Below are 275,092 nucleotides of genomic sequence, written 5' to 3' on the forward strand. Positions count from 1 at the left end.
CCCACAACAATGGTGTTGGATGACCACGGAGTGAACCTCGGCAACAATATACCCAAAGTAAACTTTTCCTCTTCTAAGTTGTTCTTGTCAGGTATTTTGGCCACAGCAATGAAATGCTGGCTAACACACCTGATGTGGGTGATATAATATGTAACCTGGACTTTCTAAGCTGAACTAGGGACCTTTAGCATCCCCTGGCTGACTCAGCCTCATTCTGGCTTCCACTGTCTGCAGATTCATATGCAGCATTACTGTATCTGACAGTCCAACTCAGCCTCAGCTGCAGGCTTATCTTGTGGAAGTCCCCTACTACTCAACACACAGTCAAGGATAAGGGAGACAAAGTGCATCCTGAGCAGCCTCAGCATCTCCTCTGACGATTCATGTTGTACTACATCATTTGCTCTGATGATGATGTAACCCAAGGACTCCATCCTGAATGTCACCCTCAGTTTATATTATGAAGCACTACATTCCCCAAGCCTTAGCCTCACCAGAATAAATAAAGACATACATAGGGCTTGGGAGGCAGGTGAATTGGTGGAATGCTTGCCTAGCATATGTAAGGCCCTGGGTTCAATACCCTGCACTGCAAAAATAGTAAAATAAAATAAATAGAGGGCTGAAGGATTTGCCCTTTATTGTCTGTCCTCACTCCCACCATCCCTCTGGCCTTGACTGGAAATGGAGCAGGCCTTTCTTTTGTTTGTCCTTGTCAATTTCTCTACTTGTAAATAGCTAAGCCTCAAGGCCTGGCTGTCCTGGGCTTCTCTATGAACTAAATTGTGAGTTACATTGGGCTTCCTCTGACAGATAATGACATTTATATAGCTGATTCTTTGATCAAGGAAGACTAATTTGACCAATTAGGATATATAGTGGGCATTTTCCATCATTAAACATAACTCTAAATGCAAAAATGTTTTGATAAAATGTTTTCAAAGTGTATAAGATTCAAAGATTGCATCAACATATTATACTAACAAAGGTGTAGGAAAATTAAAAATATTGTAATGATTCCCAAGTCTTTCTAAGTATATCATATTAAGAAAATATTTCTAAAAATCCTAAAAAGCAAAGATAGCCCAATAGCAATTGGCATACTTAGCTCCTAGTTCTTGATTTATAAAGATTATTCTTGGGGCTGAGGCTGTGGCTCCGTGGTAGAGCACTTGCTTAGCATGTGTGAGGCACTGGGTTTGATTCTCAGCACCAAATATAAGTAAATGAATAAAATAAAGATCTATACATCTAAAAAAAAGATTATTCTCTACTAAAAGAAATCAGAGATCCATAGAGAAGTGATTAATATAAGGACCACTGAGGAAAATGTAAGACAAGCCTGTAGCATCTTGTGATGCCAGAAGATAGAAAAATATTTTTTAAAGGATAAAGTCTAATTGAATGAATATAGGAGCCAATCTGAAGGATAACCTACTGGAACAATTTGAGCAACCAAAATAAATAAAAATAGTATTGAATGTAATCTATATAATAAAATAAATCAGTATGAAGTCTATCCTGATATGAATTTTAACTCAGAATAAACTTAATAGTCATAAAACCACACTAACATTTAGGTAGGTAAAATAAAGCAGAAAAGGTAATTTTTCATACAAAAGAATTTCAACTAATAAATTTACAAAGAAAGAAAAAGGGATCACCATTAGATAAACATCGTAGTAATATTTGTCAAAGACAGCATCCATCAATGAATGCTAAATTTAGTGGGCCAAATTTGTTGAGTAGGAGATCTGCATAATCTCAAATTATCTCCCCATAAAATATGTATTCATTATAAAGGAAAAAAATAGCTGTTTACATTGGAGAAAACTGACAGACACCAACTTTATCAAAGTTATGACCAGAAATGAGAATTACAACATCCAAAATACTTGATACAATAAGTAACACACAGTATAGTTTTTGTGGTTTTCTTTTCAAAGATACGTAACTTCATTCTAATCATGAAAAACATCATACAATCCAAAACCAAGAGATATTTAACAAAATAAAAGCCCAGTACTCCTTGAAAGTGTCAAGATAATGAAATATCACAGATTGGATGAATAAGAAGATAAAACTACTAAGGGCACAAGATGCTGAAAAAGAAAAAGAATGTAAGTGGAATGACTGCAGAAAGATTCTTTTGTTATCATTTGACTGGTCAGTCAGTTGATTTTCTTAGTTGTTTGTCTACCATAGCTACATTGCCTATCTAAAACTGTCAGAAAGATGTCTTTTGCAAGCTCCAGAAGCCACTCCAAGTATGTAAGCATCCTTGATGGTAACAGGGGCTGGGGGGTGGGGGTGGGAAATAGAGCTCTGTGGGTGATCACCTGAAAGATAAGCCTATAGGTTTATTTGTCTTCCCTCCCTCCCTCCCTCCCTCCCTTCCTTCCTTCCTTCCTTCCTTCCTTCCTTCCTTCCTTCCTTCCTTCCTTCCTTCTTTTCTTCCTTGCTTTCTTTCTTTTTATTTTTTGCCATGGACCAAAATTTACACAGCCTAAGCAAACAAATCATCCACTCAGCTTCAAGATTACTATGGATACAGAGATATGTTGGACACCTATTGGACGGAACCAAACAAGCTTGACACACTGAGGAATATTTACCACTACACAGTTCAGCAGGGCTAATCAGGTCTGAGGAACTCCAGAAGACACTCCAAGTATGTAAGGGATAGCAAGGTGGGGTAAAAGTGACTTGGGGCATGGTTGGAAGTCTCAGACAGGTTCCTATGTCTATCTTCTCCACTCCTGACACCCCTCCGTATCCCAGGGGGATATCTATTTTCGGGTTTTTTTTTAAGAGAGAGAGAGAGAGAGAGAGAGAGAATTTTTTAATATTTATTTTTCAGTTTTCAGAGGACACAACATCTTTATTTTATTTTTATGTGGTGATGAGGATCGAACCCAGTTCCCCGCTCATACCAGGAGAGCACATTACTGCTTGAGCCACATCCTCAGCCCCTATTTTCAGTTTTAAAGTCTCTTTCTTTGTATATTTCTAGCTAAACCTCCCTGTATATAACTAATTTTTCTCCTTTTACTACTCTAAAAAGTCTCCAACCTTCTTTTTAGCTTAGTGCGTAAAAGTAAGAGATTGTTTTTGCTGTCTGCCTTCTCTGAGGCAATGACCACAGAACATGTTTTTTACCTTGGATGAGAGGAAAGGAAAATATAAAACTGGTTAATAATCTCAAAATGTAATTTTAGCCCATCTCTTGCACAAAGTAGGTATTTAAACCAAATTACTTTCCTAACAAATGTTGCTATATTCAAACCCCAAACCACTCCTTTCCTCTTCAGACCTATAAAGATCTTTCAAATTATAGCTGGTTTCATAATGGTATGGATTACAGAAATTTAAACCATAATCCTCAGGTCAGAAATTACAGTCTTGATGCAACACTGATTTTCTGGGCATTAGAATCTCTGTGCTTCAGTGGTCTCATTCATTAAAAGAGAAGGCATGAAAAAACCATCTTGTATTCCTGAATTGGAAGACTTAACATTGTTAAGATATAAATACTATGCAAAGTAATCTATAGATTCAATGCAATCCCTATCAAAATCTCAATGACATTTTTCAGTAATAGAAAAATCCATCCCAAATTTTTGCCTTTTCAAGTGACCCCAAATAGCCAAAATGATCTTCAAAAAAGAAAGACAAAATTAGAGGTCTCATTTTTCCTGATTTCAAAACTCACTACAGAACTACAGTAATCAAAACCATATGATACTGGCCCACAGACATATAAAACCAGGGAATAAATAGACAACAAAGCTCAGAAGTAAAATATTACAAATTTGGTCAAATGATCTTCTATAAAAGTGACAAGGTCATCTGTTATGGTTTAAATCTGAAATGTCCCCCAAAAGGTCACATGCTAAAGGCTCGGTTCCCTAGGTAACAGTATTCAGAGATGGGGCCTTTGGGAGCTGATTATATCGTAAAGGCTCTAAACTCATCAATGGATTAGTTCATTGATGAATTCATAGCTTAATGGGTTATTGGGAGAAACCTTAGCATTTAGTGGAGACTAGCTAGAGGAAGTTGGTCACTAGGAGCATGCCTCTAAAGGGTATATTTTGTCCGTGGCCCTTTCCTCTCTCACGGTGGTCTTCCTGGCTGCTGCAATATAGGCATATTTGCTCTACTTCATGCTTCCCACCATGATGTTCTGCCTCACCCCCAGTCCCAGAAACAACAAAGCCAAGTGACCATGGACCCAAAACCCTAAAACCATGACCCAAAATAAATCACACCATTCAATGGAGAAAGTCAGTCTTTTCAACAAACAATGCTGGAAAACTGGATAGTCAGATGCAAAAGAATGAAATTGTATTCATACTTAATATGTAAAACAAATAACTCATAGTGGACAAAAGACCTAAATGTAAGATCTAAAACCATAAAATTCTTAGAAAAGAAACAGGGAAAATGCCTCATGACATAGGAATTGGCAATTATTTCCTGGATATCACACCAAAGCAAATACAGGGCTATGGTTTGAATATGGTCTGTCCCCATTAAAACTCATGTTGGGGCTTGGTCCCCAATGTAATAACATAGAGAGGTAGTGGGGCCTTTAACACATCATTAGGTCTCTAACAGACATTAAGGCTGGTCTTGTAGGAGTGCATTTTTGCTCTAATCTAGTGTATTTGTTTCCACAAACCAGGTTGTTATAAAATGAGTTTGCCTCTCGTGTTTTCTCTCTTCCAGGAGTGCCCACTTGCTCTGCTGTTTTTTCCACCAGGAGGTGCGACAACATGTGGTCCTCACCAGAAGCCAAGCTGATGCTGGTGCCACGCTCTCAGACTTTCAACCTCCATCATCATAAGCCAAAATAAACTCTTTTTCCTTATCAATTTCACAGTCTTGGGTATTCTATTGTAGTAACACAAAACAGATTAAGGCATCAAACCAAGAAGACGACAAATCAGACTTCATCAACATTCAAAACTTTTGTGTACCAGAGGACAATATCAACAAAGCATAAAGATAACTCACAAAAGGAGAGAACATATTTGAAAATCACATATTCATAAGGGACTAATATCCAAAATATGTAATGAACTTCTAAGTTCAAAAACAAAAACAAAAACAAAACAAAAATTCCCAAAACCCTAATATAAAAACGGGCAAAGAACTTGAGCAGGCATTTCTCCAAAGATATACAAATGGCCAGTAAGAATTAGGGAAATATTAATCAAAACCACATCACACGGGGCTGGGGATGTGGCTCAAGCGGTAGCACGCTCGCCTGGCATGCGTGCGGCCCAGGTTCGATCCTCAGCACCACATACCAACAAAGATGTTGTGTCCGCTGAGAACTAAAAAATAAATATTTTAAAAAAATTCTCTCTCTCTCTCTCTCTCTCTCCTCTCTCACTCTCTCTTTAAAAAAAAAAAAAAAAAAAACCACATCACACATTTTGAGATGACTGTTTAAAACAAACAAAGAAAAACCATCACAGAAAATAACAAATGTTGGGACACTGGAACTCTCAGGGATTTCTTTATTTTTACTGGGGATTGAACTCAGGGGCACTCAGGGACACCACGGAGCCACACCCCCAACCATATTTTGTGTTTTTATTTACAGACAGGATCTTACTGAGTTACTTAGCACATCGCCATTGCTGAGGCTGGCTTTGAACTTTGATCCTCCTGCCTCAGCCTCCCAAGCTGCTGGGATTACAGGCATGCACCACTGCATCCGGCACTCTCCTGCATTTCTGATGTGAATGTAAAATCTCGTAACCGTTGTGGAAAACAATATAGTAGTTCTTCAAAAAATTAAACACAGAGGAAGAAAGAGCTGCATGAACCAAAAAATCAACAACTCTTCTCAGATTGTGAGAGAAGTAAGAGTACAAGGAAAAGTGCTGCCCCACAACTGGAGAGAAGGATGGGGGATGCAGCAAATCACAATATACCAAAGCAGGAAATTCCTCAGGACCCAGAGCTGGAGTTGAAAAACTTGAACTGAAATTAACAAATTGCTAGAGAAGTGCAGACAAGTCTGAGAGTTCAAAACTCTAGTTAAAACCCCAGTTATAGGGTGGGCCTCACAAATTTGTGAATTTTACCTCCAGAGCTCAAACAGATTCTCACAAAAATTATCAGCAAAAAATCCCTTGTGTTTCCAGCAGGGGAGGGGAAAGGAAACCATTTGAAATCTGCCACTTTGTTCTTCTTAACAAGGTCTGAATCAACTCCTCTCTACACAGACTGCCCCACCTGAGCAGGGAGAAAAAAATAAGGAACATTTCTGAGTTTACAAGTCAGAGGCATAAACTCACTAAAGCACTGAGACCTAAAATAGGACTATATAACACTCACCTTCCCCCAACTTTACTACCACACTACTCAAGGCCTATTTACAGTAGGTCCTTTTACCTAGTAAAACATGCCCAGCTATCAAGAAAGAATTTCAGGGCATACTAAAAGGGAAAAAAAAATGACGAGTTTAAAAGAGACTGAGTAAGCATCAGAACCAGATATGGCAGGCATGTTAGAATTATCAGATGGGGAAATTAAAATAACTCTGATTAACAAGCAAAGGGCTCTAATGTATAATGTACACATGGAGCAAGAACAGGTGGGAACTGTAAGCAGAGAGAGGAAAATCTAAAAAAACAAAAGGACAAAAGGAATTCTAAAATTAAAAGTATTGTATCAGAAATGAAGAGTGCCTATGACGAGCTCATTATCGATTAGAGACTACCGAGGAAACAATCTCTGAGCTTAAGGATATCTCAATAGAACCCTCGGAATTGAAAAACAAAAGTAACAAAAACTGGAACAAAACACCAGAACAGAATATCCAAGAAATTTGGAACAACTACAAAACACATAACTGCATGAAACAGAAATGCCAGAAAGACAAGAGTAGAAGGAAAAAAAGAAGGAACTGAAACAATGAAGACTTCCCCAAGTAAATGTCAGACACCAAACCACAGATCTGGAACCCCAAGAAGGATAAATGTCCGTGAAAACTATACATAGGTGTATCATTTTGAAATTATGAAAATTAAAGATTTTTTAAAAATCCTGAAAGAAGTCAGAAGAAAAATCACTACACCCATATAGGAGCAAAGATAAGAATTAGAACTGAAGTCACCTCAGAAACCATGCAAACAAAAAGAGAGTGGAGTAAAACACTTAAAGTATTGAGGGGAAGTGGGAGGATAACAACAATGGAGAATTCTTTACTCTGCAAAATTATTCTTCAAAAGTGAAGCAGAGGGCTGGTGTATAGCTCAGTGGTAGAGCACTTGGCTAGCATGTGTGAGGCCCTAGGTTCAATCCCTAGCAATAGCAAGGAAAATGAAGAAAAAAGAAAAAGAAATGTGAAGGAGAGCTAGCATGGTGGCACACATCTGTAATCCCAGCTACTCAGGAGGCTGAGACAGGAGGATCACAAGTTCAAGGGTGGGCTAATGCAACTCAGTGAGACCTTGTCTCAAAATTAAAAATAAAAGGGCTGGGGAGGGCGGTGTTGCTCAGTGGGTAGAGACACTGTTCAGAGAGAACAAGGTTCTGGGTTTATTCCTCAGTTTCAAGGGGAAAAAAAGGAAGAGAGAAAAGGAAAAAGAAAATCCAACTGGGCACAGTAGCACATACCTGTAGTTTCAAGTTAGGATTTTGGGCTAGGAGTCCAAGACACACCTGGACAACATAGCAAGATACTGTTTAAAAAACTTTTTTTTTTTTTTTTTTAAGTGAAGGAGATATAAAGACCTTCCTAGACAAACAAAAATGGAGGAACACTTTTGCCATTGACTTGACTTCTGTGAAATATTAAAATAAGTTATGTAGAGAGAAGGAAAAATAGCACAGGTCAGAAACTGAGGTCTACATAAAGAAAAACATCAAAAAATAGGAATAAGTAAAAGTAAAATAAAATTTTTACATATTCTTAATTGATCTAATGGCTAACAGCTTGTTCAAAATAGTAGTATAAACTGTGCATTCACACACACACATTTTTGTATGCTACATATAAGGGAAATGAATGACAGCAATGATGCATGGAATATGAGAGGAGTAGGATTACTTTGTTATAAGATAGTCACATTATCTGTAGGGCAGAATAATGTTAATTGAAAGTGTCTGGATGAGTGTAAAGCCATATTGCAAACTCTGACAATCACCATAAAAATAAGAAAAATTGATATGGTAAAGAAAACAGAACCACACACAAAAAAAGCTCAATTAAAAAAAGAATGAAAAGCAAGTATAGGAAAGTAAGAACAAGGACGGCAAACAGAAAAGAGTAACAAATATGAAAAATATTAATTCAACTAAATCAATAATCATTTTTGGATGTCAAAGGTCTAAATGCACCAATTAATGTACCTGCATATGGAGGAGTTTCCTGAATGGGTAAATGTTTCATGCTCACTCATAGGGAAATGCAATATTGTAAAGATACATATTTTTCCCTATTTAATCTACTGATTCAATGCCATCACAATCAAAATTCCAGAAAGTTATTTTGCAGATATTGAAAAACTAATTTCAAAGTTTATATAGGGAAGAAAATGCCCTCCCTTCCTCAGCCTCCAAGGTTAGTTGGAATTACAGTCATGTACCACTGCAGCTGGTTCATTTTGCTTTATTAATGTGAGAACCAGCAGAGAAGATAAATGCTCTTGAGGAGAGGAAAAATAAATACAGTTCATAAAAGGGATACCTTTAAAAATAACTAGACTTAGTACAATATGATTGTCTCTAAAGGATTTTAAAACTTCTCAATGATGATATAAAGTCATAAAACCTTATTTGATTCCACATTTAATATCTAACCTTAGAAGGTTGTAATCTATCCATGCCTCCATCCATTGTGATTATCAGTCAAGTATACAGTGCTAGATGGAAATTCAGAATGACTAATGAGAGTCAATTAATTACTGAAAGGTAGATCTTTTTATTTTACTAGCATTATTAGAAAATACACTAGAATGATGTTTTTTAAATTAATGAATTGTAATTTTGTTTCTTCCCAAATTGGAGATGAATTGTAATTTTGTTTCTTCCCAAATTGGAGATGATTTTTTTCATCTTCCTTCAGATGTAGTATGCTGCTCCGTATTTTATTTTAACTTAGAATTTTGAGAATGGCAGCGGTGTTCTGACTGAGACTATGAGGGGTGGCTAACCATTCCAAGGCATAATAAGCTTCCGCTTTGACCCTACTTGAACACATGTTCATCCATTTATTCACCATGAATTTATTTAGTGTTTATACATGCCAGTTACTTTGCCAGCCAATGGGCTCACAAAGTGAAATATGGGTGCTTGGCTTATAACTAAATGCTAAAATCATAGTTCAGATTCAGGTATACAGAGTTAACTGGTGTGGCAGTATTTGGAAGGGTACCAGTTACATGAGAATAATTGCTCAAGAGAAAAGATTTGAAATGTAAATATGAAGAAGATATTGTATGAGAGATATTGAAAGACAGAAAAAGAAGCAATACTGTTTGGTTCTCAAGGGATAAGGGGTAACAGAACAATCAAGGTGTTATCTTTCCCTTTTCCAAAAGAAAGTCACATACCTCAAAGGATTCCACTTAATTCATTTGGTGTTGAGAGCCACAGCTGAAGGGGCCCCAGGAAACTTCCAGCTGCCAGCAAACTTCCAGCTGGCGGCTGATTGGCTCACAGCGGCCCCAGCAACATCTAGCTGATTGGCTCCTCTGCAGTGATGCTCATTGGGCTATTTCCCTGCCCTTTCAGACCACGGAGCTGCTCATTGGGGGACTTCTTTGGCTCCGCCCACATGACCCAGCCAATCGGCCTCAAGAGCAGAAGGATTGTGGGAGTGGGAGAGGCTTGTGGGAAGCTGGTGGTGGCAGTTGGGCTCTGAGGTTTTTTCCTGAGGAGATGTTTTGTTTGGCCTGTGTGGTTCTAAAAATAAAGTTCGTTTCTTTTGACAAGTGGCTCCTGAATTGTGCCCAGCCAGACTGCGGCATTTGGTGGCTCACACAGGGAGCGACTGAGGGTAAGTAAACTGCTTGCCCCTGAGGGCAGGGTGAGAGGATGGGTAGCCATTTTAAGATTCCTCTTTTGTTTTGCTTCATTTTTGTTTTAAGTTGCCTGTCCCTGAAGATGAGTGAGACGGAAGAAAAACCGCTCACATCTGAGGAAAAACTACGTCTGAGGAACAGATGGGGAGAAAGGACGGATGCACATGTCAGGAGGATAGAAAGAATATAATGATTTTGTGTTGTTCCATTTTTATTTCATTCTGTCTCGGTTTTGTTTGGCGTCATCTTGTTGGGTTGTACTATAGTAGAAATACGGGATCAGAAATTAGTAAAAAACAAACCGAAAGAGTGTTAAGTAAATTGTTAGAGGAAGGAGGCATCCCAGTAAAATCAAGAGCAGTCAGGGTATACGTTGATACCATACAAAAATGTAGCCCATGGCTTTTTAAGGAGGAGTTGTTAAATATATCACAATGGAACCATCATGGTGAAGATTTAAAAAGAATAGAAAAGAACAACCCAGGGACTCTGCCAGTTGGCACATTGCCATTGTGGACGTTCGTATCTGGTTTGCTTAGTCCAAAGCCTTCAATTCAGACAAAGGTAGAGGAAGGAAAAGACATGTTGATTCAAGTAAAAGAGAAGGTCTCTCAAGTTAGTCAGAAAGAGTAAAAGATTCAAGTAAACGAGAAGGTCTTTCGAGCTAGTCAGACAGAGGAAGGAAGTTTAGAGCAGAAAAAGCCATCAGGGGAAAAGTTACAACACGAGACTGCTACTAACACCTTTCTATCAGAGGGTGTAAGTGTCCAACCAACAGCACCACCTCTACAGGAGACTGCTACTAACACCATTCTATCACCAGAGGGCATAAGTGTCCAATCAACAGCACCACCTCCATATGCTGGGAGGCTCCCAACCCCCGAAGTTGATAGTTGGGATCCTGAGACAGGATCTCAAGTATTAACATGCCCTGTATTTGAGGTAGGAGGGCAGCGAATTCACCATGCTTTAAATTTAAAAACAGTGAAGCAGCTAAAAGAGGCTGTAACAACCTATGGTCTTCAAGCACCCTTCACTGTAAGCTTGGTCGAATCCATTAACAACTTGAACATGATGCCAGCAGATTGGGCTAATATGTGTAAAGCTGTGCTAAATGGAGGTCAATACCTGTTATGGAAGGTGGCCAATGAGGAATTTTGCAAGGAGATGGCTAGGCGAAATGCAGCAGCTGGTTATCCTCAGAGAAATCTAGATATGTTGTTAAGAAAGGGACCTTATGAGGATCAGCAGCAACAAATTGCATATGATCCTGGCATATACTCACAAATTGCTATAGAGGCAATTAGGGCATGGAAGACTTTACAAGGACATGGACGTTTACAAGGTCAATTATCTAAGGTAATACAAGGAGCTAATGAACCTTACGCTGAATTTGTAGATAAGCTTATTCAAACAGCTACCAGAGTTTTTAGGAATGCAGAGCAAGCAATGCCATTAATAAAACAACTGGCTTATGACCAAGCCAATTGTTGGTGCAGAGATATCATTAGACCATGGAAATATGAAGATTTAAACACATATATTAAATTATGTAGAGACATTAATGAACAAGAGCAAGTCGTGGCAGCTGCAGTAAAACAGGCTTTAGATGCCAGAGACATTAATGAACAAGGGCAAATTGTGGCAGCTGAAGTAAAACAGGCTTTAGATGCCAGGACAAGAACATGCTACAATTGTGAACAAACAGGACATTTTAAAAGGAATTTCCCCATAGGAGGGTTTAACACAACTAGGTATCAAAGGAGTAGAATACCGGATATTTGCCCACGATGCCATAGAGGGAGACATTGGGCTAATGAACGCCATTCTCAAACCACCATAGAGGGTACTCCATTATCAAAAAATGAACAAGGACCAGGAGTTTATCCACTATATCGTGGAGAAAGGCATCAGGCTCCATTGCCAAAAAATGGACAGGGGGCCCAATGCTCCGGGGCCCAAGACCACAAATATACGGAGCACTGGAGGAACCCAGCAACCCCATCAGGGTAGTGCCCAGGACACATTGTCCATCAGATCCCTCATCAGACAAACCAGAGGGAGTGCAGGGTTGGACATCTGCGCCTTTGCCAGAGCAGTACTAACTCCAGAGATGGGAGTTCAAATCATTCCCACAGGGGTAAAAGGACCTCTTCCCAAAGGAACAGTAGGCTTATTATTGGGATGCAGCTCTTCTACTCTAAAAGGACTTATGATAAGTCCTGGGGTAATTGATCCCGATTATGAAGGTGAAATAAAAATTATAGCCAGTTCGCCAAAGGGTATATCAGTAATTTCACCAGGAGATAGAATAGCACAGTTACTAATAATACCAAGCCCACATGATAAATTTTCCAGTCGTGCTGTAGAAAGAGGTTCCAAGGGATTAGGCTCCACAGGTGTAGATTGGGCTATGCTTTCTTTAAATTTAGATTCTCGCCCCATGTTAAAACTAAATATTCAAGGACATGAATTTAATGGGCTACTGGATACAGGTGCAGACCTTAGCATCATCTCTCATCAAGGATGGCCAAAACATTGGCCATTACAACAAGCCACTCAAATGCTTCGAGGCCTAGGAGTGGCAACTAATCCCCATAGAAGTGCAATAGTATTAGATTGGAAGGATCCTGAAGGATGTGAAGGAACTATACAGCCATATGTATTGGATCATCTTCCCGTAAATTTATGGGGACGAGATGTCCTAGATCAATTAGGTTTGACATTAACAAATAACATCAATCAAAATGCACCCACTATTATGGCTAGACAAGGTTTTAGGAAAGGAAAAAGATTAGAAAAACAAGAACAATACAAATAGATCAAGGAACAGCAGACATGGGTTGGATTTTCAGAAAGGGCCACTGAGACAATAAAAATTACTTGGAAATCAGAAAGACCAGTATGGGTTCCTCAGTGGCCCCTGACTAAAGAAAAGATACAAGCAGCCCATGATCTGGTCAAACAACAATTAGTGGAAGGACATATACAACCTTCTGTATCTCCCCATAATACTCCCATTTTTGTCATCAAAAAGAAATCTGGTAAATGGAGATTATTGCAAGATTTAAGAGCCATTAATAATGAGATGGTTATTATGGGACCTGCTCAATCGGGGATTCCTCAATTGTCTGCTTTGCCAAAAACTTGGTATGTTTTAGTTATAGATATTAAAGATTGTTTTTTTCAATTCCAATTCATCCTGAGGATAGTCCACGTTTTGCATTTACTATCCCTCCACTGAATCATGAAGGTCCTGATCAGAGATATGAATGGAAAGTACTCCCTCAAGGGATGGCTAACAGCCCAACTATGTGTCAAATTTATGTTAACAAAGTAATCCAGCCACTTAGAAATCAAAATCCTGAACTACAAATATTTCACTATATGGATGATGTATTATTAGCACACAAGGCTAAAAACACATTGCTAGAATGTTATGCCACACTTACAAATTTATTAAAAAAATATAATCTAGAGATAGCAATAGATAAAGTACAATTAAATTTTCCAATTAATTATTTAGGAGTTCTATTATCCTCAACCATGGTCACCATCCACCAAAAATTCAAATACGAGTAGATCAACTCAAATCACTTAACGACTTTCAAAAGTTATTAGGAGACATAAATTGGATAAGGCCTTATCTAGGCATACCAACAGGAGAGTTGGGTCCTTTATTTGATATTCTAAAAGGTCCATCAGATCCAAATTCACCTCGAATGTTAACTCCTAAAGCTAGAAAGGCATTAAAAATCATTGGAACATATATGGAAAATATGCATTTGGATAGAATTGATATAAGTTTGCCTTTACTATTTATTGTACTACCAACAAAAAATATTCCTACAGGAGTATTTTGGCAAGAAGGTCCTTTATTGTGGATACATTTATCTTATTCTCCTAACGCTATTCTTACTAGGTATCCTGAGGCTGTAGGACAATTAATACTCAAAGGAATAAAAGCAGCAAAGGGAGTGTTTGGAATTTCTCCCAATAAAATTATTACTCCATATACTATGAATCAAATTGATGAATTAGCTAATGAGTTAAATACTTGGGCAATGATCATGTGCAAATCTAATGTTTCATTTGATAACCACTTACCATCTAATCCTTTATTGTCTTTTTGGTCATCGCATTCTGTAATTTTTCCAAAAATGACAAGAAAAACACCTATCATGAATGCTCCAAATATATTCACTGATGGGTCAAATAATGGTACAGCAGCAATAGTTACCCCTGATCAAACTTTTACATTTTTAGTACCCAAACAATCAGCTCAAAAGATAGAGCTTAATGCAGTATTACAAGCTTTTGTGATGTTTAAAGATTCTGTATTTAATTTATTTTCCAATAGTCAGTATATAGTTAATGCTATAGTATCCCTTGAAGATGCTGGTAGGATTTCCCCTTCCTCTACTGTTTTCTCTTTGTTTTCCACTATACAAAGTCTAATCTGGGACAGAAAAGATCCATTCTTTATAGGACATATCAGGGCACATACAGGATTGCCTGGAGCCCTTAGTTTGGGCAATGATTTAGCAGATAAAACTACACATGACATACATATTTTCTCTACACTAGAAGAAGCTATAAATTTTCATAAAAGGATCCATGTCAAATCTAATACTTTACAAAAGCATTTTAAAATAACTAAGGAACAAGCTAGACAAATAATAAAACAATGTCAAAATTGTGTGACATTTTTACCCAAGTTAATCTTGGAATCAATCCTAGAGGATTGATACCTAACCATATTTGGCAGATGGACATCAAACACTTGCCAGAATTTGGAAAATTAAAATATTTGAATGTTACAGTTGATACTTCTTCTGGATTTTTGATGGGCTCCCTTCATGCTGGAGAAAAAACTAAAGATGTTATAGCTCATTGCTTATAAAATTTTGCCAATGTGGGCGTTCCAAAACAGTTAAAAACAGATAATGCCCCTGGTTATACTTCTACCACTTTTAAACAATTTTGCTCATCATTTGGCATTACTCATATAACAGGAATCCCATACAATCCACAGGGACAAGGCATAGTTGAAAGAGCTCATCAAACTATTAAAATGTACTTATTAAAGCAAAAAGACGGAATTGGGAAGGGGTGTACATTCCCCAAAGATAAACTTAAAATAACCATTTTTACTCTAAACTTTTTAAATTTGGATTCATCAGGACTTCGTGCTGCGGAAAGGCATATGTGTCCAAAAAATGTACATAAGCCCAAGGTACTTTGGAAAGATATTCTAACAGGACAATGGAAAGGTCCTGACCCAGTAATTGTCTGGAGTCGGGGGTCTTTTGTGTGTTTCCACAGGAAGAACAGCAGCCGATTTGGATTCCAGAGAGATTAACAAAGGTCCTGACCCAGTGATTGTCTGGAGTCGGGGGCCTGTTTGTGTGTTTCCACAGGGAGAACAGCAGCCGATTTGGATTCCAGAGAGATTAACTAAAGCAATTTCTACAGACCAAAATGAAGATGACTTGGCTCAAATCCATAACAGCTGATATCCAAAACTCCAGTTTGGCTATTCTTACATCTGCAACAGAATCAGGATGCTTTTTTCAATATCTATTTTATTATTGCCCTTTCCCATATCATGAAGTTCTATTTTGTTTTTTGAGCTCATACAGACCTAGGTTAATGTTTTGCTGATCAGTTCTATTTTTTGACTATAGAGTTTTTAAACATTGCAATGGAGATTTCACCTGTAAAAAGTTATAAGGCCTTTACTATTATGTTATGTTTTTATGTATTATATTATGTGTGCACACTTGTATTTTGTGTTATATGTTTGAATATACGTATGTCCATATATCATATATGATGAAGGCTCATGAAAAAATGGATCCAAATATTTTTTTTTATTCATGTGATTTAAATGCTTTAATTTAAATTGGGTAAACAACTGTTGAGGATTGTTTTAATATGTGAACAAAAAAGGAGGTTAACAGATCTGTTTGTTTACTTTCACATTTCCTTTTCATTATATTTAATAATTCTCTTCAATATAATGTAAATTGTTAAGAAAACTGTTTTCTTTTAGTGCCTTCTGGAATGTTACACAATTTTTTCTTTAGCCATTATTGCCAGAATTCCTATCTTCATCCCAGTGCCAGTGAAGACAAAGATAAAACCAATCTACAGCTTCTGCAATAGCCATCACTGAACTGCTTGCAGAACTTGCCTAGACTATGTGTCACTTGTATGCATTGTAAACTCACTTGTATGTATTGTGAACTATCTGTTGGTGCAGCGACTTGTGGTAGTGTTGTGGTATTTTTGCTGATGATGTCATCGGTGTCACAAATTTTCCAAAAGGAGCCATCAATTGGCTTGGTGTATCTTCCTCCCTTCTGCTTGTCATGATTGTTCAGCTAAAATTTGGGGGCCAACAGAGGTGAGGCAAAGAACCTCACCCCCCCCCCCGCTGGTACCTCTCCACAGGTGTGGCTGTATACTGGACCGGTAGTCAGTGATGGGCAAGATCCAATTACAATGGTACCAACCTAAGACAGGAGGCTGACGCCTTGAGGTCAGCTCATCCGATAACAGGTAAGGACCATATGTACTATTGGACAACCTAAGGCAGGCATGGTCCCTAAGCCACATGCTTGTTGTTTAAACAGAGAGGGGGAGATGTTGAGAGCCACAGCCAAAGGGGCCCCAGCAAACTTCCACCTGCCAGCAAACTTCCAGCTGCCAGCTGATGATTGGCTCACAGCGGCCCCAGCAACATCTAGCTGATTGGCTCCTCTGCGGTGATGCTCATTGGGCTGTTTCCCTGCCCTTTCAGACTGCCAGCTGATGATTGGCTCACAGCGGCACCAGCAACATCTAGCTGATTGGCTCCTCTGCAGTGATGCTCATTGGGCTGTTTCCCTGCCCTTTCAGACCACGGAGCTGCTCATTGGGGGACTTCTTTGGCTCCGCCCACACGACCCAGCCAATCGGCCTCAAGAGCAGGAGGATTGTGGGAGTGGGAGAGGCTTGTGGGAAGCCCGTGGTGGCATTTGGGCTCTGAGGGTTTTTCCTGAGGAGCTGTTTTGTTTGGCCTGTGTGGTTCTAAAAATAAAGTTTGTTTCTTTTGACAAGTGGCTCCTGAATTGTGCCCAGCCAGACTGCGGCAATTTGGCACTGTTGATAGGGATTACATTTTGGAATAAATGCCACTATTTTCATGGAAGCACTGACAGCCATGATATTGACTCCCAAAAATGTCTTCATGAGTAAAAATATCATCAAGAAGGGCTGGGGAGGGCTGGGGTTGTGGCTCAGTGATAGAGCACCTGCCTTGCATGCGAGAGGCTCTGGGTTTGATCCTCAGCACTACATAAAAATAAACAAATAAAAGATATTGTGTCCACATACAACTAAAAAAATATTTTTAAAAAAGAAGGTCTAGAGAAGAAAAAGAGTATCAAAGACACTATACCTGACTTACTTATCTGGGAGCATTTTGAGAGTTCCTTTGAAAAATTCTACACATGACAGAAATGAGAGGGGTGGGATTTTTTAAGAAATTTGGAGGCATAAGTTAGAGCAGACATTACCCATTTTCATCCTTATCTATAATCCCTTTCTCCCTATGGGTTGTACTAGGATTTTCCAGTTTTTCCTCAGCACATGAAAAAATATTTCCCAGTTTTCTTCACAAGTAAAATTGATCTGATGACTAAATTCTAGGCAATAGTATGTATACCGAAAATAAAATGAGTAAAACTTCTGGGAAGTATGCCTGAAGGGAAGGAAAATGCCCACACTTTTCTTTATGGTGAACATGATGGCTGAAACTAGGGCAGCCACCTAGGATGCTTATGTGAAGGCCAAGTGGTAGGTGTGGCCGGCAACTAGAAAGGGCCACACCAGATCTGAACTGACCATCCCTGGACTTCAGAAAAAGAAATTTAACAGACAAATTAGTACCTATCTTATTTACACTAGAGCTATGTAAAGTTTTGATCACTGCCAATATGTATAGGAATTAAGGTAAGGGGAATAAAATCATATGAGATGTAAGTGGTTACTATTAAAGTGATCCCATCAGTAACCCCAGATTGCTGAAGATTAGATTACCCAGGTATACTCAATGAATGTCTAGTATTGCATGTGGTGGTGTAATAATAAAAACAAAGCATACAACTGAGGCTACATTAAAGAAAATGTAAACTTTCTCCTAACTACTATCCGACCCATATTCTTTACCTCAAATGCTCTGGCATAAGAGAATAACAAAAATTTAAATATAAGGATTAGAAGAAATAACTCTTAGGTTGAAAATTACAGCTTGGGATGACATTTATGAGCCTGGAAGACTGCAGAATTTTTTTTTTACTTCATTCATTAGGCTCACATGATTCTTCTTAGTACTGAGACCATTAGGAGCAGAAGTGAGGCTCTTTGACCATCCATTTGCCTCCCTAAACTCCAAGCTAAGACACAAACTGAGATTCCTAGAGCTTTGTGTCCTCCATATCAATCTCGTCATTTATAGCCACAGGTCACAAGAGAGCTTTGTGACATACCAGAATTGCAATCAGGTATCTACACTCATCTTCAAAACCAGAATAAACTTCTGAATAGATTATATGGAAAAACTATTTTGAGTGCACTAAAAATCGTCAACTCTTCTGTTCCGCACACTCTATTCTTCAATAACCTGATAACATCAGCATGTCCTCAATTTTTGCTCAGCACTAAGTGTATAGAAAAATCTTGATTATGGTAAGCCCAGAGACTGTCCTGGGTCTTCTGCTTCTTGCTGAAGACCAAAAGGCTTAGATTAATGGCCCTGTACCTTATCAGCAATCCAGGGAAACCCTGGGGCACTGCTTGGGCATGATCAAAGGACAGTTGATGGAGTTAAAAAAATTATGTAAGAGATGTGGAACATTCTGATATGTACTGTCCACACACACGCCAACCTCTTTCTCCTCATTATCTAAGTGGGAGCAGGTACTGATTTCTTTCTTATTTCAAAAAAAAATTGGACAAAAAATAAATGAAAGCATCACGTCCAGGCTTCATTCACCTGTAAATATAAAATAAGGCCTCACTTCCATTTAAAAATAAATGTTAAATTCTTTTTTTTATTGTTGGTTGTTCAAAACATTACATAGTTCTTGACATATCATATTTCACACTTTGATTCAAGTGGGTTATGAACTCCCATTTTTACCCCGTATACAGATTGCAGAATCACATCAGTTACACTTCCATTGATTTACATATTGCCATACTAGTGTCTGTTGTATTCTGCTGCCTTTCCTATCCTCTACTATCCCCCCTCCTCTCCCCTCCCCTCCCCTCTTCTCTCTCTACCCCCTCTACTGTAATTCATTTCTCCCCCTTGTATTATTTTTCCCTTTCCCCTCACTTCCTCTTGTATGTAATTTTGTATAACCATGAGGGTCTCCTTCCATTTCCATGCAATTTCCCTTCCCTCTCGCTTTCCCTCCCACCTCTCATCCCTGTTTAATGTTAATCTTCTTCTCATGCTCTTTGTCCCTACTCTGTTCTTAGTTTCTTAAAATGTGCATGCCTAGAATACAGTCTCCCTTTAAAACTAAATGTCAAATTCTTCAAATGTGCATACATACTGGAATGTAGTCTCCCTTTCAGATCCTGGGGTAACTTCTGAATCTCTTGGGGGTACTGACTTCATGCATTCTCACAGATCCTTCCAGTTTGTCCTGCAGCTCTTTCTGTCCAGGAGTCATGTCCACAGACCATCCTGGCCATCCGAGGGTGTCACAAGCCTTACCCCATACTGAGTAGGCTGCTTTCAACACTGTCTCAGCTTCAGAGGAGATGGCACTACTACTTCCCATGTACTTTTAGTCCCAAGAATATACTGTGTCTGCCCCTTGATTACCCAGAGCAGAATTGTGACCAATTGAAATGTCTTCAAAATTAAATTTTTTAAAAATTAAAATGGCACTAAAATAAGATTAAGCTGACATCCCTGTATAGGATAGATTCCTAGAAGTAAACCTCACAGGTTACATGAGTATTTTATTTATCATAGTCACTAAGATGGACATTTAGCCAGACGCAGTGCACACACCTGTAATCCCAGCTACTCAGGAGCTTAAGGCAGGAGCATGTCAAGTTCAAGGTCAGCCTGAAGAGCTTAATGAGATCTTTTCTCAAAGTAAAATTAAAAATGGCTGGGGATACTCAGTGATAGCACACTTGCCTAGCATTTGCAAGGCCCTGAATTGAAGCCCTGGCTTTGGAGGAAAAAATAAAATAAAATATCTATATAATTTTAATATTTTAATTTTTTTCTAGAATAAAAGAAAATTTATATTTTAAAACCTGATGAATATGGACAAATTGTCTTCCCCAAACCTGTATCAATATATACTCTAACAGAGATTTTCTCTAAATCCTTCAGACATTTTCATCAGATACATCTTATTCCATTCAAGTAGATAAAATATTATTAACTGGTTATGAATAAAGGTAAACATCTCACATATTTACTAGCAATTTATTCTTTTCTTTAGTGAATTTCCCATTTGCATCTTCTGCATGTATTTATGCATTTATTGACTTTGGTGCACTTTATATACAATGGAGAGTAATCTTCTGGTATATGTTGCAAATATTTGTCTGATTTGAATATTTATTTTGAAAGATTTTGATATACTTTCTCATTTAGAGGTCTTAAAATTTATATGACAAATTACAACAAATGGTCTAGCTATCTTTTAACATTATAAATACTTCTTCCTAATTTTCTGTTTGTGCTTTTATAATATTTAAATTTCATATATTTAAAATATTTAACTCATATGAAATAATTTTTAGCTTTTGATGTGAAGTAGAAATTCAACTCTACTGACTTTCAAAATAGAGCCTAATATGTCTCCATTTGTTTGATACTCTACTATTTCAAGTTCTGGTCTGGTGGCATAGGCTGTGTAATGCCAATCGTTTGCTGAAATAGCTGAAATTGTTAAAGTATCAGAGAGTGCCATGGTAATAATGAATTGTGGGATTAACCTTCAGGAAAGAAGAGCCAGGCTTTGGGGGCCACCCCTGCCATACAACAAGAGAACACTAATTTCAAAAGTGGCATTATGAGAAACTGAGAAGAGCTTTACTCAGAATCAAAGAGCTAAGGAAAGAAAAATTAAAATTTAAAAATCTAAGAATGAGGGCTGCAGTTGTGGCTCAGTAGGAGAGCACTTGCCTAGCATGTGTGAGGCACTGGGTTCAAGTCTCAGCAATACATATAAATAAATAAAAAATAAAGGTCCATGGACGACTAAAAAATTTTTTTTAAATTTTTTTAAAAATCTAAGAATAAGAAGGCATTTGATAATATGCAGACATCAGTTGATAACACCTCAGCTATTGATTAATCTGAGGAGTAAGGATGAACCAGAAATGGGCCTACCTTCCCAGAGACCAATGCAACCTTGAAACATTTAAAATTCTGATGAATAAGTTTAATTATGGTCTAAGTACCTCTTTCTTCAACAAGAAAAGGAAAACCTCATAGAAGAAAATAACATCTTTTAGAGACTCAAAGCATTTTTTTCTAATTTGTCACATATCAGATTCAACTACATTTTAAAATCTTCAGGGATACAAGAAAAAAAAAGTCATGAAGGAAAACCAAGAACAAAACAGACAGTGAAAACAAGGTAATGTCCAAGTCATCCAGGAAACAAAGTTTTTAGACAAGAATTTTAAAATGATTAATATATTCAAATACACGAAAGGCCAGTGTCACAGTTTACTTCTGATTCTACAAGATGGTCTCTGAGATGCCCACTGTTGTACACACCCAGCATCATCTCCTTCCCTTCAGCATAGGAAGGTTTGTGCTCTGTGGTACAGTCAGTGTTAAGAAAAGGGGAATAGGGGCTGGGGATAAGCTCAGTTGGTACAGTGCTTGTCTTCAATGCACAAGGCCATGGGTTCAATTTTCAGCAAATTTTTTTTTAAAGAAAAGGAGATTACCTTGGTAGGCCTAGTGCAATGAAGAAGGCTGGGCTCTGCTAAAAAAAGAGATTGAAGTGGAGGAGGGAATTGATGTGGAGAGATTCTTCATTGGTGGCTTTAAAGATGGAGGGGCAACATGGCAGGTTGCTGAGTGAGCCCTGGCCAATAGTCAAATAAAAACAAGGAACTCAGCCCTACAAGCCAACAACCTGGGTGATCTTGGAAGTGAATTCTTCCCCAAAATCTCCAGGTAAAAATGAAGGCCAGCTGACACCTGGAGGTGTGTTAGTTGGCAGAGAACCCAGTTAAACTGCACCCAAAATTCATACACACAGAAACTTGAGATAATAAATATGTGCTGTCTTAAGCCACTGAGTTTGTGGTAATTTATTATACTACGATATAGATTTTGGAGGGCAACATGAAGACATGCCAAAGAAACATATGGCATATCAGAACTAAAAACTACAACTGAAAAAAAAAAAAAAAGGTAGCTTGGGAAATTGATCAGACTATAATATCCAGGCCAAAGTACAGAAATGTAAAATGATGAGAAATGCAAAGGAAAGAAACCATACATTGACATAATTTGGCCAACTTTATTCCACTGTCCCTCCCCTTTCCCATTCCTCCTCTCTCCCTCTCAATCCTTTTCCTCTATTCCATTGTTCTCCCTCCTATTTTCATGAGACCCTACCCCTTTTTTAAAGTTCCTTGTTCCTCTTTAGCTTCTGCATATTAGAAAGAACATTTGACTTTCTGAATCCGTCTTATTTCATTCAGTATGATGCTCTCCAGTTCCACCCATTTAATAGCAAATGACATAATTTTATTCTTCTTTATGACTGGGTTAAACTCCATTATCGGTAGTCTGTTGAGGGACACCTAGCCTGGTTCCATAATGGACTTGTGAATTGCACTGCTATAAACGTTGGTAGGCATGTATCACTATAGTATGCTGATTTTAGTTATTTTGGATAAATACCAAGGAGTGAGATAGCTGGATCATATTTTTAATATTTATTTATTTATTAGGTGTAGATGGACCCAACATAATGCCTTTACTTTTATGTGGTGCTGAGGATCAAAACCGGGTCCCTCTGGTGTGAGGTGATCGCTCTACCGCTGAGTCACAATCCCAGCCCATTCCCAGTCTTTTAAGGAATTTTCATACTACTTCCCAAAGTAGTTGTACTAGTTTGAAGTAATCATCAATGCATGAATAGATCTTTTCCCCAACATCCTCACCAGCATTTATTGTTATTTGTATTTTTGATGGTTGCCATTCTAATGGATTGAGATGAAATCTTAGTATAGTTTTGATTTGTATTTCCCTGATTGCTAGGATGTGTTGAATGCTTTTTTCATATATTTGTTAATCACTTAAATTTCTTCGTTTGAGAAGTATCTGTTTAGTTCCTTTGCCCATTTATTGACTGGGTTCTTGGTGTTTTGGTGTTGAGTCTTTAGAGATCCCTATATATTCTAGATATTTATGCCTTGTTGGAAAAGTAGCTGGCAAATATTTTCTCTCATTCTGTAAGCTCTCTCTTCATGCTGTTGTTTCCTTTGCTGTGTAGAAGCTTTTTAAATTTAATGCCATCCCAGTTAGTGATTTTGGAGTGTGTGTGTGTGTGTGTGTGTGTGTGTGTGTGTGTTTTATTTTTTAATTTTTGGGGTACTGGGGATTACACTTAGGGGCATTCGAGCACTGAGCCACATCCCCAGGCCTATTTTGTATTTTATTTAGAGACAGGGTCTCACTGAGTTGCTTAGTGCCTCACTTTTGCTGAGGCTGGCTTTTTACTTCAATCCTCCTACCTCACCCTCCTGAGCTGCTGGGATTATAGGCATGTGCCACTGCACTCAGTGATTCTTGGTTTTATTTTTTGAGTTTTTTGAGTCTTATTAAAAAGATGTTGGTGCCCATGCTAATATGTTGGAGTGTTGACCCCTATGTTTTATTCTGGCAGTGGCAGTGTTTCTGATCTAATTCCTAGGTGTTTGATCCACTTTGAGTTGATTTTTGTGCAGGGTGAGATATGGAGATCTAGTTTCATTCTTCTATATACAGATATCCAGTTTTCCTAGCTCCATTTGTTAAGAATGCTATTTTTCTCCAAAGTATGCTTTTGACACCTTTGTCAAGATCAGATGACCAGATGTGAGCACAAGTGCATGGAGTACTGCATACATGGCATACATTAAGGATGTCTGAGTGGCAAACCACTCCCCTATGCTAGGCATGTGAGTGGCAAACCACTTACCCTGTAGGCACAGCCCTGGGCATGAGGCCATGTGTTGCAGTCCCTGCACTTGCTCCACAGCCAGCTCCTCGATTGGTCGCTGCAAGAACAGTTGGCAGAAATTGCATTGGTGGCTGCCTGTAATCTGCTTAGCTACTGCCTATATATATATATATATATATATATATATATATATATATATATATAATAACTGTGCAATAAAATCAGACCCGCTTCCTGCTTGATCTCCAGAGGTCTTCATTAGCGACTTTGCAGCCACACTCTCCTCTACCTTGTTCCGTGAAACTCCTTGCTGAATGAGAGAGAGCCCATGCAGATCTATGTGGATTTGCCTCTGTATCTTTTATTCTAGTCCATTGGTCTTCATGTCTGTTTTTATGCCAGAACCATGCTGGTTTTGTTACTATAGAATTCTAGTATATATTGTGATGCCTCCAGCATCACTCTAATTGCTCAGGATTGTTTTGGCTATTCCAGTTCTTTAATTTTTCCATATGAATTTTAGGACTATTTTTTCTAGTTCTAGGAAGAATGTCATTGAAGATCACATTAAATCTGTATATTGCTTTTGATAGTATGGCCATTTTGACAATATTTATTCTGCCTATCCAATTCTGTCTTTCCATCTTCTAAGTTCTTCTTCAATTTCTTATTTCAGTGTTCTATAATTTTCACTGTAGAGTTCATTCACCTCCTTGGTCAGATTTATTCCCAAGTGTTTGTTGTTTGTTTGTTTATTTTTGTTTTCTTTTTGTTTGGGGACTATTATAAATGGAATTGTTTTCCTGACTTCTTTCTCAGCAGATTCATTTTTGAAGTATAGGAATGCTATTGTTTTTTATATGTTGATTTTCTATCTGCTACTTTCATGAATTTATCAGGCCTAAAATTCTTGTGGAGTAGTATTTTGGGTCTTCTACATATAGAAATTGACCGTACTTGCATGTTCTCCTTTCTCTTTTGTTTTTATCCTTACATACTAACTATAGCTTCTTCGTCTTAGCCCAAGATCAATCATCACCTCTCTGACCTTCACTATGTCTCCATACATTTCTCTTCCCTGGATTTCATTTATTTTCTTCTTATTTCTCTCAGATTTGTAGAAACCTGTATAATGAGGTATGAATATTACTATCCTGATAATTTATTGTCTTAGAAAGGAAAGTAATTCTTTTGGGAAAACAAAATCATAAGCTGCTCACACAGCAAATAAGATCTTAAGATCATACATGTCACAGGAGAGTAACAAATACATGACTTGATTGTTCAGGAATCAAGAAATTTGTTTTGCTCTGAAGGGGAAGGGAAAATACAGAGGGAGAAAGTTTGTAGTTCCGATGTGCATAAGCCAGCAAAAAAGTGTAAGATTGAGACCTATACAGGATAAAGGACCAGCAAGTTTATGATGATACATTCAATGACATTTAAAAGAAAATTGATGTAACCTGGGTAAAATAAAGACTTCACTTGTCACATAAACCTTCATTTACTCTTTAACTTTCATGTCTTCTCAAGGCTTTTCCTGAGTTGAGGTATATATGGTGGAAGTGGGGGTAAAAAATAAGAGAGACAGAGTTAGAAAAGAAGCTGGGTTTCATGAATGGGTCAACATCAGGTGTCATATGAAAAAAGTATATCAGCTCATGAGATAGAAGCCTCACTAGAAATTTGCAGCAATATAAGAGAAGGGCTTTGGACTTCTTTCATTAGAAGAGTAACAGACATCTGAGATAAACTTAACTATTATATAAATATTCTGTGAGGGTCTAAAGGACATCCAAATTGCACCTATTACCCAAGTTTGGGGCTTAAACATACAGAAGGATACAAGAATAAGGTTGTTGAGAACCCCCACTGGCCTTAATGTCCACCCTACAGACATATTTGCACATGCCCCAAGATTGGAGCTCTGAGAAACTGGTTTTTTGAAGGCACCATGGGAGATTTTTCCATTCATGCACCCTAGTAATCTCACCACTTTACACTGTGAACATATACTCTGAACAATGACCAGAGAGTACGACACTCCCACTCCCTGAAGTACATCAAGGGTTAACCTTAAAGAATTCACATGTACAGTTTCCACTGTATAAGTACCTTGTTTAAGGAATATAAGGAGGATCTCATTTAATTCTTCTGCCATGACTTGCACCATCTGTGTAACCCTAGGACAGTTACTGATTCTCCCAGTGTCTCAGTGGAACTGGAGAACACTATAATAAGTGAAATAAGATAGACTTGGGAAGCCAAGGGTCATATATTTTCTCTCATATGTGGATGCTAGAGAAAAAGGAGGGGAGGTTCTCATGAAAATAGAAGGGACCAGAGGGAGAAAGGAGGAAAGGAAAAGAGGAGGTAGAGAGGAATGAAATTGACCAAATTATGTTATGTGCATGTGTAGATATGTCACAATGAATCCCACTAGTATGCATAATTATAATGTACCAAATAATTTTTTTTAAAAAAAAGCTCTGTCTCAGAGGGAAGTTTTAAATTCTTGCACATTCCTATCCCTAAATGTAGTTTCTTTCCTCTCTTCTATTCTTCTCTCCATGTTTCCCTATCTGTGTTCTTGCTATGATTAACCCACACATAATCTGATCATATATGGTTCTATACAGCACTTGATATGAAAGCTTGTTTTGGCATCTCCAGCTCTGAATAGAGTGCTGAATGGCAAAAAAAAAAAAAAAAAAAAAAAAAAAAAAACACCAGGCCAAATTCAGACACAGTGGTGTGTGCCTATAGTCCTAGTTACTCAGGAAGCTGAGGCAGGATTATTGCTTGACCTCAGAAGTTCAAGACCAGCCTGCACAATATAGCAAGACTCTGTCTTTAAAAAAAAATGTAAAAAGGCTAACATAACCCTGATTATTTAGATGGCTGGAGCAGAAGATGGGATTTGCTCTCCAAGTTGTATCACTGTGGTAGTATCTGTGGTCTGTCAGCAAAGACTAATTCCACAGGATTATCTGTTACACAGATTTCCACTAGTCATATTATAAAAACTACCCATTGTATAAATTACAAGAAGCCTGTAGTTGTCTGTATAGTGACCCCCAAGGTATCCACATTCTAATTGCCTAAATCTTTGAGTATGTTACCTTACATGGTTAAGGGCACGAGCAATCTGATTAAGCTAAGTATCTTGATATGGGGAGATTATTCTGGAATATTTAAGGGTGTCCAATGAAATCACAAAATCTTTCCAAGAGAGGCAGGAGCATCCAAGTGAGTGTGATGACAGAAACAGAGAGAGAAGATCCGATGACCAAAGTGGGAGGTGAAAGACATGCCGTAAGTGAGAATGCAGGTGGCCTCTAGAAAAGCTGAGGAAATGGATTTTCCCTAGAGTTTCCAGAAGGATGACAGCTCTGCTCATATCAGGATTTTAGCCCAGAAAACTACCTTCAGATTTCTGACCAAATTTGTCTGACCAGACAAATTTGTGTTATTTAAAGCCACTGAACTGTGGTAGTGTGTTATAGCAGCAACACAAAACTAACACAGACACTTTACCAAATTGAAAGTTTTGTTTTTCTCATGGAGGAGAACAGGCATGTATTTGTGGTAATTCAGAGATAGTTGTGTCATACTTAAGACAGTTTAAAAATTATGTATATCTTAAGAAGAGTGAGTACATACACATGTGCATACTTGGTAGCTAAGGAGCAAAACTAAAGTGAACTTCTACGGCTTAGCCATTTCTCTTCCTTTCTCCTGGGACATCCTTTTCTTCTGGGAGAGCTGTTCCACTCTTCACTCAAGTTGTGCAGCTCCAGTGGTTATTGTAATGTGCAACACAGAGAACCCCTGCACTTCTGTGTCTTGATTAAGAGAGCTAATAAATCCCCTTTTTGTAACAGAAAGCTCAGTCCACATCCTTGACACCAATCCAATAATGAAGACAAGGTCTTGAGAAAAAGGGAAAAAAAGGTTTATTGTTTTGCTAGCAAAAAAGAAACACAGAGGACTCCTGTCCCCAAGGCTGTGATTCTGCCTATCAGCAGGAACAAGGGGTTTTTGTAGAGGTGACTCAGAGAAAATGAGATTAAGGAGGAGAGATCAGGAAGGAGAAGATCAGGGAAAATAAGATCAGGGAGGAGAAGTTGAGGGAAAAAAAAGATTGGGAAAAAGAAAAAAAAACATGTAAGATTCAAAGTATCTAGTGAGCCCCTGGTACATTTTCTTTTCTTTCATTTCTCTTTCTTTCTTTCTTCCTTTATTTCTTTGGTACCAGGGATTAAACCCAAGGGGGCTTATCACTGAGCTACATCCCCAGCTCTTTATGTTTTTTATTTTGAGACAGGTTCTTGCTAAATTGCTTAGGGGCTTGCTAAATTACAGAGGATGACCTTGAACTTTCGATCCTCCTGCCTTAGCCTTCTGAGCCACTGGGTTATAGGCACGCATCACGGCACTGGCATAAACTCCTCATATCTTCTTAGCTAGTTAGGGTTGCATTTCTGCCACTGGCAGCCCAAAGAGTTTGGATTAATTCTACTTTCTGCATTGGAAATAACTGCCCTAGGAGTTTGACTACTCCCTCTTGAAAAGTAACAGATGCCTGTGAAAAGAGTCCTTTCTTCTTATCTGTTTCTGTGAGGATGCTTTATGTTAGAGACCCTGACAAGGTCTTCAGCCTTGTAGATTAGGATTTAAAAAAAAAAAGGGGGGGGGGACAATGATAGTATGGGTCTAAGATGATACCAAATAGCCTATAAATGTTGTGAGAAATTGTGAATCAGGGCTTGGAATTTGGAGTTTTGTTTTCCCCTGGGCCCACCAATGTAAAATAAAGTTTGGAGTTCTCTCTAATTGCGGCTTGCTGCTTCTCCACCAGTCTATTTCCAGCAACAATGGAAGAGCCCAAAGGGCAGGACCAACTGGGAACAATACAAGATTGCTTCTCATTGGAGCACTTTCACATTGGCATGGAGACCACAAGAAATGAGATTTAGTTTTCCAATTATGCTCTTGAGCTTTGCTGATCAGTGTAAGAGATTTACCTATAAAATAAAACTACTATAGTATTCTGGTTTATTAAGGTGGGCCCTACAAACGATCTCAAGTGTCCTTATGAGATCCTTTTAAGAAGTAGGCAAATGGAGATTTGACTACAGACAAAAGAGAAGGCCATGTGACAGAAGAGGGAAACAGGGTCAGGGAGAGAAGATGCTACTAATGGATTTGAAGAGAGCTGGGAGCTGGAAGCCAAGAATTACTAAGAATTCAGTTCTAGAAGCTGAAAAGGGTAAGGAAACAAATTCTCATAATGGCAATGGGGCGGGGGTTGGGGGGAACATGGGAGGAATGGAGGAACTTTAGATAGGGCAAAGGGAAGTGAGGGGAAGGGAGGGGGCAAAGGGGTAGGAATGACAGTGGAATGAGTTAGACATCATTACCCTAAGTACATGTACGAAGACACGAATGGTGTGAAAATACTTTGTGTACAACCAGTGACTTGAAAAATTGTGCTCTATATGTGTAGAATTAAATGAATTGCATTCTGCCATCATGTATAACAAATTAGAATAAATAAATAATTTAATTTAAAAAAAAAGACTCCAGAGGGAATATCTCCCTACAAATGCCTTGGTTTTAGTGAAGTGAAACTGGTTTCAGATTTCTGGCCTCTGGAAATGATGCTGGTGATGAGAATCAGGGCTGAGTTCCATTTCCCCAGATGTTGAAGATTGAACACTCAAGAATCACTGAGGCAAGCGTAGAAAGCAAGTTTTATTTAAAGAGTAGAAGAGAGATAGACTTCTCTCCAGTTAAGGGACCCAGAGCTGGATGTCACAGGAAGTGGGGTTGTCCTGCCCCTTTTATACATTTTAGATTTCCTTTGTTCTCATGGCCTCTCCTCACCCATCCTGCCTATGTGACTAGGGCCCAAAAGGTGGGCCAAAGGTGGGAAAGAAGGTTTCTAGGGGTGCCTCTCCACATCTGCCCAAATGGGCTGAAAAGGAACCAGGCAGGAAAGGACCCCAAGAGGGGATCCATTTACAACTCTCTGCAGGGAGGGACAATTCCCTGGAGGCAGGTATCTTTGGCTACAGGTTGAAGAGGAGGAATTTTCCTGTAGGAATTAACATTTTACTTCTTCCTGAATCAGTCTACATCTTTTTGACCCAATTATTTATTACCTACACTGATTTTTCTTTTCGTCCCCCAGCCTCAGAACTACAGAAAAAGTAAAGCAGCAACTGGAAATGGATTAGTTACTTTTATTCCATTAAATTTTGGGGTTATGCAATCCACTTACATTTCAAAACATTAAATGAAATTTAGCATGCTGATTTTAAGTGTTTATATCATATTATCCTACTCTAAAAAAAAATTCAAGATCATTTTTTTTCCAGTATCATGAAAAATTGTGCTTCTCCTGATAAAGGACAAATGACTTTTATTTTTGTACCAAATAGGTAATGTACTCCACAATGATTATATAAGCATTTGCAATTACCTTGATGCACAAATCCATGTAAGTGAAGAAATAGCTCCTCCTGCAGACAGAGGAGGAAGGAATAGTTTGTCCTGACTGAATCTTATAGCAATGAAATCAAATCCTATACTTGGTTTTAGATGTATCTTTTTTGCTCTACATTATATTTACCCTATGCAATACATATGAAGCCTAAAGCTGCAGTTTTCCTTTTCACTGCTGTGTAGCATTCCCTTTTGTTTTCATACTGCTATTTATAATGAACAATACTACTAAGAATATTCTTTCATGTCTCCAGTTATATTTGAAAGGGGATTTAGCTATGCTATATAACCAGGAACTGAATTGCTTGGTATATTATTTATATATTTTATTTTTGGCATGTTATGATATTTTAATGTCTTAAAAAATCTTTCTGGCAGAGGAGAAACTGCTTATCCCAGGACTCAGCTATATGACTTGATATGTGAATTTATCAATCCAGAGCCACACCTCTGCCTTAGTTTGCCCAGGACCAGGTGCCAGGTTACTAGAGGACATCCCGAGGGTTTCAAGTCCCACAAATTATTCAAAACTAGACAATCCTAAACTGTTTATTCTGCCTATCTTGACATTCCCACAGACAATCCCAATAAATGCTATCCCCCTACTCCTGTCTTTTGCTACCTGTCCAGCCTTACCCTGTAGCTAGGGAAGGCTGTCATTTGTCAAATATTCAAAACTACATGGGTCCATTTCTAGGTTCTCTATTGGGCTTATTTGATTAACTCTGTGGGTAAATAGTATACTAGCTTAATAGCTATAATTTTATAAAAATTTTTGTATGGCAGACAAATCATCTTATTTTTGGCATCAAGGACAAGGAACGAGCTTTCGGCAACACAGGGGTTCACTCTATGCTTTCACTATATCCCTTGTTGCTTTAAAACTTACATGTGTCTTTCTTTTTCCCATCCTTCTTTTCCCTGACCTTGTCCTCCCTGGCCTTCTTTTTACTGAACTTCTCCTTCCTGATCTCTCCTCCCTAAATCTCATTTCTCTAAATCACCTCTTTAAAACCCTCCTGGTCCCCGTGACCTGGAGAATCACAGACTCTGGGACAGCAGTCCCCTGTGTTCCAATCCAATAATAAGGAAACAGTTTTGAAAAAAAAAGGAAAAAGGCTTATTGCTTTGCTAGCAAAGGAGAAATACAGGGGACTCTTGTCCCCAAGGCTGTGATTCTGCCCATCATCAGGAACAGGGGGCTTTTAAAGAGGTGAATCAAAGGTTGAATTCTACATGTTCTCTATTGAAGTTGTAATTCATTTGTTAATTTGAGATATCCTCATTTCTGGAATCTTCTGGTACCATCCCCAAAGTCTGGATTACTTCATTCCTATGGTGGGTTTGTACTCAAAGACAGATTCACTCTGTCTAGGATGGGGAAGAAAGGTAATCCTCTTTGCTCTGTGATTAGGGAAGGAGAAAGATTAGGGAGGAGCAAGGAGAGAGGAAGAGAAAAAAAAAACACATAGGGCTGGGGATATAGCTCAGTTGGTGGAGTGCTTTCCTCGTGTGCATAAGGCCCTACGTTCAATCCCAGCAGCACACACACACACACAAAAAAAAAAAAAAAAAAAAGATCATTTAAAAAATAAGTTACAGTGACAGAGCAGCAAGGGCTATATTCAAAGCATAAAGTGAGCCACTGTTAAATTTTCTCTTTTGCTAGCAAAGCAATAAAATTTCTTCCTTTTCCTCAAAACCTTGTTTTGGTTATTAGGTTTGTGTTGAGGATGAGGACCAAGCTTTCATTTACACTTCCAGATTTTATTAAGATAAGTGCCAGCATACTCATGTATTAAGAAAACACAAGATGCTGACTTCCATTTTACAATTCTAATCATGAGACTAGTGTGCTGGTGCCATCTGGTGGCACATATACATTATACGTGCTGAATGCAAAAGGTCAGAGTCAAGACTAGAGTTCAGCAACACGTCAGAATTGTGAATGTAAATGTGTATACATACACACATGTAACTTCAACTACATTGAATTACCTTTATTTTAAAGAAAAAACTTGTATTCCTAAGGCTACAAAATTAGCCTCATTTATTTGCAAGCTCCGTTCTTTTCACATACTGAATTGTCTCCATAAGTTTTTAAAGATTGTATTTACAAAACATGAAGTGAGAAACTGGAGTGTAGCTTATTGGTACAACACTTGCCTAGCATGCATGAGGCGCTAGGTTGGATGCCCAGCATTGGTAGAGGAAGGGCAATGAGGTAAAAGAAACATCACAAAGCAGAGATTAAAGAATAAAGCTTTAATAACCTCCATAAGAATATTCTGAGTTATTTGAGGAGCTATTACTTATATAAAACAAAAAAATGACTCTATTAAAAAAGAACTTTAAAAACAATAAACACTTGGAAAATAAATACGTAAATTGGGGAGGAAGAATTATTATCGGGGTCGAAGATACAATCAAAAAATTAGTTTTGAAAGATGAGAAAAATATAGAAGAATAAGATAAAATATGGAAAAGCAGTCCAACCAATCAAATAATTAACTAAGAGAATTCTATAAAAGAGAAAAGAGAGGAAAAGGAAAATTGAAAATTTGCTGAAGTAATTTTTTCAGACCCAAAGATTTGAGATTCCTAATTAAAACCTCCCTACCCCCAGTACAGGAGACAGTGACCTATACCTAAGCATAGTAATGTGAAAATTTAGAATACAGGTATAAAAATATCCTAAAATTTTTCAAGGGAAATGAAAACACCACTTACAACAATTCAAAATGGCATCAGATGATGGACAACTGACTGGAAGACAGAAAACTGTGAAGAAATGTGTTCTCACAATTCTGAGAAGAAACTGTTGGCAATCTATCATTCTATCCCCAGAAAAATTGCCAAGCAAATTTGACAATATGATAAATACATTTTCAGATATGCAAGAATTCACACCATGTACCTTTCAAGCAAACTTTCTTATCAGTTCACTTTGGGGATAGGCTAAATAAACAAATAAATAAATGGGGTATTATAGTTTATAGATTTGGAATGTCCCTCAAAGGCTTTTGTGTTGAGGGCTTGGTCCCCAGCTGGTGGCCTATTAGGAAGTGGTAGAAATTTGATGAGCTGGGACCTAGTTGGAGGAAGTAGGTCACTGGAAGTGTGTCCTTAAAAGGTATTACCTTGTCTCAAGTTCCTTCTTTATCTCTCTCTCTCTCTCTCTCTCTCTCTCTCTCTCTCTCACTCACACACACACACACACACACACACACACACACACACACTCCCCAACCTGGCTGCCATGAGGTGAGCAGCCTCCACAACTACACACTGCTGTCACTATGATGTTCTGCCTCACCTAGACCCAAAACAGTAGTCAGCCAACCTAACCTTGGACTGAAACTTTTGTAACCACCAGCCAAAATAAATCTTCTCTAAGTTGTTTATCTTGGGTATTTTGTCACCGTGATGGAAAGCTAACACAGGCAAGTAGGCCAAGAAAGAGGAACACGTGGGATCTAGGATTACAGTTTTGGGAAACACCTGCAAGGGCAGAAGCTCCAAGAGAGAAATCTTGGGGAAAAGTGAGTACTTGACAGGAAATTCAACTTAATTGAAAGAATTAATGAATTTGAGAACTTATAGCTTGCAAAATATATAAGAAAATAAAAGGCAACGATGAACTCTAGAAAATACATAACATTGCTTTAAAAGTTATGGTGTTATTGGATCTCTAGAAAACATTTTTCAATATTTGAAATACTTAGAAATATAGTGTATCCATTTTCAGCTTTTAAAGCCAGTAAACATAGTTTTAATTTTGGTTATAGAATTAATATTAATGTTAGTAATCATGAAAATGTAAAAAATCAAGAACAGTTGACTAAACTTGGAAAACAGAGGAAAATAGAGTGAAGGCCACTAATATCATCTTACAAAACAAGGACTTACCTAGGGCATAACTGAAGCAGACACTAAGAGGGTTAGTATATTACTAAATCAGAAAAATAAAAGCTAAAATACAGCAGTTTTAGGAGGAAGAAAGGAAAGTGAGTTGGAATTGAGCTAAATGTTAATCTGTCATATTGTGAAGTCAATATGTACTTAATGAATTAATAGATAGGAACAACATTTCTATAGCTGATGAGGCAAGAGCTAGAAGTGGCACTTCTTAGGACTTGTATTGGAGTTGGAAAGTGGTAGGGAAAGAGACAATAGATTTTAGCTGTGTGCATGAACTATTTTTATAAATGCAAAATGAAAACCAAGTAACTGAGTTTCTGTTTAGAGTGACGAAAAAGTTTTGAAAGTGAATGTAATTAATGCCACTGAAATGAATACTTAAAATGGCAAATTTTATGTTACATATATTTCACCATAATTATTTTAAAAGGTGTGAAATGAGGTAAGAGTCATGTTTTGCTGAGTTTGCCTTTTATACATAACTTCACCTAGACAAATATTAATCCTATATTCCACAGGATGGATTTAAGTGACCATGGTTGAAAAGACAAAATAATTATAGAACCAAGGAATTTTGAGGTTAATTATGAAGATATTTGATCATTTCTGTATGTAGTGAGTCACTATTTAATAGGGCCCACCCACGGAAAGACTTTCCATCTTACAAAAAGACTTTTAACTAGATCTTTTTCTACTCTAGGATTAACATTAAAAGAGTCACTTCAAAATGACTAGTTGAATGTCAGGCGTGATGACACATGCCTGTAATCCCAGCAGCTTAGGAGGCTGAGGCAAGAGGATCATGAGTTCAAATTTAGCCTAATAATGTAGAGAGGACCTAAGCAACTCAGTGAGACTCTGTCTCCAAATAAAATATTAAAAAGGCATGGAATTTGATAAAATTCATTATCAATTCATGCTCAAGATTGTGGCTCAGCAGTACAGCACTCGCCTCGCAGGTGCGAGACCCTGGGTTCAATCCTCAGCACCACATACAAAAATAAACAAGTGAAATAAAGGTGTTGTGTCCAACTACCATAAATAAATAAATAAGTAAATAAATAAATAAACACTAAAAAAAAACTAGGGAAAGTAGGAATATACCTCAACATTGTAAAAGCTATATATGCTAAACCTAAGGTCAACATCATTCTAAATGGAGAAAAATTGAAAGCATTCCCTCTAAAAACTTGGACAGGAATGCCTCTTTGAACACTTCCATAGTCCTTGAAACCCTAGAAGAACTCAAACTATCCTTATTTGCCAATGACATGATTCTAATTTAGAAGACCCAAAAAATTCCACTAGAAAACTTTTAGAACTCATAAATGAATTCATGGAAGTAGCAGGATATAAAATTAACACCCATAAATAAGTTGGGTTCCTATATACCAATGACAAGCCAGCTGAAAGAGAAATCAGGAAAACTATCCCATTCATAATAATTTCAAAAACATTTGGGAATCAATCTAACAAAAGAGGTGAAAGACCTCTACAATGAAAACTACAGAACTCTAAAGAAATAAATTGAAGAAGACCTTAGAAGATGGAAAGATCTCCCATGCTCTTGGATAGGCAGAATTAATATTGTCAAAATGGCCATACTAGGCTGGGGATATAGCCCAGTTGGTAGAGTGCTTGCCTTGTATGCACAAGGCCCTGGGTTCAACCCCAGCACCACACACAAAAAAAAAATAAGGCCATACTACCAAAAGTGTTATGCAGATTTAATGCAATTCCTATCAAGGTTCTGATGACATTCTTCATAGAAATAGAAAATAGAAAAAAGCATTTGGAAAAAAGAAGAGGCCCAAAGTTGCGAAAGCAATCCTCAGTGAGAAAAGTGAAGCTGGAGGCATCACAATATCTGAGCTTATATTATGCTATGGAGCTATAGTAACAAAAATGGCATGGTGTTAGCACCAAAATAGACATGTAGACAATTGGTACAAAATAGAAGACACAGAGATAAACCCACACAAATTTAGTTCTCTCATATTAGAAAAATGTGCCATAAACATACATTGGAAAAAAGATAGCCTCTTCAACAAATGGTGCTGGGAAAACTGGAAATCCATATGTAACAAAATGAAATTAGACCCCTATCTCTCACCCTGCACAAAACTTAACTCAAAGTGAATCAAGGACATGGGCATTAGACCAGAGACCCTGCACATACTAGAAGGAAAAATAGGCCCAACTCTCTACCATGTTGGTTTAGGAACCAACTTCCTCAACAAGACTCCTAAAGTACAAGAAGTAAAATCAAGAATAAATAAATGAGATGGTATAAAACTCAAAAGCTTCTTTACAGCAAAGGAACAATCAAGAATGAACAGAGAGCCTACAAAATGGAAGAAAATCTTTGTCACCTACACTCCAGATAGAGCATTAAACTCCAGAATATACAAAAAAACCTCAAAAAAGTTAACAACAATAACAAAACCAATAACTCAGTCAATAACTGGGCAAAAGAACTGAACAGACACTTCACAGAAGAAGAAATATGAGTGATCAACAAATATATGAAAAATGGCTCAACATTTCTAGCAAGTAGAGAAATGCAAATTAAAACTATACTGAGATTTCACCCCACTCCAGTCAGAAATGGCAATTATCAAGAATACAAGTAAAGGGGCTGGGGTTGTGGCTCAGCAGTAGAGTGCTCGCCTCGCTCATGCGAGACCGTGGGTTTGATCCTCAACACCACATAAAAATAAATAAGTGAATAAAGGTATTGTGTCTAACTACAACTAAAAAATTTAACTATATATATATATATATATATATATATATATATATATAGAGAGAGAGAGAGAGAGAGAGAGAGAGAGAGAGAGAATACAAGTAAAAATAAATATTGGGGAGGAGGTGGGGAAAAGGTTCACTTATACTTTGCTGGTGGAACTGTTCTCTAGAAAGCAATATGAAGATTGCTCCAAAGATTGGGAATGGAACCACAACTTGATCTGGTTATACCACTTCCTGGTTTATATCCAAAGTACTTAAAATCATCATATAACAGTGATACGGCCACATGAATGTTTATAGCAGCTCAACTCACAATAGCCAAGCTATGAAATCAACCTAGGTACCCTTCAACAGATGAAAAGATAAAGAAAATTGGTGTTTATGTACACAATGGAATATCACTCAGCCATAAAGAAGAATGAAATTATGGCACTTGCCAGTAAGTGGACAGAACTGGATAATATCATGTTAAGTAAAATAGGTCATTCCTAAAAAACCAAAGGCTGGATATTCTCTCTGATATGTAAATGCTAACCCACAACAAGGGAGAATGGGGAGGGGAAGATTAGAAATTCACTGGATTAGACAAAGGAATGAAAGGAAAGGTGGGGTGGGAATAGGAAGGCAGTAGAATGAATTGGATATAACTTTCCTATCTTTATATATGAATACACAACCAGTATAACTCCACATTATGTGCAACCGCAAGAATGGGATGCTAATTAGAATAAGTTATACTCCATGTATATATAATATGTCAAAATACACTCTACTGTCATATACCTAAAAAGAACAAATAAAAAAAGAAAAAAGCTAATATATAGGCCAAGCACCAAGCCGTGAGAATAATAATAAAGTATTTTAAAGTGAAAAAAAGGGGGGGGCTGGGGTTGTGCCTCAGTGGTAGAGCACTTGCCTAGCATGTGTGAGGCGCTTGGTTCAATCCTCAGCACCACATAAAAGTAAATAAATAAATGAAGGTATTGTGTCCATCTTCTCTCTCTCTCTCTCTCTCTCTCTCTCTCTCTATCTATACACACACACACACACACACACACACACACACACACACACGTTGTATATGTACCCAGTGGGACCCAGCCTGGGCAGTTTGTCCAGCAATTTGTCCAGGCTGGTTTAGACATTCTCAAGAATGCTAAGCAAGGGAGCCAGCTCAGTGGTGCATCCCTATAATCTCAGCAACTGAGGCTGAGGCAGGAGGATGGAGAGTTCAAAGCCAGCCTCAGCAACTTAGCAACTCAGTGAGACCCTGTCTCTACATAAAATATAAACAATGGCTGGGATATGTCTTAGTGATTAGGCACCCCTGGGTTCAATCCTTGGTCCAAAAATAACAGAATGCTAAACCGGGTGGTATTGCTCCCCCCTGAAAGGCCTGTGGTGAAGCTCGAGGTGGATGAGCAAAGAAATCCTGATCGTGCTTAACAACCTATGCATTTACTGCAATTTTCCTTTAGGAGAAATTTTTGAACCAGCCTTCTCTGGGTATTTTCTGAATGAGCCCCAGATTCAACACATGGAACAAGACTGATGAAACTACACGGCCACCATGAATAATCCGCTCAAATTTAAAGAGATTTCCATTTCTGTTTCAGGATAGCAAAAAGAGTAGATGTGCTATGAACGTTCATGAGAATTTTTGTCACAGAGTGGAGAGAATCTTGGGGAAGAGGAGACACTGAGACACTGGGAAGTGATTTAGGCCTATTTAACAAAAGGCATGCAATGTTAAAAAAATATTTTTTAAAGAGGAACCATATTTTACCTATGAAACTGTCAGAGAGTAAAATAAAACATAATACCAAATTATACAAAGGATATAGTGCCATGTACTGTCAGAGAGTAAAATAAAATATGATACCAAATTATACAAAGGATATAGTGCCATGGGCCCATTAGGTGGCCTGCGGGTGGGAGTGTACAGTAAAGTAAAGCTTCAAAGAGAGGGAATATTTGAATAGGTATCTAAAGCTTTGATATGATTTAAACTCTTTTGACCTGTGATTCTACTTGGTGGAATTTGTTTTTAAGGAAAACAAACTGATTGTTTGTGGCTGGAAATTTCCTTAATGTTCAAAAGTAGAAAATTAATTAACTAAATCATGTTTTATTAATAAAATAAAAATATAACTAGGAAAAAACTTCTAAAGAATACTAGGCAGTATGGAAAATGCTATCATGTGATTTAATTTTAGAAAGAAAAATAAAAACTCTTTTCTTCCCTTTTCCTCCTTTCCTCAACAAAAGCCACTGGGTGGGGCACAGCAAGGTAGCCATCCCTGAGGAGGGGCAACCTGGCTTGGGGAATAGGAAACCAAAGCCCAAGAGAGGAGGAGCTTGTTCCACTGGTGTGGGGTGAGTCAGATCCAGGGCAGGTGACGGGGTGTCCACTCAGAGGGGTGGCCTGGTGTGAGATATTAAAACCCAAATGAGGGGCATCCTGGACCAGTCAGAACCAGAGTAGGTAAAGGGCTTCCATTTTGGGAGAGGGGAGAGCAAAACAATGGAAGATGGGTTACATATGTAAAACTAAATCGAATGAGCAAATATATTAAGGAAAATGTGGGAGAGGGAGTTATAAATTAAAGTTATAATAACAATGGAAATGACAACTTAATCATGGAAAGGGAGAAAACAAGTATGCGCCTTGTAGAGCTAGATTAGAATTAAGTATTGATGTAAACCCATGTTTTTTTGATATAGATACATAATAAAAATGCAAAAGGAGTGGAGGAAGGGAGCAGGGAGAGAAACACAGAGACACATGAAGATTAGAATTCTTGTTACATTCCCAACTCTGAGACATATAGAGGTCTCTCACCCTCATAGTAACGAGCACACACTTTGGGTTCAAAATACTGGTTTCAAAATTGACCTGGTTTCCTTAGAAAAATGACTGGATCTAGGGCAAGGAAACTATGAGTTAGGCATGGTGGCACACACCTGTAATCCCAGTGACCCAAAAGCCTGAGGCAGGAGGATCACAAGTTCAAAGTCAGCTTCAGCAAATTAGCAAGCCCTAAGCAACTCAAAATAAAAAACAAAAGAGGCTGGGGGTGTAGTTCAGTGGTAAAGCAACCCTGGGTTCAATCTCCAATACCAAAAATTACACACACACACACACACACACACACACACACACACACACAAATATAATGAGCTTGCACCATCAAAGCAAGGAACTGCCTAAGAATGATGAAAACATGTCAAAGAACAGAGAAAACAGAGTAAAAGGGTTTTCACTGGCTAATGTTGGACAGATTATAACTCATAAAATATTGAGTCCAGAGTAATATAAAAAAGAATGCATTTAATATGTAAGAAGGAATTAAATACTTAGTTTCAAAATATATCCACCACAAAACACTAGTTACAAAGCATAAACAATAATGTCTTTATTAGAGAAGTGGGGCATATTCCCCTTAATCAAGTAAACAAAGTAAACATCAATAGTGGTTCAAATTTAACTGGAACTGGGAGAAGGCAGGGGAAAAAACAGGCCTTATTTCTCTAACATCCCTGGCCAATACACAGAATTTAAATCTAATCAGAACAAACACACATTGAGGGACATTCTACAAAATAATTGGCCTGGAATCTTCAAAAGAGTCAGTCAAGGGACCCAAGAAAGCCGAAGGAGCTAGCTATCTCAGGCCCAAGGAGAATAAAAGAGACAAGACTATTAAAAGAAATGCACCATTCTTTTTGTTATAAAGGACATCTTTGGGACAGATGGTGAAATTTGAGCGGTATCTGAATTAGATGGTAGCACACATCACTGTCATGATTTCAATGAGTGCATTGTGGTTATATAGAATAGCCTTATTATAACAAGAAAGACATACTAGCTACAGAAAAGAATTTTTTGTACTGTACTTGAACTTTTCTGTAAGTTTGATATTATCTGAATAATTTTAAATTACATTTCAAAAGTACAATACAAAACTACAAATAAAGTTTTATCCTAATTTTGTGATAAGTCTAAGAGTAACTAAGATCAGAGTAGGGACAAAGAGCATGAGAAGAAGATTAATATTAAACAGGGATGAGAGGTGGGAGGGACAGGGAGAGAGAAGGGAAATTGCATGGAAATGGAAGGAGACCCTCAGGGTTATACAAAATTACATACAAGAGGAAGTGAGGGGAAAGGGAAAAATAATACAAGGGGGAGAAATGAATTACAGTAGAGGGGGTAGAGAGAGAGAAGAGGGGAGGGGAGGGGAGGGGAGGGGAGGGGGGATAGTAGAGGATAGGAAAGTCAGCAGAATACAACAGACACTATTATGGCAATATGTAAATCAATGGAAGTGTAACTGATATGATTCTGCAATCTGTATACGGGGTAAAAATGGGAGTTCATAACCCACTTGAATCAAAGTGTGAAATATGATATGTCAAGAACTATGTAATGTTTTGAACAACCAACAATAAAAAAATAAAAAATAAATAAATAAATTTCTTGTATGTGCCAACATGTTTATATTTCTAGGTATTGTTTGTTTGCATAGTTCCAAACTGGTTTTTAGATAAGTAAACACATAATTTAAGACCTGTTAAATTAGCCCCCCAAAAAAGTTATTTTTGATTCACATGATTTAGTAAATCTGTGACAATTAAGTTAATCTGAAATTTTTGATAATAAGGATGTCTTTAAAATTTTGTAACAGAATTGACTTCTGGCCTATTACAATTTTTTCAATTAAATCACTTTTAAAATGTTAACTCTGCTTCATTTCCATGAGTAACCTAAAGATTGCCATTAAAGAAATAAACATAGAGGAAAGGCATTTGTAAATGTTCACTTTTTAGAAAGTTATCTGTTGTTTTGCTATAAAAGCCCATTTATGAAGATTTTTCCAAAGAATTGATGTTTATAAAATATTATTTATGTAGCCTAATGCCAACAGTCTAAGATAAAATCTAAAGGGATTAATCTTTTGAGATTCTGCTATTTTCCTATTTATTCTTTGCAAAAATTGGATTCTTGAGAATTAGCTTTTCAGTAATTTTGGTTTTTTGAGTAACAGCTTGATTCAGAATTAAAATATTAGAACTTTCATAATTCAAATATGCTGTGTTTTCTTTTGATAAATTGTATTTCTTTTATCTCTATATAATATTCATGTAGATTGTAATTTTTTTCTTTTTTTTATTGGTTGTTCACAACATTACAAAGCTCTTGACATATCATATTTCATACATTAGATTGAAGTGGGTTATGAACCCCCAATTTTACCCCAAATGCAGATTGCAGAGTCACGTCGGTTACACATCCACAATTTTACATAATGCCCTATTAGTAATTGTTGTATTCTGCTACCTTTCCTATCCCCTACTATCCCCCCTCCCCTCCCCTCCCATCTTCTCTCTCTGCCCCATCTACTGTAATTCATTTCTCTCCTTGTTTATTTTCCCAATCCCCTCACAACCTCTTATATGTAATTTTGTATAGCAATGAGGGTCTCCCTTCATTTCCATACAATTTCCCTTTTCTCTCTCTTTCCCTCCCATCTCATGTCTCTGTTTAATGTTAATCTTTTCTTCCTGCTCTTCCTCCCTGCTCTGTTCATAGTTGCTCTCATTATATCAAAGAAGACATTTGGTATTTGTTTTTTAGGGATTGGCTAGCTTCACTAAGCATAATCTGCTCTAGTGCCATCCATTTCCCTGCAAATTCTATGATTTTGTCATTTTTTATTGCTGCATAGTACTCCACTGTGTATAGATGCCACATTTTTTTTTATCCATTCATCTATTGAAGGGCATCTGGGTTGGTTCCACAGTCTAGCTATTGTGAATTGTGCTGCTATGAACATCAATGTGGCAGTATCGCTGTAGCATGCTCTTTTAAGGTCTTCAGGGAATAGTCCGAGAAGGGCAATAGCAGGGTCAAATGGTGGTTCCATTCCCAGCTTTCCCAGGAATCTCCAAACTGCTTTCCAAATTGGCCACACCAATTTGCAGTCCCACCAGCAATGTACAAGTGTACCCTTTTCTCCACATCCTCGCCAGCACTTGTTGTTGTTTGACTTCATAGTGGCTGCCAATCTTACTGGAGTGAGATGATATCTTAGGGTGGTTTTGATTTGCATTTCTCTGACTGCTAGAGATGGTGAGCATTTTTTCATGTACTTGTTGATTGATTGTATATCCTCCTCTGAGAAGTCTCTGTTCAGGTCCATGGCCCATTTGTTGATTGGGTTATTTGTTATCTTATTGTCTAATTTTTTGAGTTCTTTGTATACTCTGGATATTAGGGCTCTATCTGAAGTGTGAGGAGTAAAAATTCGTTCCCAGGATGTAGGCTCCCTATTTACCTCTCTTATTGTTTCTCTTGCTGAGAAAAAACTTTTTAGTTTAAGTAAGTCCCATTTGTGATTCTTGTTATTAACTCTTGGGCTATGGGTGTCCTATTTAGGAATTTGGAGCCCAACCCCACAATATGTAGATCAGAGCCAACTTTTTCTTCTATCAGATGCAGAGTCTCTGATTTGATATCAAGCTCCTTGATCCATTTTGAGTTAACTTTTGTGCATGGTGAGAGAAAGGGATTCAGTTTCATTTTGTTGCATATGGATTTCCAGTTTTCCCAACACCATTTGTTGAAGATGCTATCCTTCCTCCATTGCATGCTTTTAGCCCCTTTATCAAATATAAGATAGTTGTAACTTTGTGGATTAGTCTCTGTGTCCTCTATTCTATACCATTGGTCCACCCGCCTGTTTTGGTACCAGTACCATGCTGTTTTTGTCACTATTGCTCTGTAATATAGTTTGAAATCTGGTATCGCTATACCGCCTGATTCACACTTCCTGTTTAGAATTGCTTTTGCTATTCTGGGTCTTTTATTTTTCCATATGAATTTCATGACTGCTTTATCTATTTCTACAAGAAATGCCTTTGGGATTTTGATTGGCATTGCATTAAACCTATAGAGAACTTTTGGTAATATCGCCATTTTGATGATGTTAGTTCTGCCTATCCATGAACAGGGTATATTTTTCCATCTTCTAAGATCTTCTTCTACTTCTCTCTTTAGGATTCTGTAGTTTTCATTGTATAAATCTTTCACCTCTTTTGTTAAGTTGATTCCCAAGTATTTTATTTTTTTTGAGGATATTGTGAATGGAGTGTTTTTCCTCATTTCCGTTTCAGAAGTTTTGTCGCTGATATACAGAAATGCCTTTGATTTATGTGTGTTGATTTTATATCCTGCCACTTTGCTGAATTCATTTATTAGTTCTAGTAATTTTTTTGTAGACCCTTTTGGGTCTTCTAGGTATAGAATCATGTCATCTGCAAATAGTCATAATTTAAGTTCTTCTTTTCCAATTTTTATGCCTTTAATTTCTTTCGTCTGTCTAATTGCTCTGGCCAGTGTTTCGAGAACTATATTGAATAGAAGTGGTGAGAGAGGGCATCCCTGTCTTGTTCCAGATTTTAGAGGGAATGCCTTTAACTTTTGTCCATTCAGAATGATGCTAGCCTGAGGCTTAGCATAGATAGCTTTTACAATGTCAAGGTAAGTTCCTGTTATCCCTAGTTTTTCTAATGTTTTGAACATAAAGGGATGCTGTACTTTGTCGAATGCTTTCTCTGCGTCTATCGAGATGATCATATGGTTCTTATCTTTAAGTCTATTGATGTGATGAATAACATTTATTGATTTCCATATATTGAACCATCCTTGCATCCCAGGGATGAATCCTACTTGATCATGGTGCACAATTTTTTTGATGTGTTTTTGAATCCGATTCACCAGAATTTTATTGAGGATTTTTGCATCTAGGTTCATTAGAGATATAGGTCTGTAGTTTTCTTTCTTTGAAGTGTCTTTGTCTGGTTTCGGAATCAGGGTGATGTTGGCCTCATAGAATGAATTTGGAAGAGCTCCCTCTTTTTCTATTTCCTGAAATAACTTGAAAAGTATTGGTTTTAATTCTTCTTTAAAGGTTTTGTAAAACTCCGCTGTATACCCATCTGGTCCTGGGCTTTTCTTGGTTGGTAGTCTTTTGATGGCTTCTTCAATTTCATCCATTGATATTGGTCTGTTCAAATTGTGTGTATCCTCCTGACTCAGTCTGGGCAAATCATATGACTTAAGAAATTTATCGATGTCTTCACTATCTTCTATTTTATTGGAATATAGGTTTTCAAAATAATTTCTAATTGTCTTCTGTATTTCTGTAGCATCTGTTGTGATATTGCCTTTTTCATCCCGTATGTTAGTAATTTGAGTTCTCTCTCTTCTTCTCTTCGTTAGCATGGCTAAAGGTCTGTCGATCTTATTTATTTTTTCGAAGAACCAACTTTTAGTTTTGTTAATTTTTTCAATAGTTTCTTTTGTTTCAATTTCATTGATTTCCGCTCTGATTTTAATTAATTCTTGCCTTCTGCTACATTTGCTGTTGTTTTGCTCTTCCTTTTCTAGGGCTTTGAGATGAAGTGTGAGCTCATTTATTTGTTGGTTTTTTCTTTTTTTGAAGAATGACCACCAGGCGATGAATTTTCCTCTTAAAACTGCTTTCATTGTGTCCCATAGATTCCGATATGTTGTGTCTGTATTTTCATTTATCTCTAAGAATTTTTTGATTTCCTCCTTTATGTCTTCTGTAACCCATTGATCATTCAGTAACATATTGTTCATTTTCCATGTGATATAGGATTTTTTCTTCCTTCTTTTATCATTGATTTCCAGTTTCATTCCATTATGATCAGATAAAATTCATGGTATTATCTCCACCCCTTTATATTTACTGAGGGTTGCCCTATGGCATAATATATGGTCTATTTTTGAGAAGGATCCATGTGCTGCTGAGAAAAAAGTATATCCATTTGATGATGGTTGATAAATTCTATATATGTCAGTTAAGTCTAGGTTATTGATTGTGATATTGAGTTCTATAGTTTCTTTATTCAACTTTTGTTTGGAGGATCTGTCCAATGGTGAGAGAGGTGTGTTGAAGTCACCCATAATTATTGTGTTGTGGTCTATTTGATTCTTAAACTTGAGGAGAATTTGTTTTATGAATGTCGCAGCACCATTATTTGGTGCATAAATATTGATAATTGTTATGTCTTGTTGGTGAATGGTTCCTTTTAACAGTATATAATGTCCTTCTTTATCCCTTTTGATTAACTTAGTCTTGAAGTCGATTTTATTTGATATGAGGATGGCCACCCCTGCTTGCTTACGAGGACCGTGTGCATGGTATATTTTTTCCCATCCTTTCACCTTCAGCCTGTGTATGTCTTTTCCAATCAGATGTGTCTCCTGGAGGCAGCATATTGTTGGATTTGTTTTTTTAATCCATGATACCAGCCTATGTCGCTTTATTGGAGAGTTTAAGCCATTAACATTCAGAGTTACTATTGATATATGGTTTGTACTTCCATCCATGTTTGATTATTTATCCTTTTTTAAAAAAAATTTAGTTTGTTTCTCCATGATTATCTTTCCCCTTGCCCTCTGTCTTTACCGAGGCACTTCCCACTGATGGTTTTGGTTATTGTTTTTCATTTCTTCCTCGTATAGTGTTTTGCTCAAAATGCTTTGCAATGCTGGTTTTCTGGCTGTAAATTCTTTTAACTTTTGTTTATCATGAAAGATTTTTATTTCGTTGTCATACCTGAAGCTTAATTTTGCGGGATACAGAATTCTTGGTTGGCATCCATTGTCTTTCAGTGTTTGAAATACATTGTTCCATGACCTTCTTGCTTTCAGTGTCTGTGATGAAAAATCCGTTGTTAACCTTATTGGTTTTCCCCTGAATGTAATCTGTCTCCTTTCTCTTGTAGCTTTTAATATTTTCTCTTTGTTCTGTATATTGGATATCTTCATAACAATGTGTCTTGGCGTTGGTCTACTGTGATTTTGTGTGCTCGGTGTCCTGTATGCATCTTCAATTTGTATATCTGTTTCCTTTTTTATTTCTGGAAAGTTTTCTGTAATTATTTCATTCAGCAGGTTACTCATTCCCTTGGTTTGAATCTCTGTACCTTCTTCTATCCCAATGACTCGTAAGTTTGGTTTTTTTATGTTATCCCATAACTCTTGGATGTTTTTCTCATGATTTTTTACCAGCCTTTCTGAGTTGGCTAGACTCTTTTCAAGATGATATATTTTGTCTTCATTATCTGATGTTCTGGCTTCTACTTGCTCCACTCTGTTAGTGATACTCTCAATTGAATTTTTAATTTGGTTTATCGTTTCCTTCATTTCTAGAATTATTGTTTGATTATTTTTTATAATCTCTATCTCCTGATAAAGATGCTTAACTTCTTCTTTTATCTGTTTATGAAATTCATTCTCAATGTGTTCTTTTGCTGCTTGAATTTGCTGTCTTGTATCCTCTTTAAGGTTCCATTCCATCTGTCTAAGGTGTTCCTTGAGTTCTTTATATGACCATTTTTCTGATGACTCTAGGTCCTCCTGAATATTTAGGCTGTCCTGCATTGTTTGTACTCCTTTTCTTCCTTGTTTTTTGAAGCTGCTCATGTTACTTCTTGTTCTGTTTGACTGCTGAGTTACTATTTACTCCTATAAATTAATTTGATGCTTGGGAGGAAAGGTATTTGAAGGGAAGGGAAGAAGTCACTAAAGAGAATGAGAGTAGGCAGGTAGAATTCAAGGAAAGGGGGATAAGAAAAATGAAAAGACTAAAGAAGAAAAAAATAGGAACTAAAAAAAGAAAAAAATTTAAAAAAATAATAATAATTAAAGAAATTAAAATTAAAATTAGTAGAAAAAAATTAAAAAAAATATTTTGTAAAAATAAATTAATAAAACAACAAGAAAGAAAAATGAAAATGAAAGAAAAACCCAAATCAAAAAAAAGAGAAAAGAAAAAGAAAAAAAAAACCTAATAAATGCCGTCTTAGAGTTTGATTAACTTCTCTTCCAGTAGGTGGCGCTGTGCCCACCAGGTCAAGTTTCTCCTGTCAATACGTGGGAACCAATCACTGTGCAGCAGCTCCTCCCAGACTGGGTGAGTCTCCAATCCTGAGTGCCTAGGGCCTCCTCTTGTGTCTAGTCACTTCCCCACTTTTCCTCTAGCCAGGCCCCTCTCACGGGTGCCGCTCACCACAATACTGGCTACACGCCAGGTCTGCTGCTCCCGGGAGCCCTGTTTTCATGAACGACTGGGCACACTCTTCCAGTTTGCCATTCCCTCAGACCCTAAGTTTGTAGAGCTTGGGGCTGAGAATCCTCAGCGGATTTTACTTGCCCTCCGGTAACCACTTCCCCGTAGCTGGTGCAAGAGACCTCAGCAGTCAGCCCTGGTGGGAGCGGTAGTTCTGCGCCGCGGGTCTCGCACCACCTCTGATTCCCTTGGGCTGGCTGTAGCACTCATGGGAGAACTGGGTGGGGCCCTTAAGGTTTCCCCGATGTGTGGAGAGGGAAGGCTAGGGGATCACACACCTGTAGCTGCAGGTTTCAATGAAGTTATCTCCTCTGCAGCAGTCTGGTGACGTCAGTTCTCTGCCCTGGTGGTGTCTCTTGCAAATGGTGACAGTTCGTTTCCCTTTGCCGGGCGACCAATGCAACGGGTGGGTCCTTACTGTCTCTCCCAAGCCCCGTTTCAAACCTGTGGCCACTACCTATGAAGGCTCGGTAGGCATTTACCTCCGTAGGATGAGAAGGGCTGACCAGTTGTTTCAGCCAAATGGATTAGTGCTGAGTCACAGCTGTTTGTTTGCGGGAAGCAGCCTAACGGGAGCTTGAATTCAGCCGATCCGGGCTCAGAGTGTGTTCTGAGAGGCCCAGACTGTTCGCCCCAGATCCACGTCAGCTCAGCATTGCCTAGTGATCCTGAGCAAACAGATTTAGGTTGTTTACGACTCCCTATGCCTGCACAGCTGAAGAGGTCAGAGATTTGATCTCTCTGCGCCCGCCGCCATGTTGGAATCCCCCGATTGTAAATTATTAACTGTTCAACAGACTTGAAAATTCACAGTTTACGCACTAAAATATTTAGACCAAGTTTGTACTAAGTTTTAAAAGGGCTCATTATTAAGTATTATTTAACACATACTGGTCAAATTCCTAATTCAAGGAAATTATTTGGTATTTCTTTCATTGCTCCAGGCCTGAGATGAGCCCCAGAAAATAAGATGATTTAAAATGCTAATAACCCGTGTGTGGTTTCTGTTTCTGATTTCTAGAATGGCATCACTCTGTGATGAGTGAAAATTTATGGGTTTTTTGTTAGTGATGTTGAAAATTGATTATAAATCCTATCAGTACTTTCTGAAATTAACTGTTTTTCTGTATCTTCATTTAGTAATTTAAATGTTATATTCATTTCCTGAATTTTAATTGTTATATTTACATCAGATATGAGAATCTGATGTTTGACAGGTTTTTAGACATAAGCTAATTTGCCTCTTTTAAGTATATTTTTACAACTGCTAGAAAAGATTCATATTGATATATAAACCCTAAATTTGTGATTGTTAAAAATAAAATTGATAGCTAATCAGCCTTCATTACAAACCTGTTTATAATTTGTAAATTAACCTCAGCTCTTTTGTTAACCTAGAGTTACAAATGAATTTATATAGTGTTCTAATCATCAAGCTGCTTTACTGCCAAAAATATGTTCTTTTAGATATACATGACAGCAGAGTATATTTAGATATATTTATACAAACATGGAGTATATCTTAGTATAATTGGGATTGCAGTCTTGTGTTTGTATGTAATGTGGAAATTCCTTGTGGTGTATTCATATATGTAAATATGTGTCAGATTCATTCCACTGTCTTTCTTATTCCTATCCCCTGTTCCTTTTCTTCATTCCCTTTTGGCTAATCCAATAAACTTCTGTACTTTACTTCCCCACAACCTTTATTGTGTGTTTGCATCCACTTATTATAGAGAACATTTGACCTTTTGGTTTGAGGGGATTGGCTTATTCACTTAACATGATATTCTCAATCTCATCTACTTACTGGCAAATGCCATAATTTCATTCTTTCTATGGCTGAGTAGTATTCCATTCTGTATATATACCATATTTTCTTTATCCGTTCATCTGTTGAAGGGCATATAGGCTGGTTCCATAGTTTAGCTATTGTGAATTCAGCTGCTATAAACATTGATATGGCTGCGTCACTGTAGTATGCTGATTTTAAGTCCTTTGGGCATATGCCAAGGAGTGGAATAACTGGTTCAAATGGTGGTCCCATTCCAAGTTTTCTGAGGAATCTCCATACTGCTTTCTAGAGAGGTTGCACCTCCCACGAGCAATGTATGAGTGTACCATTTTCCCCATGTCCTTGCCAACATTTATTGTTACTTATATTTTATTGTTACTTGTATTCTTAACAGTTTCATTCTGACTGGAGTGAGGTGAAATCTTAGTGTAGTTTTAATTTGCATTTCTCTAATTGCTAAAAATATTGAACAATTTTTCATATATTTGTTAACCATTCATATTTCTTCTTCTATGAAGTATCTGTTCATTTCCTTAACTCATTTATTGACTGGATTATTTGAGAATTTGTTTGTTTGTTTGTTTGTTTTTGCTAAGTTTTTTGAGTTCTTTATATATTTTTTTCATTCTAATTTTTTTATTGATTAGAAAAAATGACAGCAGAATGCATTATAATTCTTATTACACATATATACCACAATTTTTCATATCTTTGTTTGTATATAAAGTAGGTTGACACCCAATTTGTGTCTTCATACATGTACTTTGGATAATGATGTTATCACATTCCACCATCCTTGCTAATCCCCTACCCCTCCCTTTCCTTCCTACCCCTCTTCCCTATCTAGAATTCATCTATTCCTCCCATGCTCCCCTTCCCTACACCACAATTCACAATAGCTAAACTGTGGAGCCAACCTAGATTCTCTTCAGTGGTTGAATGGATTAAAAAATGTGGCATATGTACACATTGAAATATTACTCAACAATAAAAGAGAATAAAATCATGGCATTTGCAGGTAAACGGATATCATTGGAGAAGATAATGCTAAGTGAAGTTAGCCAATCCCCAAAAAACAAATGCTGAATGTTTTCTCTGATATAAAGAGGCTGACTCATAGTGGGGTAGAAAGGGGGAGCATGGGAGGAATAGATGAATTCTACTTAGGGCAGAGGGATGGGAGGGAAAGGGAGGAGGCAGGGGATTAGCAAGGATGATGGAATGTGATGGACATCATTATCCAAAGTACATGTATGAAGACAAAAATTTGGTGTCAACCTACTTTATATACAAAATGAGATATGAAAAATTATGGTATATATGTGTAATGAGAATTGTAATGCAAAAAAAATAAAGTACATGTATAAAGACATGAATTGGCATGAACATACTTTAAATACAAAGATATGAAAAATTGTTCTCTGTATGTGTAATAAGAATTTTAATGCATTCCACTGTTGTGGATTTTTTTTGAAAAATAAATTAATTAAAAAAAGATCACCTTTTGAAAGAAAGAGTATCAGTGAATGTCTAGAAAAAATTTAAAGCTATCATGACAACTAAAAACCAACTCTTACCAATAGCTTCTGTAGCCTCAGATAGTGATGAGCAATGGCTGACTATCCATAGATAGAGAAAATTGGGAACCTGGTGTAGTGATAACATCCTTGATTCAAGGGCCATTGATTCCTGGGTTCATCTCCCTCTTCAGTGGTAGTGTCTATAGAACCAGAGTAGATTAAGCCATGTCAGCCAATGTTTGGGAATAGGACTTAGAAAAAAATGTGAGTTCAAGTGTATACATATATGTGTGTGTGAGCCTGGCACTGTGGCACATGCCTGTAATCCCAGTGGCTTGGGAGGCTGAGGCAGGAGGATTGAAAGTTCAAAGCCAGCCTCAGCAAAAGCAAGGTGCTAAGCAACTCAGCGAGACCCTGTCTCTAAATAAAATACGAAATAAGGCTGGGGATGTGGCTTAGTGGTTGAGTGCCCTGAGTTCAATCCCCAGTACCTGCCCCCCAAAAATATATATGTATGTGTGTGTGTGTGTGTGTGTGTGTATGTTCATACATTGAACATCTGCAGTGTATAAGGCATTGTGTTACTTCAATTAGGATATGCCTACTTACTGATAAACATGAACCAGAGAGGTTACTTACTCAAGATCAGCTAATAAATGTTAGAGCCAGGAGTTCAACACATTCTTGATGTGGCCCAACTTCCTAAAGCTTGCAGGGCCAGATCTCATAATGTTGCTGCACTATTCTCAAGGAATGGTAACTACCTTACCCCAGAGCAAATGAACAAGTGCTATGCTTCACTGACATTCCAGAGTTTACCCTGCCTGCCAGTCTGAAGTGAGCTTCAACCTGGGCTTCTGTCCTTCAGTTCCATGGAGGACTTCAAGTAAAATGAGTTACTTATCCCTTACAATATGCACATTCTGAAGAAGCAGCTTCTGTCAGGGCTTGCGTTCAGCAAAGATATTAGGCCAATTTTTAGTTGTCATGATAGCTTTAAAATTTTTCTATACATTCACTGACACTCTTCCTTTCAAAAGGTGATCTTAAGGGCTGGGGGTGCAGCTCAGCTCCTAAGATGGAGATTCTTGAGCTAGTAATTTTGGTTTTAGGGAGTACTCTGAGGAATTGCTCTTAGGGAGTACAGAAAGAAGAAAAAGCAAAACAGAGATATGATTTCAACAAAAGTCTATCCTCAAACCTGACCAATGGGGAGTTCTAAAACATGACTAATGCTATAAAATTAAGACAAGAGGTCCAGGTAGGTTCCTCTACATCTTATCAGTCAGTGATTGGCTGTGGGATATCCTTGAGGAAGGAAATGAACTCTTATGTGTTTCCAACAAGGAGGTCCCCACAGACTGGAAACGATTCTCTGCTGAGGAAGATACTTGTGAATTCTCAGCAAGGAACATCCACAGCAGCTGGGGAATGGTTGCACCTGCCTGGTTTAAAAAAAAAAAAAAAGACTTTATCAGCAGATTCCTTAGTGTAGCTATCCCAGCTTCCAGAGCAGTGCCCAGTGCTAGATCTAATCACATCACTTTCCTTTTCCTACCACAGTTATCCATTCTGGTTCTCATTTGTAGAGATGCTACAAGGATAGACCAAGTGCCTCATCTTCTTTATTGAATGAATATCCAATAAATATTACTGTGCTAAACTTATGCAGAAGCATTCATAGAATAAGGGCTATTTTGCTTTTTTGATTTTCTTGTTGTCACCTGATAAAGGTGCTGAAAATCCCATTCATTTTTTGTAATTAATAATTTTATATCCTTATGTACAGGCATACACAATAAATTTATGGGAATATAATTCCAACATGAGCTTCATGCCAGTGCAAGAGAGCTGACATTTTCAAACAATAGGAACCCGGAACCTTAATACCTTCTCAGTCCTATATACATAAGTAATAAACTATGATACCATAATATGAGCACACATATTTTCCTCATTTTTCCCTTTACTTAGTCTTAATACCACTATCTTCCTCTTTTCCTTCCTCTTCCCCTAAATCTAACCTCTAACCTGATTTCTTTTTTTTTAAGAGAGAGAGAGAATTTATTTTTTTTAATATTTAGTTTTTAGTTTTCGGCGGACACAACATCTTTGTATGTGGTGCTGAGGATCAAACCCGGGCCGCACGCATGCCAGGCAAGTGCAGTACCACTTGAGCCGCATCCCCAGCTCCCTCTAACCTGATTTCTGAATCATAATTCTAATAAAGAACCAGTCTAGCTTCTCTTAGAAGTGACATCACTGTGATTTGAATCATTTTCTGAAAATAACTGGAGTCTAATCTGCAAACATGAGAGCGGAAAAATGGGTAAGATGCAGGGTACAGAGTCAGGAACATCAACAAATTGTGTGCTATATCAAAATGTTGCTGAAAATAGCAACAACTCTGTCCCTTGGAGTCCTTTAGGCCCCATTAGGGATGAAACTCTGCTAGATGATAGCTCAGTCTGCTTTGCCTGGCAAGAGAGAGACTGAGATATTTGCTGGCTTTTTTTTTTTTTTTTTTAGACAGATTCTCACTAAGTTGTCCAGGCTGACCTGGATCCTTCTGCCTCAGCCTCTTAAGTAGCTAGGATTACAGGCTACCTGCAAGTTGGTCAGTACATTTCGTATACACCACCATGCCTGACTACCACAGTTTTTTAAAGTTTTCCAAAGTATACGGAACTGAATTTTATCTATTATCCAAGGTCAAGCATGTGTATTTCTTATCTAGACCTAGGAGACAATTAAATGAAGGAAAAAGTACAATTTTGTTTGTTCTCTCCTTATTATAAAATCATACATGGTATTCATTTGAAATGTAGATGAAATAGGATAGTGTGGAGAAAAATATGAAAATCTCCTATAATCCAACAAGAGTTGAACTCAGTAATTGGATTTCCTTTATCTGGATTGGATTTATATTTTTAGATCCTTCATTCAAGAAATATTCAAGAGGTCATCATGTGCTTTAGAGGAAGGAGGTAAGGATTGGGGGGAAAAAATGTCCTAAGAGAGTTGGTTGGAGCAGCCAAAAAGGAGGTACTGGATATTGGGGAAAACTTTGTCCTTTAAGAAGTTTAAGATAGTATGAAAATATCTTCTCTCTGTGTCAAGGATTGTTAAGCAGAGAAGTGTTTGTACCGAGGAGGCTCAGCAACAAAAGAAGAGCAAGGAATATATTAGAGCGGCAGAGAAGCATCTACACTGGGAGCCCTGGAAAGATGGGTTGGATCAAAGAAGGGCATTCTGGGAGCAGGGGAAAGAATTGTTTGAATTGTATTGTTTAGTTTAAGATCAGGTTGTCACTTAGAGAAGCATTCAGTGCAGTTTTACATAGTATTAAATTTAATTTCATATTGTATTATTTTCCCATGTCACTAAATAGCCTTAAAAACATTTAAGGAATTTGTAACATTCCATTGTAAAAATGAGCCGTGATTTATTTTACTAACCCTCTATGATTGGTCCTTGTCATTTCCATTTTTTTAATTATAATTGCTATTGATGAAAATCTTTGTCAATCTTTGTTCGTGTCCGTGACTATTTCCTTAGGAGACTGACACTTGACAGTGTAATTATTGGGTCAAAGGATATACGTAGACAGTATTGACACATACTGCCAGTTTGCTCTTTCAAGCAATGTATTAAAGTGGCAATACCCTTACCTGTACTGGATATTATATATTTTTTATTTTTTCCATTTTAATAGGTAAAAAAAATCATGTTTTTGTTTTAACATGCATTTTTCTGATATTAATGTAGTGTGTTTTTTCATGTTTTCTTGTCTTTTCATATTCTCAATTTTAAACTACTTTTCCTACTAATTTATAAGTTTTTAATATACTAAGAATATCAATAAAAAAAAGAGGGAAAACAGGACCCAAGCCCACAAAGATCCAAGTCCTAGATCAAAGCATCACTCGCAGAGAGCACTGCAGCTCCAGCAAATCCCATCACAAGGATCTTCATATGTAGAAGATTACATTCCAAATTGTAGGGGAACCCTGAGGGGCTAGGCCCAGGACAATGATCCTGCTTGTTCATGTCAAAGAACTGCACTCTCTCCAAGTATATAAATTTTGTTACCAAAGAAATGAAATTTAAGGAGTTCTATAAGATGCCACAGATCCACACACTAGTCAATGCACTTGAAACTCAAACCTGTGCAGATGGTATTGCACTTTGTGTTACAATACTGCCTCCAGAAGGAACCCGTCAAAATACTTATATGTTCTCTCTGAGCAGAGAGCCCAGCAACAGCACCACTAAGTGCAGCTGCCATTCAGTGAGCCCCACAAAGTAACTCTTAATCTGGTGTAATCCTTGCAACAGTAAAAAGTAGGTATTATCATACACATGTACATATAAATAACCTGAGGTGCTGAGAGCTTAGAACAACTACCTTGGGCATAATTGCTTTTAAATGGCAGTGCTGCGATTGCTTCTCACATCTGTCTGAAATAGAACTGAGGCTTACATGGGTTTGGGTCCTATTTCTCCTCTTTAGAGTACCACCCTCATGTGTGAGGTCAACCAGAATACTTGAAAGAGTGCTAGGACTTGCACCTATGGGATCATTCTGAGTCTCCAAGGCCAGGAGCTTGTTCCAAGAGGATGACCTGGCAAGTAGATTGCTCCCTCTGGCTAGTATGGTATTTCTTTTACGGGATCATGTGAGAATGAGCCACCTGAATGGTGCTAACATAGTGATTTGGGGTGATGCAAATACGCCCTAGACACATGATGAATTTAGGACTCTGGGCCACCAATGGTCACTATTGACCTTTGGTCATATATCCTTTGTCTGTCTGAACTGGTTCTTTTCTTTTATGGTATACAAAACCACATTTGTGGATTTGAGCATAGATTATTTATAATCTTAACTAGATGTCAGTCTCTAGGATAGGCCTCATCATAACTGTATTAGATAAAGGTGAAAGATTTAGAAAAGTCTAGGGAAAGAAAAGAAAGTCTAGAACAGTGTTTTCAAACTGGAAACATTAGTTCTAGAAAAATGTTACTAATGATGGGAATGGGTAGATTATTTCATGGGAATAATTACAGAAATGTTAAATATGATCTCTATTATTAGTGATTCACAACACATATTAATATTAAAGATTACAAGATCTTGAGAAAAGAGATCCATTTATCTATATTTAATTGAGGATCTCCCAAATCACTTCAACGTCTCTGTTAACAGTCTTTGAAACACTGATTCACAGAAAAACTACCTTAGAAGATATAGTAATGTAGCCCCACCAAGACTAGACCTTGCCTGATGCCCAGTCTCCAATTCAGGCTAATTATATGAATATTGCTGGAAGAGGGCTTTTGGAATTGCATTTTTCATATTTTTAAAGCTTCCCGAGGTAATTCAAATAATCTTCAACATTGAGAAAAAATATTTAGAGTGTTCTGAACACAGTATCTGAGTGTGCAAATAGTAGGGGATTTATCTTTTGGCCCTGATTCTTCCCTCCCAGCCACTTTTAATGCATTCAGTGCTACATCACCTAAGAAACAGACTATAGGTAGGTTGGGGATATAGCTCAGTTAGTAGAGTGCTTGCCTCCTATGCACAAGGCCATGGGTTCAATCCCTAGCACTGAAAGAAAAGAAACAGTCTATAGGGGCTGGGATTGTGGCTCTGTAATAGAGTGTTCACACCATAAGAGAGAAAGAATTTTAAGGAGAAGACTAACAGCAAGAGATTGATTCTGAAAAAGCTTTATATTTCATATTTTTTATCCTAGTAAAAGTTCAAATCTTAAACATATATTATGGTTTAGATTGGCTGTGATTTTTAAAACTTTGAATAACATTGAGAAGTGTCTCCATCATCATCCAGACTGCCAGGACCAGTATTCATGAGGAACCAGAGCTCGGAGGTCTTCTTCTGCTTCTCCCCCCCCCCCCCCCCTCTCTCTCTCTCTCTCTCTCTCTCTCTCTCTCTCTCTCTCGTCTCCCCCCCCCATTTACCTATAATATCTAGTGCGTATGTTCTTAGCACAATAAATGCTTTTAACTGATGTACAAACAAAATCTAGGCCCTAAACTACTTAGAGTTGAATCTCATCCTTTTGAATCACTGTGAGAAAACAGAATGATGTTTCAAATTGGGAAGCAGCACGTGAAGAGAAGCACAGGAAGCCTCCATCTGAAATACGGATCAGCCATATATGAGTTGGGAGATTCTCATCAAGGTAAGTGGGGGCTGTGATTTGGATGTGGTTTGTCAGTAAAGTGTTCATGTGTTAGAGGCTTGGTCCTCGGTGTGGCTGTGTTGAGTGGTGGAATCCTTAAGGAGTAGGGCCTGGTAAAAGGTGGTTAAGTCATTGGGAGCCCTGCTCTTGGTAGGGATCAATTCTGGTCTGGTGGAGGGGTTAGTTCTTGCAAGAGTGGGTTGATATAAAAAGAGCAAGACTTGCCCCTTCCAAGTATCTAGCTTCCTGTCTTACCTGAGATCTCTCCCTCTTGCATATACTTCCTCCATGATGCTCTCTGCCACATGTGACCCAACTAAGGGGACCCTAATCATAGACCAAACTGATAGAGCCACTGATCAACTTCCAAAACTGGAAGTTAAATAAGCCTCTTTTCTTTATATGTAACTAGCTTCAGGTATTTTGTTATAGCAACAGAAAATGTTACTTTCTGAGCTATCACTTATCTTTAAAATGGAGCAAACATAATCTACCTCCTTATAGGAATAAAATAAAACCAAATATATGAAAGCATATAAAAAGAGTGCCTGAAATACAATAATAGATTCCTTCCTGCTTATCTTGGAAAGAAAAGAATTCATATGAAGCCCTTTGAATCATGGCTTAGGCTGCTCAGCTCTCTTCATTTTTGTGGTACTTGATTGGAGTTATAGAACTTCTTAATCCGATTAAGTGATTCTGTGCTTCCTTGAAATTATTATAACTTCTGAGAAAGTACCGGAGAATCGATAAGTAGAAAAGTATTGATCAATAAATGTGCTGATGAAGAATATAAAAGAATTTTATAACATAACTCCTTCCACAAAGATGCTTGTGGCATAACTAGGATCATATATGATAAACTCAAATTAATTAAGAGCTCATTAAATAGTAAATATGGGTTCACAATCCCTTAGCTGAAACTTGGGATCAATGCATATGGGAACTTAGAATTTTTTGAATTTTTAAAAACAGTATTATGTTTGTGCACATACATTCATAACATACTACTGAAACACCCATAGAAGGAAGAGTATATCTTAGGCAGTACTCATGATCAAACACATTGATATTTCCACATTGAAATGTGTCATGGTTGCATAGCATAAATAAAGATAATAAGTAGCCTCACTTGTCAATTTAGTCAGGTGCTACATCAAAAGGAGTTTTAAAGTCTCTTTGGAAAAAAAAACTTGATTTTTAGAGTTTTAGGAATTCAGGAACTGTGGATAAAGGTCCAGGGACTTGTCACAAGCATGTACACTGGAAGTGTAAAGAGGAGGTGAGATGTCCATCCACAAAGCCTTGTCACTGTGTTACCTCGGCCACAGAAGCTGTATTTTCCTGCTCAAGCCACTAGGAGCCGGTAGGGTATTTTGTAAATTGGTTTCTTGAGTTTATCTCCACAGTCAGAAAAAGCCTGATGGTTGCGATTCCTGCAAAGTGGAGACCAAAATGGGGAGATGGGAGTCCTCACTGAGCGGTGTGAGAGCCCTGAGAAAGCTGGGGACTCATAAAAGAATGTAGCTGTATTTGCAAGTGAGAGAAGACAGGCTTTAATCCCCGAATTATCCCTGTCTCTTACTAGTTCACTCTGCCTCTTTGGCTTCTGGTTAGAGTGAAGTCACCCGTGGAACCCTTTCTCATTCATTCCCAGTACTATAGCCCTGGGTTTACTTACCAAATTTCTAACTCCGACTGTACTCTTTTTTTCTTCTCTTCTTATTCCATTTCTCATTTGTCCCTTGTCTTACATAACCTTCTTTCTCTCCCCCATCAGGAAGAAGAGGAGTTTACGTTGGCTGTGTCCTCACCGCCTACCTCTCCTCTATCCACTCCTCAAATGTCAGGGCAGTTCACAAACGCAGACACACTTCCTGCCCAGCACTGTTTACAAGAGGCCATTGCTAAGAAGGATGAGTCAGAGGAATGGGAGAATCTTACCACATCCAAGTGGCTGTCTGCCTGCAAGAACTGGAAGAATTAAGGAAATAGGAAAACAGAGACTGTGGGAGTTGGGGGGACAGGTCAGAGTAATCGAACTTTTTCTTCTTTCCCATCTCCCGGGTATGTGTATTCCTGACACTTAGGTCTATTACCAGATATGAAGATGAAGCTGAGGAAAACTCCAACAGGAGGAGATCTCAAAACCGAACCACACAGTGAGTCCTTCTAGCCATTTCCTCAAACTTTCCCTGCCCCTGTGCATTCTAACTACACTTTAAAAAAAAAATTGAATTTAGAGGAAATAGGCTGAGGGCAGCCACTTGCATCCTCTGTTTATTCAACCCCGTAGCATCCCTGCCCTTCCCTGTTTGCTTTTGGTGGTTGTTGTTCTTTGTTTTTATTTCTTTTTATTTTTTATTTATTTTGTTTTTCCCCTTCTTAAATAAATTCAAACATCTGCTGAAATTATTCTTTCACCAACTTTCCTTGTTCTTTAGCACAAGAAATGGGCAAGGGTGGGCTGGGGTTGTGGCTCCAGAGGTAGAGCGCTCACTTAGCATGAGTGAGGCACTGGGTTCAATCCTCAGCACCACATAGAGTAAAATAAATTATGTCCACCTATAACTAAAATATAAATATTTAAAAAGAAAAAGAAAAGAAATGGACAAGGATGCTGAATGAGAATAAGACTCTTCCCACCTCATTCATCCCACATATAATGAGCATCTACTATGAACACTCTTCTACTTTTTATTCTTAACTTGGAAAGATGGTGCTCTCTTTTTCTCTCTGCTTCTCTCGTTTTCACCCTCCTGACCTACCTTCCCTCCAGCCCTTCTGCCTGACTCTATAGGACCTTCCTCTGCTTACCTGGTAAAGCAGAAGTGTCCAGTCTGGGCTGATGGAATCTCCAAAAAGATCCAGAGAAAGTGGAAGAGTCGAGAGAAAGAGAACAGTCCATGCCCCTGCACATGTTCTGTCTTGATGTGCACCACGGTACCACCTGTCTACCTGTAAGCCTAGGCTCTGTGTTTCCAGGCTCAGGGAAAGAAACATGGTCCATGTGGTTTTTTAGACACAGTCACAAACACAATCACTTTAATTGCATTCACAGTGCAAAAAAGTATAGGTGTGCAAACCTCAGAAGTCTCAAGTGATTGCTGTAGAGGTTCGAGGTGGGTCGAGGGAGGAACATAGGAAGCAGAGGCATTAAATAAACTCTGCCAGTCCACACTCAAAGGCAAACTCAGACCAGGGAACAGACTAATGACCAGGGCTACTGGAGGGGCAGGAGCAGTCCTTTATTTATCCCCTTCCACAGCAAAGATTGGAGAGGAGAAATAGAAAACCTGGAGAAACTGAGCATCATTAATCTCTTCAGCACCTCTAAGTCCAGGGACAAAATGCATGTTGGACGGCCCCTAAGGCAAAGAAGAATAGCATTTTTAGAAGATGTTGATAAAGAATAGTTCATCCTCTCCTCCTAGAAAATTCTCTGCAAGATTACCTAAGAGGAGGAGTGCAACTTGAGAAGTAGAAGTGGAAAAGGAAAAGAAAAAGAGTAAGGTAAAAGAGAAAGAAGAGGACAAGTTGCTTCACTGTATAGATGTTAAATGGAGGTTCATGCCATTACAGGTTATGACAATGACCCTTTCCAGAATGAAAGTCAGATAATTACAGTTAGGAGTGAGCTGGCCGGACTTGGACAACTTGCAGAATGTCAAATCGAAAGGACGGGGGCTTCTGTGACATTTTATCCCTTTGAGGTCACAGGGAACAACAGGACTGCTACAGACAGCTCTGACTGTGTTGACTTCCTCGTGGATGAATGTGTACTCAAATATGCAGCTGCGATTGTGCTCCTTCACCTTGTTTGCCATCATGCTATTGCATTCCCTGGCCTCCAAACTAAGCCTAAAATCTTCTTGGTTGCTCCGCAAGAAAGTCTTGTCTCTGAGCACCTTGTTTCCTCCCACCTCATCTTCACTGGAGAAGGTCTCTTCTGGCGAGTCAGGTTGCTCTGTTCCTTTGTTGCTAAGCACCAGGCTTTCTGTGACTTGTGTGCCTTTTCCCTCCTCAGTGGTCTCGACTTTGTCCTGTGAGTCACTGGACCAAAACTGGTTCAGTGGCTGATCAGTATCCTCCAGGACTGCTGCGGCCATGTGAAGCCCCAGCCCCAGGCCCAGCCCCAGGCCCAGCAGCAGCAGCAGCAGCATGAAAAAGATTTGTACCAGAGTCAGCTTCATTTTGCCTGGACAGGTGGAGGGAAATGGAAGGACATGATGTTGAGATGAAAACTGGCACCAGTGGAGACTGTGGCCTCTCTAAATCCTACAGCATAGGCTTTGGGGTCTCCCCTTTCTTCTCCACATGACTCCATCTCCCAAAGCAGTGATCCTTTGTCTTTCTCTTTCCATTTCTCAGTCCATCCCTCACCATACTCCCTGTTAGTGTATAATTGGGAAGACAACCAGGAAAAGCTGTTCTGAAACTGGCTCACAGATGAGGAATCAGTGAGGAAAGCTGGCACCAATGATTTTTAAATAACTAAATTCTTAATCAAGTAATTAACTTGAATTTTGCCCATTACTAGTTATTTCCTCCCAAAAAAGATAGAAAGATTCTTGAGTGGTGGCACACGCCAGTAATCCCAAGTAAACCCTTGGGAAGCTGAGGCAAGAGAATCGAAAGTTTGAGGCCAGCCTCAGTAACTGAGTGAGGCCCTAAGCATCTTAGCAAGACCTTGTCTCAAAATAAAAAAGAAATAAAAAGAGTTGGGGGTATGGCTCAGGGGTGAAGTGCTCAAGTTCTACCCCAGGTATCAAAAAAAAAGATTAAAATGAATAGAAAAAGTACTGTAGTCTATTCAACTGAAACTAAGGATTAAGATGTCCAGTCTCAATCTTCCATTCTTACTAAAGTTACATCTTGTCATACCAGATTCCTTCTTCTGTGAAAGATCGCCTACTACCTAGGTATTCCTGCTGATTTGTACTTTCAGGGAAGAAATGGAATAAGAATGAAAACAAAGAAAACTGAACAATTGATCTGCTGGGGCTTTCTTAACTAATGAAGATCTTAATGAGAGCTGAGGCAAGGAAGTATATCTTTGTCTTGCTAGGTGAGTATCACATCCTATCAAAGAGAGACCTTCTCTACAAGAAAAAATGAAATAAAATGCTATGAAGAACATTATTGAGACAGTTGATAAAATTAGAATATAGTTTGTGGAGAAGCTGATGATGTTATTATGTCAGTGTTTTATACAATAAACTTTAAAAGTAAATTCAGATTATTTAAGAGAATATCCATGCTGTTAGTAAATACACACTGAAATATTAACATGTGCATGTGTTAAGTGCATGCTTATAGGGAAAAAAGAAAATGATAAAATAAACTTGAGAAAAATAATTTTAAATAATTTTTCTGAATAAAGAGCAATGAGAAGTCCCTTGTTTTATTATTGCAACTTTTTTATAGAGATAAAAATGTTTTCAAAGATTTTTTAATTAAAAAAAATAGAACTTCTCAGGTCGTTCCCTGAGAAGGGTACCCAATACCATGACTTACCTACACTCCTAAGTAGCTTCAGAGGTTCTTGTATCTTCCAGTTCCCCAAATTCTTCCCTTCCAGGGTTTTCTTCTTGGTAACCAGCAGATGCTAGTCTGCATAAAAATGACTGACCCTATGGTTCCTATGATCTTAAACACAGAATGACTTCCTAAGCCACTCCTCTTACCTCTCCCCCAATCAACACTGAACAATTACACTCAAGCAATTTGGCTTTCTACTCCCACAAATACTTTGAAGTAAGACTATTTGGACAATAATTCAGTTCCAGACTTCCAGGACAGGAAATGTCTCCAACCTGAAAAATTACAGACAGTTTTACTTTATCAATCCATCATTCCACTCCTGAGATATACCCATTCATCTGTGGTTTATAGCAGTCTGGTCTTGTGCATGAATTTTGAAACTAGTTGTCTTTTAAATTATGTTCTCCCCCCACTGTATTTCCTTAAACCCTTCCCTATCATTTCTGAAATGTCAAGATCTTTGTCCTTTATTTGGGTTAACTGTCCAACATAGTTATTTTATTTTTCACATTTTACATGGTGTCATGACTTGATTTGAAGATCTAGACTATTTGAGTCAATTGTAAACGTTCACATACTTTTCTTTGCCTATGCCTTTACCCAGCCCTCCACTCCACTCCTCTTTCCATCCTCCAACCAATAGCCACATGCCCATAACAACACCTAGATTTTACAAAGCTAATTATTTAGCCCTAGATAAGAGATACTCCAAAGCACCACTATCATTATCAATCCCTACAGGCTGGGTTTGAATAAAACCAGGAAGGTTATGCTGTGGTTGCTAAGATTCTCTTCTTTAGCAAATGTTGACATCATGATATAATATTGTTAAATGCATGCTGGAGATTAATAAAGCACTATAAAAAACCTCTCTAGGCATAAATAAGCCCTCTTGGGAGGATGTTTTCTGTAGTCACTCAGACAGGAGCTTTCAAATGGTAGTTTGAAAAACATTCGTGTAATCCACATGACCTATTCAGCTGACTTTCTGCAGTGCCAATGTTTATAATTTAGAACAAGTAAGCAATCTTTATTTTAAAAATATTTTTTAATTGTAGCTGGACATAATGCCTTTATTTATTGTTATGTGGTGCTGAGGATCTAATTTGGTGACTCATATGTGCTAGGCAAGCACTCTACCACTGAGCCACAACCATAGCAATCTTGACTACCTGCTTGAGTGAGGAATTCGTGGCATTTCACCATCACAGTTTGCTTGTGCTGTTCCTCTTTTGTGTTCATTCTGCTCATTCACTCTGGAGAGTTCTCTTTGCAACAGAAGGGGAAATGGAGAATCCTCTGCTGAGCCCAGCAGCAATCTGGGCTTCACTTCCTTCTTTATTACTGGAGTGTTCTGGTTACTTCTAGAGATCATTGGAAACCAACCTTTAATTGAATATGAAGAAAGGAATTATTCTTGGTGGTTTTTTTTTTCTAGGCAACGGCTTTCTCATCTTCTAAATTTGGATAGTAGTGGCACTTACGTCATAGGGCTATTGTAAATATTACATAAGATGCTGCAGGCTAAATGTGTTAGCTATTGTTGTTGTTCTTGCTATTTCACAGCAATTACCAACATATAATTGCCCACACAATCAATACCATTTTCCTGTTTAGAAATAGCTAAGGACTAAGGAACAATAGCTACAGACTAAGAACCAACACCACACTAAAGATTGCTACCAATACTGCTCACTGCGTCTCCTACAAGAGTCTGTTAATATCCTAGACTATCAGAGAAGGAAGTAAGACTCATATAGACTGTTTTACAAATAAACTAGCTTAAAGAGGTTGATGTCTCAGATGAGTAATGGCAGTTCTGATGACAAAATTCTTGGCTTCTAGTTAGGTAAAAATATATGGAAGGAAGGAGGGAAGGAAGGAAGGAAGGAAGGAAGGAAGGAAGGAAGGAAGGAAGGAAGGAAGGAAGGAAGGAAGGGAGGGAGGAAGGGAGGAAGGGCAGACATCCTGATTAGTTGTTGGGTTGCTCCTGCCCAATAATTGACCAGCTGTAAGAATCTACCTTGGCCTTAGACTAGAGGTCCTATAACTATGAGAAGTCTCTTAGCATAGGAGACATGGAAACAGGAAAAGGAGGAAATGCTGAATATCCTTTTTTTTTAAGATGTTGATGGACATTTATTTTCACTTATTTACATGTGGTGCTGAGAATTGAACCCAGTGCCTCACACATGCTAGGCAAGCATTCCACCACTGAACCAAAACCCCAGCCACCTGAACAATGTTTTTATAAGGATTCTAAGTCTGGTGCAGGTCTCAAATAAGCTGTTATCTTCCTTTCCAGGGTTTTTGTCATTCACATGCCCACTAGATACACAAAAGTCCAGGAAGAAGGGGCTTTTTTTTTTTTTAAGAGACTGGCACGTTACCTGGGATGATCCAACATCTAAACACTGTCCTTCATCAGATTCCTAGAGTGCTCAATTGTGTGCAGAGCATAATGTCACTTTCCCTAACCCACCACACAAAGGGACCTGGCCTATTGAAGATATTCAGCAGATGTCCTGGTAGTAAGTGCTTGTAAGATTATGTAGTAGAATTCTTCTTATAGAAACAGTTCTGCTGGTTATGCCCTACTCAGGGGTGACCAGCAAAGAGGAAGTAAGAGACTGAAACCTCACCAGTACTCTGCTAAGCAAACTAGGCAAACTGGCACAGAGTTGACTTCACCCAGCAGAAGAGAATTTTCTTCTCATTCATACAAAGGTGCTATTTCTGGGGACCTAATAGATGACTTTACATTTGAATACATTGTACATAAGTGATCTCACATGGCTCTCACAACTTCTCTACCAGGTAAGAAGACATCCCATTTTATAGTAAAATTGAGGCCTCAAGATGTTTAGTGACTTGCCCAAGGTCCCCTAGGTGGTAGGTGGCAGGGACAAGAATAGACCCCTGATTTGCTGACTCCTATCCATTGTTCCTTCTCTTATATCATCTGTGTAGTTAACTGTTTTCAGTTGCAGTCATTTCCTCATGGAACAACTGGTTTCCATTGATGCCAAAAGCAATCTTGAATATATAAGGTGGAATTTTCAGTTATTAAGAATCATAACAATCCAGGTGTGGTGGTGCATGCCTACCTATAATCCCAGCAGTTTGGGAGGTTGAGGCAGCAGGATCATGAGTTCAAAGAAAGCCTTAGCAGTTTAGCGAGGTCCTAAGCAACTCAGCAAGACCCCTGTCTCTAAATAAAACAAAAAAGGGCTGTGGTTGTGGCTCAGTGTTTAAGCACCGCTGGGTGGTTCAATCTCCCATACCAAAAAAAAAAAAAAGAATAATAACAGGTGCATAACAGTCCCAGTAGCTTGGGAGACTGAGGCAGGAGGATTGCAAGTTCAAAGCCAGCCTCAGTTAGCAAGGCCCTGTCTCAAAATAAAAAGGCTAGGGATGTTGCTCAGTGATCAAGAACCCCTGGGTTCAATCTTGAGTACCAAAAATCAATCAATCAATCATTACAATTCACATTTGTAAAATAAATTCACATAAACCTGCTCCCGTTCCATAGAACCCAAGTCTTCTACCCTCTGCCAATGCTTTCATCCTTCTAATCTTTTTTTTTATTCTCCCCTCTAATCATTGCAGCTCCTCTGTGCTGGGTTTTTACCTGTTCAGGCCTTGCATAGCCCTGGTCCATCTAATGGACTACTCTCTACAGATATTATTGCATCGTGTCTTATTTTTTCTACATGAGTAAATTTGGCAATTTCTATAGTGTTGGAGGAGTTGTGCTTAATAATATATGAATAATAAAATAGACCACAACCAGCCACTCTAGTGTGACAGGAACTTCCAGAACCAATAAAGCCTACAAAGAAATTCCCAGAGATTTCATCTGATAATGCAGGAGAGAAAGGAGAAAGCTATGAGCCTATTCATCAAAACTATGATCCCCTGTTGCCAAGAAGTTTTCTGCTTCTCAAGGTGTAGACTTGGAAAGATGCCACCTTACTGACATTCTGGGTGAATCCTCTGTAAAAGTCATGTTCATCTATTTTAATAATATTTTAATTACTTAATAGAGTGAAGTAATATTTGCTGTCTTTTTTACAATATGCTTAATTATCTTTAGAGATATTTTTGTCTAAAAATATCTTTTGAAATGGCTTATTTAATTTTGTATGCCAAAGAAAGAAATTTCTTTAAAAGTTGCATTATTTATTTATTTATTTATTTTGGTACTGGGGATTGAACCCAGAGGTTCTTAGTCACTGAGCAACATTCCCAGCACTTTTCATGCTTTTGTTTTGAGACAGGGTCTTACTAAGTTACCTAGGGTTTCTGTAAGTTTCTAAGGCTGGCTTTGAACTTGCAGTCCTTCTGCCTCAGCTTCCTGAGCTGCTGGGATTACAGATGTGAGCCTTGCCACCTGGCAAAAGTTGCATTGTTTTATTATGAACTTCTCATAACCTTTCACATTTGAAAATTATCAGAAATAAGTTAACCACAGTCATTTTAAGGCTCCATCACCTACAGGTAGTTTTTGGGTTTCTCTAAGTTTCTATGAAAGTGTTGCTATGAACTACAGGCCAGAATTTTTGTCTTTTATAAAGAAGGACAATCTCAGAGCCTCAGAGTAAAGAACACCCCTAGATACTTCAGACTATTGACTCTTTAAGGCACACACTTGGATATAGTCTCAAAGTTAACACCTCTTAGACAACTTTTGGAATAAGATTTCTAGAACTTTTTAGTCAAAAAGCAGATAGTTCCATGAGGCTGTTAACTCAAGTTCCACCATATAAAAATTAATTATATAAAACTGGACAAGTGTGAATTTGACACATTTGAAGCAGTTATTTGGGAAGCTTTGGCCTGTGTCATCTCAGATGGAGAATCCAGTTCTTGAGAGGCCCTATGTAACCAATTTGTTATTAGTACCTAAGTGCTAGGTACTAATATTTGTTTTTGTTTTTTTAAATGTATTTTTAAATAAAGATAGTTCTGTATTACCCTTCAAAAAAACTGAATGAAATGATAAACAAAATTTGTAGTTATTTGATTAGAATATTGTTTTAGCTGGGGGTTGGTGTATTGGCACACATGTGTTAATCCCAACTGCTCAAAGGCTGAGGCAGAGGATCTCAAGCTTAAGGCCAACATCAGCAATTTAGTAAGGCCCTAAGCAACTTAGCAAGACCCTGTCTCAAGATAAAAAATAAAAAGGGCTTGGAATTGTAACTCAGTGGTAAAGGTAAAGCACCCAAGGTTCAATTCCCAATAGTTCCATCTGACACTACTTACAAAAGCTTATAGGAAGAAATTCATTTTGTGACCTTGTCAATATTACATGGCTTTAGATTAACAAAGCACACAGAAGGAGTTCTACATGGAAAGTTAACACTCCTGATCACCTATGGAAATAATTGGGCCAAATTTTCAGTGTTACCCTTTTACCCCACCCCTCCATCTCTCCCAGTGAACTTAGTTTCTTATCCTGTTTTTCTTCTTGTCCTCAGTGTCAAACACAGTGTCTACAATAAAGAGGAAAGTCAACGGTATTCATTAGGACAAAAGAATATCAGGTTATGAATTAGCACTTGCCCATGATTCTAACCATGAGCTAGCAACCAAGGGAGGGAGCTGAAATCACCAAGCCAAATTTCCTCTGCTCAGCCTTCAGCTTTAACACTAGGGAGGCAGAGGATTCATTAAAAATAAATTCCCACCTAGCTTTAAAATATTCCAGTAATAAATTATAAAATTAATAAAGTAAGGAGAGAAGAAACAAGATGGGCAAAATACTGATTATTGTTGAAATTGCATGTGATGGGAACTTGAGGTTTAATTATACTATTTTCTCTAGTTCTGCATGATTGAAAGTTCCTGCAATTACACACATACACACACACACACACACACACACACACACACACATAAAGGTAGACTTTGAAGGGGAAGAAAATTATAAAAAGGAAGTCTGCAGCATCAAGGAGGAGATTCGAAAAATTCTTAGAGGTAAATGAGAACACTGATACAACATATCAAAATCTCTGGGATTCTATGAAGGAAATACTAAGAGGAAAGTTCATTACATGGAGTTCATCCCTTAAAAGAAGAAAAAGTCAATAAATAAATGACCTAATATTACATCTCAAAGCCATAGAAAAAGAAAAAAAAACAACCCCCAAAATTAGTAGAAGACAGGAAATAATTAAAATCAGAGCTGAAATCAATAAAATTGAAACAAAAGAAACAATTGAGAAAATGGACAAAACAAAAAATTGGTTCTTTGAAAAAATAAATAAAATTGACAAACCCTCAGCCATGGTAACAAAGAGAAGGAGAGAGAAAATTCAAATTACTAACATATGTGATGAAAAAGGAAGTATCACAACAGACACTTCAGATATATAGAAGATAATTAGAAACTATTTTGAAAACTTGTACTCCAATAAAATATATTGAAGGCATTGAAAAGTTTCTAGAGTCATAAGATTTGCCCAAATTGAATCAGGATGATATACACAATTTAAACAGATTAATTTCAAACGATGAAATAGAAGGTGTCACCAGAAGCCTACCAACAAAGAAAAGCCCAGAACCGTAAATACACAACTGAGTTCTACAAGATCTTTAAAGAAGAACTAATACCAATACTCCTTAAATTATTTCATGAAATAGAAAAAGAGGGAGCAGGCTGGGGATGTGGCTCAAGCGGTAGCGCTCTCGCCTGGCATGCGTGCTGCCTGGGTTCGATCCTCAGCACCACATACAAACAAAGATGTTGTGTCTGCCAATAACTAAAAAATAAATATTAAAAAATTCTCTCTCTCTCTCTCTCTCTCTCTCTCTCTCTCTCTCTCTCTCTCTTTCTCCTCTCTCCTCTCTCTCTCTTAAAAAAAAAAAAAAAAGAAAGAAAGAAAAAGAGAGAGCACTTCTAAACTTATTCTATGAGGCCAGTATCACCCTGATTCCAAAACTAGGCAAAGACACATCAAAGAAAGAAAACTTCAGACCAATATCTCTAATGAATATAGATGCAAAAATTCTCAATAAAATTATGGCAAACTGAATACAAAAACATATCAAAAAGATAGTGCACCACAATCAAGTGGGGTTCATCCCAGAGATGCAAGGTTGTTTCAACATATGGAAATCAAATAAATAGTTCATCAAATCGATAGTCTCAAAGATAATAATTATATGATCATTTCTTTTTTTTTTTTTAAATATTTTTAGTTGTAGATGAACACAAAACCTTTATTTTGTTTAGTTTTTCTAATGTGGTGCTGGGAATCAAACCCAGTGCCTCATGCATGACAGGCAAGTGCTCTACCACTGAGCCACAGTCCCAGCCCAATATATGATCATTTCAATAGATGCAGAAAAAGCATTTGTCAAAATACAGCACCGCTTCATGTTTAAAACACTAGAAAAACTAGAGACAATAGGAACACAACTCAACATCATAAAAGCTATCTGTGCTAAGCCCCCAAGCCAACATCATTTTAAATGGAGAAAAATTGAAAGCATTCCCTCTAAAAACTTGAACAAGACAGGGATGCCCTCTTTCACCACTTCTATTTAACATAGTTCTTGAAACACTGGCCAGAGCAATTAGACAGACGAAAGAAATTAAAGGGATATGGATAGGAAAAGAAGAATTCATATTAGCACTATTTGCCAATGATATGATTCTACACCTAGAAGAGCCAAAAAATTCCACCAGAAAACTTCTAGAAATATAAATGAATTCAGCAAAGTAGCAGGATATAAAATCAACACCCATAAGTCAAAGGCATTTCTGTACATCAGTGACAAATCCTCTGAAAGGGAAACGAGGAAAACTACACCATTTACAATAGCCTCAAAAAAAAAAAAAAACTTGGGAATCAGCTTAATGAAAGAGGTAAAAGACCTCTACAATGAAAACTACAGAATGCTAAAGAAATTAAAGAAGACCTTATAAGATGGAAAGATCTACCTTGTTCTTGGATAGGCAGAATTAATATTGCCAAAATTACCATACTACCAAAAGCACTACACAGATTCAATGCAATCCCAATCAAAATCTCAATGTCATTCCTCATAGAAATAGAAAAGTTAATCATGAAATTCATCTGGAAAAATAAGAGACTAAGAATAGCCAAAGTAGTCCTTAGCAAGAAGAGTGATACTGGTGGCATCACTATTCCAGACCTTAAACTATACTACAGAGCAATAGTAATAAAAACAGCATGGTATTTGCACTAAAATGACATATAGACCAATGGTACAGAATAGAGGACACAGAGACAAACTCACATAATTACAGTTATCTCATATTAGACAAAGATGCCAAAAACATACATTGAAGAAAACATAGCCTCTTCAACAAATGTTGCTGGGAAAACTGTAAATCCACATGTAACAAAATGAAATTAAACCCCTGTCTATCATCATGCATAAAACTCAACTCAAAGTAGATCAAGGACCTAGGAATTAAACCAGAGACCTTGTGCCTAATGGAAGAAAAAGTAGGCCCAAATCTCCATCATGTCAGATTAGGCTCCAATTTCCTTAATAAGACTCATATAGCACAAGAATTAAAACCAAGATTCAATAAATGGGATGGATTCAAATTAAAAAACTTCTTCTTGGCAAAAGAAATAATCAATGAGGTGAATAGAGAGCCTACAGAATGGGAGTAAATCTCTACCACAAGCACATCAGATAGAGCACTAAACTGTAGGATATACAAAGAACTAAAAAAGCTTAACACCAAAAAAAAAAAAAAAACAAATAACCCAATCAATAAATGGTCCAAGGAACTGAACAGACACTTCTCAGAAGAGGATGTACAATCAATCAACAAATATATGAAAAAATGTTCATCATCTCTAGCAATTAGAGAAATGTAAATGAAAACTACTCTAAGATTTCATCTCATTCCAGTTAGAATGTTAGCTATTATGAAGCCAAACAACAGTAAGTGTTGACAAGGATGTGAGGAAAAGTCACACTCATACATTGCTGGTGGGACTGAAAATTAGTGCAGCCAATATGGAAAGCAGTATGGAGATTCCTTGGAAATCTGGGAATGGAGCCACCATTTGACCCAGCTATCCCTCTCCTCAGACTATACCAAAGGGCTTAAAAACAGCATACTACAGGGACACAGCCATATCAATGTTTATAGCAGCATAATTCACAATAGCTAAACTGTGGAACCAACTTAGATGCCCTTAAGTTGATGAATGAATAATGAAAATGTGATATATATACACAATGGAATATAACTCAGCATTAAAAGAGAATAAAATCATGGCATTTGCCGATAAATGGATGGAGTTGGAGAAGATAATGCTAAGTGAAGTTAGCCAATCCCAATAAACCAAATGCCAAATGTTTTCTCTGATATAAGGATGCTGATTCATAATGGGATTGTGGGGGGTGAGCATGGGTGGATTAGACAAACTCTAGATAGAGCAATGGGGAGGGAGAGGAAGGAAGAGGGCCTGGGGTTAGGAAAGATGGTGGAATGAGATGGACATCATTACCCTAAGTACATATATGAAGATATGAATGGTGTGACTCTCCTTTTGCACAACCAGAGATGTGAAAAAATGTGCTCTATCAGTGTAATGTGAATTGTAATACATTCTGCTGCTGTACATAACAAATTAGATTTTAAAAAGTGTTCAAAAACAAAAACACATGTGGGAGAAAAACATAATTATAATAAAAAGGAAGTCTGGGAGTTTTGAGAGGAAGGAAGGAATGGTTTGGTGAGTTCAGCAGTTTGTTTTGTTTTGGTTTGGTTTTTGGCAGCCAGTAATTCAAACCACTCCCTGTCCTGCCTTTGATTTATTTTTCTGTTCTGGGAGTAAATCTGCAAAACACTGAGATTTCAAGGAAGAAAGAGCCAAGGGAGTGTCCAAGGGACATTGTTTCACTCAGACTGTTGAGAAGTCAGCCCCATACCATGATGGGCCTTTTAGCTGGGCTCCCCTAGATCTGAGACAACTGAGCCAAATATTGCAATGAGTAGATGGAATGGAATGGAATGGAATGCTCTCAGAGCTGAAGTAGAGACGGGGAGTGTGTGTGTGGGGGGGGGGGGGGGTCAGCACTGGAGTCCAGGGAGAGACACCAGGACAGCGGGAAGCACTGGGCCCTCAAGTTCTCTATTTGTCATCCTTTACTCACAACAGCGAGTTGCAATCAGGAATAAATGAAGTCAGCCTGGCTCTGGGAGGCAGGAAGGAGGAGGGAGAATGGATAATACTCATTTGCATTGGACTACAAATGTTTCCTCAAACCACCCTCCCATCTCCACAGTTGCACACAGGGCCAACCTCACTGTAAACACAAGATAAAAATCACCTGATGACAGAATATTCTTGAAGTTTCTTCCCATCACACTCCAAGTTTCTTTCCACACACACTGTTTAAGATTTGACCATCTGAGTTACATTCCTGTAAAATTCATCTTTTTACCCCATTTTGTTATTTAACGAAATTACTTCTGAAAGGGCTGACATACTTAATTGCAGTTGCAGTCAATATCACTTTAGTATGATTTCATATAAAAAGTCATTACTCCTGGGAGATGAAAAAAAGAAAAAAAACTAGCACTTATAAAATGCCTACTGTTAGGGTTAGTAAAAAATTGGGTTAAACACTTTATTCACATTATCTCATCCAGTCCTGATGCTATGAGGTATTGGATGTTACATCCTCATTTTATAAATGTGCAAAGAGAGCATTAGGAATCTTAAGAAAAATACTCAAGATCATCCTGCTGGTAAATGATGGAGTCAGCATTTAAACTCAGATGGGTCTGACTCAAATCTATGTTTTTGGAAGTCTGATGTAGACAGGAAAAAAAGTATGGAGATATAAATGTAGACTGTCAGGGGAATCCCACAGTAAGGAATGCTGGACACATTGGAAGAGCATGATAGTAGTAAAGAATAGGAGTAAGAAGGAAAAGAACACTGATAAAGAAATATATGAGTGCTGAGAATATAGTTCAGTGGTGAAGTACTTGCCTAGCATGCACAAGGTCTGAGGCTCAGTCCCTTGGGAGGGAGGGAGGTAGATATAGAGGGAAGGAGGGACAGAGGGAGGGAGGGATGGAGGGAGAAGAAAGAAAGGTGGTCAATAGGTCATAGAACCACGATGCTTTTAGAATAACCACAAAATGCTGAAACAGTGAACTAATTTCACAGAGAAAGGACCAAACTTCCATACAATTGTCACTATGTGATATTTCCACTTGAGATAGTAGCCAAACAAGTTTTAGTGGAAACATTTAATCCAATTGGCAAAAAGCCTCTGAAGTCAAAAGAAGATATACCAGCTAAACTGGTAGCTCCTAATCTTTTAACAACCAAGGACCCTTTTTAGTTCTCTCAGCCCCCAAGGGTCCCTACAACCTACATTCTTCAGGTTTCAACTATTTCTCCTACTTAGACTGAGAGGAGATAACAAAGGCATCCAAGAAAGGCCAGATGGCCACTCACAAAGGATCTCAAGAGGTGGAGGTTCCCCAGGCCACCCTGGCTCCTATCCTCAGCTCACACGTCCAGACTTGACTTTGCTTCTGCATCAGACAAAACAGTACAACGGCTTTCAGTTTCATGAGATCGTCTCACATTGACGAATTCTAAAATAAGACTACAAACAAGAAAAATATGTGCAGTGAAAAATAAACCTGCCCCACAAATTCTCTCTCTGACTCAAGTGGGAGACAAAACTATGAAGAGCTGTTTACTTGTGGAGCAGGAGAGATGAGTACTGTGGTTCATTCATGCCAGGATGAAGTTGGGGAAACATTTCTGACTTGGAATTAAGAACTGAGTCATTGTGGCGGGGCATGGCAGTCCAAACCTGTAATCCCAGTGACTCAGGAGGCTGAAGCTGGAGGATTGCAAGTTCCAAACCAGCCTTGGAAACTTAGTGAGACTCTCTCAAGAGACCTGGGAGCATAGCTCAGTGGTAAAGCATCCTGGGTTCAATATTCAGTACAAAAAAAAAAAAACAATGATAATGAGAGAGAGAGAGAGAGAGAGAGAGAGAGAGAGAGAGAGAGAGAGAGAGAGAGAGAGAACTGAGCCGTTGTCATAATCCTGAGCAGTACTGGCTTAATAGGAAATAATTCCCAAAATTTAGACTTTCCCTTTCTAAATGAGGCAGATACAGTTTAATCCATTATGCCTAGGTTGTGTGGAAGCTACAATTGCTACAGTTCCTGAAGCTTGAATTTTGCTCCCCATAGCTAGAGTCTGTGGGTTTGTACCCACCCCCATTGATATATTAAGAATTTACAATTCATTTTCCTATTTATTTATTTATTTAGGTATTAGGGATTGAACCCAGGGGCACTTTACCACTGCGCCACATCCCCAGTCCTTCTTATTTTGAAGCACTGTCTCACTAATTTGCTTAGGGCTTCGCTAAATTGTCAAAGCTAGCCTCAGACTTGTGATCCTCCTGCCTCAGCTTCTCCAGCTGCTGAGATTATAGACATGCATCGCAGTGCTAGGCATTTTTCCAATTTTTATTAATAATAAATGAATAAGTAAACTCATCCCCCCCAAAAAAAGTTTTTGATAAGGAGGAGAAAACCATAATGAGTTGAATGTTCGCATGTTGTGGCCTCATTCCGAGTAAATGTATGATTTCCATAAAGATTTCTGAAATTAAAAATCTGCTCACAGACTTTTTTTTACATTATAAGATCTAGGAATAGTCTTGAAAGGACTGCCAACAACCATATCTAAACAAACAAAAACAAAGACTGCTCAGGTCAAGAAGGTATACACAGGTGTACCCCAGTATGCAAATCAGATATTTTCCTTGCACAAAGAATCATCCCATGGGAAGAGCAACTGAGATAAAATTTCTTTATGATGGGGCTTGCTTTCTCTTCATAAAACCATCTGGTGCTCTGGTCAGGTAATGATGATAGTCAAGGCAACTAGTGGTCCAAGAAGCAGAAGCTTCTTCCCATATATCCTGATAAGGATACCAGATCAACTAGTCAGTCCTATTAGCATGATGCTCCTAGAGAGTAAGTTACAGAGCCTAGGGAAAGAACAACTCACCAACAAGAAACTGACTTTTCTGAACCTTCTTGAGATGAGAGACCAAGTTCACTTGGTTGGCAAACACTGGCACAGGAGTTAGTACTGAACAGGTGCCTAGTAAATTTTGGAGGAGGAGAGAGAAGGGAAAGGAAGGAAACAGAGGAGAGAGACAGGGAGCCTGTAACAATGCCTGGAGGAGAGCAGTTAAGATGAGCTATGCAAGAAGGAAGGATCCTAGCTCCTCAGAGATGGTCCTCTACCAGACTCCAAGGATCCCCCCAGTACTGTATATATGGTTGCTTTAGACTGGCTGGCCAGATACACAATGGAGATTCTACCTTCAAAAATGAGAGTTGGAGAAATAAGAAAAGGGAAAGTGTTTAGAACTCTAGTAATACATATTGATAAGATATGCCAATCTTATTGAATAGGTGACATGATGGTGAGGTAGTTATGTAAGAGATGTAGTTATTCTTAGAGATGCAGCCAATATACTCATAAGAAAACTGACAGGCCTATAATCCTAGAGATTCGGGGGGCTGAGGCAGGAAGATTGTAAGTTCAAGGCCACCCTCAGCGATTTAGCAAGGCCCAAACGACTTAGTGAGCTCCTGTCTCTAAAAAATAAAAAGGGACTGGGGATACGGCTCAGTTGTGAAGCACCTCTGGGTTCAATTCCTAGTACCAAAAAGAAAAAGAAAAAAAAAAAAAGAACTGGCAGGATGTGTGCAGCAACTTAGTTTCAAACAGCTCAGGGAAAAAAAGGAAGTATATGTGATAAATTGTTAATAATTGATGAATTAGGTGAAAGGTGTAGTACTGTTCATTACACAATCCTCTCAACTTTCCTCTAAATTTGAAAACATTCTAAATATAAGGTTAGGGACAAATTGACAAAATTTAAAAATTTCCCCCAAAATATATAAAACCTATTGTAAACACCAAACTGGTAATGGTACTTATTTTGGTTGAGGGATATGAGATTCCTTTTGTTCTTGGTTATACTTTCCAATTTTTCTACATTCATATATATTGATTTTCTACTCACATAATATTTTTATTTAAAATTTAAGCCACAGCAAAAACTCTTTTTCATCTCTCTGACCTCTCTCATTGCATCAAACAGCCTACTCCTGGGCCTCAGCAAAGAAAGCCTCCTGCAAACCACATTTCTTAACAAGTGCTCCCATGCATATTACTAGCCCCATAAACCTTCTCCCATTACGCTTTTCTCATAAACTATTGCCCACAAAAAACATGCCCCCTTTAAACTGCTCTCCTGGAACAAATGGCTTCCTTCACCACTGAGTGCACCTACGTGCAAGGCTTCCACCCACAAACCATTCTTCTCCCAAAGTTTCTGCATAACCTACCCCCACCTATCCTCTCTGAGTCACTGCCTCCATCCCCTGAGGTCAGCCTTGCTACACATTGAATTATTTAATGTGAGGCTGAAGATTTCTCAATGGCTAAGCTGAAAAATGTTTCTTCTCTGGATGATTGAAGCAGTAAATTTCATCCAGGTTTCCCTGAAATCTGTCAAAGACCCTACTCTTCCTGCCTTTAGTGCACCAACTCTTCCAATCCTACCCTTAAATTGGTCAAGCAGAAATGGACATTCATGGGTATATAATTACTATAGAATAAAAGTACAGTGTATAACCTAACCCTCTTTCTTGTAAGGTTGGGAAACTCTATTATTGTTATTCAGGTTTTTGCAAAGAAGTCCAAATGTTTCAGAAAACATGGTTTGAAAAGAATTTTAGAGTCAAATTTTTCTCTATATAGCCTTGTCCATTTTTCACCCAGCCTCTGCTTCAACACATCAGGAATGTAATTCAAGGATTTCGCTTTTGCAGATCTCTTCCTGCTATTGAGTGGAATCTTTCTCTTGTCCTAGTCCTACCTCTCCAAAGTTGCAAAAATAAATTTGATTCTCCTGCTCTTCTTCTAAACAAATGATGTTTTAAAATAATAGGAGATGGTAGCCATAAATAAGAATGAAATTATGGCATTTTCCAGAAAATGGATGGAACTGGAGACTATCATGCTAAGTAAAATAAGCCAATCCCCACCAAAACAAAGGCCAATTGCTCTCTCTGATACATGGATGTTAATCCACAACAAGGGAGGGAAAGGTAGGGAAGAATAAAAGTTCATTGGATTAGTCTAAGAGGAATGCAGGGAAGGGAGTGGGGATAGGAATAGGAATGACAGTAGAATGAATCGGACATAACTTTCCTTTGCTCATACATGAATACACAATCAGGGTAACTCCACATGATGTTCAACCACAAGAATGGGATCCTAATTGGAATGGGTTGTACTTCATAGATATATAACATGTCAAAATACACTCTACTGACATTTATATCTAAAAAACAATAAACAAAAAAATAATAGGAGATAGGGTTAGGGATGTATCTTGGTGGTAGAGCACTTGCCTAGCATGCACAAGTGTGAGGGCTCTCTCTCGCCCAGTGAGGAGGTCCACAGAACAGGGTAGAGGAGAGTGTGGCTGCTGAGTTGCTAATCAAGACCTCCAGAGACCAAGCAGGAAGCAGGTCTGATTTTATTGCATAGTTATCATGTATATGAACTCAGGCAATAGCTAAGCAGATTACAGGCAGCCACCAGTGCAATTTCTGCTAACTGTCCTTGCAGTGACCAATCGAGGAGTGAGCTGTGGAGCAAGCGCAGGGACTGCAACACATGGCCTCATGCCCAGGGCTGTGCCTATGGGGTAAGTGGCCTGCTGCTCACGCACCTAGCATGGGGGAGTGGCCTGCCATTCAGACGCTCTTAATGTATGCCATGTATGCAGTACTCCATGCACTTGTCCCCACACACAAGACCCTGAGTTTGATCCCCAGCACTCTCCTACAACACACACAGAGGCACACATACACATACTAAAAGACAGAGATTCACAACCTAGTTACATCTCCAGCTTGTCCCCAGACTTAATTCCCCCTCTCCCCCCGGCCTCTCATATTTCCATGCATTTCCTCCTCTTATCACTATAGTAGACAAGAAGACAAAGTCCTGCTTCAGCTATTCCTATGGCAGTTGGAAAACTCATGTAATCTTTCTCTACGACTCCCTTTATTTATCTTAAAAAAATGAAAATGAGAATAATTCAGTGATATTTGCTCAAGGTTCTCCATTACTATCAAAATTAAAAGGACAAAAATATAAAATATTTTGTAAACTGTAAAGTCCTATCTATGTACATATTACCTTCTGCAGCTATTCACATTAGTGGTCTACTCTCAGCACAACCGTCCTCCTGTTTTCCATCACAAATTAAGGCCCTTCTCTACTTGACATTTTTGGTAAAATTTGGTCACACACATTGGGATTCAGCATCAATTGTGCTTCTGGAATGATAGTGGATGGAAGTGATTACTCCAAGAATATCAGTCTATTTAGAATGCTAATGAGCCAGGGCTGGAGACAGTTCTGTTGGTAGAATGCTTGTCTTGCACATGTAAGATCTTGTATTTGATCCCCAGAGCCACAAAAAGAAAAAGTAAACTTATAATGACAATAACCCAGCCTACTTCTTTAAAAAAAAAAAAAAAGGTTTCAGCACAATAACTATAGCTTCCCTCTGTATTAGCCATTCTTCCACATCTCAACCAGTTTTATAATTGCTTCTTTCACTCTTTGGCTTTGGTTTGGCCACATTACCCAAATGTATCCCCAAACTAGAGCCTTTGGGGGTCTCTAAGCAGATTTTATCACTGAGATTCTTGAACAAAAGGGTTGAGTTCCCCTTATTATCTTTAAAGAGTCTGCTAAAAAGTCATTACCTTGCAAGGACCAACTTACAGTTTTTTTCTATTTCCCAGCTCTGCTGTCATCTTATAGTTGGCTGTCGAGTCAGAACCAAGTTCCCAATGTGGATTCATTTCTCTCTATCCACAAAAGTCAATACCACACAGCACAATTGTTACTGTACTATAAGCAAGCCATAGGGTACTGTCAACATCAATTAAAGACCTTACTTAACTCCCAAACTACAGAACAGCCTAACTCGTCTTCTCCTTCATATCATACTCAAGACCTACTTGATTTCACTCTGCTTCAAGATATTTCCCATTGAGAAAGAAAGAAAGAAAGAAAGAGGAGGAAAGAAGGAAGGAAGATAGGGAGGGGGGAAGGAAGGAAGGAAGAGAGTAGGGAGAATAAAAGAACCTTTCCTGAACCCACATTCTTCCTCTAACTACCACTTCCTAAGGACCATCCCCCAAATTCTCAAAATAGCTGTTTGTATATGTTATCTCTACCTTTTCATTTCGCCCTCTTTCTGGTGCCCACTCTAATCAAGGAACCATCATTGCTGCTTCTTTGAGACTGTTTCTCGAGGTCAACAATGATCTAGATCACCTTCTTCTGTTGAGACACTTTTTCTTTACTCACCCACTAAGACATTCTACACTATGGTTTTTCTCCTTCCTAATGGCACTTTTTCAGACTTCTTTGCTGGATCCTTCTCTTCATCCTGATGTATGTCCCTAGGTGATATCCCATTTTATGTGATGATGTCCCATTTTATGTGATGATGACTTCCAAATTAATATATCTAGCTTAAATATATCATTTATCCTACTACATATTCCACAGAATATGGAAAAGTCTAGACTTTTCCAATGTAATAGTTGCAGGCTGGGATGTAGTTCTCTGGTAGAGCACTTGGCTAGCATGCTTGAGGCCCTGGTTTCAATCCTCAGCACTACCAAGAACAATAAAGTGGTCCAACTTTACAGCAATAACCCTTACCAAACTGCTGCTCTCTTAAGATCTCATCTGAGTAAATGGCAACTCCCTTCATTTAGTAGATTAGACTGAAAACTTAGAAATCATTCTTGAGTCATCTCTTTTTATCAAAGCTTATTTTTTACATAACAAAAAGCCCTATCTAGTCTACCTATTAAAATATCTGCAGCATTTGGCCTTTTCATGATTCCTGTGTCATAGTCCAAGCCAAAGCCAACATTTAGCCTGGTCTAACACAGTGGACTCCAGATCAATCTACTTACTATCCTTTTTCCTCCATACCACTAGTATTTTACAAAGCATACTACAAAATTCCAGATTTCTGGAAGCAAATAAGTAAAAAATCACTTCAGCCTGGTTTAGTGATCAACAACTGTAAGTCTGGGTGGCTGAGCAACTTGAAACAAAAACTTCCTAGGCCCCCCTTGTGCAAGAAGGGTACCCTCTTCTCAAAAGAACTTTACTTTTAATTCTTTGAAAATGAGGTGGGTGTCATCTTGCCAACTCCTGAGATGCCCTAAAATCCATCTTTCTTATTGTCTCTGGACAAAGTCTTTGGGATTTATTTAGTAGCAGTAATGTCTTTAACAATTGCAACTTCCTTAGCCCCAGTTTTACTCCTGTCTTTCAAGTTAAAGTTTTTCAAATCTTTCTGTTCTGCTTTCTGCTCCTGAATATCACAAAAAACTTGGCTAAAAGCCACCAACTATAAACATGCCACTTCTTTAATGCCATGCTATCTAGACATTTCTTCTATCAGGATACAAAGTCCATCGCTTTTAAAATTAGCCTCCCAACAATATCTCAGGACACGGGCATAATATAGACTACTTCTCAGCCAGAACATGACAGGAATAGCTCTAGTCCAAATTCCAATAACTGTCCATTTCTGAACATTTTTGAGTCCTGTCTTCACTTGTCCACAGTCCTATTGGCATTCTGAGCTCCCACCAGAATTTGCCATTAAGCTCCACTTACAACAATCTAAATAAAGCATTTCCAGCTTGCATGCTACACATCTCAAAATTCCTCCAATAAATTCAAAAAAAGCCCTCCAAAAGCTTCTGAACCATATCAGGTTAATCATAGCAATAACCCAACTCTCTGTACCAATTTCAGTTTTAGTCAGCTTTTTTCTTGCTGCAACTAAAATACCTGACCAGAACAATTGGGGGGGGGGGGGAGTTTATTTGAGGCTCAGGGATTCAGAGCTCTCAGTTCATGGACAGCAGTTTCCATTCCTCAGGGCTTGAGGTGAGGCTGAACATCATGGTGGAATGTGTGGCAGAGGGAAGCAGCTCACATGATGATCAGAAAGCAGAGAGGGAGAGAGAGTTCCACTTGCCAAATATAAACACATACCCCAAAGCCATGCCCTCAATGTCCCGCCTCCTCCAGCCATATCCCACCTGCCTTCAATTAATACTCAATTAATATTCAGGTGATTAATTCACTGATTGGGTTAAGGGTCTCATAACCCAATCATTTCTCCTCTAAACCTCTTCTTGCATTGCCTCACACATGAGCTTTTGAGGGACACCTCACATCCAAACCACAACAATAGGCAAGTGCTCTGCCACTGAGCTAAATCCCCAGACACGAACAGCTTATTCTTTAAGACACTAAAAAGATCTCAACTTGACCAAGAAAATCAAATACCATACTAACAACTACACTATTATATATGATTAATTTTCAGTGAAAGTAATTTTACCATGAAAACAAACCTCTCAGCTGGATGTAGTGGCACATGCCTGTAATCTTAGTGACTCTGAAAACTGAGTCAGGAAGATCAAAAGTTTGAGGCTAGCCTCAGCAAATAAAGGTATTGTGTTAAACTACAACTAAAAAATAAATATTTTTAAAAATTTATAAATAAAATAAAACATTGGGCCATTAAAAATGTTGAGTACCAATGTGTGCTACAACTTGGATGAACACTGAAAATACTATGTTAAGTGAAAGAAGCCAGCCACAAAAAATCTACACACTTCTTTATATAATTCTTTTCATATGAAAGTACAAAATAGTTAAATCTATAAAGATAGAAAGTAGATGAGTGGTTGTTTGGGTCTGTTAAGTATAGAGGACACTGGAGTTATGGAGAAGGTTTTCTTTGGAAATGCTCTAATTGACTGACAATGACCACATTTGTCTGTGAATATACTAAATACTATAAACTTTAAATAGTGAATTTTATATATGAATATAAAATATTTTATATGTGAATCTATAGATTATGTGAATATTTAAGTATAGCTATTCTTGTTCTCTTTTTCTTTTTCATTTTATTTTATTTTATTGCCAGGCATGCTGATACATGTTTACAATTCTAGTGACTTGGGAGGGTGAGGCAGGAGCATTAAAAGTCCTAGACCTGCCTTGGCAAGACTTTTTTTTTTTTTTTTTTTTTTAAAGAGAGAGTGATAGAGGAGAGAGAGAGAGAGAGAGAGAGAGAGAGAGAGAGAGAGAGAGAGAATTTTTAATATTTTTTTATTTTTTAGTTTTCGGCGGACACAAGATCTTTGTTGGTATGTGGTGCTGAGGATCGAACCCGGGCCGCACGCATGCCAGGCGAGTGTGCTACCGCTAGAGCCACATCCCCAGCCCCTTGGCAAGACTTTTAATCCTCCTAAACTTTGCAAGACTTTGACTCAAAAAAATAAAAAGGGCTAGAGATGTAGCTCAGTAGTAAAGTGCCCCTGAGTTTAATCCCCAGTACCAAAACAAACCAACCAACAAAAACAGAAGAAAATTTACGTATGCATATGAGTACATATGAATTGAATAAACTCACTTAATGAATCTAAAATACTAAAAATGCCCAAAATATTCCACTCAAGTATCTCCAGGACATATTTTTTTTTTTAATCTGACCAAGTACAGATCAGCAATAGGAAAGTCAAGCATCAAATGCAGCCTTCCTCTGGCCTCCAGTTATCTTTCAGCCAATGTCCCACAAGAACACTTCATGCCCTTATCTAGCCACAGTGATTGTGACAATGACCAATGAATGTGCATAGTACTCTTTTGCAGGTGTGTGCTTTGGCTTACCCTGATGTGAAATCCTTCCTACCTTCCATCCTTTAAAACTAAGCTCAGGGGCTGAGGTATTATTCATGAGTTCAATCCCCAGCACCTCCCATACATACAGAAGAACTAAGCTCAAAATTTTTTATGAAACTTTCCTTACCCAACCCAATCTCCACTGTCTAGTGTACACAATCACTCCTTATTTTGGGTACCACAACATGACTTATATTTACTTCATACAAGCCTTGTACAACAGGTACTTTATATCTTTTAAATTGTAGGGCAGCCAGGTGCAGAGGTATATACTTGCACTCCCAGAGACTTGAGAGGCTGAGGCAAGATTGCAATTTTGAGGCCAGCCTCAGCAATTTAGTGAATTTCTCAAAACCCTAACAAGACCCTGTTTCAAAACAATAAATAAATAAATAAGGCTGGGTAAAGTGCCCCTGGGTTCAATTCCCAGGACTCCCTCAAAAATAAATAAATAAATGTGTAGGGCACTTGAGGAAAGTGCCATTTTTATATTCTCAACTTAATATTGTTAGTTAATGCTATATAAAGAAATATTCAAAAATAAAGAAAAATATCTAAACCATCTCATGAAATGAATGCTAGAGTTATGTACATCTCTAAAGGATGCACAATACTTCTCTCTAAATCAGTTCTCAGAAAGAAATAATAGATAGTAGCAGTTCCCTTAAAGGCCTGGGGAAGACTTTAGTGAGGAGTGGAGGAGAAGATGAGAGGAAAAGGGGCGACAGGACCACTTCAGAATGCTTTTTCTTTAAGCAAAGCTCAGCTAAATTGGTCAGTGACTAACAAAGGATTACTTGAAAGAGTTCTTCAAAGCTTCCTGTTCCAAATCCTCTTCCATATTATACCACTAACAATCATCAGTCTTTTTCTTCCAAGTACTGGGGATTGAACTCAAGGGCACTTTACCACTAAACCACATGATCTGATCCTTTTTTTTAATTGAGACACAAAATTATTGATGGTGGTCTCAAACTTGCCATCATCCTGCCCCAAACTTCTGAGTTACTGGGATTACAGACACATCCCACCATGCCCAGCAAGTACTGTCCTTTCCTAAAAGACACATAAACCTGGGAGGGCAGTGTGGTTTCAATCATGCCAGCCAGCTGAATGTAAGTTGATAAGCAAAAATAATTGTATAACAATGCCTACATGCAGCATGATAGGAACGTTCTGATCAAGCAAAAGTGAAAGCACTGCAGCCCAGAAAACGAACAGTAGGAAAAAAGAAGGGCCTCAAAGAAGCTGGGTATGAACTAACTTCAGAGGTTGGCATGGACTGGCAGGAATCTAGTCAGCAGGCGGGCCACTGGCAGCAGACAAAAGGTGCTTGCCACTACATTGTCAGAATGTAGTGATGGAGAGTATGGCTACAGAATTCGAGAGTAGAGGGGAAGTAATGCAAGAAGAGATATGTAAGGAGCCTAATAAATTCAGATATTTATGAGGGTAGATAGGGAATGAAACAATCAGAAGAAAGGACAGAGGCAAAGACTGGTCTGAAGAAGTGGTTATCGGGTTCAGAAGTTAGCCCTCCCTCAGCTTATAACATCTTCCAACATTTGGCTTTTTTCTTCATCCTTTGCTGCTCACACATCATCTTGTCCCTATTCTCAGCTACTTGTCTGAGAAGCAGACAGTCACACAAGATATTTGGTCTCACACCTTTTCATGCCATTGTTGGCCTGTGCCCCAGCCTCACACCAAATTGCACCAAAAAATGAAAAATTATTTCATCTCTCTTTATTGTAAAAACATTATGATATTAATTAAATTCCAGGAGGTTCTGGGCTGGTCTTGTTTGGTCTCTAGTGCTTTAGGTGAGGCAGTAGCAGGAGCTATTGTGTGACAGTCAAAGGCCTATGTCAAACCATGGGTATATCCCCAGGTGTGACAGAGCATGAGCTCTGTCTCTTACAAAGAATGGAGGTGAAAACAAACTGCTCTGAGAAGACAATTGAGCAAGAGGATCTGGTACCAGAAGTATCTGGTGGGAAAGTGGAGAAGGTGAAGGACGGGCATCTTCCACTCCTTTCTTTTCTGCTATTATGGAAGGGTAGAGGCACATGACCCAGAAAAGGGCCAAAGAAGGTAGCAGTTACTTGGATCCCATTAGCGGTTGGACCACTCCAGGGCTGGTCAAATGGTATTGTCAGGGGGTGGAATGCTGGCCATAAGAATGGAGACAAACTTTTCTAGTTTCTTTGCAGCTTGTTTTCCAGTCTCTAATACTTCCTCATGAGTCGTCTTTTCCAGGCTTTCATAATCCATGATGACCTTGTTAGTGATAAGGGAGAAGCCAAAGACTCAAAGTCCACAGTGCCGTGCAACTATAACTTCTGGTACTGTGCTCATGCCTGATTTGGAAAAAGAGAGAAATAAACTGTTTGGGATCCACAAATGACTCGTCCCCACCTTTGAGACTATCTTTTTTTCTTTTGAGGGGGAGGGTGGGGTGGGATGAGGCCATACCAGGAATTGAACCCAGGGGTGCTTAACCACTGAGCCACATCCCCAACCCTTTTTAAAACATTTTTATTTGGAGATATGGTGTCACTGAGTTGCTTAAGGCCTTGCTAGGTTGCTGAGGCTGGCTTAGACCATCTTTCTTTTGGGAGGGGGGAAGGGAGAGTGTACCTGGAATTGAATCCAGGGGTGTTTAACCATTGAGCCACATCCCCAGCCCCTTTTTAAAATTTTGTGTTTGGAGACACTGAGTTGCTTAGGGCCTTGCTAGGTTGCTGAGGCTGGCTTAGACCATGTTTCTTTGTGTGTGTGTATGTGTGTGTGTGGTGGAATAGCGTATCAGGAATTGAACCCAGAGGTGCTTAACACTGAGCCACATCCCTAGCCCTTTTTAAATTTTTTTTATTTGGAGACAAGGTGTCACTGTATTGCTTAAGGCCTTGCTAGGTTGCTGACGCTGGCTTTGAATTTGCAATCCTCTTGCCTCAGTCTCCCCAACCCTTGGTGCACAGGCATGCACCACCATGCCCAGCTAGACTATCATTCATAACTTTATTGAGAATTTAAAAATTCATCAGGCACAGTGGCATGCACCTGTAATCCCAGAAGTTTAGGAGGCTGAGGCAGAAGGATCTCAAGTTCGAGGCCAGCCTGAGGAACTTATTGAAACCATGTTTCAAAGTGAAATATAAAAAGGGTTGTGGATGGAGCAGGAGTTATAGCTCAATTGGTAGAGCGCTTGCCTTGCATGCATAAAGTCCTGGGTTCCATCCCCAGTACCACAAAAGAAAAATAAGGGGGTGGGGGTTGAGGGTATAGTTCAGTGATAGAGCACCCTTGATTCAATCCCCAGTACTTAGGAGATAGGAAGGAAGAAGAGAGAAAAAGAACAAAAAACTTCAGTGCTTCTCTTTCATGCTCAAAATAGAACCCAAATTTCTTACCATAACACCTGCCTGTGTTTCCAAGCCTGCATTTCCAACTTTGTCTATCATTTCCCTATTCTTTCCACTCTAATAACATTGGCCTTTCTATTGTTACTAAACTGCTAAGTTCCCTCAGAACTTTCATGTTAGCTATAATGCTGAACAATCTTACCTCATCATTGCATTGCTCACTATCTACTCATTCAGGCCTCTCTGGGGAGGACTTCCCTGAGTCAACCTATTTGAAATCACTTGTCCCTTTATTACCTTCTTTTCCTTTCTTTTTTTAAAACTGCCATATTGAATTCCTTGCATACTATAAAATTCACCCATTTCAAGTATATGGTTCAATAATATTTTTGGTAACTTTATTCGATTTTATTTGTTGCCACTATCACCATCAGTCACTTTTGAAATATTTTCATGCCTGGAAACAAGATCTCTATGCCATTTATATCAATTACTATTTCCACCCTTAGCCCCAGGAACCCACTAATCTACTTTTTTGTCTCCACACGTCTTTTCTGAACATTTTATATAAGTAGAATCATACAATACATGGTTTCTTATATCTGGATTTTTTACATAGTATTATGATTTAGATGAGGTGTCCTCCAAAAGTTCATCAGATAATACAAGAATTTTCAGAGGTGAAATGAGTAGATTGAAGTGTAACCTTTATCAGTGGATTAATCTGTATCAGTGGACTGAAGTGGATTAAGTGGGTGGTACCCGTGGGCAGATAGGATGTGATCGGAGGAAATAGGTCAACAGGGGCATAACTTTGGGGTTATATTTTGTCCCCTAACCTCCTTCCTTATTGCCATGTCCTTAACTGCTTTCCTCCACGGCATCCTTCCACCATGATGTTCCACTTCACCTCTGGCCCAGAGCAATGGAGTCAGCCATGTGTAGACTGAGATTTCTGAAACCATAAGCCCCAAATAAACTTTTTTTTCTTTACATTGTTCTTGTCAGGTCTTTTGGTCACTACAAGGAAAAAGCTGAATAAAACTCATAGTGTGTTTTAAGGTTCATCTGTGATATATCATGTGTTAATAATGTGTTCCTTTTATTGATGAATAGTATTCCATTGTGTGTGTGTGTGTGTATATATATATATATATATTAAAGAGAGAGTGAGGAGAGAGATAGAGAGAGAGAAAGAGAGAACTTCAATATCTACTTTCTAGTTCTCGGCGAACACAACATCTCAGTTTGTTTGTGGTGCTGAGGATCGAACCCGGGCCGCACGCATGCCAGGCGAGCGCGCTACCGCTTGAGCCACATCCCCAGCCCCTATATTTTTTGTCTATTCAGTTGCTAGTTGGACATTTCAGGTTTTATCTATTATGAGTAATGTTGCTGTGAATGTTTTTGTGTATTTAAACGGTTTGGGGGGGTAGAAACTTACAAGTAAAATTGCTGGGTCATATGGCAGTTTTGTGCTTAATGTTTGTGAACCTGCCAAAATATTTTCCAAAGTGGTTACATCATTTACATTCCAACCAGCAATGAATAAGTGTTTTTTGTTTCTTTGCATCCTTACCAACATTTTTTGATATTCATCTTATTTATTCTAAGGAGTGGGAAGTAATATTTCATTGTAATTTTTTAAAATTGTATATTATATAAACAAGCTTCTTTGTAAATTTAAGTCAATATACATAATTGGCCCAAAATTTCAATAAAACAATAAATTTTAAAACCTTTTGGAAAGTCATTTCCTTAAAAGTAATTTTCCTAGGACAGTAACCAAATGTAATATTTCCCAACACCACCATAATTGGAAGGGCTCCAATAAGTTGGAACAGTATGTTCCTTTCCCACTGAAAGTTTACAGGAAGGGTTGTTAAATATAAACTCTACAAGGAAAAGAACCTTGGTATTGCTTTCTCTTAGTAGTACAGGAGAAAAACTCAGCCTAGTTATAAAAAAACTGCAGTATGAGTTCAGAATATTAGTAACAAATGAAGCTAGTGTGAATGATTCATATTTTATTCTAGAGCCCTTATATATAAAATCCCCAGGTTAATGTTTGTATTATCAGCTAGAGGATTAGTTTACATGACATAGAATGAGGACTTATGCAAAGTATAATGTGCTTAGCATTCTGCTACTATTAAAACAAGAACAGCCTAGACAAGAGAAAAACAACTGGACTATAAGTTATACACACAGTAATGTCAAGAGTCTCCATCACTTATGTTGTAAAACATTTCACTTAAAAATGTCAATACTAGGGATTGGGGTCGTGGCTCAGCGGTGGAGTGCTTGCCTCAAACACGTGAGGCACTGGGTTCGAGCCTCAGCACCACATAAAAATAAACAAAATAAAGGTATTGTGTCCATCTACAACTAAAGTAAGTAAGTAAGTAAATAAATAAATAAATAAATAATGCCAATACTAGTCAGGTGCAGTGGCCCAGTGCCTGTAGTTCCAGCTACCCAATAAACTGAGGCAGGAGGATTGCAAGTTTGAGGACAGCCTGGACAACTTAGTGAGACTGTTTCAGAATAAAGAATTTAAACTGCTGGGGATATAGCTCAGGGGTAAAACACCCCAGAATTTCATCCCCAGTAGGACAAGAAAATAAATAGTTTCAACACTACAATATATAAAATAGCTACCATAAATACATAAAGTTTACTTCATAGCTGTCAGTTTACTCTTTTTCAGTTAACTGTAAGTTACATTTAGATGAGGTGTCCTCCAAAAGTTCATCAGACAATAAAAGAATTTTCAGAGGTGAAATGAGTAGATTGAAGTGTAACTTTATCAGTGGATTAATCTGTATCAATGGACTGAAATGGATTAAGTGGGTGGTAACTGTGGGCAGAAAGGATGTGGTGGGAGGAAGATGAAAGATATTCAGGAGATGAAAGACATTCAAGCCAGGTGACTTCCTTAGTTACATCTACTTGGAAGGCCGAGATGGGAGCAGTGCTTGAGCCTTGAAATTTGGGGCCAGTAGGGGCAAAATAGCAAGACCCCACCTCAAAAGCAAAATGAATAAGTCAACATTTTATCCCAATGATACATGGTCAGACTTAATAGCCCCAACTGTTAAACATTTGGATCAAGTCATAACCAGTTTCATTGCAAGAAGACCCATACACATGTATTTATCAACTCTAGTACCTTTTCAGCACCCAAGTAGGCAACATACAGGAACTTGATCATGAGAATAAACGTCACCCGCCCTTTCTGCAAATTGTCACTCTGGAGTAACAATGCGAACAATCACTTTTCACATTGACTAAGGAAAAAAGGAATGAAAAGTACAAATGCAACATAGTATAAACAATCTCTTGAAAAAAAAAAAGTCACAAATTAAGCCAAAGTATTTCATAGAAATTACTATAAACAGCCTTCACTTATATTCACTCTACCCACACAGAGCAAGCCAGCTGGATGTCCTTGAGCACAGTGGTGATCCTCTCCCTGGGGATGGCACCCAACCTGCTACAGCAGCCACACAAAACCTCCAGGTAGCTTCCCTAGCTCCCGCTGGGGTGCTCTAAAGTCTCCAGTCGGTTTTGAAATCCTGCACGATCTCCCTCAACCGCCTCTCCAAAGGTAGCCCTTAATGCTGGATGTATTTCAGGTAATAACGAAATCTCTCCGAAAGCCTCATTCCCGGGCCGGTAGTCAACAGGTTTCTTCACTCAGGAAATAGAAGGGAGCGCTTTTCCTGGCAGCTATAGCTGCCCATCCCCTTGTTTTGGCTATTTTTTTCCTGTATTCTTTCTTTCTCCCTCCTGTTGCTCCCCTCCCCTGTTTTCTTCTTTTTTGCTGTACTGGGGATCAAACCCAGGGCCTCCCTAGGTAAGGGCTCTGCCAACTAGCTACATCCCCAATCCATTTTCTTTCAGCCCACATCTTGGACCATTTATAGGACCTCCTGATTGTTCAGCTGTGCAATGAAAAGCCACATTCACAGAGCAAATAAAAGAGGCTCCTCCAAGGAGGGGACAAAGCATTCTGTTCTGTTTCATTGCAATTAACTTGCTTTTCCTTCTTCTAATTTTTATTTCACTTTCTTGTACTGGGAATTGAACTCAGGGGTGCTTTACCACTGAGCTACATCCCAAGTCCTTTTTATTTTTTATTTTGAGATAGGGTCTTGCTAAATTTCTGAAGGTTTTGTTAAGTTGCTGATGCTGACTTTGAATTTGAGATCCTCCTGTCTCAGCCTCCGAGTCACTGGGAATATAGGCAAATGCCACAACACTTGCTTCCTTCTATTACTTTCTATTCCCTTGCATTGATTCTTTTTTTTCTTGACATTTATCATTACTTACGATTTGTTTTTATATTTGCATTTATTTTAGTGTGACTCTCCTAATTTAGTGTGAACTCTGATGGCAGGAACATTGTCTTATTCCTATCTATGCTCTAACACCTAGACCATTTGAATAAATGAATGAACGCACCCTTTACATGTGCTCTTCTCTCCTGCTGACAAATGCCATTACTAGATTCAGATTAATGATAAGACCTGATGCAACATCATTTGAGTAAATTAAACAGTGTTATTTATCAACAACAACAAAAAACACAGAATAAGTCAGCTTAATCAGAGAAATGAACTTACTTTCCAATTTGAACAGAAGTGGAAACATTGATTTCACTACAAGCGTGTATCATTACTGAAATCTCCTAAGTGAGTGAGGAAAGTCTATGGAATATAACAGCCTGTCTTGATCCAGCCTAGCTGTACTCACAAGCAAGTATAAATCTGCCCAGACCCCTTCCGCGAGCAGAGGTACCTCATAAGTCTAATGGTTATGCAATGTATAATACTACTGCAGATTAGCTTGTTTCCCTAAAGCATCTCTTGAAGAATTTCCAAGATAGTAGAACTTGGTTTGAGAACATTAGAACACAGTATGGTGGAAATATAACAAGGATCAGTTTCCTATATTTCCAGGAGAACTGCCAACAAGCCCTTAGACCAGATATAGGTCTTATCCTAAAGTGAAGACTCAGAAAACAGGAGATAGTTTAGAAACTGGACAGCAATAAAGAATTGTAGTTTCAGAGATAGGGGTGTGGCTCAGTAGTAGAGTGCTTGCCTAGCATATACAAAGCTTGGGATTTGATTCCTAACTCTGAAAAAAAAAATTCATAAAATTGAATTAGATGTGTAGTGGTGCATTCTTGTAATCTCAGCTATTCAGGAGGCTGAGGCATGGGGATCACAAATTTCATGCTGGCCTCAGAAATTTAGCAAGACTCATCTCAAAATAAAAAATAAGCTGTATGTGGTGGTACACACTTATAATCCCAGTGACTTGGCAGGCTGAGGCAGGAGGATCACAAGTTGGAGACCAACCTTAGCAATTTAGTGAGGCTGTAAGCAACTTAATAAGATCCTGTCTAAAAACAAAAAATTAAAAGGGCTAGGGATGTTATCAGTGTTTAAGTACCCCCTGTGTTCAATTCCCAGTACCAAAAAAAAATTTTAAATTAATAAAAAGAACTGTGTTAGGTGCAGGACAGGCTGAGTAAGCTGTCTGCAGGGCTTGCCAAACAAAGTTAGCTGCAGGATGACCTGACCACTCAAACCCTGTGTCTGGTTCTTTAATATCTGTTTGCTTCAAGCCCAAATGCCCAAGCCCCCAGCTCAAGGCTGAACACTCAGCCCGCCACTCAAGGCTGAACACTTAACCCCCTTGTGTGCCAACAAGGCAGCTTGCAAACCCAGAGACCCTATTAGATTTCGGCTATAAAAACTCCCTCCTGCCGGGCCCCTCTCTCTTGCTATCTCTCTTGCTTTCTCTGTGTCTCTCTCTTGCGCGCAAGCTCTCTTTCTCTCTCTCTCTCTCTCTCTCTCTCTCTCTCTCTCTCTCTCTCTCTCTCTTTCTCTTCTCTTCTCTTCTCTTCTCTTTCTCTCTTTTCTCCTCTGTTGCACTGCTGTAATAAAGATCTCTTGGTTGCTCTGAGTGTTGTGGTCACTTTCCTTTCAAACTGGTCATATAGATCAGTGATAGATCACCACCTCTGGTTTCAATCCTCAATACAAAAAAAAAAGGGGGGGGCAAATTTACAGAAACAATCTAAATTACTTTTTTTTTTCAATTTTGTTTTGGGGGTAGTATATGGACTCAACTCCTTTATTTTATCTTATTTTGTTTGTTTGTTTATTTATTTATTTTAATGTGGAATTGAGATGTTTTTTATTATTGTTGTTGTTGGTTTTGCCCAGTGCCTTACATATGCTGGGCAAATGCTCTACCACTGAGTCACAACCACAGCCCCCTAAAATTACTTTTCAGTCAATTTTTTTTTTTTAATTATAGTCCTTCTGTTTATTTGTGAGCAGAGAGGAGGAGTTGGCATCCAAGGAAACCTAATGACCTTCACCTTCCTAAAAAATTTTGAACTCCCATAATTTTACATTTCAGGGGCTTCACAGTTCCCCAACATACTATCTATGATGTCCAGAGTGAGAACCTTCTCACCTCCAAAACAACCACTGGCTGATTGCAGTTAATCCCAGCGGCTCTGGAGGCTGAGAGAGGACAGAGAGTTCAAAGCGAGCCTCAGCAATGGTGAAGCGTTAAGCAACTCAGTGAGACCCTGTCTCTAAATAAAATACAAAATAGGGCTAGGGATGTGGCTCAGTGGTTGAGTGCCCCTGAGTTCAATCCCCAGTGCCAAAACAAATAAACAAACAAAAAAAGAAACCACTGTGTCAAATTTCATCTTTATCCCCTGTTACAATTAAATTATTTTCATACTTGTTTGCTGGAGTTGGTGGAATTACAACAATGGTGGAAGCCATTATTATTATTTTGATGGAGCAATGGGGATTAATATTTTGAAATTGACCTTAGACAATGTCTAATAAGTAAAAAGAACATTTGATAGAACTAGAACTGGTCAGGATGCATATACAGAAAGTAGTATTGTATTCCTACTAATCTTTTATTACAAATTATAACAGAAGTTCCAGTAGAAACAGTTCAGAATAAAATAGGAAAAGGAAAAATCAAAAAGGCTAAAGTCAAAAGCTAACAAAATGGTGTGTGTGCGCGCACACACACACACACACACACACACACACACACAATACAAACAGAGGAAAGAGCAGGAGAACAAGGAAAAAATATTGGCAAGTGAGATAAAGCAACCTTCTTAGAACAATGAAAGTGAAAGAGAAAGCCAAATGAGGAGGAAGGGTTCTTTGACCTAAAAACAAGAGAACAAAGGCAGATTAATCCTGAAAAACATTAAATCTAATTTAAGCCCAAACTAAAAACCAGGCAAAGAAAAAAAACCCCTAATGACAAGAAATTTTTCACTTTTTCTGAAACACAAATTTACAATAACAGAAACCCCAGGCAAATAGCCAGTGTGTGCTCAAAAGATGTCCCTTTGAAACAAAACTTAATTATAAAAAGCAGAGGCCTATTTACAAGGAAAAAAGGCAATACAAATCTGAGCCAAATCAAGTTTAGGCAGAAGTATAGCATGGAACGAACAGCTGTCTTCTCCCCACCTTCTCGTTGTATTCGGAAGCAGGTGGCATTATCTATTTGTCTCTATTTCTATTAGTAATCCACACACATACTAACTGGGAAGTAACCAAGAAAAAAAGAAAGAAAAAAAATTAAGACAAAAGCAATTTTCCTATGCTTCTAAAAACTTTGAGTTAACCCACATTTATCTTTGTCAACATTGACTTAAAAATCAAATCAGCTCATTAATTTACTGATGTGAAAACATGTCCAATGTATTTAGTCATTAGTTAAAACAGAAAGATGTGTAACAATACATATAATATGCTAACTTCTGTATATGATAAGAGATAAAATGAAATTTTATATTTATTTGTATTTGCATGAATCCTGGAAGGATACAAAAAAAAAAAAAAAAACTAATAACTGGTTACCAAGGGGTGGGGAAGGAAAAGCCAATACGGGATAGGATGCAGGTGAGATTTTTCACTATATACATTTTATGCTGTTTAGTTCTTTCACTATGTGACTGTATCACCCATTCAAAATTTTAAGCTAAGAAAAAACAAATTTGACTTAATGTGTTTTTTTTCTTTTTCTTAACATATGTTTTAATTACGAAAATATTATCAGTCTGGGTAAAAAATCAGGACGTAGAGGCAAAATCTGGACATTGCAAAGGCACTGGTTTAAGAAATACTGTGTATAAGTAAACTGTTAGTAGTTGGAGAAAAAGAACTCCCTCTTTCTCTCATTTACATTCTTTCTTTTTTCTTCTTCCATTATAATCACAGACCACCGAGTCTCTACAAATGCACATTTTTCCAGGGGAAAGTCAGATATTTGGAGCCATAGGGTTGCCTTGGGGACTGACCCACCATCTGATGGCAAAGTTCATGGTTCATAATTTCATGTTCCTTACAGACAAAATAGGAGCAAATCTCAAAGTTGATGTACACACATTGTAAACTGGTGGAGCATATAATGCATGATTGACTGGCTAGTGCACAAGACTATGCAATCAAATTTCTCACCTCAGTACTCTGTGGTGGTACTTTTATCATTGGGTGAGACTGTAAGGCAGGAATTTTGTACCAATTCTAGAAGTCACTGCATCTGTAACTGCCATGTTGCCTCCAGTGTGTTTTCATTTCCAAATTATTGCCTTTGCTTTTTCATATACATATATTTTTTTCCTTGTAATAGCTTATGCTTGTGTGTATGTGTGTGCAAGTATGTGCTTGACATCAAACACAGGGCCTTGCACATGCTAGGTGTTTTAGTCAGCTTTTTTGTTGTTGCAACTAAAATACCTGACCAGAACAATTTTAGGGGAGGAAAAGTTCATTTGAGGCTCAGGGTTTCAGAGATCTCAGTCCATGGACAGTAGGTTCCATACCTTGGGGTTTGAGGTGAGGTTGAATATCATAGTGGAGTGTGTAGCAGAGGGAGCAGCTCACATGATGATCAGCAAGCAGAGAGGGAGAGAGAGTTCCACTTGCCAAATACAAACACATACCCCAAAGCCATGCCACCTCCTCCAACCATATCCCACCTGCCTTCAATTAATACTCATTTAATACTCAGGTGATTAATTCACTGATTGGGTTAAGGCTGATATAACCCAATCATTTCTCCTCTAAACCTTCTTGCATTGTCTCACACATGAGCTTTTGGGGAACACCTCACATCCAAACCACAACACTAGGCAAGTGCTCTGCCACTGAGCTAAATCCCCAGATACTAAAAAGATCTCAACTTGACTAAGAAAATCAAATACCACACTAACAACTACACTATTATATATGGTTAATTTTCAGTGAAAATAATTTTACCATGAAAACAAACCTCTTTAGCTGTAATCTCAGTGACTCTGGAAGCTGAGTCAGGAAGATCAAAAGTTTGAGGCTAGCCTCAGCAACTTTGTGAGATCCTGTCTAGGGTTTTTTGTTGTTGTTGTTGTTGTTGTTGGGTTTTTTTGTTTTGTTTTGTTTTGTTTTGTTTTGTTTTGTTTTTTAAGGCAAGCCTCTTTCCTTCCAATTAGGCTTTTATCTCCAAATATGGTCCTTAGTGTAAAAGTCTTCAATGGCTGCCCATCTTACTTAGAAAATAAAGTTCTTACACATCTGCCTGGAACCAAGGCCCAAACAATCTAGTCCCTCTCTACCTTCCCCCTCATTTCTTCAGTTGAACTATTTTAGTCTGTTTAGTGATTAAACATTTCTGAATTTGCCTGCATGAAGCACCTTGTTCCTCATCTTTGCCACCTATCTTTTCTTGTAAGGCTTAACTGAAATCTCATCCATTCTTCTTCCACACACCCAACCCACCCTCAGCTCCTACAAGGTTGTTTCTCCTTTTAATTCCTGTAACACGTGTAATCACTAATACTTAGCATGTGCTATTTTTCACATGTTGCTGTATATCTTTTTTTTACTTTTTAAAAACTGGGCCCTCTTCCTTGAAGTCCAGCAGAGAAAGCCAAGTTTAAACCATGACAATATAATGTACAAAATGACTAAGAGTAGTCATTTTCTTATGTATATACCTGTTTCTCATCCAGATTGAAAGCATTTGTCTCATATCAGTTATGATTTTTAGGATAATGTTTTATTCATATCACATGATTAATAAATACTGATTGACATCCAAAAAGATGACTGATAGGCTCAAGAAATAAAGCTGACTTGAATGTGTGTCCTGACACCATAAGACTCAGGAAAACCCATCTATATTGCAGGCATCCTGCAGCCTCTCTAGAAATAAATGGACTCATCAGTTTTCTTTTTTTCCTCCCAAGAACTTCTTTTATATAGGAAGCCCTTCCAGACCTATTTCCCTTAACTTTGAGCCATTATTCCCTTACTCTCCTAAACATTTAGTTTGGGCTGGATTGGTCAAATTTATACATTAAAAAATTATAAATAAAATGGAACTCAAAAAAAAAAATGTTGAGTACTTGGCTGAACACTGAAAATACTATGCTAAGTGAAAAAAAGCCAGGCACAAAAATCTAAATAATTCCTTAAATAATTCTTTTAATATGAAAGTACAAAATAGTTAAATCTATAAAGACAAAGTAGATTAGTGGTTGTTAGGGTCTGTTGGAGTAGGGGACAGTGGAGGAATGAGGAAGGTTTCCCTTTGAAATGATGAAATGTTCTAAAATTGACTGACAATGACCACATTTATCTATGAATATACTAAATACTATACACTTTAAATAAGTGAATTTTATATGTGAATATAAAATATTTTATATGTGAATCTATAGATTATGTGAATATCTCAATACAGCTCTTCTTTTTCTTTCTTACGTTTTAATTTTATTATATTTTATTGCCAGGCATGAGGACACATGTCTACAATTCGTGACTAGGGAGGCTGAGGCAGGAGGATTAAAAGTCCTAGACCTGCCTTGGCAAGACTTTTAATCCTCCTAAACTTTCCAAGACTCTGACTCAAAAAAAAATAAAAAGGGCTGAGGATGTAGATCAGTGGTAAAGTGCCCCTGAGTTTAATCCCCAGTACCAAAACAAACAAACCAACAAAAACAGAAGAAAATTTATGCATGCATGACTACATATGAATTTAATAAACCCACTTAATGAATCTAAAATACTAAAAATGCCCAAAATATTCCACTCAAGTATCTCCAGGACATATTTTTTAATCTAAGTACAGATCAGCAATAGGAAAGTAAGCACCAAATGCAGCCCCTCTGGCCTCCAGTTATCTGTCTGCCAATGTCCCACAAGAACACTTCATGCCCTTATCTAGCCACAGTGATTGTGACAATGACCAATGAATGAGCATAGTACTTTTTTGCAGGTCTGTGCTTTGGCTTATCCTGATGTGAAATCCTTCCTACCTTCCATCCTTTAAATCTAAGCTCAGGGGTTGAGGTATTATTCATGAGTTCAATCCCCAGCACCTCCCATACATACAGAAGAACTAAGCTCAAAATTTTTTATGAAACTTTCCTTACCCAACCCAATCTCCACTGTCTAGTGTACACAATCACTCCTTACTTTGGGTCCCGCAACATGACTTATACCTACTTCATACAAGCTTTGTACAATAGGTACTTTATATCTTTTAAATTGTAGGGTAGCCAGGTGCAGAGGTATACACTTGCACTCCCAGAGACTTGGGAGGCTGAGGCAGGATTGCAATTTTGAGGCCAGCCTCAGCAATTTAGTGAAACTCTCAAAAACCTAACAAGACCCTGTCTCAAAACAAAAAAATAAAATAAAATAAAATAAAAATAAAATAAAAAGGGCTGGGAATGTAGCTTAGTGGTAAAGTGCCCCTGGGTTCAATTCCCAGGACTCCCTCAAAAATAAATAAATAAATGTGTAGGGCACTTGAGAGAAGTACCATTTTTATATTCTCAACTTAATATTGTTAACTAATGCTATATAAAGAAATATTCAAAATAAAGAAAAATGTCTAAACCATCTCATGAAATGAATGAAACAGTATATATCTAAAGGATGCACAGTCCTGCCCTCTAAACCAGTTCTCAGAAACAAATAGATAGTAGCAGTTCCCTTAAAGGTCTGGGGAAGATTTTAGTGGTCAGTGAAGTGGAAGATGAGAGGAAAAGTGGCGACAGGACCACTCCAGGATGCTTTTTCTTTAAGCAAGGCTCAGCTAAATTGGTCAGTGACTAACAAGGATTACTTGAAAGAGTTCTTCAAAAGCTTCCTGTTCCAAATACTTCTTCCATATCATACCATTAACAATTGAAATGTCATCATTAGGACATTAGAGGATCATCAGTCTTTTTCTTCCAAGTACTGGAGATTGAATTCAGGAGGACTTTACCACTAAACCACATAATCTGAGCCTTTTTTTAACTGAGACACTAAATTGTTGATGGTGGTCTCAAACTTGTGATCCTCCTGCCTCTGAGTTACTGGGAGTACAGGCACATACCACCATTCCCAGCTTTTCGGAGTCCAGCTCCAACAGGGGGTCTCAGGAGACAAATGGATGGTGAGGAGTCAGCGAAAGGGGGGTGGAGAAACAACAGACACAAAAGTGAAGGTGCTGAATCCCAATCTTGTGAAGTTAATCATATATACTTTTCATTTTGGCAGGTTCACAGTACTTTGTGGTTACAAAACAGGAATCATTATTCAAAGAAACAACATCGTAGCTACAATTAGATAAGAATATATCTTGGCTTATGCATAAGCAAGCATTTTTACTTTCAGTTCGCGTTTTGCTTTGAGCTGTTTCTGCTTAGTTAGCTTTTAATAATAGTTAGAAATGTCCCAGACTATTGACCTATACCTTGACTATTCTTTCTTGACTTACTGACTAGAATCGGTGTCACAGTTATGGCAAGTGGTTAACTTGAAAAGAGAGGCTACTAATTTTAATCAAACAAGAGCAAGAGCACCAAACCATTGTGCACAGGAACAAGAACAAGTTGCCCACTACTAAGCACTAATCTGTCTTCTTAACATTAATTCTTCTTCTCTAGACTTTTAATTTAATTTCTCAAAAAACTTCCTTGACTGTTTTTCCTACAGGGGGTTTTTCATTAAACATTAACAATTTACGTTCCACAGCTGAATCATTGCATTTAGAGCAAACAGATTTATTCTTTAGAAGTAGTTGCATTTATTGAGAAAGTCATGTTTTCTCCTTCATACTTAATGGTCATATGAGAAGTCGCATACTTCTTAAAGGAATACAAAAACAAACCAGCCCATTCCCAGAAACATAGAGCGCTCCTCCACAGGATGGATGCCTTGCCATTGCCTGAGTCAGAGGAGGGGCGCAGAACCAGCTGGTACTGTCCTTTCCTAAAAGGCACATAAACTTGAGAGGGAAGTGTGGTTTCAATCATGCCAGCCAGCTGAATGTAAGTTGATAAGCAAAAATAATTGTATAACAATGCCTACATGCAGCATGATAGGAACGTTCTGATCAAGCAAAAGTGAAAGCACTGCAGCCCAGAAAACGAACAGTAGGAAAAAAGAAGGGCCTCAAAGAAGCTGGGTATGAACTAACTTCAGAGGTTGGCATGGACTGGCAGGAATCTAGTCAGCAGGGGGGCCACTGGCAGCAGACAAAAGGATGCTTGCCACTACATTGTCAGAATGTAGTGATGGAGAGTATGGCTACAGAATTCGAGAGTAGAGGGGAAGTAATGCAAGAAGAGATATGTAAGGAGCCTAATAAATTCAGATATTTATGAGGGTAGATAGGGAATGAAACAATCAGAAGAAAGGACAGAGGCAAAGACTGGTCTGAAGAAGTGGTTATCGGGTTCAGAAGTTAGCCCTCCCTCAGCTTATAACATCTTCCAACATTTGGCTTTTTTCTTCATCCTTTGCTGCTCACACATCATCTTGTCCCTATTCTCAGCTACTTGTCTGAGAAGCAGACAGTCACACAAGATATTTGGTCTCACACCTTTTCATGCCATTGTTGGCCTGTGCCCCAGCCTCACACCAAATTGCACCAAAAAATGAAAAATTATTTCATCTCTCTTTATTGTAAAAACATTATGATATTAATTAAATTCCAGGAGGTTCTGGGCTGGTCTTGTTTGGTCTCTAGTGCTTTAGGTGAGGCAGTAGTAGGAGCTATTGTGTGACAGTCAAAGGCCTATGTCAAACCATGGGTATATCCCCAGGTGTGACAGAGCATGGGCTCTGTCTCTTACAAAGAATGGAGGTGAAAACAAACTGCTCTGAGAAGACAATTGAGCAAGAGGATCTGGTGGGAAAGTGGAGAAGGTGAAGTGATCTTCATGGGGATCTTCCACTCCTTTCTTTTCTGTTATTATGGAAGGGTAGAGGCACATGACCCAGAAAAGGGCCAAAGAAGGTAGTAGTTACTTGGATCCCATTAGCGGTTGGACCACTCCAGGGCTGGTCAAATGGTATTGTCAGGGGGTGGAATGCTGGCCATAAGAATGGAGACAAACTTTTCTAGTTTCTTTGCAGCTTGTTTTCCAGTCTCTAATACTTCCTCATGAGTCGTCTTTTCCAGGCTTTCATAATCCATGATGACCTTGTTAGTGATAAGGGAGAAGCCAAAGACTCGAAGTCCACAGTGCCGTGCAACTATAACTTCTGGTACTGTGCTCATGCCTGATTTGGAAAAAGAGAGAAATAAACTGTTTGGGATCCACAAATGACTCGTCCCCACCTTTGAGACTATCTTTTCTTCTTTTGAGGGGGAGGGTGGGGTGGGATGAGGCCATACCAGGAATTGAACCCAGGGGTGCTTAACTACTGAGCCACATCCCAATCCTTTTTAAAAACTTTTTATTTGGAGACATGGTGTCACTGAGTTGCTTAGGTCTTGCTAGGTTGCTAAGACTGGCTTGGACCATCTTTCTTTTTTTGGGGGGAAGTGGGGGTCATACCAGGAATTGAACTCAGGGGTGTTTAACCACTGAGCCACATCCCTAGCCCCCTTAAAAAAAATTGTATTTGGAGACACTGAGTGGCTTAGGCCTTGCTAGGTTGCTGAGGCTGGCTTAGACCATGTTTCTTTTTCTTTTTTTTTTTGGTGTGTGTTGTGGGGTAGCATATCAGGAATTGATCCCAGAGGTGCTTAACACTGAGCCACATCCTCAGCCCTTTTTAAATTTTTTTATTTGGAGTCAGGGTGTCACTGAATTGCTTAGGGCCTTGCTAGGTTGCTGAGGCTGGCTTTGAATTTGCAATCTTCTTGCCTCAGTCTCCCGAACCCTTGGTGCACAGGCATGCACCACCATGCCCAGCTAAACTATCATTCATAACTTCATTGAGAATTTAAAAATTCATCAGGCACAGTGGCACGTACCTGTAATCCCAGAAATTTAGGAGGCTGAAGCAATTTAGAAGGTTCAAAGGTGAGGAAGAGTGAGAAGGAGGATCAAGTTTAAGGCTAGGCCCTAGGCAACTTAGTGAGACCCTGACTCAAAATATAAAATAAAAAGGGCTAGGGATGTTGCTCACTGGTAAAGCACCCTGGGTTAAATCCTCAGCACATCCCCTCACCCCCTAAAAACCTCAAACATCCAAAGAAGCGCTATATTAGTGTTTAGCTAATCTCAGCAACTCAGAAGGTTAAGGCAGGAGGATTTGAGTTCAAAGCCAGCCTCACCACATAAGCAAAGCACTTGGCAACTCCACAAGACCCTGTCTCTAAATAAAATATTAAAAAGGGCTGGAGTTGATTAAGTACCCCTGGGTTCAATATATATATATATACACATAGCTATATATATTGCTAATGCAATGTGTTATTTCAATGTGTTTATGCTACTTTTGAAGTCAGGAATAACTGACTAAATAAAGAAGTCCACCTTCCAGCCTGAGACAGTAGCTTTACTGATATTTTTTTATAATAATTCTTAGAAATATTTCAAATTATGAGTTGGGTTATTAACACTGAAGTAGTTAAGTCCTTGCTACTCAGCAGGGAAGTTTCTTGTGCTGTAACATTAAACTTCCCCACTGGTTTCCTGAAAGTCAGTTGAATCCAACCTTCCTTTAAATAAGATCCTCTTGAACTAACTAGAGTCTCTAATCTACTCCTCCCCCATGTTCTTTTAGATCCCCAAATTCCCCTTCTCACCAACAGCATCTGCCCCCAGCTGCTGCAGCAGACGACTCTCTGCCACAGTCTCAAAGCTGGGGCCTGCCACCATCACATAGGTGCCTTCCTGTAGCTCTCGATTCTCTCCCATTAGTTTCCAGGTACTGAGAGCCTTCTCCCTCATGTTCCGGTCATAAGCATCAGACATGGCAGGGAAACGAACTCCAAACCTAGGGCATAAGTTGTATTATCTCAGAAACATGGACTCTCTCACAACTCCTAGAAAAGTCCTGAAACCCTATACTCAAGAGCCAGATACATACCTTTCATCATTAGGCCCTTTGAGAGGGTTCTGACCACCCAAACCAGGTAGGTTGATGTGATCACGAATCAGCATGATATCCCCAACCTCGAAATTAGGGTTGAGCCCTCCAGCTGCATTGGTGACCACCAAGGTGTCCACACCCAGAAGCCGGAAAACCCTCACAGGGAATGTCACCTTAGCAGAAAAAGTTAGAAAAAGTTTTTTCAAACGTTCACCATCTACTTAGGCAGATGTGCATAATACATGAAAGATGAAAAGGGGGACCAAAAGTCTATGTTGCCCAAAGAGCTAGGCAATAAAAGAGTAGTTCTCTTCCACTTCTTCCAGACCCAACCAGCCCTCTGCCCCTGATTACCTTCCAGAGGGGGTAGCCTTCATATGTGTGGAATCTGCCTTGCATCATCACACAGGCCTTGTCATTCAGGAACCCAAACACCAGTCGGCCAGCATGACCTGGCACTGTACACAAACAAAAGGGAAAAAGAACGGTATTATGCTCTCATATAACACAGAACCTTTGGGGACCTACTAGGAGCCAGACTCTCTCCCTGTGCTTAACACATTAAGGTTATAATTAAACAAAAAGCATTAAGTCTGGTGGAAAGACAGGCAATTATAATCATAAAAATGTATCCTGAGATTAGAGCTATGTGGGTAAGGATGCTCCATATGAATATATGGAGAAAGAACAAAAGGCTTTTTAAAGCAGTTTCAGTAAGTGCTGTGGTATATACCTGTGGTCCCAAGCAACTTAGGAGGCTAAGACAGGAGGATCACAAGTTTGAGGCCAATGCAAGCGATTTAGAGAGACCCTGTCTCAAAAAAAAAAAAAGCCAGAGTAGGAGGGGTGTAGCTTGGTGGTAGAGAACCTGTGGGTTCAATCCCCAGAACTGCATACAAAAAAATATATTTTTTTTTTCCCAAATGAATGAGAAAGACATACGAAAGAAAGTAAAAGTGACTAAGAAATAAAGTTGGTGATAATGAATGCAGTAATTACAGGCTTTTTCCAAAATTTTTAAAATTCTTAAAATAAACCCAGACATGCTGGTTCAGGCCTGTAATCCTAGCTGTTTGGGAGGCTGAACGTAGGATTGGCAGTTCAAGGGAGCCGGGACAACATAGTAAAACCCAGACTCAAAAAATAAAAAGGGCTGGGGAGATAGTTCATTGGAAGATCACTTGCATGAGGCCCTGGGTTTAATCACCAGTACTGAAAAAGAATATCTTTGTATTGTGTTAACGAAAGGATATGCCTCTTCATTCCAGCAAGAAAGCTCAGGTATACATTGTCTTCCTAAAGAGGAGGCTACTGAACAAGGGGAAAAGAGGCTGAATCTGGGACCATGCAAATCTTCCTTATGACGCACAGTACAGTTTTGTGGGAATGCATGCCAAGGTAGGTATACGTGGCAACTGGAATTCAGATAACTCCCCACAAACATAACCATATCACCATTTCCCTCTTCTGACAGCCCCTTCTAATGGATGGCCAATTTATCCCTGAGGGTATGAATGGTCTGGGAGAGGGGCCAGAATCAAGAGGAAGTGTTAAGGGCTACACAAACAGAATTTATCTTAAAAACAAAATTAGTAGTGCTGGGTGTGGTGAGGCATACCTATAATTCCTGAGACTCACAAGGCTAAGGCAGGAAGATAATAAGTTAAAAGCTAGCCTCAGCAACTTAGCGAGACCTTGTCTCAAAATAAAAAATAAAAAGGGCTGGGTATGTACCTCCATAGTAAAGCACCACTGAGTTCAATCTCTATTTCCAAAAATTTTTAAAAATTTAAAATAAATAAGTAGTAAAAGCAAAGAAAACCAACGTAGAATATGAAAAATAAAAAGACTGATAAAAACTCAATTATCACTTAGTGCAATATCCTGCTCACTGGAGGCAGCAGTCACATGGCAGGTGGAGCCAATGTCACTACCCTCTCCCTCTGAGAACTATGCCCTTTCTCTTTCTATTTTTTCCTTTTCCAACCCCCATTCCCACAGCCACCTGCTCTCGTCTGTCTTGTTCCAAAGGGTTTTTTAAGTATTTATTAAAAGTCCTAACTCTGTAGAACTCTGCAGAGAAAAGAGGAAGAAAGATAGAAACCTAAAATATTAATAAATAAACCAAGGGAAGTTAGTTTTTTGAGAATAAGTAAACCAAATAAACCACCCGTCCTTTACTTGTCCCTGTTTCACCTAGCCCTTTTCTAACTTAGCGTTAGAGCTTTCTGGCTGCTACAGGAATACTAGATTTGCTGTCTTCTCACCCCTCAATTCCCCATTATGTGTGGGGAATATCCATCTCCATCCCCTTCCAAAGGGTCAGTGTGAATCAGACCTTGTGCAATCATGTATTAATCTAGTGTCTGTAAGAACATGGTCCACATCTCTTATCCTAGGCCTGGAGCTAGAGTTGGGGAAAATGGCAGGAAGACACTGGACAGAAGCCTGACCTTGTCCTGGGAGGCTATAGGCATTGTTTCTGTTTTGCTGCAGGCTGGAGGGGCGTAAATAAGTGGTAATGATAGTAAATGGGAGGAAGCACATGTGGGGACGTATTGTAGAGCTATAGTAAGGAGCTGAGTCAGTAAAGCACAGAAAGACATCATCATACTCACAGTGACACACACATGCCCTATTATGGGATTTCTATGAGGAGAATTCTCTTCTCAAGTCATTCTGATTCATGGTAGTCTTTTTTCCCTCTCTAACAACATTTTTTTGAAGTCAAATGCTAGGTCTAGGAGTAGACACATTGGTCTCCCTGGCTGAGTTCCACAGACTCCCATCAGAATACCTCAGTCCTATCCCCCACTTCCCCTTGCTAGTACCTGTGCTTTGGGGAAAGTTGGGTATCTCACTATAGTCAAAGAACTGGGCCTCAGTTAATTTATTGGTCAGGCCCCCTAAGCCAGAACCACAGATCACTGCCACTTGAGGTCGGTGCTTGGTACGAGAGAGAAGCCATTCTGCGGTCTTCTGATAATCTTCATATGTGAATCTAGGGAACAAAAGGAAAATAAAGTCAATTCTCCCATTCCAAAGGCATCATAGACAAATGACCATCAGTACAAAAAAAGGTTGGCAGGTATACCAGGGCAACAGGGACAGAGAAGCTGGCCAAGAAGAAGCTATACTATGTTTACTGATCACTCACCACCCCTCTTTTGAATCAGGCCCACTGAAGTCTAGTGTGTTACTCTTTCTATTGTAGTGCCTGGCAAAAGTTAGTGAACCTGTGTCTACTAACAGCCTCAACTTCAATGCTGTTAACACCACCAAGTTTGTTTGCTGCTGCTGCTTCTTTATTTTTTTTTTTCTTTTCAATCCTGAGGGTCAAAACCCAGGGCTTCTCACATGCCAGGCAAGCATGCCAGCCCTGGGATATATCCCCAGTACAGGCAGGTTTAATAGCTCTCCCTTGTGACAAAGATTTAGAGAGGAGAACCACAGGGTGCAGAGAAGTACAATGGAATAATCAAATCAAGGTATGTAAGGCTAAGGAGAGCACTCAAAATGGAATTGAGCCCTTGAGACCTAATACAATCTTCCTTAGTACCCTATCTATTTCTTGGGGGCACTCAAAATGTAATTAAGACTAATGACCTTGAAGACAGAAATAAGCCAAATTTCCTTTTAGATCCTCACCCTCTAGCTTCTTCCTCAGCCAAAAAACTTAACACTATTTTTTTTCTTTCTCTCTCTTTTGCAGTGCTGGGGACCATACCAGGGCCTCGTGAATACTAGTTAAACACTCCACACTGAGCTGCCACACTCTCAGCTTTCGTTTTTGTTTTTGTTTGTTTGTTTTGGAGCACTTCTATGCACCATTCTTAGTTCCCTGGATCATCATTTCTGGGATTCCTAGGCCAGCACAGACCCTTATCATATGGTAATTGCAAAGGTACCCAAGATCAGACACTAAACTATTGCAAAAAAGCCGACTCAATCCACAACACCAGACTCAATCCACAACACCAACAAAGGCTATAGGACTGACCATAACTCTCAGAAGCTTGTTAAAAATGCAGATTCCAAGCTAGGTGTAGTGGCACACGCCTGTAATCCCAGCAACTAGGAGGCTGTGGCAGGAGGATAGCAAGTTCAGCCTAGACAATTTAGTGAGACACTGTTTCAAAATAAAAAATAAAAAGGGCTGGGGATGTAGCTCTGTTACACTCAGTGTTTGAAACTTACTTTTGCTTTCCTTCTGTGATTCTTTCTTTCCTCCTGTGTCTCCTTTCTTTCTTTCTCCTGCCCCTCCTCCTCTTCCCTGCCTGCTCCCATCTTCCCTTCACATTACCCTTCAGGGACCAAAGGGCATATACACTTACCCAGAATCCCTATGCCTCCAACAAAAATCAATCCAGAAATTTCTCAGTTTCATGTCCAATCTCTCACACCCATCTTGAAAGATCAAAGATTGTTCTCAGAGGTGGAACAATGTTGAACACAACTAAGCAAGCCTCCAGAGGAAATTTTTCTCTTTAAAAGCAGAGCCTAGGAACTGGGTGCCTCAGTGTCCACTTGTAGTCTCAGATACTCAGGTAGCTGAGCTGGGAGGACTGTTCAGAGTCCAGGAGTATGGGACCAACCTGGACAATATTGTAGGACCCCACCTCAAAAACAGGTCTATCAATCCATCAGAGCCTAGGAAACCAGATATGACAATAAACCAGGCTATTCTCAGGGAAATGACTGGGTAAGAGCTGGGTGGAAGCAATAGAGGTACAAGGTGATGCAAAGAAGCAAAAAAGTCGGCAAGAAATTAGTCAACTAGCATCCCCCCAAAGGTGCAAAAAAGGAACTGAAAGAACTGTTAAGCATGGCCACTTGGCACATCTCACTCACAGCTCATAGGACTTCCTCATTCATGATCTGTCCCCCAAGAATACCTTGAATTCCTAATTATCCAAAGCCACTGTGATCCCTAATGTTATGCTGATTACTTGGACTGGGAATTTCACGACCAAGAGAGAGAAGGGTTTTTCAAAAGTGTGGGAAGGAGTGGTTACTTGTCTGTTGCTGAGCTCAGTGAATAAATATTTCCTTCGACACTCCATTCACGACCTCCAATTTGGAGGGAAAGGAGGAGCGGCTAGGGAAGTGAGCATTCTTTCCTCTAAAGCAGAAACTAAGAATTCGCCCTCTGAAAGTACCTGGCGCTTTACCCAGACTCTAGAATGAGGATTTGTGAAGAGCATATGGGGTGGGAGACCTCCTCCCTGGTATGGAGTTGGGGGTATACTTTCCTCTCCACTTGCACTCCTAGTCCACGCGCGCGCGCGCAAGCACACACACACACACACACACACACACACGGACGCACAACAGTCCCTTAGAGTAGCCACACTACACAAACTTGTCCCCTTCTTGTTCTGGCGGCGCTACCCAGCTCGATTCCCGCGCGCGCCGGCTCTGGCTGCCCCACTGTTCTGTTGCCTTGACCCAGACACGAGGCTTCGTGCCAGGCCTCTCTGCATCATCAGGGCACTCGCTCCCTCCCCCGGCCACCTCTGGGCCCCGGGTGCCAAGTTCCCAGGTCTGAGTGACAGCCATTTCCCCTCCCCAGGGCCTCCCGGGTCCCCGGGCCTCACTCGTTCTCCATGGAGCTGCCGACTCCCTGCCAAAGATCCTGCCGGTCTTCGCCGGTTCTGCTCGGTTGAGCTGCGTGGCCGTTGCGGTAGCCGAGTCTGGTCCGCGCAGTTAGGGCACTGTTCTCCGGGCGCAGTCTTATATCCCCAATCCCGGGAGTCCACAGCCAATGGCAGCTGAGCACGCCGGCCAGCCCCGTCTCCATGGTGACACACCCTGATTCAATCGCCCCAGGCTGGGCTGTAAATCTAACCAGAGTTCTTTCCAGAGCTGGTCCCTCTCCTCTTTAGAGGCATCCAGCCTTTCCTCCCTGAACCCATTTCCGTTCTCAGGGTTAGGGTTTTCAGCAAAACAGGCCTACGTGGAGGAGGGGTAGAAGAAGGGTGGAGAGATCCTGAACTGCCTATCTTCATTCCGGACTGTGTGTACAGCAAGCCGTGAGAGATTTAAAAAGAGAAAAATTTTAAACCTTAGATTGTGAAACCGCAGAATAAAAATGAAGGGAGCCTTGTCCCCTGGACAAGGGAAGCCGGGTATAACAATAACAATGCTGACTTGGAGGTTGCAGAGGTTGCAGAAACACATTCAGGCCTAGATTCGAAGAAGAAAAACTTCTATGGCAAGAATTCTAGGATCCTAGACCCAGACAGGATGGATGGCCAAAGTGTGGTTGGGTTCATGTTATTGGATCCTGGCAATTAGGATAACAAGACAAGGAATTATCCCGCGATGAAAATTCCTGCAAAAGAACAACACAGTAGAACATCTTTGTAAGAATTAAGCTATTTCTTCTCCCACTCTTACAAGTTTAACAAACCTCACATCAAATTATATCTCAACAGCCCTTGCTTAGCTATTGGAATCCTCTACTTTTTCTCTCTCCTATCTCTAATCTTTCTTGTTTGCCATTTTACCCACCACCATTGCTCAAGTCACTGTTTTCTAATCCTGTTTTTCTCATTCATTATGCAAATATTTATTGAACATCAACCATGCAACAGAACAGTCCCAGTGCTGTGAACACAAGAGTGAAAATAATATCTGTAAAGAAAAACCAGTATATGTAAAGAACTGGGCCCAATGCCAAATAAGTGGTTTATTCTATCATCATCATAATTATTATATTAATTACTAGTGGTAATTAATTACAATAGTAATATTAATTATTATTATTTGGGTACTAGATATTGAACCCAGAGGTCTGTTACCATTGAGATACATCCTCACTTCTTTTATTTATTTATTTATGATACCAGGGATTGAACCCGGGGTGGGGTGTCTTGCTAAATTGCTTAGGGCCTCGATAACTTTCTTTGAATTTTCAAGGGCTTTGAACTTTCTGATTTTTTTTCTTTTCTTTTCTTTTTTTTTTTTAGTTGTAGTTGGACACAATACCTTTATTTTATTTACTTATTTTTATGTGGTGCTGAGGATCAAACCCAGGGCCTTGCATGTGCTAGGTGAGTGATGAGCCACAATCACAGCCCTGTCTTTGTACTTTCAGTCCTCCTGCCTTAGCCTCCCACTGCTGGGATTATAGGTGTGCATCACCATGCCCTGCTCAGTCCTTTTTTAAAAAAATATTTATTTATTTATGTATCTTTAGTTTTAGGTGGATACATTAGTTTGTTTTATGTGGTGCCTCATGCATGCTAGCACTTTACCACTGAGCTGCCAGCCCAAACCCTGCTCAGTCCTTTTATAAAATTCTAAATTTTGAGACACAATCTCACTTTGTTGTCTAAACTGGGCCCCAATTTATGACCCTCCTGAGTCACTGGGATAACAGGCACGCACCAATGTACCTGGCAATTATTGTTATTGCATTATTAGTGCTATTGTTACTATCCTAGTAATTTTTATTACTATCTAGTAATTTTAGCAATGATAACAGCAGCATGATTTGTCTCATTACAAAAGCAAAACTTTCTTTCAAATCATACTGTGTCTCAGTGGAATATTCAAAGCATTATTTAAAATAATGGAGACCAGTCATAAGTAAAAAATCAGTCCAAGGAAATATCTATCAATATTTGATTGCTGAATAGTTTTTTAAATTCCCCAAATCTAATCCAATTTACATAGAAGATATGATTAGAACATAATTATGCCTAAGGAAGTTCAAAGCTAATCAATTAATTTTAATGAACTCTTGCCTAAAGGAAGTGTATTTATTTTTATTTTTTTGTACTGGGGATTAAACCCAGTAGGGCTTAATCACTGAACTATATCCTTAGAGCCACCACCATCACCACCACCTTTTTTTTTTTTTTTTAAATTTTGAGACAGGGTTTCACTAAATTGCTTAGGGCCTCTCTGTATTACTGAGGCTGCTTCAAACTTGCAATCCTTCTTCCTCAGCCTCCCAAATCATTGGGATTATAGGTGTGCAACACCACAACCCAGAAATTAAGTGTATTAAAATCACAAAGCCTAATGCCCTGAATACACCTGTAATCTCAGTTACTCCAGAAACTGAAGTAGAAGGATCAAAAGTTTGAGGTCAGCCTGGACAATTTAGGGAAACTATGTCTCAAAGTAAAAATAAGTTAAAAAAAAAAAGCAGGGGGTGTTGGCAGGGATGTAGCTCAGTGATTGAACCCAGTTATCACAAAAAATCAAAATTAAAAAAGTCACAAAAATATGATCTGCCATATTTATCTACAAAAGGAAAACTGAGGAACAAGTTCAACTTTCTCCAACTTTCTGTGAGGAACAGTTTGATTTACGTCTTACTACAGAGATATAATGTTATTACCAAAAACATTGATGCACAACTATAATCCCAGCTACTCAGGAGAAAGAAGCAGGAAGGTCACAATTTTGAGGCTAGCCTGAGCAACTTAGTGAGACTCTGCCCCACAATAAAACAAAAAAGGGCTGAGTGTGTAGCACTATGGCAGAATACTTGTCTAGCATTTGTGAGGACCTGGGTTTGATCCCAGAACTGCAAAAGAAAAAAAAAATGTACCTTTATGTGGTAGGCAAAGATTGTTTACCAGACAATATCTTGGTCGGAGTGACATAATCTTCAGACCTTAACACACTTTACTCTGTTTGTTTGTTGTTGTTGTTATTGTTTTCCTTTCTTTCACCATGCTGGAGATGGAACCCAGAGTCTCACACACAGTAGATGCATACTCTCTGAGCTACATCTCTACTTCTACACTTTACTCTGATTCAGGTTCAGCAACCAAACACCTACATAATCATTTGGACTCTATTTTGTTTTTTTTAATCCTGGATTAACCCATGACCCTGAGAAGAGTTTGCCCTATGAGGCCTAGCAGGCCTTAGATCACATCTTCAGGCTTTGGATTGCTTAAATCCTGTCTGAAGTCCTGTCCTGTTCCTGTCCTTGTCAAACCATCTTTACTTCTCTTACTGTTTTCCTCAGAGGTTTTTAACCACTGAAGGGTACAGATTTGGGTATTTTGTACATTTATGGATTTGTTGTACCGTGAACATAAACACTGGATGGCCATATACATGAACTACCTATTAAACATCTATTATTACCCATTAAGCTATCTCAAACCAAATGTCCATACTCCTACTTTATGACTATTTTGATCTGTTTTCAACAATTAAGTCCAAAGTTTCCAATTTCTCAGTTCATAGTACACTTTAGTATCTCAACAACTTTTTTATAGCACCTCTAGATCAAAAGAAACACCTAATATCTTTCTTTGCCTTTTTTCTCCCTCTAGGTTTGGTTTTGAGTAGTTGATTCATAACAATTTGGTAGCCATTTGAAAAACAGTACAACTTGAAAGAAAATATATTTTTCTTTTTTTTCTAAAATAACCATAGTTACTAATAGGATATGTGCACCTGCTGGGTACTGTACAACTTCTCAAACTTTTTTTGTCAGAAAGATCTCCTAAAACTAATATATTTTTGTCACAAAAAGCAATGTAGCACAATCTAATGTTCAAACTATGAATGACCTCAAGATAATTATTCAGTGTGCAAGAACTACCAAATAACTTGGTGCAGTGGTACACTCCTGTAATCCCAGCAACTCAGGAGGTGGAGGCAGGAGGATTGTAAATTCAAGGACAGCCTGTATAATTTACAAGACCTTGCCTCCCCCGCCCCCAACCCGCTTTCTCTTTCTCTCTCTCACATACAGACCTATACACATATGCATGTATGTAGGTGTGGTGTGTAGGTCTATAGTTCCAACTACTCCAGACCAGAGGCTGAGGTGGGAAGATCACTTGAGCCCAGGAGTTTGATACCAGCTCAGACAACATAGCAAGACCTTGGTCTTGACAAAATAAACAAATAAAGATACCCTATAGTGCCGCTACAAGTTTGCACCTTGGTACAGACTTTGGAAACCATGGCCCCAGTGACTCCTTTGCCACCTCATTCTTGAATCCATGTGGTGTAGATGAGGCAAGTAAAAGTTCTACTATGCCTTAGTTTTCTCATCTGTAAAATAGCAATAATAATAGTACTTACAATAATAGTACTTACTATTTTTGCAAGGACCACATAAAATACCTTTTAAATGTTTAGATAAGTGCCTGGCATTATGACGAGAGAGAGAGAAAAAAATAGGATATGTGGAATACATGCAAAAAGAGAAATTAAATTGGGACACTTTGGGTCACAGAAGCCAGACACGTGTCTTTCAACCCACTCTCCATGCTCTCCATGCAAGCTAGTTACTACTTGGTTGAAAGGCTGAAGAAAAAAAAAAAAAAACAGTAAATGTTGGCTATGCTTATTATTCCTCATTGTCTGTTTCTATTTAATCTTTCTAGATTCTCCTAACCATAAATTGGATTTAAAAAATAAAACTAGAGGTACAGTAAGCCTATCAACACTAAATGGAATACCACACTATTTGAATAGCAATTTTGCTTAACAAAAGCTATTAAGCTTAAATAGCTACTAAATGATTTAAATTTAATAAAATTAAGATTATATAAAAATAAAATTTTAATTTTCTAATCATACTAACTCCATTTCAACTGCTCAGTGGCCATATCTAGCTAGTGCCTACCACATTCCCTAGCATAGAAACATATCTATCACCCCAGAAAGTTCTAATGTAGAGTACTCCCTTTATCTGTTTTAGTCACTGCTGCCCTGTAACAACATACAAAAGCTATAAGTGTTTTATTCTTTATTCTTATGGTAAAGTGTAAGTACTTTTAGAGCTTCTATTGTAAGGAACTAAACAATCATAGGGTGATTATAGTTTATGATGGGCTTATTATTCTTTCTTCAGTCTTATCCTTTTTATCTTCAGAGGGAATCCTGTGTCCAGCACATATTGAGTAACATACCCATTTTCCACCCTCAAGATCAAGAAGTCTTAACAATAGAAAATAGAAAAAGTCTGAAAAAGTGGCAGGGACAGGTTCTAAGGCATTGGGTATTGCCTTGGAGAATGGAGCAGTGTCTCTAGAAAGTGACGCCCCACGTCAACGATTATAGGAGCAGGCTGGGCTTCTGTAATGCTATAAGAATTTTTATGGAAGACTCTTAGGATTCTTTAGGTGGGGAGCCTGTTTAATTTCCTCAACTGAGATCTCTCATGCTCTCTAGACCATAAGACAAAACAAGCCCAGTATACTCAACATAAATGAATCCCTTAAACCAGAACACACCCTACCCCACCCTATCCAAACCTCCACATTTTGGCTCACTCTGCGTATTAACAGAAACCTCTTTGCCCTGAAACTGGAGTAAAGGTTTGTGTTGTTTTCACACAGGTGGTAAACTACCAACTCAGGGGAGAGAAAAAAGAAATAGGGTATGTGGAATACATGGAAAAAGAGAAATCAAATTGGGACACTTTGGGTCACAGAAGCCAACCACTCTCCATGCAAACTAGTTACTACTTGGTTGAAAGGCTGAAGAAAAAAAAATGCTTATAAACCTAGTTTCTTTCTTTCTCTCTCTCTCTCTTTTTTTTTTTTTTTTTTTTAGTACTGGGTACTGGGGATTGAACACAGGACTACTTAACCAAAGAGCCACATTCTCAGTCCTTTTTTTATTTTTTATTTTAATAAAAGGTTCTCACTCAGTTGTTTAGGACCTGGCTAACTTGCTGGGGCTGGCCTCAAACTTGGATTTCTCCTGTGTCAGCCACCCAAGTCGCTGGGATTTCTGGTGAGTGCCACAACACCTGGCAGTTTCTTTATGCCTTCTGGTTATGAACTACATTGTGTTTTCTCAAAAATGTATATACTGAATCCCACCCCAATGTGATTGTATGTGAAGATAAGGCCTCCTCTTACTCTCTTCTTAGAGACAGGGTTTTCATGAGTTCCCCAAGCTAGACCTCAGACTTTTGGGCTCAAGCAAACCTCTTGTCTCCACTTCTAAGTGGCTGGGACTGCGGTGTGCATCATCACAACCAGCTTCTATCCTTTCCAATCTTCTAACAGATTATGTGAGTGTGAAACATTAAACCATAAATCAGGTGGGTTATGGTGGAACTCGATTGCATTCCCAGTTACTCAGGAGGCTGAATCAAGAAGATGGTAAGTTTGAGGACAGCCTCAATTTAGCAAAATCCTGTCTATAAATAAAAAGTGCTGGGGATATAGCTCTGTGGTACAGCATGCCTGGGTTCAATCCCCAGTACTGCAAACAAACAAAGCCAGAAGGGAGTTCCATCAGAGACACTGTGAAGAAATAGAGTCGTTAGACCACCTCTTGAGCAACAAGCCCGGCCTGTTCCAGGAGTTGCAGATGCCCTGAGCCCCGCTGCCCACTGGCCCCTCGCTCAGGCTGTGAAGAAGCCCAGACACAGCAGGCTGGCGGGTCTCACATCCCAGTCCTGTCCCGCCCAGGGTAAGCCACAGCTGAGGACCTGGCTAGGTGAGAGGAGTGGCGGCCTCAAAGACACTCGGGGGTCCCAGAAGGCAGCAGATGACCCAGAGCTCCACCATGCATTAGACGTGGGGCTTGGCCTTAACGCCCTAGAGGTGAGGAAGCCCGGGCCACAGTGAGTGGATCGTTCAGCAACCACTGGGCAGTGGTCTTTGACCTACCAAAGAGAAATAGATTCACTGGCCATTTGTAGAAGGCCTGTGTGTATGATATGAAAAAACTGCTATCCCCTAAGCTTTTAAAAGAAAAGTTTTGCTACATCCAGACATTCTAGATGTAAAAAGATTGCCCACGGATGATAAACTAGAGTTAGAAAATAACGTGTCTTATAAATATACATCTGTTTTTAAAAATCAGAAAGAAATGACTTCTGGAAGTGACTTTGAAATAGAGTTGTTAGGGGCCGGGGTTGGGGTTCAGTGGTAGAATGCTCACCTAGAATGCATGAGGCACTGGGTTCGATCGGCAGCACCACAGAAAAATAAAATAAAGATATTGTGTTCATCTACAAGTTAAATATACACACACACACACACACACACACACATAATATATATAAAAGAAAAAGAAATAGAGTTGTTAGACAACCTCTTAAAGCAACACGAGGAGCGACACTAATCCACGTTTGTGCACAGGTTAGGCGTGGAGCAGAAGACTGAGAAGGAAGGAAAGGATGCCATGTATAACCATTGTTTTGTGTGTGCATTACTCATTACTTTACATGGAGTTGACAATGCTATGTAATTTTTTGAAGTAGCTAGTCTTGACAGATGTTCTAAAGTGTCTGCTATATGTTAAAATTACAAATAGTAAAATATAACACATTTTGTAAATTTCTTTTTGTTAAAATTGTTAAGAGGGCTGGGGATTTAGCTCACTTGGTAGAGTGCTTGCCTCCAATGCACAGGGCCCTGGATTCAATCCCCAGCACTACCAAAAAAAAAAAAAAAAAATTCTTATGAAATGTTTTGTGGGCAGAATAGACAAACCCCCTGTTGAGTAGCACATTATGCCCTGAGGTTTTCCTGAGCACCTGTGCCAGTGTGCTTATAATGAAACAAGAGTAACCATTGCTCCTTGTGTTCATGCTTTTGTCTTCTTTGCCCAGTATAGAGTGTATCTAAAGGACAGATGGGTCCTAATTTACATCTAGTCTTTCTAGATATTAAAAGAGGTTGCCAGTGTATGACAAAAATAGAGTAAGCAAATGTTTTATGTTTTGTATTAAAATTCCTAGGAAAGCTTGTCTTCTGAAAATCTGAGCATGGTGGCCCACTGGATTGGTGAACAGCCAGAATGCTCATATTTTGAAGACATTTTCACATTAGAACTATTGTGACATGTGCACAGTTTATTCAAGACTCTTGTATATACAGTGGACAAATTGAGTCTTTACTTGAAACATCAGTCTGTCTACATGTTTAGAAGTGCCTGACGTATATTAAATATAAAGGTAGTAAAATACATTTTGTAAATATCTTTTTTGCTAAAATTCATATGAAATATTGTCGATTAGGAATGGAATTATTAAACCACCTCTGTGAGCAGTACAGTATCATCTGTCCTTCTTCAATGATGTGGAAGAAGTGAGAGGGAAGCAATTGCAAAACTAATGTTATTGCACTGATATGTGGACATTTTCAGACATCATTTTTCTGTATGTTTTATGCATTTTGTTTCACTGTGTATATAATGTATGTTATGGACAAATGAATCCCAATTTTGTAACACCTAATCTCAACACATTAAAGAGATTGCCAATATATGACCAAGTAGTTAATAAAATTAGCACATTTTACACATTTCGTGCTTAAATTCATAGGAAATCTTGTCCTCTGTAAATCACTTTTGAATATGATATTTTTCAGCCATCATTAAACATCACCTATGCCTGTACTTGTCCCCTGGACTGAAAGTAGAAGGAAGTGAGAAGGGAAAGATTCAAGGACAAAATGATCATATTAGAAGTTACCCCAGATTATAACCATTGCTACAGGTACAATTTTCTTTAACAGTGCTGTATGCATAGAGGACAAGTTCTTGTATGAAATATCTAGTCAAGAAGTGCTTGATATATTTAAATGTAGTAGTAATTGAATAACACTTTTTGTAAATAGCTTTTCAAAACTGATGGGGAAAATTCATTTGGAAAAGAAAGAGGTCTACAATAGCCTAAGCAATCCTTAGTGAGAAAAGTGAAGCAGGAAACGTCACAATACCAGATATTAAATTATACTACAGAACTATAGTAACAAAAACAGCATGGTATTGGCACCAAAAGAGATGTGAAGACCAATGGTACAGAATAGAAGACACAGAGACAAACTCACATAAACACAATTATCACATACTAGACAAAAGATAGCCTCTTCAACAAATGGTGCTGGGAAAACTGGAAATCCATATGTAACAAAATGAAATTAGACCCCTATCTCTCACCCTGCACAAAAATCAACTCAAAGTGGATCAAGAACATAGGCATTAGAACATAATAGGGCCTACTAGAAGAAAAAGTAGGCCCAAATCTTCATCATGTTGGCCTAGGAACCAAATTCCTCAACAAGACTCCTAAAGTGCAAGAAATAAAATCAAGAATCAATAACTAAGATGGTATCAAACTAAAAAGCTTCTTCGCAGAAAAGGAAACAAGAATAGATGTGGGAAAGAGAATAGAATAAAATGGTACATAACATTGCTATATTTATATATGAATATATGACCAGTATAACACCAGATCGTGTATAACCACAAAAATGGGAAGTTATACTCGATGTACGATATGTCAAAATACATTCTACTGTCATGTATAACTAAAAAGAACAAATAAAAAATTTAAAAACTGATGGGAAAAAATGAAAGCCAGAAGACTTGTACTTTTAGTCATTTTAATCTGTCACTTAGTTTAACTGACTAGATTACAGAGTCTTGGTTTACACATCTGTAAAATGAAGAAAGTCTTAGCTTTCCTGTTAATTTCACAAAGGGTTCTGAAATCAAATTAATACAGATATAAAAGAGCTAACTATGAGCAAATTATAAATATCATTGCTTTTTGTATTTCTCTGCCTATTGGCCTACTCAAGACAGAACTAAAAAATTATTCCTGAATAATAATATAATAATTTTTATATTTTAAAGTATTCCCTGACTAATCTGACTAGATAGAAGTGATCTCTTAATTCCTTGAATTTGAATTACATTGTTTAATTGATTTGTTATGAAGCATGTACTGTATGATGAGTTTCTAGCATCAATTCTTTTTAATGTAATAAGAGATATCAGTGTTGACATTTTATACTGTCAACATTTATATTATTATCTCTCTGTATCCTGAGTGTGAGTTTCTCAAGGAGTGTCTTTCACAAATAGTAGATATTTAACAAATATTTGTATTTGACTTGATTGCTAAGAGTCTTATCAGTTGTGGTAGGTTGATAACATGGCCCCTGAGACTGGGGGAGTATAGCTTTGAGTTCTTGTGTAGCATGCACAATGACAGAGGAGCTATTCCCAATGCTGCAAGGAAAAAATGGAAGGAAGAAAGAGAGGGAAGAAAGGAGAAGGAAAAAAGAAAGAAAGCTATAATATTTTGTGACTCCTTATATTCAAGATCCCACACCTTGAATATATATTATATAAGTTATACATGACAGTTGAATGTATTTTGACATATCATACATCAAGTATATTATATATAATCAGGCCTTATGATTTGCGATAATCCCTAGCCTAGAATGTGGTTGTGACAGTGCTGAAGCCTATGCCTAAGATGACAGCAGCCTCTCCTTTATTCCTCTTGGTCTGTCACCTGAAGGACCACCTTGCTATAAAGAAGCCAGCATATTTGTATATGCACATACAAATACCATATATGTAAGTGAGGCCATCTTGGGCCATTGAGTTGTATCTGATCACCTTCTGGTTGCATGTGTGTAAATGAGTTCAAGTGAGATTAATAAAAGAACCACTCAGTCAACATCACAGAGTCATAAGAAAAAAATACATCACTATGTTCATCACATAGTAGTAGATAACCAAGAACCAGAAGAGGTATTCCTCTAAGCTGTAAACATTTTCTTTTTCCTCTTTTATGGCCCTTTTCACACAGATTACCTTGTTTTCTGGGCATGTATCTTCTAACCACTACCAGACTATAAAGTGTGAGGGTAACACTAAATTTAGATTCATCTAAAGGGCTCTGCCTAGAACTGTGGGTTATAGGTGATTCGTCCATTCATAGAATACATAACAGCAACTTAGGGAGTTTTGGAACTGAAGACCTAGAGGGATTTATTATAAGATAGTTTCATCATAAGAGCACTTAGAGAGCCACTGTACTTTCCCTTACCCAACACCTGTATGGGCAGAGGTTAGTCTAGGATTAAAAGTGATCTAAAACATGGTGTATTCAAGCATTGTTCCATCATACCTTCCCTTCAGCGCCTAAACAACAAAAAATAAGTAAATAAATATCCTTTATATGGTATCCAATGCTCTCTTCTTTCTTTTCTTCTTCTTCTTCTTTTTTTTTCTTTTTTCAGCGCTGGGGATGGAATACAGGGCCATGCATATGCTGTGCAAGCACTCTACCACTGAGCTACACCCCCTGCTCACTGTCCACATTTTTTTTTTTTTAATGCCAGGGATTGACCCCAGGGGTGCTTAACCACTGAGTCACATCCCCAGAACTTTTTATTTTTTATTTTGGGACAGGGTCTCACTAAGTTGCTTAGGGTCTCACTAAATTGTTGAGGCTATATTTGAATTTGTAATCCTCCTGCCTCAGCCTCAGAGCTGTTAGGATTACAAATAGGTGCCACTACATGTTGCAGAACCAGATTTAAATTAACATGAAATATAACTTTGGTGAGGATGGGGGAATCACAAAAGCCATGTTTTGGGATTGTATATCAACTAGGGTGCAAATAATGAAACCTACTCCAAACCCAGAGTGAATGCTTGAGAATCTGTGTGCCAAAAATAGAAGAAAGAGCAGCAGACTGTCCTGTCCCCCCTGCAAAGCTACAATCCCTCTCCATTTTGCATCTTATTTAAGTGTGTGTTGGATTGAGCAGTGGACTCCAGATCCTCCTGCCTCAGCCTTTCCGGCCACTGGGATTACAGTGTGGCTTTTACTCGGGACCTAACTGGTGGAAGAATACTAGCTTCTGTGTAAAGTGGCTTGAAAAAAAAAAAAAAAAAACTGTACTTAAATAGAAGAACCTAGATGAAGTGTCTAGCCCTTGTAGTATCTAGCCCCTAAGTGCTGGGAAAGCAGTCCCTTTATTATTAAATATTCTCTTAGAGACCTTCCATCTAATAGAATTAAAAAATATTGCCCTTTTTTGAGGGAGGTACTAGGGATTGAACTCAGGGGCACTTGGCTTCTGAGCCACATTGCCAGCCCTATTTTGAATTTTATTTGGAGACAGGGGTCTCACTGAGTTGCTTAGCATCTCACTTTTGCTAAGGCTGACTTTGGACTCCAGATCCTACAGCCTCAGCCTCCTCAACCACTGGGATTATAGGCGTGGAACCCCCCCTCCCCCACCTGACTAATATTGCTCTTTTTATCAATCAGCCATTTCCCAAGAACTAAAATATCTTCCTTTGACCTCTCAGTACTCTCTTTTCATAACTATGGCCCTTCCCATTACTGTTTTTGGTTAACTGAGAGAGATAACTTCTGTAACTAAAAAACAAAGATCTCTTGGTGATTCACTTTGGTAGTGATTCACTTAGGAGTTGGTAGATCCTGCAGGACAGCTTCCTGAAGAATCCAGTCTCATGTTTTGTCCTAGAAGTGACTCCAGCAAGAAAGGACTGCGTGATGATCTTTAATTTTAAAATTTACCCTATTATCCACCATTAATCCCCAAATAATAATCTACTCATCCAACATTTACATAATTAAGAAAGACTTCCCTAATCATTCTCAGAACAAATATTTGTTCACCTTGACACTAGTCCCCACTGTACCCTCAAACATCAAAGCAGTGACACAAAGTAATCAAGTTTCCTTCAGTTTAGGGGAAAACACTAAAATTAATCTCTGTTGGGGAACCCTGTACATTTAGTAAGCAGCTTAATAGGTCGAATAAGGAGTGGTCTTAACTTCTTTACTGAGAAATGAGCTGAATGAATTTGGATGAACAGGAGAGGGTAGATATGTAGGTATGTTCAAATGTCTGAAGTTCAAGGTCATCTTCAACACTTATTAAAATAACCTCCTTTAGCAATCCCGTAGCTAAGGGCAAAGTTAAGACAAGTTTAAAGACTGTCACGCCTGCCTAATATGGTGACTAAAATATCCTTGTATTTGATTGGTTAATACAATCAACAATTTTACCTCTTTTCTTTCTTTCCGTTGTTTTCCGGGTACTGCGGATTGAGCTCCCGCATGCTAGGTGAGCACTTTATTACTGAGCTACACCCCTAGTTCTTTTTATTTTGAGACAGGGTCTCGCTAAATTGCCCAGGCTGGCCTCTATCTAATTTTCGATCCTCCTGCATCAGCCTCTGCAGTAGCTGGGATTACAGTCCTCGGCCACTGCACCCGACTACTACCTTGGTATTTTAAAGGGTTTTTGTTGTTCTTTGTTTGAGCAGTGGTTAATTTTGTTTCTGGTATTTACCGCTCTTCCACCCACTGCTCAATTATGCACATGCCCAAGGACTGCTGGTCATAAAACTGAGAAAAACGGCCAGGAATGGTAGTGGATTTTCAATGGAATTTCAATCCCAGCAATTCAGGAGACTGAGGCAGGAGGATAATAAGTTCAAGACTCTGTCTCAAAATTAAAAATAAAAAGGGCTGGAGATGTAGCTCAGCAGTAAAGTGCTCCTGGGTTCAATTCCTGGCACCACAAAATAAAAAAAAAAAATGAGCAAAATGATGAGCTCTTATTTCAGTATAGAAGCACTCATAAAAAGATGATCTGTTTTTGTTTTTCCCAGTGCTAGGAATCGAACGCAGGGCCTTGGCACATTCTACACAATTGCTCTACCACTGAACTACATAACCAGTTCCCCACCTTATTATTCCATCAAGGGGAGGAGTTGGTGGATCCTGCAGGACAGCTTCCTGAAGAATCCAGTCTCCTGTTTTGTCCTAGAAGTGACTCCAGCAAGAAAGGACTGCGTGATGACCTTTAATTTTAAAATTATTTTCTTACTGTATTGTTACCTGCCGCGTCCGGCAGAAATGGACCGAGTCCGGCGGGAGACGTCGGGGTTAAAAGATTTCACAGGACACCAAGGTTCTTCATCCAGGGAGAGTCTGACTTTATTATCTCAGCTCATACTTATATATTTCTTTCAGACAGAATGGAAAGTTACTGGTAGGCAGAAGCAAGGACGGAGGGGGGCAGGTGGTCCTTGTCGACTCATACTAAGCCTTCAACCAGGAACCTTATCAGACCCAAGCAGGTCAGGACGTTCCCACATGACTGTTATAGGCTGAATATGAAAACAGAAACCACAAATCTTTCAAGGCCTTGGGAGCTGGCCTCTTTGACGTGCACACAAGAAACCAGGGCCGGTACCAAGCCCCGGGGGCCAGGGGGAATCCGAGCCAGCAGTTACCCTGACCCCTTTTCTTTTTCTTCTTCTTTTTTTTTGGGGGGGGCAGGTACTACAGATTGAGCTCTCGTGTGCTAGGTGAGCACTTCATTACTGAGCTACACCCCTAGTTCTTTTTATTTTGAGACAGGGTCTTGCTAAATTGTCCAGGCTGACCTTTAATTTGCGATCCTCCTGCATCAGTTTCTGCAGTAGCTGGGATTACAGTCCTCGGCCACTGCACCTGACTTTTTCCTTGTTTTTTAAAAAGGCTTTGTTGTTGTTGTTTGTTTGAGCAGTGGTTAATTTTGTCTCCAGTATAAAACCAAGCTTCCGGCACTTTTACTGCTCCTCCTCTTAAAATGCTTAAGCCACGCCTCAAATGTTCTGGCGCTAAGTTTGGGCCAATAAAGTTGTGCCTCAAGGATCACAAGACAAGGGAAAGGAAACCACCAGCCAATGAGAGGCTAATTATAATGTGAAGAAAAGTCTTTGGTGAAGTCTTTGCACCAATGAGAAGCAGACGGGGCGCGTAACCGAGGGTGGGTCGTTTCCTGAAACACGTGACCAGTGAACAGAAGCAACCCTGCCCCACCTCCTGGTCTGGAGGTAGCGCGATGGGCCACGCTTCCAATGGCTGGCAGAACCTCCAGTCACGTGCAATTTTTGCAAACTCAGCCGCTCCCGGCAGGTCATGTGACAGTGACGTTGGCACGACTCTCCCCAGTGGAAAAGGAGAGCTGCTTTCACTGACCGGGAATTGGTTTACCTCCACGAATGATATCATGGCGGGGGCGGGGACAGCCTATCACGTGCTGCGGGACAGACCGGGGCGGGACAGGCCACTGGCTGCAGGGTGAGCTGGGCGCGCGGTGCGCAGGCGCCCTGGGGACCCGGTAGCAGCGGCGGCGGCGGCGGCGGCGACGAAGGGAGCTGGATCACTGATCCAGGCAGGAGGCGGCGGTGGCGGCCATGGCGGCAGATGGAGAGCGTTCCCCACTGCTGTCCGAGCCCATTGATGGCGGCGCCGGGGGCAACGGTTTAGTGGGGCCGGGCGGAAGTGGTGCTGGGCCCGGGGGAGGCCTGACCCCCTCCGCACCTCCGTATGGAGCCGGTAAACATGCCCCGCCCCAGGGTAAGCCGGGGCGGGTCCGAGGTGTTCCCCAGGGTACTCGGAGGGGCGGGGCCGAGGGCAGAGGCGGGACCCAAGCGCCAGGTGCGGGACTGTTGCACCTGTAACGGGGCGAGGCTTCCTTTCCTCTGCAATCTCGACAGAGTCTGGGAACGGAATTGGGTTTTGAGGAAGACGATGGAAGCGGCGATTATGAGGAGCCCTCCGAGTTTGGTCACAAGAGTTGAAGATCAGAAAAAGTTCCCTACCCGCGTGGAGCATCAGTGGGGCATGTCTGCAAGCAAACCCAGCACCTCTTTTTATCTGGTTCCTCTTCAGCATTTCCCCCGTTTCCTGAGGGGCATCCAGCCGTGTTGCCTGGGGAGGATCCGCCCCCCTACTCACCCCTGACCAGCCCGGACAGTGGGAGTGCCCCCATGATCACCTGCCGAGTCTGCCAGTCTCTCATCAACGTGGAAGGCAAGATGCATCAGCATGTAGTCAAATGTGGTGTCTGCAATGAAGCCACCGTGAGTTATACAAATCTATAAAATGGGCCCTGCTTTCTGGATCCTTTTTCTGATCTCAGTCAGTTTTTTTGGCCAAGGGATCTTCATAAAACCTAGTTTCAGTTCTGCGAGTATCACTTAGCAATATCCCCAGAAGCCACTCACCAAACCTAATGTTCACTGTACTTCATCCTCACACCTATCCTGAATACTTAAGTGTAGTTCTTATTTGCAAATGTCATGATATGTGTGTCTCTTTCCTGGGTAGAACCTTATCAGTCTGATCTCTTATCAAAAAGTGTTTTTGGAGAGAAATGGAAGGGATTGGGTTGTTTGCTGATGTTCCCATTATTCTCTAGCCTATCAAGAATGCACCCCCAGGGAAAAAATATGTTCGATGCCCCTGTAACTGTCTCCTTATCTGCAAAGTGACTTCCCAGCGGATTGCCTGCCCACGTCCCTACTGGTAAGAGGCACAAGGAAGGAAAGGGCATAAATAGGGAACATTGGAAAGCCAAAAAAGGATGAATTTTTATAAGAACAGAGAAGTGAGAGAGCTTCATGTTTGTTTAGAAGGAGAAAAGGCTATAGAGCATTGTGCCAAAGGAATATGATAGCCAGCTTCCTCTTTTTTCAATAAAAAGATTTGAGATGAAGTGGTGTTCTTGGCAGCTGGAGTTGTAGCTCAGTGGTCGAGTGCTTGCCTAGCACATGTGTGGCATTGGGTTCGATCCTCAGCACCACATAAAATAGATAAATAGGGGGGAAAAAGGTATTGTGTCCATCTGCAACTAAAAAAAAAAAAAAAAGGAAATGGTGTTTTTTAGGAGAATGGAGTGTTGGGGGCTGGGTGAATTTTTTTGAGGTTAAAAGGGCATTAGAGACCTAAAGTTTAAGTAGTGCTATTCCTCAGGATTCTCTGGGGAAGGGTTGAAGGATTTGTACAGAGAAGTAGAGCTTGATAGAGACTGGGAAATGCAAAGGAGGAACAGTGTGGGGATTCTTAGGATTAAAATCTTTAATCACAGTCTTTTTTTTCTCCCATAAAGCAAAAGAATCATCAACTTGGGGCCTGTTCATCCAGGACCTTCAAGTCCAGATCCACAGCCAATGGGTGTCAGAGTCATCTGTGGACATTGCAAGAATACATTTCTGGTAAGGAATGATATTGGGAAGGCCTGGGGGGAAAAGCTTGAGTAATGACTATGAATCCTGAAAAGGTATGTCCTGTGGGGACACCATTTTCCAGCCTCCTTCTGCCTCAAGTTTCTTTCTATAATTAATTTTCTATAATTAATTTTTCTTTCTCCATAGTGGACAGAGTTCACTGATCGAACCTTGGCACGTTGTCCTCACTGCAGGAAAGTGTAAGTGATTAGTGATTGAGCTTGTAATTGGGTGATGTATAGAGTTAAAACAACAAGGCTATTGTATCTATTTGCCTCCCTGCAGATCTTCTATTGGGCGCAGATATCCGAGAAAAAGATGTATCTGCTGCTTTTTGCTTGGCTTGCTCTTGGCAGTCACTGCCACTGGCCTTGCTGTGAGTAACCTTGACCCAATCATTCTTCAGTTTCATCATGGGCTAAGCTTTGGGAAATTGGTATCCTAGAAAAAGATGAAAGAAGTTGGGGGCAAGGGAGGTTGTTTTAAGGTATAAGTGAGCCAAAGTTGAAGGTAACTGATAAGTCTTAAGTGAAAAGTAGCTGTCTTCTGTGTAGGAGTTAGGACAATGGAGAGGGAGTTTTGAGTTACTATTTGGAAGCCTATCTTCATTGTTATACACAAGAAGTACTAACAGATGGCTGGGATGATTATGAGTATTTTCCTGCCTAGGGGATGGGAGTTAAACAACCTAGCCTTTTGGAGGAAGGTCCCTAAAGGTAGTTACACATAAAGCTTGAATTCTTACTGTTCCCAGGGCTTTTAGAAGTGGCAGGGCCTCAACAGCAACCTCATCTTTCTTTTTCCTCCTCTTCATCAGTTTGGTACATGGAAGCACGCACGGAGATATGGAGGTATCTATGCAGCCTGGGCTTTTGTCATCTTGTTGGCTGTGCTGTGTTTGGGCCGGGCCCTGTATTGGGCCTGTATGAAGGTCAGCCACCCTGTCCAGAACTTCTCCTGAGCCCCTTGATGATCCACAGACTGTGTCTGGCCCCTCCCTGGTGGGGACAGTGACACTACAAAGGGAGCTGGGGTAAAAGGTTCCCTGGGCTTCAAGTAAGGAAGCCAAGCAGCTGCCTTCCTTTTCCCTGGGGAGAGGTAGGAAGGAACCAGGCCCTCACTTAGGTTTGGAGGGGTGGATAAGACCACTGCTGGCCATCTGCTTTCCTCCAAGGGTTGCTGTGTATAGGGTGAAGTAGGCAAAATATTGCCCCTAATCCTGGGTCCAGAAGATGGGTCTAGCCTTGTCCTTCCTATGCGCTCCCTGAGAGCCATTCCTGTCCCTTACACATTCCAGGGCAGGGTGGGGGTGGGTAGCCCTGGGGGGTTCCCCTCCCTCTTGTGCACCATTAGGACTTTGCTGCTGCTATTGCACTTCACCAGGGCTGGCTCTGGCCTCAGTACCCTCAAGTCTCCTCTCCCCACATTCCGTGTCCTGTGGGGGTGGGGTCAGCCGCTGCTCTGTACAGAACCACAGGAACTCATGTGTATATAACTATTTAATGTGGGGTATGTTCCCCCAGTCCTGTTATTTCCCGAAATTCCTCCTTCCAACCTTCCTTGCCTCCCCAGTTGCAGTGTTTAACTGGGCTGGGTAGGGTTGCTCTTGGGGGAGGTTAGGGACTCATCCTGTGCTTGTAAATAAATAAGGTCATGACTCTAACCTTTGTTAACTTGTATGTATAAAAAGATGAGGAAGGGATTATACAGCCCCACAAAGGGTAAAACACAAAACACAGCAAAGACAAAACTATGACCTTTTATTTTTACAGATAAGTCTTAAAAAAAAAAAAAAAACTGGGGCATGTGTGCACACAACAAAAAACTTGGGCTTAAAAGAAACCTTAGTAACAATAGCTTCATTTAAGGATTCATTCTTACAGAAGAGAAATAAAACGCAGATTTCTCTAGCAAGCTACTAAAGAAGGAACATTGAGGGTGGGGGAAGCTATTTCCAAGACTCAAAATGATTCTAAGAGGGTATCACAGTGCTAGGTATAGGGTGATGGGACAGTGATCACTGCCAAGGGCCTTGGAGCGAATCTTGCTGTCACACAATGCAGGTAAAAGAGAGTGGGACAACAAAAAGTAATCAAGGCGCCAACCAACGTTCTTGGACCGAGCATTCATCATGTAAGTCCAAAAGGTATAGGCATATTCAGTGTTGGGGTACAAATGCCGGAAACTGTCAGCCAGTGGCACAGCCTGCAGCAATTCTCCAAAGCCTTGGCGCTCCTGTGGAGTGAAGCCAGCATTTTTTTTGTTTCCTTTGGGGTTACGAAGGTCAATTTCTTCATGAGCCACATTGAGGTCCCCACATAGCACAAGGGGCTTGCGGGAAGCCAAGCCCTTCAGGAATTGGCGAAAGGCTTCATCCCAGCGCTGGCGGTACTCCAGCCTTACCAGACCCCGGCCAGCATTAGGTACATAGGCTGTTACCAGCACAAACTTGTCAAATTCAGCCACAATTACCCGACCTTCCTGATCATGTTCCTCCTCACCTATAAAAATGAAAACAATCAGCATGAAAAGCCTATAAGAGAAGGTAATAAGACACTGGGGAAAGAAAGAAGTACTAACAATTGGTTGAAGCACCACAGGCATTAGGAATCAATAGGGTCTCACCGATGCCATAAGAGACTTTGATGGGGCACTGGCGGGAAAGTAGACCCACACCACTGTATCCTTCCTTGTCCGAAGGAGCTGCCCAATACTGATGGGATAATCCAGGCAGCTCTTGAAGTTCAGGTGGTAGTTTATTCTCTGAACATTTGGTCTCTTGGAGGCACAGGATATCTGGGGCTTCTTCCTTTACCCACTGGAAGTTTAACAAAGAAAAAGGTGGAAAAGACATTGTCAATTCAGCAAACATTTATTTTGCAGTACTTGGGACTGAACCCAGGACCTCATAGACAAGCATTCTACACCTAAAACACATTCCAAACCCTCCAGAGACATTTATTGAACAATTTATGAGTGAAATTACTGATCTATACACAGCTCAGACACAGTCCCTATGTATAAGGAGTTCTAACAGTCAAGAAGCATAACGTTTAAACAATTACAAATTACATAACTTGACCACTAATCACTAATGGTGGGGGATAATAAAATTCTACACATTGTACTAAGGACTTTTTTTTTTTTTTTTTTGTATATGCAGTGCATAGCCAGCTAAGATTTTGAAGCAGCAGTTACTAGGATGGAGAATATACTGGATATAAAACAGAGGCAGTCCAGTATAGAGGTTTTTACAACATTCCAGGGAAGAGGAAAGGACATGAAACAAGAAATGGCAATGGAATTGATGGAATGGACATTTAGGCAAGACTTGATGAAGCCCCCAGTTGTACTTCCCACAAGAAAACTACAGACAAGTGCCACATATGGTGGCACACAACTTGTAATTTCAGCAATTCCAGAGGATGAGGCAGGAGAATATCAAGTTTGAGGCCACCCTGAACATTCAATGAGACCTTCAGCAAATTAGCAGAACCCTATCTCAAAAAAAAAAAAAAAAAAAAAAAAAGGAATGGAGATGTAGCTCCGTGGTAAAGCACCCATGGATTTCCCAGTACCCCCTGCCTCCCCAAAAAAATCAACTCTAGGCAAGAGAAAAATAACATCCTGGTGTTTAAACAATGAGACAAAGTGATTAAATTGCAAGACCATTCAAGATTATGGAATATATCTTCCCCTCCCTGAATTCCACTTACATCTAAACCTTTCTTCTTAATCCAGGCTCGAAGCCCATCAACGTTCCAAGAGCAGATCTTGAGTGTGGCAGATTTGCCACTGGGTGAGGTTTTCTTATCTGGAGGGTCTTCATACAGGACTGGGCCCTCTCCTGCTGTCTCTTTTTCTTTTTTTTTTGCTCCTACCTTACTCTTCTTGGACTCTGGCTCTACAGAATGAATAACAGATAATGATAAAATTGGCAATTTGCAACCTCAATAGTTTACTATAGACTACCGAGAATCGATAGTTGCCTTGTCTTCTCTGCCAATTCCTGTAAAAGTATGATTCAGCTTCCCATTTATGGTTCATCGAGGAAACCATAAACACTGTACCGCAGCTTGGAGGGAGAGGGGTTTATTTTATTTCTTTTTCTTACCAGTTTTGGGCTCTTCCCCATCTTCTGCCGCCGCTCCCTTTTTCCCACGCTTTGGCATCCCTGTAACGAACGCCCTTCGGAACCAGTACCACGTCGCCCACCGAAACAGTACTTTTACCGTGTTGCCTACATTCGCAAAAAAAATTGTGGAATCATGTAAGACTTGGATGAAGACTCCTCCCTACGGCGTCCACACACCAGGTCCCGCCTTTCAAACTATCTTATCTCTGAACTCTTTCCCCGCCTTAGTGCATCACAGGTCCTTCAGCCCCTCACCCACATTAGATCATTTAAAAATGAGTAGTAACCTCCTCGCAAAACCTGCCCTCTGGCCAAGTAAAGATCGTAATTATGAGTCACTAATGGGCTGGCCGGTCATTTAGTAGGACAGCAACCCTGAATCTGACCTGCTTGGGTCGGAGCGTGGCACCTCCTTACCCGAACACAAAGAATGGAGCACGCTTTGCGGCCACGTGGGTGACTGATGTGGTTACGTGATCCACGCATGCGGGCGATTGGTCTGTTTGGAACCACGTGACAGAGAAGTGCCCGCCCTTCTCTGGCTCTTCTCTGGGGACTGAAGGCCCCACGGCTCCATTTTAGCGCTGTTTATCTTTTTGCCAGATTTATGACTCATCCTGCCACCTAGACCGAAGATCCTAACGCTATGCAAAGAGGGAAGAAATCAATGGGGAGGGCTGGGCTGAACCACAGAAGAGAGGTTGGGGACCAGATACGGATGTTAGGCGCAGAGACCCGTCCCGCGCCCCTGGCATTTAAGAAGACTGATCCTGAAGGGGCTTTAACAGCTGCGGCGCGGTCGGCGCGGTCGTGCCACCCTTAGACGTAGTTCTGTGCTTGGCCGTGTGCCGTTTGCTTTCTAATTGTGGCTGCCACTTCATCCTCGGTGCTGCGGAATCTACTGCCCAGCACCGAAGCGTGAGGGCCTCCGTAGCTCCACCGTTTCTAGTAGCCTGCCGGCGTTTTTTCTCTGGCTCTACCATGCCGACGGTGCTGGGTTTTGAAGGCAGTGCCAACAAGATCGGTGTGGGAGTGGTGCGTGATGGCAACGTGCTGGCGAACCCGCGACGAACTTATGTCACACCTCCAGGCACAGGTGAGTCATTAGGGCACTTCTAGTTGCGGCTGGCTTCTCTGCACAGCATCGCCTTCCATCTTCCTAAACACTAGTGAAGTGGGTGCGCGTTGTCAACTTGTACAGCATTAGCCAAGAGTCTGGTTGGGATTATTATGTGGCCAAATGTTACAAGGCTGGTGACTAGAAGAGTCCTAGGCATTTGAGTCTGTATCTTCTTGGTTCGTTCAGATTTTATTCAGCGTCTTTTATGAGCTGAACATTCAAAAATAGGAGTTATGAGCCTGGGGTAGAGTCGGACTTGTAAACAGATCCTACTGCAGATGTGTCAGAATTTTCTAGAATAAGGGGGGAGAGGAGAGCAGAAAGTCTTATTAGTTTTGGTGTCAGAACTGGATAAGTATGTAAGATTCATATTCAGTATTCTGCTCTTAAAGTGGGAAAAGTAACACCTGTATCTCTGGGCCTTGAGGACTACATGAAACTACCAGACATTATAATTTGTAATTAATATTACTTATAAGATATTGCATCTTGCCTAGCCTCTCTTATAATAGCTGCACAAATAGATAGGACAGTTGACCTGCATGTACCTGAAAACTCTAGAAACAAGTGCTGTTGTGACAGGTTATTACTTAGAAATATGTATTTATGTTTGCCATTAATTCTTCTAAGTACTTGGATACTGGAAATATAAATAAAATGGCTAATGCTCTGAGATACTTATGGTTAAACTGGGGAAACTATAGATAATTATAGTGCTATATTTCTTCTGCGTCATCTACAGCAATGTAATTTTATGTAGGGTTCTTTAGAGTCACAGAAAAGGTCACCAGAAAGTATGGGTATCACTTTAATTGAATTCCAAAAGCTGAATAGAAATTGGATATAAAGAAGGGCAGTTCTGAAAGAGGAACAGATTGTATAGAAGTTGGAAAAAGACTATCTAAAATTTTGGTAGACTGAAACAATTCTTCCTTCATTACTAAAACCTCTGGTTTTGTTTTTTACTTCTACTTATCTTCTACGGGAAAACTATGATCTTTCATCTGTGTCCATTTCTTAGGGTTCCTTCCAGGTGATACTGCCAGGCATCACCGGGCTGTTATCCTAGACATTCTGCAGGAGGCACTAACAGAAGCTAGAGTAACCTACCAGGATATCGACTGCATTGCTTACACCAAAGGTATGACTGGGAGAAGGGTAACAAAGGAGAGGAATACCTGGAATATAGTTAAAACAGCCTACCCCTTGCCTATGCCACCATCATTCTTCCTCATGTACTCTCATGTCTACTGTTTTCACCTGCTCTTTCTAATCTCTAGGATTCTAACTCCCATTTCTATGCCTCTAGGTCCTGGCATGGGTGCCCCATTGGTTTCTGTAGCCATTGTGGCCCGTACTATGGCCCAACTATGGAATAAACCATTGCTAGGTGTGAACCACTGTATAGGCCACATTGAAATGGGTCGTCTCATCACTGGAGCCACCAGCCCAACTGTGTTGTATGTCAGTGGAGGAAATACACAGGTATTTATGGTACCTATTATATTTTAATAATTTCTGAGGCAGTCGACCTAAAAGTTTCCTACTGTACCTGAGTTGTAGGAACTGTAAAAACAAAGCTGGGCTTATCTGAACCTAGGTATTGTAGAAAACTCAAAAAACAGTTTTGATTTAGAATTGGGCAAGATAATTAGAACAGTATGTGATTTTTCTATACGTGATTATAAAAATAAGGAATTTCTAATTTAGAAAAGGAAAGAATGATAAGGAGACTTTGACTATTTTGAAGTTTTGGGGTTTTTTGGTAGTACTGAGAATTGAACCCAGAGGGGCTCTAACTCAGCTACATCCCAGCCCTTTTTATTTTCTATTATGAGACAGGGTCTCACTAGGTTGCTTATACCTTACTAAATTGCCAAGGCTTGCTTTAAACTTGCAATCCTCCTGTCTTAGCCTCCCAAGATGCTGAGTTTACAGTCATGCACAACCACGCTGAGCTGCCACTCCTTCCTACCGTTTGATTTTTTAAAATTTTATTTGGAGATGATCTCATTAAGTTGCCCACGCTGGCTTCAAACTTCCAGTCCTCCTGCCTAACCCTCCTGAGTTTCTAGGATTACAAATGTGCACCCTGTACCTGGTTTTTTTTTTTTTTTTTTTTTTTTTTTTAACCAGGTATTGAACTCAACCACTGAGCCACATCCCCAGCCCTTTTTTGTTTTTTATTCAGAGACAGAGTCTCACTGAGTTGCTTGGCATCTCACTGTAGCTGAGGCTAGCTTTGGTTAACAAAGGAGAAGATATCCTTCTGGCTCAGCCTCCCGAGCTGGGATTATAAACATGCGCCACCCTGCGCAGCTGGTGATAAATATTCTTTATGATAAAAGTTTGCCACATATGAAGAGTGGACATAAGTGGATTGCCATTGCTATGTTGGGTAGGCCATGTATCTAATCTCATATGAGATTTTTTAATTCTTCGATTTCTTGTTTCCAAATATTACCGCACTGGTAAGAATTACCTAGAATGACTCTTGTTCCCTGCCTCCAAGCAGGAAAACACATTTCCTACTCTATACCCTCAAGACTGCTTTTGAGGGATATACTAGGAACCTCTAAGCTGGAAAAATGTCTCTGTAATGACATTTTTTGTGTATGCCCAAAGTATAGTGATAGGTTACTAAGTCATCTTCTATAGATTTAAGAATCTGTTGTAGGAATCCTTAGGGTTTTTAGGCTTCTCATCAGAGAAGAACCATATAGAAATTACCCACTCAGGGTTTGGGAAAATACTTGTTTTTCCATTTCTCATTGGAAACTAACAGCCATGTTGATACTCTGCTGCTTTCTTCCCCAAAGCCAAATACTCCTTTTTACAGACTTGAGGTTTCATGGACATCCTCATCGCCCTTAGGTGATTGCCTACTCAGAACGTCGTTACCGCATATTTGGTGAAACCATCGATATTGCTGTTGGTAATTGTCTGGATCGTTTTGCTCGAGTGCTGAAGGTAAGCTGTTGAGTCTGCAGATAATATAAGATATGGGCAAATTTCTGGGGAGCAATGGAAATGGAGGAAGTAGTAAATAAATAGCTTCTTATACTTTTTGCACATCTGACTTCATCCTCTTTCATTAACTTTTTTTCTTTATAACATGGATGGATAATAAGCACTTATATGTTTAATAATAAGTAAGTATGTTATATCGGTATGTTATTTTTTGTTACAAACATTAGTTTGTACTTACATGTAGGCATGATTCCATAAAATAAATAAATATATACACATATGTAAATGTTTTATTATACACATAAACACAAAAAAATAGACAGGTTTTCTTTAGCTTGGTATGGAGAATGGCACACTAGAATGACAAGTACATCCATATATGTACAAGAATATATTTCTGTATTTTATAATAAGCATGTTTGTATAGTCATCTACTTTGTTTTTTCTTCTAGATTTCCAATGATCCTAGTCCAGGCTACAACATTGAACAGATGGCAAAGAGGTAAGAGAACATATGATGGAAGAGGCCTGGCCGTTGGGGCCATTATTATATATGCTTTTGTCCCTGCATGTATAGTAATGAAGTTTGGGAAGATTTTGGGAGGGAGAGCAGCCATCTGAATGTATGCTTAATGCCTTTACTCATTTCTACATAGAGGCAAAAAGCTTGTTGAGCTGCCATATACTGTAAAGGGAATGGATGTCTCATTCTCAGGGATTCTGTCTTTTATTGAGGTGAGTGTGAGAGGTAAGGAGGTGGAGGCACTTTCATACTTTTTCAGTGGAATATATCTATTCTGCTCACCATTGTATTTCCTGCAGATAGTTCTGCTCCATATCAGATGCTGAATATGTTCACCTGGCACATGTTTATTGAATGTCTTCTGTGTACCAGCACTGTTCTAGATAATAGGAACATGGCATGGAGCAAAACAACACTCTGTGCCTAGGGGCTGTAGTTCACTTGTCTAGCATGTGCAAGGTCCTGGGTTCAGTCCCCAGCACTGAAAATAATAATAATAATAATAATATCCCTGACAACATAAAGCTCAGATCCTAATGGAGAGAGGCAGTTAAGCAAAAAAAAAAAAAAAAAAGAGAGAGAATAATGAAATGTAACATGTCAGATAATTATGAGTACTGTGAGAAAAAATAGGCAGGGTAAGTAAGAGGTGAGAGATGCCAGGACAAACATTCAATAAATAATCATTGAATCTTTTTTTTGGTGGGGGGCAAACTCTCTTATTTTAATATTCATGTTAAAATACAAAACATAAACATTAAAACACAGAATTTGTATGATTACATGAATGGTGTGACTCTACAACATGTACAACCAGAGAAATGAAAAATTGTGCTCCAGGGCTGGGATTGTGGCTCAGTGGCAGAGTGCTTCCTTGCACATGTGAGGCACTGGGTTCAATCCTCAGCACCACATAAAAATAACAACATAAAGATATTTTAAAAAACAAAACAAAACAAAAAAACTTTATACAAATGTAAAAAAAAAATTGAATGTAAATAAATGGAAGTCCCACTGCCCTACTTTCTAAACAAGTACAAGGATATATACAAAAACAAGATTATTTTGAACTTAACTTTACACCCTCAAATGAGAATACCTGAGATGTGGGGTAAAGGAACATGTAGAGCAAAGACCCTGATGTGCTTCAAAGAGTATAGTCTGGATCTGTAGATGAAGTCTCCTATAATTGGGTGTGGGGATGGGATAGGAAATGGGTTGAGGTTTTCTTGTTTAGTGAAATCAGTCAGTCATGTGACTTTGCTTCTAAAACATAAAAATTAGGGCTTAGAATGTAACAAAGTGGTAAAGCAAGTGCTTAGCATTCATGAAGTTCAATCCTCCCCACAGCAGCCCCACCCCACCAAATCTGAATTTACTATAGAAATGCAAAGACTGCCAGGACTTTATATTTTTGCAACTTTCCTGATAGTATGTTCCTTGGCTCCTACTCTCAGGAAAATCAATAGCATTAATTCAGTGTACTTCAAGACAAGTCAAATCCTAATTATTGAATCTTAAATGAATGCTGCCCATTGTATAGCTGGGTGAGGAAGGGCAGTGTGTGCTACAGAATGCTGGTACTTTGAAGTGTGATGAAATATGGTGATCCTTTGAGTGTGCTAATTTTTGCTCTCATTACATTCCAAACCACTGTTCATTTTTTTGTTTTCCCTTTATTTGTAGGATGTAGCCCAACGGATGCTGGCCACAGGCGAGTGTACTCCCGAGGATCTATGTTTCTCCTTGCAGGTAATGAATGAAAAAGTGGGACAAAAGTTGAGGCTAAAGTCTGATTTTTTTTTTTTTTTTTTTTTTTTTTTTAATTTTTAAAGTGGCTGTGGTAGGGTGGTACTAGGGATTTAACCCAGGGTAAAACTACCACTGAGCTAAATCCCTAGTCTTTTTTATTTTATTTTATTTTATTTAGTTAGTTATTTTTAAAAAATATTTTCATAGTAGATGGACACAATATTTTATTTTATGTGGCACTGAAGATTAAACCCAGTGCCTCACATGTGCTAGGCAAGTGCTCTACCAACTGAGCTACAACCCCACCAAGTCCTTTTTTATTTTTATTTTGACATAGGGTTTTGCTAAGTTGTTGAGGCTGGCCTCAACTTGAAATCTCCTGCCACAGCCTCCCAAATACCTGAGATTATAGGCTTGCCCCACTGTACCCAATCTAAAGGAGAGATTTTATACAGTAGAGCAGAAATGAGCTGGGATGTCTCTCTGACATTTTCATATTCTCTGTTCTCCATAGGAAACTGTGTTTGCAATGCTGGTAGAGATCACAGAGCGAGCCATGGCGCATTGTGGTTCCCAGGAAGCCCTCATTGTGGGAGGTGTGGGGTGTATGTATCATTGAATGGTGTTCCTGGTTCATATTCTTGGCTTTATGTATCTTCCTCCTAATATTCTAAATCTATGGGTTTGGGAAAATGATCAGTTTCACTTTTGCCCTGTGTATTCCAATTCTTGCCCCCAGTCCCCTGCTTTATTCTAGTAAGTACACATGAAGTGTATGAGTGGACTATGAAGAGGCTGAAACTAAGCTAGCCTTGAACCTTACTATTTCATAGGTAATCTGCGACTGCAGGAGATGATGGAGACAATGTGCCAGGAACGGGGAGCTAAGCTTTTTGCCACAGATGAGAGGTAAAGACCCTTTCCCTTTCTTCTTTTTTTCTTCTCCCATTATTGTGGTTTTCTGCCCTTAATCACAAGTTTCATATTTTCTTTCCTTTATAGATTCTGCATTGACAATGGAGCCATGATAGCCCACGCTGGCTGGGAGATGTTTCAGGCTGGACATAGAACGGCCATCAGTGACTCTGGGATTACACAGAGGTGATTTACTGCTTGGAGGGGATAGATAGGATTAGATAAGGGAGGTAGGCAGAAAATCCAGAAACATGAGGGTAGAGAAGATAGAAAATATTAAAGGCTTGTCCCTCACCAATTTTCCTCATTTTTCTGCAGGTATCGTACAGATGAAGTAGAAGTGACCTGGAGGGACTAACAAGATTAACAAGATAAGAGTAGGTAGTTCCCTAGTTAGAACTCAGAGGACCCTGGCCCTTAATCTCTCTCCTGATGTGGGAATCTTGGCAATGCTATGGACTCTGCTCTTACCTGGCCTTGCTGTAGACTCTGATGTGAGGCTTGATGTCTCATATGGAACTTCTAGATGACTCAGCAATAAAATGCTTTTGGTTTTGTATGTTGGTCTTGGTTTGTGTTGTTAGGACCAATATAGAGTTAACACTGGGTGAATTCTTATTGATGGAGTCAGTGGATAAGGACTCAAGGGTATCACCCTTGCTGACTACAGCTGGCTTCAGAGGCTGCCACTCAACAGCAAAGCATGAGAGGAAATCATAGGTACTATCATAACATCCTCTTAACAATAATATCATCACAATTCAAGGTATTTTAGTATTAGGCCTTGTACTGACTGCCTTACAGTCATTTCATTTAATTTCTTTGAGTAATTAAATTTCCAAATTTGTAATTAAGGGCAGAAAACCACAATAATGGGAGAAGAAAAAAAGAAGAAAGAAAAAGGGCCTTTACCTCTCATCTGTGGCAAACTCAGGACTTCTCCTCAAAATAGCCTGGTCTAATTTGTAGGTCTAATTTATAAATCAAGAGTTTACCCCTCTGTACACTTTCTCGTCTACTCCTATTTGCACTCCTGCTAGCAGACCTGAGGGGGGCCCAAAACACACCTCTCTTCTACAACTACCAGAACTAATCCCATCTTAGTCACCTCATCAGTTATACCCTCCTAACCATGTATCTCTCTACCCTCTTTTTTTTTCCCCTCCCCATCTCTTTCCCTCTTCCAATTCCTGAAACTCTTCTGTGCTCTCTGGAACTAACAGTCATTTACAAACATCTGTATATCCCATCTCTCTTCTGTTCCTTTCACATTCTTGCTTTGAGGCCTGGACCACATTCCAACTCCCCACACTCCACCTATACCACTGATTGAACCCAGGGGTGATCTATCACTGAGCTACATCCCTAGCTCTTTTTATTTTTATTTTGAAACCTGATTTCTTGTGAGGACTCTGTTTCTCCTAGTGCCTTTGTAGTGGTCATGAATTCTCTTCTGCACTCATTGTACCATTGAGCATGGAGGTGGTTCAGGTGTCTTCCTTTCTCATACTATTTTCAGACCATTTTTCTTCATCCCCAAAATCCCTTTGAAGCATTTAGACTATACCACACCACACCATTTTTGTCATAATCCTGATGATTTCGGTATTCATGTAGGTCATCCTCCTTCTCTGGTCATATTCTAGACCTGTATCTCTTCCATATGTCTATCTCAAACATCCCACTCTCATACCAATACTTTCTGTCTTTCCAGATCTTTCCCTTTAGTATGCTCAATACAGCAATTCATCCCTTCACCAGGACCTACAGTCCTTTGATCTTACTCCTTTCCACTGACACTATTCTCCATGTCTTCATTTCCCTTCTTCTCAAGCTGAATTCCAGTAGTAAGTATTGAATAAACTTCCTGTCCTTTGCTATTATTTTATTTTTTCTCTTATTCAACTTATAGCCTACTCTTTACCTAGATCCATGCAGCTGAGAGGGTGAGCAAAAAACAGCCATGCTGCAGATCTGTCTTAAGTTTATCACCTAAAGTGGGTTCTATATGTTATCCAGTCATATTCCATCTCCCTAGGCATTTTACTTGCCCTCTGATAACTTAGATACCTACTGACCCTCATAACTAATATCCCTCTCCATAGTCTCATTCTTGACTTGTTCCTATTTTGGTGAGAAAATAGAAATAACATGAACATTTACAGCTTCCACCACCACATCTAACTACCTTCCAGCACCTGTATTCATATACTTCACTTTTCCTCCGTTGTTATAAACAAGTGGTTACCAGCCATAATTGATTTTGTTCCTCAGAGGACATTGGGTTGTCAAAACTGGGAGGTAGGTGCTATTGGAGAAAAGCCAGTTATACTATAAAATATCCTCCAATGCACAGGAAAACCCCACAATCTCTGTGCTAAAATATCAGTGGTGTTAAGGTTGAGAAATCCTGCTACAAATGGTCATGATCCTGTCCACACACTTGTGCAGTGGATCTTATTCTCTACTTTTTGAGCACATAGCTCAGCAATTCTCCCTCCTTCTTTGTAGTCAGTAATTCCCTTTTTCCCCTGAGAAAGAATGCCCTCTTGGCCCCATTTCCTCTTCCACTGCTTCCTATTTTTCTGTTCCACTTCACAGCAAGAGTTTTCTTCCCCAGAAATTCCATCTGTATCAAAACTGTTCTTACCATGGTCACTGATGACTTGGTCATAGCTAAGTCTAATTATGCATTCTGCTTTATCTTATAGAATATCCGTGGCATTTGACACTACTTTGAAATATTTTCTTTACCTGGCTTTAGAACATATTCTCTGCTTCCTAGCTGACCACCCTATGTCCTTTGATGGTTTCTTGCCATACTCTGCTGACTTTGCAGAGTGCAGACCTCAGGCTGCTCTGTTTTCACAGGTACCTGCATTGATTTCATCCAGTCTTGTGCATTAAAGCCATTTTTGATGTGGGTGATTCCCAGTTTTATAGTTTCAGTAAGAAATTCTCTTCTAAATATATCTGGTTGCCCATTAGCATCTTGGATACTCAATGTGCATTTCAAATTTAACATATCCCAAATTAAATATCACTTTGCCAGTTTATTCCTGCAGTCTTACCAATTTGACCTCTTCTATTCAAATCCATGCTTTCTCTGTCTCAGCAGCACTGTCTCTTTTGTTGTTCATTAAGCACTACAGGTATGCTGACCCTTAAGACCTTCACACTTTCCTGGAAATCTTTGCCCAGATGAAGGATCACTCCATCATAGTCTTCCAAGTCTGCTCAGCTCAGTTCCCCCCCACCACCACCACCAAGTGAAGCCTTCCCAACAACCCTCCTTAAAATTGCTTTCCTTCAGCACTTCCTAAGCCCTTCTCTGTTTTACTTTTTTTTTCATTCTATACAATCATCTTTTTCTTTTTTTGGACTAGGGATTGAACCCAGGAGTACTTTACCACTGAGCTACATCCCTAGCCCTTTTGTATTTTGAGGCAGGCCCTTACTAAGTTGCTGAGGTTAAGACTGGCCTTAAATTTGTGATTCTTCTGCCTGTGCCTCCTGAGTCTCTGGGATTACAGGTATGGATTACACTGTTTTTGGCTCTTTTTTTTTTTTTTTTTTTTTAACTAGGGATTGAACCCTGTGGTGCTCTACCACTAAGTTATATTCCCCAGTCTTTTTTGTATTTATATTGAGACACAGTATCATTAAATTGCCCAGGATGACCTTGAACTTGAAATTCATCTACCTCAGCCTCAAGTCACTGGGATTGCAGGCATGGGCTAACATACCCACCTTAATCATGTTTTGTGTGTGAGTGTCCCCTACTGGGAATGTGGTGGAATATTTTAATCTTGTTTTATTTATTGCTCTATCTTCCAACTCTTAGAATATGGTCTATCAGATATATGCCATTCATTTTGCTGAATGAATAAGTTGGAAAAGTAAACCAAAGGGTTGATCAGATGACTATAAAAGAAAGAGACAAAAGGATTGGGGGCTGGGGATTTAGCTCAGTGTCAAAGTGCTTGCCCAGCATGTGTGAGGCCCCAGTATTGCAAACAACGATAAAAAGAATTAGAATCATATGAGGTTGAAGAAGGTAAATTTCTATGTATAGAAAGTGGCTACACTTTTGTTTTATTTACAAGAAATTAGGCAGTTGGTTGAAAATGTACTGAGAGGGCTGGGGATGTGGCTCAAGCGGTAGCGCGCTCGCCTCGCATGCGTGCGGCCCAGGTTCGATCCTCAGCACCACATACCAACAAAGATGTTGTGTCCGCCGAGAACTAAAAAATAAATATTAAAAATTCTCTCTCTCTCTCTCTCTCTCTCTCTCTCTCTCTCTCTCTCTCTCCCTCCCCCCTCTCTCACTCTCTCTTTAAAAAAGAAAAAAAGAAAATGTACTGAGAGATAGAGATTTAAAATCAGAAACTTTGGAGTGGAAAATAGATACAAATAGAAGTTCTTGAATGTCTTTAAGAACAGGAGTGATCTCTGTCTCTTTAGGCTTGGGAAGTTAATTTTATAAATGAGCAGCAACTGTATTACTTCGAATTAGCCTCAGGTATTAATTTCCAAGTTTTATTAATTTTATGAGGTGGAATGGATCTTGAAAAGAAGAGCTTCTTCAGCACTGTTGCCCCAGTTTACATTGTTTGAGGAGTTCTTTCCAGTTTTTTATTGGTGCATTATAGCAGCACATAATAATAGAATTTGTTGTTATATATTTGTACATGTACAAACAATATAATTTGGCCAGTATCATTCAATTCTTTCCAATTTGTGAAGCCAAGAAACTATAAAATCAGGCTAAGGGTATAGTTCAGTAGTAGAGCACTTGCCTAGTGTGGATGCCTGGGTTCTATCCCTAGTATCATAGAAAAAAAAAGAGAGGGGTAAAGGAAGGAGGAAGGGAAGGAAAAGAAACTACAATCATGACTCCTTAGCCCTAAATTGGGGAGTCCTCTTCCCAGCTCAGTTCTTTTCTTGAGGCTTTTACCAGCAGTGTAGGATAGAGGGTCCTGCTACTTTCAATGAAAGAAGTCAATGGGGGACTCCAGACTCCTGAACAGCATCTCCAGCCAGGTCAGGTCATGTATAGGACCCCAAGACTGGCTATCCAAGAGATCACAGGTAGGCTCCTGGTACAAAAGGCAGCATGAGGCATGGAGCCTGTCCCTCGGTGTGTCCAGTCATTGGGATAGACCTGTTGCTAGAATCTCTACCCCTGTAGTTTGAAATTTTTCCAGACTCTCATGACTAGGACAGCATTTTGGGAATATTGCCATAGTACTTCACAAGGATACATGTTCCACTCTAACAACTTGGTTAGGAAGAATGAACAAAGGACAGGGAGAGCTGCCATTGTCAGGTTCCACTTTGGGACAATGGCCCTGTTCCTGTATACATTCATTTGATTCTTCTGCAGGTCATGCACTGAGATATAATCTGAAGAAAGAGTATTGAGAGAGGAAGGTTCAAGTCCCCCTTTGGTGGTAGCTCCTGCAGCTGATGTAAGGTCACCAAGTCTTCAAATGACTTCTGGATGCAGAGAAAGGAAGTCTCAGATATAGCAAGGAGCAAAGAGTATTTGTCATCTGAAATTTCTGTCCTTGGGAATTGAGAAACAACAGGGCTTTTTCACTTGGGTTTTTCTCTATTTTACTGCCTAGTCTTGCATTTCTTCCCAACTGGTAACCATAAACCCATTCAGATACAGATAGAAGCTAATGTTCCTGTTTCCCCATAGCCATATCCTCACAGTAGTCCTCTTTCATCAAATTTCAGCTCCTCCCTCTTCCTTTTTTGCTTATCACATATTCAATTAAGTTATAAATTGTCTGAACTGACACTTGCTTCTTTGGACTCTTAGCTATAAAGGAAGAAGATGGGAAGAGAAGTATATAGGGCATAGAGCTCAGTGCTGACCTTTTCTTTCTTCTTTTGTTTTTAAGAGTTGCCTATGAGTTCAGGCAGTATCAACACACATTGGAAGCCATGCATTGAAATATTCTGCGGAAAGAACATATCCTAGGCAAAGACAAGATAGGAACTGGACTTTTATTTATTTACTTTTTAGGCACTGGACATCAACCCCAGGTTCTGAGGAAGGAACATATCCTAGACAAAGATAAGACAGGAACTGGACTTTCACTTTTTCTTTAGGTGCTGGGGATCAAACCCCGGGTTCTTGCATATGCTAAGCAGGCAGTCTACCACTGAGCTATATTCCCAGCTCAGGAACTGGATATTTTACCTAGTCTCCCAGTAGTTTCCCTATACTTTCCTGTACTTCCATCAACAGCAGGTATCCCAGTACCCTTCCCTCCCCTGCTATCTTCTGCACTTTGAGCCCCTGAGCATAACTTTGAGTTTCTGTGTTCAGCTCACTGTTTGAATTTCTTCTCAGCTACGCAGAGGGCCTGCTCACAAAGTCTTAAAAGACACCGAGGGAGCTGGGGTTGTGGCTCAGCGGTAGAGTGCTCGCCTAGCACATGCAAGGCCCTGGGTTCGAGCCTCAACACCACATAAAAATAAATAAATAAAACAAAGGTATTGTGTCCAACTACAACTGAAAAATAAATATTAAAAAAAAGACACTGAGTCTATGTTTTCCTTGCATGTCACTAGATAGGGGATCTTCAGAGTCAGCCCTATAAAGATAAGAGGAGAGGAGATAAGCAGCCTTCCTGCTTGCTTATTTATTATTTTAATTTTATTTATTTATTTATTTGTACCTGGGATTGAACCCAGGAGTGCTTTACCACTGAGCCACATCCCCAACCTCTTTTTATTTTTTATTTTGAGACAAGGTTTCACCAAGTTGCCTAAGGCTAAATTGCTGAGGCTGACCTTGAATTTGTGATCCTCCTGCCTCAGTCTCCCAAGGCTCTAGGATTGTAGGCATGCACCTTTTCTTGAGACTGAAAAAGACAGTAGAGCATGAAGGCCTCAGAAGTGGGAGGAAGACATTGTGTGTTTTGTCAATGCAGAGTGTATTTTCTAGCCCTTTCTGCTTTATTTTGCTTTTCTTTACTTTCTCCTCTTTTTAAATAGCTAACTTCCCTTTCTTGTTTTCTGGAATTTGAAGAGTTGGTGTTTTTTCAGGAGCTAGAGACCCCCTACCTACTCTTATCATTGAGCTAGGACACATCCTCTGTCCACTGGCCCTGCTTGGACTGGAATGTGGTTTGAGGCTGCTGGTGTAAGGATGCTGCCCAAAAAGAGAAGAAAAGAATGAAAATACTTTCTTATCCAGCTGTACAAGTGCTCCTAACTCAGTATCATACCTCCCTTCCTAGAATTGTTGCTATCCCAGAGAAATGTTATATGGCTTCTTGTCCCATTGACTAGCCACATTCCCCTTTCTATTTACTTTTCTAGGTGCCTGCTTCTCTTCTCTACTCTTCAACTCTGTTTTCCCTAAAACAGAACCTGTTTTAGAAAGAGTTACTATTGAGTGTCTCTTCCTGTGTCATCCAAATACCCTGGATTTACTGGGAAATGTTGAGGTAAAACAAAAAAGAAAATTATCTTTTTGCATCTTTGCTTGAATCCATCTATTCAGTGAGGACATCCAAGAATAAGATATGCAGTATTATTAGAATTGGGGTATTGTTAGAAACCCAACTCTAGAATTGGGTGATATCATCACTCTAGTTTATCCTGCTACTTTATATATTTTAATCCAAATTTCTCCCCCCTGAATTTAGATAAATATTAAAACTTTCCCCATACCCTAAAGTTTCAGGGGAACTAAACATACTGGTAGGCTCTTCAAAGGAAAAGTCATTTCTTTCACATTTTTATATCCTGGCTCCCAATTCTCTTCAGTCTTATTAACTCTAGATATGTTCTCTTACCTCCCAGACTGCATATTTTGTTTTGTTTTTGTTTTGTATCAGGGATGAAACTCAAGGGTGCTTAACCACTGAGCCACATCCCCAGCCCTTTTTAAATTTTGAGATAGGGTCTCACTAAGTTGCTGAGCCTGGCTTTTTTTTTTTTTTTTTAAGAGAGAGAGAGAGAGAATTTATTTATTTTATTTTAGTTCTCGGCGGACACAACATCTTTGTTGGTATGTGGTGCTGAGAATCGAACCCGGGCCGCACGCATGCCAGGCGAGCGCGCTACCGCTTGAGCCACATCCCCAGCCCGCTTTTTTTTTTTTTTTATTAATTTTTTAATTTATATATGACGGCGGAATGCATTACAATTCTTAGTACATATAGAATACAGTTTTTCATATCTCTGGTATACAAAGTATATTCACGTGTCTTCATATATGTACTTTGGATAGTAAGGTCCATCACATTTCACCATCATTTCTAACCCCATGCCTGCTCCTTTCCCCTCACCCCTGAGGCTGGCTTTTAACTTATGATCCTCCTGCCTCAGCCTCCCAAGTTGCTGGGATTACTGGTGTGTGCCACTGCACCCAGCCCTCTCACACCACTTTTGAAAGCCAATTTTTATACTCCCACACCTAATCTTTCTCTTAGGCCCACCTGTTTTGACTCACCTTGAGATTAATATTGGACAGCCAAACTTAACCTTCCTGGCATCCTTAAGAGGCAGACACCACAGTTGTGGTCAAAGGCATCACTTTTGAGGAGGGAGGTATGTGAAATAAAAGCAAATACATGAGAAAGAGCTGGAGTAGGTGTACCTTTCCTGTACTATGTAGGCACTGCTGGTAAGCCAGGGAAAACAAAGCTCATCATGATTATATGCCTTTTCATTCTCATTCATTTCTGACCCTTTCTATGTCCATCTTCTGCTTCTCTATCCCACACTTACTATAGAATGCCTACATAGTACTCCACAGCAGATACAGGCATCTTCTGCCAATTATGCTTACACCCAAAGACCAGACAGTTGGGTTTCAGTCTACCTGAGACCTGAATGGAGGAGCAGTGAGGAAAGAATGGGGAGAGGTAGGGAAAGGAAGGACAAAAAATGATCCAGTTAATCCAGCTGACTTGCAGAGACTCTGGGTCCCAGAATGAAACTTGCAGGTGGATATGATGTATAGGCAGAATGAATCTTCCAGACATTCAGCCAGTTGACATGATGCTCAGACTCTTGAATGCCATGGGGTTCCTAATAAGGGGAAATAGAAATGTGGTGAGGACTGCACTGCCTCTAAAGTACCCTTCTGCTCTTCTCTCACAGTTCTTATATTCTCTCCACCTCTTTTTTGTTTCTCTAGTCTACAGAGGGCACATTCCCACAAATCATGGGACTCATGTTCTTGGTAAGGCTCTCACAGAATTCACCTGTGCTGGACATTCAATGGGCATGGGGGATGGGTTAGCACCAGGCCCTGAGGCCTATAGAAAGGAAGGAAGGTATAATGTTGAAAATAATGCTTGACTCTTCTCCACCCATTGAGGGATTTTAAAATTTTAGGGCAAAAGAAGGGTGTTAGAGATGCTTCTCCATCTCATGGCATGATAGTGGAAGCTGGGAACTCACTCTTGTGGCTTCTGTCTTGTCATGGAACCATCCTTTCTTAGGGAACTCATCTCTTCTGTCTCCTTTTTGTTCCTCTAGAATTCTGTTCCCTTTCTTTTCTTCTACTGCCCTGCTCAGAATTTAGAAAGCTGATTTCCTTTATGTTTAGAGCAAGGATTAAGAACTCAAAAGTCTACAGGAACCAGTGACATAATAAAGAATAATGTGAATTAAATAGGAACTGTGGCAAACTAAAAAGTACATGCCTTGTCTCCAGGGACAGCAGCTATTGGTTTCGGCAAAGTACATCATGTAGGTTGGAGGCCCAGAATTAACAAGCCCGGATCTTAAATGTTGGCAATATATTTTGAAAATTGTGAATGCTGTGCCCTCTGAACAAACCTCATTTGCAGATCCCAGTTCATAGACCATCAGTTTTCAACCGCTGCCCTAGAGATTCCCTTACCAGAAGTTCTTAAGATGGCCCTGCACACTGGTCAGGCTCATGAATAGGACAATGCCATGTGATAGGTGCCCACCTGACTTAAGAGCTCCAGTTCGCATCTGCACAGAGGAAGGAGTGGTAAGTAAGGGTCAAAGGTAAGGCATTGCTTGTCAGGTAGAAGCAGAAATAGAGACTTAATGGTGATAGCTCTGGGCTTCTTATTGGGGTCAGCCTACAGCTCACTTCCTCACTCACCACCTGCCAGTCATTCACCAGGTTTCTTGTAGAACATATGGAGCAGTGGCAAAAAGATAAACAGCACAACAATGAGTGTAGCCCACCAAGTAAGGAGGAACATGATGAGCAGGCAGGGTAAAGAGCCCAGTAGGGAAAGCCAGGGACTATACCAGTGAAAGGAAGGGTATCAGCCCTTGCAGTACCACTCTTGCACCCAAAGATTCTCTCCTATAATTCCAGCAGCTCTGAAGGCTGAGGTAGGAGGATTGCAAGTTTAAAGCCAGCCTCAGCAATTTAGCAATACCCTAAGCAACTCAGAAATACCCTGTCTCTAAATAAAATATAAAAAATGGCTGGGACTTTGTTTCAGTGGTTAGGTGCTAGAAGAACATCTGGAGATGATCCAAGTTCATCAGTTCTGCCAGCCCTGGACCTGACCCTAACACCCGTCCATATTAACCAGGCAATTGGGTAAGGGAAGTGAAGTTGATGAGGGCATAGGAGTAGAGGAAACAGTTGGAGATGATGGGAGCAATGGCATTCAGCTCAGCTTTGAGAGTGACGAAAGGTCAGCCTCCAAATTAGTGTCGTGGGATCAAGATCTAGAGAGCTGAAGACATTGTCTTCTGGTTTTCCTTTCCCTGTTCTCAATTCCTCATTCCCTTGCACACATGTACCAACACCCACTACCACGTTAGGAGACAAGTTTCATTTATTTTGAAGACTGGAAAGATAAAAAAGAGGCTTAAGCATTAGGCCCTAGAAACCAGAGTTAGGACTCTGGGAGTCATGAGAGAAAAGGTAATTAACAGTGTCCGGAGTAGAGTGAGGAGGGAGTTGAGAGGAGAGGGCACTCACCAATAAGAATGAAACGGAGGGGCACATCTATAATTAGTGGAACAATATGGCACACTCCTATAATCCCCGCAACTCAGGAGGCTAAGGCAGAAGGATCACAAGTTCAAAGCCAGCCTCAGCAACTTGGTGAAACCTTAAGCAACTTAGGGAGAACCTGTCTCAAAAAATAAAAGGGACTGGGGATGTGGCTCACAGGTTAGGCATGCCGGAAGGTTCAATCCCCAGTACCAAAGTGCATTGATTTCATGCCCTTTTTCTCAGACCATGAGCATGGAGTCTGCCTTCAGCCTCCTAATGTCAGCTGGAATCCTCAGTGCCACTCTGTCCTCTGCCCTTTCCTGCTTTATTTCAGTCCGCACTGTCTTCTAGGTTAGTTGGTATCTTGGTAAGAGGCTCAGGGGAGAAAGGAGAAAATGTGGTAGACAGGGCCATCCCAAGAGTATAATTTTGGGAGGAAGAACCGCAAAAGTGGGCTCATTTCTCAGTACCAAAGAGTTAGATAGTGACTTAAAAAAATGGAGGTGACAGTGACTGGTTGGTATTCTGGAGATGGTCCAAGTTCAAACAGCAAAATTTAAAGTCTAGGGCTGGGGATGTGGCTCAAGCGGTAGCCTGCTCGCCTGGCATGCGTGCAGACCGGGTTCGATCCTTAGCACCACATACAAAGATGTTGTGTCCACCGAAAACTAAAAAATAAATATTAAAAAAGAATTAAAGTCTACCTGTAAATCAAGGCAAAATATGAAAATGGTGCCAGTCTTCTATCTGCCTCTCAACAGTCTTTTCTCTTCCCACATTCCCAGGAGGCTTACACACCTCACTCCTATCTTTTCTTCCTATTAAGACACGTAGGCTCCTTCAACTCTTCCCTCTGTGCTTCCACTATCCTGACTCTTTATAGAGTAATGGGCTCTTATTCTCCTATGTGGGACCCTCCCTAGGATAAACTGTACTCAGTCATTGGCTTTTTTTGAGGGGAAAACTATGACAAGAAGGAGGAGCCTTCATTAGGCTATCTGCTCACCTTCCTCATTGCTGTAGACTTCATTCTGTTTTTGTTTTGTTTTGTTTTGTTTTTTTGTGGGGAGGGGTACTAGGAATTGAAACCAGGGCACCTAACCACTGAACCAAAGTCCCAGCCATTTTTTATATTTTATTTAGAGACAAGGTGTTTCTGAGTTGCTTAGGGTCTTGCTAAATTGCTGAGGCTGGCTTTAAACTTGCAATCCTCCTACCTCAGCCTTCAGAGCTGCTGGAATTATAAGCATGCAATACTGTTCTGGTAGAGGCAGGACCTTTGATCTTAACAACTGCTGAAATTCCAGCCATGTGGGCACTCCAGCCCCAGGCAGCTCCTATTCCACATACCCACGTCAGTCCTATTTCCTAAAGCATCTCAAATCATATGGAAGCTTGAAAAATGCGATTCAGATTAGACATTCCTTTATAAGAAGAAAACTCTACCCCAAAGCAGTAGGTCTGGTTAGGTAGATACCTCCAGTATCAAAAGGGGGAACAGAAGTATATGCCTAGGGGTAGCAGGAGTAAATTTAATTATCAAAGAACATCATACAATTCACTAACAGTCATAGGGAGAAGAGGTAAGGGCCAGTACCACAAGATAGCTGCCTGTGCACTTTTTTCTTTTCTTTGTGGGCCAGTAATGGTACAGCCCAAGAGTGCTCTTCCACTGACTATATTCCCAGCCCCCCCTTTTTTAAATTTTGAGATAAGGTCTCCCTAAGTTGCTATGACTGGTCTTGAATTTATGATACTCCTGCTTCAGCCTCCTGAGTTTCTGGGATCACAGACTGACTGTGCCAACATGCCCAGCTGTACACTACTTTTTTTTTTTTTCGTGGAGAAAAAAAATTACTTTTATGTAATACAAACTTTATAGAAGTATGTTATAAAACAATTTGAATCAACACTCCTAAGCAGAACATTTAAAATATAAAGACAGTAAGTTTAAGTAAGTTAATAGTTTTGATGACAACTAAAATTTGAAAATGTATAAAATATACAAAATTGTGAAAATCATTATATTTAAATGCTAAAGTCTTACTCCTAGACAAAAGAACAGATTTATTGATATAGAGATGGTGAATTTGCTAGTAATTCTAGCTACATGGAAATTTGAAGCAGGGGAAATGCAAATTCAGCTTCAGACACTTGGCAAGAATCTGTTTCAAAATAAAGTCAAAATGTGCTGGAGATGTAGTTCAGTATTATAGCACCACTGAGTTCAATCCCCAATATAAATACATATGTCTGCACATATTTATATAAACAAATTTTGATAAATTAAATGAATAATTACATAATCAGAGTAAACAACCATGACACTATATACAAATCATAAACAAAACAGGGATAATATTTACACATGTAAGTAAAAGCATATTTGACTTTGTTAAAAATGGGCACGTGGTTTACATGTGTTTTAATTTCAACTTACATTATCCTCAAGTAAAAAGTCAGAAAATTTTTCTTTGAGTTTTAACATATAGGTATAAAAATTTTAAAAAATTCATTGATGTGAGAAAACCTACTGAACAACACTGAAGCTACTCTGTTATATATATGGGAAATATGATTTAAGTGGAACTCAAAAAGAGACATGAATTAAAGAAAATATAACCCACAAAATTCTGAATAAGTATATTACTTTAGAAATTCTTCTTTTTGAAGTTTTTGTAGTAATACATGGACAGAATGCTATTATTTACTTTGCTTTTTTACAAGTGGTACTAAAGATCAAGCCCAGTGCCTAACCTGTGTGTGTGTGTGTTTGGGGGGAACCTCAATTACTGAGTTACATTCTCAGCCTTATAAATCCTTCTTCAAACTACATTTATCAGCTATACTTATATTGTCACTAGGAGCAGATATTTTGAATCATTGCTATTCATTACAAGGCACAAAAAAATTTTATGGAGAATCTGTAAGTATTCATAAAAATCTCTGATGAAAAAATTTGAGTGAATAAATATTTAAATTATATTAAAGTAGCAAAAATTGTGGAATGTGATGGACATCATTATCCAAAGTACATGTATGAAGACAAAAGATATGAAAAAATTGTGGTATATATGTATAATAAGAATTGTAATACAAAATAAAAGACTACATTTGTAAAAACATAAATTGGCATAAATATACTTTATACACAAAGATATGAAAAATTGTGCTCTATATGTGAAATAAAAATTGTAATGCATTCTGCTGTCTTGTATTTAAAAAATAAAATCAATAAAGTTATATATATGTATAATAAAGTAACTCTTCTATGATATTGATATATTACAAAGATTTAACCTATAAATATTCAGAAATTTGTGTAGATTTTCTAGGGAGTTCCCCAAGATCAATAAACATCTTTCATTATGCAAATCCTCACAGGCATTAGGGAGTGCTTTTTTAACTTTAATATAGAGAGATCACTGGAGAACAAGAAGCAGCTTAAAAGATGGGGTCAACACAGAGCAGGGTGTGCTCTTTAATAAATACAACAGAAAGAAACCTAGGTTTGGAAAAAATAATTTCTGCTGGATTTTAGCTTCTCAGTTAACATTTTAAAATGTGACTTCCTCTTTGACATTTAGACATCTTATTCTTTGCTTCATTGATTTCTACACACTTGGATATATAGCTACTATCACATTTCTCTTGAAATTACAAGGTTACTCCATTGGGGACAGAAAAATGACCAAGGATTACTTAGGGACAGAAAGACATGTTTGTTAAAAAATAAAATATTGCTCATTTTGTTATTTGGGGGTAACTGTGCCTGTTTTGTAATACTATTCTCATTATAAAAAAAAAAAAAGAAAAACAGGATATCATAGAAGATTCTATACAATTATTTTTCTAATTTTTTTTTACAAAATACTTGTCAAAAAAATATTTTGAAAGACAAAATACTTGGAATGATTTTCAGTTTCCAGATTGTAAGCACTGCTTTGCAATGATAGGTTAAACATAAAAAGAAAAATCTTTAACATTTTTTTTCTACATAAACAAATGCCCAGTCTTCATCATAAAATCAAGAACCTTACACTTTTTTCATGTAGAATAGAAACTGCCAAAACATATTCCACAAATTAAAAAAAAATTAAACATTGTCAGTGAATTAAAAATTCTGAAGGAAGTTTATGCTCACCCACAAAGACCAGGTTTCTATAGACCTCTAACATCACATCACCATATAAAGTCTGCTGAGCTGGGTCCAGGCAATTTCACTGTTCTTCAGAGAAATCAATGACCATGTCCCTGGATGTCAATGGTTCCTGAAAGTCTAAAGTAGACAAATCCACACAGCACACAAGGAAGCCATGCAGAGTTAATTCCTTTTCAACTATAAACAATGGTTCCCAATTCTGGATAAAGTGTACAGTCACTGTGGCATTTTCATGCTTATACACATGGCATGAAATGCTCTTCAATATCCAAAATCCAAATTGCATTAAAACAATGTAATTCATGTCCCATTTCCTGGCTTTCAGGGTTCTCAGCATTATCCCTGTGATTTGTTTTCAGATTCTGCATAGCACAGAAACCTGGGCTCCGGATCCAGGACAGAAAGCCTACAAAAAGATTGAAAAAAAAATGTGTACACTACTTTTAATGTGAGTGATGAGTGCATAATCACTTATACCCTAGTCCTCTGGGGAGGTAGAAACCAGGGCTCTAGGTCATTCTGCACAGAAGGCAGGTAGAAGGCTTTCTTGATGGTGACAAATGCCCAAATTGAAGAGTATGGTTCACACTATGCTCCCTTGGGGATAACCATAGCAGGGTACTAAGAACAAAAGTTGGACCATTCGTGGAGTGAAGGATGAGAAGCAATGCACCCCTATCCTGGATAGCCTCTTACCTTGAGGTTCCCAGAGGACTGGCCCCAGCCAGGACTCCAGGAGCTAAAGGAAGAATCTAGACAAAGTGCCCCTCAAACTGCCCTCTGGACCATGCCATTATGGGACCACATTTGCTAAGAAAATATTTCCTATTTGAAAGAATAGCAAGGAGAGTTACTGACTTCTCTTCACTCAGCTAGGATCCTCATTATCTCCTTCCCAGTGAGTCAGTGAGTTGTTAGGCTAGAAAGGAGGGAATTTTGCCTCCTAACTCATCCAAGGACTTAGATGACTCTGACTGGTCTGATGATCAATTTGCAAGTGACAAAGATAATTGGAAGTCGAGGGTCTTTTCTGGGATCCAAGGGGAGGTGACTTTCGGAGGCATTCATTCCCTTTAATTTCTCAGCCACCTTCCTACTGTCTCACCCTTCTACCCAAAGAAGCTAGTGGCTTGTTGACTGAGGTCTCAGCAGAGGAGTGTCCCCAGGAATGAGAAGAGGATCAGGAAGAAGAAATAATTTGGACCTGACAAAAGAAAGGCAAAAATGTGAATGGAAGGGGAGGGATAGCTACTCCCCCTCCTCACTTTCCTCATCCTAGCTTAATGCTCCTCTCAACCCTATAGTTCCCTTTCCTACCAACCTTTTCCCAGAAAGGAGTCCTGGCAAAATGGGCATCCTTTTCTTTTTTTCCTCAAACTGCAAGTTATCCCTCCCCATGCCAGAGGGGTGGATCTTAAAATTGTAAACATCCGGGAATAGTAAATAATATTTCTTATCTACTGTCCTCCCCCCACCTTCACTCTTGTTCAACACTCATCCCAACACATCCTCAGAATAAGGCCTCTTTTCTTTCCCCTTGAGGAGCTGTGATATAGAGTCTCTCCCAGCAAAACCATCCAATTTCAGGTCTCTGTCCATGAGAATCTGCTTCACCAGCTCCTTCTGCTTATTTAGCTTGGCCTATTCAGCTGCAACTGCTTTTGCCCCCCACATACAATCCCACATATTTCCCCATTGCTCCTTAGCCTCTCGTAGCCCCATCCAATTCTCAGCCTCCTCATCAACCTCAATTCTCTGGCACCTGCCTTAGATTCCCACTCATACAGGCCAGTGTCACTCTCAGAAGAATAGTTACAGTCATCACACCAACCACCAGTAGCTCATCTTCTGGATCTATGTTTAGCTGCTGTGCCCAGTGTTTCTGGAAAGGCAGAATGCACACATCACAGAGTGTTTATTGGCTGAGTTGATGCCCCCTCATGTGATTTGAAAGATTTACCCAAGCTGGAGTCACAGTGCAAGGTAAGACCTTCCAGTATCAACAGACTTGAGACAGAGTACAAAGAGGGAAAGAATCAGCACTACCCAAATCCCAAAGTGTGCCTAGCCACAGCTACAGTGTTGGCAGAAGCAAAAATGATCCCCATGGAAATGCCAAGCTCTGGACCCAGACTACATGAGATGAAGAAATATGTGCCACCTAGGGGAAGAGAAAGGAAGAGCTGGTCTGTGATCTCAGAGATTCCTAACAGGACTGGGGGCTCTGAGAGATAACAGTCACAACAGACTCACCAGCCTTCACTTTGCCATTGGCTGAGATGCCTGTTATAGGCAAGGTGCTAATCTTAGTGACTGAGGCCAAGAGCAGGATGATGAGCCATGTGAGCCCTGGGTAGGAATGAGAATTCATTCATTCAGGCCTTGTTCCCTAAATCCCTTCCTACTTCCCAGAGCTCTGAGCTCATACTTGTGTCTGCCTGAGCAGTCATCCAAGGCAACAGCAGATAGAAAACGACGCCACAGATGATGAGCACATAGCACATCTGTGGAACAAAGAAGTGAGGGAGGAGGTCATTCCAGTGCACGCTAATTCTCCAGCTCCCTTCTCCATTGCTCAGAAGTATCCTCTATGTTCTCTGGAACAAAGTCTCTCATCAACCTACATACCCTACTTTGGAAATCGTGAGCTCTAGTCTTAACATGATCCTCATGACCCAGCCAAAGTGTTCTGACGTCTTGCCGGTCCTGGCCCGGAAATTATCTGGATCATCTTCTCAAGAGTGTGGCTTGGCACAGGACTTCTCTGCAGAGGTGGAAGTTATGCTGTCCTCTGGCTGAGACTGTACAGACATGACTGAAATGCCATGACCGCTCTGCAACCAGGAGCATGGTGACAGGAAGGATTTGGGGGAGGAGGGAAGTCCCAGGCTTTAATGGAAATGAGTGGTGGCTCAGACAGCAGATTTTTTTCCTATCTTTGAGAGTTCTCTGTGGGGCATGGGTCTTTCTTACCATGGTGGAGCCACACAGAGCCTCCAGGAATTGTTGGTTGTGGCACAGATATCCTGGGACTGTAGAATTGTCATACCACTCATAGCTGGATCCAAAGTCCCTGTCCTTAGAGGCAGATGACAACCAGAGGGCAGCTAGAGATAATGTCTCTGAAATGTATTTCCTCCACTTACTGATGATGGCTTAAGATGCTGGCCGCATTGTTTTGCTACAGGTAGTCTGGAATGTCTGGTCTGGGGAAAAGGGTATAGAAACTGGTCATTATCTTCCCTTTCCCTAGCCTCGTTACCAAGAGTTGCCTCTCTAAGTCAACCCATTTTGGGGAGTGTGGCCTGAGGATTAGGCTTACCCAAGGAATGCTACCCCTGGTTACCAGGGTATGAGGGCTGTAAATGGGGAAACAGAGACACCTCCAGAAGTCGGAGGGGATGCAGTATTGGTAAAATCACCTTCCCATTCCACCCCCATAAGAGCGCGCTCACCTGAATCATTTCTTTCCCTTGATAAGTCTGCTTCTTTGGTCAGCCTATCAAGATTGGGCCAGCCCTTCTATAGATGAGGGCATCCACCCCTAGCAGCCTTTGGCCCATCCTAACTCCCTAGAGAGGGGAAGGGAAATACATTTCAGTCCTCTTCCTAAATTCTTTCCCCAGAATGATACCCAGAACTACCTTGCAAAGTGATTATCCTGTTTTAGGATTTTCAACCAAGCATTCAATCTCAGGATGAGAAAGAAGGGAGTAGCTGTTGGTGTGCCACCTCAAACACTGGGAATACCCAGCCCAGGACACTGGTCCCCCACACACTCCCCTTGTTTTGTCCTCATCCCAGTGGTCCAGGTTAGAGTCTTCCAAAAACACAGTGCTAGGTTTTTGGATCTCACCTTGGAATACAGAAGAAGCTCTGCTCTGCCAAGGTGAGGCACCTAGTCATGTAACACTGACCCCCATCACTTCACTAACCCTTTCTCCTTTGTCCTGTGCAGACCAGGCCAGGCTGTTTGCGTTTCATATCAGTATTGTTTGCTCCAGGGTCCCAAGTTTATCATGCACTGAAGAGTCATCAGTAAAAGCCCAGGACTAACTTAAAACACTCTTCTTGTCCAACTCAGTGTAGTCCAGACTCTTCAGCCTCCTACTCCACAGCCCACTGGGTGGCCACAACCCTCTGGCCTGGCTCACTTTACCAGATGCCCACATGCTCCTTGGCCTCCAAATTCCCCTCACTCAGCACCTCCTAGTGACTTACAGGTGGAAGGGTAGGGGAGTCATCTCAGGACAGAATCCAGGAGATTGGGTGTCAGAGTTTGGGCACTGGGAACCCAGCCTTTAGCCCTCTTGCACCAGCTATAATTAGCCAGGTGGGGCTACTGACTGGGACAAGGGTGAGTTCCCTGTGCACGCAGCAGTCCCAAGCAGAGAGAGTAGAGTGCTCAAGTGAGAGAGCAAATAGAAGGCTGGTGTCTCCTAATGGGAACTAAAAGGATGGGGGCAAGATGGGAGGGGTTGGGTCCCTGGTCTTGGATCTTTACATTTCTTGCATGCTCCTTACACTGGGTAAACCCCATGCTTGGCAGTGGTTAGCCCACTACTCTAGACTTGAGTGTCACCTTAGGGTGGGGGTGGGAGATTGGAACAGGGGAGGGACTGACAGTTCCATGAGGTGAAGCCATGGTACCTCTGGTCACTCTGGATACAGCTAAGATGACCTTCTCTCTTGCCTGCTCACCTGCAGCAATCCAGCAGACCTAGGCCATGAGCCTCTTGGACACAGCACATCATCCCTCGGACCTGCAGCCCGTCTCCCTTCCCCTGCAGAAGGACAGTTTTGGACACCCTTTGCCCACTGAAAGAAACTCCTGGCCTTCTTCCCCAGATGAGGATCCTGATTTACTGTCCTTTCCTCTGCAAGAGCATGGCCCCAGATCCCTGGTCCCGGGGAACCTTCCCTCCCCGGCTTTGTTCCTAGAGGAAGAGGAACAGAATGAAGACGATGGAGACACAGCCAAGCTGGAAGGACTGTGTAGTGAGGAGCATCCGAGCCAGTTCTTCGCAGAAGCCCAGAGGCTGCGGGAACACAGGCTCTTGTTAGACGAAGAGGTGACAGTCAAGGGGCGGGTGTATGGTGTGCACCGGGTGATCTTGGCCGCAGTCAGCAGCCTCTTCCGAGACAGGCTGCTGAGCGGCGCAGCGCCGCGGCTGGGCTTCAGCCTGGATGTGGCCCCGGGGGGCTGGGAGGCCGTGCTGACCTTTGCCTATGAAGGGGTGCTGGGCCCCGCCTCATTGGGGGATGTGCTGGCTGCGGCCGATGCCTTGGGGGCGCCCCGGGTAAAGGCCGCGGCACAGCGGAGATGCGAGGGACCAGGAAACGCCAGGGAAGAAGAAAAGAAGCTCAGCCAGGCAGAGGAGCTGAGGGAGAATCTGCGCAGCATAGAGCTTCTGTACCGAGAGGGCGTCGGGTGTGACCTGGAGCTGGAGGCAGACGGCTACAGGTTGCGGGGTGAGGGCCTGTGGGGCATTACATGGCTGCAGGTGCAGATGCTACAGAAATGGTGTCTAAGCAGCAGGTGGTTTGAACTCCACCACAAAGATTTTGGTACTGCTGTCAGAATTTCTCTAGGGTGACTTGTGGCGCTCAGCCAGTCACCGAGAACTGCGCGTGCGCAGTACAGTTGTTTTGCCAAGGCGTCCGGATAGATTTAAAATGACCCTTCAGGCTCTGGGTTTTTTCCTGCTCACTAACAAGGAATTTTCAGCCAGCTGGCTGGATTTAGGGGTACAATCCGTGGCAATAGAACAAGCAGAAAGCGATTGACTCAAACAGATTAACTAGAGGCCCTTCTTGGCATCTTCTGTAGTACACAGGAAAAGGCAGAGGTATTGGGTGGAAAACAGTGTGTCAACAGTGTGCTTGACAACATGCAGACTTAAGTGTTCTGCAGCTAATGAGCAAGGTCTGGTACTGTTTTTTTTTTTTTTTTTTTCCAGAATCTTAAGGCTAGCAGGCCATGGCACTTTGACTTTAGTCACTAGGAAAGCTAAGTAAAGTAGGGTTGAATAAATTGAGTATTATTCAGATTCTTCTAATACTTAGTGAAGTACAGGGTACCAGGAATTTTTACACATGACATCTCTTTCAATTCTCACTGAAAACTAGTGAGATAGAAACCATTGCCCCTAGGTGCAGATAAGGAACATTAAACTCAAGAGTTCTTAGCTGATGAAAACACAAATACAAGCTCACTCTTATTAGTTCAGTCAGCTTCCACTAGGCCTTGCATTACTTCCTCTGCAGTTATACCAAGATACACACGACTTGGAAAATGGATGTGACACTTCAAAGTTCAAAGTTACAAGGAATTAGTTTAGATTATCTAGTTCAGCTCTTTACTGACAAAGAAACCAGACCCCAAAACATGTCCAAAGTCATATAGTTACTGCTCGGTACAGGAATGACTGGGGACCAGAGTGTTTCTGGAACTCCCAGAAGGAAAACTATCCCAAAAGCTTTTTTTTTTTATCATTTCTGATAGCATTTGATGGAAGGGGACTTTGAAATTTCATAAAAAAAAAAATTTCACTGGGGCTTGAAATTTAAATATATCCCTATCACGGTCTAGGAACCCCTCACTTAAAGTGTTAGGAGGCAGTGACAAGTACAAGTGGTTGTGAGCCCTTTCATAGTTGGATCTGAGCTACAGGTTGATTGATGATATGGAAGCTGAGTGGCTTAGAATGTAGATATTCTCTGACAATATATAATGGAAAACTATCACTGACGTTCTTGGGAAGTGCTAGGCCACTACCTACTGCTTAAAAAGACAATGGAAAGCCATATCGACATCAGTTACCATTTGAGAGAGGCACATACATCATATTGGGCCAAAACAGCATGGAGTTAATAAACCTCACTAAGAGTTTGGCTCCTTTGTGACTTGTCAGAGAGGACTTCTAGCAGCATTTCCCCCTTTTTATTATGAAGCATCTCAAGCATATAGAAAAGTAAAGAGAATATTAAGATGAAAAGTCAAATACTTTTCATGCAGACTTAACAAATAACATCTTATTACTCATTTCATCTCTATTTTTTTCTAAAGTTTAAAGGAAGTTTATGACATGTTTCTCATAAATGGTTAGGTGAAAAAAAAGAAGGACATTGGGGCTGGGATGTGGCTCACTGGTAGAGCATATGCTTAGCATATACTACATACTGAGTTCAATCCCTAGCACCACAAAAAACAAAACTGCTTTTCATATATCTACAATATCTTTATCATGCCCAATAAAATTAACAATAATTTTTAATATAATATCACCTAGGGGCTGGCGTTGTGGCTCAGTGGTAGCACACTCGCCTAGCAAGCCTGAGGCCCTGGGTTCGATCCTCAGCACCACATAAAAACAAGTAAAGGTATTGTGTCCAACTACAACTAAAAAATAAATATTTTAAAAAATCACTTAGTCCACATTTATATATTCCCAGATCCTAAAAATGTGCTAGTTTATTCAACCCAAGAATCAATAAAGGGCTATACAGTATTTAGTCATATGTCTCTTAAATTTCATTTAATCTAGCTGAGTTTCTCTCCACATTTTTATGACTTAGTATATTGAAGAAACAAGATTAGTTATCCTATAAAATGTTCTATTTCCTGATTTTCCCTTATGGCTTTATTTTGTTAGTTCCTTTAGTTTTTTAATTTCTTACAAATTTGACTTTAGATTTAAAGGCTTAATGAGATTTAGGTTAAATATTTGACAATGTTTGTTAATAGGACAGTTTCATAGTCATGAAGGCCATGCAGATAACCAAAATACTGGTACACAAGATTGTTTGTTGCAGGTTAATGTCAGTGACAATGGATGGTAATGATCTGCCCAGACAGCCACTGGATGGAAATAGAAAATAAATCACATCCTTTCTGTAAGATTCAGTTTCCTTTTCTTAAAACACGTAAATGAATTAGATGATTTTGAAGACTGATGTTCCAAATCTTGTGATTTCATGGACTATACCAAGATGAGCAGAGGGAAGTACAGAGGAAAGTTGGGACCCATGGGAAATCTTAAGCATTAAATCTTAGGCAAGAGAAGATGGCAATCAGATGGGGTTGGGTTAAAGCCATTCTTGAGTTGTACCACTTTTCCAGCAAAATCTAACAGAATGGATTATGGCACTGGCTCTTGCATTTGTAAAGAAAAGAACTTTATTCTGTGAATATAGAGAGACTTATATAAGTTGCACATTGGTCTGTTCAGTTTATTTTGTGCCCCCTTATAGAAAATACTGTCTATGCCATTGTCTTCATAACTTGATCCATCAGGATTTGTTTTCTAACTCACCTGGAACCAAAAAACTAAAGCATCTTGAAGCCACACTGAATATGAGACTCATGCAGGGTGCTCAAAAATATTTTGTGGTTTTTTTTTTTTTTTTTTTTTTTTTTTTTTGGTACTCGGGATTGAACCTAGGCGTGCTTTATCACTGAGTTATATCCCCAAACCTTTTTAATTTTTTATTTTGAGACAGGGTCTTGATAAGTTGCTGAGGCTGGCCACAAACTTGTCATTTTCTTGTCCCAGCTTTCTGGGTAGCTGGGATGATAGGCATGTGCCATTGTACCAGGCTTAAAATGTTAAAATTCAAATTCTTGGCTGTCTCTCCCTCTGGAGATGGCCTGCATCCTCCCTTGAATATGTATTTCTTACTTTACTCCAAAAGATATGTCTCCCCAAAATATCCTGCATTCTCCCTTGAAAGCATATCTGCTTTCCTAATAAATCTGACCAGATCTGCTAAATCAGAATCCCTGGGGTTGGGCACTGAAGGCTGCATTTTAACAGGCATTCTGTGGTATTCCAGTGCACACCATAATTTGGCCTGTGGCCTTGGGTGGTTGGCCCACTTTGGGGTTGTCAACTTAGGATTGTGCCTTGTAACACTCTGGGTCTTCCTCTGCTTCTTCTCTCCTGCAGTGCACCGAGCAGCCCTGGCCTGTGGCAGTGAGTTCTTTGGGGCTATGCTCCTGAGTGGGATGAGGGAATCCCAGGGCACAGAGGTGTCTCTGCATACCATCTCTAGCCAGGACCTGCGACTCCTTGTCTCTTTTGCCTACTCTGGAATTGTTCGAGCAAGATGGCTAGGACTGCTGAGAGCTGCCCAGGCTGCTCTGCAATACCAAAGCTCTTCCTGCCTGGCTTTATGTCAGAGAGCCTTGGCACGAGACCTCAGCCCTGCCCGATGCCTGGCCTTGTTCCCCATGGCTGAAGCCCCCGGGTTGGAGAGGCTCTGGAGCAAAGCCCGACACTACCTTCTCACCCACCTGCCTGCTGTGGCTTTGTGCCCTGCTTTCCCTTCTTTACCAGCTGCCTTCCTGGCTGAGCTCCTGGATAGTGATGAGCTCCATGTCCAAGAAGAGTTTGAGGCCTTTGTGGCTGCACGGTGTTGGCTAGCTGCCAACCCTGAGACCCAGGAGTCAGAGGCCAGGGCCCTGCTGCGATGTGTCCGCTTTGGCCGCATGTCTACCCGAGAGCTGAGGAAGGTGCGGGCAGCTGGGCTACCCCCAACCCTGCCCCCAGACCTGCTACACCAGCTGATGGTGGAGTCCGAGGTTCCAGGTCAAGAGAGGCGGAGGGAACCTGACCGGGCACTGGTGGTGATTGGTGGGGACGAGCTCAGACCTGATATGGCCCGAAGACAGCCATCTCGAAAAGTGTGTTGGGCCCGGGCCTTCCACTGTGGCATGGGACTGGTACGAACTGTGGAGTGGGGGCGGCTGCCTGCCCTGCCTGCCCCAGGTCGTTTCCGGCATGGGGCTGCAAGCGTGGCAGGAAGTGAACTCTATGTGTGTGGGGGACAGGATTTCTACAGCCACTCCAACACTCTGGCTTCAACTCTCAGGTATGGTCCTCTAAGAATGGGCAGGGTGTGGCAGGCCCCAAGGTGGGCAGGTGAGAGAAATTGATGACCCAACTAACTATAGGTTCCCAGAGTCATTCTTTCTATCTCTTGTCCCACTGTGCCTAGGTGGGACCCCAGTCAAGAGGACTGGGAGGAGGTGGCACCTTTATGCCAGGCTCGGAGTTTTTTCCCCCTGATGGCATTGGATGGACAACTTTATGCCCTGGGTGGACGATACAATGGTGTTGCCCTCAACTCTGTGGAAACATATAACCCTGAACTCAATATCTGGAGGTAAGCAGGCAGGGGCCATCAGGGAGAAATTAGACTTGGAGTAGAAGCAGAGTTGAAGATGCTGGTTGCCTGATCTTATATCCTGTTCTCCCTTAGGCCAGCACCTGCACTTCCAGCACCCTGCTTTGCCCATGCAGCTGCCATCTTGGAGGGCCAGTTGTATGTGAGTGGTGGCTGTAATGGGACTGGTCAATACCTGGGCTCATTGCTGCACTACGACCCCAAACTTGAGAAACCAGGGACATTTTTGAGCCCAATGAGCATACCTCGGGCTGGCCATGTCATGGCTGCTCTGGGAGGACGACTATATGTGGCAGGTGGACTGGGTGAGACTGGGGACTTGCTGAGCTTTGAGGCTTATGAGCCAAGGACTGATAGCTGGACTCGCCTGGCACCCCTGCCTTCCCCCCATGTGGGTGCTGCAGGTGCTGTGCTCCAGGGGGAGCTACTGGTATTAGGAGGCTACAGCCACCGTACCTATGCCCTTTCCCACCTTATCCATGCTTATTGTCCTGGCCTGGGCCGATGGCTGTGCCTGGGAACTCTGCCAAGGCCTCGGGCTGAGATGCCTGCCTGCATCCTGACACTCCCCACGGTGCAGCACATAGCATTGGTTCCCACCCTGCACCAAACCAAACCTGCTGGGTGAAGAGGGAGCAGCAGTGTATCAGGGGAGGAAGGGATAAGGAATATCTTAAGGAAAGGACAAAGATTATGAGGAGAGACAGAGAAGGCTTCTTGATAGTATTTTATTCTCATTCAGTATTTTACAGCTCATAAACTGCTTTTGTACATATGATTTCCACTGAGGAAAGGGTGTTGGGGAAGCCCAGGCAGCTGAATAGTTGGGTAAAATAGGCAACCCAGGAGTAATTCCACAAGGCTTAGGGATTCTTGGTAGGGGAAGTGCATCTGGTTGGGAAGAGTTAAGAAGCTTCAGTAGACACTGTGGGTGTAGCTCAATGGTATATCATTCATGAAGCCTTGGGTTCCATCCCCAGCACCAAAGAAAAAAAGAAAAGATCAAAGCCTGATGCAGTGGCACATACCTGTAATCCCAGCTACTGGGGAGGCTGAGGCAGGAAAATTGTAAGTTTGAGGCTAGTCTATGCAACTTAACAAGACTGTCTCAAAATAAAGCCAAACCAAAACAAAAGCTCCAGTAGCAAAGCATAGGAGACATACATGAAGGATAGTTAGAAAAGAAATTCTAATCCATGGATTGAGGAGAAAATGGGGAAAGGCCATCCATGAGTTTAGGCGAGTGGGAGGAACTGTTCAGCTCTCCTTTTTCCTAGCACTTGCTCCTTTCTACTGCCATTCCTGGGATGCCTCTTCATAATATTCTTTCTTAGGCAATTTTTGTAGGCTGAGTCTAGTGTTTCCAGCCTAGAGACTAGGCTTTCCATGAGAGTCTTTTGGTTTCCATGAGAGACAGAAGCTCCCATCAGAACCTGGACAGCATAGGTGACCCAGATGCCTGATGACCTCTCCAGGGCAATGAGGTGAGAGTATTGTGTGTGTTATGGGGAGATAAAGAGGCCCAGGAGGAGATGCCTACCGTGGAAAAGAGATGTGGTCTGAAGGGATGGGATTAAAGAATTTAGAGACCTATCTGGCCTCTTTCCTTCCCTTTGGGTAAACTGAGGGGCCAGAAGCAGAAATGGGACAGTTGTAGTGTGAAAGGGAACAGCTGAAAGAAGAGCACAAGACAGAGAAGACGGAAAAGCCCTTTCTCCTTGTCAGTCTCTGTCCCCAGAGTTGTTTTAAGTTTATTTCAGGCAAGGTTGAGTCAGATGTTTTCTCTCTCCCTCCAGCCTTCTCTTCCTTGTGGACTTGTTTGGTTTTTTGCCTCTTTTTTTTTCTCCCTCACATAGTTATTAATTGCCTGTTATATGCCAGGCACTGTGTGAAACACCAAGGATACATAACACAGAGAGCTCCTGATCAGAGGACAGACTTGTAAAGCAATACGGGTGTCATGGTGGATGTACAAGTCTGAGCAAAGTCCTGTGGGAGTCCAGACCGTGAAGTGAGAACTCTGTTCAGGGAAGCTTCCATTGAGGAGGAAGGCATCATCAAATAGGTATAGTCTGAACTAGAATTTTTTTTTTTAATGAAATAATGCTGGATTTTTTTTTTAAGAGAGAGTGAGAGAGGAGGGAGGGAGGGAGGGAGGGAGAGAGAGAGAGAGAGAGAGAGAGAGAGAGAATTTTTAATATTTATTTTTTAGTTCTCGGGGGATACAACATCTTTGTTGGTATGTGGTGCTGAGGATCGAACCCGGGTCGCACGCATGCCAGGCGAGCGCGCTACCGCTTGAGCCACATCCCCAGCCCCAGAATTTTTGTTTTTTGTTTTTTTGGCAGTAGGAACGGAACATAGGGGTGCTTTACCACTAAGCTCCAACCCCACAGCCCTTTTTATTTTATTTTATTTTTTACTTTGAGACAAGCTCTGGCTAATTTGCTTAGGGACTTAGTAAGTTGCCAAGGCTGGCCTCAAATTTACAATCCTCCTCAGCCTCCCGAGTCATTAGAGTGGCTGGGATTACAAGTGTGCGCCATTGTGCCCGGCCAACCTGAATCTTGAAGGCTGTCTAGAAACATCCCCATCTGAGGATGGGGATGTAGCTCAGTGGTAGAGTGCTTGCCTAGCATGCACAGGGTCCTAGGTTTGCTCCCCAGCACTGCGAAGAAATAGCATAAAATAATTAAAAAATACAGAAACTTGTCAGAGAAGGTGGAATGCATCTTAGACAGAAAAAAATGAAGAAAGGAGGATCTTCTGTGCCTTGTTTCTTCTCAGCAAAGGACAAGTGGGTATTCCAGAGACTCTTCAGAGAACTCTACTGTTGTTTCTAGCGCCCTCTTCTTTGGAGCCTTTTTGAAGACAGTACCTTTCACTTAATTGTATATTCACTCCCCACACAGTTCCCCTAAATCTTTCCTCTCTGGTGTTTTTATTTCTGCCCCCTGGGCTGCTCAGGGCAAAGAAAAATGAGTTCTTTGCCATAGGTCAGTTTTCTATTATCATTGTTTAAGATTTTCATGCTCCTAAAAGTGATAATGGAGTCTCCTTTGTACCTTTCTTCATTCTGTCCCTTGAAGTTCTTAACCTGTGTTTATATATTTTTGTGATTTTATTATTTTACTAAAGTTTTTTCCCTATATCTCTGTTTAAGATAGTCAAGCCATGTGTGGTTGCACACACCTGTAATCCTAACAACTCAGGAGGCTGAGGCAGGAGGATTTTAAGCTCCAGACCAGCCCCAGCAACTTAGCAAGGCCCTGTCTCAAAATAAAAAATAAAAAAGGCTGGAAATGTGACTTAGTGATTAAGTGCCCATGGGGTTCCAAAATAATAATGAAAATGATAATAGATTAAAAGTCAGAAAGGATTGAGGATATAGCTCAGTAGTAAAGCACCTCTCAATTCAATCCCCAGTACCGTGCGCATGTGCGTGCTCACACATGCGCGCGCACACACACACACACACACACACAAGATAGACAAGGAATATAGTTGAGAATGAGAAAGAATAAGTGGGATATATAAAAGAAAAAAGAAATTAAAGAAGAAAAGGAAGCAGGAAATTGGAGGGGATGAGAAACTGTAAGAGTTGGGTGAACGTCTGTAAACATTTTCTTTGTGATTTGTACCTAAACAGAGGCTTAAATAAAGATTTTGCAGTGATCAAATCATTTCGTGTCTGAGTTTTCTTCTTTTTGTTGTTCTGAGCTCAAACTCAGGACCTTAGGCATGTAGGGCAAATGTTCTGCCTCTGAGCTACTTTCCCACCACTTATAACCAATGCAGACATATCCCATAAAGAGGTGTTATTATTATCATCCCCATTTTACAGTTGAGATGACTGAGGCTCAGAGGACTTAGTAGCTCACATGAAGCCTCAGAGTCTGTAAATGTTGAGTAGGTATTTAAACTCTGGTGAAAGGATTTGAGAGCCTGCTTTCTCTGTTCTGCCATTTCTCTAATGCAGATCCATCTCCACTGAGCAGCAGGCTTTATTCATGAAATTCATACTTGGACTCTACAAATAGAAGCAAGTAGCCAGTATAAGTGGCACTGGAGGCATAGAGGTATGGTCTTGAGGAATCTAACATCCAATTTCTATAATACATAGTAGCTGTAAATTTCAAAGGAGCTCAAGCAGAGCAAGAGGTAGTGGGTTCTTCTTTCCAACAGTTTGTTTCATTTATTAGGATACGCTGGGGCAAGTATTATTATGTGAATTATATACCTGGTGAGATTTTAAAAGAAGGACCCAGTGACAATAGAGCCTCCCTTGCACCTTTGCCACATGAGCATGCTCTGTGTACTGCAGACTCAAGCACCAGCCTCCAGTGGGGCATGGTGGTGCACACTTGTAATTCCAGTGACTCAGGAGGCCGAGGCAGGGGGAATCACAATATTGAGGCCAACACTCAGAATCTGTCCCCCACCTCTGCCAAAAAAATCAGCCTCTAGTCCCACTGAGAGTGGTTATGAGATTACTGACCTTCTTTTCCATATGCAGTGCTGGAGGCTGAATTCAGGACCATGTATATGCTAAGCATGCACTCTATCACTGAGCTACACCCCAGCCCCTAACCATGTTTTCTTTTGTAGCCTTAATCACAGTGCTAATCAGTGACAGAGGAGGACTTAAACACAGGTCTGTTGAACTCCATAGTGCATGTTTAAATAACCATATTTTAGTATATACTGTATTGTCTCCACCCATATCTTGAATTATTCCAACATAATAACCAAGTATTCCGGATGTCTCCTAAGACCTGATTTTTTAAAAAAGTCTAAGATGTCATAAATTTAATTGCAAGGATCCATTTAGCTCAGTGGTGGAGAGCTTACCTGGCATGCATGAAGCCCTGGGTTCCATCTACAGCACTGAAAGACAACACTACCACCCTTATAATTATGAGAGTCAGAGAATGAAAGGATGGAGAGAGGAAAAACTTAGGAAAATTAGTTGATCAGTTAACAGTTATAGATAAAACCAACAAAAAGACTGTTTAGGACTTAAATGCCTTCATGGCAGACCACCAGGAACCCCTTACCTCTTTGCATATGAGCTTTCCGGACTGTTAATCCCAAGCAATCCAGAAGCAGTAAGTACTTCTCCATCAAGTAACTCTCTTTGTGGACTGCTCTCTCCTACCCCAAAACTTTCCCTGCTTTGTGTTATTTCACCCCTCCTATCTATAGCCCAATGAACATTCAATGTAAACATTACCTTCCTTCCCAAAGTTTATTAAAATACTTTTAACTGGAGGTCCAGGGACATTCTCCTAACAAGTACCTAGTCCTAGTGCTGGTAACTGTGGAAACTTGTTCTAGGACCTGATCCTTTTCTGGCTAGCATCTACAATATCTCAATAACCACCCCCCCCCTTTTTTCAGAGATGCCTCAGTCTCAAGAATTTTGTTTTAACAATACAAATTTCACAGTTTGTTTCATTATTCCTACATGACATTAAAATATTCCCTCAAGTCCATTATATTGATTTCCAAATGCCCTCCTGACTCAAGAGTAGCACTCAAATCCTATGTGAAATCAGGTATCCTCATTTTAATGTGATTATTCTTTTGACGTAAGTCTGTACTCCTCTGGCAGGCCCCATCTTCCAAGAGTTGTGGACTGCTGTCTAAGGCCAGCTGGGAAACTTACTAAGACCCTGACTCAAAATAAGATAAAAATTGCTGGGGGTGTAGTTCAGTAGTATAGCATTTGCCTGACACGTACAAGGCCTTGGGTTCAATCTCCAGTACCATGAAACAAAAACAAACAAACAAACAAACAAAAAAAAAAAAGCAGAAAAAATGCCAAAGGGAGCAGGTGCTACTCTGGCCACACACCAGATTGAAAATCAGAGGACTTGCATTCTAATGTCAGCTCTGTGTCAACCAGCTATTTAAACTTGGGCAAGCCATTCTGCACCATTTGAACCAACTATGTAGTGAGAAATAGGAGAGTAGTTAGGAAAGTTGAGGATAGCTGTTTCTAACCAACTGCTAAAATGTGGCTGGCAAGCTGCAAGTAGGATTGTTTGGGTTCTGTTCAATCTCTAGGATTGTCAGTCCTCTTCCCAGGCTCCCCCAAGAGACAGTGCTCAGGGATTATCAGATTGTACTATGTGTTCTAGTCTCTCCTCTCTAGACCAGTTTCACTTTTTCTCCTTTTGGATTTGCCAAAAGATAAAGTAACAGTGTCAATCCCTCTTTATGTAACTGGCTACACAGTTCCAGCAGGTGTCGCAACAGCTCCCAGAGTGTGCCTAAGAAATAGAAGTCAGGGGCTGACATTCTGGTAATGAAGCTGGCTAGATTGCTGGTCAGAGCAAATTTTATGGTTAAGTTGGTGAGGTTTTATTGTGGCTACAAATCTAGAATATTCACACTCAGGGTAGGGTGTAGCTCAGTGGTAGAGTGCGTGTAGTGTATTGAGGTCTTGGGTTAAATTCCTAGCACTGAATAAATAAGAAGAGTATTGCTACTCAAAATAGCCACTGACCTTTTATTTAGCCTGTTCAAATATTTGTTTGCTAATATGCAAGAAACAAGTTCTAAAGTTACTTCCTGGCCAGGGTTTAGACATCAAGAGTTTAGCCTTCATATCTTCTAAACAAGTGTCCCAAGATGGTATGGAAGTTGATTATTAAATTTTTATGCAAAAGGCAGATGTATGTGGGAATAATGCGCTAAATTTGTCCATTATCGTATAACAAGACCTCTTCTAATACCTCTGTAGGTTGAGAAACATACCCATTTCCCTGATTACATGAGGAGGGAAAGAAGTGCTAAGCTTTATGGATCACCATAATGTTTCCCTGGATTTGTTGACCCCAACTCTAGGTTTGTACAGCTACTAGGAAAAACGTGACATTACTGCATATATTTCAGGACATAGTTTGGATGTTGAGTAACTTGAAAATGCCAATTAATAATTGTTTGTTGGGTGAATGATGAGGGAGCATAACAAACCGTGGAAGTGAGTCTCCTTGTCCAGGGAGATTAGCTTGCCACATGGGTTAGCATGTATCACGGCTAATCTACCACCCAAGATGAGCAAGTCCACTAAATGAACCTTCTGCACAGTTCCAACATGTTAGGAATTAAGTGTTTTAAAAAGTTACAGAGGGCCATTGTTTTGGACTGAGCTCCTGCAAGTGGCTCCAACAAACCAGAGTAAAAATTAAAATGAAGCCATTCATACTAAAGTTTCATGTAACCAGAACGAAACTAAGTTGTCATCTGGGTTTCAAGAAATCAGGAGAGCAAAATAACAACCAGGTGGTACACGCCTGTAATCACAGCTATCTGGGGACTGAGGCTGGAAGATTGCAAATCCGAAATCAGCCGGAGCGATTTAGCAAGTCCCTGTATCAAAATGAAATTTCTAAGCAAGGGCAAGAGATGTAGCCTAGTGGTAGAGCACTTGCTTAAGGCCTTAGGTCCAATCCTCAGCACTGAAGTGCGTGTACACACACAGAAAGACACTCGAGGTAAATAATCTCATAAGGACAAAACGTTTGTTTTGGATCATGGTTGAAGAGGTTTCAGTCCTTGATCACTTAGCCCCGTCCCTTTAGTGCCTGTGGTGAGGCAGTACATCATGTGGGAGCATGTGGTAATGATGAGATAGGAAGCCACTTGATAATGGAGATAAGTTGATACCTGAGGTAAGATCTTAGCAGAGATTACATTGTATTCTCTGCTCCTGTGCTCCTGCATGAGAGAAGTTCAAGCAACTTAGTAAAGTACAGCAAAGTTGATTAGAAGAGAAAAAATCAGGGAAAGATACTCTCAAGGGGGAGAGTAGGTCCTCTCGGAGAGGAGAGTGACAACTTACTTCTTTGTGCGTTCAGTATTATTAGGGTTGGCAAGGAGGTTTCTGGGGAATTCTGCCTAAGCATTACCTCTTTTTTTTTTTTTAATTTTTTTCCTTTAGTTTTCGGGGGACACAACATCTTTTGTTTGTATGTGGTGCTAAGGATCCAACCTGGGCCGCATGCATGCCAGGCGAGCTCGCTACAGCTTGAGCCACACCCCCAGCCCCCCAAGCATTACCTCTTAACTTTTGACTGATAGTAGGACTTTTTTAAAGTCAGATTTTTAAAAAGTCCTTATTATGCATATTTCTACCAAAAGGCAACTCTTGGTCATTTTGGTTTGTGTAAAAGTCACAAAGGCCCTCTTTCATTCAGGACTAGCTGGATCAGGGTAACTTGTTTGTTATCAGTGAAGGAATTTTTGGATCTACATTCCTCATTCCTAAGAATGAAGTATATCCTTGAGAGTAACAAGTTTATTAAGGGTTGTAAACACTGCTATCTTTTTAAATCACAGCTGGGTCAGAATGGCCTTGTGTGAACTGCTGCAAAGAAAGAGGAGGTGAGACTCAGCACGTAGGCTCAGTCTACAAAATCAACCCATTCAATTCCACATTCCCACTGCTCATGTCTACCTGCTACTTAACGTGCTCATCTCATGGCAGCAGAGAAGCAAAAGAGAAAGGAAGGAAGAGGAGGGACCTAGCATCTCCTTTAAGGGCACATCCCCAGGGATCCAACTTCCTCTCACTAAGTCCCCCCACACCTTAAAGCTTCTGCTGTTATCCTGCTCCACTCTTGTATTGCCTATGTAACTAGTGAAATTTTTATCCTTCCCTAATCTTGCTTGTTTTTGAGGAAACGGGTTGCCTGAAGGCCAGTAGTTCCTCTTCAGATGGGCTAGCTTAAACCACTTGGATCTATGTAGCTATCAGCATGACCACCAGAAAACCTCCAATTTCATTAGAATCCATCTGCATGCTAAATGATGCTCCTCTTACCCCCGTTCCATGACAATGACAATTGCTATAATGATGACCAGGAAGAACCATAAAAGCATCAAAAAGGAATGATATCTGAATGCCCCCAAAATCTCCACTATTTTCAGAAAAGACATGAAAATTCCTCTCCTTTATTAGCCTATCCTCCAAACCAAGTTTTTTTTTTTAATTTGAATTTTACTTTTTCAGTTGTTAATAGAACTTTATTTATTTGTATGTGGTTCTGAGAATCAAACCCAGTGCCTCACACATGCTAGGCAAGTGCTCTACCACTGAACCACCACCCCAGCCCTTCCTCTCATTTTCTTTTACCCTGTATTTATAATGTCCTAGCCCCCAAGGCATTGAGAAGCTGATCTGTGACCTTTTCTCCTTGTTTCTCTTATTTTTGGTTAAAAATAAACCTTCCTTAGCTGGGTGTGGTGGTGCATGCCTGTATTCTCAGTGACTCTGGAGGCTGAGGAAAGAGGATTGCAGATTCGAGGTCAGTCTCAGCAATGTAGCGAGGCTCTGAGCAACTTAATGAGATCCTGTCTCAAAATAAAAAATTAAAGAGCTGGGGATGTGACATAGTGGTAAAGCAACCCTGGGTTCAATCCTAATAAAAATAAAAATCAATCAATCAATCAATCAATCTTCCTTCAGTTTGGGGGTCAAAATCAGTTACACTACCATATCCCAATAATATTACATGCTGGTGACCATGCCTTTAACACATGGGCCTTTGGGGAACATTTGTCTGAATTGTACCAATGCTCAAAATTTATATGACTTAAACTGGGTATGGTGGCACTTGCCTATAATCACAGTGACTCAGGGGCATGAGACAGGAGTATCACAAATTCAAGCTCAGCAAGCAACTTAGCAAGACCCTTTCTCAAAATTAAAAAAAAAAAAAAGACTGGGGATGAAACTAGTGATGAAGTGCCCCTGGATTCAATCCCCACTACCAATAAATAAATAAATAAAATGTAAAGACTTAGAACAATCATTTTATTTCAATAGTCCTCCCTTATCTCTGGGTAGTACATTCCAGGACCCCCAGTGGATGTGTGAAACCTCAAACAGATCAAATTTTATGTATACATGGTTTTTCTTATATATACATGCCTGCAATAAAATTTAATTTATAGCCAAGCATGGTGGTGCATGCCTGTAATTCCAGCAACTAAGGAGGCTGAGGTAGGAGAATCACAGGTTCAAGGCCAGCTTTGGCAACTAGCAAAAACCAATAAGCAAAAACCATTGGATCTCAGTGGTAGAGCACTCCTGGGTTCAATCCCCAAATAAATAAGTAAATGAGTACAGTTTAATTTATAAATTAGGCACAGTAAGAGATTAATTACTAATAATGAAATAGAACAATTATAACAATAGACTGCAAAAGTTATGAATTGTTTATTTCTAGAATTTTCTATCTGATATTTCCTGACCATTATTGATCATGGAAAGTGAAATCATGAATAAGGGTGGGTCTGCTGTGTATCTCACAGTTTTGTGTTATTTGTTTCACTACATTTGGGCAGTGTTCCATTAGAAAATTTTTCTATTTCACGTGTCACTGATAAAAAAATTATATGATGACATTCATTTGGTAGGTGGGCTGATCTGGGGGGCTCAAGACAGCTTTGTTCCCATGTCTGGGGCCTTGGTGGGGGTGGCTGGAAGACTGAGCTCAGTTGAGACTGTTAACAGAAGTGGCATCCTTTGCGGAGAAATGGATGGCACTAGAGCAGATTATGCTTAGTGAAGCTAGCCAATCCCTAAAAAACAAATACCAAATGTCTTATTTGATATAATGAGAGCAACTATGAACAGAGCAGGGAGGAAGAGTAGGAAGAAAAGATTAACATTAAACAGAGACATGAGATGGGAGGGAAAGGGAGAGAAAAGGGAAGTTGCATGGAAATGAAGGGAGACCCTCATTGCTATACAAAATTACATATAAGAGGTTGTGAGGGGAATGGGAAAATAAACAAGGAGAGAAATGAATTACAGTAGATGGGGTAGAGAGAGAAGATGGGAGGGGAGGGGAGGGGGGATAGTAGGGGATAGGAAAGGTAGCAGAATACAACAATTACTAATAGGGCATTATGTAAAATTGTGGATGTGTAACTGATGTGATTCTGCAATCTGCATTTGGGGTAAAATTGGGGGTTCATAACCCACTTCAATCTAATGTATGAAATATGATATGTCAAGAGCTTTGTAATGTTGTGAACAACCAATAAAAAAAAGTTGTACACAATAAATGAAAAAAAAAAAAAACAGAAGTGGCATCTTGAACAACACAGTCTCAAGGCTTCTTGAACAACACAGTCTCAAGGCAGTTGGACTTTTTGGCAACTCAGGGCTTCCCAAGGAAATATTTCAGAGTCATGGGTAGAAGGTGGAAGTTTCCTTTGATGTGACCTGAAGTCCTGGAATGTCACTTCTGCCATGTTATATTGGTCAAGCAAGTTACTTGTTCAGCCCAGATTGAAGAAGTAAGGAATCAGACTCTCAGTGAAAGGAGAAGCAAAGAATATGTGGTTTCCTTTCATACACCATACCTGATAAGGGAGTCTAGTAAATGGGGAATATCCCTTAAAAGAAAATGAAGAAAGATGATGTTAACAGTTACCAGACCAGAGACCAAATGCAGGATCGTTTTCAGTCAAAGGAATCAGAAGGGAGATGACCTCAAGGTTCTTTTAATCTGCTGATTGGTGTCTGCTACTTTCAAGTGGCCCAGAAGGGTTTATCTGGGGTGTCAAGGGCTATCAAGTAAGTGCTTGTTCATATATCACAGATTCTGTGATGCTTTAAAGTTGGTAGTGGTGATATCATAGGAGAAGAGATGCCTAAGGAGAAGGGAGGTCTCTCAATGAGTTCCCAGCTAAGGACAATGGGGTTCTTGGCATTTTGGATGGAAAAGGACTTCAACACGCCCAGTGAGAGACACAGACAAAGGTTTATTTTGAGAAGCAAAAGCACATTCAAGGGAGAATGCAGGCTATCTCCAGAGGGAAAGAGAGCAACCCATTGGTGTAGGGTGTAAATATTTACAGAGGAATGAATGCTAGGGTGTTATAGTTAAAGCTTTGTCCCAGGGTTTCATAAACTGACTTCTATAATCAAATCAAGCCTTTATTGAAGCACACTGTGGTGACTGACCAGAACGTAAAGCTGTTCCCCTGATCAGCCCGAACAATTGCAAGGGTGTTCCTTATAAGCTTGAAAACCGAAAAAGGGATGTTCAGGGGTCTAGCCAATGCAAGCAAGCCAAGTTACCAAAGTGGGAAGCCTAACCAATCACAGTTAGCCCAATCACCCCAATTACAGAAACAGAGCCCCGTTACCCTAGTTACAGAAACAATGCCCCATTAGGTAGTTCCAGGTTCTTAAAGGTTTCTATAGCAAAAGGAAAAGAACATCTTGCCCCAGTCATGACCATTCTACTTGTCATGGTTGTTTTACAGAATGGAGTCACATTTGCTTTTACTATCACAAGGGACTGGACCAGAGGTGGAGTCAGAGCAGAGTTATATAATTTTGTGCAAGTTTTTCTTGCACAATGTTAAATTTTGCAGATAAAGTCATGAGTCATGAGCATTTCTTTTGAGACTCAGTCTACCTTTCCTTTTCTATTTCCCCAAATTTGATTTAAAAGAAACATACTGTGAATCTATTGGTAGTTATTCAAAAAGAGCAGGGGGTTGGGGGATCAAGTAAAACCAATGACTTTTCCACTCCCCACCAGCTCACTCCCTTCTCAGCTTCTTATCAGAGGCCTGCCCTTCCCAGTTCTAAGTCCATCTCCTTCAGGAAGTGTCCTGAGATCCCTCCCCACAACATAAACACGTATAGTTTGTTCCTTAGTCTAATATAGCACTTCTCATTATCTTCCATGTGTTTCTGTGACTTCTGTATGTGCCTGTCTTGGGGACCATGAGTCCTTGAAAAGAAGGCATGACTTACACATTTTACACAGGAATTGGTACTATGCACTTGATAGGCGCTTAGCAGACGTTTCACAATGACTGTGCATAAAACAGACCAGAAGTGAGCAATTTTAATAGGTGGTAGGACTCTTCCCTAAAGAGAGTGTAAGTCATATATGTAGGAAAAAGTAAGTGGTCCTGAAACCTAGAATCTGAAAAACAAGGAAAATAAGATAATTTTGTGGGAATTCAATGAATTAAATCCAGTGGGAAATGGCAGAATGTTTCCTTGGCTTTGGGATTTTTTTCTTGATTAGCAAACTCCTGATTTGATCAATGATTGTAATCTGAGGAAATATTGCTTTGACTCAAGGGAGTAACTAGTTTAGGAAAACAGGACCCTCAAAGCAGCAAATATTGGCAATGCATTTAACACTGTTCATGGGAAAGAAAAGCTGAATTTGAACTTCATGAACATCTTATTAGTTGAAAGATTTTCTCTGTTTCAAGCAAAGATAGTTTATCTGGTTCCCCACCCCCCAACCCAACTGAAATAGTCGTTAGGGATTGGTTACTGTCTGATTGGAAATAGAATCTCTGGAAACTGGTTCAAATTTTTAATTTATATATATGCAATTCAGGTGTGGCAAGTGCATTCCTTATTAAACTAGTTAAATAAAAACTATCAGAGGCCATCATTTTGAACTAAACTTCTACACTAGGCCCCAACAGACCAGGCAACAGATAAAAATGGAGTTTTTTACTCACATATCACCAGCCAAAACTAAGTTGTTTTTATGATTTTCTGAGAAACCAGGATTAGAAAGATACCTGCCAAAGTTCCCAAGAGGCCAGTTTCAATTAGCAGAATAATGAAGATTTCTCTGCTTTAATCCTTAACACAAAAGAAGTAGCCTGAAATAATCTGATACTAACCAATTATTTTTCTATGATTTTGACTCCTCATGCCACTGTTTAGTAGAAGAAAGTAACTTTTGAAATGACCAATCTGCTTTTTGTTCTTTTGTTTCTTCTTTCTTTAGAAACAAAAGATTTTTTGCCTATAAAACAAAACTCTTCTGCTCAACCCATAGGAACACTTACTATATTCTATGAAATAAAGTGTTGCTCAATTCTAGAATCACAAAGAGAATTAAGATCTTCAAACTAGTGCTCGCTTCAGTAGCACATATACTAAAATTGCAACGATATACAGAAGATTAACATGGCCCCTGCATAAGGATGACATACAAATCTGTGAAGTGTTCCATATCTTTGGTGGAATGTGATGGTCATCATTATGTAAAGTACATGTATGAAGACATGAATTGGTATGAATATACTTTGTAAACACCCAGAGATATAAAAAATTGTGCTCTTTATGTGTAATATGAATTGTAATGCATTCTGCTGTCATATAAATTTAAAAAATTAATTAAAAAATGAAAACAACAACAACAACAACAACAAAGATCTTCAAACTAAGGGTTGGGGTTGCAATCTGCTTAGCCTTGAGACCCTATGTTCAATTACCAGCACTTCCCCCTGCCCTGCCACAGACCCCAAAAGGATGAAATATCCTACGTGGGTCCTGCCTCTTCTTGCTTCCTTTTTCTGGATATGCCTCCACTCATAAAGACATATTCACCAAATAATTTTACTTATATAATGTCAAAACTTAACTTTTTAGCCTCAAGTCACCTTGGTCTGTTTCTGCTTTCATGTTTCCTAGATCTTATAGCAATCCTCCTTTCTCCATAGACAGATCTTCAATGGTGGTTCTCCTCCACCCTCACCCCCACTGTTTTTTTTTTTCCAATACTGGAGATTGAGCCAGGCATGCTTTACCACTGAACTACCTCCCTGACCCCTTTTTAAAATTTATTTAGTGTATGTATGTATATATGTATGTATGTATACATGGTTTTATGGTAGTGGGATTTGAACCCAGGGTCTCACACATGGTAGGCAAGTGTTCTACTACTTAGCTACATCTCCAATTCTTTTTCTTTAATAAAAAAATAGTAGTTTTATTGATTACACATAATTTTAACTATATTAATATATATTATAACTTTTAGAATTAGAAATATATTGTAAATATATGGTAAAATATAAATATATAAAATATAAATATATAAATATAAATACATGGTAAAATATACTTTATATTTTATCAAGAATAATCCAAGTTATAGCAACATGTTCAATGATCTTATTTAGTCCTGCAATCATCACATACCTATTTTCACATAACCAGGAAGTCACCCTCCAAGCTTTACTGGCACTATAGTTACCCCTTCAGACTGTATTACATAGAAACAAGACACATTTCCTTTTCTAGTAGATTCTTCTTTTTATCATAAAGACATATTCACCAAATAATTTTACTTATATAATGTCAAAACTTAACTTTTTAGCCTTAAGAGTTGTCTCAAGTAGCTTTCATTTTGGAAAGCTATTAAGACATGAAACAGCAGCAAAATGACCCTCTGGACCTCGCACTTTTGAGTTTTCATTTTTGCTTAGAACACCAATTTAAAATTAAAGCAAAATCATTCCCACATTATACTCATGTAGGAAGTCTTTTTATGTACACATTAACACAAGACAGAAATGTCAAACTGAGTAAGTTTTGCTTTTTTTTTTTTTTTTTTTGGCAAATCACAGAAATAAAACAGTGGTATCAGAAACAGAAACATTTGCTTTAGAGTTTTATAGCCAAAGAGACTGATGAATGTCATTCAAATTCTCATCTCCTTCTTCCATGGCTTTCAAATTAAGTACTTCCAAAGAACCTTTGCCTTTGTTTCCTTTTTTTTTTTTTTAATTAGCCTATCAATTTCTTGGAAGTAGCCTGGGTCAAGAAGACACGATTTCTAGCTGCTGGCTGTAGTCTTCACTTTCTAGAACCTTGATCAATGGCTTGAGCTTATCCTTCAGCTCCTTCTCTTCATTCACTGGAAGAATGAACCCAGCCTCATGTGAGCACATGGATCTTCATTTTTCTCCTTTAGCTGCTTTATCACTTCTAAAGCCTGCTGCTTTATACTCTTGGTGGGTTTGACTGAATAGTGGATGTACTTCCTGGCTCTCTCAATAAGGATCACAGTATATGGTCTCTGTTTCTTGGTTGACACATTTGTCTGCACAATGGTTGTAATATCCCTAAACATCTGCTCCAGCTGTGTGTGCCTTTGTTCATCTGATACCTGAACTTCTCTGTTAGTCAAAATCTGCTTACAGATTTCAGTTTGGTCATCTGTTCCAAATGCACTGATGAGATCTTCCTTATTTGCAACCCGACCTTTAGAAACATTTACAAACACTGAGTGGATTTGCAGGACTTCATCAAGATCTCTTTCTCTTGTTCTTGTAACAGGTGATCTCAAAGCACTTACCCGTGTGCTTCATACCAACTGCTGCCACATCATCAGGTGGATCTGGTGGCTAGGGGTGAAGATGGACATGGAGACAGCTTACAGATGGCAGCCAGGGAACCAGAGCTCTACCCCTCATGACCACTGGCACCCACCTCCAAAGACCCCAGGCAGGCACAACCCTAACTACTGCTCACAGCCTGCCACCCTCCAATTCTTTTCATTTTTTAAATTTATTTTTTAAAATTAATTAATTTACTTTAAGTTTTTGATACAGGGTCTCGCTAAGTTGCCTAGGGCTGGCCTTGAAATCGTGATCCTCTTGCTTTAGCCTCCCTGGGACTATAGGCATGTGCCACCTTGCCTGTTTCAATGGTGGTTTTTAAAGTGGGGGAAGGATTGTAATGCGTAACGCTGGGGGTATTTGTTGAATCTCACAATGATTAAGGTTTTTTTTTTTTTTCCATTTGATGAGTAGGACTCAAGATTTGCTAGACATTTAGCAATTATGCAAAGCACTCCCATATAATGTGGGACATTCCTACATTTCCAAGTTGAATGCCTATCCAGTCATTTATGTTGTTGAAATCCATTGTAATTAGGATTTAACTTTATTTAAAATATAAACACAAGGCATTTTATGCATAGCTTTAATACACATGAAACTTTTCAGGAATGCAATTACCCTAGAAATCATGAGATGATCATGCCTTGTCCGGTTCAAAAATCTGCCAAAAGTTTTTCATTATTTTGGAAAACTGTGCTACACTAGTATCTCTGTTCATGGTATGTGAATCACAATTTGTCTTAGTCAGTTTTCTGTTGCTGTGACAAAATACCTGAAATAATCAACTTATAAGGCGGAAAGATTTATTTTGGCTCATGGTTTCAGAGATTTCAGTCCATAGTCATTTTGTCCTGTTGCCTTTGGGCCTGTGGCATGGCAGTACATCATGGTGGGGAGTACATAGAAGAGGAAACTGATCACATTAATGATGGATAGTTGGAAAATAGTGAAAAGAAGGGGCTAGGTCTCAATATCCCTTTTGAGGAAATGTCCTTGTGACGTAGTAGGCCCTACATTCTAAAGGTTCCACCAATACCCAGTAGCACTACAGACTGGTGACCATGCCTTTAGTATATGAGCCTTTGGGGGATATTTTAGGATCCAAACTGTATCACCATTATAACATGTTTGTATCATTCTGCATTTGTAGTAGTTATGTTTAAGGTAATTCTATACAGTATGTAAGCATCTAACTACCAAATTTTGAATACTCTTGAATATTATGTCCAACATTCATTGGTTTATGTATGTATGTATTATGTTTTTATTTGTGGTGCTGGGGATTGAACCCAGGGCCTCGTGCATGCAAGGCAAGCATTCTACCAACTGACTTGTATCTCCAGCTATGCCCAAACATCATATATGTATGTATGTATATATATATATATATATATATATATATATATATATATATACACACATATATGTATTATTTACTTACAAATCACCTTTCTTCTGATATTCTTTTAGGACATTTTATTATTGTTATTGTTAATTAGGGGGGTCAAACCCAGGGACTTGCACAGGCTAAGTGCACAATTTACCACTAAACTCTATCTCCAGCCTCACATTTTACTATTTTTTTACATTGTGTGTATATGTGTTATATTGTTTATGAATTGTATTTTAGGATAATATAAGGATATATTTATATATTTATTATAAAGGGGAGTGTCTTAGTATGGGTTGCTATAACAATTACCATAGGCTGGGTGGCTTAAGCATCAAACACTTATTTTTCATAGTTCTAGAAGCTGGAAGTCTGAGATCAGATGCCAGTGTGGCAAGAGCCATCCTCCAGGTTGCAGATGATTGACTTTTCATTGTATTCTCACTTGGAATAAAGAGAGCAAACTAGCTTCCTCTCTGGCCTATCCTTATGAGGCCAGGAGTATCATTTGTGAGGGTTCCTCCCTCATGACTTAATTGCTTCCCAAAGGACCCACCACCCAAACACTATCACACTGAGATTAGTGTTTTAATATTGAACTTGCCGTGGGGTGTGTGTGTGTGAAAATGCAGTTCACCACAGGGAATGTGGAAATGATGGGATGAGTTGTAATGGAGGTATCTAAGGAAGGAAGGTGGGATCAGGATCAGTTTGAGATAGGAATTTGGGGATACAGAAAAAAGAAAGAGTTTCAAGAGAAGTGCCCACAAACTAATGAAATGCTGGAAATGTCACGAACCTTCACAAATTTCTGAGCAACCCAGCCCACAGCCTTGGCCTGGGCTATTGACCCATACCTTGCCTGTACATGGGGCAATGCTTTTGTGCAGAGAAAAATGGCACAAAATTGTGTGACTGAACCAACTCCACCTCCAGACCAACCCTTAGCCACCATTCCTCCACAAATATTAATACCCCACACCAAGGGGTTGCAGTCTTTCCCTTTGGAGATGGCCTTCATTTTTCCCTCGAATGTGTATTCCTTGTTTTGCCCCTAAACTTCTCACTCTGGAGACAGCCCACATTCTCCTTTGAATGTACATCTGCTTCCCTAAATAAACCTTTGTCCGAGTCTCTGAGTGATGGTGCTGGAATTCTTTTCCATCAAGTATGCCAAGAACCCCACTTGTTCTGAGTCAAGGTCCCCCTCTCTGGGAACTCTGGTCCCTCCTGTGACAAGTTAATAGATAAAACAGAATGCCACCAATTTTGAACCAAAGTTCAGTTGTTACCTGAGACTCAAGGGTACCTACTCCTTAAGGAAAGCAATAATATTTTCTAGAAGGCAACTAATCTATTTTGCATGAGGAAAGTTTGTTTCTCTGCTTCTATTTGTTTGGCCCTCATCTTTATAACATAGCACTAGCATTATCACCCTAACAGGTGACTTGTCTCTTTTCCAAGCCTGTTTCGATTTTGGGGGAAAGGATTCCACATTAGCCATTTAGAAGACTTGAGATAGATGTTTTGTCAACCAGGAATCTCCCTTCCAAGGGACAGGAGTGGGACGTGCTCTCAGTTTACCCTGCTTCATTTTATATCTCTACTTCTTTACAGGCTGGCCTTTTAATTCTCTACTTCTTTAATCTCATTTTAATCCTTCTTTAGTCTCCTTTTAATCCACCCCCTTTTAATCTTATTTACCCAAAGAAACTTTAGGATAAATTAAGAGTCCAATTATCTTTGATACCAGGAAAAAAGGTACACAGGCAGCGAACATGCCAGTCCTTTCCAAGAAAGAGTGTTGAAAGATAGAAAAAAAGGACACGAAAATTAGCAAACAAGTAGGGGGGATTCCATCTCTTGGGTCCCCTTCTTCCTCCGGGAGAAGTCTTTTCTGCAGTCCTTTAATACATTTCTAATTTCTACTCTGAAAAAAAAAAAAAAAAAACAAGAAGGGGAACTTGGGAAAGTCTGAGTAACAGCAGAAAAGAAGACTAAGGAAGAAAAAGGAGAAAAGAAAAACATAGACGCCAGAAAAAGCTTCGGGTATCCTCTAGGCGTTCCGTGCTGGCCTCTCGGCTCCCTGTGGGCAGTCCCTCCAGCAGCCGCGCCCGCGTCCGCGCCCCGCCCAGGCCCGTGCGTCTCCGGGGACTGCGCGGCTCTGTCCCCTCCCTGGTTTTCCGCCTCGCTTCTCCTCCGACTTCCACCTCTCCCAGAGCACAGCCCAGAGCTGGACTTGTGCTTCCAGTTGCCAAGAACCGGGATCCCCACGTCCTTCACCCACTTCTTCAGCCCCCGGTCGCTCCAAGGAGGGTCCGAGCTCAGGTGGAACCTGCCCTGGCCTGGGGTCTGGGCGCTGGCTCGGCAGCTGAGCGCCGGTGGAAAGGGACTGGGTCTGTGTGAGTAGCCACTAGAGGCCTCGGCTGGGCGGGGGCCGGTGGGGACAAATCTTCTCCAGGAAACCCCGGGAGGACGTGTAGTGTGTGAAAGGGAAGGTGAGAAAGGAGGAGAAGGGTGAGGAGAAAAGGAGGAATGGGGGACAGAGGGGTACAGAAGAGGAGGGAGGAAGAGATCAAGGGAGAATGAGTCGTCTTTTCTGCCCTTTGCGCTCCTGGGAGGAGAAAGTAGCTGTCACGAGCAGAGCGCTTTGTATTAGCAGAAGCCTAGAGCATGCATAACTCTGCTATGTACTGCCTCTTTATAGGGAGGTGGCTATCAGTGTGTTAACGCGACAAGGTCTCCAAGATCTTAAGTTCAGAATAGTGTCTAAAGTGCGGTCCAGTTTGTGTAAAGCAAAATAAAAAGAGATGGTGGTGATGGAGAAGACTCATATACATATATTTGCCTATATATTTGTATAGGCATAGAAATTGTTTGAAACACTATAAAGCTGTTCATGAATTTAAAAAAAAAAAAAAAACTCTGTCCTTGTCTCCACTGTCCATCCATAGATTTTTTAAAAAAATTTATTTGTAGATGGACACAATATCTTTATTTTATTTATTTTATATGCTGCTGAGGATCAAACCCAGTGCCTCGCACGTACTAGACAAGCTGTCTACCACTGAGCTACAACTCCAACGCTATAACAAGATTTTAAGAAAAAGGAAAAAGAAGTTTATTGATTTGCTTGAAAAGGGGAAATACTGGAGACTACTGTCCCAGAGGCTGTGATTCTCTCTGCTAGGGGGAACACAAGTCTTTTTAAAAGAGAAATACAAGAGCTGGGACCCAATATTATCAGTAGATTAAAATTAATTTGTGTCCAACTGGTGTCCTTCAGAAAGGTATAACTTCAATTCCTAGATTTGGAGTTTCCTTATTCTTGTGAGCAGTGACACTCTTCCAGGAAGTAAAGGACATGATAGCTTACTTAGCCTGGAAGGAAAAAGGTGTTGGTCCTGTCCCCAACCTCCCTGCAGTCAGTAAGCCACCTGCAGTCAAGCTGCAAGCTTTAAACTCAAAGCATGAAATGGACCCTGGTTACATTAGCAATGGTTATCTATGGGGAAGGGAACTAGATATGGGGCAAGGATTTTTAACTTTTCAGTTGTGTAAATCTCCCTTCACAAACTCTAGTGTAACAACAACAACAAAATGTTTTTTACATGTTTTATTTTTCTATTCATTTTTCTTCTGAGACCTTTTTTTGTTGTTGTTGTCATTTTGCACCATTGGGGATTGAGCCCAGGAGCACTCTGTCACTGAGCTATGTCCCCAGTTCTTTTTATTCTTTATTTTGAGACAGGGTCTTGCTAAGTTGCTAAGGCTGGTGTAAAACTTGCAATCTTCCAACCTCAGTCTCCAAAAATCTTTTTTTTTTTTTTTTGGTACCAGGCATTGAACCCAGAGGCATTTAACCACTGAGCTACATCACCAGCCCTTTTTATTTTTTTATATTGAGATAGGGCCTCACTAAGCTGCTGAGGCTGGTTTGAACTTGTGATCCTTCTGCTTCAGCATCCGGATAACCACTAAGCCACATTCCCATCCATCCATTTATTTATTTATTTATTTATTTATTTATTTTTGAGACAGAGTCTCATTAAATTGCTTAGGTCTTTGCTAAATTGTTGATGTTGGCTTTGAATTTATGATCCTCCTTCCTCAGCATCCCGAGTCACTTGAATTACAGGTGTGCACCACCACACTTGGCTATTTGTCTTTTGGATGTTATGTTTTTAAAAGTTCTTTATGTATTCTGGACATTAGTTTTCTGTCAGAATAGTAGGTGTAAAGATTTTATCCCATTCTGTAGGTTCTTTGTTCACATATTTAATTGCTTCATTTGCTGTACAGAAGCTTTTAATTTGACACCATCCCATTTGTTAACTCTTGGCATTATGTCTTGAGCTTTAGGCATTCTATTAAGAAAGTCATTGCTTACGCCTATATGTTGGTGTATTGACCCTACATATTCTTCTAGGAGTTGCATAGTTTCTGGCCTAAATCCTAGGCCTTTAATTCAGGACTTTTGTTCATGGTGAGAGATAAGGATCTAGTCTCATTCTCCTTCATAGGGATAACCAGTTTTCCCAGTATCATTTGTTAAAAAGGCTGTTTTTTCTCCAGTGCATGTTTTCTTTTTTTTTTTTTTTTTGAAACTGGGGATTGAACCTAGGGGTGTCTAATTGAGCAACATCTCCAGGCCTTTTTTATATTTTATTTAGAGGCAGGGTGTTTCTGAATTGCTTAGGACCTTCTAAGTTGCTGAGACTGGCTTTGAATTCATGATCCTCCTGCCTTGGCCTCCTGAGCCACTGGGATTACAGGTGTGCACCACTGTGCCCTGCCAGTGTATGTTTTTGACACTGTTGTCAAGGATCAGATGACCTTATCTATGTGGGTTTGTCTCTGTCTTCAATTTCTGTACCATCAGTCTATATGTCTATTTTTATGACAGAATCATACAGTTTTCTTATTAAAGGTCTATAGTATAATTTGAAGTTGGTATTGTGATGCCTCCAGCATTGCTTTTTTGGCTGGGCTAGAGGCTTTCAACAAAGATAGTAACAGGGGGAATGGAGAAAATTGGATAGATTTGAAAGATGTTCAGGGAGTAAAATCAATAGGATTTGGTAGTATACTAGAAAATAATAACAAAGAATAGTATCCATTACCAAGAATAGTCTCCACTTACTAAGTGTCAAGCACTGCTCTAATTGCTACTTAAATTTTTTTTCTTGCTTATTCCTATCACAACTCTGTGGGGTAGGCTTTATTCTTAATTTTGTAGATAAGAAAACAAAGATGAAGAGAATTTAAGTAACTTGTCCAAGGTCCCAGGGTAGGGAAGCCAGGATTCAATGTCAGGTCTGTGTTGCTCCAAACCCTGTGAACAGAGGTGACAAAAAGGGGGAATCGATTTGAGACAAAGGTGGGAGGGAGGGAAAGATGATACATTTGGGATCTGTGGAATTTGAGGAACCTTTAGTCATCTGAGTAGAGATATTCTTTTTTTTTTTTAAAGAGAGAGAGAGGAGAGAGAGAGTGAGAGAGGAGAGAGAGAGAGAATTTTTTATATTTTTATTTTTTAGTTCTCGGCGGACACAACATCTTTGTTGGTATGTGGTACTGAGGATCGAACCCGGGCCGCACGCATGCCAGGCGGGCGCGCTACCGCTTGAGCCACATCCCCAGCCCTGAGTAGAGATATTCAAAGGCAAATGGATAAGTGAATATGGAGCTCAGAGGAAAGATCTAGGTCAAGGAATAAATTTGTGAGTTGCCAGCATGGAAATGTTACTTGGTACTATATGGTAGATACAGAGAGACCACCCCAGGAAAGTATGCAGAAGGATTAGAATAGAACTGTAAGGAACATCACTGTTAAGAAATGGTAGAAAAAGAGCCCTATAAAAGATATAACTATAGTGGTAAGAAAAAAGGAGATCAGGACAATAGTATCGTGGAAAACAAAGAGAGTTCAACAGGTCATATTCTACTTGAGGGCCAAAATGTGTGTTTGCATTTATGGTAAAAGTCTATTCATTATCTAAGACGACATTCTTGGTAGACTAATAGGGACAGAATCCCACTTAGCTGATTGAAGAGTGAGTAGAGGATAAGGAAATTTTAATGGTAGGCATAAACAATTTGATCAAAATCAGCTCTGACTCTAGAGTCGACATTATAAGTGAGGTCCTTTAGCTGGATACAGTGGTGCACATCTGTAATTCCAGCAACTCAGGAGGCTGAGGCAGGAAGATTACAAGTTCAAGATCAGCCTGGGCAACTTAGCAAGACCCTGTCTCAACAAATAAAAAGGGCTGGGGATGGACCTCTGTAGTAGAACATCCCTGGGTCTAATCCTCAGTACTGAAAATAAAGAAGAAAAAAGTGAGATCCCTTTACTAAGTTTCAATCATACTAATAGTCATGGGGGTCTCTTTTACCTCTTCATGAGAAGACATATCCCTTTTTGTGTTAGTCAGCCTTCTGTTGCTGTTGACAAAATACTTGAGATAAATCAACTCAAGGTAGAAAGGTTTATTTTTAACTCATGTTTTCAGAGGTTTCAGCCCATGGTTTCTTGGCCTCATTGCTTTGGGCCTCAGGTGAGGCTGAACTTCATGACAGAGAGTATGGGGTGTAGCAAAGCTGTTCATCTCATGGCAGCTGGGAAGCAAAGGGAAAGAAAGAGGAAGGGGCTGGGTATGAGATTTATCCTTTAAGCTCCTCCCCCCACTGCTGTGACCTACTTCCTCCAACTAGGTCTCACCTCTGAGAAAGTTTGCACCACCTCCTGCCAGCTAAGGACCAACCCTTCAACACCTGAGCCTTGGGGGAAACATTCCAGATCCAAACTATAACACTCCCCCTCCAGCTATTTCTTTTTTCCTCCTTAAATTTTCCTGTTCTTAAGTTTCTGCATTGCCCTTTCCTACCCTTCTCCCTTGGATATTCCCTAGGTGGTAAACAGGATGAATCCTGTCCTGGGGGACATATATATGTATATATATATATTTTTTTCCTATCTCTTTCTCTTTCTCCCCTCCCCCACCCTGCAGTACCAGGGATTGAACCCAGGACACTCTACCACTGAACTCCATCCCCAGACCCCTTTAGAAAGTTTATTTTGAGACAAGGTCTTGCTAAGTTGCTGAGGCTGGACTTGAACTTGTGATGCTCCTGCTTCAGCCTGCTATTAGTTGTTTTCTATCTGAAGATCACTAGTATAATCAGGAGGGACATGGGGAAGACATATTGCCAGGGCAAATACATTCCCTTTTTGATAGTTCTCATCACTTATCTTTCTTTCTTTCTAGGCATATGCTAGTTGGGCTCCAGCTATGGAGAAACTCCGTGGGCATGTTTCTGCCCACCCAGACGTCCTCTCATTGGAGAATCGGTGCCTGGCCATGCTCCCCGTCTTGCAGCCCTTGGAGAAAACACATGAAAGCATGTCTGCTCACTCAGACATCCTTTCCTTGAAAAGCCAGTGCCTGGTCAGAATTCTTGATCTGAAGACCATGGAAAAACCACATAGGCATGTGTCTGCCCACCCAGATATCCTCTCCTTAGAGAACCGGTGTCTTGCTACCCTCCCCAGTGTAAAGAGTACTGTGTCTGCCAGCCCCTTGTTCCATTGTCTCCAGATACCTCACATGATGCAAACTGATTTGTGCAGCCTGAACACCAGCAATCGTCTGGTCTCTGAGCTTCCCAGCTGGAGTACTCAGGGTCTCTCTGAGGGACTAGACCTTCTGACTTGCCCCAAGGTCCTGAAATCCATCTCTGCTACAGAAAGAGTTCAGAAAGGAACTCTACAGAAAGAGTTCAGAAAGGTAATACCTCCAGACACTCATCTTGACTCCAGTCTTGTCTGTTAAATGCTCTTGTCACTAGTGTTTGGTGCCTCAATTTCCCTTTGTACTGCTCTGTGTTTGGGTATCTTCTCTCTTCAGAGCCTCTTCTGAGGTGCTCATTACTTTGGGGCTGTCTTCTTTAGCATATTTATTCTTAACTACAGATCTATTTCAGAGACTAGACAATAGATCAAAAACAGTTCTTGTCCTTAGAAAGCCTCTGCTTATGAGGAGCACCAGTGTGATATTACTCTAGCATACTAGTCAGTCCAATGCTTTTGAAATCAGGCATGAGGTATATCTGTTCTATCAGAGCTCAGTTTTCTGTCTGTATTCTTATAGATATGTTCACCAAACACACTTATGTAAGTACATTTAGTGCACAGGTCAGAATTGATAGACAAGTACACATTGCTTCTGTGTGGACTTGGGGTTTGAGCTGAGGGAAAGCTAACCTGAGCCCCACATTATCTGTTAATAGACAACAAGTAGACAACCTTGGCCAAGACTCAAAATAGAATAGCCTTAGTTGTCTCACCTTTGAAATGAAGTCAATAGAAACATACTTCACAGGGTTATTGTCAGGATTATAACTATTGCCATCATACACTGATTTAGGGCTTTGCAGTTGGCAGAGTCATACATACATTATTCCATTTAATTTCCTAACGACCCTATCAGGGAAGTGGTAGTGAATGAGGAAGCTGAAGTTAAGCAATTCAGGGTTTCTGAAGGATTCATATGGAATTTGGCTCCTTTTCTTCTGACTCTAAAACTATGTTAATATTGTTCTAGAAGGGTGTGAGGGGACCTAGACTCCCAGGCTATGACACCAACAAGGAGATGACAGCTGGGAGGAAGCCCTAAAAGCATCTGGGCAAAGGCTCCGAAGGTTGAGTTGGGAAAGGTGTGGGTGACAGAGCACTAAGTCAGAGACAGGATAGACCCATGCCTATCCATTCGGGGGGATGAAGAAGGGGACTTATGGGTGTTAGATAGAGATGTGGACATTATTTACCTCTGGGAGCTGCCTTAAGATCCGTCTATTTGAGGGGCCATGGGTACATGCTGTGATTTAAAACTACCACTATCCCTAGGGTCATTGGTACTATTCAGAAGAAGAGAAAAAGCCAGAGGAGAAGGAAGGGGCAGAAGCCCCAATGCCTTTATATTGTCTAAGCTTGGGAGAGGAAGAAGAGGAACTGGCCCTGAAACTCACCTCTGAGGACTCTGAATCTCATCTGGAGCCCACTGACCAGGTCCTTCAGGAAAAAAAGGTGAAACTTATAGAGATGGAGAGAGGATGGTGTTGGTGGAAGGGAGGTTGGGATGGAGACCTGGATTAGGGCCCTTCCCCAGGAGGAATATGACCAAGCTCTTATTTATCACTTCCTAATCCCCCGTCCAAACCTCAGTTGGACAGATGTCTTCCTGAACCTGGAGTCCATTTTCTTTGTAAGTTGTCCTGCATGGATGCTTATTACCTTACTCCTTCCTTCTCTCTTCTTCCCAATTCCTAGATGGCTCTCATGAGTTTGCTGTGCTCTACTTTGGCCTCAAATGTAAATGTAAAAGATGCATATGACCCTACCCAGGTTTCCATCCTTGAAGTCTGTACTGAACTTGCTCCCTTGGAGCCTGAGTTCATCCTCAAGGTATTGTCCGAAGGAGTGGGTGGGAATGGGGAATTTGGTTATGGCCTATACGGGAGGTGGTGACTAGCCTTCTGTTGTGGGTGGAAGAAACTTCACTTAGGAAGGATGTAGAATCTCTGGGTGAGTCTGAGGCCTGGTCCCTGGGGTTCTGGGAAGAATGGAGAAAGATAAACCTGGGAAACAGAATACCAGGGTTGGTTAGTTTAGCAAGTACACAATGCCAGGCTGCAAGGGTTATCTCAGCAGATGATGAAATGTGATTGTGGCTCTTAAGGCACTTATAGTGTTGTTAGGAAAGTGAAACACTAACCCCAAATATCATATAAATGCAAGTGGAGTAGTAGAAAGTGAATATTTCAGAATATTAGTTAGCACTTCTTATTTAGCAGAAAAAGGGTGGGAGACATTTTCTGTAAGGCTTTGAAAGAGTGTGGGTTTAATCACCAATTTGAACCTTTGGTAAGTTTTTTGATGGATGTTGATCTGAACCCTCTTCCAAAGAGGGAAGAGGCTGGTTGACTTGGAAGGCAACCAGTGGACTCGGAAGAAGACCTGCTAGAAACGAAATTAAGAGCTAGAGTATGGCTTAACCTGGTTTAATATGCCAAGCCAAGAGGCTCTGGTTTTATATTTCGTAGGCAATATGGAGGGCTCTGGAAAGGTTTTATGCAGGCAGATTCAATAAACAAGCTCTGTGCCCTAGGCAGCTTTGTACACCAGGCAGCAGCTGAATATCCGGGATTTGGCCAATAAAGTCGTGGCCATTGCTGCCTTCTTGCCAGTGTGCCGCCCACACCTGCGACGATATTTCTGTGCCATTGTTCACCTGCCTTCTGATTGGATCCAGGTAGCAGAGTTCTACCAGGTATGGCATTCACTTCCTTGAGCTTTGGCCCTCACTGTGTTTCTTCTCTTTTGCTCACTGCATCCCTAGAGAAAATTCTGAGATAGTTCTGCCTTGCCTCAGCATTCCTCAGCTTTGGTGCCCAGATAGTAGCTTCTCTCTGTACCAGACTGGGTTGCCTAACAGGAAGAGTACTGTTGAGAAGGGTTGGACTATAGTTTTAGAAAAAAAAATCTATCTTATTCTGGACCTTATGTGTATAATGAAAAGAAAAGAAAACAAAAACCAGAGAAAACTACTGACTTGCTCACAATCACTGACATTATCATTTTAGAACTGGTGCTAGGAATTTGCTCCCTATTTGGTGGACACTCAACACCAGAGCCTTGTTTTGTTTAGGAGGGTGTGGTTGGGTCTTTCTTCTGATGGTCTCCTCTCTCTGACAGAGCCTGGCTGAAGGAGACCAGACAAAGCTGGTGCCCTTGCCTGCCTGCCTCCGTGCTGCTATGACAGACAAATTTGCACAGTTTGATGAATACCAGCTGGCTAAGTATAATCCACGAAAGCATCGTGCCAAGAGACGCCCCAACCGTCCGCCCCGCCCTCCAGTAAGTCCCTGCCTCTGCCCTGGTCATTCACAGTCTAGGCCCCTTTTTTTGTGGGAAAGAAGGAACAAAGGAACATGGTGATCCCGGGGTCTATACTCAGTCTGACTGTTTCTACACCAGGAACTAAAGGAGTCTGAGGGGTTAAGAGGAGATGGGTAGAAAGAGCAGGGAGGGCCTCTTTCCCAGCTGGCTTCATTCTGGTGGAGAGGAATTTTTAAGCCTATTGGAATGGTTGTTTCTAAGGATAATGTCCAGTTCCCTGTTTGAAACTGCTTTTCCTTTCCCTATAGAGGACAGAGCCTCTATTTTCTGAGCAAAAGAGATACTTTGCAAAGTCCCTTTGGCCTCTTGAAAGAGAACAGCTTGAGGTGAGTCCCTTGTTCTGGAGTGATATATGTCCTGTTATTACCATCATCATTATTGAAACAGATTATTAAGAAAATATTTATTGATATTACAAAAAAATGACACATTCCCAGTTCGTCAACTCTTCTTTCCTCCTCATCCTATTAATATATCCTAAACTCAACTCTTTTGCCATAGAAGATTCTTTGAGCTTTTTTAACTCCTCACAGGCTGCATTGTGCTGATGCCTCCTGTTTTAGTCAGTTTTGTTTTGTTTTGTTTTTTCTGTTGTGACTAAAAGACCTGACAAGAACAATTTTAGGGGAGAAAAAGTTTATCTAGGGGCTCATAGTTTCAGAGGTCCATAGGCAGCTTGCTCTATTCCTTAGGGCTTGAGATGAGGCAGAACATCATGGCGGAAGAGTATGGTAGAGGGAAGCGACTCACATGAAGATTAGAAAGCAGAGAGAGATTCCACTCACCAAATACAAAATATTTACCCAAAAACCCACCACCTCCAGCCATGCCCTCTCGCCTTCAGTTAATCCCCATTAGGGGACTAATTTCACTGATTGAGTTAAGGCTGTCATAACCCATCATTTCACCTCTGAATGTTCTTGCATTGTCTCACACATGAGCTTTTGGGGGATACCTCACATTCAAACCATAACACCTTCATTTACTTGGTCAGAAGCTCTGTGACTTAAACAAGAGCTGCTTTTCCTTTTCCCTCCGAGAACAAGGATGTTTTGTGTTCATTCTGTTTCTGTCTTTGTTTTCATAAGCCAGTCATCCCATGTTAACCACTAATAACTCAATCTTATGTGAATGAAAAATAGAGACCCCCAAAACCTGCTTTTTTTTTCTTTTTTTTTTGAAATTGGGCCTGTGTTGTTCAGGCTGTCCTCAAACTCTTGGGCACAAGTGACCTTCTTATTTCAGCCTCCTAAGTAGCCAGGTGCAGGTACACCATTATGCCCATCTTAAAATCTGTTATGTTTCTTGTCATGGAAGCTCTGGTTGCTTTTTACCCTCTATTCCTATTCTTTGCCCAAGTCTATTTGGGGGAAAGAAATTTTCTCATAGGTATAGGATGGTCTCAGGCCCTGATTCTAGTGAAGCAAACTCTGTTGGAACTTGGGGCTTTTTCCACAGTTTGAGGCCACCTACAATGCAGTACCAGAGAAAAAGAATCAGCCGAGGTTCACCTTGAAGAAGTTGGTACAGCGACTGCATATCCATGAGCCTGCCCAGCATGTTCAAGCCCTGCTGGGCTATAGGTGAGAAGCTTACGGCCCAAACATACATCCCATCAAGGTAATTCCATCACAGTTCAACATCCATGGCCCAATCCTGGGAGTTCTCAACCCCAGCAACATGCGTTTGGGCAAACAACCTGTAAACATGACTGTCTTTGACTGACTCATCTTGCCTTTTTCATTTCCTGTTAACTTTGAAATGAAAAACTTTTTCTTCTTTGTCCTAGGTACCCTTCCAACCTACAGCTCTTTTCTCGGAGTGGCCTCCCTGGACCATGGGATTCTAGCAGAGCTGGGAAGCGGATGAAGCTCTCTCGGCCAGAGACCTGGGAACGGGAGCTGAGCCTACGGGGGAACAAAGCTTCCGTTTGGGAGGAACTCATTGGTAGGGTGACCTTGCCATTGTGCTCCCTTGTTCTCTTCCTCATTTAATCCACTACATTTTAAACCCCTGACTTCTGTGGCATGATGCAGTTTTTCTCTTGCCTGGTAGCTGCATCCTGAAAATGATTTGATTTATAAAATATCCCATTGACTCCACCGAAGTAGACAGTGGTGCTTGCTTTGAAGTAGTGTTGGCATCACTAAATAGATCATTATTTCAGATGTGATTTGGTGGTATACAAGTCTTATCAACATGTGACAAAAGAGGTTACCTCTTCTCTGACTGTACTTGTATCAACATTGACTCATTTCAAACAAGGTAGGGCTGGCTTTTGGCATATTGGAATCTCTACAGAAACTCATATTTAGGACGTAGGAGTTTTAGGTAATTTGCCCACTCTGAAAAAGGAAAAAAAAATTACATTCGGGAGAACCAAGTTCCTCTTTTTCTCTGAGGTTTTTTTTTTTTTTTTTAAACAATAGAAGGCTCCCCCACCCTCTCTCTGTATATCTTGTTTCGATTTAGTTTCTACTTTCATCTTTGAAAATTTAAAGTCAATTCTCCTTGTTGAAAAACATCTAACTTTACACCTTTTGACCAAGTTTTGTAGACTTCATATTTTGGAACTTTAGAAGCCCAGATGTCTTTGATTCTTTAATCTGTGCACTGCCCATCATAGATTGTACTCAAGGCAGCCTGAACTTCACAGCTGCTTGTCACTATTTCCCACTGTGTAGGTATTACTGGTGGTGTGTATTTCAGAATCACCTGGGAATTAAAACACACATTTACATACGCCCTGCCTGACTGAAACAAGTTAAGGTGTAGTAGGATAAAGGAGCTTGTGTGGCAGCAGGTATAGGCAGAAGATCCTGTGGGTACCATCTTCACTTCCTCCCTCTGGTTAAGAACCAGTGACCCTGAAAATTTAAACTGTGTTGGTTGGGCATGGTGGGTGGCACATACCTGAAATCGCAGTGACTCAGGAGACTGAGGCGGGAGGATTGCAAGAACAAAGCCAGCCTCAGTAATTTAGTGAGGCTCTAAGAAACTTAGTGATACCCCATCTCAAAATAAAAAATAAAAAGGGCTGGGATGTGGCTCAGCGGTAAAAAAAATCCTTAGAACCAAATTAAAAAAAATTATCTTCTTGTACTAATATATTTTATACTCTAGGAAATGCATAAATAGAAATATACAGCCAGTCCAGTATGGTGATACAGACTTGTAACCCAGCTGTTTGGGAGGCTGAGGCAGGAGAACAGCAAGTTTGAGGGTGGCCTGGTCAACTTATTGAGATACTGTTGCAAAATTAAAAAAATTAAAAGGATGTATCTCAGTGGCAAAATGCCCCTGGGTTCAATCCCAAGTATCAGCAAAAAAGAAAAAAATTATCTATATGCACACATAAATAAATATAAAAGAAGGGAATATAAAACATATATAACCATAAGTATATATAAGTCTAAAGTTAGATGTTTTTCAACAAGGAGAAATTGACTTTAAATTTTTAAAGATGAAAGAGGAAACTAATTGGAAGCAAGGTATATACACACACACACATACACACACACACGAAGTATAATGTAAAAATATAAGATAAAATGTAGTTAGGTATAGAGACCTCTTTTTGGAGACCATATGTTTCATTAATAACAAACATTTATAAATAATGAACAATTTTTTTGGAATTAAATCAGTGAATTTCTCAATCTGAAAGATAAATGTCTAATTTTCTAATGTTATAAATATGACTTTATTTCTTATAAAAATGATCTAGAAAACCTTTCATATAGTTTTTCAAGCAACAGTTGAGAAAAACTTGAGATGATAATGGATGCATTCATGCCTTAGTTACCAAACATCATTTACATTATGTCTACAGTATTTTCCATACAGTTTGTGAATCAGAATTATGACTGGAACTGGGCCTACTGGTGCCTGCCTGTAGTACCAGTTACTCGTGAACCTATGAGTTTGAGACCAGCTTAGCGGCATAGCAAGATTTTGTCTCAAAAAAAAAAAAAGCACTTGTTTGCTAGGAGTATAACTCAGTGGTAGAATGCAGGCTTAGCGTGCATGCAGCCCTGAGTTCAATACTCATCACCAAAAAAGAATTATGACTAGAGAATCGTAGAACTTCCAGAAGGCGGAAAGCTTCTATCTACAATTGCAGTGAGACTTAGATAAAAAGGTACCATCATCCTCTGGGTAGAAGCTGCTGGTGGTATGGGCTAGTACTCAGGGTGAGTCCTTAGAGTGGAGGGCTCATAGGCCTGGGGTCTAAAGTAGTCTCAGTGAACCTCTGGGAGTCTCCAGGAAAGAAAGCTCATACTTCCTATTTATATTCATTTTGGTTTAAAAGAAAAGAATGAAGGCTGGGGATGTAACTCAGTGGTAGAGCAATTGCCTAGCATGTGCAAGGTCTGGGTTCGATCCTCAGCACTGAAAGGAAAGAAAGAAAGGAAGGAAGGAAAGAAAGCAGAAAGAAAGAGAAGAAAAGAAAAGAATAGTCACCTAGTCCAAATATTATATGGTAATGTAGTACATACAATAATTGAGATTTGCTGAGGGAAGGGTAGGTATTCTGCCTGAGAGCAATGGGGGTACCCTTTGCTGTTCTGATTTTTGTATAATATGACTTAAAAAAACTTACCTTTGAATTGTAGATGCATTTAGAATGATATTCAGTATTAACCAAACTAAGCCTCTAAAATTAACCTAAGTCTTAAGAAGATTATTATTAAAAGATACTATTATCACAGGGACAAGTGAACAATAAGAAAGCAACAAACATGAAGTTGTACTAACCATGCAAATCTTTTTCACATATATTTAAATGAAAAATAATGAGCAATTGGATTTTATGAGAAGTTGGCCCAAAAAACTTAAAAAATTAGGAAGAATATTTGAAATATGGATTTATATTTGTTACTATGAATAGTGACACCTTATGTGCATATATATCATGCCTTGAAATATAACTAATGAATGTCCTACATATATATAACTTACAAACAAACAAACTTACTCTAGGAAACTTCTCTTCAATTATCTAAGAAGTTTGGAAACCACTGCCCTAACTAGAGAATACATTTTGTCAGTTGAACCCAATCTCAGGACTAGAGTCATCAGATATAGTGTAAGTTGTTTATTGAGACAGCTATTGTATAAACAGTGTTGTTTTGCTCCATACTTTAGGCCAATCCTGGTTCTGTCTTTCCAGACCTTTAAAACACTTTGAGTAGAATAGATCATATGTTAGTCCCTCACTCCCTCTATTTTGAACTTTCCACATGGCCTCTGAACTTGCTCTGGCCTCTGACCTCTCTCTTTCATCCCTCATTTTGCTTTCCTCACCTGGTGTCCCACCTTCCACAGACAACGGGAAGCTTCCTTTCATGGCCATGCTTCGGAACTTGTGCAACCTGCTGCGGGTTGGAATCAGTGCCCGCCACCATAGGCTCATTCTCCAGAGACTCCAGCATGAGGTACATGTGGGCAGGGGGTCCACTGAGGCCCAGTGGTGAGACATGGGTATGGAGGTGCCGCCGCTGCAGCCAGACTTTTCCCAGATGGCTGAGGAAGGCCATGGCCACCACCAGTCTGTTTTCATGTGGGCTATAAATAGGTTTGGAAATAGACATGTTTGGGAAAGACAGGCCTGGGGATTCCACCAGTCCTTTGAGAAATTACATTGTAAGAACTTGCATTTTTATTTTCTGAGCTCATTGACTTATTAGAAAGAGGACCTTCCGTAATTTAACTGACTTCAGAGGGAGTGTGTTTTGAAAGAAATGGGACTCCTGTTATTTCCTCATCTTTACCTCTTCTCATACTCTAAAATGACAACTTTTTTTTCCCTTTATTCTTCTCCCTTCTTTGTATTTCTTCCATTTTCTCCCTTGCTCACCTTCCCAAAATTTAATGAAGTAGTTACTTCATCATCTTGATCCCTGAGGCCCTGGTGGCCCCCACCCTCCCCGTCCTCTGCTCATGTCCTCATTCTTGCTTTTCAGAAGTCAGTGATCAACAGTCGTCAGTTTCCATTCAGATTCCTTAATGCCCATGATTCCATTGATAACCTTGAGGCTCAACTTAGAAATAGAGGTAATTCTTACAACGCCTGCTTACTTCATGTCTAAATGAGACAGCCCCTCTTATATTTTTAGCCTCTTGCCCTAAAGACTCAGGGTGTGGGGTGGGCAGATGTTGGACAGTTGACAGCCCTAAGAATCAGGGCTCAGGACACACCACTGGTGGGCCAAGATGAGGGAATAGAAGCTTCCTGATTCAGATATTTACTTGTCATCATACAGCATTGCCCTTTCCTTCTAATATAAACCTGATGAGGCGGATAATGATAAGAAAATCCAAAAAGGTCAGGAGGCCTGCCAGGTGGAAGCATCTTTGCAACCTAAGTCGTCGGGAGCTTCGAGCAGCAATGAAAATACCTGTGATATATGAGCAACTCCAGAGGGAGAAGCTGAAAATACACAAGGCCAGGTGTGTGTGCACCATCTGGGAGCCTTAAGTGGACAGTAAGAGGCATGGTGGTGACAGGACATGGGAGTCACTTGGGAACCCCAACCCTTTTTTTGTAAAGGTCTGCTTATTGGCCATCCATGACTCAGACCTGCTTGGTCCCATTCATTTCTAGCATAGCACATCTTGTCTTTAGCATTTTTCCATAGAGAGATGTTGAAACAAAAGCTGTGCCTCCAGCTTCCACTTTGTTATGAGTAGTTGTTTCATGGCTTCCCATAATTCTGAGTCTATGAAGCATCTCCTTTTTATTTTAGTTTTTTCTCTCACTGCTCTAGTTTATGATCTTCTTTCTTCTCTGTGACACCTGTGGATTGGTCTTTTTTTTTTTTTTTTTCTTTTTGTATTTTTTTCCCCTCATACTGGGGATTGAATCCAGGGATGCTTTACCACTGAGCTACATCATCAGTCTTTTTTGGATTTTATTTTGAGACAGGTCTTAATAAGTTGCTGAGGTTGAACTTGATACCAGTCTAACATGTATGGCTATCCAGACCAGTGTAGTAGCCACTAGCCATGGGTGGTTATTTGGCCATTAAAATGTATCTGGTCTGGGTTGAGACATTGAGCTGTGTTAAAATATGCTGGATTTTGAAGACAGTCTAAAAAAAATAATGTAAAATATCTCTTGTAATTTTTGTATTAATTGCATGTTGGTATGAAATTTTTATATGTTAGGTTAAATGAAATTGAATAACAAATTAATTTCATCTGTTTCTTTTTACTTTATTTTTTAAAGTGCTGGGAATTGAAGCCAAGGCCTCAAATATGCTAGGCAAATGCTCTACCACTGAGTTACATACCAAGCTCTTTTTACTTTATATAAATGTGCCTTCTAGATCTTAAATTATGTGTGTGCTTTTAATTTAATTAATTATGATTTAATTCTATTGGACAGTGTAGGTAAGACTAATGAATTGTCTAGATTGAAAAGTATAATGAAAAAATTTAAATGAGAATAGGATAATAGACTATTTTAATACTGTCAGCTAGAGCTGGGGATGTAGCTCCATGGTAGAGTGTTTACCCAGTATGCGTGAGGCTCTGGGCTCAATTGCCAACACTGAAAAAATAAACAAAGCAAAACAAAACTCAAAACAGTAGTGAAAAACTATTAGCTGGATTCAATGATAATCTAGATTTTATCACATGTTCTTTATTGTTCCCTTTCCTCTTATTCTGTTTCTTTCTTTTGAAGATGACTATAATACAAATTCCAAATAATATGACACATTTTATTTTATCCCTGTAAATTTCTCCTCTTTAAAAAAACAACTAATAAGACTAAGAGCAATTCCTAGGAATTATCATTAATTATCTAGTCCATATTCGTATTTCCTAATTATCTAAAAGTATTATCTCACAGTTTTATTCAAATCAAGATCCAAACAAGGTCTACACATTGCATTTGATTGTTCCCATCTCTTAAATCACTTTTAATCTTTTAAGTTGTTTTTATGTTATTGACTTGCTGTGGAAGCCAGGCTCTGGGACCCCACAATGTTCCATGTTCTTGATTTGTCTACTTCCTCATGGTATCTTCTAACTTGTTTTTCTATTTTGTATACCCTAAGAACTAACTCTAAATGCCTAAGTACATTCAGATTTACCATTGTTATTGTTGGTGTTGAAGAATCAATCTTTCTTTCTTTCTGAACTGGATGTTGAACTCAGGGCTACTTTTTCACTGAGTTATATCCCTGCCCCTTTTCCTTTTTTAGACAGGGTCTTACTAAGTTGCTGAGGCTGGCCTCAGGGTGGAGAGCATGTGCAAGAGGAAGAGATCTCATCCTGGGCCTCTTGATAAAATATAAGAAAGATCAAAAGGGATAAGAGTCTGATCAGTGCTCTTAGGGCGTTGATAGCCTCATCCATTTATGATCTTTTTCTGAACCAATTACTTCATTGACAGTTGCAGAATAGGAATTTTCCATCATTCTCTCATATTTATTAGCTGGAAATCCAAAAACAAACAAACAAAAAAACCTCCCTCATATGCTAAAGCTATTTAATTACCTTGATATAGAGATTGTATAGGAAAGGTAGGATGAATCTTTTTCTCCTTTAATTGCAAGTTTTTAGAGTAAGGAGTTAGTATTTGTTCTTTAAAATACAATTTAAAAATATGTAAATATGGATCAGCGGTAAGTATGGCAAGCAATTTCTGAGAGGGCTCCCAGGTGACTTCCCTATCCTGTCCTAAGAATGGATTACTAGTCTTGTAGAATGGGGCAAAGGGAAACTCTTGTGCCTGAGGAGAAAGAGAACTTGGTAAACTGGAGCAGCGAGTTCTTGTCTTCCCATCTGCCTCAAAATAGCAGGCAGATAAGCCCCTGAGCCCTTGTGTCTGTGTCTTTTTTTGCAGACAAGGGAATTATGACTTGGAGATTCTGGACCAGTATCGACAGGCCCTGGAGGCAGCTGTGAACCTTTCTGTGAAGCGCAGCCTGCCCCCGCTGCCAGGCCGCACCCTCTTGGTCTACTTGACAGACGCTGATGCAGACAAGCTGTGTCCCAAGAGCAACATACAAGGGGTAAAAAACCAAAAAGCATCCTCCCCGGGGTTGGTAGGATGCTAGGGATCCTGACAGGTATCCTGATGCTGCACCTGGTTCTCCTAGGGAAGCATACAGATTGAAATAAATGACATGGTTGCTTCCAAGTATCTGTCCTTGGTTCCTTAGTGACAAGTGCTAGGATGTGATCTCAATCTGGTGTATGGATTATAATACTAACATTTCACATTTGGCTGGTGTTTCATATTTTTAAATTTCTGTCACCAAAAATTGATCTCACTTGCCTCATTATATCCTAGCATTGAATTTGGGCAGGGATCCTGGCTTCTCCCTACCCTTCTCCCTGTCAGCTTTTCCTGAGGGCCACTGAAATTGACCATCCTAACTGGAGATTTTGTCCCCTTTTCCATTCCCCCAAACCAGTGAAAGTGTTTGGCCTCTAGGAGAAGGTGGTCAAGGGTGGGTTCCAAAATAGGGGAGCTTTATTTCACCCAGATGCTTGTCCTCAGCCCTCGCTGAACTATGTGCTGCTGCTGATTGGAATGATGATGGCTCGGGCAGAGCATGTGGATCTCTTGCTGTGTGGAAGAGGCACACTGAAGACTATAGTGCTTAAGGCAGAAGAAGGTATCCTGAAGACTGCCATCAAGCTTCAGGCTCACGTCCAGGTCAGATTCCCACCCCCATCATCAAAACAGTACACAAATGGGACCTGGGAACAGCCCAAATGGTTAATAAAGGCATGGATATATACCATTCTGAAGATTTTCCCAAATATACTGTGGTGTTTCTTGCTCATTGATTGTATTAGTTTGGTTTTCATGGCTGTGATAAAATAGCTGAGAAGGCCTAACTTCATAAAGAAAAGGGGTCTATGTCATGCACAGTTCTGGATGTTCAGGGACATGGCACTGGCATCAGATTGGCTCTGCTAAGCAACTCAGGGTGGAGAGCATGTGCAAGAGGAAGAGATATCATCCTGAAATGGGAAAGTACAGAGCAATTCATGGGCCAGGCTTAGGCTTTTGTAACAATTTGCTTCTTGCAGGAGCTCAGGGGTCTCATGAGAGTTACCTTAGCCTCCTCTAAGAACAACTCTGCCAATGACCTGAACACTTTCCAATGAGCCCCGTCTCTTAATACTATAGTTTGACTAAGTTTTTACCCTCTTAATATCTCACAAAAGGGATCGAATTTCAACACATGAATGCTTGGGGGAACACATTCAAACCAAATCCACACCAGAGCATGGATCATCTTATGTGAACCTCTAACATGAGTTTCTCCTTCAGGAGTTAGAGGAAAAGGATGAATGGCCCCTGCATACTTTTGGGAAGTACCTACTGTCTTTGGCTGTCCAGAGGGTCTCTGTGAGTACTGCTCAGTCCTTGTGAAACTCTCCCCTCCCCCACAACTGCTACATCTCATTTCTTGACCCCTCAAAGCTAATTTTTCACACTATCTACAGTGTTCAGCTCCCTGTTTGCTGCAACCTCCTACCCAGTAGTGTGCTGATGAATGTTCAATGACCAGCAGTTTGGAGAAATAAGTCTTGATTAATAGTGCTTGCTTATTTCCATAATAAGCAGTCCAACCATGGCTGACTTGAAGCTACTGATATCATGTTGCTCTATCACATTCCACAGTACTGATAGGGATGTGAATAAGCTCAAGAGTAGATAATAAGATAATTTGGAAGTGACAAGTTTTGAGGATTTATTACCTTTGTCTTAAATGTAATTAATTTTTCTATTTTTCTTTTTCTTTCATTTTTTTGGCAGTGCTGAGTGTGGAACTCAGGGCCTTGTGCATGCTAGGCAAGCACTCTGTCACTGAGATACATCCCCAACCCTTAATTTATTTAATTTCAAGTTTATATAATTTAATGTTTAAAATGGCCATATTGGTTGAGGGTATAGCTCAGCAGTAGAGTCCATACCTAGCATGCAAAAGGCCCAAGGTTCAATCCATAGCACCAAAAAATAAGATAAAATGTCAGTATTTAATAACTAGCTAAAAAATGCCTAGAAATTAATCAGTTAGCTCTCATGAGCTGAAATGAGCTAGCCACAGCACATCACTGCCTACACCCCAATCTCCATTGTGATGTGCCCAAGTTCTGGAGATAGCGGCTTCCCTCATACTAAGTACTTTTAGAAGAGGCAATTAACATCCTTTTCAGAGTTCTCCTAATCCCCCAGTCCTTGCAGTTCTCTTTTCTTGATGTCCCAACTGCTTTAGTTTATCTTTTATTGTTCCCTTTCATCTTACAGTTGGACAGGGTCATCCTCTTTGGCCAAAGGATGGATGAGGAAATGTTAAATGCAGCCAAACAGCTTTTCTGGGAGCATGTGAATTCCAAGTGTCTCTTTGTTGGTGTCTGCCTAAGAAAAACACAATACATGTAAGATTGCCTGTACTCCCTATCAGTGTCAGAAGATAATGATCCATATTTCCACTCTACTCCTGCCAAAGCTTGGAAGCTTTCATTTGTCTGGCATCTTCTATCTAGTCTAGCACCTAACCCTCTGTGTGTGTATGTGTGTGTGTGTGTGTGTGTGTGTGTGTGTGTGTGTGTGTATGTGGGGTTCAGTCCCAGGGCCTCACACATACCAGGAAAGTGTTCTAGCACTGATCTACATCCTCAGACACATAATCCTATTAAAAATGCAGAGTGGGATGTACATCTGAGAGTGTTGTGACAATGACTCTGTGTCCTAGGCACGGTTTCTGATGCTTAATGACTGCTTCTTCCTTTACCAGATTACCAAGTTTGAATCCCAAAGATGTGACACTTGCAGGCTGTACTGATGGGATACTGAAGTGAGTACAAGATGAACACTTCAGTTAAAATGTCTTTAAGAGATTGTCTGACACCAGGTGTGGTGGTGCATGTCTGTAATTCCAACTACTTGAGAGATGGAGCCAAGAGGATTGACGGTTTTAAGGCCAGCCTGGCTAACTTAGTGAGACCCTATCTCAAAATAAAAAGCAGAATGAGGTTGACCAAATTATGCTGTGTGTATATGTGAATGTATCACAGTGAGTTCCAACTTTACATATAGTATAATTTTGTATACTATAAAGTACCAATTTATAAAACAATAAATAAATAGGGGGAAGGCCAGTGGAGTGGAGGTGGAAAACCATGTGGCAGGGAGAAGGGGAGAGAGGGAGGAGGCAGCGGGGACCAAAATAGAACAAATTATATTCCATCATGTGTGATTATGTCAAAATAGCATATAAAAGTGATTCTACACTATTGTGTATGGCTAAAATATACTAATAAAAACATTAAAAAAAAGAAAAAGAAAAAAGAAAAGCTCATTGGTAGAGTGATCCTGGGTTCAATCCCCAGTACCACAAGATCATCAGTGCTTTCTAGTCTGTTTGCCTCTTTTTTGCCTTCATTGCTTCTGGTCATTTTCTTAAGGAGCTCAAGTTAACCTGGGTGGCCTAACTTGGCCATATTTTTGTTCTCATTCTTAGAAGACTTTCTAAGATTCTAATATTCTACTCTCATTTATTTTGTTGCTATTTGTTAGGTTCATTGCAGAGCATGGGGCCTCCCGTCTTCTGGAGCATGTGGGCCAAATGGACAAAATATTCAAGATTCCACCACCCCCAGGGAAGAGCCAGGTCCTGACTCTCCGGCCACTAGAAGAGGATACCCTGCGTCCATTGGCTCCTATTTCCCAGCATAGGTCAGGATGTTTTTCCGTGAACAATCTTTGTGAACTGGGAGGGCTGCAGTCAAGACCTTGAGAAATTCCATGACTTACATTCTGGCTTTTGGGATGGCACTTGTTTTATTCACTAAAGTACCTACTGTCTTTGGCTGTCTAGAGGGTCTCTCTGAGTACTGCTCAGTCCCTGTGAAACTCTCCCCTCCCCTACATCTTCCTCCACAACTGCTGCATCTCACTATAGAGAAAGAGGAAGCATGTTATTGTCTTCTCTAAACACAGAAATTGTCAGATTGTGAACTTGTACCTTTCTCTACTGGGAGGCCTTATAGCCATATAGCCAGGGTTTAGGCAGAGGACTTAGGAACATGGCTTTGCCAAGTGGTAGTTTGAACTTTGGGTTAGTTGCTTAATTTCTTAAAGCTATGGCTTTTTGATTGGTAAAATAGAGACAATGTTTACTTCACAGTGTTGTCATGAGCATATAGTAAGTACATAATAATCATTAGCTGGAAAAGGAGGGGTACAGGAAAAATGGCACGTGGAGCTTAACTTCCAGGGCTCTGCATTTTGGAGGCCTGTAGGGCCCCCTTCTGCTGTCTGTCATACCTGGCTGTTGCTCAGTGTTTAAGCATGATTGCAGCAGTGTTGTTGTATGGATTTGAGAGGTGGCTGATCCCTAGACTGAGCCCAGCCCTCTGCTTACCTCCAGGTGGCGCAGCATCCGGCTGTTCATTTCATCCACTTTCCGGGACATGCATGGAGAGCGTGACCTGCTGCTGAGGTCTGTACTGCCAGCACTACAGGCCCGAGCAGCCCCCCACCGCATCAGCCTTCATGGCATAGACCTGCGCTGGGGCATCACTGAGGAGGAGAGCCACAGGAACAGGTGCTGGGGCAAAGAGAAAGGGGCTTGGTCAGAACCAGGGGCTTGAGTGGGAACTTAAGTAGTGGGCAGTCTGGGGCCTGTAAGAATGGATGAGGCAGGACCTGGGATTGTGGCTCAGTGGTAGAGCACTTGCCTAGCATGTGTGAGGCACTGGGTTTGATTCTCAGCAGTGCGTATAAATAAAGTCCCATCAACATCTAAAAAAATATTTTTTGAAAAAAATGGATGAGCCTGAAGTCAGGGAGTTAGTTGCCTCTTGGATGCCGTCAAGAGTAGCCTGGTCATATATAACAAATTAGAATTAAAAAAAAAATTTTTTTTAAAAGAGTAGTCTGCCTTCAATTTGCTCAGTGTGAGCTAGGTCCCCATCTCCCCTGTACTTGTGCTGTATTTATTCCCTGACACTGTGCCCCAGTGACTCCTGCATGTTCCTATAACCATGCCCACAGACAACTGGAAGTGTGCCTGGGAGAGGTGGAGAACTCGCAGCTGTTTGTGGGGATCCTGGGCTCTCGCTATGGCTACATCCCCCGCAACTACAACCTCCCTGATCATCCTCACTTCTCCTGGGTAAGGCAGACAAGGTTGGAAGAGGGGTTGCAGAGGAAACAGGTGGGAAAAAGTCACAGTTTGTCAGGAACCCTGTATACAGGGACTGTATACAGGCAAGTCCTTGAGGCTTGAGGTGAAACACAGGCAGATGATCCTATGATTGACCAGATCCTACATGAGGAAATTCCTTTGAGAAATCTCTCTAGAATTGGCCAAGAGTTGTGAGAGGTAAGAGGTCTGTTTAGGTTTTGCCATCAGAGAAATCTGGATTTTGATCTCCAATTTGTCATGCACAGGTGTTGCAGCCTTGTTGGAAGCAATGTATTCTAACCCATCTTCAATTTCCCTACCTGTTAAAGAGATACTACAACTTCTACATTGTAGGGTTATTATGAGAATTAAAAAAAATATACATATTTTAGGATTGAGGGTTGAACTCAGGGGTGTTTTACTGCTAAGTTACATCCCCAGCTCTCTTATTATTTATTTTATTTATTTATTTATTGTGTTTATTTTATTTTTTATTTTGAACAGGGTCTTGCTGAGTTGCTGAGGGTTTTGCAAAGTTGCTGAGGCTGGCCTTGAACTTGCCATCCTCCTGCCTCAGCTTTTTGAGTCGCTGGAATTAAAGGCGCGCAACACCACACCCAGTATAAAAATCTATCTTAAAAATGCTTAATGCATGTCAAGTATTCAATAATCTTAGCTGTTAGCTATCTTTTCTTGAATGTGTCTGAAGGGAGGGAGGTCTTTACTATAACAAGAGAGCCCTAGGGCCTTTGCAGTTCAAGGGAGAGATTTGTATGACCTTAGACTGAATCTGTGTCTATGCCCTCTCTCTGCAGGTGCAACAGTACCCTTCAGGGCGCTCTGTGACAGAGATGGAGGTGATGCAGTTTCTGAATCGGAACCAACGCTTGCAGCCCTCTGCCCAAGCTCTCATCTACTTTCGGGATTCCAGTTTCCTCAGGTATCTTCTGTTTCCTCCAGGGCCAATTTTTCATCCCCAGGAGGCCAAACAGGCTCAGTCTTCTCTCCCCAACATTCAAGGGTACTCTCTGAAACAGTACTCAGGGAGAAGGAATACTCCGAGAGCATGCTTTTGACCCCAAATTAGCCTTGGAGCTGAAGTCAGGAGACGTCTATTTGAGGAGTTTCAGGGAGTCACACCCATATCTGATGGCTAGAGGTGGAAGACTAGGATCTGAGTCTAGCCTCATTCTTGGGGTGTCTTTGGTGCTCAGCTCTGTGCCAGATGCCTGGAGACCTGACTTTATTTCTGAGTCGAAAGAGGCTGCACATCGCATCTCAGAACTGAAGAGCTACCTGAGCAGACAGAAAGAGATTACCTGCCGCAGGTGAGCTGAGGGAGGTAGAGAGCACCTGTACATAGAGATATAGTGGGGGAGCCAGGACCACTCTGACTGTGGTTGTGCTTGTTTTCCCTGCAGATATTCCTGTGAATGGGGGGGCGTAGCAGCTGGCCGGCCCTATGTTGGGGGACTGGAGGAGTTTGGGCAGTTGGTTCTCCAGGATGTGTGGAATATGATCCAGAAGCTTTACCTACAGGTCAGCATGAGGGCTGATAGCCAGAGCAAAGGAGAGGGTATAAGTGGTCTGGGTAGTCCTTTATGGGAAGTATCAGGGTAGGGGCTCTGTTTAGGCCTGGGGTCTTGAGGAGCATGAAAACATGGAACCTATATGCCTTATATACCTGTACCCCATATACCTTCAGCCTGGGGCCCAGATGGAGCAGCCAGTCCCCATCCCTGATGATGACTTGGTCCAGACCACCTTTCAGCAGCAGCGGAACCCACCAAGTCCTGCCCGACTGCGCCTCCTTCAAGACACAGTGCGGCAGCTGATGCAGCCCCATGGGAAGCTGAGCCTGGTGACTGGGCAGTCAGGACAAGGAAAGACAACCTTCCTGGTATGAGTCTCAAAGGCCCAAGCAGCGGGGATGGCTGTATGGGCTAAGGAGGTGGGGCATGGTGCGCTTGGGCATGTAATAAAATGTGATTGTGTTTCTGTTCCTTTCCCATGCAGGCATCCCTTGTGTCAGCCATGCAGGCTCCTGATGGGGCCAAGGTGGCCCCGTTAGTCTTCTTCCATTTTTCAGGGGCCCGCCCTGACCAGGGTCTTGCCCTCAATTTGCTCAGACGCCTCTGTACATATCTACACAGAAAACTGCAAGAGTCCAGTGCCCTGCCCAGCACTTACCGGTACGTATCCCCTGGTCACCCAGCCTCATTGCTATATCTCTGTCTCCCACTAACCCTGGCTTCCCCTCTGCATGCAGAGGCCTGGTGTGGGAGCTGCATCAGAGGCTGCTGCCCAAGGCTGCTCAGTGCCTGCAACCTGACCAGTCTCTGGTCTTGATCATTGATGGGGCTGACAGGTTGGTGGACCAGAATGGCCATCAGATCTCAGACTGGATCCCAAAGTCCCTTCCCCGGGTGAGTATGAAATGGAAGTGGGGGTGGGAGACAGGTTGGAAAGAAGGAGGGATGGTATTGGGAGGAGAGGGGCCTCGCTAATGTTGTTCTCCCCATCTTTTTCCTACTTCTTTGGTCCTTTGCCTGATTATCGCAGTGGGTACACCTTGTGCTGAGCATGTCTAGTGACTCAGGCCTTGGGGAGACCCTTGAGCAGAGCCAAGGTGCTCACATCGTGGCCCTGGGGCCTCTGGAGCCATCTGCCCGGGCCCAGCTGGTGAGAGAGGAGCTGGTACTGTATGGAAAGCGGCTGGAAGAGTCACCTTTTAACAATCAGGTTGGACCCAGGCCAGGGTTGACTGGGTATGTGGGGTGGATCTGGAAGTGATGAGGCTGCCAGCTGCCTCACAGAGACAGCTGTTTTGTTTTCTCAAGAACTCCCTACCAGGGGAAGTTGTTAATATGATAACACATGATTCCTTGTAAAATCACCCAGATGTTTTCCCCTGGTGAGTGGTCTATTGGAGTGAGGGTTGAGTAAAGCTGTGGTTCTGGAGGGTAGGCTGAGCCAAGGAAGTTTCCCTGACAGAGAGGCTGGCTGGGAAGTAGGAGGGATGATTGTATCCTGAGGTGATGCCATGGACCTGTCCCCTGATGGGACTCTCAGAAGAGGAGATGTCTTGCATTTAGCTTGGTGCTGGGGGCAGAGGCAGGCTGTGGTCGGCTTCCTGGTTCCTACACTGAATCTTCTGAGGTCTCATCAGATGCGGCTGCTGCTGGTGAAGAGGGGGTCGGGTTTGCCACTCTACCTGCGCCTGGTCACTGATCACCTGAGGCTCTTTACAGTCTATGAACAGGTTGGTTGCTCCATAATCTCTAAGTCTTGACCCACTTCACATTCTTCTTTCAGCTTCTTGGACTTATCTCACCTCCAATCTGTCATCCTTTGCCATCTGTAATCACCCACTCCCATCCTCACCTTACCCTACCACCACTTCTTTCCCACCTTTTTACTTTTTCATTCCTTCCCACTCTTCTTTCTGTTGCTTCTCTCTTACTCTGCCACCAAAGTTACCTTTCTGCCTCCTGCAATGACAAAGTCTAGTCTCCTTCCTCTCCCAGGTGTCTGAGAGATTGCAGACCCTGCCTGCAACTCTCCCCCTGCTGCTGCAGTTCATTCTGAGCACTCTGGAGCAAGAGCATGGCCATGATGTCCTCCCCCAAGCCTTGGCCACTCTCGAAGTCACACGTAATGGTTAGTGGTTGGGTAAGACTGGGAAAGGCTGAGGGTTTAGGGGTCAGATAAACTTGGTTCTGGTGGGATCTCTGCCAGTAGTGAAGGAGGGATCAAGTGCTATAGGGGTGGGTACACTGTGTGGTTAGGTTTGGGCCTCAGAGAACTTGGGTTTTCAGGTCTGACTATGGACCAGCTGCATGCAGTGCTGAGTGCGTGGCAGATTCTTCCCAGCAGGACTCAGAGCTGGGAAGAAGCAGTGGATGCTGTTAACAATGGAGACCCCTATCCCATGGGCCCCTTCGCTTACCTCATCCAGAGTTTGCGCAGGTACAGGTGTCCCCAGCTGAGTCCCCATTAACCTCACTTTGCCTTCCCATCTTTGAGCCAGGGCTCCATGTAATCCTTTCTTCATCCTACACTTCCTTTCCTATAGCTCCAGTGCCTCCTTTCCAAGCCTTTAGGGAGCTGCTGCTCTAGTTACCACTGTTTGGGGTGAGAACAGGAGCCCATTGCTCTGCCAGGTTGCTCAATGACAGATCTCCTCCTTATTCCCCTCTGCTCCTCTCCTCTCTTCTCTTGAGGACAGTTTGCTGGGAGAGGGCCCTCTGGAGCGCCCTGGTACCCGCCTTTGCCTTCCTGATGGGCCCCTGAGGACAGCAGCTAAACATCGCTATGGGAAGAGGCCAGGGCTGGAGAATACAGCACACATCCTCATTGCAGGTGATTGTAACCCGCATCAGCTTGGGTACTGGACCTGGAGGCCAGGCCCACCTACTGGCTGGCACTCCCTATCTGCTGGACACTTCACTTGCTACTCTAGCAGGCAGATGACTCTGCTGTAGCATGGGAGATATGATCTTGGGGATACTGCAGGGCTGAGTGAGCCCTTTTTTATGTCTGTTACAGCTCAGCTCTGGAAAACCTGTGGTCCTGATGCCTTAAGCAACTTCCAAAGTTGCCCTCCTGAGGCTCTGGGAGACCTGCCTTACCACCTGGTTAGTCCCCAGACCCCATAGTCACCTTTTCCCAAATAATGTCTTTGGCTATTCTTAGACCCTTCCCCTTGACCACTACTACTATCACCACTGCCATTACTGCCCTCCACATTCCATTTGCCTCTCTCCTTTTAGTTTTCCTGCCCTCCTTCTTCAGGTCCTTTGACCTGGGTGTAGGTCTTGGCTGCACAGGCAGGGCTAAGAGCAGATTGTCCCTTCTCAGAGACCTCTCACATTCCTAATGAATTCAATCTGACCTCCCCAGCTCCATAGTGGGAACCGTGGCCTCCTTGCAGAGTTCCTCACTAGTCTCCATGTGGTGGCCGCACACCTGGAATTGGGTCTGATCCCTCGGCTCTTGGAGGCTCATGCTCTCTATGGTGAGATGTGTCACTGCGACTTTTTTTCTCTAAGGCATGGGACTCCTGAGTGTGATCATGAGGGACCTGTGCAGAGGGAGGTATAATGGGAAAAAGAGCCAAATTTCCATTCCAAGTTGAAAATACCAAGAGGGTGAGTGAATGAGCCTCAGGAGATCTTTTGCTTAAATCTCTTAGATTAGGGGTTCTCAGACTTTTATTTAGTGCACAAAAAATTATCCAGGAAACCTGCTTGAACTGCAGCTCCTGAGATGTCCAGATACTGCTTTTCTAGCTCTGGAGTGGGGCCCAAAGCTTTATCCTTTGAACAGGTGTTTCTGATCTGAGCCTGGAAGGTCACACTTTGAGACTTACTGTTTGAGGCACACCGTATGTTTTTATTTGGTACTGAGGTTAGTGGGGTCTAGCCTGGCTCCCCAGTGACACTCTATCTCACTTCACTTTTTTTTTTTATAGCTTCTTCAGTCTCTGAAGAGGAACAAATGGTCCCTGAGGCTAATGTTGCCGTATTCCGCACCTTCCTGCAGCAGCAGGCTCCAATCCTCAGCCAATACCCACTACTCCTGTACCAGCAGGCAGCCAACCAGCCTCTGGACTCACCTCTTTGCTGCCAGGCTCCTTTGCTGTCCCAGCGCTGGCACCTCCAGCGTACACTTCATTGGCTTAATAAACCCCAGACCATGGGGGATCAGCAAAAGTAAGACCCTTGATGCCAAGTCCTGCTAAGCCCACAGAGAACAGCTATAGCCCTTTTTGAAACTGGAGAAAAAAGGACAGACCAGAATCACCATGGAGGGGAATTTCAGGCACAGAAATGAAATATATTCCCATTTGCTTTCTTCTATTCAGTTTCTTTCTTTATTCCTATTTTTCCTCCAGCTCCAGCTTGTCTTTGGCAGTTTCCTCATCTCCTACTGCTGTGGCCTTCTCCCCCAGTGAGCAAAGAGCGGCTGTGGGAACTGCCAATGGGACAGTTTACCTATTGGACCTGAGAACTTGGCAGGTGTGACACTCAAGGCACGCCAGAAGTTACCTTCATAAAACCTTCATAGATTTCCCTGAAGCCCTGGAGAAGCCAGACACACCCATTATCATCCTGTTTGATTAGCAACTTGACTCCCCTCACATTGGGTCAAAGGACTTGGTCAGAAAGTCAATACTAAGTATTGCAGGGAGCTTGGTCTTGGTACATTGTCTCTGTCCACTAAGTGATCAGCCATACTGGGAGGTAACACAGACAAGGTCAGAAAGGAACCAGAACAGCTGTTGCCATAATTAAGAGCTGTGTGAGTTGTATAGAAAGAGGGACACAGAATAGAGAAGGGCAGGCCTTCTGGGTTGAGTGAGGTGCCTCAGAAAAGACACAGGAAATGTTTCTTATAAATTTCTGGGAACAATTTCAGCAGAAGGTAATGGCAGATTAGGCTGGGGAGGGGAGTCCCATAGCCACAGCTTCCCTCTTCTCTTCCTACCACTTGTTGTAACTCATATATATATAACTTCACTCCCTCAGACCCATGAAAACCCATGACTTGGGGAACAGGAATAGGGTTTGGAGTGAAGATTTCTCCATACTTGGATCATGAGCCCCACTAGAAGCTGTGTTAAAGCTGGGAATGCAGAGAGCTCAGGGCTTAAGCCCTTCTTGCCTTAGTCTCATTTTTGGTTGGGGCCTGGAGTGGTTGGACATGGAGGGTGGAGGGAGTGGCCGAGCCATGCCTCCCTGCTTGCTCTCATAGGAGGAGAAGTCTGTGGTGAGTGGCTGTGATGGAATCTCCTCTTGTGCATTCCTCTCAGAGAGTGCCCTTTTTCTTACTGCCTTCGATGGGCTACTGGAGCTCTGGGACCTGCAGCATGGTTGTCGGTAAGGGTTTCTTTCCCCATGTCTCCTAGTGACTTTCCTTGGGAAAAAGGAATGAGGAGGAAGCCTATGGCTAGGCAGCCCCAGAGACCTGACTGTCTTCCTGCGACAGGGTGCTTCAGACCAAGGCTCACCAGTACCAAATCACCGGCTGCTGCCTGAGCCCAGACCGCAGGCTGCTGGCTACTGTGTGCCTTGGAGGATGCCTAAAGGTAATGACAAAGTGGTCCTAAATTGTGAGTGAGCCTTGTGAGTTTGTTCTCTCCACATGGCAGGGAGGTCCTACCTGCTGAGGTAGGGGACTAGACAAGGCAGCCTCTGGAGCTTTGGGACTAAGAAACTCTGGCATCTGTATTCATACCCTGAAGCTTCTTCTCTCTCTCTTTAGCTGTGGGACACAGTTCGTGGGCAACTGGCCTTTCAACACACCTGTCTCAAGTCCCTGAACTGCATTGCCTTCCACCCTGAAGGGCAGGTAGTAGCTACAGGCAGCTGGGGTGGCAGCCTCAGCTTCTTCCGGGTGGATGGCCTCCAAGTCATCAAGGTAAGGTCCTGTGTAATCCCTGGGGAGGAAGCACTTGAGGACAGGAGTGGGAGGAAGGAATGATGGACATTTGCATTCTGTATCACTTAGGGCTTATGCTAAGAGTAGGCCCTGACATTTTCATTTTGGCCTCCTGGTGTAGGAACTGGGCGCCCCAGGAGCTTCTGTCCGGACATTGGCCTTCAATGTTCCTGGAAGGGTTGTGGCTGTCGGCCGGCTGGACAGGACAGTGGAGCTGTGGGCCTGGCAAGATGGGGCACGACTGGCTGCCTTCTCTGCCCACTGTGGCTTTGTTGCTGCTGTGCTTTTCCTGAATGCCAGGTGTCAGTTGCTGACAGCTGGAGAGGATGGCAAGGTCAGGTTACAGAGGGCACATGGTGGGTTTCTAGGAGGGAGTAGTAAAGACAGGGAATACTTGAGTGAGGGCAGAGGGCTTTGTCAAGGCGATTGGAGTCACAGATGGTGGCAGCTACAGGGAGAGTGGTGTGGTATATGCATGGGCAGTTCTCATGGAAGGACTTTACTGGGGTGGCTGTACCTTTAGTGGGAAGTACCGGGTGGTAGAGATGGAGTATCCTTAAGTCATTTTTCCCTGTTCCCAGGTTCAAGTGTGGTCAGGGTCTCTGGGACAGCCCTGGGGATGCCTGGGCTCTCTTCCTGTCTCTCCTGCCCTTTCTGTGGCTCTCAGCCCAGATGGTGACCGGGTGGCTGTTGGGTACAGAGCAGATGGCATTAGGATCTACAAAATTTCTCCAGGTACCAAAGGGAAAGTGGATGGGTTTTTGTACCTTTGGAAAGAGCATACGTCTTGCTCCACCCCTTTTCAAATGTCTTACTCTCTTCTCTCATTCCATAGGTTCCCAGGGAGCTCAGTGTCAGGTGCTAGATGTAGCAGTATCTGCACTGGCCTGGCTAAGCTCCAGGGTGTTGGTGAGTGGTGCAGAAGACGGATCCCTGCAGGGCTGGGTGCTCAAGGAACACTCCCTCCAGTCCCTCTGGCTCCTGTCCAGATCCCAGAAGCCTGTGCTGGGACTGGCCACCTCCCAGGAACTCTTGGCTACTGCCTCAGGTACTACTGAGCAGTGGGCAGGATTACCAAATCATTCCTTTAAATATGCTAATACCTGCCTTCAAGTTATAATTATATACATGTATGTATGAGAACACATACACATGGGCAATGTCTGTTTGCTTACAACTTTCATGGTACTTTGAATGCATTTGTCTTTCTATAATCATTGTAGACTGTTTCTTCTTGTTCCCCTACCCTCATTTTGGGAACTCTAAACTCCCAGTAATGCTTTGAGTTTCTGCCCAGTGAGAGAAACACATAACAGTGTGAACAGGTGGGTTTCCTTCAGGAGGAGAGAGAAATGTGAGGTGAAAATGCAGAATGGGCTTGGTTCTCTATGGCTAAAGGCTTGATGTTCATGGATAGTAAGCTGAAAGTGACACTGCACCCTTGAGAAGGGGAGGGCCCTGGAGCAGCTGCCCTGTGTAGTTAGAGAGAGGTGTGGAGCCACGCTCCTTGCCTAAGCTGCAGAGCTGGAGCTGGGAGTTGCCGAGCATTTCTGTGTGACCCTTGCCCAGGGCCTCTCCACATCAAGTGACTCACTGCCTCCCGCCCTTGAAGCTGTAGCTTTAGACATCACCCTTAGCCCACGTGGTTGCCTTTGTCTCTAGCCTCCCAGGACTATCTTGCTCCTTCCTTCAGAAATCCTTCTATTCTCTTTCCAATGCAGAGGATTTCATGGTGCGGCTGTGGCCGAGGCAGTTGCTGATGCAGCCGCTTAAGGCAAAAGACTTTCCCTGTGACACTGAGCTCCTGGGACACCAGGGCCCTGTAAACTGCTGCAGCTTCAGCTCTGATGGAGGCAGACTGGCCACTGGGGGCAGGGATCGGGTAAGCTGAACAGGGACATATCCCCAGGGCCCTGCAGCCCTTCGGGTTCCTGGATTTCTTAAACAGCCCATTTCCCAGCACTTCCTCCTGCTTTTTGCTCTGCCAAATCTCCTGCAAATCTTTCTATCATCTCTTGTGCTCTCTCTCCTGAAAACTTTTTACCTGAAATGGCCCTTGTGTTCCTATCTCCCTCCTATGATCCTGATTGTCTGCTGTCCTGGAACCTATCCAGAATCTTCTCTGCTGGGACGTGAGGATGCCCCAAACCCCTCTTCTGATTCGCTCTTTCCCTGCCTGTCATCGTGACTGGGTCACTGGATGCTCCTGGACCAAAGACAACCTTCTGGTGAGTGCCAGAATAGGGGCAGCAGAGTCCAGCAGTATTCCTGGGGGAAGACAACACTCCTTTTCTAGCACTTGTTAATAATAATCATATCTAACATTTACAAAGTACTTAGTGTCATTTACTGAGTGCCAGGCTCATTCGAAGCTCTTTGAATAAAATTGTTACACTTAATCTTTATAGTACCCTGTAAAGTACCTACTTGTTTATCTTTGTTTTACAGATTCAGATAGAATAAAGAACATTTTCCAAAGTCATGTCAATTATAAAGCTAAGCCAATAAACATTCTGATAGAAAAGCCCATGTTCTTAACAATAAGACAATACTGTCTCTTTAGAGCTTGGGATGCCCTGGCTCTGCAGCTTGAAGGTACTGCTATGACTTCTTTGGTTCTAAGGCACAACTTGAGTCTCAAATTTTGCACTCAGTGTTGGTAAAGCCTAGTTTCCCACTGTAGAGAAGAGATGAGAAAGGAGGGAATATCAGTTGAATAGTTTATCCTATCCCTGCCTTCTAGACAGACAGAGCTCTCCTTAGCATTGTGGATTTTTCACCTTTATCTTGATTTGTTGATTGACGTAATATTAATCATAAGAATAATAATTTTTATGCTCTGTGTACCAGGCAGAGTGTTAAGTCCTTTATATAGAGGCACCCAGCCCCCAAATCACTGTCTCAAAAGAGATACACTATCATTATGTTCCTTGAATAGCTGAGCAGCCCAAGGCTCAGAGAGATAAACTTGCCCCAGATCACAAAGCAATGAATAGTCGAGCTGGGATTGAGCCTGGGATAGCCTATGCTCTTGATTACAAGGCTTATTACCCTCCAGTCCACATTGTGAACATACAGAGATGCTGAAGAGATGCCAATAGTCCCACTCCTCTGACTTCTGCTTCTGCAGCTCTCCTGCTCCATGGATGGCTCTGTGGGGCTCTGGGACCCAGATTCGGGACAGCAGCTTGGCCAGTTCCCGGGCCATCAGAGTGCCGTGAGCGCTGTAGTGGCTGTGGTGAGAATGTAATAGAGTTTTCTGGGTGTTTCTGGAAATGATAGGGGGCTTTGGGAGGCTGGACGCATTGAGTACCTAATCTAGGAGTGAAAAGAATGAGATACTTGGGACTGGATTATAGGGTTGAGGCTGAGGGTTGATATGAGGAAAGAGAGAGGGCGAGAAAAATATATAGAGAGATGGAAACGTGAAAATATGGCATCCTAGTATCATGACTTTGTGGCAGGATTGTAGGCCTGAGCCACCCAACTCCACTGTTCTGAGTACTCCTCATTCTTTGACATCTTCCCAGTCCCTGATGCTCTTAGAGGGAGTCCTACTTCCCATGACCTTCTCAGTGTGACTCGGTTCTGATTCTGTGCTCTTGGGGGCAGGAGGAACATGTGGTATCCGTGGGCCGGGATGGGGCCTTGAAGGTGTGGGACCATCAGGGCGTGGAGCTGACCAGCATCCCTGCTCACTCAGGACCCATCAGCCACTGTGCAGCTGCTCTGGAACCCTGCCCAGGTAGTGACATGTCACCCATCTCCCTTCCTCCCTGCCTCTTTTCTGCTCCTTTGCTTCTCTCCTTCTTCTGACCTGGTCTGTCTCTTATCAGCTGGACAGCCTGGATCAGAGCTTCTAGTGGTGACTGTTGGACTGGATGGGGCCACACGTTTGTGGCATCCTCTCTTGGTGAGTTCCCTGCAAAAAAAAAAAAAAAAAAAAATGAGGTGGAGGAAGGTGTAGAAGGTACGTGGGATAATCATCTGTAGGGTCAGACCCCTCAATGGCCCATCTGCAACCCTTCCTCCTAGGTGTGCCAAAAACACACCCTCCTGGGGCACAGTGGCCCAGTCAGTGCAGCTGCTGTTTCAGAGACCTCAGGCCTCCTGCTCACCTCCTCAGAGGATGGTTCTGTGCGGCTCTGGCAGGTACCTAAAGAAACAGGTAAGTGAAGTATGGACAGAGGCAAGGCATGAGAGAGGGTTGTGTTACCAACACAGAGAAGGTCAAGGGTAACTGCTGTCATTTCTTGTAGCCCAGCAGTAGCTTAGCTCCTAACAAATCACTTCCTGCCTTTTGCAGATGAAACATACAGATCTAAGAGTTCTGCAGCCATCACTGCTGTGGCTTGGGCACCAGATGGTTCTGTGGCAGTGTCTGGCAATCAAGTTGGGGAATTAACTCTGTGGCAGGAAGCTAAGTCTGTGGCCACAGCACAGGTGAGTTGAGGCAATTCATTTCTCTGTCCACGTGAATTCTTCCCTGGTTGTGTATTTCCTGGTATTTGCTAGGGCTAGAAGTTGCTTATATGTCTGGGAGGGGAAAGAAAGTTAATCCTGTGTCCTCAGAAATAATGAATGAAACTTGTCTTATACACCAGGCTCCAGGCCGTGTCAGTGCTCTGATCTGGTACTCAGCACACACCTTCTTTGTCCTCAGTGCTGATGAAAAGATCAGTGAGTGGCAAGTGGAACTACAGAAGGATTCAACATTCAGAAATTTCAGGTGAAACAAAGCAGCTGGGTGAATGTAGTAGGAATGGTTGTTTCCCTGTACTAGGGATTTTATTCAAATAACTCCACTCCTGCTTCTGAACAAGGTCAATAGGTTGTTAGTTGTTGTGCAGGCAATTGTTTTCTGCTTCCGGTCATGACAATTTAAATGAATAATTCTCAAATGCCCACTTGATGACAAGCTCTGGGCCAGGCAGTGTGAAACAGATACAAATTAATTTTATTAACTAAGGAAGCCTATAGTTGTTCCTGGGACTGCAGAATTTGAGAAATTGTAGGAAAGAGTTAACATTTGAGGTTGGGCATAAAGAATGGAAAGGACTTTTCTGGACTAGTAAAAGAAGTTCCCTTCTTTTAGTGTTTCCGGAAAAGGAAATAGCATTAATGAAGTTCTGAGGGCATGAGGGTACATAATGTTCTGAGTGTAGCCAAGATCTTGGGTTCTTGCAGGGAGAGGCAGCTGGGCAGGTGGAGGATTAGATTGAAAAGGTAAACTGGGGCTAGGTTGTAGAGAGTACAGTGCTGATTATTTTGAATAGAATAATGATATGAATTTTATTTATCATTTATTTACTTATTTATATTCTTGGTGCTGAGGATCAAGCCCAAGGTTGCACACACACACTAAGCACACACTGTTCCACTGAACTACATCCCTATTCCCCATGATCTGAACTTTAGAGAGAGAACTCTAGTGATAATATACAGGATGGACTGTGATGGAGAAATACTAAGAGAAGACACAGTGTGAGCCCTGATATGGGCAGTAGAGATGAGAAGAAAAGATACAGATTTAAGTATGTGTCATGGATAGAATCCACAGGACTTATTGATCAGTTGCAGGTAGGAATATGAGGGAAAAATAAAAATGTTAGCAATTCCTAGTTTGAGCAAGCAAAGGAACAGTGATGGTGAATATCAGAAAAATAGGGGCTGAGAACATCAGTCAGTTGTAGAGAATTTGTCTGGCATGCTCAAAGTCCTGGGTTTGATCCCTAGTCCTGCAAAAACAAACAAAAAAATGAGGAACAGGATTTGGAGGGGGCATTAGTGCCTTTTGATTTGTGCTTCACTCATGAAGAATTCATGGGGAACTAAGGGAGGTTAACTAAAGTAGAATCTTTGTCTGTCCATGTACATTTTTCTAGCTATAGTCTTCACCTGAAACAAGTTCTGCAAGATGTGGGGGTGCTGATAGGGCTGGGCCTGGCCCCTGATGGATGTTCTCTCATCTTGGCCAAAGCAGATTTGGAATTACTACACATGAAGCCAGGGGATGCTCCCTCTGTAATAGGGTAAGATCTGAAATGCTCTTCTCTCCTAAGCTGGAGAAAGAAAAAGTGGGATAGTGGTTACCCTGAAGTAGACTAAAACTTAGAACAAACGCTGAGGTCTTTAAGAAAAGTGGTCCTGGCTCAGCCTCTCACTTTCTTATAAACCAGGAAAAAGTATGCACGACATCCTGTGATATTGTCCACCCACAAGGAGTATGGTGTGTTTTTCCTGCAGCCAGGGGACCATGGATTTCTTTCTTTCTGGGTAAGTCCTATCTGGGTATGTGTTAAAACTGACATTTGTCTAGGACCAGTGTTTTTAAACCACGAGGCCCATCATGCAGGATATGGGGAAGGGAAATGCATTTGGCTTCAAATCTCCTTATCCTCCTTCAGCTGGAGCAACACTATTTTAGAGCTTTAGATATTGGGTTTCCATGTGAGATTTCATTGGTACAAAAAAGAGTTCTACTTTCTTCAACATTGTGGGAAATTATAAACCTAGGAGCTTTCTCAATGCATTTTTTTCCCCACATCTCTTGTCTTGCTGCTGTGAATGTTAGCATCTTGCAGGCAAGGACTGCATCTTGTCTCTCTCATCATGCTTAGTAGATAGTTACCTTGTAGGCATCTGATACTTCTTAGATGTTTACTTCAAGGATGAGCCCCTTGTCTCCAGAAAGTTTATTAAATCCTGACCTGCTACGTATTAAAGCCTATCCATGACCCAGTGATTCCACTTCTAAGCATATCCCTAAAAGAAATGAGTGTACCTTCTCTCAAAAGATAAGTATAAGAATGATGATAGCAGCTTTATTTTTCATAACCAAAACAACCTAAAAGTTTATATATAGGAAAAAGATAAATAATTTGTCAAATATTTATACAATGGAATGCTACATGGCAATAAAAAAGAATGTTATATTGAATGTTGATGAATGAAACAATACAGACTTATATCATAAGCATTTTTCTAGGCAAAGGAAGCTGGACTCAGAGGAGTCTGTACTATACAATTGCACTTAGTTGAAGTTCCAGAACAAGCAAATTACTTGTGGTGACAGAAGTCAGAATGTTGTTGGCTCTGGGGATAGCCTGGACTTGACTAGGAAGGGGCAAGAGGGTAACTTTGGGGGTAGTGGCATGGATGCATGTATAAAAATTCCTTGCAATATACATTTAAGATTTGTGTACTTCTCTGTATCTACATTATAATATTTATCTTTTTTCATTGGTTCTAGGGATTCAACCCAGGTCCTGTACAGGCTAGTCAAGTGCTTTATCAACTGAGCAATATTCCCAGCCCTATATTATACTTTTAAAAAAGCATCCTGACTATCCTAGAGCAGAAAAGTCTTGCTTCATCCAACAGATATGGATAGCTAAACAAAGTTACCTGTCTTTTCACAGAAACAAAAGGAATCAGGAGAGTTTGAAGAAAGCCCAGATTTTGACTTGAATTTAGATAATCCTAGTAGGACCCAGATAACAATAACTCAGGCCAAACCTGAATCTGGTGAGTGGGAATAGGAGGACCCAAGGATCCCTAAGATGGTTTAGGGGACCTCTCAGTCCCTTTAGGGCCTGAGATCTGGCTTTAACTATCCCTTTAAAATGGCAGAGTCCTCATTTTTGTGTGCCAGCTCTGATGGGATGCTGTGGAACCTGGCTGCATGCACCCCTGAAGGAGAATGGACCACAGGTCATCTCTGGCAGAAAAAAGTAAAAATGCCTAAAACCCAGACTCCAGAAACAGACTCATCTATGTGCTGTGAATTAGATACCAACATGGAATCCTGGCAGACAACCACACATCTAAAGACACGGCAGCGTAGAAAGGTGAGTTTGAGGGAGGGGTCACAAACGTAGTAGAGGAGGCTCTAGGTCTACATAGCAGGCTTCTATGCTTCCTTAACTGAGGACTCACCTTGCCACTGTCCCATTCCTTTCAGATTCACTCAGGCTCTGTCACAGCCCTCCATGTGCTGCCTGAGTTGCTGGTGACAGCTTCAAAGGATAGAGATGTTAAGCTGTGGGAGAGACCCAGTATGCAACTGGTAAGTGTGTGTGTGTGTGTGTGTGTGTGTGTGTGTGTGTGTGTGTGTGTCTATGCATGTCCAATAGGGGCTAATGGAATATTGCAAGAGAACAAATTTAGGGTAAGGGCAAAAGATTTTTAGAAATCTGTTTCTTAAATCCCTCTTGTGCTGACTTACCCGTTTCTAAATAAAAGACACTGACATGAGTGAAAAATAAGTTAGGAAGGAAATCCTAGTCTTACAGCCCTCACCTACTCTTGTTTTCATTCCTTTTTTAGCTGGGCCTGTTCCGATGTGAAGGAGCAGTGAGCTGCTTGGAACCTTGGCTGGGACCCAACTCTACCTTGCACCTTGCTGTGGGAGACACACAAGGCAACGTGTACTTTCTGTGCTGGGAATGAAAGTGCACTACTCATGGGAAGGATGATACCACTTGTGCTACAGATGCAAAGCCTGAAGATACCAGTGGCTATTTTCTTTCTTTCTTTTTTTTTTTTCTTTTTCTTTTTGGTATTGGGGATTGCACTCAGGCACACTTAACCACTAAGCCACATTCTCAGCCCTTTTTAAATTTTTGAGACAGGTGCTCCCTAAGTTCTTAAGGCTGTCTTTGAACTTGTAATTCTCCTGCCTCAGCCTCCCCAGTCTCTGGCTCCCAGGGGCTATTTTTTTAGTAAGATTATAAAAATAAAGTGTCAGAAACTCTTACGTACAGCCCTGCTTGTGTTCTCATGTGCATTTAGATCAAGAATATGGATATTCTGATATGTTTCTATTTTGATTTCACATTAAGTATTACTAGAACTGCAAGAAAGTGAGCCACATCTGTACTCTTTGAAACTGCTTTAGATTCCTGGAGGAGGAACAAGAGTAATGTTTACCAACACTTGGTTTGAATAGAGAGCTAAAGAACTCTCATTTGATGGAAGATAAAGTTAGTGAGGGAAGGAAGGCTGAGTCAGTACAGCATCAGGGCATTTAGAAAGAACTAGCATAGGGCTGGGAATGTAGTTGAGAAGTACAGTGCTCACCTCATTTGTCTGAGGCCATGGGTTTAATCCCCAGCACTGCAAAAGAAAAACAAAACAAAACAAAATTGGAATGTAAGTAGGACAACATTAGGTTCCTCACGTAGAAACAGCCCTCTTCTCAGAACCAACTGCCCAGATGAAAGGTGAGAAGCCAAGGCACTAAAACCAGACCCAGTCTCCTTTGGCTTGCCACATGACTTGAAAACATTAGTCACCAGAGTAATTGACATTCTTGGGAAAAAAAAATCACAAAATTGTGTCTCTTTCAAATTGAGGTTTACAAAGCCTCAAACATGTTGGAAGGTGAAACATTCTTATTCATGGACTTACTGTGGACTTACATGGTCTTACTATAGGAAAACAAGAACTTTTTAAATACTTACTTCAATACATATTTTTTTTCAGTTGTGGATGGACACAATACCTTTATTTTATTTATTTATTTTTATGTGGTGCTGAGGATTGAACCTAGCGCTGGGAGGCAAGCATTCTACCACTGAGCTACAACCCCAGCCCTCTAGAACCTTTTTGTTTTCCCAAAATTCTATCTTATGGATGAGGTAATTCCTTTAGGCTCCTTCTAAGGCTTAAGGAAGAAGGAAACTCTTCAAGAATTCAAGGACTTATGTATAAGACAAGCCAGGACTATATGACAGGGATTTTGTTCTGGTCAATAGGATTCTCTCATAGATATACCACTGAACTGTGGGATACAAATGGATTTTAAGAATTTGGGGAGTTTAGGTGTACTGCAATTTGCTGTCACTTTGCCCAGATTCCAGATTTTACATGGAGAAGTCACCTGAGGGACTTTACCTTTTCTACCCAATGTCCTAAAACCTCTCAGCCAGAGGATAAGAATATCAGCTGATGTTTTTATAGGTCATGCTTCTATCTTTTCATATTTGCCTCATGCAAAGGCTCTAAATATACCTTTTGGATCACAACTTCCATATTTACCTTGTGACTGGAAGATCTACTTGAGGTTAATTTGAAATTTATGATTTATAATCCTACCCAGAAATCCTTCAGAGAACTATGCATTATTCTAAAAGTTACTAAAGGGCTGGGAGTGTAGCTGAGTGGTTGCCTAGCATACACCAGGCCCTGGGTACAACCCCCAACACTGCCTAGGAAAAAAAGTGGGGGAAACTAATTTTAATTTTGTTTTTTTCTCTCCTAAAATTATGGGTTATAGGCAGAAGGAAGCTCTAGTTGTCTGTCTTCCATTTCCCTGAAAATTTTACAAAAACACCCTTGTTAAGGCTAGCAGTATCAGATGGGTAATAACGTAGGCTTATATGTTCAATAGATTCAGCCTTGTTGAATCTTAAGTGTCTTCCCCTCACTTCTTATCTTGGAGATATACACCCAGGTCATAGTATATTTGTGGGATCATATTATGTTTGCTGTGAGAAGACAAGAACAGACTTTAGTAAGAATGAATGCAGTTGTTCACCCTATCCATGGTTTCACTTTTTGTGATTTCAGTTACCTATTTTCCACCATAGCTTGAAAATATTAAATGGGAAATTGCAGAAATAAGCAATTCATTAGTTTTAAATTGCATGCCATTCTGAGTAGCATGATGATGTCTTGCTCCGTCCTACCCAGCCCACCCAGAACACAAATCATCTCTTTTCCCATTTATTTACTTAGATCAACTGTAATGATATTACAGGGCTCGTGTTCAGGTAGACCTCACATAGTGGCCCAACACCACATTACAATGCCTACAGCATTTGCCTCCCTTCATTTCATCCCAAAGGATTTGTATTATCTCATGGCACTGCAAGAAGGCTGAGTACACTACAAGATAGTTTGAAAGAGAGAGAGAGACCAAACACCTCACTTTTCCTACAGTATAGTGTTATAATTATCCAATTAGTCTTGTGGCTAACCTTTTATGGTGCCCCATTTATAAATAAAACTATCCTAGATGTGTCTGAACAAAACAGGGCATAGACACTGAGCTTGGTGGTGTGTGCCTGTAATCCCAGCAGCTCCAGATGCTAAGGCAGGAGGATCAATAGTTTAAAACCAGTCTCAGCAAAATGAGGCACTAGGCAACTCAGTGAGACCCTGTCTCTAAATAAAATACAAAATAAGGCTGGGGATGTGGCTCAGTGGTTGAGTGCCCCTGAGTTCAATCCCTGGTATCCTCCCAAAAAGAAAGAAAAGAAAACAGGGCATAGTATATATAGGGCGCAATATCATCATCTGTGTTATCATGTTTCCACTAGCAGTCTTGGAACATGTCCCCTATGCATTACAGGGACCACTGGATGTACCTGAGGAGTTGAAGAGAAGATCCAGTTATGTTTAACGTAATTATCCTTTAGGTTCTTCTTATTAAGTGAAAAATTTGAGTGTCTCCCAGTGCCTGGGTAAGTTCTAGAGTTGTAGTCTCTAGACTGTGGGATCATAGGACATATCCTCTCCTACCCATCCACAAAAGCATCTTTCTCATATACTAAATTTTTATACAACTGTTTTTTTAAATATTTTTTTTAGTTTTAGGTGGACACAATATCTTTATTTTATTTTTATGTGGTGTTAAGATTGAACCCAGCGCCCTGCGCATGCCAGGTGAGCGCACTACCACTTGAGCCACATCCCCAGCCCCAACTATTTTTATTTTTATTTATTTTTGGCACCAGGGATTGAACCCAAGGGTGCATAACCACTGAGCAACATCCCCAGCCATTTATTACATATATTTTTTAAAATATTTATTTTTTAGCTATAGGTGGATGCAATATCTTTATTTTATTTTATTTTTTAAAATATTTTATTTTTTAGTTATCGGAGGACACAACATCTTTGTTGGTATGTGGTGCTGAGGATCGAACCCGGGCCGCACGCATGCCAGGCGAGCGCGCTACCGCTGAGCCACATCCCCAGACCTCTTTATTTTATTTTTATGGGGTGCTAAGGATCGAACCCAGTGCCTCATGCATTGTAGGCGAGCGCTCTACCTCTGAGCCATAGCCCCAGCCCCCTCCCATTTGTTATATTTTATTTTGAGACAGCATCTTGCTAAGATGCTTAGGACATCACTAAGTTTCTGAGGCTTGCAATCTTCCTGCCTCAGCCTCTTGAGCTGCTGGGATTACAGGCGTGCATCACTGCACTGGGTATATATATCTGTTTTGGAAATCTTGAGCAAAGACCCTCAAAGTTTGGTTCACAGACTAGTGCTAGCCCATAAGTTATTAATAGTTTGATAAATAAACATAGCCTTGCATTTTGTTTTTTATTTCATTTTACTAGTAATTATATTTTACTGAAGTATTATTTCATGATAAGTCAGATTAAAACAAAAAAACAAACAACTGGTCCTTCATCACAGAAGGCTTAAAAAATACTTCCTTAGAGAGATTGAGTAACAGTGGCTAAATGCATGGACCTGGAACAAAACTGTCTGAGTTCCAATCTCCATGCCTCCCTTTCCCCACCTAAAAAATGGTCATAATAATGGTATCTACTTCATGGGGCTCTTAATAGTTTTAAAGGAATTGAGTAGTGAAAAACTGACTTGGTCTAAGTTAAGTATTTAATAAGTGCTAACTTGACTATTCTTTTATTTTCCAGTGGTACAAGTATCACCTCATTATTCTTTCACAAAAATGGCTACTAGTTTGTATTTAATCAATCAGATGAAACCTGGATTCAATTTTTCAGTTTTTAGAAAATGTACATGTGAAACTGACATTCTTTCAAATATCTAATATTTCCATCTGGATGATGGGTGTCTCTATATCAGTTAAGTATTGAGGTTATACTGTGGTAACAACCCCCAAATCTCAACAGCTTGAAATAGTAAAGATTGATTTCTTATTCTTGGTATATGTCCAGTGAGGGGGCTCTAATCCACACTAGGGACTTTGCTTCATGCAGCAAGTAACTGCTGGCACTTAGATCTTCCACCTGGAAATAAAACACAACACTCCCACTCAGATTTCATAAATATTAACAGAGAAGTCTCATGGCTATACTAATGTCAAGGGGGAAGGGAAATTTAATTCAGCCATGTACCTGTAAAGAGAACCAGGAACCAAATACAGATATACCCCGTGTTAGTCACCTTTTCATTGCTATCACAAAATAACCAGGGAAGATCAACCTAGAGGAAGAAAGATTTGTTTTTGCTCAGTGCATAATCACTTGGCCCCATCACTGTGAGCTTGTGGTGAGACAGAACATCATGGCAGGGAACATGTGATGGAGCAGAGCTATTCATGGTGGCCAGCAAACAGGAAGGAGGGGCCAGATATACCCTTCTAGGGCATGTCCCCAGTGACCCAATTCCTCTAGGTGTTACCTCCTTCAGATTCCATCACCTCCCAATAGTCCATTAAATTATTAATCCATCTTTATATTAACCTGTTGATATGATCAGAGTTCTTATGATCCAATCACTTCCTTAAAAGTACCACCTCTGAATATTGCTGCAAAGGGAACCAAACCTGTTCCAAATTTGGAATTTGGAACATTCCAAATTCAAACTACAATATACCCCTACTGAACTTATCTGTATTGGTACTTTTTCACTAGATGATTCTTAATTTTTTTTAAAAAATTATCTTTTGTGGTGGGTACTTTTTCACTAGATGATTCTTAATTTTTTTAAAAAAATTATCTTTTGTGGTGTGGGGGATTGAACCCAGGACCTTATGTATATCAGACAAGTGCTTTACCACTGAACTATATCTCCACTTTGTTTTTCCTCTTTAATCATTTATCAAAAAGTTGCAACGACGGTACAGATGGTTTGTGGATACCCTTTACCTCACTTCCTCTAATGTTAACATCTTACATAACCATGCTACATTTATCAAAATTTAAAACATTTCTACTGTATTATGATTTGGTACTATGGATGAATCCAGAGGTGCTTTGCCACTGAGCTACATCCCCACTCCTTTTTATTTTTAATTTAGAGGCAGGGTCTTGCTAAGTTGCCCAGGCTGGCCTTGAATGTATGATCCTCCTGCCTCAGTCTCCCAAGTTTCTGGGATTATAAGGCATGTGCCACTGTGCCCAAGTCTACAATATTAACTAAAATACGGACACTTGGGACTTCTTCAATTTTTCACTAATATCCTTATTTTGTTCCTGGATACCATATTTCATTTATTTCATGACTCCTTAGTTTTCCTCCAATTGTGATGGTTTTTCTGTATTTTCAGCACTTTTGAAGAGTACCGATTGGGTGTTTTGTAGAATGTCCCTCAATTTATTTTTCTCTGCTGTTTTCTCACAAATAGACTGAGATTATGGATTTAAGGGGAGAATCCAAGTGATTACGTGTTTTTGTTGCATCCTGTCAGGTGACAAGTAATAACAACTTGACTTATTACTGGTGATGTTAACCTTGATCATTTCTTAGATTAAGGTGGTTGCCAGTTTTTTTTGTTTCTTTTTTTTTGAGGGGGGGGGGGGTCAGGGAGAGGTTGATGGTGTTAGGGATTGAGCCCAGGGTCTTGCCCATGCTAGCCAAGTGTTTTACTACTGAGCTAAACCCTCAGCCAACATTATTTTTAAAAACTGTGCCTTTACTATACTCTATTAGAACCAAATGACCAAGTCTATTCCACACAAGAAGAAGCAAATTAAACCTCTAGGAGGGAGAAATTCCAAAGAATTTGTGGTCACATGTTAAAAAATCATAATAATAAATTTTGAGATGTTTTTTTCTTTTTTTGTAGGTACTGGAGATTCAACCAGTGGTCCTGTAACACTGAACTACATCCCAGACTTTTAAATAAATGAAAGTTTTTTAAAAAATGTTTTGAGACAGTTTTTTTGCTAAATAGCCAATGTTTACCTGAAAATTTCTTGTCCGTTAAGTTGCTGAGATTACAGGCTGGCAGGGGCCACCATAGTTGGCAAGATAGGTTTTTTGAGTTTGTGCAAACATCTTGTTTTGCCAACTAATTTTACCATTCGTTTATGAATCTTTGTGTGTGTATAATGCTGGGGATTGAGTCGAAGGCCTCTTACATGCTGGGCAAGTGCTTATCTATCACTGCACTACACCTCAGCCCTGTCTATGAATCTTTTTTTTTTTTCTTTTACCTTGGCCTCCAACTTACAATAGTACTGCCTAAACCTCCTGAGTACCTGAGATTACAGGTATATGCCACCATGTCCTGTCTATGTATCATGACTGCAACAATTACTACTGTGGTTTTCTAATAGTGATCTTCTATTTCTGTTAAGCTTTCTACATTTATTAATTGAAATTCATCTACAAAGAACCTTATTACTTCTCCATCTATTTATTCATCACTGAATTGTTGCTGCTTCTTGGTTAGTCTTCATATTGTTACCAACATTTATAAGTTTTGTGTGAACATTTCTCCATTCTCTTAGTTATATAGGTAGGAGTGGAATTGGTAGTTTCACGATAACTCTGTGTTTAACTATTTGAAGGATGGCCTGTTTTTCAAAGCAGCGGCTCTACTTTATAGTCCCACCAGCAAGGTGTTTACGGGTTGTAATTTGTCTACATCTTTGCAAACATTTGTTATTGTTGGTCTAATTATGGTCGTGCTGGTTGGTATAAAGTAGTATTTCAATGTAGTTTGATTTCTTTAATGCATAATGATACTAAGCATCTTTTTATGTGGTTTTTTGGATTTTTCTTTGGCAAATGTCTGTTAAAATCCTTTGTTTTTAGTTGGGTTGTCTTTTCACTACTGAATTTTAAGAGTTCTTTATACATTCTGGAAAACAGGCCTTTATCAGATGATTTGCAAATATTTTCTCTTCTTTTATAGGTTATTTTTTCACTTTCTTAATAGTGTCATTTGATGGGCCAAGTTTGAAATTTATTTTTTGTTTGCTTGTGCTATTGGTATTGTCTAAGAAACTGTCACTTAATCCAATGTCATAAAGATTTTCCCCATGTTTTCTGAGAGTTAATTTTGATATATTTGACTTAATTTTTACATATATTGTGGAAAATTTGGTAGCATTCCAAATTCATTATTTTATGGGCGGAAATTCAAGTTGTCTTAGCACCATTGTTGAAAAGACTACCATTTTTCACCACATAATTGGTGCAGATTTTATGCCAAGTTTTTTTTTTGGGGGTGTGTGTGTGTGTGCGCTAAAGAGTGGGGTGCAACTACTATATAAAGCGTTTTTTTTTTTTTTTTTGTACCAGGAATTAAACTCAGGGCACTCAACCACTGATCCACATCTCCAGCCCTATTTTGTGTTTTATTTAGAGACAGGTCTCACTTGAGTTGCTTAACGCCTCGCCATTGCTGAGGCTGGCTTTGAACTTGCCATCCTCCTGCCTCAGCCTCTGGAGCTGCTGGGATTACAGGTGTGCACCACTGTGCCCGGCACAAATTTCTAAAAAATTGTTGCTGGTATTACTTTAAAATCATTTTTTACTAAGCTGTCTTTGGTGCAAGGTTAGGATGCATCACTGGATACTTGTGAATATCCATTAAAATTGTGTAGTCCAAATTGACACATAGCTTTCCTTTGATAACAGTTTTGAGAACATTTTTTGGTCTGAAGGAAAATGTTAACACATTAGTTGTCATTGATTTGTGTACCAAAGTGGAGGTATCACACTTGGGAACTTTTACTACAGTCTTGTGAAGTATGAACTTAAAAACTTAATTTTTTGTTTCCAAAGATTCTATGCTGCTTTCATTGGTCTTGTTTTCTGACACACTGTCCTCAGTGCCACTCATGAAAGATGTGTTTACCATTAATACTGGAGCACTTTTAACAAACCACACAAGTCAGCTTTTGGAAATATGCAGACATTGTGTGCACTGAGAATTCTAGGCTCATGGCTTGCAGTATGTGAGAAGACAAATGCACATCCATATGCCACTGAATACATTGCTGCCGTTTACTTTTTAAGTGGTGTGATGAACAGAATTATACAATACAACAATTATGTGATGAAGGGCTATAAACTAATTTTTTTGGACGGAAAAAACAGGGTGATTATTATGTGGTGGTGACAATTATGCAGTGAAGTATAGTATTATTTTCTCATTGAATGGTCTTGGCACCATTATTGAAAACCAAGTGGATTTATTTTGGGATTTTCAGTTCTGTTCCATTGATCTCCGTCTTCCCTATGCCAACACCACATTGTCTTGATTATTATATAGCTTCACAATAAATTTTGAAATCAGAATGTGTAAGCCCTCTATATTTACTCTTCAAGACTGTTTTGGCCATTCAGGATCCTTTTGCAATTCCATTTATATGTAAAGTTTTCTTGTCCGTTGTACAAAAAATATTAATCTTTCAATCGATGGACACAGGATGACTTCCCATTTATGTGTAGGTCTGAGTTTCTTTCAACAAAGTTTTGCGCCAGGCCTGGTGGTGCATGCCTGTAATCCCAGCGACTCAGGAGGCTGAGGCAGGATTGTAAATTCAAGGCCAGCCTTAGCAGCTTAGTGAGACCCTGTCTTGAAATAAAAAATAAACAAAAAAAGGACTAGGCATGTGGCTTAGTGGTTAAGTGCCCCTAGGTTCGATGCCTGGTACCAAAACAGAAAACAAAAACTATTGCATTGAAATATTATAAAAATGTTTTATAGTATCCAGTATACAAGATTTGTGTTTTCTTCATTAAATCTATTCCTGTGTATATTAAAATTTTGTTGTTGTTGTTTTGTGGAGCTGAGTATCAAACCAAGGCCTTGCTATGTTAGGCAAGCATACTACCAATAAGCTACATGCCTGGCCCCCATATTATTTTTTTGATGTTTAATGGAATTCTTAATTTTCTTTTCAGATTATTATTAGTATATAGAAATGTAAGTGATTTCATATGTTGATCTTGTCTCTGGTAGTGTTGTTGAACTTTGCGCTAATATTTTGTGTAAATTCTTGAGAAATTTCTATATATAAGGTCATGTATATTTCAGTTATAGTCTTACCTCCTTTTCAATCTGTATACCTTTAAATTTTTTTTTTCTTTGACTAACTACCATGGCTAGTACCTCCAGTAAAATGCTGAATGGAAGTGGTAAGAGTAGACATCCTAGTCTTATTCCTTTCTTTCACCATTAAGTACGATGTTTGTTAGCTGTGAGTTTCTCAAGAGATGTCCCTTTATCAGGCTGAGGGAACTCTCATTCCTAGTTTGTTTGATGTTCATGAAAAGATGTTGCTTTTTTTTTGATACCAAGGATGGAACCCAGGGGTGCTTAACCATCGAACTAAAGTTCACTTCAGTTTTAGTAGTGGCATAATAGTTCGATGAATGGATATATTTAACTAATTTCCTTAACTATGGATCTTTTCGTGTACATAAATGTTGCAGTAACATCATCTATACAAAACATCTGTTAAGTTTTAGAATAAAACTTAACATTTTGATCAATACTGGTAATCTAGTTTCTAAAAAGTTATAGGTTATTGACTTCATTTAAATCCTTATTAGAGAGTGAGGGTGTAATTCAAGGCTTTGGGTTCAACCTCTTGCACCAAAGAAATAAAAATAAAAAATCTTCATTATTATTTAAGATGTCTGTTGCATGTTTAAAAATTATCAGAAAGTTCTTGGCCTGACCTGATTGTCAGGACTTCTTTGATGGAACAATTTATGTAAACTCATCCTAATTCTCTCTTTTCTCCCCAAGATGTATGGCTTAGTGACAGTCCTCCCAGGGCTTCTCAAATATTTGGACGTCTGATATGGATTATGATGTTAAATGATAGGAGGCCTGTTCTGCAGTTGCTGAATGGAAAAAGGTAATCAAGAAGAAATGGATGGAAAAAAGGGGAATAATTCAACCTTTCGGACCTCTACTCTTCTTTCACTAATTCTAAACAAACTCCAGATTGCAGAAAAATTGAATTCAATAGAGAAAAGCATTTGCTCCCATCAGTGTCCTTCAGGGTACATGAGCTGTTACACTGTGAAGTAACAAGAACCTGAGTAATCTGCAACTAGCTGTGGGAGACACAGAGCAATGGGTATTTTCTACCCTGGAAATGAAGATATACTAATGTCAGGATAAGTGCTTAGAGAGGTCAAGTCCACAGAAGCCAGCAGTGGATTTATGCTCTTTTTATTTTATTACACAAAAGATCAAAAAGTTCAAAAGTACAATGTCACTTACTTTCTTGCCTAAAGGTTATTTATATCTTCTCTGGTTTACCTAATATCAATATTCACCATAGCTGCAGGAAATTAAATTGAACCTTTAAAAGGTATCGCATACGAACCTGGTTGGGGTTATAGACAATAAACTCATTGTAATTGAGGGTATAACCCTCTGGATTCACAATTCCTGTATCGCTTGGTGGTCCTAAGGGCACTATACTCCCATTCCTGCCAAATGGAAGAAAATGTCAACATCAGCCTTGGTTCAGAAACTGGAATGCAGAAAATAGAGTCTTATTTGTTTATAAGAAGTCTTCTAGCCCTCTTGGCTTTGAATACTTACAGGGTGACAAAGTGGGCAGGACTGGGAGCCATCTTGCCCAGCCCTTTTGTGCTGTGTTTGTCCTGAAGTAATCCCTCTGCCTCAGGATTGGCTTCTAGTAGCTCATTACACTGACCTAGAGCTACCTGCAAAGCAAAAGATCTCTGAATGCCTACATTCTACTAAGAATTAGGTGGCTCTTAAGCCAACCAGATAATCCCATTTGTATTTTCTTCCTTTACTCTAGTAAAGGAATCTAATGCAATGAAAATTTCAGTTGGTTCTTCTCAAGTCATCCCAGGTAAATATCTTTGTTCTTGGGTCAAACTTGTCACTAGAAAAACACAGGAATTAATAACAAACTAGACATCACAGATTTGTTCCTGCCTTACCTCTGATAAAAGTAGCAGTCCTGTGTTCTTTAGGCGAGAGGCAAAGCAGTAATTGGCACTCTTGGAAGACATGTCAGCAAAGTAGATTCCTTTTCCAAACTGAAATACATAAACAAAACCAAGGTCAGCTGCTTATTAACTCATTACGTTAGAAGGATGGCTCATACCACTGACTATTTTCCATTCTCTTAAACACAATACAGACCCTTCTCTATTACCCTTCACAATTCTGTTCCAGAGAGGATAGAAAGATTTGTAAATCTCTATTTTATGGAGAACAGGAAATCTATTTTTTGAAGTTTAAAGAAATAGGGATAAAGTAAGAGATAACAGGATTATCAGTGAGCTTTGGTTTAATTCTTGGGAAGAAGTACCACCTAAACCCAATCTAGAAAAACAAACAAAAAAGGACTACTGTATCCTAGTATGCTTTTCCCCTTATGTTCCATTCCAGAGTTTAATTTCTACTTACCATGTAACCTGTGATGGGAGCCTCAGGTGGGGCAATTTGAAGCCCATGGCTCAGAATTCCTACCCAGTTACTTAGCCTGGAACCATGCCATAGCAGCATCCTAAGAAAAAGCCATTATTATACTCTGGAGCTCTTTTGTAAACATAGGTCATAAATGTAAAAAAAAGCCAAGAGCTGCCTCTGCCACCCCTTGAAGTTCCTTAATTGTTATTTCAGAAAAGGAAATGTCTTCTGAAGCCCAAAGCTGGACTCACCTGTTATGAAGGTCCTCTCTGAAGGCTTCTCTTTCACCTTCCTTCTCTACTTCAAAAACATCCAGCAAGGTCATGGTATAGTCATTGTGTGTGGGAGCATGGGTAGACTGTAGGTATTGGGAAATCACCTGTGGAAAAGTGGAAAATATGGCTGCTGTGGACTCTTGAAGAGACGGGGCTGAACTGAAGAACTGGTGGCTTCTCGTATAACTTGGCAGAACTTTTTGCTCCTAAATGGTCTATAAGGCAGTTAGAAAGAACTATAACTTTACAAATTCCTTGTAAAGAGAAATCCTGCCTTCTTTGACAGTTTGCTTTATATCAGAAGTAGAGAATAATAGATGAGGGAAGGCTGGTCTTTGCAAATAAAACCATTTTTCTTACTTTGAACTCATAACTTTCATGGTCTAGAGGGTGCAAGGCACAGTGCAGGTTTCTGTAGTGTTGGTCCAATGGGTGTTCTGGGCTTTGCAGTTCTGTCTTCACCAGTTTAATGGCAATTTCAATGTCTCTCAAAGCCTAAGAAGAAGAGATATAGAATCAATGCGAGGAAACCTGGAATAAGAGATTTAATATTTCCCAATCCATATATACCTCACCTCTAGCAGCTGTATTTTGTCTGACAGTTCCTTCTCTGTCTGGATTAATGGAGGAGTGCGGAGTCTAAGGACAAAGATAGAATCAATAATGAGCTATCTTATTTGTGGCTAAAAGGAACATGACTGAAAATAACAGGCTAAAAATCAATCCTTTACAAAACAGATATTAGGAACTGGGATTTCCCACTTGAAAGAGACCTATAAAGAGGTCCAGATATATAAAGGGATATTAAATATATACTCTGAGTAGAATAAAGGAAACTACATAGATTTTCACATTTGGGACTGCAGTTGAATTTCTTTTTTATGGGATCCTTTTAAAAATAAGCTCTGGTCCGGCACAATGATACAGGCTTATAACTCCAGTGACTCAGGATGCTGAGGCAACGTCAGTTTCAGCAATTTAGTGAGACCCTTTCTCAAAGTAAAAAAAACAAAACAACAACAACAAAAAAAAAAAAAAACACAAAAGATAAACATGTACTTTATGTATCTAGTATCATTTGAGTCACAGAAATGTTAGTGTAGTTATAGTCACCTTAAAGAAAAGGGGTGATATGTCTTTATAGTGTTTTACTTGGTTGGATAGCTAAACCCATTCTCTCTTGAGTTGGTAACTTCTGCTTGGTCAGAGATTATGGTTGTAGTCAGGCCAGGAGATTCCATCCCATATATATTTTTTTACTTTTATTTTATTTATTTATTTTTTAATTTTTTATTTGTTTTAATTAGTTACACATGACAGTACAATGACCTTGACATATCATACATTTGAATCAGATGGGATATAATTTCTCATTATTCTGAGTGTACAGGTTGCAGAATCACAAAACTGATTAAATATGTGATCTATAAATCATTTTGGCACTATTTAAGATGATAATTTCCTTAGGAATAAAAGATTAAAGGATTATAGCTACTGCTGATTTGATTCAGGGAGTATGGATAGGGAGAAGAACGAAGTAAATGAATAGCACAGTCCTTACCCAAAGTCATGTGGGATCCTGGTATAGAATTCATTGCATGCTTCCAGGAGAGCTCGTCCACACCGGCCAGCCCGAATACAATCCTCAATCTTTTTGAGAGACTGGTAACCTGCCTTGATTTGTGCTACTGTCAGCTTCCCTGTAGGCCCAATCACAGACAAGACTCTGAATTAGGTCTCATTCTGTAAACAATACTTACATCCGTGCCCAGCAAAGGTTCTCACCTTTCAACTTTGAAAATAGTTCCTCCCCTCACCTCACAACCTTTTATCTCAAATTTTGTTTTCTCCATTCAGTACTATCAGCAAGCTTTAAATCATCATAGTAATGAAATATTCCAATAAAGAAGCTAGGATGGGGCTGGGGTTGTAGCTCAGTGGTAGAGTGCTTGCCTCGAATGCGTGAGGCCCTGGGTTCAGTCCCGAGCACCACATAAAAAATAAACAAATAAAAATAAAGATATTGTGTCCATCTACAACAAAAACAACAACAACAAAAGAAGCTAAGACGTATGAAGAGTGAATGTATGACAGAATGTGAAATCCTACCAAGCGGGGCTTTCTTTGTATCATACTTCATTTCAATCATCATCTCTTCCATGGTCTGGACATTACAGATCAACTTTACCAGCTCCTGTACACGAAGATCTAGCTGTGACTTTGGCTTCAAGGGGGCTTTAATAGATTCCTCTTGTTTTGTTTCATCTTCATCCTACAGAAAAACAAACAAAATCCACAAAATTTGAAAGGCTCTATTGTAAGACCCTGAAAGAGGTGTTCTACAGAGTGATCTTCAATCAGTCCCTGCTTGAACACAGGAACATTCCATTCTTAACCCAACTGGAATACCCACTGTAGTTAGTTACCTGCTAACTACCATAGCCTCCCACAGTTAATAAGGCCCTCTTGATGGTCATTAAGCATATAAAGATATTACTATATCTTAAATCTTCTGATTCTCCCCCCCCCCCCGCCCCCCGCATTGAACCCAAGGCCTCATGCCTGCTAGGCAAGCACTCTATCACTGAATATACTGAATATGTCCAACCCTTTTTTGAGATAAGATCGTGCTAACCTGCTCAGGCTGGTCTCAACTATCCCTACCTCCTGCCTCAGCATCCAGAGGAGCTGGTATTATACGTGTGTGTGCCACAAGGCCTGGCTTTCTAAAATTTCTGTTTTTCATATATGTGATAGTTTTCAGTTTTTCTACTGCATCTCAGTTTGTGAATTTCTTTACAGTGGTACAGAACTGAAAATGAAGACAATTTTAAATGTAGTTCTTTCAGTTTGGTTATATATTACTGCTTTCTTGGTCCATAACATTAGAATTCTGGAAACAGGGCTTCAGATTTTTAAATAATTTTAGTAAATAATAGAGCAAAGATTTTAAAAGGCACATTCTAGCCTCACTCTTTCTGCCCCTTTGAGATTATAAAGACAAGTGACAGTTACCCCTGAGGGAAACAGCAATGACTCACGATATTCTGGCCTGATTGGTCTTGGACTTATATAAAATCTTCCTATTAGACTTTACCCTGAGTAAGAGGAGACAGCTTTCCCCCCAAAGTAGTCAGCACTTACCTGAGTACTGGTGGAATAGTCCATCTGTAGCATATCATATTTTCCAGGCACCTTCTCAAACTTCTCACGATCCTCCCAATTATTTTTGGTTTTGTCAAGGAATCTGTAGAGTGCAAGGTGGTAAGAAGACCTTACAAATAAAAGTTTAGGAATGGATTTACAACTACTTCCTTAGGCAAAAGTCTCCAAAAATTTATTAACCCTCTCCCTCAGCTCCTTTACATCTCAGCTTTCCAAAAATATGAATCAAAGAGAAAAAAAACTCTGGAACAAAGGACTTAAATAAAACGAAACAAAATAAGTGGTGATAGGGGTGAGAAGAGAATCCCTAGGCATCCCAAAGGTCCCCAAACACCACAGAAACCATGAGATTTAAAGCAAAAGATATCTATTCAATACCAATGAAAAATATTCCCAGAGAATCCCAGAGTTCTACTTTCATATCATAGGGAAAGTTCTCAAAATTCTCGCTTGATTTTCTCCACCCAAATGATGATCTCTACTTTCCCAAAATTTCTTTTGTTTACTGTCAATTTAATATATTAGATTCTTCTAGTTTTAGTTAATTTCAAGGCTCTACATTAATTTAGTCACTAAGAATGCAATTTAGTCTTCTAATCACAGATTGTTAAAGTGGGAAAAAATTCACAGGCCAAATCACATTCATTATAAAATTTTTTTGAAGAAGAAGATCAATCTAAGAAGGGTATTTTTTGTACTCTCTACTACTCACTTTTTCTGAAAGATTTCCTTGGCCTTATGGAGGTTGCTTGAACAAGCCACCAAACTGTGCTGCCCAGTTTTCCCAACTGCAAAGTAAATGGCACATATCATAATATGTTTTGTTCTGTACTTCAAGAAGAGTTTCCTAACAATAACAAACCAGTTATCAGACTTCTATGTTTATTATCTGGCAAATGAGCAGGAAAAGAAGAGAAAGATGAAAGCACTAGGGAACTAATTGTGTTGACACAAGTTACCTGCTAACTACCATAGCCTATGAGCAATACTAGCTGTCTAATCACAGGAGAGTTTTCAGCCTCACAGAATGCTTATTCTATCCAAAGGGAACTTCCTCATAAAGATGCCAGCCATTATCCAACTTCAAGAAGCCTAATTTGATTCCTAAGCCTCTTCCAAACTTCAGACCCTCTACTTTTCCAATTTAAACCCAGCTACTCACTATATGGCCTCTGGCTTTCTGAATGACAATGCATAAAATCTATAATAAAGGTCATTACCTCGGCCCCATCTCATCCAAACACTGAAGTTTCTCTGGGCATCGTCTTCTAACAACTGAATAAGATAGTACTTGTTGTTGTTGAACTGAAGATTGGTCTATGATGAGTGAGAGAATAGTGAACATAAAAAAAGAAAGTTTTTCAAATGTAAGTCACATTAACCAGTGATTCTTGGTCACAGGTGCTAATGATTTCCATAAAGAAAAGGACAGCATGGGGCAAAAAATTAGATTCCTATAAGAATAAGGATATAAAGAAAGAATAAGGTTTATATATTAAACTTTGGATTTTCAGTAATTAAAGTGGGGGCCTGGAAGCTTCCTAAAACCCTCCACCTAACCTCAATATCTTACATTATTGGCTGCTCCTGCTTCAGTTGACCTATGAACAGTACTGTGTTTTCCAAATCCTAATCCATTCCTTATAATTATTTCCCAAATGAAAACATTTTCTTTTCTTTTTTTCTTTTTTTTTGGTATTGGGGATTGAACTTAGGAAAACTTAACCACTGAGCTATAACCCCAGTCCTTTCTACTTTTTATTTTGAGACAAGGTCTCACTAAGTTGCTCAGGGCCTCAATAAGTTGCTAAGACTTGTCTCAAACTTCCGATTCTCCTGCATCACCCTCCTAAGTCTCTGGGATTACAAATGTGCACCACTGTACCTAGCCCAAATGAAAACAATTTTGATGCTCCATAGGTGTACAATCACTATGCTTGTTTGTTTAGATTACTTCTTACTCTGATAGTTCTTAGAGCTTTGGTTTGTCAGGGGCAGAAATTTGACAGTGAACCTCAGAGTAGGACAATGTTGCAAGGGGACAAAGGATATCTACTGTCACATCTGTCTTATTCCTAACCTGATTTGCGTTGGAGACATTTAAAGAGAATATGAGTAGTATCTAAAAAGAGGTATTTGTAAGTTAACTCACTAAGAGTGAAGAGTGGTCTGTGATAAGGCACAGCAGCCAGTACTCGAAGACTGAACCCTGGTTATCAAACACTGCCCTTTCCTATCTCTACCTCCTGCCTGCTGACATAAAATCTTGAGAGCAGAAAGGGATATTAAGATATTTTCTGTTTGTTCATAATACTTAAGATGGAAGAAACAGTAACAAAGGAATACTAGTCAGCTGCTAAAAATTTATGTTGAATCAATAAATTCAAACATGAAGTGGTAACTAGGAAATATAGTAACCAAGCAAATACATCATCTATTCAAAACCACAAAAATGAGTAAATAGAAAAGTTTAATTAAAAATAAAAAATAATAAATTTAACTACAAACAAATTTACATCTTCAATATAGGCCAAAGTGTATATACCACAAGGAATATCAAAAGGCAAATGACAAACTTGGAAAACATGAGCAATTTATATTACAAATAAAAAACTATTCTCCACATATGTACAAGTATTCCCTAAAGCCAGTTAAAAAACAATATGAAACAAAAACCCAACCAACAACTCAGTAGATAACACACGAGAAAATATGAAGAGTTTATAGGTTCAATAAAAGATCTAAAGTTTGCAAAACAATCTCATAGAGGACTTCACTCTCTGGCAGAGTGTGTTAGGGCTGAGTACTCAGGAATCTAACCACAAGTAGCTAAAAGAAGGGACTTCAGAATTAAAGATCTGGGTATTGGGATGCTATCATTAATAATTATCAAGAAGAAATTCCCATAAATAGAATGGATGCTCTTACTTGATTTAGCATGACATCATAGACATCATTTCCTTCACAATACACGTGAGCCTAGAGAGATGAAAAAGAAAAAAAATGACATTGGTATATTCTCAGCTCTGAGATCCAAAGTGAGGCTCTAAATTTTCTTATGCCTCAAGGTTCATTCCCCAGTATCATCACCATCTATCTTTCAGGGAAAGAAATGCAAATGCATTTTCTACACATTGCCTGTCATTTCTATAATGAAAACATGCTGTCTTTTTCTAATTACAGAAACACAAAAGATTACAACTCAAAAGAAATGGCTCCAAAAGCAGCCTTTCTTCTATATTTTTCAAATCCTTTTCTATTCAACATTCACCCATGCCATTCCAGGGAAGTGTCTCATCAGACCAAGACAGTTTGACTTTAATAATCATAGCATTTCCTGATTCCAAGAGAATAAAGTATAGAAGGGTGATGGTGACCCAAAAGGTAACCATGATAACATCTTAAACATTAATCCCAAACCTTACTACTCCTCTCATCCTTGGAGAAAATAAATCATTAGTGAAATTTTAGAGATAGTTTCTAAAAATGAATATTGGCAACATCCCAAATAGGAATCCTAATAACAAAAGAACATTGCTCTCAGACAAATTATGGAATGACCGTTCCACAGTCTCTCACCTTTCCCACCTTGGCTGTACACTCTGGGTCCACAGGGGCTTTCCCCTTTAACAACAAGGCTTTCACGGTTTCTGAGGAAAGAGAAACATGTACTACCATTACTTATATGGGAATCAAAAGTAGCTGTCATGATTAGAAATTAATTATAACTAATTTGCCATTTACAAGTAATCCTGGTCTTCTGCCTAGGTCTCAATCTACCTCAAATACAAGAAAATGAAGAATCAACAAAGTAGATTAATAATGTGGTATGCTCAAAGGATAGAGAAATCAATTATACCGTCAAGGAAGTAAGAAATGAATTGAAAGAACAACATATTACCCTCGCCCCTCCCACAGACTATCTAGCTGGCCCATGTCCTCCTTGGCCCACTACCTTGCCTGTCTTCTGTCCTGTTCTTAGCTTCTTCTCTAGCTGCATGATCCTTTTTCACTCCTTTTCTCTCACATGTTCGAGCTTTCTTGACAAGAGGAGAGTCTTCTGTTGTTGAGTTGCCATTGTTAACTTTCTTGGTTTCATTTGATGCTAAAAAAGTCAAGGGCAAGAACAATGAGAAAATAAGGAGGAATGAATACACAGTGAATTTGATCCTTTGTTGGAAAAAGTTAAAAAAAAAAAAACTAATATGATTTGGGCCAGCTGTAGTAGTGCCTGCTTATAATCCCACTGATTCCAGGCAGGAGGATCAAAAGTTTCAGGCCAGCCTCAACACTTAGTGAAATGCTCAACAACTTGTGACACTGTCTCAAAATAAAAAAATAAAGGCCTGGGACTGTGGCTCAGCGGTAGTGCACTTGCTTGGCGTGTGTGGGGCACTGGGTTCGAATCTCAGCACCATGTATAAATAAATAAAATAAAGATCTATCAGCAACTAAGAAAAAAATAAAAATAAAAAGGACTGGGAATGTAGCTCAGAGGTAAAGTGCTCCTGGGTTCAAACCCCAGTACCAAGAAAAGAATTTTTGTAAGAGATGGTTTGGAAACTTACAAAGAAACAATAACAACTGCTACACCATCATTCTTAAAAAGGTCTTGTCTTTGCTAAATTGCTATTGTAACCAAATAACATAAAAAAAAGTGGAATCACAGGGCTCTTCTAAATTCATTGCTGGAGGCATGAGTGTCCAAGCTTGCTTTAATCTTATGCCCTAAAGCACTTCCCTGAAAATACCTACTCTTAAACCAGAAACCAGTATCTAATTACAGAAAGGACCATTTAGAGAACATACTACACGAAGAGCTATATCTCAACAATTCTTGGAGTTTCACTCTGAAAACTGTGACACTTCTTACCATAATAAATATCGAATCAAGATTTAATTGAAGCACTTATCCTTACTTAGTAATTCATGAAATAATGCTGCACCTCACAATATTTTAATTGTATGGCATTCGGTTTTAACAGTACTGGCACTACGTTAGCTGTTAGGTCCGCAAGCTTTTTGGACTTAAGAGCTGTAATATGAAAACAACAATTTAAAAAGGTTAGGACTAAAACTAGTTTTGGGAGTCAATTGCTGGTCAAGGGGAAGAGGAATAGTGAAGAATCTGGGCAACACGTTCCCTTTCCAACTGCGGGGACTCAAGCATTCCACGCCCTAGAACAAAGCACCCGCGACCCAGACAACGCGCTCCGAACCTCGCCGTCGGTGGCCGCTAGTACCCCGTCGCCGCGCCATGGAGATTAGACACTGACGTCATCAGCCAGCTCCCAGGAATCGCAGGGTCTCTGTCACAGTTCCGCCCCACGCAGCGCGCCGGCGCCGAGACGACTAGGCGCGCGCGGGAAAACACTCTCTGCTATATTTGCATATCGCTGTGTGTTGTGGGTAGTTACCATGACCGAGAAATGGCTGTACACATGGGAGCCTTATAAACTCTGCTTGAGGGAAGTCCCTTTCATAGGGCGGAGGGAAGCTCATCAGTGGGGCTACGAACTGAGTGCGTTGCGTCACTCTACCCCATGTCCCTTGGGAAGGTCTGAGACTAGGGCCAAATAGCGGCCCTAACAGGGCCCTCCCTGAACCGCGGGGAGGTGAGTTCCCAGAGAACGGGGCTCCGCGCGAGGGCAGACTGGGCAGGAGATGCCGAGGACCCCACCCTAGGGGTGGGGCCCGGCGGATGCCTCCTTAGCCGGAGCTTGGAACAGACTCACGGCCAGCGAAGTGAGTTCAATGGCTGAGGTGAGGTACCCCTGCAAACGAGGACCTCATAACCCAATTCAGACTACTCTCCCCCGTCCTCTTTTAAAGAGGGGGAAAAACGTGTGTTGGTAACTTTTTGGTCACGGGTTCCCAAACGGAATAAAAGGTGTGTCTGCATAGTTTTCCAGGCTTCATCTGAGTCAAACACAAGTGGGGAGCCAGGGCGTTAGGTAATTCTGATTTGGACACTGAAATATAGAAATATAGTTTTATGCTAAAATGGTCCCCAGTAAGAAGAAATGAGAACTTCATATATATAAGCATACACATATACATACAGGAATGCTAGATAAAATTTTAGCAAGTCAAATTCAACAGTATGTTAAAATAATGTAACTCAAGTGCATTTTATTCCAGGACAAAAAGATGGTTCACATTGAGGCAGTTCATTCTTTCAACAAATATTTATTGGATACCTTGGTGGATTCTTGGGATAAAAAAGCCTTGCCAAAAGAGACATAGTTCATGTCTTCATAGAACTTGTAGTTGATACCGATATTAATCAAGTAATTGCACAAGCAAATGTGAAAGTATAACTGCAACATGTACAGTACTAAGGGAAATACTAATGGGGAGCAGACTGGGGAACTCGTCACTAAGGAAACGACATGAGTTGAATAGTACGAAAAGAATCATTGAGGGAGGAGGGGAGAGACCCGTGGCTAGCGAAATGAGAACCACGGAAAAAAGTGGTTCTCATTTAGTAAGACTCTGGAGTGAAACTGGAGAGGAAGTCAGTGCCCACAGCAAGCCAGGCTTTCCCTATCAAAGTCAGAAAGTTGTGCCTTGTTTTTTTTTTTTTTTTTTTTTTTTTGGTTTGTTTGTGTGTGTGTGTGTATTAACAAATGGACTAAATGCTAATATTCAAAAATAAAACAAAACATGAAAACTCTTAAACAGAAAATGGACATATCTTTTAAACCTTGAGATCGGTAATAGCTTCTTAAGACATAAGTCATTGAATATAAGACAAAATATTGGTGAATTTGATTATTGATATTAAGAATTATTGATATTGTTGGGCATGGTGGCAAGCTCCTGTAAACTCAACGATTTGGGAGCTTGAGGCAGGAGGATAACATAACCAGCCTCAGCAATTTATTGAGGCCCTAAGCAATTTAGCAAGACCCTGTCTCAAAAAAAAAAAAAAAAAAAAAAAAAAAGATTTGGGAATGTAGCTCAGTGGTAAAGCACCCCTGGGCTCAATCTCAAATATTAAAAACAAACAAACAAACAAACAAACAAATAAAACCTAGACATTTGATTATATTAAGAATTTTTGGGGGCTGGGGTTGTGGCTCAGCAGTATAATGCTCACCACACATGTGCGAGGCCCTGGGTTTGATCCTCAGCACCACATAAAAATAGGTAAATAAAATAAAGAAAAATAAGTAAATAAAGTTATAGTTGTGTTCAACTACAACTAAAAAATAAATTTTAAAAAGAATTTTTGCTCATCAAAAGATGTAAATTTTGTTCTGGTTCAGTGGTGCACACCTATAATCCTAGCTACTTAGGAGGCTGTGGCAGGAAGAGCCCAAATTTGCTGCCAGATTGGGCAATTTAGGAAGACTCTGCCTCAAAATAAAATTTGAAAAGGTCTTGTTGCTAAGTGGTAGGTGCTTGCTCAGCTTGGGCAAGGCCTTGGGCTAAATCCCCATTGTGTGTGGTGTTGGGGAGAACTTAAAGTTTAGGAAGAAAAAAATTCTAATTATTTGTATGTGGTGTTATTATGATTATTTAGAAAAATCCAGAAGAGACTACAGGGTAGTTTCAATATGAAAGCTTAATAGGAAAATTAATATGAAAACTTAACAAGGCTGATAAAAAATAACATGTAAAAATAAACTGTATATTTATAAAAGAACTTGAAGCAACTAGAAACAAAATTTCAAAAAAGCTACCATTTATGGCAACATCAAAGCATATCAAATACTTGAAAATAAATCTGAAAAAATTTAGTTACTCAATATATATACTGGATTGGGTTGGTTAACTTGATTCCATAGCAGGTCAAAAGCACCTGACAATTATGATCCAAATAAAGTAGAGAACATATAAAAGGCAATCATTTAAAAATATGAAAAAATGTAATAAATATTGAGAATAGCTAGTAGAATTTTCTTTGTGTAGTAGACCCTGAGCTTTAACATTCATAATCTCATTTAATGTGCATAATGAAAATATAATATGTTTAGTCCTTAATATGATATGAGCTTTACATATATATTTTTTACAATTATGCCTGTGAGGTAGGTTGCTCTCTCCATTTTACAGCTGAGGAAATGAAATTGATATGAATAATTTCCTTAAACTCTGTAGCTATGTTACCTTTTCTGTAAATAATTGTAACAAAAGTGTTTACATTCTTTGATTATTCTGGAGATTAAATAAAGTAACAAATATGAAGTGCTTATTACCATTTCCAGTTTAAAGTAAACATTTGATAAATGAAATAATTTTGACTCTCTGAATTACAATTAAATGAATAAATTATGAATCAACAAACTAGCATTTGATGCTGAATATTGGAATATTTGGGACATTCAAACTGAAGTGGATTGAAATGGATAGTAATGTCTAGTAAGACTGGTTAGGATGAAATTATTAAAAAGGAAGAAATACTATGAGTTAGAGTTGTATCTTTTCCTTTTATAATTCAATATAAAATATTAATCTTCATACTTCTAATATACGCACATATTTAATATATATTCTGAAGTATTTGTTAAGAATTATGATGAAAGTTGTGCGTTGAGTCCTCTAATTATGGCTTAAGAGGCAGTCCTAATAGAAGAAGGACATACAGTTTAACTGGAGGGGACTGTGAACAGTCAAAACAACCTCTTAATCAATTATGACCTTAGGGATTTATAACCCATACACTCATCGCATACACACATCACTCTCTGATTGTTTATAGTCTACTTGGGGAGATAAATCTAAGGAGAAATTATGTAATAACAATAATAATAGCTAACATTGTTGAGTCCCTTGCAGCAAGCATTGTACTGGGTACACTATATGAGTTATTTAACATAATCCTCAAAATGGTCCTGGAAGGAAGATGTCATTCTCTTTTTATAGTTGAGGAAACTGAAGCTTAGATGTGTGCAAGTAAATGACCAAAGCTTGGATTCAAAATCAGCTAAGTTTAAAGCCACCCATCTTTTGCACTGAGGCTGTTAGCTTAAAGGTAAACCTGCAAATAACTTTTAACTGGATTGATGAAGACTGTTTATACTGGGACCTGTTATCTTGTGTAAATTAACCATGATGAGATTGCAAAGGATAGGAAGTTATAAAGGTATTATAGTTAGGATGTATTATAGTTAGAATGCAATGGGCCCATCTAAATAAGAAGATGTATGAATAGCTCAAAACAGCCTGTTTTGCTTGTGCTAAGTACATTAATCCAGAAGGACACAGGGTTTAAGAAGTTCAATTTAAAAACAGGTGCAGGAAGCATCAGTGGTCTATAGAGTCAAGTGGGTGAAGGAGGGATTGCATCTTGTGAGTACCTTTTAAGGTAAAAGAGGAGGGAATCCTCCTTGAACTCATTAGCCAATCAGGTTCGGAGGCCACTTCACAAGCCCACTTCCTGTCTCTCCCTCTCCGTTTTGGTGGGCTGGTGAGTATGCACTGAATTTTGCTCTCTAGTTGTTTTGGATTTCTCTTTATTTGAGCCATATAACCAGGTGGCAGGCCTTTATTCCAAGCCAGCACTAGAGTGTGGGAGAGTTGCAAGGCGATTCATTTCGTCTGTAGGGAGGTTGGGGGAAGGCAGTGAAAGGCTCTGCCTGGCTTGTTTCCACGTGGGCCTCTGCAGTACTGGGCTTTCCTGCCTTCCTCAAGACCTGGTGACTCAGAAACAATAGATTCTATTTCATGTGCAGAGTGCATGTATTCTTTGAAAATGTCTACCTTCATTTTGCTTGCAGGGAAGATACCGTTATTATCCCAATGCTGTTTTGTTTTATAGTTCCCTGGGTGAGGGGAGATTTTTGAGAAGTGTTCAGCTCAGTACATTTTAATTCTCTGGTGAATATCTGTAGGGCCCATGCTCTTAACTGGGTCCATGGGCATTTCTGTGGACAGTGACTTTACCCTGATCTTTGCTCAGAGCATTACTGCTTTCTTGATGAGACCAGGCAGCAAACTCTTAAGGCAGATGATATTAGTGAGCCTAGTGAGCTCCTAGGACACATACTGTGCTGTGCTCCCAAAAGTTTAAGGTATGTTGAAAAAGGGACCCCAGTTTAGTGCAAACCTATATTCAAATTCTAGTGCCACAGTTTACTGGTCCAGTGACCTTGGAAGAGCCATGGAGCCCTCTGGGCTCACCTTGGGAAGATCAAATAAAAATATGTAAAAGCCAGGAGCTAGTTGGTGCGCAGGAAGAGCCCAAATTTGCATCTTCTAGAAGTAAACAATATATATTTACAATAAATATTTTGAATATCTTTTTTCTTGTAAAAAGTTTTGTCTAGTGACCTTGAGTGTAACTTCACCATATTCCTATTTTTCTCTGATATATATATTAGTTTGGATATAATGTATGTGTTGGTTATTCTTATAGGTAGAAAATGAGAAAAAGACATTCTAAACGAGCTAATTGAATATAACAATAGGTGTTTATAGTCCTTCCATAAGCCTTATAATTCTTAAGCCTTGTTATTAATTTTAGTTTGAATAGGTATAACAATAGGATCAAATATGTACCATGGAAAGTCTCTTATTTTTGTCCTAAGCCACCCATTTCCCTTCCTCAGTAACAGTATTAACAGTTACTTGTGTATTCTTCTTAAGATTATATTATGTACATATAAGTAAATTTGTGTACTTACCTTTCCCTTCTCCTGTACATATACCATGTATCTTTTTCTACTTAATAACTGTATATGTATAAAGAGCATCCACATCCTTTATAATTGTCACATAATTATTCTCTTAACCTCATGTTCCCACCTTCCTCATCTGTCTGTTCCCTAAAACATACCATATATTTTTTTAGCCTTTATTGGTGGACATTTAAGCTTATGATCTTGATATTCCCACCAAATGAATTAGATTGTATATATGTCATTTGTCACTGTGACACTTTGGATTTTGCTATATAGTTCTTCTTTAAAAGGACTCTAGATATTTAGCAGGCTTCCTGTTATGTATATTTAATTTGTATACATAGTGTTGATTAGAATCCAATTAACATCCAAAATATCTTGACTAGCAGTAAAGGATTTTCTGCCAGAGGCAAAATAATGTTTATGGTCTTCTTTTTTTTTTTTTTTTTTTTTAAGAGAGAGTGAGAGAGGAGAGAGAAAGAGAGAATTTTTAATATTTATTTTTCAGTTCTCCGCGGACACAACATCTTTGTTGGTATGTGGTGCTGAGGATCGAACCCTGGTCGCACACATGCCAGGCGAGCGCGCTACCGCTTGAGCCACATCCCCAGCCCCTGTTTATGGTCTTTATATGAATATATCTGTCTACTTTGGCATGGGTAGGGGATGGTTTATCTTGTTCTGAGCACATATTTAATATTGGAAAGAAATGACAGGCATGACCTAGAAAAACCATGTGCTCCTTGTTTTCACAAGGGCAGAAGGGGCATGCTTTTAGTGTTTGCTGAGAAAATGTGTGCTGGATAGCTCCCTGAAATTATGGTGTTGATTAAGCTCATATTTTAGCATTAGGTTAGGAAGAGCTGAATGTTTTTTAGAATGTAAGCCTACAAAGTAAGACCTTTGAAAATTTCTCTAAAGCTGTTTATTTTAAATCTTAAAAAACTTACTGTGTCTTGTGAGACATCTAGTTTTTTCAGCTAGGAGGTTTTGCTAGTTGGGAAAAAATAGATTCTCCCTAATGGAAGCTTCTTTTTGCTCTTGAAGGAACTTTACATAGAACACTTTGGGGTCTCGATTATTGAGTAGGGAAGGAGAGGAATAAGAAAGCAAGCTTGTGCCTTTTTTTTTCATAGAAGACAGTATCTTGGAGTTAATAGTGTCCTATGAGTGACCTTTCTGGCTTCAGAGTAATTTTGAAAAATGTGAAGTCTGTACACAGACTATCTGCATTTCTAGTCATTAGCTTGTTGTGCTAGAGCAAATTAATAGAAACAATATATTAAACACTTAATTCCATCCCAGCTTCTCTGTTAAGTATATTTATTACCTTACTTAATCTTTAAAGAAGTTCTAAGAGGTAGGTGGTATTTGTTTTCATTTTACAGAGGGAGCAGTTATAGTTGAGGTTTAGAGAACTTGCCCAAGGTCACAGCAAATACCTGTTAGAACCAAGATTCAAATTCATATCTGTCTATCTTCAGAATCTGTTATCGGAACATAAATTAGTGCAGCCATTATGGAAAACTGGATGAAAGTTTCTTGAAAAATTATATGATCTACCAATGCCACTTCTGGGTGTGTATCCACAGGAAATAATATCAGTATGTGGTAGAGGTGTCTTTATTCACATGTTTATTGCAACTTGATTAACAAAGGCCAAGATATAAAATCAACCTAAGTTTCCATTAACAGACAAAGAAAATGTGGTAAACACAGTGGAATACTTACTAGTCAGTCTCAAAACAGAAGGAGGAAATTCTGTGATTGGTGATAACATGGATGACCCTGGAGGACATTTTGCTAAGTGAAATAAGCTAACCATGGAAAGACAGTACTGCATGATCTACCTTATTTGTGGAATCTTAAGAGAGCTGAACTTGTAGAAGCAGAGAGTAGAATGGTGGCAGCCAGTTACTGGGAGTGGGGAGGGATGGATTTGGGAAGATATGATCAAAGAGTACAAAGTTTTGGTTAGTGGGGAAGACTAGATTATGGAGATGTACAGGATAGCCTGGTGACTACAGTCAAGGATATATTTTGTAAATTTGGAAATTAAGTGTTCTTAACACATATACACACATATGATAAGTGAAGTGATAGATATCTTATGTATACTTATATCAAAACATCATATTGTACACCATAAGTATATATAATTTTGTCAATAAAAATTATTGACCAAAAATTGAGGAAAGGATAAAATCCCCCCCCCATCTTAACATTAAGTTTCCTGCCATTGATTTCCTTTATGTTTTTGTTGTTGTTGTTGTTGTTGTTGTTTATTTATTTATTTATTTATTTTGCCAATGGGGATCCAACCTAGGGCCTCTCATATACTAGACAGGCATTCTATCACCTAGCTACATCCCCAGCCCTGCCATTTAGAATCTAAAGATTGCTTGTGTACCTCTACAATAGAAATGACACAGTATACTTGGAAAATGAGGTAATTATGGAAAGTGATTTGTAAATTGTAAGATGGGCAAAATATTATGAAATAGATGAAGTAGCAAGTTAATATAGTAGGGAAGGTCTTATTCTTATTGCCTCTTGCATCCTGACTTTAAGTTGTTCTTTACTGCTGTCTTGACCAAAGTTCTCAGACACTATATTTTAATTTTATTTATTTTATCAGCCTTGTGACTGGGACTGAGTAAAATAGTGGGATAAACTTGGGATGAGCTGTTTCTGACTTCACTGATTTTATTTCATATATGCTTGGAGTGGATTTTTCTTACACTTAGAGATTAAAACAATATGTATTCTGGAGCCAAAACAGCTGACAGTGAGCAGGAAATAAAAAACCTGGAGTCTTTCTGATAGCAGTGCCTTATGGAACTATCTCTAAAGAAAACTGCCATATGATCAGTTAGAATTTATTTCCTGTTTTCCTTTTATTTCAGGTTGAAGATGAAATCTACTGAAGAGGTCTTTAGTACCTTGTGTGCCATCCCAGAAGTGGCCCCTGAAAGCCTTCGTAATATGTATATATTCCCTAAAAATCAAGTGGGCTTGGATTTGGACATTCCTAATAGAAAAGGTTAAAGGCTGATTGAGGCAGGTACTTGACTTTTGACCAAGATATGCTGCCTTAATTACAATCTCTGCACTATACGTGTATCTTTTATTTAAAAAGACCAAAGGTTGTTAGAGTTACTATTGATTTAGGTTCTTAGTGAGGACTGAGTGAATTGGAGTGGAAATGAGCAAAATTGGGTGGTAATACAATTTTAATATGGAGCAGCTATGTAAAGCATATGTGACACTTTGGTTTTACTGAAGGTCATTACCCTTTTATAATGTTTTTCTTCTCAAGGTCTGGTTTTGTTTTGTTTTCTTTTTTTTTTGTAATGCCCTTCCCTTTGCTGAGTGCTTGCCCTGCTAATGGGTCTGGTTTCTCTGTCTACGTGTGGCTTTAGGTCACTCTCTGAAGTTGGGTTTAGGGTGACCTGGGCCAGAATCACAGTTTTGGGGACAGACAGTGCTGGTGGTTCTGCTTTTACATGTGCCCAATTATTGGCAGATGCATTGCCCTTTGTTAAAACAAACAAAAAGTATCATCTGTGGATTTAATATTATCAGTTTGTAGTTTGTATCAAGCTTTTATTAAGCACTTGTAATACTTATAATACTTATAAAATATTTTATAAAATAAACATTTATAAAATATTTATATTTACAAAATATTTATATATTATATTATATTAATATTTATAAAATATTTATATTTATAAAATAAATATAAATATTTTATAATACTTATAAAATATTTTATAAAATAAAATATAATACTTATAATACTTATAAAATATTTTATAATTCATAAAATACCTATTAAGAATTATTCAAGTACAGGATAAGGAAGAAGTAAAATAACCCTTCAATTATATCTTTCTGAGGTACTTAAAACCACCTCATTTATTTCATTTACCTCCTAAGCCACTGAACCAGCAGGTCATTCTCATTAATTTTTTTTTTTTTTTGGTATGGGGGATTGAGCCCAGGGATGTTCTACCACTGAGCTACATCCCCAGTTCTTTTTCATTTTGTATTTTGAGACAGGGTCTCCCTAAGTTTCTGAGACTAGCCTCAAACTTGTGATCCTCTTCAGCCTCCTGAGTATCGGGATTATAGAAGTGTGCTACCACTCCCAGTAAACTAAAGGAAGTCAGCCCTTCTTTTCTTTTTCTTGCAGTGCTGAAGTGCTAGGAATGAACCCAGGGTCTCAGTGCCAGCTCTCTGTTATTGAGCTGTATCCCCAGTTATCACCCTCACTAAATTCTAAAGCAAACCATCCTCTTTAGCTCTGTTTCTTATTTCATGTAGGAATTACATTGTAGAGTGTGAAGTTTTGACAGAACTGGATTTAAATCTCAGCTCTTATTACTTAGGTGAATTTAGGAAATTTATGTAATTTCTCTGAGGCTCAATTTTCTCTGTAACAATAGGATTTTGAAGTTTGACTGAAAAAATTTCTATAGTGCTGTCAAGATAGTAGGAATTTTTAAGGAATTTCTAAGAATGATGAGTACTGTTTCTGGGGCTGGGGTTGTGGCCCAGCAGTAGAGCGCTCACCTAGCATGTGCAAGGCCCTGGGTTTGATCCTCAGCACCACATAATAATAAATAAATAAAATAGAGGTATTGTGTTCAACTACAACTAAAAAGAAAAAAAAAATGATGACTACAGTTTCCTTATTTTAGTCATGCTACTCCTTAATGGTACTGATATTTGATAGAATTTTCTGTGATGATTGAAATATTCTATATTTTTATTGTCTGCCAGGGCCATCTATATTAATTGAGCAATTAAAATGTGACTAGTATGACTGAGCAATTTAGTTTTAATTAAGGGGTCATATGTTGTAAGTGGTTATATGTGTTCCTTTTCCTTTTTTTTTTTTTTAGCTAATGAGTTTTGTTTTTCCTTTTTCTTTTGTAGTGCTGGGGATAGAACCTAGGATCTCATATATGCCAGGCAAGCATTCTACCACTGAGCTATATCCTCAACCCCTAGCTAATGAGTTTTAAATGATCATTATGTACAATACAGACATTTTTCTAGCTATTAATTAGGTGAAGAATCAAGGAAGGTTGCTTGTAGTAGTGAACAGCTCTGTTCTTCCAGTCTTTTTTACCTCAAAGTTCACATTATACTCAGAATCTATGGAAGAGGAAATTAAAGCCTCTTTCTTATATTGCCATCTTGTGGCAGTCTTGGGTTCCAAATGTTAGTTGAATACACTCCTCTGTTAAGGGAAGTTTTTTTTTTAACTGTGACAGGATTACTAAGAGTAAAGGTTAAACATAGTCAACATTGGCTCCACTGAAATTAAATTATGCCTTAAAAAATATTACCTTATTTATCTTAATCTAATGAGTTCTTGGCTCCTTCCTTTTGCATACCTGCTCTGTTATTCTGAGGCTGCTGACTTTTATGGACTTTCAGAGTTTGGTTGTGCAGTTTTAAAACTCACTGTGTAGTTTTAGCCAAAGTTTTTGAATTTGTGTAGAGATCCTGTCTTAATTTGAATTAGATGTTGGGTGTTTGCTAATATTCTCTAAATATCAATAATTCATATTCCTGGAGATTCAAGTACAGAATGAACATGACTCTAATTTTTCTTGTGACTTGGTGTGGAATATGCTGGTCTGAGTCATTATGTACACATAACCTTTGTTTATTTTTTATTTTCCAGACTTGATGCTACGTAATTGATAGATCCTAAAAGTCAACTTCATTCCTAGATAGAAGCTGGATTCATCTAATAGCAGAGGTAAGTGTAAGAGAAAAATATGAATTTTTACCTTGAAAGATTTGAGACTCAGTGTTATTAGTGGATGAAATATGGTAGTTGAAAGAGCCCAAGTTCCAACCTTAAGAGGGTTTCCTGGAAGGGATGAGGAGCCAGTGATGGTTTGCCCTTCACCAGTTATTTAATAGTTTGCCATGATGAAATGCATGTTAAGTCCGTGTTTCAGCTGATCACTCTGATTAAACACATGCTCTGAGCAGACTAAAGCTAGGGGCAAACGCCTGGAATTGAATTTTGCTTCTTGAGATTATTACTGGGATTTAGCCCAGGATCTCAGGTAATTCTTAAATCTTTGAATTATGAATTTGATATTTTGTTGTGTTTCAGTCTTTTGTGATAATCTTTTTGAGATAGAATTAGGGTCAGGAATCTTACTCTAAAAATTCAAACACTGTAGAAAAAGCCCTGATAATGGGTATAATTATATCATGTAAGCTGTTTTAAACTAATCAATATTTTATTAGTCTATATATAAGGTTCAGGGAATCCTAGAGTTGGAGAAATCAATTTTGTGAATTATATAATGTAACACTCCACATTCACTTTAAAATTATGATGTAGGTTTATGTTTATTTAAATGCCAGGGTTTTTATGACACATTAAGTTAAAAACAATATATTGAGCAATGTATTTCTGTTTAAACATTTTGTATTCATATGTTTGCTTGAGAAATCTTCTGAAAGGAGATACACACACACACACACAAATACACTCAAATACTAGGGATTATTGTTTCTAATATTGGGTTCTATGGTGACCTTATTATTTTTGTAAACCTGTTTTCTAACTTTATTATGTTTACATATTATGTAATTTAAGGTTATTTTAAGCAACATAGACAGGATAGGCTTGATTTCTTGTGCCTGCATTTTCAGTAAAGATGCAGTAGACGTCAGGGTAAAATACAAGAAATATAAATAATTCAAACTAACATTAGCATTTGAAATAACTTTTTAGTTTTTTGTTATCTTTTGCAGAACAGACCAGAACCAGATATGAGTCTTACATTCCCACTGTGGATCTCTTCAGTGCTGTAAATCGTGGATGTACAATAGATGATGATTCTATTTTTTTTGTGGTAAGGCTTGAGGTTGAGAAGCTTTGACATACATGTGAATTTTTAAAAATTCTGCATTATAACTTCATGTCTAGCTGGTAAAGTTCTATGAATTTTATTTTTTGAAAATAATGTTTTTAGCTGGGCATGGTGACACGTGTTTATAATCCCAGTGACTTGAGAGGCTGAGGCCAGAGAATTGCAAGTTCAAGGCCAGTCTCAACAGCTTAGTAAGACCATGTCTCAAAGTAAAAATAAAAAGGGTTGAGAATGTAACTTTGTGATACTAGAACCCCTGGGTTCATAGTACCCCCCCCCCAAAAAAAAAGAAAATAAATTTTTTTTGGGTGCTATATACATTTTATTTTTTTAAAAAGTCAATTAAAGATGTTGAGAGGTAGCATACTAGTTATACATGGGTTCTTTTAAAAATTTTTTTAGTTGTAGAGGACACGATACTTTTATTTATTTATATTTTTATGTAGTGCTGAGGATCAAACCCAGTGCCTCATACAGGCTAGGCCAACACTCTACCACTGAGCAACAACCCCAGCCCCTACACATGCGTTCTGGAGTTAAATTAGGTTTAAATTAATGCTCTGTCACCTAACCAATTATGTAACCTTGGCAAATTTGCTAACTTATTAGTATCTTGATTTCTTTATATAAGATGATAATAATAGTATCTGACTCAAAGGATGGTTACTCTGAAGATTAAATTAGATAAATGTGTGGGCTTAGAACATTGGAAAGAATATTAGCAATTTTGTCATCAAAGTCCATGTGTATATTTATCTTATATTTTGTACTGCGTGGCAATTTCTGATATTTGCATAATAGATTATCAGAAATTCTTTGCTTTAATTGCTTATGTATTTTACTGCCAATTGGCTTATCCCTCATTAGTACCTAAAGACTAATTTAGTTCTAAAATTGGGCATAGTATGGAAATGGTACTATAGTGTATATCCTTATGTAATTGTTGCAATAATATTTTCTTTAGTTGATTTTAGTTTTGGCACTAATTTATTCATCATTTTGTCTAGCTAAATCAGTTAATTCTCAATGGTTTCTTCTTATTTAGATGTAATAACTTCTGAGTCTCTTGATGTCTTTATTCTTTATTAATGTTTCTTAAAATAATGTGGTTAGAGAGAAACTTTGATGGCTGTTCCTCTCCCTGCCTGGAGCCTTTGGCAGTGGGATTTTGGTCCATCATATATCAAAGCTGGCTTATCTTCACTCAGGGCACTATGAGGATAGGTTGGCTGTCCATTAGTGCCTTCTGATTTTTGCGGAGTCAAACAATTACAAAGTGGGTGGTGATTTTAGATTTTAAAAATGTACCTGATTAAAAAAAGAGAGGAGATGTAATTTTGAATATAGGGATGTGGTTTATAGAAAACTCTTTGGATGTGATAGTATTTGAATAGCTCTGATCTAAGGCTATGAAAGAAAGAGCTGTAGTCAACTTATTCTGGGAGTTATGGGATCATTACACACTCAAGTTATTCATGTTTAAATTTTAAGTGATTCACTCGATTTTCTAAAGTAGATGTTCACACATTTCAAGGCAGTTAAAAAAATACCTTTATAGCATGAAGCAGATGATTCTTAAAAATTAAAGATGAAAGCTGACTCCTCACCAGAAAATTTTCTAGAATCAACTTCCTAAAACATAAGCAGTAGCACAGCAAAGAGTAAAATATTCTTTTCTTTTTTCTTTCTTTCTTTTCATTTTTTTTTTGGTACCAGGAATTGAACCCAGGGGCGCTTAACCACTGAGCCACATCCATAGCCCTTTATTTTTGTATTTTATTTAGAGACAGGGTCTTGCTGAGTTGCTTAGGACCTCGCTAAATTGCTAAGGCTGGCATTGGATTTGTGATCTTCTTACCTCAGCCTTCCAAGATGCTGGGATTACAGGAGTTATTTTATTTTCTTATATCATTCTTATATCTTTTACTAGATTGTTAGTTTCATGAAAGCCTGGATCCCCTGGATCTGGCTCAGAATAGATAAACTGAGTACCCATGATTCTACCTAAAATTCTTAATATATATGGTAGGCATATGGTGGTACATGCCTGTAATCCCAGTGATTTAGGAGACTGAGGAAAGGAAGATTGTAAGTTTGAGGCCAGTCTCAACAAGTTAGGCCCCAGTATTTAATAGGAAATCTCTTATTATAAATATTTTATATATAGCCTTACTGGATATTTATCATTGACTGAAATTTTACATACCATTAAGGGTTGGTTAAAAAGTCATTATTTCTGCATATATTTAATATTGAAAATAAACTTAGTTGTTTTGGCTAAATTATACTCTTCTATGCTGTGCTACATCTATGAGCATATATTTAACATGCAAGGGGTACAAAAATAACACATCTAAATGTGGAAGTCTGGTATGCTTAGTGAACACAGTGTGTTTTTGAAATCAGACTTAGTACTCATGCTTATACTAGAACAACAGACGATATGCAACTATAATAACTTCTGTTGACTAGAATGTGAAAGAAAACTGTTCTTTACATTAAGATTCTTCTATTAAAACAAATACACAAGTGTCATGGGTTTTAGAGTAAATGATGTTAATAGTTTGAGATTCAAAGATATAGGAAAGAAAATTAGTACCTTTGAGGCTGTTAGAGATATATGGTATATAAATACTCATAATATAAGCTGATAGGTACTTAAAATATCTATACCAGATAAAAAAATTATTCTTCATTGTAAAAAATACTTTATTTTTGTCGTGGTGGTAGGGATTGAACCCATAGTCTTGCACATGCTATGCAAGTATTCTACCACTGAGTATATACCCAGTCCCCAAAATATCTTTTTTTTTTTTTTTTTTTTTTTGTTAGTGGGTACTGAACTTGAGGGTGCTTTATCACTTAGTACATCCCTAGCTCTTTTTATTTTGAAACAGGATCTTGCTGTTTTTGAGATTGGCTTTGAACTTGTGATCCTTTTGCCTCAGCCTCCCAAGTTGCTGGGATTATAGGCATGAGCTACTGCGCCCAGCAAAATAACATTTAAAAAAATTTTTATTCTAATTTGATGTATATATATATATATATATATATATGGAAGTATGCATTATAGTTCATAGTACACATATAGAGCACATTTTTTCATATCTCTGGTTGTATACAAGGTATATTCACAATATTTGTGTTTTCATACATGTACTTAGGGTAATAATGTCCATCTCATTCCACTGTCTTTTCTACCCCCAATGCCCTCTCCCTTCCCCTCCCACCCCTTTGTCATATCTAGTATTCCTCTAATCCTCCCTTGCTCCCTCTCCCAACCCCACTATGAATCAGCCTCCTTATATCAGAGAAAACTTTTCAGCATTTGGTTTTTTGGGATTGGTTAACTTCACTTAACATTATATTCTCCAACTCCATCCATTTACCTGCAAATGCCATGATTTTAATCTCTTTTATTGCTGAGTAATATTCCATTGTGTATATATACCACATGTATATATACCACATTTCTTTATCCATTCATCTACTGAAGGGCATCTAGTTTGGTCCCACAGTTTAGCTATTGTGAATTATGCTGCTATAAACATTGATGTGGTTGTATTCCTGTAGTATGCTGTTTTTAAGTCCTTTAAGGATACACCGAGGAGCGGGATAGCTGGGTCAAAAGGTGCTTCCATTCCCAGTTTTCCAAGGAGTCTCCAAATTGCTTTCCATATTGGCTGTACCATTTTGCAGTCCTACCAGCAATGTATAAGTGTGCCTTTTCTCCCACATCTTCGCCAGCTCTTACTGTTGCTTGTGTTCTTAATAGCTGCCATTCTGACTAGAGTGAGATGAATCTTAGAGTAGTTTTGATTTGCATTTTTCTAATTGCTAGAGATGATGAACATTTTCATATATTTGTTGATTGTATATACTCTTCTGAGAGTGTCTGTTCTGTTCTTTGGCCCATTTTTTGATTGGGTTATTTGTTTTTTGGTGTTAAGATTTTTGAGTTCTTTATGTATCCCAGAGATTACTGCTCTATCTGATGTGCAAGTGTTAAAAATTTGCTCCCAATCTGTAGGCTCTCTATTCACCTCACTGATTATTTCTTTTGCTGAGAAGAAGCTTATTTGTTTGAATCCATCCCATTTATTAATTCTTGATTTTAATTCCTGTGCTTATAGGAGCCTTATTAAGGAAGTTGGGGCCTAATCCGATGTGATGGAGGTTTGGGACTACTTTTTCTTCTGTTAGATGCAGGGTCTCAGGTTTAATTCCTAGGTTCTTGATCCACTTTGAGTTGAGTTTTGTGCATGGTAAGAGATAGGGGTTTAATTTCAATTTGTTGTATTGTAAGGGTCCGGCGAAATGTCGGAGAAGGAGAGACCACACGAGACTAGCTCCATGCAATGGCAAGGGGGATTTATTGGGGATCCATTCCAGCGCGCTGGGACTCCGTGCTCACTCAAGAAGGGAGAGCAGCCCAGAGCCCAGAGCAGAGGTCAAGCAGAGCTTAAGTACACTTTTTGGAGAGGGTGGGGGGCTTTGCATACATCAGAACAAATCATCATGAGGCGCGGGAAAATTGAACAACAACTCTGATACATGATTAGTCCATTCATTGGCGGGAACAGGCTGGGCAGGGGTGATTGGTCACTTCTAAACTGGGTACACATTCAAACTGATTGGTTCGGGCCCTGTGACAAACTGCACAGGGCCCTAGGCTGAATGGCCAGTAGGGCGTTGTCTTAACTATCTCAGGAATCTGGGTGTAACAGAGGAACTTAATAATACCTAATCTTTTACATTTTAATTCAAGCTTTCCAGCTTAGAAACTTTACCCTTTCAGTATATGAATTTTCAGTTTTCTCTGCACCATTTGTTGAAGAGGCTATCTTTTCTCCAATATATGTTTTTGGTACCTTTGTCTAATATAAGATAACTGTAATTATATAGGTTAGTCACTGTGTCCTCCATTCTGTACATTGGTCTACCAGTCTATTTTGGTGCCCATATCAGGCTGTTTTTGTTACTATTGTTTTGCTTAAGTTCTGATATAATGATTCCACCTGCTTCACTCATCTTGCTAAGGATTGCTTTAGCTACTCTGGGTCTCTTATTTTTCCAGATGAATTTCATGACTGCTTTTTCTGTTTCTATGAAGAATGTCATTGGGATTTTGATTGGAATTGCATTAAATCTGTATAATGCTTTTGGTAGTGTGGTCATTTTGACAATATTAATTCTGCCTATCCAGAACAAGGTAGATCTTTCCATCTTCTAAGGTCTTCTTTAATTTCTGTCTTTAGCATTCTGTAATTTTCATTGTAGAGGTCTTTCACCTCTTTTGTTAGGTTGATTCCCGAGTATTATATTTTTTTGAGGCTATTGTAAATGGAGTAGTTTTCCTCATTTCTCTTTCAGGGGAATTGTCACTGATATACAGAAATGCCTTTGATTTATGGGTGTTGATTTTATATCCTGCTACTTTGCTGAATTTATTTACTAGTTCTAGAAGTTTTCTGGTGGAATTTTTTGGGTATAGAATCATATCATCAGCACATAGAGGTAATTTGAGTTCTTCTTTACCTGTCCATATCCTTTTAATTTCTTTCCTCTAATTACTCTGTCCAGTGTTTCAAGAATTATGTTAAATAGAAGTGGTGAAAGAGGTCTTCCCTGTCTTGTTCCAGTTTTTAGAGGGAATGCTTTCAATTTTTCTCCATTTAGAATGATGTTGGCCTGGGGCTTAGCATAGATAGCCTTTACGATGTTGAGATATGTTCCTGTTATCCCTAGTTTTTCTAGTGTTTTGAACATGAAGGGGTGCTGTATTTTGTTGAATGCTTTTTCTGCATCTATTGAGATGATCATATGATTCTTATCTTTATGTCTATTGATGTGATGAACTATATTTATTGATTTCCGTATGTTGAACCAACCTTGCATCCCTGGAATGAACCCCACTTGATCATGGTGCACTATCTTTTTGATATGATTTGTATTTGATTTGCAATTTTATTGAGAATTTTTGATCTATGTTCATTAGAGACATTGGTCTGAAAGTTTCTTTCTTTGACGTGTTTTTGCCTGGTTTTGGAATCAGGGTGATATTGGCCTCATAGAATGAGTTTAGGAGTATTCCCTCTTTTTCTGTTTCCTGAAATAAATTGAAGAGTATTGGTATTAATTCTTCTTTAAAGGTCTTATAGAACTTAGCTGTGTATCCATCTGGTCCTGGTCCTGGGCTTTTCTTGGTTGGTAGGCTTCTGATGGTATCTTCTATTTCATCACTTGAAATTGACCTGTTTAAATTGTGTATATCATCCTGATTCAATTTGGGCAAATCATATGACTCCAGAAATTTGTCAATGCCTTTGATATTTTCTATTTTATTGGAGTATAAGTTTTCAAATAATTTCTGATTATATTCTGTAGTGTCTGTTGTGATATTTCCTTTGTCATCACATATGTTAGTAATATGAGTTTTCTCTTTCTCTTCGATAGCATTGCTAAGTGTCTGTCAATTTTATTTTTTCAAAGAACCAACTTTTGTTTTGTCAGTTTTTTTTAACTGTTTCTTTTGTTTCAGTTTCATTGATTTCAGCTCTGATTTTAATTATTTTCTGTATTCTACTGCTTTTGGTGTTGATTTATTCTTTTTCTAGGGATTTTATTTGTTGACTTTTTCTTCTTTTGAGGAATGAACTCCATGGCATGAACTTTCCTCTTAATAAGGCCTTCATAGTGTCCTAGAGATTTCGATATGTTGTATCTGTGTTCTTATTCACCTCTAAGAAATTTTAAATCTCCTCCTTGATGTCTTTTGCAACCCATTGTTCATTTAGTAGCATATTAGTTAGTCTCCAGGTGTTGATGAAGCTTTTATTTTTTTATTTTACATTATTTCTAATTTCATTACATTATAATCTGATAGAATGCAGGGTAGTATCTCTACTTTTTTGTATTTGCTAAAAGTTGCTTTGTGGAATAATATATGGTCCATTTTAGAGAAGGATCCATGTGCTGCTGAGAAGAAAGTGAATTTGTTCATTGAAGGATGAAATATTATGTATATGTCAGTTAAGGCTAAGTTATGATTGTATTAATGAGTTCTAAATTTCTTTGTTTAGCTTTTGTTTGGACGATCTATCCCGTGGTAAATGAGGTGTGTTAAAATCTCCTAGAATTATTGTGTTATGGTCTATTTGACACTTGAACTTCAGAAGAGTTTGGTGAATGTAGATGCTCTATTGTTTGGGGCATATAAATTTATTATTGTTATGTCTTGTTAATGAATAGTTCCCCTAAGCAGTATGAAATATCCTTCTTTATCCCTTTTGATTAACTTTGGCTTGAAGTCTACTTTATTTGATATGAGGATGGAAACCCCTACTTGCTTCTGCAGTCCATGTGAGTAGTGTGATTTTTCCCAACATTTCTGTGGATGTCTTTTCTTGTGAGATGAGTCTTTTGGAGACAGCATATTGTTGGGTATTTTTTTTTGATCCAATCTGCCAGTTTATGTCTTTTGATTAGTAAGTTTAGGCCATTAACATTCAAGGTTATTATTGGAGACATGATTTGTAATCCCAGCCATTTTTGTTTATTTTTGGTATTTAACTTGACTTGGTTTCTCCTTTGATTAGTTTTTCCTTTAGTGTAATACCTCCCTTTGCTGATTTTCATTGTTGTTTTTCAATTCCTCTTCATGTAATATTTTGCCAAGGATGTTCTGTAGTGTAGGCTTTCTAGTTGTAAATTCTTTTAATTTTTATCTATCATGGAAGGTTTTTATTTCATCATTAAATCTAAAGCTTAATTTTGCTGGATATAAGATTCTTGGTTGATATATGTTGATATATGTTGTTCCAGGATCTTCTAGCTTTCTGGGTCTGGGTTGAAAAATCTGCACATATCTAATTGCTTTTCCCCTATATGTAATCTGATTACTTTCTCTCGTGGCTTTTAATATTCTCTCCTTATTCTGCATGTTGGGCATTTCATTATAATATGCCTTGGTGTGGGTCTGTTGTGATTTTGTACATTTGGCATCATGTAAGCCTCCTGAATTTGGTTTTCCAATTCATTCTTCATGTTTGGAAAATTTTCTGATATTATTTCATTGAATAGATTGCTCATTCTTTTTGTTTGGAACTCTGTGCTTTCCTCTATCCTAATAACTCTTAAATTTGGTCTTTTCATACTATCCCATATTTCTTTAATGTTCTACTCATGGTTTCTTACCATTTTTACTGCGTGGTCTACATTCTTTTCAAGATTATATATTTTGTTTTCATTGTCTGAGGTCCTGTCTTCTAAGTGGTCTCATCTTTTGGTGATGCTTTCAATTGAACTTTTAATTTGGTTTATTGTTTTTTTCATTTCAAGGATTTCTCTCTCTATATATTTTTAAGAACCTCTATCTCCCTATTGAAGTAATCTTTTGCTGCCTGTATTTGCTCTCTTATATCATCCTTTAATTTGCAGAACATTTTAATTATGTACATCCTGAACTCCTTCTCTTCATTTCTTCTGTTGTGCTGGCCATGGATTCTAATGTGGTATCTTGATTTGTTTGGGGGTACTTTCTTCACTTGTCTTTTCATATTGCTTGTGTGTCTTCCCTTCTAGCACTGTGGATCTGAGGCATTACCATTTTTACCATATAGGCTTATAGTGCTCCTACAGGGATCCAATACCTCCTTTGAGGTGAAGGACAATGTTAACAGTTCCCAATATAAATAATATATACCTAAAAATAAATATTTGCTATTAAGATGTTTACAGTTTGGTCACAGTGTACAGAAATGGTGAATTCAACTATTATCTACATTATATTCAGTAGGTTTGTAAAAGGGTTTACAGTTTCTGATGGTGGACAAAGAATTTGGTTGAGGAGTAGAATGATATGCTGAGGAGGTAGGAGGTGAGTTATTATCTTAGGAAGTGCGAAAGAGAAATCTAAACTTCAAATGAAATCATATACCATTTTTGTACTTTAATCATTCTGCATTTGGTACAGTTAAAACTTAAAAAAGCACAAACTGCTTAATTAGCAAAAAAAATTAAGGAATACATGGTTTACACATGAACCTCCAATTTTCTCTGACTCCAATTTGTGCCAGTAACATTAAATTCCTAGCAGAAAGTTGCTTACTTCGGACAGGTTTTTGTTTGAAGGAGAGGTTCAGTATTATGGATTTGCAAGTCAGAAAGGGGTTTGCAGAGTTTTGTGTCCATTGTGTGGTGCACTATATTTGTTACTAATTCATAATTAGGTCATATAATCTGAAAAGGTGGCTACAAGAGACAGCATTAGAGTTTGCATCTTGAGCACCCTTCTAGCCCTTCTCTTCAATCCAATTTTATTTTTATTTTTTGGCTAATGGGGATTGAACTCAGGAGCACTGGGCCAGTGAGCCACATCCGCAGCTGTATTTTGTATTTTATTTAGAGACAGGGTCTCACTGAGTTGCTAAGCAGCCTTGCTTTTGCTGAGGCTGGCTTTGAACTTGGGATCCTCTTGTCTCAGCCTCCAGTCTAATTTTAAATCTCAATTGTAACTCGCTCATGTAGATTAAGCAGAAAATTACATTGTTATAAAAGAGCCAAGAAAATTGACAAGTGAGACATTAAAGTAAAAACAGATACCAGCAGTTCCAGGAGTGCATATAAGATTACCTCAAAATTCATGACACTGCCAGTCCTGTCAATTTTAAGCACTATATAAATGATTGTAATGTAGACTCAAGGAAAAAATTATGATTTCTTTAAAAAAAGTATATATATGCACACACACATACACACACACATACACACACACACATATAGATAGATACATACGTGTGTGTGTGTGTGTGTGTGTGTGTGAGAGAGAGTGTGTGTGTAACAGCTGGGAAAATTTGTATTTGAAGGAGGACAACAAAAATAAAATGGCAGAATCTTCCGCATAAAAGTGATAATGGTCCAATTACGGGCATGGGCATAACAATTTTTGGGAATTCCACAAACATACTTTGTGCTGCTTGCCTGCAACTCCCATCATTATCTAGGACAAACACCTCCCTGTACCAGAGACAGGGGCTCCAACTGGCTCTTCTACCCGCCCACTTTAGCTTCAGGACACTTTCCCCCCAATAGGAGTTGCACCAAGTGTTGACAGCCACCTGCTTCGGAAGTGGGAAACCTATGGGGTGGGTTGGACTTGAGCTCTTGCGCACTTCCCCTGGCGTTGGACTGGTAGGTAGGGCCGGTGGATCCCATGATCCTGAGCGGCCCCATCTCCAAGCCCGCCACCCATCAGGCCTCGGGGCGACTACGCGCATGCGCACTCTACAGCGGAGACACGCTGCGAATCCTCGCCTCAGCTGCAGCTTCACAGGTGGTGCTTTTTTCCCCCGCTCTTTTTCATTGCCTCTCAGGTCAGATATTTTATTTGTGTTCTCTTTGTTGTTTTTATTATCATTACTGTTTTCTCTGTCAAGTGCAGAGAGGAGGCTGAAAATTCCAGAGTGAAATTTCCATAGGTATAATTCTCAGAAATTTGGCCCTCAACTTGTACAAGCCCATAGTAATAGCTCTCTACTCCCCTTGTGGAAAATTTGGAATTAGCTGCATCTCTGGCTTTGCCTGGAAAGGGTCTCATATAACTTCCCATATATTCTGCTTCCCCTTTGCTGGTTACCCAAGTGAAGGGTAAAATAGTCCTTATTGGCTGCTAAGTGACATCATTATGCTAATTGAGGACATTTGGGATGGAAGTGTTGGAATGTCTCTGACCAAGGAAACGTTCTTTGCAGAATTGTCAGTTGATAATGTGTACACTTTTCCTAGGTGTAATTGATGTGCCAGAGTTATTTTATGTAATATGGGACTTGTTTTGGTGTGCTTAAAATATTGGTGTCCATTTTTGGGTCAGTCAAATTCCAGAGAGAATTTTACTTTATTGAAAAATAAATTAACCTAGAGAATTGATTTATTCTTACAAATGTTTTAAATCAAAGCATAGCATTGAACAGTTTTTTCATTAATAGATGGATTGTTTAACTGATAAAAAGTTCACTCAAAAGCAGCTTTAATATAAATTTTCAGGCTTTATAAGGGTCAATTACTAGGATAAATTAGGTTAGTTTCTATTTTATTTTATTTATTTATTTATTTATTTTTTTTAAAGAGAGAGTGAGAGAGGAGAGAGAGAGAGAATTTTTAATATTTATTTTTTTTTTTAGTTCTCGGCGGACACAACATCTTTGTTGGTATGTGGTGCTGAGGGTCGAACCCGGGTCACACGCATGCCAGGCGAGCGCGCTACCGCTTGAGCCACATCCCCAGCCCAGTTTCTATTTTATGCAAACAGGTAGCTAGTGTTTTTTTTTTTTTTTTTTTCTTTTCCAGTTAGTGTTTGTAATCAAAGTAACACAGGTAAGGAATCTGATTAAGAAATCAGCATGTATGAAAAAACCTAAAAATGTAGCTTCAAATACTTTGCACTGCAAAATATCTGAAATTGTGCCTGGATTTTTATGTTTGCAAAGTGTGGGATGTGGTACTAACATATTTTGCCAAAGTATGAGTAGATAATAAATTTGAATTTTGGTTTAGGTATTGAAGAATGACAAAAAGCACTGATGTAAATTTTACTTGTTTGTACTTTGGCTATGTTTCTAAAGTTTTTTCCATATACATATTATTTTTGATCTTAGTAAGATTTAGTATCACTTGTGCATTTAATTTTTCCTTACATTTTTTTTTCATGGCCTTTGTACAAAGAAGGAGCACAGTATTATTGGGAGACTCAAGTCAATATATCATATCGATTATAATAAATAAAAACCAATAACATGTACATTTTATCAAAACAAAGTAGAACAATGTATTTATCTTTTACTTGTTATTAAAATAATTAAACAATTTTATTTTCATTGTGCCTTATTTACCTTTTCATTTATCAGGACTTCAACATCTGGAGATCTCATTAACATGTCTTTGTGTGAAGACATGTTGCTTTGTAATTATCGAAAGTGTCGCATCAAACTCTCCGGTTATGCCTGGGTCACTGCCTGTTCTCATATCTTCTGTGATCAGCATGGCAGTGGTGAATTTAGTCGTTCACCAGCTATCTGCCCTGCCTGCAACAGTACCCTTTCTGGAAAGCTGGATATTGTCCGCACTGAACTCAGTCCTTCAGAGGAATATAAAGCTATGGTGTTGGCAGGGCTGCGACCAGAGATTGTGTTAGACATTAGTTCCCGAGCACTGGCTTTCTGGACATATCAGGTTAGTACTTAGACTAGTGGTTCTTTGAGAGTATAATCTGAGGCACGTATGAGAGTTTCTGAAGTTTTTCTTCACTGTTTTGTATTTATTTTTTATTTTATTTTTAATGAAAGTATAGAAAACATTCTTTTTAATAATAAGTTTTCAGTTTTCAAAAATAATGCTTATTGTTGAAAATCTTAAAGGAGAAAAATAAAAAACCCCATAATTCCATTACTCAGAGATTTCATTATTAATAGTTTTGTTTGTGCGTAAGTATATGTTTTATACATACATTTTTTTCTATATAAAAATAGGATAAAACCACACATACTGGTTTTATGGCCAATTAAAGTTGACGGGGCTAGGGATATTGCTCAGTAGAGTGCTTGTCTAGTATGTGTGAGGTCCTGGGTTTGATCCCTAGTACCACAAAAATATAAAAAGTAAACATAAATAAACAAGGTGGACATATGTTACGTCTGTTATGAATATTTTGTTAAATATTTTTCGGTTTAGTATTCTATAATTATAATTCTGAAGATTGTATTCTATTATGGTTTGTTTCCAAGTTATTAATAAAATGCTGTGGGGAGCATTCTTATCAAATTCATATCCATTATTATATGCTAGGATCAAATTCCTGAAAGTGGCTATATATATTTTGAAGGTTTTATTTATTTGTAGTGTGTGGGATCAAACCAGGGCCTTGCACATATTATATATAAACACTCTACCACAGAGCCACATCCCCAGGTTTGAAGATTTTTTAAAATTATGTTTTAAAATTGTCTTTCAGTATGGTATATCCATTCATTTGCTCTCAAGAAATGTATGTGAGTGCTTAGTTTTCCACGTCTTCTACTCCCAAGTTAGATACAGGTGAAATAGAACCTGAATGCTCTTTAAATATGCATTTCTTGGATAACTTTTAGATGAACATATTTTCTTGAATTTTTTCATTTTTTTTTTAACATATTGCCTGTTTCAGTTTGGTTGTTTGAATTGCTCCGACTGATTTGTTAGAATTCTCTGTAGTTCTCTAACTCAAATACTATGACATTTATTTATTTATCTATTTATTTTTAAAAAATATTTATTTTCTAGTATTCTTATAACTTAGACAATATCTTTTATTTTTATTTTTTTTACATTATAGATGGACACAGTACCTTTATTTTGTTTGTGTATTGTTTTATGTGGTGCTGAGGATCAAACCCAGTGCCTCAGGCATGCTAGGCAAGCACTCTACCACTGAGCTACAACTCCTACCACTGAGCTACAACTCCAGCCCCTATAAAACTTATCATTTGTTTTATTGATATTTTACATAGACCCTGAAATAGTTTGTATTTGATGTAATCATAATTTTAATGATTGCATTGTATAATAATTTGTTTCCAAATTATAAAATAGGCTGTGATAAGCATTCTTGTCATCAAATTCATGTCTTTAACTCTTTCTGTTTGTGATTTTGGCCTTTGCTGCCTTCTTAGAGACTTTCCTGTGGAGAACTTTTAATTATATTCTTGAATATATTATTATATCTTACACATTTATTTATTGATATTATTATTAGAGCTTTATAATTATACATAGTAGCTGGGTTCATCCTGACAAACTTATACATACCTGGAAATTGATTTCAGCTCATCATCCTTCTCTTTCCCTTCCCATTACCCCTCTCCTCTTCCATTCCCCTTCCTCTACTGTATTAGACTTTCTTTTACTTGTCTATTAATTTATATTTGATTGATTCTTTATTTTATCTTCCCTCCCCTTTTCCTTTATTTTACTCCAGCTTCCCTATATGAGAGAAAACATTTGAACTTTGAGTTTTGGAGTTTGGCTTATTTCACTTAAGCATGATATTTTCCATTTCCATCCATTTATTGACAAATGCCAAAATTTCATTCTTTTTAATGGCTGAATAGTACTCTATTATGTGTGTATATTTTCCACAATTTATTAATCCATCATTTATTTATAGGCATCTGGGTTGATTCCATAATTTAACTAGTTACTTATTTTGTTTTTTATTTTGAGACGGTTTTGCTCAATTGCTTAGGGCCTTGATAGGTTGCTGAGGCTGGCTTTGAACTTGAGATCCCTCCTGCCTTACCCTCCAGAGCTGCTGGGATTACAAGTGTGCATCACCATGCTCAACTAATTGCTTTTTCTTTGTGATACTGGGAATGAAACCCAGAGCCTCGTGAGTGCTAGGCAAACACTCTTACCACTGAGCTACATCCTATATCCCTAATTTCTTTTTGTTTTGTTATGGGGCATTGAACTCAGGAACACTCTATCACTGAGCTATATCTTTATCCTTTTTATATTTTATTTTGCTTCAGGTTTCACTAAATTGTCCAGGCTGGTCTCAAATTGGATATTCTCCTGTCTCAGCCTCCTGAGTTGCTGGGATTACAAGTATGAGCTACTATGCCTGGCTCCTCAGTTAATATGGTTCTAAATGTTCAAGTTATAACATCCTTGTGTTTTCTTTTTGTGTTTGTATGAAGTTTTACATTATATAACTTTGTGTTCCTTACTTTAAAAATATTTTCTTTCTTGGGACAGGTACATCAGGAACGTCTCTATCAAGAATATAATTTTAGCAAGGCTGAGGGTCATCTGAAACAGATGGAGAAAATATATACTCAGCAAATACAGAGCAAAGATGTAGAATTGACCTCTATGAAAGGGGAGGTCACCTCTATGAAGAAAGTGCTAGAAGAATACAAGAAAAAGTTCAGTGACATCTCAGAGAAACTTATGGAGCGCAATCGTCAGTATCAAAAGCTCCAAGGTCTCTATGATAGCCTTAGGCTACGGAATATCACTATTGCTAACCAAGAAAGTACTCTTGAACCATCTTTGGTAGCACAGTCTGGTGTTTTTGGCTTCCCATTAGGTAAGAAAAGACATGTTATATGTATATATGTGTGTGTGTGTGTGTGTGTGTGTGTGTATACATATATACATATATATATATATATTTGTAGTACTGGGGATTGAACCTATGGCCTCACATGCTAGGCAAGTTTCTAAGTTGCTACCACTGAGCTACATCTATTTTATTTTGAGAGATGGTTTTACTAAATTGCCCAGGCTGGCCTTGAATTTGTTGTTCTTCTGCCTCAGCCTCCCAAGTAGCTGGGGTTACAGGCATATGCCTGTCACTGTCCACATATATTTTGATTTCTTTTATATTTATCTGTTCTTTCTGTTCTTCTCATTGTACGTACTTACCCTTTTACTCTTTCTATCTTATTTAGCTTTTTACATACAGTCAGCATTTTCCTCTTCATAGTCTAAGAAAACTATCCAATATCTGTTTTTCAAATCAAGGATTTTTCTCACTGTACTTTGTGTAGTTCCATGCTGTGAGTGAAGGCTCCAGAGCCATGATAGGTTATGAATCTTTCATCTGTATCTCAACCTCACATCATTTTTTTACCTATTATATTTGCTTACGTTCATAGTATGCCTTTAATATATTTCAAGATATAAGTTTGCAGATTACAATGTAAATTAAAAATTACTTACAGTAATAAATAATAGCTGCCACTTATTGATTTCTTACTAAGTGCTAAGTACCGTTTTAAGTGTCTTACATGTATTCATATAATTTACAAACCTATGTGAAATAAATACTGTTTTTTATCCCTGTTTTGTAAGTGAGAAAGGAGAAAGCTAAGGAACAGAAAGTGAATTAACTTGGTCAAGATCACATAGCCTATACTCTTAACTGTTTGCATCCTCCAGGAAGACCTTGTTTTAGTTTCTTTCACATGTCAATACTGGTCGCACAGTTCTCAAATTATTGTCTGTTGTTTGGTTCTTTTTTAAATTTACCTTTTTATCTGCTCATCAAATGTTTATCCAGTGTTTCATGTGCCATTGTGTTATGCATCTTTATATCTCTCTAAACAATGAGATATAAAGATTGTCCAGATAGTAATACTGCCTTCACAATCTAGGATGATACCAACTTTTTGTTAGGTACCCTGCATAACAAGTACCTAACTTTCACTTACTTATATTGTAGTTTAGTCAACCAAAGTATTTCTGTAAGTGGATATTGTAGGTATTATTTTCCTGTCACTGTCCACATATATTTTGATTTCTTTCATATTTATCTGTTCTTTCTTTTCTTCTCATTGTATGTACTTACCTTTTTACCTCTTTCTTTTTTAGCTTTTTATGTACAGTCAGCATTTTCCTTTTTATAGTCTAAGAAAACTAAAAATCTAAGGAAGTGCCCAGCAGAAGTAGTTAAATGTTCATTTGATCACATCTATTACCTGATTTTCCATAAAGTTATGCTAATTGTTATTGAGTCATGGGTATATGGCAATATTTCATGGTTGTCGTATATTTCTGGAGTGTGTATTACAAAAAAAAAAAAAATATATATATATATATATATATATATATATATATATATATATATATATATACTTTTAAATTCCTTCTGGTATGGTGACACACACCTGTAATCCCAGGTACGATGGAGACCAAGGCAGGAATATTCCATATTTGAGGCCATCCTGGGCAACTTAATGAGACCCTGACTCAAAATAAAAAAACATAAAATAAAATAGGGCTGGGGACATAGCTCAGTGGTGGAGTGCTTGACTAGTATGTATGAAGCCCTGGGTTCAATCCCCAGTTCTAAATAGAAAAAAAAAAAATTATTGAAAAACATGGCACAAAGGATCATGTGTATATATGTATTTTTGATGATTCCTCTGAAATGGATAGCAAATTAATAAAATTATGATGTTGTGAATTCTAGTACTACTAAAAATGTTTCATTGTGTCAGATAACTTTGGCAATGAAATTATGGCTATCAATGGAAACTGCATCACAGAAGGTATTGTAGATAACTTTAGTCATGGGGAGGGAGAGGTGGGGACATTAGGGTCCTTTTTTAAATCTAGTATTATGTTTGTATTTTATCCATCTTGGGTGAGTTTTGTTACAGTATTTATTGAATGGATTTTGTTTTTTTGTTGCTAAGGATCTATGAGGAAATAGATGCTTATTATCTCCCTAATTTTTTTTCTAGGTAACAGCTCCAGGTTTCCTTTGGACAATACACCAGTTCGAAATCAGGGTGGTGGAGATGGAGATTTTCAGTTTAGACCATTTTTTGTGGGTTCTCCTACAGCACCTGAAGCCAGCAACAGCTTTTTTAGTTTTGCCTCTCAAGGCCATGAATTAGAGCAGCAACAAGTCTCTAGCAGGGCCTTCAAAGTAAAAAGAATTTAGCTTATTTTATAGAATGCTTGTTTGCATTCAGTGATTTCATTTATCATAGAATCTTTATTCTATGTAAGAGTTGTCAACTTCCCTGTGCTGTTAAGTCTTTGAAGTTCACTTCACATTTCAACTTATAAAAAATTCAGTGGCAGTAGGGGATTGGCATTAATGTCTTGATTTTTTTGTGTGTGTTCATTTGTTTTTAATATTTAAAGCGTGAAAATTTCATTAATCTCAATTTCTTTGTATACTGTTGAGTTTTCATTCCTGGTGAAAAGGCCACAACATTATTATATGTTCTGTAGATCACTCTGACTTTCTGACTGAGCTGTGTGTTTATGCATTATATGTATATAAGCACCAGTGTTATATGTTTACATGTTACTTAGGGTCTTGGTATTTATGCATATATATGTATGTAATTATGTCCATTGATATTTTGCTGTATTTGTCAATATATTTAATGAATATTTTGGTTTTGGATAATGGTGGGTGATCTGTGGCTTGTTATTTGGGTGTGTGTATTTATTTGTATGTATTTATGTATTTGTACACATATTAACTTGTTTAGAGAAGTATGTTAATGTTAATGAAAGAATAATTTGATGTATGTATTTCCAGTCCTTCCTTATATTTAAAAATTGATTAAATTTATAAAGTTGATTTTTTAAGATTTGTTTAAAAATAAAGCTTTTTATTAACTATAGCCTGTTAACTATTTTAAGAATGCACTTCTGGGACTGGGGTTGTGGCTCAGGGGTAGAGTGTTTGTCTAGCACATGGAAGGCACTGGGTTCAGCACCACATAAAAATAAATAAATAAAGGTGTTGTGTCCAACTATAACTAAAAGCAAATATTAAAAAGAATCTACTTCTGATGCAGAGAAATTACTAATGTTATTGGTAGTAAGAGATTATGTTAATTAAAATAATTTTAAGATTTATTCCTTGTTTCCCTTTATTAAATCATGAACATTTCAGTTTACTGTTAAGAAATTCAATGATGTTTAATTATTGTATTTAATTATTTAAAACAGAGCCAAGAAGGGCAATCTTAGTAACTTTATGTCCTGTTAGAGGCAAGTCTCCAAAGCATTCTTGTTGAAGGGGCAGAACATTGGGGTTCAATGATGGTTCTTTCCACATATATGTTGTACAAGATTAAGTTAACATTTTTAGGCTTTAGTTTCTATATCTGTAGAATGAGGGTTTGAATTACATTATCTTTAAATTGATTTTTACTGGTTTAGGATGAATTATACTGAGCTTATACTAATGCCAAATAACCATTTTTCTTTAGATAATAAGAGTCATACTGAAATAATTTGAAAGTTTTTGGATTCAGTCATTATAGGGAATGCAAATAAATACTCTTCTTTACATAATTGAATACTAAGCAAGTAATATTTTCTTCATTGGGCGTACAGAGTATAATTTTTTTTTCAAATTTTTTTTACTACAGAATTAAGATGGTATCTGAAGGAATATCTTGACTTAAAAGTTTTAAAATGTGCCTATTTTTTGGTAATGAGATTTAATAGATTACAATGTATTTTTGTTCCCTATATAATTTTAAATTTTGTTGGAAAGTGGTTTGAGGAAATGATTTTATTTATGTAGCTTCATGATTTTTGCTGAGAACACTTAGCTTCATCATTTGTTAGGCTCACAGAATCAATTTTATTCTGAAATCAAGTAAGCTATAATTCAAAAGGGTAAAGAGAAACTGTTAGAAATACTACATATTACTTTAAAAAATTTTATTCAAGAGTTTAATACATTCACATGGTACAAATTAAAAAGGTACCCAAAAAAAGCAGAGCGAAATTCTCCCTTCTACCTCTGTCTCCCAGCCACTCTGTTTCTCTGGAAGCAAGTTACTGTTGGCAGTGTCTTCTCTTTTCAGAGAAAGTCTATGTGGAAGCATTTTTTTAATTAAAAAATTATTTAGTTTTGAATAAGTACATTTATGTGGCAAAAAAATTCAAAAAGTACACAGTGAAAAGAATTCTCTGCCCAGTTGCCGTTCACTTTCTGGAGACATTGTTTCTTGAGTATCCTTCTGGAAATAGACAATGAATATGTAAACATTATCAGTGTACAGCATGATAGTTTTATAACGCCATACCAAGTGTAGTAGATTTATTAAGATAGTGCATTCCAAATGATGAAATTACTCATATGTTTGAAAATCTGCAAAGTTTGTAAAAGAGTCAGACGTTACCATTGTTCTACATTATCTTCAAAATTTCAAAGGG

At 39.6% G+C, this 275,092-nt stretch overlaps 9 protein-coding genes, 4 long non-coding RNA genes and 1 pseudogene across 29 annotated transcripts; 6 read left to right on the forward strand and 8 right to left on the reverse strand.

Moving 5' to 3' along the window:
* Window positions 1-61,221: 61,221 nt before the first annotated feature.
* On the reverse strand, window positions 61,222-63,728 carry RNASE10 (ribonuclease A family member 10 (inactive)). Its single transcript, XM_081291966.1, has 2 exons — window positions 63,654-63,728; window positions 61,222-62,334 (listed from the first exon to the last, which is right to left on the reverse strand). The coding sequence occupies exon 2, from the start codon at window positions 62,327-62,329 to the stop codon at window positions 61,679-61,681; it is 651 nt and encodes a 216-aa protein (XP_081148092.1). The 5' UTR covers window positions 62,330-62,334; window positions 63,654-63,728; the 3' UTR covers window positions 61,222-61,678.
* A 2-nt stretch (window positions 63,729-63,730) lies between these two features.
* On the reverse strand, window positions 63,731-75,267 carry LOC308647650. Its single transcript, XR_014021676.1, has 3 exons — window positions 75,155-75,267; window positions 64,853-65,066; window positions 63,731-63,952 (listed from the first exon to the last, which is right to left on the reverse strand). It is a non-coding gene; the product is annotated as an uncharacterized lncRNA (long non-coding RNA).
* A 26,658-nt stretch (window positions 75,268-101,925) lies between these two features.
* PNP (purine nucleoside phosphorylase) lies at window positions 101,926-110,124 on the reverse strand. The gene is made up of 6 exons (XM_081291039.1): window positions 109,907-110,124; window positions 107,141-107,310; window positions 104,664-104,767; window positions 104,307-104,482; window positions 104,023-104,213; window positions 101,926-102,545 (listed from the first exon to the last, which is right to left on the reverse strand). Exons 1-6 carry the CDS (start codon window positions 110,107-110,109, stop codon window positions 102,328-102,330), a joined length of 1,062 nt encoding a protein of 353 aa, XP_081147165.1. The 5' UTR covers window positions 110,110-110,124; the 3' UTR covers window positions 101,926-102,327.
* Window positions 110,125-125,143: 15,019 nt separating this feature from the next.
* PIP4P1 (phosphatidylinositol-4,5-bisphosphate 4-phosphatase 1) lies at window positions 125,144-128,748 on the forward strand. 4 transcript variants are annotated; one of them, XM_081290929.1, is made up of 7 exons: window positions 125,144-125,457; window positions 125,773-125,963; window positions 126,302-126,408; window positions 126,992-127,097; window positions 127,257-127,309; window positions 127,395-127,485; window positions 127,927-128,748. In XM_081290929.1, the coding sequence occupies exons 1-7, from the start codon at window positions 125,295-125,297 to the stop codon at window positions 128,068-128,070; spliced, it is 855 nt and encodes a 284-aa protein (XP_081147055.1). In that variant the 5' UTR covers window positions 125,144-125,294; the 3' UTR covers window positions 128,071-128,748. The 4 variants fall into 4 exon arrangements, with proteins under 4 accessions (XP_081147055.1, XP_081147057.1, XP_081147056.1 ...); XM_081290930.1 differs by having other exon boundaries at window positions 125,150-125,436; window positions 127,927-128,694; XM_081290931.1 differs by lacking the exon at window positions 126,992-127,097.
* Window positions 128,749-128,852: 104 nt separating this feature from the next.
* Window positions 128,853-131,766, reverse strand: APEX1 (apurinic/apyrimidinic endodeoxyribonuclease 1). Its single transcript, XM_081290925.1, has 5 exons — window positions 131,631-131,766; window positions 131,224-131,349; window positions 130,826-131,013; window positions 129,735-129,927; window positions 128,853-129,610 (listed from the first exon to the last, which is right to left on the reverse strand). The coding sequence occupies exons 1-5, from the start codon at window positions 131,728-131,730 to the stop codon at window positions 129,093-129,095; spliced, it is 1,125 nt and encodes a 374-aa protein (XP_081147051.1). The 5' UTR covers window positions 131,731-131,766; the 3' UTR covers window positions 128,853-129,092.
* Window positions 131,767-131,912: 146 nt separating this feature from the next.
* OSGEP (O-sialoglycoprotein endopeptidase) lies at window positions 131,913-145,993 on the forward strand. 3 transcript variants are annotated; one of them, XM_081290928.1, is made up of 12 exons: window positions 131,913-132,340; window positions 133,386-133,505; window positions 133,674-133,849; window positions 135,239-135,334; window positions 135,787-135,836; window positions 135,991-136,069; window positions 137,544-137,609; window positions 138,124-138,214; window positions 138,443-138,518; window positions 138,612-138,710; window positions 138,843-138,901; window positions 145,866-145,993. In XM_081290928.1, the coding sequence occupies exons 1-11, from the start codon at window positions 132,226-132,228 to the stop codon at window positions 138,880-138,882; spliced, it is 1,008 nt and encodes a 335-aa protein (XP_081147054.1). In that variant the 5' UTR covers window positions 131,913-132,225; the 3' UTR covers window positions 138,883-138,901; window positions 145,866-145,993. The 3 variants fall into 3 exon arrangements, with proteins under 3 accessions (XP_081147054.1, XP_081147053.1, XP_081147052.1); XM_081290927.1 differs by lacking the exon at window positions 145,866-145,993 and adding an exon at window positions 144,437-145,853; XM_081290926.1 differs by lacking the exon at window positions 145,866-145,993 and having other exon boundaries at window positions 138,843-139,083.
* An 11-nt stretch (window positions 145,994-146,004) lies between these two features.
* Window positions 146,005-158,004, reverse strand: LOC308647094. Its single transcript, XR_014021586.1, has 6 exons — window positions 157,594-158,004; window positions 157,114-157,230; window positions 156,632-156,864; window positions 153,641-154,064; window positions 147,036-147,584; window positions 146,005-146,998 (listed from the first exon to the last, which is right to left on the reverse strand). It is a non-coding gene; the product is annotated as an uncharacterized lncRNA (long non-coding RNA).
* Window position 158,005: 1 nt separating this feature from the next.
* Window positions 158,006-167,529, forward strand: KLHL33 (kelch like family member 33). Of its 5 annotated transcripts, none has more exons than XM_081290920.1 (5): window positions 158,006-158,086; window positions 158,366-159,130; window positions 162,607-163,531; window positions 163,658-163,825; window positions 163,922-167,529. In XM_081290920.1, the coding sequence occupies exons 2-5, from the start codon at window positions 158,386-158,388 to the stop codon at window positions 164,472-164,474; spliced, it is 2,391 nt and encodes a 796-aa protein (XP_081147046.1). In that variant the 5' UTR covers window positions 158,006-158,086; window positions 158,366-158,385; the 3' UTR covers window positions 164,475-167,529. The 5 variants fall into 5 exon arrangements, with proteins under 5 accessions (XP_081147046.1, XP_081147048.1, XP_081147047.1 ...); XM_081290922.1 differs by having other exon boundaries at window positions 158,007-158,067; XM_081290921.1 differs by lacking the exon at window positions 158,006-158,086 and having other exon boundaries at window positions 158,239-159,130.
* Window positions 167,530-179,314: 11,785 nt separating this feature from the next.
* Window positions 179,315-180,069, reverse strand: LOC308648238 (ribosome maturation protein SBDS-like; annotated as a pseudogene). Its single transcript has one exon. The product of its transcript is annotated as a ribosome maturation protein SBDS-like (transcript).
* A 3,532-nt stretch (window positions 180,070-183,601) lies between these two features.
* On the forward strand, window positions 183,602-222,762 carry TEP1 (telomerase associated protein 1). Of its 3 annotated transcripts, XM_081293120.1 has the most exons (55): window positions 183,602-183,838; window positions 188,708-189,226; window positions 190,345-190,524; window positions 190,768-190,902; window positions 191,606-191,767; window positions 192,193-192,354; window positions 192,645-192,722; window positions 193,855-193,979; window positions 194,186-194,343; window positions 197,725-197,834; window positions 198,363-198,453; window positions 198,663-198,849; window positions 201,254-201,422; window positions 201,914-202,072; window positions 202,697-202,774; window positions 203,678-203,808; window positions 204,168-204,227; window positions 204,950-205,108; window positions 205,803-205,979; window positions 206,429-206,549; window positions 207,377-207,501; window positions 207,776-207,889; window positions 207,983-208,100; window positions 208,267-208,461; window positions 208,578-208,753; window positions 208,831-208,987; window positions 209,124-209,303; window positions 209,731-209,823; window positions 210,089-210,221; window positions 210,380-210,530; window positions 210,790-210,923; window positions 211,110-211,198; window positions 211,464-211,578; window positions 212,035-212,275; window positions 212,458-212,581; window positions 213,318-213,442; window positions 213,552-213,651; window positions 213,828-213,983; window positions 214,126-214,338; window positions 214,586-214,739; window positions 214,840-215,052; window positions 215,726-215,886; window positions 216,119-216,232; window positions 217,135-217,242; window positions 217,617-217,749; window positions 217,841-217,917; window positions 218,040-218,172; window positions 218,311-218,447; window positions 218,609-218,733; window positions 219,890-220,036; window positions 220,184-220,280; window positions 221,426-221,531; window positions 221,637-221,854; window positions 221,968-222,072; window positions 222,333-222,762. In XM_081293120.1, the coding sequence occupies exons 2-55, from the start codon at window positions 188,732-188,734 to the stop codon at window positions 222,453-222,455; spliced, it is 7,827 nt and encodes a 2,608-aa protein (XP_081149246.1). In that variant the 5' UTR covers window positions 183,602-183,838; window positions 188,708-188,731; the 3' UTR covers window positions 222,456-222,762. The 3 variants fall into 3 exon arrangements, 2 of the variants coding, with proteins under 2 accessions (XP_081149246.1, XP_081149247.1); XM_081293121.1 differs by lacking the exons at window positions 183,602-183,838; window positions 188,708-189,226 and having other exon boundaries at window positions 190,396-190,523; window positions 190,766-190,902; XR_014021822.1 differs by lacking the exons at window positions 220,184-220,280; window positions 221,426-221,531; window positions 221,637-221,854; window positions 221,968-222,072; window positions 222,333-222,762 and having other exon boundaries at window positions 218,668-218,733; window positions 219,890-219,958.
* LOC308648411 lies at window positions 217,105-222,065 on the reverse strand. Its single transcript, XR_014021823.1, has 3 exons — window positions 221,943-222,065; window positions 217,822-217,926; window positions 217,105-217,237 (listed from the first exon to the last, which is right to left on the reverse strand). It is a non-coding gene; the product is annotated as an uncharacterized lncRNA (long non-coding RNA).
* Window positions 222,763-227,715: 4,953 nt separating the features above from the next.
* LOC308646130 lies at window positions 227,716-234,724 on the forward strand. The gene is made up of 3 exons (XR_014021322.1): window positions 227,716-229,400; window positions 232,721-232,832; window positions 234,590-234,724. It is a non-coding gene; the product is annotated as an uncharacterized lncRNA (long non-coding RNA).
* PARP2 (poly(ADP-ribose) polymerase 2) lies at window positions 233,137-243,172 on the reverse strand. The gene is made up of 16 exons (XM_081288756.1): window positions 243,036-243,172; window positions 241,772-241,921; window positions 241,396-241,466; window positions 240,745-240,795; window positions 239,037-239,133; window positions 238,529-238,604; window positions 237,796-237,898; window positions 236,761-236,923; window positions 236,213-236,351; window positions 235,227-235,290; window positions 235,012-235,146; window positions 234,628-234,755; window positions 234,374-234,473; window positions 233,902-234,000; window positions 233,531-233,655; window positions 233,137-233,415 (listed from the first exon to the last, which is right to left on the reverse strand). The coding sequence occupies exons 1-16, from the start codon at window positions 243,073-243,075 to the stop codon at window positions 233,256-233,258; spliced, it is 1,701 nt and encodes a 566-aa protein (XP_081144882.1). The 5' UTR covers window positions 243,076-243,172; the 3' UTR covers window positions 233,137-233,255.
* Window positions 243,173-247,200: 4,028 nt separating this feature from the next.
* Window positions 247,201-273,961, forward strand: CCNB1IP1 (cyclin B1 interacting protein 1). Of its 5 annotated transcripts, none has more exons than XM_081288625.1 (8): window positions 247,201-247,231; window positions 251,351-251,508; window positions 253,389-253,424; window positions 254,146-254,223; window positions 255,240-255,340; window positions 267,262-267,586; window positions 270,146-270,479; window positions 272,641-273,961. In XM_081288625.1, the coding sequence occupies exons 5-8, from the start codon at window positions 255,318-255,320 to the stop codon at window positions 272,841-272,843; spliced, it is 885 nt and encodes a 294-aa protein (XP_081144751.1). In that variant the 5' UTR covers window positions 247,201-247,231; window positions 251,351-251,508; window positions 253,389-253,424; window positions 254,146-254,223; window positions 255,240-255,317; the 3' UTR covers window positions 272,844-273,961. The 5 variants fall into 5 exon arrangements, with proteins under 5 accessions (XP_081144751.1, XP_081144752.1, XP_081144749.1 ...); XM_081288626.1 differs by having other exon boundaries at window positions 251,351-251,504; XM_081288623.1 differs by lacking the exon at window positions 253,389-253,424.
* Window positions 273,962-275,092: the final 1,131 nt, after the last annotated feature.

The sequence above is a fragment of the Spermophilus citellus genome, assembly GCF_964194105.1.
Source record: "Spermophilus citellus genome assembly, chromosome: 4".
In the NCBI taxonomy this organism is placed as follows: domain Eukaryota; kingdom Metazoa; phylum Chordata; class Mammalia; order Rodentia; family Sciuridae; genus Spermophilus; species Spermophilus citellus.

Coding starts and splice junctions, on each gene's coding strand:
- RNASE10 (XM_081291966.1), bottom strand. CDS start 62,329: ATGAAGCTGACTCTGGTACAAATCTTTTTCATGCTGCTGCTGCTGCTG.
- PNP (XM_081291039.1), bottom strand. CDS start 110,109: ATGGAGACGGGGCTGGCCGGCGTGCTCAGCTGCCATTGGCTGTGGACT. Junction 104,768..107,140: donor CAACTTTCCCCAAAGCACAG/GTACTAGCAAGG, acceptor GTTTGTGTACAG/TGCCAGGTCATGCTGGCCGA. Junction 102,546..104,022: donor GCTGGGGGCAGATGCTGTTG/GTGAGAAGGGGA, acceptor TTTCCAAATCAG/GCATGAGCACAGTACCAGAA.
- PIP4P1 (XM_081290929.1), top strand. CDS start 125,295: ATGGCGGCAGATGGAGAGCGTTCCCCACTGCTGTCCGAGCCCATTGAT. Junction 127,098..127,256: donor ATTGCAAGAATACATTTCTG/GTAAGGAATGAT, acceptor CTTTCTCCATAG/TGGACAGAGTTCACTGATCG. Junction 127,310..127,394: donor TGTCCTCACTGCAGGAAAGT/GTAAGTGATTAG, acceptor GCCTCCCTGCAG/ATCTTCTATTGGGCGCAGAT.
- APEX1 (XM_081290925.1), bottom strand. CDS start 131,730: ATGCGTGGATCACGTAACCACATCAGTCACCCACGTGGCCGCAAAGCG. Junction 131,014..131,223: donor TGGGGAAGAGCCCAAAACTG/GTAAGAAAAAGA, acceptor TTCATTCTGTAG/AGCCAGAGTCCAAGAAGAGT. Junction 129,611..129,734: donor CAAAGTCTCTTATGGCATCG/GTGAGACCCTAT, acceptor TCATTTTTATAG/GTGAGGAGGAACATGATCAG.
- OSGEP (XM_081290928.1), top strand. CDS start 132,226: ATGCCGACGGTGCTGGGTTTTGAAGGCAGTGCCAACAAGATCGGTGTG. Junction 133,506..133,673: donor CTGCATTGCTTACACCAAAG/GTATGACTGGGA, acceptor CTATGCCTCTAG/GTCCTGGCATGGGTGCCCCA. Junction 133,850..135,238: donor TCAGTGGAGGAAATACACAG/GTATTTATGGTA, acceptor CATCGCCCTTAG/GTGATTGCCTACTCAGAACG.
- KLHL33 (XM_081290920.1), top strand. CDS start 158,386: ATGAGCCTCTTGGACACAGCACATCATCCCTCGGACCTGCAGCCCGTC. Junction 159,131..162,606: donor AGACGGCTACAGGTTGCGGG/GTGAGGGCCTGT, acceptor TCTCTCCTGCAG/TGCACCGAGCAGCCCTGGCC. Junction 163,826..163,921: donor CCTGAACTCAATATCTGGAG/GTAAGCAGGCAG, acceptor GTTCTCCCTTAG/GCCAGCACCTGCACTTCCAG.
- TEP1 (XM_081293120.1), top strand. CDS start 188,732: ATGGAGAAACTCCGTGGGCATGTTTCTGCCCACCCAGACGTCCTCTCA. Junction 202,073..202,696: donor AGCTTCAGGCTCACGTCCAG/GTCAGATTCCCA, acceptor TTTCTCCTTCAG/GAGTTAGAGGAAAAGGATGA. Junction 208,754..208,830: donor GCCCTGCCCAGCACTTACCG/GTACGTATCCCC, acceptor CTCTGCATGCAG/AGGCCTGGTGTGGGAGCTGC.
- PARP2 (XM_081288756.1), bottom strand. CDS start 243,075: ATGGCGCGGCGACGGGGTACTAGCGGCCACCGACGGCGAG. Junction 235,291..236,212: donor AGGATCCCACATGACTTTGG/GTAAGGACTGTG, acceptor CTTTGTCCTTAG/ACTCCGCACTCCTCCATTAA. Junction 234,756..235,011: donor ATGAAAGTTATGAGTTCAAA/GTAAGAAAAATG, acceptor ACTTTTCCACAG/GTGATTTCCCAATACCTACA.
- CCNB1IP1 (XM_081288625.1), top strand. CDS start 255,318: ATGATGATTCTATTTTTTTTGTG. Junction 255,341..267,261: donor ATGATTCTATTTTTTTTGTG/GTAAGGCTTGAG, acceptor TTCATTTATCAG/GACTTCAACATCTGGAGATC. Junction 267,587..270,145: donor TGGCTTTCTGGACATATCAG/GTTAGTACTTAG, acceptor TTCTTGGGACAG/GTACATCAGGAACGTCTCTA.